Here is a 236,602-nt window from a genome sequence, read left to right on the forward strand (position 1 = left end):
CAAACAAAGTAGAGACGCAGTGCTTACTCCACTTGGTGTTAGTAGATATTGCCTTGTGTATTCCATTTTAAATTGTAATCTAGTTTGTAAAAGAGATGGTGACGCATGTAAATAAAGCATAATGGATCTCTACATTGCAGATTTGCCTTTGCTGTTTTGTTGTGTGACGGACATCTACATGCAGGACTTGGAATGGGGGGCTGTGAGGGGACACAAGGGGTGTCATGGATGCATAAGGCATGAGGTCCTGCAGCTCTGCGGAAGCATTTCCAGGAGGACTGACAATGACTTAGCATCCCTTCCACTGCAGACAGCTTGCTACACAGAGTTAACAAACCCATCCATTCCAGAGCTGCTGCCGGTGCAGGGAATGCTGCACAATGGGATCTGGTCCGTGAGCAATGGGTGAGGGAGATAGGGGAGCAACTGGGGATGGGACCCCTCTGCAAAGAGGCGAGTGTGGAGCAGCAGAGCAGCAAAGATGCCAGGTGAGGAAGGTGACACCAAATCCTGCACGCTCGCCTGATGGAGAAAGTCCTTCTGACATCTTGCCTGGGCCAGGCTGTCACTGGTAGGTGTCCCCTGGGATGATACTGCATTTCCCTCTTGCAGCCCAGCTCACTCTTACCAGGAGAAAACCAGCCCAGCTGCAAGGCGGCCCAGAAGAGTTGTGTCCCCCTGGGCTTGGCTGGGTTTCAAACTGTGTTTGAAATATGTCTGGAGTACTTGAAGCTATCCATTTGGGATTTGGGATAAGAAAACCAGCAGCCTGACTCAGCAGAAAGTTGTATCGACAGTGCTGGCCAAGGCATAGGAGAGCGTGATGAGAAACATGAAACACATCAGCAAGCACTGCTCTCCTGCCCTGATGGGAAGCCACAGATGTGTATGGTTTTGGAAGTCGTTTTTTCAAAAGCAAATGATGATTCCAAGAAAGAGCAGCAGGGAGATACAGCCAGAAAACAGACACTGGGATGAATTGTGCTTTAGCTCCTGGAAAATGGACCTATTTTGCTGGCAGTGAAGGACCTGTGTTGTCCTCCTCCTTGGCATGACTCCCTTGGCATTTAGGACACTTGATGAAAGCCTTCAGCCCAGCGAGCTGCCAACATGGGAGGGCCTCAGCTTTGATCCGAATTTAGGTCAGGGCAACAGTGAGCAGATCAAACCCTGTGCAAGTTTTGTGCTAAGCCTCCTTGGTTGCATTGTGCAACGCCTTGACGGTGACCTGTGGTTCACCCGGCCATGGAATATTTCATCCTTATCTGACAGGATACTTTCAAAATAAGTTCCAACATCTTAAACTTCTCCAAGTCCCAGAAAACCAAAGGTCTTTTGAGCTGCTGCCGAGACTGATGAGGCAACCCAGAGCTATTTTGGGAGCTCCCACCGCATGTGCTGAGTTGCTGGTTAAACCAGACCAGGGAACGCAACGTTTTGCAGCTGGTGTTTGGCTACTGCTGCCAAGAAAGTGAGGGGTGCTTTCAAGAAGCTTGAGATAAGCACATCTGGGAGTTTGCCTCTATTTCTGCTGGAGTCGTGGTGCCTGACGCCTTGCTTTCCAAAGGGAGGATGTCTTGGGCGAAGTGGAGCCCAGGGCAGATGGAGCAGACAGACCAGAGTCATCCCAGTGCTACCTCATTGCTTCTGTGCCCAGCCCACCTCGCAGAGCCAGGGGGATTTTGTTTGTGCTGTTGCTATCATATAAAAGCGAAGCACAAAGAATTCCATTAGAACAACAAAAAAAGATTGTTGTCTTTGTTGCTGTAGTTTTCTTAATCTTTAGAAAAATTCTCAGTTTTCTGATGAAATCCTGAAATTTCATTCTGGGTTGGTTGGTTGGTTGGTTTTCATTCTAGGCTTGGACTGACGGCAGTAGTAGCTCTGCATGTGCCACAATGTTGGCTTTTCAGAGCAAAGCGTCTCCTGTTTGTAGCGGTTGATGCTCTGATGATATAACAGGGAAAAGACTGAACCTGGAAACCTAGATAAAACTCCTGAGCAGACAGCTACCTGCTCTGTTCTGCTGCCTCTGCATCTGGGGCTCCAGCTGGAGGAGTGGGGCAGCTGGGGAGAGCCAGGTGGGGGGGCACAGAGTGCTGTCACTGTACAGTTTGGCCCACCCTCACCAATGAATGGAGTGGGAGCTCCCGCCTGGCTGCCTCGTGGACTGCACCTAAGAGGGGATTTTTCTGTGCATGCAATGAAATTGAAAGAGATGATTCAGTATCTAAAGGAGAGCTTTAAGAAGAAAGCGGACAGGCTCCTTAGCAGAGTCTGTTGTGAGAGGACAAGGGGAAATGGTTTCTCACAAACCGAGGGGAGATTTAGATTAATTTTTACAATAAGGATGGCAAGGTGCTGGAACAGGCTGCCCAGAGATGTGTTGGATGCCCTGTCCCTGGATACACTCAAGGTCAGGCTGGATGGGGCTCTGGGCACCCTGATGTAGCTGTAGGTGTCCCTGTTCACGGCAGGGCAGTTGGATTATACAGCCTTTAAGGGTCCCCTCCAACTCAGATGATCCCTTGTTTCTGTGATTCCACACGAGCAATACAGCAATACCTGAAAATGCTCTTCCTCACTTCCGATCTCCAGAAATCTTTCTTTGAAAAGATTTACTCATTACATTCCCTGCTTTCCTAATGCCAAATATTAAAATGTTTGTGGGGACGGTGATACCAGTTGTGGGTATGATTAATTTTAATAGTGTTTTTATAGAAGCGAGAATCCCAGTGCGGACACAGTTGTCTAGCAGGAGCTGCTTGCCAGCACAATCCATGCATTCCGGCACTGCTGGCCCGAGGAAGTTCCTTTTTTCAGCGCTACAAGCTATGTCTAAGTCTGAAGGCAGAGTTTGCTGGTCCAGCTACTTTGGCACCTTTTTAGTTTGGGCAAACTTTAAGTGTTATTTCACACAGAATAGCGGGTCTCCAGCCGGTGAAAACTCAGCTGCACTCAAGGGTCTGCTAAGGTCGGGAGATGTGGAGCTGAGTGTGAGCCATGGCACTCTCAGCAGGTAGGGCTGCACAAAGTGATGGAGCACAGCACTCCAGAGCAAACCTTGCAGCCAAAGGAATGGGAAAAAGGAGTGCCTGTCTCCTGCTAGAAGTGTCTTTCTTTGTTGGTGCTCTGCTGAGCCTCTCTGTTAGAAATGGATGTTGAAAAGTAGCTCTGTGCAGACTCGATTCACAGCAACCATCCACATCTGCTCGTGGGCAGCTCTAGCTTTTGCGACCCTGTTCCATAATACATGAAATAAAGTTGGCAACCTCCAGTTATCTTGATTTCACAGAGTCAAAAATCTGATAACTTCTTTTGAAGGTTAAAAGAATCTGAACATTTTATCCTGATCACCTCCTCTGGGAGCAAACAAAACTCTTATCTGTTTCTTTTCCACTATAATTGGCAGCCCTCTATAGATGCGTGTTCAGCATTCCGGGACTAACTTGGAGGTCAGAGTTATCATGCAGGAAGGTTGGGTGAGACCATGGTTAAGGAAAGATCAGGCAGAGGTGACTTGTCTAACACCTCCGTACAGACACACTTCTCTTCGGTCTGCCCTTGCCCTGGACATCACCTGTGAGCCAGGAGTCTCAGCTGTTCAAGGTGTGAAAGCGGATTGAATCTGGCACTTGGATGAAAGTCTGCACAAAGATTTATTCAGCGATGGGTAGAGTAGAATTTCTTTCTTCTGACTGCTCTTATCTGAAATCTCCATTATGATAAACTGCTGAAGTGCCTTGTTTGCATTTAAGCACTACACTCCCAAACTTGCTGTGTCCAAGGGCAAGGCTGTGCTGCACAAGTCAGCAGTGTGTTGCAGGATGCCAGCTCTTCCATTGGAATCAGCTAAAAGTCCCAATCCTGTGGGGATTTCCCTGCTTTGTGCCACAGGGGTTTGGGTCATGTGTCACCTCTCAGCCCTTGCCCTCCTCCTGATAGAACCGCAAGAGAGAAACTTGGAGGTGGGGACCAGTCCTCTGTCAACCAAGACACGTGAACAGCTATCAGCTTTCACATGCTTCCAAAGCAGGGCCCCACACGCTATCTCTGTTCCCACCTGTCCCATCCTCCTGCCCTCAGCTTAATCTCCTGCCACATTCATCCTGTGGTCTCCATGTTGTCTGCCCAACCCAGCACTGGCTGCATGCCCATGGTTGTGGTGCCGGGAGCTGTCAGCAGCTTCTGCCCGTGGCCATGTCATGAGCCCAGGAGCCATGGGACATGTAGGGCCCTCAAGCAGGAAGAGAAGGCTTTCTTACACAGATTTGGAAGAACAGAACAGTTTGGGTTGGAGGGGACCTCAAAGCCCACCCACCTCCAACCCCTGCTGTGGGCAGGGCTGCCCCCCACCAGCTCAGCTGCCCAGGGCCCATCCAACCTGTCCTTGAGTGCCTCCAGGGATGGGGCACCTGCAGCTTCTCTGGGCAGCTGTGCCAGCACCTCGCTGCCCTCTGAGTAAAGAGTTTCTGTCTAACATCTAACCTAAATGTCTCTTGCAGTTAGAGAAGCGGGCACACAGCCATTGCACAAGAGAGCCTCCCTCAGGAGCCATGAGTTTTCCCCGCTATGCATCACAGGCATTTCAAGGGACATCTGTCCAGGTCCCGTTCTATTCAGCAATTTTCAGTGGTGGTTTTGACTGGTGGAATAGGAGATAGATACACTCAAAGAGAGAATGGAAACCTGCAGGAAAAGGCTGAGAGTATGTCAGAACAGACTGAGAGAACAAACTTCCCTTTGTGTCATAGGCTACTAAAACCATCTTCTGCACACCAAGGAGAGGTCACAACGCTGTTTCATTTGCACTAAGAGTAGGCCGCCATTTCTCCCAGCTAGGTGGGTGGTTGAAACTCACCTAGACATGTGGGCTCTTCTTTGTTAAGTGTGCTTTGGGGAGAAAAATGTCTGCCTGGATTTCCCTTGCTCCTGACTCAGAGCTGAGACACACTGGATCCTGCAGCCTCTCCCAAACTTGTGCTGCTATGAGTTCCCTCATAGACTTAAAGCCCCTTTAGAAACAAAACAAAACAAAACAAAACAGCAAGAAAAAAAAATAAGTGAAGAGGTTTCTGCCCTTTCCTACCTGAGGTACAGGTCTCTATGTACAGTAGCAAATCATTATCTCTTCACCCCGGCTGAGGGCAACAAGCATTGAGCAATGTTGTCTCGGTGCATTGACACAGGAGCCGGGGTGTGCCCCACACCACAGAGAGGTACTGATGGGACCCAGCTGCCCCCTAAGCAGCTGGAGCAGTTCAGTTTCCTCCTGCCTTCCAGCCTCTCCCTTTGCCCCGGAGAAACTGCTTGTTGACCTCACACATTCCCCAGGCACATCTCAAGCAGGAGTCACGCTCTCCTTTTCCTGGGTAGAGCGCAAACTCTGAAGAGACCCTCTGCCCTGCAGGTTTCTTCTTCATGGTCAGAAGCAGATGCACAGAAGATAAGGTCAAGGTTGTTCCAGAACTGACCAGCTTCTGCTGAGGACGTGTCATCCCTCCCAGCAGGAGGATGGGCTGGATCAGGAGATGCTGTGAGTGGAAAGCCTCATGGATTGGGCTGGGATGAGAAATCGTGATGGGGCGGCTTTGGGTGAGCGATTGCTTATCAGAAAACCCGAGGCTGGAGGAGGACACAGTGCAGCCAGCCAGTAACTGGGGCTGGACTTGGGCTCCCAGACAGAAAAAACAAACCACTGCGTTTTCCATGTTTACATTAGATGTTTATTTTACAGTTCGTTTCACAATCCGTTTCTCTTCTTGCTTTGCAGCAAATTGATTTATGGTGCTGCAGATCCTATCTGGCTGCTCTGCCCAGAGCACGTGCTTGGAAAAAGGACCTGGAAAAGGAGTCTCACTGTCTTCGTTGCTGTTTTGTCTACAACTTTCCTTGCGTGTCCCTTAAGTTGGAGCAGTTTCTTCCAAACCGCGATAAATTGGTTTCTTACTCCCTTGTGCTCTCACTGGTATTTTGAGTGGTTGTGTCCCAAATCTTAGGAGGAAAACATAGCAAACAACAGGATTGGTATGAACTGAATGGGTATGAACTGAAGCACAGGAGGCTCTCTCTGAGCACCAGGCAGTGCTGCTCTGCTGTGTGGGTGACAGAGCACTGGCACAGGCTGTCCAGAGGCTGTGGGGTCTCCTCCTTGGGGATCTTCAAAGCCACCTGGATGTGTCCCTGCTGGGCCGGAGGTCCCAGGGCCCTGTTCCAACCTCAGCCACCCTGTGATGATTTTGTGATTCTCTCAAGTCTGGTCTCATTGGAGGCAGTGCGACTTCAGCATTATGCACATACACTGCCTTCCCTTCATAGCTGAAGGTATAAAGGAGATGTGTCACTTTTGATTGGGAAAATATCAATTCAGTGGGAAATCCCTGAGCAAAACTTTGTTACACGCTTGAAAGGAGGAGAAAGATCCACTATTTCCTCATACAGGGCATAGTGCTCCCCGTGAATAACTGGACCCAACCTAAAAGCAGAAGGAAGTGTCCATTAATAAACAGAGGTGTGGTGATGACACTGCTGTGCTTCATAGGCCTTGTGTAACCAGTGACGTGTGCGGCTTCTGAAGAGCCGGTTCCTCAGTCATGCTGAGGTCACTCCCCGAGAAGAACAATAGAAGACCAATAGGTTGGCTGGCTGCGGGGATCTGCTCCTTTTCCCCACTAAAAAGATATTTGCTGGATACAGATGTGGGTTTCTGTGGACTGCCGTGGTGGTTTGCATAAATCCAAGCCAGAAGTTTGGGGAAAGAAGGGGAAAATGCCGATTCAGCAACTTGAGTCTATGGCCGCTGAGTGCCCCGAAGCAGCAAGGAACAGGGCAGTTCTGTGCTGAGGGCATGTGGTTACCTACAGTCGTGTCTATGTAAATATCACCACACTGACTTGTTCAGCAATTTACACCTTTCAAATTACGGTAGCGTAAAGGGTGGGAAAAGACCTTATGTCAAGAAATTGCTTTCGTGTTCAACTGGGTGCAAGCTGGAGTCTACAGCAGAGGAATCAGTTCTCCAGTAAAAGTTGTCTAGCACACTGGACATAACCTAGCCTGCTCTTGCACTCATAGCAAAGTTCTTAAGGGCAATATGAAAATACATCTTTCCTCCTCTGCTACAAGAAGCGAAGTTTATTTCGCTTAGTTTATTTAACTGAGGGATGATCCTTATCTGTAGTAATTCTGCAGGCACTGGTGAGTGATGTTAGAAATAGGGAAGTGAATTGGCCAGGTAAGCATTAACTGCTCTGCTTTTGTGCATGTGGAGATTAAACATTTAAAGAGAAGATCTGTGAAGTTTCAGCACTGCACATGTAAGTAATGCCTCTGGGCAGTACATTAAAGAATAGTAATGCATATATACATACTCTGAGCATAAAGATGGACTCTAGATTAGCTAAAACTATATATGATAAGCCCCAGTAAAACCTTAATAACTTCTATCAATGCCATGAAGCTGGGGTTGGTTTGGGGCTTCTTTTTTTCCTCTAACAGAAATTGTGCATTTTAGGAAAAGCATCCAGGATAAATGTGGCTTGAGATTGGCCCAGAGAGGTTTCTGAAAATGTCTAAGCAAGTCAAAGGCAGAAATGGGAATCTATGCAGAGGCAGCACTGTGAGGGTGAGGGCTGTTCCTGTGGGATGATCAAGAGGTGCATTTCACAAGAGAGAAACCTCTCTGGATAATTTTTCATAGCTCGCAAGCATGCCTTGCACAGTTTCTGTCTTGCAACAGAAGCTATGTGCAGAGGTTTCATCTCCCTGCCTGACCTCTTGGCCTTGCAATGTGGTGCCACCATAGCCCAGCCCCTGGGGACTCCTACAGGAACCTCCCTGCCTGCCCTGTATCCCCAGCAGCCACTGGGAAGGGTACTGAATGATGGGGCTACTGAGGTGGGATGGAGACTGGGGAGCTGGAGGAATGACAGTGGGACTTGCCTGGGCTGGAGGCCCCTGGGAGTGGATGCCCTCTCTGCAGACAACCTTCATTGTCCTTTCCTTGTCGTATCCCTGATGTGGCCTTGATAAAGCAACACCTGAGCAAACTTCACAAGGGTTGTGCTAAGCAGAACAGAAACAGAAGAGCCTACTGTTTCCACAAGTGCCCTGAAAACTGCTTGCAACCTCTCTCACTGAGTGTAAAGTATGCTTGAGAAGCATTTGCACAGGCCTGCCTTCATGTAGAGCAATGCACATGCCTGCCCTCCCATCTGCCTAGCTCCTAAGCATAGAATCCCAAGGCGGGATTTCATCAGAGTTCTGCAATACTCTTCATCCATCTGTTTTTGCCAGCACTGTTTCTCTGTCCTTTGGCCATGACCAAGAGCAGCCAGTGAAGGACAGCCTGGTCCCATGTCTGCTCCTCAGAGGAGTGGGGACAATGGAAGACACAGTTTTGAAAACACTTGTTTACACTGTTCTGTAACTTCTTGGGAATCCTAGAGCAAGTACAGCAACCCGTGAACTCAAAGTAACCCTATGAAAGCCCTTAGTAAAGGGATTGCTGATATGAGCAATGATGACTGAAAAATGGCATGTGTAGCTGTACCGACACTGATGGGGATGTATCTGTTGGAGCCAGGTATCCTTTGTTCAGAAGTCAGATGGATGTCCATCTCCCAGCTCCTCAGCAGTCTGAATCCCAAAGCTTTCCTTTTTGCAGCAGTCACCATGGGAGTGTCTCTGCAGGCTTTTTTTCCCCTACAGAAGTCCTGCAGCTGTCAAGGAATGCTTCACCAGTGTTTTATTCTATCATCTCTCCCAACAATGCAGTATAGCATTAAGGCAAAGCTACACCATCTCTTCCTGGAGCAGTGTGTAGTTAGCTGCTTAGTGTGTCATAAGTATGCAGGTAGATTTTCATCCTAAACATGCATGCTGGAAGCAGGGCATGAGCACAGGAGCAAAAGCTGGGTTAAAAGATGTCTTTCTGTTAAAGGAACCTACTTGAACTTGCTTGCCTCCAGTTTATATGAGGAACGTGGGCAAATTACTTCTGATGAAGAGTAATTCTGATAAACTGCATGAACAATGTTCACAGGTAGGAAAAGTGCGATTTTCTATCTCAGTTCTTGCCATGCAGCCTTTTGGGCTTCAGGTGTTTTTTTTATGACCCCCATAGGACTGGACTCAGGGCTTCTCCCAAATAACAGCATCAATTTTAGGAAAGTGCCTGAGGATTCCACATTCCTGCCAACCCAGGAACAGGAATGCCAAGTGTGCTTCCATTTCAGACGATTTGATTAACCTTTTATTAAGTCTATGAGAAGTTATTGAACCAACTCAGACACCTTGAGTTTCAAAGGCCCTATCTTTTTTTCTGTGCACAGGAAGCCTGCAATTCTGGGCAGCTTCTGAGGCTCGCTGCTCTCATGAACACCCAGAGCTTGCTGGGGTGCAGGGTGAAGATTGTAGAGCTACCCTTCAATGGGAACAAAAGCCATTTCAGCTGGTGCCACTCAAGCCAGGGGATAAAGAGGCAGATCCCAAAGCCAGTGTGTGGACAAGATGGATCAGGAACCCTGGGTCTGGGATGTGTGTCCCGGAAGGCCAAGATTTGGGCCTTTAAGCAGGTATACCCATCATTCAGTCTGCAGCTGCCTGCCCCTCTGCCATGGGGAACAAGCACCCAGGAAACTATGATGTCCTCTGCTTGTATCCCTGACCTCTTCTGCTCCAGTGCAGTCTGAAGCTTTTGGGCAGTGCTTGGTGCTGGAGCATTTGTAAGGCCATTTTCTGCTCTCATTCATTCTCCTGCTGTCTAATGAAAGAGTGCGTATGGAAGACCTCTCTTCCCTATCCACGCAAGGGTAACATTCTCATGAAAATTCACAGGAATTGGGCTACTGCAGAGATTCTCATGTCATGAAACTGAAGACATGAGACTGAAACCAGCCAGCAATTTCAAGAGCTTCTGTATGGGCAGTATCTGACCCTGTATAATTTGCTTCCATAGAAAACCAAGCTTAAACAAACCCTGAGTTGACCTGAGTGCCTTTGCAGAAGATGACATTTCTTCACTTGTCCCTTTTCCCTGGAGCTCCTTAGAAGTAGCTGAGTTCTTATATAGCTTTTTCATTCCGGTCTTCCAGAAAGTACTTATCTGAAGTACCTGAATATGCTTGCAAGCTGTTGTTTTTCTTCAGAAGACTATGGTAGCATTAGTGCCTGGCAACACAGGGACCATTTCCTCCAAACAAAAAGCAAAAGTTCATTCGAGAAGGCCTGAAATGTGTATAGCTTGAAATCTCCTCCAGGAATGTAATTTATGGTGCTTGTTTGGACAGGAGGGGAATATCAGATATGCATTTTTAGCTACTCAACCTGCATGTCTCTTCCTACAATTCCTCACACAGAGTTATATTTTATTATCACAACTGAAAATGTGCATTTAATCCTTGTGGTGTCTGTAAGACACTTCAGGCTCCTCTGAGGTCCTCTGAAGCTGTGAAGTGTTTCACAATGTATCAAGAGGTAATTTGCATTGAGAATCAATATGCTAATTGTTGTGTCAACACTGTTTTGCTGTGTTTCTTGGCTCCTTGTCCTGAGGCACACAGCTACGAGCAGCCTCAGCTCGTCTGTGATGTGCAAGATGTGCTGTGGCCATGCGATACTCACAGAGCTTGTTGGAAGAGATGCAACCTGAAGAGGAAGAAGACCTGTCCAGTTTGTGCTGTCTTATTCAGTCCAGCTTTCATTCAGCCTGGAAACATCAGTTTAATTGGATGAAGAAATTAGAGAGCTTTTGTCTGGGTGATAACTTAAATAAATATTGATTAAAATGAAACGATTGTCAAACAGATGACAACCATACCAAAGCTTATGGTTTATGTAATGTTAAATGTTGTTGGAATACAAGTGTCAAACATGAGCCCAAAGATGTTCTACTTTTTCATTTTATTTATCTCCAACACGGTTGTGCCCTGAGTCACGGACCAAAAATAGCTGTGCCAGGCACGGTGCTACCTCAGAACAAAAAAATGGATTGTTTTGGTTTCTTCTCCAGGCTCACAGCTCTTTAGAACACTAAAGATATGCTTGGGAGGAGCATGAGGAATGGGCAGTGGCATGGCTTAAAACATCATGGCTCCCAGCTATAAGAAATACAAACACAGGAATCACTCAACATGGGACTGCAGAGCAGTTGTCCATAGACTTCCCACCACAGAATACTCTGTGACAGGGAGAGGCTAAGAGCCATCCAGGAGTTCAGACAAAATGGCCCTGGGAGCCTGGAGAAAGTAACCAGGTGACTCTGGTTGTCTCTGATTGACTCGTTAGCTCTTAATTGCTCCATGGTAGCTAATAACTAAGCTGCATAGGAAGGGTTATAATGCCAACTTGGATTATGCTTCCAGACTTGCTTTAGGGACTATGGATACGTGCGAGGCATGGGGTGGAAGTCTGAGGTGGAAGAGTGCTATGAATTGGGGTAAGTAGTTGTACGGGTTGGATGGGCCTCTTTACTCACCCTTGGTGTCCCTGGACATTTGTAAACAGAGACAAAAGAGACAGGTGTGTGCCTGAGAACTCCTCACTTTCCAGGGATTTCCAAGATGAAGGAGAGTGAGTTACAGGTAAAGCTGCATCCTATTGATTCACTCCTCATCTGGGAAGAAGCCTTCTGGATCACTGCTTTTCCAGCTCTCTATAGCCTGCTATCAAACCAGTAGTACATAACCCACTGAACTCAAAGGTGCTTACCAAATCACATTACTCATCCCCACAGCAACAAATGGCGCCTAAAAACCCATCCTGTTTATGTCTTCCCCAGGACATGTGTATCAGCTGTGGATCCCAGACACAGGGGAGCATGGGCTGGCTGTAGGTTGGGCAATGCTACGGCAGTCCCAGACCTCCTTCAGGCTTAGTCCACATCTCCAGCATGAGGAAAACAGATCTTTACCACAGAGATGAAAAGAAAACATTAGGGAGGGTTCATGGTCTGTTTATATTACAAATAATATTCAGATATAATTTTTGTAAGTCTCCAAGATGAAGAGCTAGAAAAAAATTAATAGATGGCGTTACCCCACACCCCAGGCGACCATCAAACACTTCTTCTTAGGAAGCGATGCTTTATCAAGGCTGCCAAGGCTGGAGGGTACCAAGCCCTCAGGGGCTGATGGCAAACCTTTTCCTTTGAACAAGCACAACTTTGGGTGGCTTTTCTGCCAAGGTGAATGCTGATACATGCACAGAAAGAAGCTGACCTGGAGGTGAACTGCCCTGCCACTGGCTCATCTCTCTGATTCTGTTTTCTTTTGCTTTTCTTTTGCTGACAAATTTCTGGGTTACATTAACCAGGGCTATGCTTTAATACCTAGTCCAATATTTTGACTTTATCTGTCAGCTTTTTGTTTTCAACTAACTGTGATCAGGTTACTGGTTTTCCTGAGGTTTTTCTCTTCAGCTGCAGGATTTTCAGCCAAGGAAGAGTGCTTCACCGTGCTGTGGGTGTGCTTGACAAGTCCTGCTAACAACGGGATGCTTTCACTCCTTTACCTGCAGTGACTGACCTTGGCATGTGAGCAGCTCTGGCAGCAGGACCCCTTCCAGAGGCTGCACTCCCAGGTGAGCATGGAGGATCACAAAGCAGAAACTCCTTCAGGCCTCATAGATGTCAACAGATCTGCTTGGCTCTGCCAAGTGTAGTCATGCATTTCAAGTTTCTTCCTGAATCTGGGTCTTAATTCTTGTGAGTTTCGATGGAACAAAGAGGTCAGGGTGTTTATTCACTGGCCTTCTTTGTGTATATGCAGCTACCAATGTCTTTGGGGCTCCAATTTCCAGTAGTTTTTTTCCCTCCAGGTCTCAAGTCCCAGCTTATCTCCCTGAACGCAATCCCTGGCATTGCCCTACCACTGGCTGCTCCAGCAACCTCCATTAGTGCCTCTCTGACCTAGCATAGAGCTCAGGTTGGCTGTCTGGGAAGGCCATGCAACTTAATTTAAAGCTCATCTGATGAGCTGATGAGCCACAGCCTTCCTGTTTTGCAGAGACATACCTATGGCCCAGATGCTGCTGCAGTGGGCACACTGGAACTGCAGGAAGATAAAGTAGTTGGCAGACAAGCCCTGGTCCCATCTGTTTGTTTTTGTCTTTCATCCAGACGTGCAGTCAAGCAAAATCAGCATGACTTGATCCAACCAGAAGGCAACACCGACACTTGGTAGACCCACGATATTTCACAATGTTGTTTCACATCTAGCCGCCTAAGGTAAAACAAGACACATGCATCTGGGTCTGCTAAAGCTCATCTGCTGAGGCCAGGGTTTGGCACTACATCCTCTCACTCTTCTTTTTGTTGCCATCCTATAGCTTCCTATAGGCCATGCAGTACCATACACAAGCTGACTCCACAGCTCCTTCAGCTCTCAGGTGTTTTCAAGGTGCATCTGCAGCTCTCTTGGGCTGAAACTACCACGTGGTTCTCTGACACATGGTTTGATATCAACATGGCAGAAGAGGGATTGATTCAGGAGAAGAAAAGCCAGCAGCCCTAAATAACAGGAAACCGGGATGCTGGAACCTGCTTGGAAGGTATGTGGACATTTGTCTCCAGCCCATTCTTCTGACCCCCAGTCCTTGTGCACCACATCAGCAGCCATGGGTGTTCCTGCCTAAAAGCTTCTGGCAGTATTTCATTGAGAAGCTTTTGCATTTCTTAAATTCAGCTGGAACAAAGCTGGGGAGTCAGAACTGTGCTTTGACTCTGCTCCTTTAGGTGCTATTCAATGATTTTGGCTGAAACAAAAATCCTTCTGGAAAATATTCATATCTACATTCAGTGTCTTGCCACTGGGCCTGTGTTGATGATGCTGCGCGGTAGGAATGGTCTTCATCAGTGAGCTGATAGAAGATGGTGCTGTTCTGATGTGCAATGAAGTTGCTGATGATCTAGTCACAGTCCTGAGCTTTGAACTGAATGCATCTCACTGTCTGGAGCAAACAGGGGACTAAACACAAGTGAGTATACATTGGAGAGTTTTCCAGTAGGCAAACTGTTGGAGTGAGGTGATGGTGGTTGGCAAAGCTGGCTCAGGTGGAGAAGGGTGAAGCTTAAGTTTAGAGCGGGCAGGGAAGGATCCTACATGATGTGCCCTCTGCAAGGCACAGGGCTGAGAGCCAAGCAGTAAAGAATTTGATCAACTGAAAGTCAAGAAATACAAGTATTGAGCGGGGACAATCAAAAGTAAACCTGAGCTGGAAATTGCAAAGTGTTCCAAAGAAAACTGGGGAAACTTCAAACAGAAATGAAAGAGAAAAGCGGAGTCAGACTGCTGTGCAGTAAATGAGATTAAAGATAATCTAGGCACGGCCTAAAATCAAAGGAGTATTTTTACCTCTGCTCTCATTTTAGGAAGACAAATCCTAGGGGCAAAAGCAGACTAGTTAATGTGAACAAGGGTATGGAAATGGAATTGCTACCATGGGGTAAGCAGAGCTCCCATCACGGCTGCAAGTCTGCCGGGAAGGTGGGGGTTATGGGAAGACCAGCATCAGACGTGTTGTTGCCATTTGTTGGCAACAATTTCTTTAAATCCAAGATGAGCCAATGAGGCACTGTGTGGTGGTGGGAAATCCGTAACAACGCATTTGGTTGCATGGGGTTAAAAAATAATCCAGCCAGATGTAGTCCTTGTACTTCTGACCTCACTGGTATGCAAGGCTTGGGAACAAGCCTGGCAGGTTAATTAAAAATGCAAAGGCACATCAAAAATGGGATAAATGCAACCAAAGGTACATCATGCCAGACTCACTCGATTTGATAAAACAATTATTTTTCCAGACAGGTGATATCTTCCAGATTTCCTTTATCTAGGCTACTTTAATGTATTTGCTATGATGTCAAGTGTGAAACAATTGATGTTGCCGGAGACAAAACAGACGAGCAGAGGGATTGCATTCGTGGTAAGAGGAGACAATGAAAGCTGAGAGTGGAAATGCCAGGCTTGAAGTTACGTGGCAGAGTTCTCCAAAGAGGAGGTCTGGGACCAATTTTGTTTTAACATCTTCGTCAATGGCATGCTTCTGACCCACGTGAGCACCGTGCTGATGAATTGTGCCAGCGCAGGGCTGTGACGTGTGGCGGGCACAGGGGTGGACTAGAGGCCAGGCAGGATGAACGGGGCACTTCGAGAGCAGCTGCAATAAAAGGAGGATGACATTCAAGTAAAAGACAAAAAGTCACACAGGTGAAAAGTGGTATCAGAGGTGGCTTTTGCTATTAATGGGGAGTGAATCAGTTGAGGAAATAACTGAGGAGAAAGAAAAATCAGCATTAAACTGCCACAAAAGGATTGTGTGTTGCCAGCTTGTTCCTCATGTCATATCTATTCCCAGTTGAAGTGGGGAAGCATTAGTGCCAACATACATCCTCACCCCTTCCTCCCCACCCCTCCTTTGGGAAAGATGCATCAGTAACATGCAGCTGCAGAGTAAAGCTGCAGGGAAAAGCTGAGATCTTTCTACAGGGGAACATGGGAAGGTGCTGGCTGCTGCCATGCTGAAGTTTGTTTTGTTCTTCTGCATATGTGGTGGGAAAGGGAATTTGCAGGAAGTCCTCAGCTTGAGTCTAAGCAAACAGGTAGGAGTGGAGCTTGACATGAGGCAACCACAACCTGGAGGCTGTGGGGCTGTTTGTTGAGAGGGGCTGTGGCTGAGGCCATCAGATAAGAAAGTTGCAGAGAAATGGCTTTCAGCCTTGGCTGGCCACCCAAATACTCAGCTGTGCAAGGGGAGAAAAGGTGGTTAGGTCCACCTGAACTGGTCTGCAGAGCCATCCCCTTTTATCTTTCTGAATTTCTTTGGCGTCCCTAGGAACTAGTGCTGTCTCTGTCACTGCTGCCTTTATAGTGAGAGAGGAGAGAGGGAAAGGAGAGCATGAGAAAGGAGCAAATGAGAAAGAGAAGAGCTGAATGCCCATGCTAAACCATAAGAATGAGAAGTGGAGGCTTAGGGAGATTGTGTAAGATCAGCACAGCATTTGCAGGTTTGGAAACAGAGCCGGGAGGGCTCCACACCTTTCGTGAGAGCAACCTGGGGCAGAGCAGGTTGTCCCACCAGGAACCCTGGCAGCCTTTCAGTAAAAGTGATGGTGTTGAGAAGCTAAGTCAATTGCAGTTATTAAACTGATTATTCATATTCCATTTTGTTCTCTGTGGGAAGGTACTCCTTTTGGAGTTGGGTTTGTGGGCCATACAGATCATCAGAGGGAAGTTAATCCGAATGGAACAATGACTGGTAATTGTTGTTAATGATGCAAACACATTATACCAGCTAGAATGAAATCTTGGGCTGTAAGCAGTGCTGAAAGGCAAATGAACATTTACAGTTGTGTATGAAGGCTGTATGTGTACCCACTTCACTGCTAGGGTGGTTAAGGTGACCTCTTATCCCTAAAACAGCAGTTATTTGCCAAACGCTTCCCAGTGGTCAATGGAAGAAATGCTGTGAGAAACGAATGGCGTGGAGGGCTGTGTTGAGAGAGACGAGCAGAGCGGGCAAGGAGCCCTGGAACTGGCACATGGGCTGAAAGCCATCCTCTGCTTTGCTTTCACCAAGGCAAGCCTCAGCTGCCTCCAGAGCTGGTGGAAAAAACAGGGTCCCTTTGACTCACACAGGCCCTGGATTGTGCCTCTGTGCAGGTGCAGGGCCCGAAGCCTGGGAGCCAGGCTGCTGCGGGCTCCACAGCTGCTTGGTGCTGCACTTGGCACACGTCTCCAGCTCCACTGAGCAAGCGTGGGGCAGGAGGCCATCCAAATATTTTGGATTAAGTTTGTATCCTGAATTATGCAACACATGCACACACAAAACCTATTTTGTTGCTTTTGCCACAGGAGCTTGGCACGTGAACCTTTCCCACCCTACCACAGCATGCAGTGGAGTGGCCTGGTCTGCAGCCTGGTCCACAGGCTGGTCTGTGGTCTGTGCTTCCATTTCTGCTTGCAGTCCCCAAATCAGAGTGCTGATGAGTGGCACGGTGGGTCTGTGAAAACTGTCTTGCTTAACCAGCCAGTGGAGCTGGGACATCTCACAGCAGTCGTGGATTTAATCCAGCATGGAGATTCAGCTCTTCCATGGGCTTCCACTGGTCCTGTCCTTTGTTTCTCTCCCTTTAGCCTTCACAGTGATTTGGACTGGTCTTTGTGTTGAATTGGACAGATCAACCCTTATTCCTCAGAGTTTTTGGAGTAGAATGGGTTTGGAAGAGGGAACTTGTGTAGAAAAGCTACTGGGAAAGCTGGATCAAACTGCATCTTTTTGTTTCCGGGAAGTTAAACCCAAGTTATCTGTTGTTGTTGTTGTTATTATTATTGCAATACTATAAATGTAAATGTGATAGGGTGCCCACACTGATGAAACATGTTCTACTTACCCATCTTTCTAAACGTGTGTGGGCAATACACCTGGTGCAGACAGACGTGCAGACTTCCCTTATATTATTTTACATTCTCTGTGGTGTAAAAGTGAGAATTACAACAGCCAAAGGTTTGGCAGGAAAGAGAAAGGAACAGTGTGAAAGTTTTGAGAGTTTTGACTGTGCCCAAGTCTTGGTCTCCGAGTAAGAGAAAGACCTGGACACATTGGAGACAGTCCAGTGTAGGGCCACCAAGAAGCTGAAGGGGCTGGGGCACCTCTGCTGTGAGGAGAGGCTGAGAGAGCTGGGCCTACTCAGTCTGTAGAAGAGGAGGCTCAGGGGAATCTCATCTGCTCTCAGTGTACCCACTGGAGCAGAGGCTGGAGCAGATGGCCTCCAAAGGTCCCTTCCAGCCTCAGCCCTTCTGTGATTCTGTGATGCTGCAATCTTCAACAGAATCGGTTGCATCAGTCTTCACAGCCTTGGGCCTACAGCTGAAACCAGTGATGGTTTATGGTTTAGGGGGTGTCAGTTTTCTCCAGTGGGATTTCCTGAGAAAAACTAAAATGTCTTAGTAAAAAAACAAAAAAACAACAAACAAGGATTCGTATTAAGAGTTGCAGATCTTGAATTAGAAAGGATGGGATGCTCGGCAGAATCTCATTTAGATTCTCTTGTTTGAAACGGCATCTGAGATGATCAGTTTCTTATGATAAACCCTCAAAAACTCAACCTGAATTTTTCAATGACTTTCAAAAACAGTTTTAGCAACATTAAAAAATATATATATAAAAATGTGGAACAAAGAAACCTGTCTTCTGCTTGCCCCCCTCTTCCTGATGCAGGTTTTCAGTCAATTTGAATGCACTTATAGGCACACAGTCTTGACAAGGATGTGTAAGGTTAAAAATTAAAAAGCCACGAAACTACTTAGTGTGTTTAATTCACTTTATTTGGTAGCTTATTATTTTTTTTTTTTCAACGAGACATTTTTTGTGTACTCTTTGTATACCCAAATTCATACCCACAAATATATTTTCCACAGTCAGCGTGTCATGAGAACTTTGTTTTCATCTGTTAAAAATAATTATGGGATTTGACTTTTTTTCTATCCTTTTATTTCCACATCAGTGTAAACGATGATTTCTTTTATTACTCTTTACTACTCAGACGTGTCAAAGAAATTCAAAGGAAAACAAAACTTTGCCATTGAAAACAAAATTCCTACACTGTCAGGCAACCCTTTCTTTAAACTCTGAGTGAATCGGTTCTTTGGGAATTATTTGAATAAGAGGATGCATAAAAACAAAACCTCCATCCTTGGAGATATTCAAAACTCACTTGAACAAGGCGCTGAGGAGCTTTAATTAATGCAGAAGCTGGTCCAGCTCTGAGAGGGGGGTTGAACCATAAGTGCTCCAGAGGTTCCTTCCGAACTGTATTATTACACTTCTATCACAAATCTTTGTGACACAGATTTGTCACGTACGCACACTAAAATTGTCAGCCCGTGGGGTGCTGGAGAGTGGCAGCACAACTGTGTGTGGACACCCAGTGCTGTGCTGGCTCCTGCCCTCTGTAGGAACGCGGGGCCACTGCCACACCTCACATGCTGTGCTGAGCGCAGTCAGGAGGAATGCAAATCTTATTTGTTCTAGGGCTAGTGAGCTTGCAAAGGTGGTTGAAATACCTAACCAGACTAAGAGTGGCTGCCGGTAGTAGAGAGGTTTCTTAGCAGCTCGTTAGAAGCTTGGAAGATGAAAATGGCAATTGCATTTACTGACTGAAATCACTTTTCTCCTTGATTTGCATTTAAGCTATTCCAAGGAGTTGTTTAATGCCAGCCTCCACCCAGTCCCCTTTATGCAGGCGCTGGGTAGAGCCTGTCATTCAGCTCCTTGGGCAGAAGTCTGCAGGACTTTGCTGTCCCCAAAGACACAAGGACTAATGCAAGAGAGGAGAGATTGTCCCTGTCTCAGGGACAGAACTGCTTCTCTTAGACTGCCATGTGCAAAACCCACAGATATTCTGCACCTGCCCTTGTCACCTCTATCCCATCACTTAACATTTGGTGATAGATACTTGTTTGTTACTGCCCTATCCCAACACGCTTTAACCTCATCTCCTTAACACAACAAACCTCGTTGAACTTATAAAATGTGATTAACAAAGAGCAAAGACTTCCTCCTACTTTCTTTATTAAGCCTAATTTACACACCACTCTGCAGGTTGATAATATTTTTAAAGGGCACTGAGATATGTTAATAACACGTACCGTACTTGGTGATGTATTATGAAATGTATCCCATTAGTCACTTTATATCTGAAAGGCAGAAAAATTTCCACCTAGCAACAGAAAGGCATTTAGTATTTAAAAAAAACTTGGCAGGCATGTTAAACTACGCCAGAAGGAATCTAGTCAGAGGTATCTAGAGACAACAGGAGCATAGATAAATTGCTGTCGGTGTTTCCCATCGCAGGGCAAGAGGATAACACAAAGCTCCATAACCTGGAGGAGCAACAAAGAGACACAGGGCAGCCCACTGGCAGCCTGGGAGGAGGCACAGCCCTCGGAGCTGGGGAGAGCAGCATGCCAGCAGTGCCCTGTTTGACTGTTCCCACCTGCCATGGTGACCAGGTATTACTTCCTATGCTTAAAAAACCTGATATGCCACGTAAAACGACCTGTTGTGGATAGCGTTGGTGACAGACTGGAAGACTCATGCCAAGATTTCTCATTTTCCTCATGTATTTGAAAAAAATAAGAATGTAACTGGTCACTACTAAGATCCTTAAAGGGATATTATCACTGGAAATGGGAGCAAGAAGAACACTTCAGTTTTGTGCACAATGCCAACCATGTACAGAGGACAAGAGCTTCTAGCGTCCTGTGTGTGCGTCGTTAACTACCTAGAGAAGACTTTTTTTAGTGATCTGTAATTTATTCTGAAACATAAGCTAAGCCTTAGCATAACATAAGGTAGGTATGCAGAAATGAATTTGATTGGCCAGGCAAAGGCCACAGTATTTTTTCCAACTGCATCACATTTTAACCACATTAGAATTTTCATTCAACCCTTTTCCTTTGGAGAAGGAGCTCTTCTAGTAGAAGAGGAGTGTGCAACTTGCAAACCTCCTTCTGTAGCTCAAGATCTGCACGCTGAAAAGCAATAGCCAACTATATTTTATTTCCCATCAGGTGTGTCTATGTGTCAGCCTCAAAGAGTTATGTCACTGGAAAGTCATCCTAAAATGGGGTGAAGGGATTGCTTTCCTATTTATAAAGTGACGTTGCTTTTGTGTTTGACCCCTAATGACCTAAATGAGTACAAACAGGCATGGTGAATGCCTGTGATCACTCACTCTGGCTTCTGGTCCTGGAAGCAGCTGTTTTATTTCCAGAACAGACTTCCTGCTACACAGTGAGAACCTTCAAAGGAAGGAGGGACAAGCTCCAGGTTTGTTGGAGAGGTAGGGGTACACCCATTGTCATCAAAGCTCATGGTATGTGGGCACTGCTGGACATCTCAGGCCATTTGTTGTGATAAGAGGAATGGATTATGTTCTCAGCTGGGACTCACCATCCTCTTCTCTGAAGGGAGGAGATGCTTGCTTTGTTTTAATAGTGGTAATGGTAGATTTGTGTCCAACCCTAGGGAATGGCTCCGTGCTGCCTGAAGTGGATATCTAGAATGTCTTCAGATTCTATTTTGACCTACTGAAGGCACTGCTGATACACTCCTGCCCAGGGAAATGCTCTTCTTACCCTTTGTGTTGAACAGAAGTCCCTTCATTCTAGCTTTGGAACAAGTCATAAGCCATGAGTTGAAGATAGCCGAAATTGTCATGCCCTTCCCTTCTGTTCAGCTGAGCCTTCGTGCTTCCCACTGTGAATCAGGCAGGGCAAACACATCCAGAAAAATAAGCGCTGAAATCTGCTGCCAGAGCTGGGCCCCAGCACACAGTCAGTGCCCAAAGCTGGAACTCAGTCACGGGGGAGTTGATAGTAACGCACAGCAAAGAGCTGAGTGCTGTCCTGCTGCTGCTGAAAGCATGAAAAATACCACCTTAATTTAGGGACTTACTAAGGCACATTATGGCAGGGCATGCCAATAAATGTGGAGCAAAGTAGAAGTGCTCTACTATAGTATGCACTCTTATTGCAATAATAAAAAAAATTACCTTCTGGAAAAAGAGTTTCAAAAGAAAAGAGGATGTTCTACTGTTTATTCAACGGTCAAAACAACAAAAAGTCAATGACATCCACAAAATGCCCTCTCTTTATAGTGAAAAAAAAATAAGCTAAAATGAACCAAGGCTCAGAAAGTCACTGTTCTACCTCTTAAAAACGGTTAATCACCCATATGGCCTGCAAGATAACCTGCATAAGTGCTTTATTTCTTTTTCAGATTTTCTCTTCCTTGTACTCAACATGTCCATATTATTGAATTTTGTACTTAGAAGCAATAAAGCCAGCAGCCAAAGAAACACAGGCACCTTAAGACAGTGCTCAATGACTTTCATTTTCCCTGGATGTGAAACAGAACTGAAAACCCAGAAGACATCACTGTGAGCTCCTAAAGTGCACCAAATGCAGTGGTGTGCATGTGGGGCCCCACTGGCAGCTGGTGTTAGTTGCTGCCATCTGACATGTCCTGTGAAGCTATTCCTTAGTTCCCTGGCAAAATACTATAGAAATCCTACAGCTTTGAGCCTTTTCTCTTTGTAGTAGCCTGGTGCAGAGATAATTCTCATGAGTTATAAACCATTCTCCAGCAATGAAGGAGTGTTTGGGATTTCTATCACTAATGCTGGTAAGAAATCATTTGGCTGTCACTAACGTTATGTAAATAGATGGTTCGTGTTTATACTCTACAAAACACATTTACAAGAAAAAGGCTGACTAATTCAGAGGTCAGCTGCTAATTCAAGGTTAGTGAACAGTAGGTTTTTTTTTCCCTGCCAAATAAAGCCATTAAAGGCTAAATTAAAACCATGTGCTCTAACCTACCTTTATGTAATTACTGATATAAAGAGGGTGGAAGCAATTTTGCTATCCTATTTAATGCCACTAAGGAGTGAAGTGAAATGCTGTCCTACAGGAGGTTTTGTACAAGACGTAAACCAAGATTGCCTGGCCTAGAAGATATCAAGTCCTCTAGTACGTGAAAACCCCATTTCGGTGAATTGTCTGGATTATTACAGTGAGTTACAAACTAGAGGCCTGATTTCTTAGAAACCCATGGAACTAAACAAATATTTAATCAGCAAATTATCCTGTTCTGAAAGAAGAGCAATTGGCTAGAATAAAACTAAAGCAAAGTGATCAGCCTGATGAAATTTGCCCCTTTTAGAAGTTTGGATATCCCAGTCATGGTAAAAAGAGATTAGGTCTGGTAACTTTCTAAGCCCATTCTGGATGGTTATACTGAAGAAGGCTGTCAAATTTATTGAAACTATCAGCTGTCAACATTTGCCCAGCATTTTATTTCTTCTTTTAGCTACTTGTTCATCACTGGTATGTTTCTGTTCAGCCTCACAAGCACAATCATCTCAAGTGGTTAGAGGGTGAGATCTGCTTGTCTCCTTCTCCCAGCCCCCCTGTGTGCAAGAAATGTCTGCTCCTGAGCTGTGAACGTATGACATGGTGACAAACATTCAAGAAGATGTAGTACTCTTGAGTGGTAGGACTGTGGCATATGTGTAACTCTTAAACACAGAGCCAGCCCAGTCAGGAGCTTCTTAAGTCCTTGGCCAATGGGTGATGGACCATACTACTGAGGTCATTTAGCTTTCGTCACTGATCTCAAACAACACTGCTAGTGCTTACAGTCACAGAGGAAACTCTTCATTTCACACACAGGGTATTCAGTTGTGCACCACTTGTCTCTATAGCCAGCCAGCTCGGTGAGAAGATTTCTTACCCACAAAATGACTGCAGTTGTATGAAGTAACTTTCTAATTAAAATACACATTGAATTATGAAATAAGTAACAGATGCTCACACTACCTGTAGCAGAACAGATAAGTCATGGCTTGAAATGGTGATTGAATACCTGATGGAAGGCAGGGCCAACCCAGGGAAGCTCAGGTGTATGCAATGCACCTAAGTGACTGGAAAGGGTAGAGCCAGGGCCCACCTCTTTCCAGACTTCATTTAAGGGTTGGAAGTGGAGGTGAGGGTATTTTGCTGGAGATCCCTACTTACCTGAGGTCTTCTAAAGGTAGGCAGTTTTTTTTCTTTGTTTGTTTCTCTCTCTCCTCCGTTGTTTCTCTGTCCATAACTATTGCATTTGGGCTTATCCTTGCTTGCTACCCTCTTGTCATTGATGTGCTTTTCATCTCATTATAGTGTTATGCTGCCCCAGTACAAGCATCCCCTTAATTTGTGTGTTGTGTGGGTTTGCTCCCTTTCACAGCAATAAGTATTTAATGCCTTCAAGTACTCGTATGTCCTGCTTCTCACCGCTTCTGATTGTCTACAGATGCATCCTTCTCAAAATAGATATAATAGACAAGGCCTCAGGTATGAGGCATCACTATGTAACAAAAATTTTAGTAATGTGTTTCATTGTGAATTTCAGTCCACACAGTGGTTGGTGGAAGGTTCTGGAATGTGCTAGATTTCCCATCCCTCGTACTAGGACTTGTGAACTCCCAAGAAACCTTATGAGGCTCTGAGGTGTGCAAACAGAAGTAGTGTCAAACTAGGATACTTGGAGTAGCTGAGTGTGGTGGTATTGTGGTGGTATACCCAGTGGTATTTCTGAGATGCTGAACCTCAGTTATCTTGGCTGAACTCTCTTATTTCCCAAATGGTCTTATCACTGTAGATGTTATATCCATACTGTACCTCTCAACCAAGCTAAGGTGCTGATACTAAGGGACCAGTGAGCAGCAGTGGGCATTGGTAGTAGGTGAATGGTTGGACTAGACGATCTTAGAGGTCTTCTTCAACTTTACTGATTTTATGACTCAGTGTCAGGTTATAACTGCTCTATTTCTCCTCTCTACTGGATCAGCAGACCTCAAATACTGTACTATTATTTACAGGCAATACTGAGTCAATTACAAGAGCATATGATCACCATTTTTAGGTACCAAAATTGTGAGCATGAAGTTATCCTATCTGCAGCTCTTCTGAGTTGACCACCTCTAGTCAGGGTATTTAATATGTCTCTCTTTACATTTTGCCAATAGTTTAGTTCATTCGCCAACTTCGAGTTTCTAAAGTTCTAAAGTATCACCAAAGTTGGAAAAGTTCACTTAGTCCAAGCACCAACCCATCCCTGCCATGCCCATTAACCACATCTCTCAGTGCCACATCCACACATTACTTGGACACCTCCAGGGATGGTGACACCACCTCTTTGGGCAAAAATTAAAGTTGATGTAATTTTAATTTATTGAGTTATGCCTGTGCCTGGATTGTGATCACAACTGCAGTAGCAACATGCCTTCCACACGCCAAGATACACAGCCCTAAAAGAAAGAGCTTTAGGCTTTCAGATTAAGTGCAGAAATGGTTTTGAATGGATCAGTCAAGACAGCAATAATTGCCGTGAGGCTTAATGTAGCTTGTGCAGAAAATGTTTCTCAATTGCCTATGGTGTATTGTCAGATGTAAGAGCAGACAAATTGAGCAGATTGTGAAAATAATCCTAGCAGAGCTTCCAATAACAGAAGTTAAACTTTGTTGTTGCTAAGAAATGTGAAATTACAAGAAACAGTAATACCAGTTGCAGGAAAAACAACAAAAGCGTACATTATTGTCAGCTATAATCATTCATTGTATATCATCTGATTAAGAGAACATGCTGAGTAGTATTTTCCAAGACTTGCCCTCAGATAACACGATACTTCTTGGCAGGGAAGGTCTTCCATATTGATAAGTACATAGCAAAGCTCTTTGTAAATTGAGAAAACAGTTTTAAAATCTTTGCTGAAAAGAGCATATTTTCCCCCCTGCTCACTGGAGCCTTAAATCATATTAAAACTCCCAAAACCTTCCAAAGGCTTTTCATTATCTTAAAGGGGACTAATCTGTTGTTTTCCTGAGTATTTCCAATAATGTAATGAAGCAATGTTAGAAATACCTGAAAAACAAACAAACAAAAACAAAAACAAACAAAAAACCAAAAGCAACAAAACTGATTTACAACCTAATAGTTTGAATTTCAATACTGTCCTTATTTGGAGGTACTGGTGTTAACTTTGGGAGATGCTGCTCTCTAAAAACTAGTGAGAAGTGAGAGTGGGTGATTGTTGCCAGCTAACTGTTAAAATCGCATATAACAGATTTATAGCAACGCCCATAATATATGATCATTTAATCTCGAGGGCTATGCATAGCTTTCAGTCACTTGGGGATTTTAATCATCTGTTGAGATGTCAGAATTACAAACTTGTGTTAGCCTTCAATTCATGGGATTGATAAGGCATGCCTTCGCATGGCAATTTATCTCTATACCCTAAACTTGAAAGATCTTAAAATGTTTTCCAGCTCACAGAAGTTATTTTTGTGCAGTAGTTAAGAATTGCTCAATTGCAATTTTGAAATTCTTTAAGGATGAGAAAATGATGAAGAAAAGATGTTTTCAGTGACTGAATACTCCTTATCTTCATCTCATGCTGTGCTAAAAGTTTGACTGCTCCAATTTTAAAGCTATCTAATCTTTCGTGTGCTAAAGCATATGAAATCATGCATTATTAGAATACGAATTACAAGAAGAGCTCATTTATTTGGTGTTATATATAGCCTTTATCTAAAATGCATTATGGTTAGGAAGAAAATCGTTTAGCAATGTTCTCCAGTTCTCAAACTTTCAGAGAATGAAATTGCATAAGATATTGAGATATTTTATGGGGGGGAAAAGCAATTTATTTATTTATTTTTTACAAAGCCTGTAAGCATCAGTGCATGTTTTGGTACTTGACAGTTACTTGGATGTGAGTCTTGTACTGAAAGGATCTTTGTTACCAGATCATTCAAGTGAGCGTGCAGGCTTTGGGAGCCTCCCACCAGCAGTCAAATATCCTTTAGAAATGTAGGTTCTTCAATTTCTTAGAACATGTGGAATGCATTACATTCATTTCACTGTTGCATCCAAGGCATGTATGAATATTTTCTTTGTATATACACATAGTTGGAAAGATTGCAGAAATCTGTTAGAGGCAAACTATGTTTAAGGTTGAGCTTCCAACTGGAAGTAATCTTAATTGTAGAAGTAAGAACTTCTATCAATTGGGTTTTTTTTGTTTTCTTTTTAAGATGTGTTTAAATATACTAAAGCGATGCTTATCGGTTTGCCAATAAACTGAGGCTTATCACAGTGGAATGCTGTACTTGAGAGCAGTGGAAATTTCCACCTTGGAGAAAAAACAGAGGATACACAAAAGGCAAAAATGTTTCCTAAACTGTCATTTAAAATAAAGTTCCTATTTTCTACCCAAAGGGTGGCTGACTTGCCCAAGAGTGGTGCTTTTGGGGTAGGTTATTTGTTTCAGAACAAAAACACAGTGCAAGCCTGCATCCAGGCTTCAGTTTAGTCACAGGACTCTGGGGTTTGTTTTTTTGTTTTCAAGTGTCCCTAAATCTTTCTCCCTGCTCCTCCACTACTAGATTAATTATTTTCCATGCAAGGGCTCTTCTTTCAAAGTCTTCCATTATTCTGTTTTGACCATAGTGGGGAACTTATCCAAGCCAGCAGAAAGGCAGCCTTTATCACCAGAGACTGCTCATGAAGTGGATGGTTTCATACATTACTGTGGGAGAATTGCCTTAACATAGCCTATTCATGCTGATGTGCCAGGTGCATCCACTTACGCAGCTCAGAACGCTGCTACCACCACATCCTGCACTGCCAAGGCCATTATGTGCTCTGAGTGATGGAGCAAGAGGCAGGACTTGGGTCTTCTCTGCTGGGAAGTGGAAGGAGAGAAACCAATCTTTGTGCCTTAGAAAAAAATCTGCTGCAGAGAGCCTGTTAACCCTCTGCTGCTCTGCACTGCCAGGGCTTCAGGAGGAGATGGGGAGGGAAACAGCATGGGGCTTAGAGCAGGGCTCTCCTCTGCATCGTTGCCCTGAGATTCTGTAAAGAGGACAAAAGGAAACTTGGATATAAATAGAGAATGACATTTTCCTTGCATTGTCCACAATGAATACATTTGTAGATGAACAAAATCATTGGAACGAAACAACATGCATGCTTGCTGCTGAAGAAAAGCCTGTTTGTGCTTAGTACATTGGAGACATTGTTTGGAAATAGTTCATCCTTTTGTAAATATTGCCTCTGCATTGGTGCCAGGGTCGCTGTTGGTTTGCGCTGTCAGCTGAGTAACTATCAGTCCTGCACGTGCTGTGGGGAGAGCTTTTAATATGGGCACCAGATTTAAAAGGAGAAAATTATCCTCATAAGGACCGTCCTGTTCATTTGCAGCTAATGCTGTTCACTTTTCTTCTTGTTTCTCCCAGACTTACCCTGTTTTTCCTGCATATAAAGTAGAGACTGTCTTGTGTGTGCATCTGAGAAAACAAATGCTCTTTCCCTTCCCTGTAGAAGTTACACAACAGCCCTGAAATAAGGATAGCTAAGCCACAGAGGGGAATAAAAGGGTGTCTAATTCACATCACCAGGGGCTAGAATTTGCCCCAGCCTTCAGGTTCTGCCAGTGTGTGCTCAGATGAGCAGGCATCCTTTTTCAGACCAAATTCTGAAAATGTTGCCTTTGCCTTTCACCTGCAGTGATGTTGCTACAGCAGCTCTGGCTGTGTCCTCTTTTGTTCATACAAAGAGGCCCAATTCTATCGCTGCCAGAAGAGTAGCACAGTGTTGGAGATCCCAGCCCTTGGGTTCATTTGTTTTGTTTGCTGGAAAGATGTGCCTGTGGCAATGTTTCTTCTTTCCAGAAGTTTTGAGAATCCAGCAAAACAAATAGCTCTGTCAGATGCAAACTAAAATCTATGAAATGAATAAAATATGTTCGGCACCCAGTGAAAGCCTTCTTGTATCCCTGATGAGAAAGCAAATCTGATGGAAAAAGACATGTTTGTATTTGTGCCCAAGACCAGCTTTTGGGCATTATAATATAGGAAAAAATATCAGAGTTCATTAACATACTGAAGTAATGAACCAAAACTTTAAGAGTGCATGTGCTACTGCATTGGTTACAGTGAGAAAGAGCAGAAGCAAATGAGACAGAATGAAACCACTGAACAAAAAAAGCCCTCCTGTGATGCATCTCACCAGGAGACTTGTAACCTGTGCAAATCCTGCATCCTCCCTTCAGTCAATGGGGAAAATGGGTTCTCCAAGCACAACCAGTGTGACCTGCTGCAGGTCGCTACTTGGGACTGAAGTGACCTGTGGTACAAAAGCAGTTATTCCTCTCTCACCAATGGGATTTCAGGCAGTGGGTATGTACTGTAGGTGTTTATAGATGAGTGAGGTGAATCCAAGCTTTTTTGCTTGCAAATCTGCGCTAACAGATTTTGGCCGTTGCCTTGGATGAATATGTTAAGAAGTGAGAGAAGAAGTATTGCTGTGAACAGGGGTGGATCTGTTGGGATTTTCAACAGACAGTCTGGGAGGTAGTTTTCACTGCTCTGCTATTCAGGCAAAAAGCATTTCACAAATGTGTTGCTTTTGGCAGCTGGGAAGCTTGCAGGTGTGGGGAGCATGGAGGACTTGGGGTCAGCCTGGCTGTATAGGCCAAGATCTGCCTCCTAAGAAGGGCACTGGAAATGAGCGGCCTGTGGGTGACCCTGGCAGATCAGTCCTGCCTCTGGAGGATCTGGCCTCTTCCTATATCTGTCACTCATGTCTTGTTCTTTGCTCTGATCTGTGTCTTGTGGAGTGTGAGCCATTCCCCTGCGGTATGGTCAGTGAGGCTATGAACTATGAAACCCACTGTTAAGCCAAGGGTGTTAAAATCTAGCAGCAGGTTGGAAGGCATGTGCTTCCATAAGGCCAGGCTGCACAGGGCCCTGGGCAGCCTGATCTGGTGGGTGGCAGCCCTGCCTGTGTCAGGGGGTTGGAACTGGGTGAGCTTTGAAGTCCTATCCAATCCAAACCAGGCTTCTATGATTCAATGATTGCATGTTTCTGTGATTAAACCCCTTTATTTTGGCTATGTGCAGTGGGGTACGTGCACGTCAAAGAAGAAACCGATATCTTCTTTTCACACTACACAGTATACTGGAAAACAAAGCTACAGAGAAACCTGATCTAGGAAACTGGTTTAGGAAACAGAATTACCTCTATATAGGCAGTTGCTAACATATAGATCTCCCCCAGAAGCTGTACAGGTGGCAACACTTTTTGAGATATGCATTAGATCTGATTGGTCATCTTTTGTTTTCCACCAGAAAGGGGATTTCACATAATTTGCATCAAAGAATATTAACACTTTTAATATTTCCTTGACTTCCAAAAAGCAAAGGCAACACACATGCGCATCTTATATTAAAATTGCAAGTATTTTATCTCGCTTTGGATGTGCTGTGATGCTCTCATTTCCCTGCCTGATTAGAAATGGGCTTTTATTTCCCGAAAATATCCTTCTCCAGGAGGGAAATTAATATATTTGTATCTGAGATACAGTTCTCCGTCAAGATAAACCACAATCTGAAGCTACGTAAATTGCAGGACCCTCCAGCACTTCATGATAGCAGGCAAATATGGTTATCCTATGACACAGACAAATGCATGAGGGGAAAGAGAGCTACTGACTTGCCCAAAAGGTAGTCAATGGAAGAGGTGAAAATGATACCTTTTAAAAAACACTGTGATGTTCAGGCAATTTGGAAAATATTTCTCTGCCCTAAAAAAGCTGAAATCAAATGTGGTAAGGAGCGGTGTAAAAGGCTGCCGCGGGTTCCAAGAATAATGATGCCACACATCCTGAAGATTGCTGTGCTCTTCCCTCCCTGCTTTTATCTCTATGGCCATGCCCCAGAGTAAGAAAGTGGCACCCTTCAAATCAGAACTCCAGATTTTGCAGTCTGCAGAATTCATTCATTTTGCTCCCTGGTATAAAAGGAGGGCTGCAGTGTTTTCCTGCAGATTGCAGTGAACCCAGCTGGAAGCTGAGCGATGTCAAGGCAACGTGCACTGGCTCCATACCTGGTCATGGTGCTGGGGTAGGGTGATGTGAATCCTGCTCTGGCCTATTGGTCTCCAGGATAGTAAGTACAGAATTTAACAACAGAAAAAAGGCAGGACATGAATTTATAATTGTCTCATTATTAATGAAAACTTCTGTGATTGCACTGTACAAGATGTTAAATGTTTGGTTTTTTCCTTCATTCTTATTACATAGCTTTCTGAGGTTAAGAGTTGAAAAGACTGCAGAAGCCAACTCTGCTACCCAAACTGCTTTCATTTGAGTTTCAGACACATGTGGGGCTCATTTCAGTGCAGCTGCCTGCATGTTATGCACTGTTGCAGTGGAGCTAGGATTCCACCAATGTTTCAACCATTTAAAAAGCACTGGAAAAATCTATGGGTCAAAGGAAGCTAAAATGCCCCAGTAGTCTACTGGGGTTGACTAGAAGCATAAATTTCAATGAAAACTCCATTTCTGTAGCACACATTGCTGTCATTTACCTTCATATATGATAGAATTCAGTGAATTTCTCAGGTTCCGTAGGAAATTCAGAAGAATTAAAGACAATAAAAACTGGAATGGTCTAATTGTACCCATCAAAGACCCTGCAGAAAAGAGAAAATCAGAAAGTTGACAGTGTAGAAGTATGGGCTGATTACTCCAAGCAGTAGAGGACTGTGCAGTCAGGGAGACAGTATGTGTAAGTATTTCTTTCCTCCATAGTTCCAACTCTGCACCGGGTTTAGAGCTTTAATCTCTTCCCATACTTCTGCTGAGCAGAAAGGAAGTTTATCTATATCTTCATGGGACAGAACAATAATAAAAATATTGCAATACAATGGAGTTATTTCAAAATACAGTTCCACTCAGTACTGAGGGGTTTCTTGCTAGGATATGAATAAGGTGTTAAATATGAATATTCAAGAGAAAGCACTGTCTACAAATGAACATCCTATCTTACACCTTGGGAGTGACTAGCAATTTTATTGATAGGATTCTAGCAGTAGCCTCTACTACAAGCTTTTACCGCTGTCTTTAGGTGACATTTTGACATCATAAACACAATGTATTATCTACTGTAATTTTATCATGTAGGTGTCCTACTTCAGACCAGGGACCTTTGTTCCTGGCACTGTAAAAATTCATTAGAAATGTGCTCGGAGAGATTAAGGTGAGTATCTGGCTACATCTTGGCCTTGATTGCAAAGGAGCACACCATCAAGCCTCTTTAATAACATATTTACTGATGTTCAACAGGATGCTAGAGGACAAAATTGATCGCTGTGCTTGAAAATGCTTGCTGCCACTGTACAGTGGTTAAAAATGTTAGTATTCATCATGCATACAGATGGCCTGCTGGAAGAACACTGGTCCCAACATCTCTCCCTATGTATCGCAAAGGCTCTGCTCAGCATGCCCAGCCCTGCTTCTTGCTGGCACCAAGGCAGCAAGAGGGAGGCAGCCTTTTTAAACATGAGGGCTGCTCTGAAAGTAATGTCTCCTGTTTTGTTAAGTTGGCCCACAGTATCAGAGGCAGATGTTGGATGTATGGCAGTAGAGGTGTAGATATTTGAGTGCAGCATACAGGCAGAAATGCACAGTTAACAGTGGTGACTGTGTTGAAAAATAAGGTTTTCTAGCTGAGAATTTGCTTTATCAAATAATGTCACTGTGCTCTTAGTTGTAGTTTCCAGGGAAATATACAGAATACATTTTTACCTGCTTTTCGTTACAACAGCTGTCCACTTAAAATGGACAGTTCGGTCTTTTTCTGTAGTACTGTAACTCGCAACTTGTGCTGTTAGCATGTTTCATCAGTACAGTTGAGAGGGGTTGTACTGATCATAGGGGTCAGTAAAGAAAGACATGGAGAGTTGTTGGAGTGGGTCCAGAGAAAGGGCACAGAGATGCACAGAGAGCTGGAGACCCTCTCCTGTGAAGGCAGGCTAAGGGAGCTGAGCTTTGTCAGCTTGGAAAAGACTCTGGGGAAACCTCAATGCAGCCTTCCAGTACTTGAAGGGTGCTTATAATCGCCAAGGAGGAGGTCTGACTTTTTACATAGTCTGATAGTTGATAGGGCAAGGGGGAATGGTTTTAAACTACAAGGGGGTAGATTTGGCTTAGATATTAGGAAGCAATTTTTTACTCAGAAGGCAGTGAGGAGCTGGTACAGCTGCCCAGAGAAGCTGTAGTGCCCAGTCACTGGAGGTACACAAGGCCAGGTTGGATGGGGCCCTGGTCAGCTGAGCTGGGGGGTGGCAGCCCTATGTACAGCAAGGAGTTGAAACTGCTTCAGCTGTGAAGGTCTCTTCCAAACCAAGCCATCCTGTGATTAATCACAGGACTAATCCTGACCATTAAGGTACTCCCAATTGCCTCATCTGTGAAACTACTCTATCAAAGCCTGCTGTCGCTTCTCTTTCACCCCAAGCTTTGCATGTGTGAGTTGCAATTCTGCTGATAAAACTCTCCCTTGCTGACTAGCAATTTTCAGTGTGCTATTGCAACTACTTTACAATTATTAATAGATTCACTCTATGAGGATAACAGGGGGGAAGACAGGTGCAGGCACAGGTCAAAACATAAACATGCTGTTCTACAGACTACCTCCATCACTGCATAGCATGTTTTCAGCAGTGCCCTGTTTCACACTGGTTCTTTTCCTCTTGGCCCTTCTGAAGCCTGGGTTGAAGCGCATGGAGCTCATACAGTAGGTTCTGATGTTAGCTTTCTAGCTTTGATTGTCCTAGGTTTTTAAACATGCCCACTGCTACACATGTATTTTTAAAGGCAGGAACACACCCAGTGCTTAGAAAGTGTTTAGGAAAGATTTACATAGCACCCTGACCGTGTTTTTGTTTTTAAATATGTTCCCTTTCTTTCTAACTCCCAGCAGCACAGGGATGTTTTCAAGGCAGCATTTAACACATCTCCACCTTCCTCCCTCCTTTGTGATGTCTGTAAACCTTACAACTTTTATTCATGCTCCTTTCCAGAATATTTCTGAGAATGCTGCTTAATAGCAGGCAAGGACTCTGCTATTTGCCTGCCATCACTGTGGAAAAGTGAGCAGTTGTTTCTGTCCTACACTTACTATCTTTTCATGCATCTCTCGTGCATGTGAGAACCTGCCTCTTCACTCATTTCTTAGGGATGCTTTAGTAAAAGATGTTGAACCTCTTATTTTAATTCCTTGTAGGTGTTTGAACCAGATCTCCTCTCAGCATACAGCGGAACTTTGGGGGGCACTGTTTCCATTTTACACAAGCTGCCCCTCTTTACACTTACTCATTTGTCCACTGATTTTGTGCTAGTCTAAGAGCTTTCTCTAGAGCCATGGCTAAAATATGTACCATGCTGGCCAATGAAGGTTTCCTCAAGCCCGTCTTTTGATGCATTTCATGCTGTTTTTACATAGATAGTTTTTTTGTTTGTTTGTTTTTCTGTTTTCTTCATTTGGAGGTAACTTCAAGTTTATATATATGTAAATTATATATATATATATAAACTTAAAGTTTTAATATATATAAATATAATTGTATTATTATTGTTTATTAACTTGATGCAGCCTTACAGCCATGTAGCCATGCTCACTTCCTTTTAAAGTCTTTATAAAGTTTCCAAGATAGGACCAGCCCTTGGCTGAACTAGAAGTGCAGTACAAAAATCCCAGAACAGCAAACTGCAGGATTTGGAGGCTCCCATTTTTGTTGGTCTTCTCAGCTACATGCTAAGATTTCCAAGAAAATCTATATTTCTTCATCATCTCTGTGAGCACCTCTGTGAATCCTTCAGATAGAGGTGAAATGACAAAAGAAGATTAGTCCTATTCCCACTTTCTTAATTTCTGGGTGGGAAAACTTGCATAGACAGGTCTTTGCATCCAAGCAGAAAAAACAGCCACCTCAAATAGGACTTCAGATGTAACCAAAGCTACTCATTTAAAATATTAGGGAAAAACAAAACAAAAACAGAAAAACTGGGACTGCCCATCAAGAAATCGGATCAAGGAAGCATAGGATAAAAGGGGATCAATGTGAAATAAGAAAGATGTCACAAAGTTTTCCTAAGAATAGATTATGCCATGCTAGCCACACAATAAAAAGTAATAGCAATAATAAAAAAAACAACCCTACCTTTCCACATCAAGGAAACGAGTTGACCTAACCTGACCAGATTTCAGGGATATATTTTTAGTATACCAGTTTGAAAAATATAATCAGTTAAGCTACGGAAGATAGCAACTACTAAATGAACTCTAACAATGAATGCTTGTGTGTCAAGCTAATGGCAGGCTCCTGTTGGACTTCCTTAAGGAACAATCCTAGACAGACTGTATGAACTATTTTCACTGAGTACCTTAACCTAGGAGTTAAGTGTATGACCAGCTGGAGAAACAAACCTAGGGCACCGTTAGCAAAAAGGGGGAATTTCATACAACTAAGAGCACAAAACCTAATTCTGTTTGATAAACCTCTGCATTACAGCTAAGAAAACTTGACTAGTGGGGTTTATCTTTACCATGGAAATACCACACTTAGGAGCTTTTGCTGGGTTTGGTGCATGCCAGGTTCCAGGACACTGAATCAGGCCCATTATATGAGTTTTGTGCCCTTTGTTGTCTGAACAATAGCCAAAATCCTCCAGCATAATATAACTCATATTTTACAAGTAATCCAAGAGTGCTGCTTAACTCTTGTGCATCCTGATCCACCTTCACTCTTAGAGGCACAACCTGCAAACTGGAGATCAAAGTACAAGTTCAACAGGAAAAAAAAAATACAATGCGAAATGAAGACCAGCTCTGTTGATTCTGGGGGGAAAAAAAAAATCTTCAAAATTTGGTGGCTTGTTCCCAGAGCTGTCAAATGAAGCCAGGTTATGGCACTGAGTCAGAAGTACTACATGACTTTCTGAAGACTTACCTGAAATAACACACTGTGATGTGCCTGAGGTAACGTAATACTAGAGACAACTCTGCTTCGTGAGCCAGGCTAGTTCATCTGCAAGGCCCTGTGCTGTATCAGGTGTGTGTACCATCTCATGTCCATAGTTGTGCAAAGTGTAGAGAACAAATCTGGACATGCTTGAAAACTCACAGGAAGCCTGAGGCCTGGATGAAACTGATGACACCCTTCTTATAAAAAGCCTTTTGACACCCTTGTCATGCAATACCAGTAATGGTGTAAAGTTCAAGGCTGTAAACTAGGAATGAATAACAAGAATTTTGCTATCAGTATCCATTTAAAAAAAAAAAAGAAAAAAAAAAAAAGGTAAAGCAGGTATCTCAATCAGTCCTTAAGGCCTTTGATACACTGACAGCATGCAGGCCTGCAAAGAATAAGAAAAGTCTTTAAATATTAAAATATTAGTTCCAGCAGGGATAGGAAGGTGTTAATGCTACTCAAAAGGCCCCGACAAGATCTTCTCTGGAGTACCATGCATACTTCTAATCTTGCATCTTAAAAAAGATTTATTGCAAGTGCAAAAGGTACAAAGAAGGGTTATAAGACTGGCTGGAGAAAGGCATCCTCTTCTGTGTCAGGTGTAGCACTGCTGTTTGGGCAGAGCTGAGGCTGAGTAGGTTATGGCAGTTGACAACGAAAAGAAAGCAATGTATGAATGTTCGAGGAGTGACAGATTGGAAAGGGCTTTATCCTTAGGGAGAGAGAAAGGTTATTTAAACTGAATTCAAAGATGTTTACTGAATGTGAGGGCATCAGCTGTTTTTGACTACCTGTTATCAGAAATCTGTAACCATTTAGAGGAATGGAAATTAGGAGCAGCTTTACGACAAAGGTACTTTCAAGATGGAGTTTGATACCTCTGCAGATAACTTGCACAGTACAACATGGCTGTCTGCAATAGCTGAGATCAGAATTGATGACCGAGGAGTTCTTTACCAGTCTTTTCCATATCAAGATCAGCACTGAGTAAGATTTTCAAAATGCATATGAAATTTACACATTTGCTACCAGCCAGCTTATCACCACCTGCCATCTTGTATTCCATTCTGTTACACAAGAGTATAAATTAATGTGGAGTGCAATCCACATAATTATTATAGTTGGGGAGCAAATGGGGCTGTGCATATGCAAGTATCTAATTAGCCATGTAGTGGTTGCATACACATGGAAATACCCTGTTCAACTATGAAATGATAGCGGCTGCTTCAGCTTATACAGTGGTGTGTATAGTTGCCTTCCTTGCATAAGGAGAATTAGGCCTTCTGTTTTAACAATACTGCACCATTCTTTTCAATTCTGAGCCCTTAATCTTGCAGCTCAGTAGGACACTCCGGTAGCAACAAATAATTGTATATTTTTCACACTTTCCATTCTGTAAAATGCTACTTCCTGACCTCTGTGAAATGCATACAGTGGGCTGCCTTGACACATAATTAGATTAATCTAAACTAAAAAGTATCCTACTGTAGCTGTTACAGGAAAAAGAATATGACTTTACCTACTCAGGAATTTTAATTTTCAGCCTTCTTTTCTCACGAGAGCTGTTGTCTTAGTGTGTCACGTGTAGTTTCACCAGTTCTGTTTGGTTTAGACTGTAGCAACTTGGCCTTATTAGCTTCTTCTATCCCCTTCGGTTTTGGTGGGGTCTCAAGTGCCTCCTCAGTTCTATTACAAAAGGAAATCCTCATAAACCACATAAAGCCCTAAAAAAAGCTGAGGGCAAAACTGAGTGGATCTTTGCTCTCATTGGCAGCATCTTCCCCTCGTGCTGTGCTGCCACTGGTATCTAAGGAAGCTCTGCAAAGGGAAAAAGAATTGCAGGCTGCTGGCCCTCCATGTCAGAGAGAATACATTTGCTCCCAGTATCTTTTCTGGATCTGCCAAATGTATTGTTGGGATTTCTAGGATACAGCATCATTATTTCATCACTTCTGTAATTTACAGATAAAAAACTATGAAATAGGAATGTAGCTTGACTGGGCATAATATGGGGTCATGCTGTCTAAAGCTGGCCAGATACTTGCCTTTCCACTCAATCTGCAGAGGCAAATTTGCTCATTTCTGAATGTTCTCTACTTCTTTTAGATGAGCATCAGCAAGACTGGTAAAAAAAAATAAAATAGTTTGTGTGTTTTTACTTGGAACTTCTCTCCAAAACTGAGAATTTACTTTGCTTATATATAGTAAAGAAGAATACTCACATTCAATAATTAATTTTGGGGCTAATTTTACCTCCCCCCCCCTTTCCCAATGCAGGTATCTGCATACTTCTGTACCTGCACATATGCGTACTCCATTAAAATTACATCAGTCTAAGTATGAATATCATGAACCAAAAGTTTGGCATCCCTACTATAGTGAAAGCTGACTGCCACCTATGGGCAGGAGTTCATGTTAACATATTTAGCTAAAATTTTCATATTATTCTTTGTAATTAATACAATTTGTAATTGTTCTAGTAGGAAAGAGCTTCAATTCACTTGCTATGTGTTTGTCCACGGCAATCACTTCTCATCCTCTGAAAACTGAATATTAACATCAGCTTCCATACGAAGGAGAATCAGCTTTGTGATGATTAAAAAAAAATAAAATGGGGTAGGACGTTCTTATTTCTGTTATCCTGAATAAGGAATAAATAGAAGCACCCTACTTCTCCAAGCAAAGGAAAATGAGTCAATGGTGCACAGACAGACACGTCAACGAGACAATGCTGTATTTAATGATTACTGTAATTTTAAAGTTTAGCCATCTCAAGGTTGTAATATTTTGTTGACGGCCTTCTTTTACTAAATACGTACAAATAGCCTGGTTATGCAGTCCCGTGAAAATGTGTATATAATTAGTATGTCATAGTAATTCTCTATTCAAAAATTTTCATTTTTTCAGAGCAAAATGATGGCTGAAGTGGGAGAAGAAGAGCAGAAAAATGTATGGCTTGATTATGTAAGCCTTGATTTCTCTGATAATCAGTGCTCATTTAGGAAAGAAAAAAAGCCAGTGCAGACTGAAATGTCAAATTCATTGTATTAAAAATCCTGTTTCTAATTCAGCTTCCAGGTACTTAAAAGCAAATAAACTGACAATTCTGTATATTTGATTACAAATAAGAAAAATGCTCAACTACGGCTACTACATCGTAGTATGCTGCAGTAAATCGGGCATCCCTCATTATTTCTCAGAAATAACATACGTAAGCGTAGCTGGAAAAGTTTAGCAAATTAATACATACATTTTCATTTGGGAAAAAAATAAATAAATCTTTTTGCTTCAATCAACAGAAGCTATTTGTAATCATAACATGCTTCCCTTTTTGGGGAAGGAGGGAGGAATTTTTGAGGGAACAGAGACAGAAATAAACTTTAAAAAGGGGAAACTATGTTAAACAAGATAGAAACTAATAAGAACTAAGAATGAGTTTGATACAATGATTTTTTGCAAAACCCCCCTTTTAAAGTAATTTTATTTCTGGGCCTTCTCATTTGTGTTCTACTCTGTTAAATATGACAACCAGTCTATCTCACAAAAAAAAAGAAGTATTACATTTGTGCTTATCTCATGCGTTTTCACTAAGTTGTATTTCTAAAGTTACGCTGTAAACTTAGGAAACACTGTAAAAGCAGCATACACCATTTTGGTATCAGACGTTATCACGTCGGCATTTCATGCTTAGCCTCCGACAGCATAAGCACCCTTTATCATCTATGGAATTCTGACACTTATGGTAAAATATTTGTACTTAACACACAAAGGGATTTTGTAACTGATGTAACTGTGTTACACAGCAATTTAATTCCAATACATTTTGCTTCTTAGTACCGAACTACGATTGCAAAAACAGACTGACTTTCCTGTGTCGGACTGGTAACATTTCCTTGCATTTTCAAACCACGGTTTAAACTGAACCCACTTAGTCTCCTCGGATAGAAACTTCATATCAGACAAAAATTACTCTTTAGCATGTTTGATGAATCCAGCTTAAAACCAAGCACAGAACCGCATGAACATCTGCAACAAACGACTTGCTTCAGCCATTCTCTTCTTTCTTATTTAATCTCCCACTGGAGTACAGTTTAGCAGGTTTGCTATTTTATAGCGCAGACCTCTCCCTCACAGGTTTACTGCTTGCAAAAGAATTAAACATTTTTCCATGTGTCAGAATAAAACCCAAGCAGAATAGAGCTGAACCTTTTCAAATAGGTACTAGTAGGAGAAGGAAAAGCAACAAATTAACTAGCACCCCAAATCTCCAAGAGTAACGACAAGGGGAGAAAAAAAAAAGCAAAAAGAAAGGAAAAATGACACAGAGGATTGTTAAACTAATAGATCAGTTACTGGAATATGAAACAGAACTGCCCTTTCCTGGTGATGCTTCACTGAATTGTTACTTGCATACCCACACAAGTATAAACTGAGAGCAAAATTTTTCTTAATGTAGGCAGTATTGCGAGTGTTGAGATATTCCTGTTTCAGTATCTTAAAATCGGAGGCCTTGTTAAAGAAGGAGCTACTTGGAGATATCTCTGAGATACTGGCAATCTGCACTACTGTTCAGTTTCTCCTGATTTTCTTCCGCAAATGATCTGTTCGATACAGGGAGGAAATAAGGGGGAAATAAGAGAGCAAATAGCAGGTAAAGCACCTGATTCTTTTAAGTGCTTGTTGCTAATTTTGTGCTTTTACAAAAAGATGAGGAAAATTCCACTTCCCAAGTAAAGAAATGCAGAACATTGTAACATCAGAGCTTTAGACATTACTCTTTCTGTTCACATCGCCTCAGTTTCACTTGAATGCTGCTTATGCTGTGTAACACAGATTTTACTTTACATAATATTGCCTAGTGCCTATATGGATTATTTGTTACCTAATAACTGCTACATTGGTCATGAATTTTTACTGTGCTCGGTATTTTTCAGAACTCAGTTATACGTCTGCATTTGGTTTTACAAACTTTCAAATATGACTGCATTCTAGTCTATTTCACTGTGATTTAACAATGCAGAAATGCATCCAGATACTCATAACACAATACGCTTATAGGCACAACTAAACAAAAAGCAGATTATCTTGTGATGCAGTGGAATGAATGGGACTTTCTTTTAATGGAGAAAAACCTGTTTGCTCATAATAATTCAATTTATAGCTGAGAAGAGGAGCAAAGCACCTGGAACTGAGTCAGTGTGAATTCCAGCAATGCAATGAGCTTCACAAAATCCGTGGTTACCTTGTTTTTTAACTAACCACACCGAGCTGACAGCTATTAACAGTAGCAAGGACTTGCATAACAAGGACTTGAAGGAAGGCTTAGCACTGTCCATGCCAGAGCGATTTAAAGAGAATGAAGGCACGTATTTCTTTATGATGCATTATGTAACAACATAGAGGGCAATGTGAGACATTTAAAAAGATACGGGGAAACACATATGATTTTACACATGTTATTTTAGTGTGCTTATAACCGAATGCTTAGGAACACCTAACTTAGGAATGTGATCCTGTAAAATGAGTTTAAAATGTTTTTGAGGATGTGTTTTACGTGTTGTACGTGCTTAGAAAAACATACTAGGTCCTACAATTCATTTTCTTCAAAATTCTGCATTGTATGCAATCGCAGATAAAATTGTCATAATCTATGATAGCTGGACCTTCTGGTTCACATTAGTGTGAAGAGAAAACTGCTGTTGAGCTGACACATTGATAGATTACGAGTTCTGCTGAAGAACAGCTAAAAATGGTGATTCAATCTTGTTGCTACTATATAAAAAAAATAAAATAAGAGAAGTGGAGATGTTACTCATGATATCACGTCTTTTATCAAAACCCTTAAGGGTTCTGGTGTATTGAACATGTTCTCCTTCTAAGAGCTTTTGGCTGTATAAAAATATTGGTGTGAGTAAATGAAACTAAATTGGCCTATTAAAAAAAAAATAAAATAGGAAGAGCTTTTGTGCCCTGAGTTTTTTTGTTTTGTTTTGTTTTTTAAACAGGGAAATAAAGATTGGAATATAAAAGAACTGCCTTTTAAGGTGGTAGGTTTTTTTTCTTTTTCAGTCTTAACAATAGAGACTCTGGTCTTGTAGTGATGAAATGGAGAACTGCAGGATTATGAAACAACTAAACACGAAGGGCAAATCTGACTGAAAGAGACAGAGATATTATTGCAATTATTTAAAACTTAGCTGGGTTAGTTCCTTCACTAACTTCAATCAATACAGTTCCCTTGAAATCAATAGGGTGATACAGATTTATCCAAAACATACCTGGCATTTAAAATAATGCATCACCTTCTGTTAGGATACGTAAACATAAACACATGTGGAGAGGACTCTTTTCTATATATCCCTTCGACCTTTAAATACTCAAAACTGTACTTTTAGAAGAGGCATTTATGTACTTCTGCTATTTTACTCCTGTATCTCCGTTGGTATGAATCTTGTGTGGTCATTTACATTAAAATAAAGTCAGGTCCAAACGCTGACTTCAGTCCTCAGTGCTCCGTACTTATCTGTGCTGCTGCAAATCACCAGGAAGGGCTCAAGATGGCAGGGAGCTGGGGCCTTGCTGGCTGCTGTCTTCCTCCTGTGAAAATCACCGAGCGCTCCCACTGCTCATTTCTGAATCACCCAAGGCGTCCTGCAGCAACAGAAAGGAAACAAGACTTCACAATCCTCATCCTCACCGATGGAAGAGCAGGTAAGGGGGAGGAGGAAACAGAAATATAAGGGGGGGGGGGGGGGAGGAGAGAGGAGGATTTCTCATCACAGGCTCCCCTTTCCAACAGAAAAGGAAACCCTAACATAAACTTCATTATTATCACCTAGACAAAAATGGCATGCACTTCAGATTTCTGATTTCAAGGGTGTTTTTTTTTTTTGAGGGGGAAGGGGGGGGGGTGTTCTTCAGATTTATTTATTTATTTATTTAACTAGGGCCTCTCCAGTGTATTCGCAGCTTCTCCCACAATAATGTTTCTGGTCGCATAGAAATTTTTATCTCTGAAAAAACATCTCCCCACAGAACCATGACGTAAGCCCTGCTCTGGGTTTGGGGATGGAGGGGGAGATGAGCAGCGAGGCACAAAGTTCAGCATCTCCTCCTGCAGCACAGCACAGCCAAAATCCATGATGAAATCCCCAACAGCTCTGCTCGCTGTCTTATGAGGTGCACGCTGAGGAAAATCTGGGATGTTTAGGCAGCGTGTGAAGACACCGTGGGTAGGGGGACGAGACAAGCCACAGAAATGCGAAGGGAGAAGCAGGAAGGAGAAATGTTTTACGCACTGCTGTGCCGGCAGGGCAGACACTCTCTCTGGGAGCCCGCTACCAGCCAGGCGGGATCCTCTCCACAGCCCTTCAGCGCGCGGCCCGGCGCAGCGCTCGGCCCTCAGGGCGGGCTCCGCGGGCGCTCCTCTCACGGCGGTGGGAAGGGCGGGAAGGGGCCGCCGTGCCTCCCGCTTCCGGCAGCTCCTACAGCGGCGTTACCTCCTCGGCTGCGGCTGCCGGGCAGCCCGTCCCGGCCCGCTCCGGCTCAGGGCGGCGGAGCTCCCCGGCGGCCGCAGGCGTCCTCCGTGGCCGCTCATCAGCCCCGTGGCTTCCCTCGGCGCGGGGTGAGGGGGAGGGGGAAGAAAGTCACGGGCGCGGCTGCCGTGGCCGCACGCGAAAATCTCCGCTGTTAGCAGACCCTCTCCCTCCCTGCCTTCCTCCGCAACCGAGAAAAAAAAAAAAAAAAAAAAAAAAAAAAAGTTAAATGGGAAAAAAAAGGGGGGTTAGACGTGCTGAAGGATTAACGGAAAGAAGGGGAAAAAAAACAACATCCCTCTGCCCGCTTCCCGCCCGCGGCTGCCGCACCGGCGGGCGGGCGGCGTGCCGGGCGCACCTGACAGCCCGCACCCCGCGCTGTATTTCCCTCCCTTAGCGACAGGGGAGGCGCGCGGCGGCCATTGGCTGAGAGCATGTCGCGAAGCGGTCTCATTGGCTGCCCGTTCCGCCAATGGGGAGCGCTGTATCCGGGAGGCACGGGGCTGTGGAGCTATTTAAATCCAGCTCGGTGATGTCAGCGGGGGAGGCGGTTGGCGGAGTAGGGGGGCTGCTGGGGGCCGCGCCTGTCAGGCCGCGTTCGTCAGTGGGCGGCTGGCGTGGAGGGGAGGTGAGCGGCTCCCCGCACCTGCCGGAGCGGCCCCGTGTAAGGAATAAGCGGCAGCGTCCCTCCGCTCCTTCCCGCGCTCCCCGCTGATCCGCAGCATTGTTGGCTGACTTGAGGGGACGCTGGAGCGCGGGGGTTAAGTGTGGGGTGTTGGTGCAGTGTGCGTTGAGGCCTGAGGCGGTGGGCTTGCCGGCTGTAGGAGTTTTATGATAAGCCACGTAGGAAAAGCCTCTTAGACGGAGGGTGAAACGGCTGCGGCTTGCGTTGCAACTACTCGTGCGAGTATTTGGGGGAGGGGTTACCTTAAAGTACCTTTGCGTTGCTCTGAGTGACATCCAGTGCCTCCCCATGGTCTCTGTGGTACAATGCATGGACCTTCGTGGAGTGATGGAATGCTCTAAATCGAAAGGGATCCACCAGGGATCGTCGTGTCCAGCTCCTGGCTCCACATAGGACCACGCAGAAGTCAAACCTGATGTCTGAGAGCAATATCCAAATGCTCCCCGAACTGGCACTCAGGGCTGTGCCTGCTGCCCTGGGCAGGCTGTTCCATGCCCACCTGCTCTGGTGAAAAACCTCTTCCTAACCCCCACTTGACCCTCCCCTTGCCATTCTTCTCCTGAGGTCTGCCCCATGTAACGTGTTTTATCCCCTGACAGCCAGAGATTTGCCTGGTTTTGATCCTAGAGGACTTCTGTGAACAGGAGGTCTGCTGGTGTATGCTTGGTATTCTTAGGCCACAAAGTGTACCGGTAGGGTATTACCCAGACAGACCCCATTCTGTGGGTTGCAGAGAGGACTTGTGGAAGCTGAAACTTGGATGCTTCTAGCTGCAAGTGTTCTGCTTTCTATTGTGTTCTCAGCACTGTAGTCACAGATGGAGTTGAAATTGTATGATGTTACAACAAGAGAATAAGCACAAACAAAATCCAAATGCACTGGTCTGTCTTGGCAGAAAATGTCTTGTAATTTGTTCTGCACTTCAGTATGCTGGGGGCCTGTCCTGGATCTCATTCTGTTTGGCCTAAAAAAGGCTGAGTTGAATTAAAACAGAGCTATCTCACCTGATGCCTGTAATCCTCCTGTTTGCAGCCCAGTACTCAATACCCTGATCATTGCACATGTTTTTTTTCTCTCTCATGTTAGCCATACTGAACCATGATGTGACCAAATTGCAAGCACCTGCCACCCTGCACTATTATGTCCTTCATGCTAGAAGTACACATAAACAACAGGTAACAGGCTGCAAACATTTCTGAGTTTGCAGGTGCACGTGAACAGGAAGCATAGATTTTGGCTTGTGTCTGCAGGCATTTTGGTTGCTTAAAGATGGCGGTGATGTGGCTGCAGACAGACACATGGTCTGGTGACTAGTGGAAGTGGTTCCATAAAAGCAGTGCTCTGGTGCAGTGGGTCGGACACATGGCAGTACTAAGCTGAACAGTGTTAGTGCCAGGGATGTGTCGTAAGAAAATGATTCCTGCGGTTTTCGATTGATTTTATTTTATTTTTTTTTTTCCCCCAGTAGTATGGCTGAATGACTTCTAAAGTGACTTGAAAATGTCACCTTTCTCTAAAATGTCAGATCAGTGTTAGCGAGAAATGAAAAGCTGGGCAAGGTATTCATGGTAGTCCTACAGACTCGTGTGGGCTCTTGACTCCTGCGTCTTTCTAAAACGTGTAGAATTAGTCTCATGGTTGGATATGAGTTGGAAAGAATTTCTTTACTAATCTTATGGACAGGGCATTTCAGGGGAAAAAAAAGGGAAGGGGGAGGCATATACCCTCAGCTGCCACATGGAACATGGTTCATTTTTCAAAATCACATTTATACAGATCTGTGGTATAGACTTGGGGGACAGAAAGAAATGTGAAGAGTTCATCTTTGATTTTGTTACCACATAGTGGGACCCAATCTCCCTGTCTCTATCCTTGTAAATATCCAAAGAAGGAACCTCCCTGGGTGTCTCTTACAGTGTTCAACTTAGTACAGTTTTCTACTGCCTCCTTAGGTGAAATTTAACTCCATTTTTTCTTTTAGTATCAATATACAGAACAGATTGTTCCCTTCATTTTACAATAACTTTTACATATTTTGAAGAATGTCAGCAGAAGTGCTGTCAGTCCTCTTCTTTAGGCTAAACGAACTCTTAATTTGTTCAAATTTTGATCAGTATATATATATGTATATATATATATATTATTTATTTATTTATTTGTTTTTTCCAGATCTTGTTATGACTCTGAAGAAGTGCAAGGGTTGCAGCAGTCTCCAACTTTTAGTCCTACATTGCCTGTTCAAGAAAGGTCTAGAGAAGAAAGGCCTAAATAACATGGTGAATAATAATAATAGTTGCAGATAAGATTGCCATCTCTTAGGTAAGAGGAAGCATGCATTGGAGGGGAACGTGGATGTTACCGAAGTGGTTACTTCAGTTCAAAGAGGTCCATAGGGACAGTTGGCTGATAACTTGATTGAATGTGGTGCTTCATTAAAAAAATGAAATATATGCTTAAAGAAAGGACATGCAGAATGATAAACAATTCTATGTCACTGTGTAAAGCAGACTCACTGGAAATCAACTTGTGTTACAGTACCTCACTTCTGGAGTTTCACAGGACATATAAAAGTTGCAATTAGGGCTGAGTAAACAGGGACATTGGGAAGCTGTGGTGCACATGAGTAACTGAATTTCAGATGAGGCAAATTCAGAAAACACAACTCTGGACACTGCTTCCTTCTGGCCACTCTTTAGGAATCATTCCTACTGTAGACCATCAATACATGATGCTGTATTTTTTTTAAAAAAAGAAAATGTTTTGCAGAAGGGACTATCTGCAAAGTCGTGTAGGATTCAGCTGAATTCAGGCTGCACCCAGGGTCAGCTGCAGTCTTCCATCTTAAAATATCAATCAAATTGTATTTAAAATGCTTTGATCAGAAATAGTAAAGTTTTTAATTTTTAAATGTGCTTTTCAATTTTAAACTATTTTTTTTTGGGGGGGGGAAGGGTGGAAACTCTCTTTGTTACATTATTAGCAAGTGCTTGAATCATTGCGTATCTTACGTTTCATCGGCTGGAAGAAATGGACAGTTCTTTTGCTGCACATTAATCACAATTTATTTTGTGATTCTGTGATTGTTGAAAGAGAATACATAGTTTATTACTTTTCCATCCAGTTATTCAAGGAATGGACAGAAGGGTTTAACCGCAACTTCTCTTCTGTTCTCAATCACAGCAGGCATTTGGGTTTACAAAGAAAAAATCTGCACAAACTGAAAATGTGAAAACCAGGGAGTGAGTGGCTCAACAGTACAAAAGGTTGCATTGTTGAATCCTATTTTCTTGGCTGACAGTGGCTAGAATGGTTTGTTTATTTTACCTTTGGCATGGCCTTGTTCCACACTTCAATGTAAATTTTTCTTAGGTGGGGAAATAGTCATCGCTAAAGTTGGTGTTGGATGAATTAGTTTTAGGCACCACTGGATACTAATTGCATTAAAACAGGCTTTGGCACAAAAACCTGTTTGGTTTTGACTGTTTCCTCATAGAAATTAAGTAACTAAGGAGTCTTGTTATGGAGTGAAGGATGAAATCAGCTGTTAATTCATTTGGATGAGCAGGTTTTTCTTCTTGTTGAGACTCTTCAAATAGAAGGTTGTATTAGAAGCATGTTCATGGCTCTGCTGCAGACAATTCTGTACATCTCAGTGCTTCAGAAACCAGCAGGCTACACCAGCAGGCCTCCAAAAGCAACACAAGATGGTAACTGTTGTGTCTGTTTTGCTTGAAAGCTGTTCTGTCCTGTCTTGGAGACAAGTCTTAAATTTGAGACGGTTTTGTACTTCTAGCAGTGCAATTGGCAACACTATTCCTGGAGGAATAAAATGCTTCAATCTTTATGTGTGTTGGAACCAATGGCCTTTCTAGCAGTCAGTGGGAGGCTTTAATATGCCAAAAATGCAGACATGGACTCCTCTGCCTGAAGAAATTGGCTTAGATTAGAGTGAAGAGACAAGTGTTAATTAACCAAACATGACTACAACATACAAAAGTTCTCTTAGAGTGCAAGTTAACATCTAAGTCACCTCCTTTGGTGTAGTGTCAGTAGGTCAAAGCTGTAAACAGTCATCTGCTTAATTTCACAGCCATTATTTTGAAAGCTAATACAGTTTTTCTTATCACTGCTACACATAAAGCCATTATTTGTGCACAATATTTTTTTAATGCACTGTGGCTCAACTGTATATTTTGCTCACATCTGCTTCCTCTATATTGTTGCCTCGTTAGCTCTAGCAACAAGCATCTTTTGAAACCTTTAGAAAACCTGCTACTAGTTTGCCAGAGACAAACATGTAGGAACTGGTGACCATCTGGGATTATAAAGGGGGTGGTTGTGGTGGTACTCAGTAGAAGGGCCAGATCACCAGTTAGGCCATCTAGGATTGCAGGGAAGAGATAAGGATTTGAATAAAGCACATTCTCCATTCTGGCAGTCAAACTGTTGATACACTTGTTTTCTTGCATCCTCACTGTGGCTTGTAAAAGCTATTCCATCTCCAAAATGTTGCTGAGAGTGATGCTGATGAAAATGGCATGCAGGCATGCTTTACCATTTATGCATTTCAGTCACATTAAAGGAGAAGAATAAAATAGTCCAACCCATCTATGAAGAACGGAAGGGTTATTTTTCATCGCTAAGATTTAGAGGACTTATAAAATTTTATTGATCGCTATTTCTAAAACTGTCTTGAACTGTAGCTTTCCTGTTGCAGCAAAGCCACGTGACTAGTATTTTTTCTATTTGGTTTTCTAGTAGCTTGGAACCACATATCAAACAGTGGGAATACCAGAGAATGCAATAAGAATGTCTCAAAATAGCACAAGGAGGAATTCTCTGTGTTTTTTCCTAGTTACAGGTTTCTTAAAGCAATGTAAAATTTTACTTTCTTCTTTAATGGAAGATGTCTACACATATATAATGAAGTCTGTTTCTTAACTGTTGGCCTGTTTTAAAATATTGTAATATTTGGAACTAAGCCTATCAAGATGTGTTATCATGTCAGTAGGTAGTATTAATCTGCATCATTTTCAGAAAAGGGGTAGAAATTGTTTTAAGTTTTCAAATTTTTTAAATCTTTAACATCTTCCTTCTCCCCAAAGGCCCAAAGAACAGCCTCCTCGATAGCTAGAATAGAATGTAAGTCTAGAGATGATTGTTGCAGTAAATTTTAACATGACATCTAATACAGGCTCTTTCCTTAAAATTTCTGCTATTAAACCTACGTGCTGCAGTATGCCTATGTATCTGTTGTTACTACAGTATTATCTTTGTTGGGTTTAAGCACCACGTTCCAACCAAGAAAGCAAATTCACAGAAACCACTCATTGCCTCTTTATCCTTTGAGCGTATCAGCCATATCATAGAATGGCTTGGGATCTTAAAGCCCATCCAATTCCAACCCCCTGCTGTTGCAGTTTGCCACCTGCTGCCCAGAGCCCCATCTAACTTAGCCTTGAAATGCCTCCAGGGATGGGGCAGCTACACTTTAATTGGGCAGTCCATTCCAGTGCCTCACCTGAAAAATTTCCCCCTAATATCTAATCCAAACCTCCCCTCTTACAGTTTAAAGCTATTCCTGCTTATATGCAGATACTTCCCTTATTTGTGACACCATTCTGATCTTACATGGAATGACTTTATGGAGACAAATGCATTTTTAGCATACATGGAGATTAACGAGTTCAAAACTTTTGAGCTTTTCTCAGTCAAGAATGTAAGCCAGCAGAGATGGTTATTGCACAGCTCTTGCATAATGGTCAGCCAGTATAGCACTTGCTACCAAAATGAGACTTTCAGAGCTCTCAGACTATTGTCATTTACTGGATGAGAGTTATCACTCAGCGGCATGAGTAGAATCATGGCATAGCTTTTTCCATGGTCTTCAGAGCTGATGTTTACCCTCTGCCATGCTTGCAGGGGAATGTTTTTATTTCTACAAGTGCTTAAAATGCTAAATTCTGCTAGTTTCTATGGAATTCCTGTTTTGGTGTAAGGTATAATTTTGACACAAGAACTATAGTAGTGTTTGACTCCTGAGTTGACAGATATAGGAAAATCTCTTCTGTATCCTTAGATTCTCTTTAACTTCTGAGATAAAAACGTACATCTTTGCACATGTATACATGTTTTACTGCATCTTCTTTTGCATCTTTTTTGCACTTTTTCTGCCATTAGTTGTAAGTCACTTGGTGCTTTTTGATTTATTTAGTTCAGCATGCAGGGGAATTGCATATCAAATTTACGGGCTGAAGTGGAATTGTCAGCTATTCATGAAGCAACACCTGTAAGAAAGATCACTCATGGCTTCCCGTCCTGAGCAATATAGAACTAGAAGCAGCTACTGGGTTAACTTGTCCTTAGACAGAGCAAATACTCTTGGGGGAATCCAGCACTACTTATTTGTTTAAGAGATGTGTCTGTGCACTGAGTGATGTCTTGATTTGTTTTTGTTTTTCCAAGGAGATCATAACTCATTTGCATAAATGGTTCCTATTCCATAATAAATACACATAACAGTATTTGTGATAGATAAGTTAAAGGAGGTTTTATGAGACAGGAAACCATGCAGTAGTGGGAGAAGTACCCTTTTCATGTTGTCTGGCAAGAATGATGACTTAGAGCAGAAAGTAATTTTAATATCTAAGTACCCGCATCAAAAAAGGAAAACAGAGAAAACAGGTATTTATGGATACGTTGCTGTTAATAATACTATGGCACTCTGCTTTAATACACTGCATTCAATATCTGATAATATGTTACATACATATTAAAGAATATGCCAGTTAAGACAGCAGGAGTCCTACTTAGTCATCTGTCTGGTGACAGGGCAGCTGCTGCTCAAAAAAGAAATGAAACTCTGGCATCTTCAGGAGAAAGAAGAACCAAGAAGAAGCCATAGTTCACTGCAGAAATCTAAGGGCATGTGTTATTCTTTAAAAAAATTTATCAGTAAATGAGCTATGATAAAATGTTGGACAGGTTGTAGATGTGGGTAGAATATGCACAGTAAAACAAGCTGGTTGGGTATGCAGAGAAATGTGTTGCTAGAAAATCTTGTGAAGAACTTCAAACTAGCTGAAGTATTGTATATAAACTTGTGTTACATGCTGTTGATTAGGCAAAATTCAAATGTTGAAGACAGAGCAGTGGTGGAGACTCTGACTTTGCGTGATTGCTGAACAGCCCGATGTAGAATGCTTGGTATCACATTAACTTTTATTTTCTGTTTGTGATGACAATTTAGTGCTGTTTTGTGGCAATTTTGAGGTTATTTCAAGGATTCCAGGGAAGGGGATCTTAATAGCATTGGATTGGAGTAAACAATGCAACAACTGGAAGACAGAAGAGGATTCTTAAGAAGAAGGGCAGAGGGATACAGAGTGAGGCAGAAATGAATAAGCATGTGAAGATGGAACAGGGGTGTATCATTACGGCATAGTGTGAGAAACTGAGGAGTGTATCAGTACTGTTTGCTTAGTGTGGCAGACCTGCTTATCCAATTATTTTATCTGTAGTATTTCTAAAAGACAAGTAAAGTGCAAGCTGTACTGTAACACAGAGACAAGTACTAAATGCAGTTCAGCTGCTGTGGTCTGCAGATGCTGATGTCTGTAGTCCCTCATAATCTTGTATGTGGCTAGCAGGAGGGGAGGAAGTTACTAAAGATGATAAGAGTTTCAATTCTCAACTTGGTTCTGTAGTTCAAACAGATAGAGCTGTCAAACAACGATGTTTCTGATTTCAGAGTTATCTTTGGCTTAAGTTCTTGAGACCTATGGCCTAGGGCAAGCATCCAGGTAAGAATGCTAATAGAAATTTGCAACTTAAAGCTCCTTGGCAGCAGATGCCTTTTTTTTATTTTTTCAGTTTTTGTGGCAGTGGAGCAGGTTCCAAAGAATGGGAGGGGAAATTTCAGAGGGTGTTTGTGAGGTGCCTGAGAGAGGTGTGTAGGGATGGGAAAGGAATCTGGGAAAAGCCAGAGGAATGTCATTGATCTGAACTCAGCATCTTTCTCTTATCTCAGCCTGCCCCATCTTTTTCTCCCCAAGGGTGGCTCCTCAAGTTCTTGGAGTTTGTAGCTTGTTTCCAAAGCCCACAGCCACCATCTCCTTCCCTCTCTTCTCCCTTCCCCCCCCCCCACCTTATATCTGTCTTCCTCTATCAACTCAATTCTGCCTGGAAAAAAATCTCCTCATGGCTTTGCTGTAACTTCTAATTATTCTCTGCCTAAAAGAACAGGATGCCAGGGGCAACTCCTGTTACAAAGCAAAGAGGAGACAGAAGGTGGGTAAGGGTCATTTAGGCCAGAACAGCAAGCTCTATATGCCAAGATGAAGGCAGTGCCTCTTTCATTCTTCAGCTGCTCCTGCCTTGGCCTACTGAATTGACTTCACTCAAGTAGCCAATCTGATGGCAGATGATGTGACTTAGGTCAGATAAAGTGCAATCTGTCAGGTATTATGAAGAAAACTTAATTGGTAGAAGTAGCAGAACTAACATTATGGAAGAATATTTGCCCAGAGATTTGCTAAACCAATCAACAAGCAACATTTCAGAGTGGACCACCAACTCATAAAATGGGTACTCTCTGTCTCATAAAACTCATCTAACTCAGCACACAGAGAAGCAACATAAAACTGCCTTCAGGGTCACCCGACTGCAAGGGACCTTCAGGGATAGCTGGGACCAAGCTTGCACAGCTGTTGCCATCACACTTAATATTCTGTTCTTCCTGATTGACTATTTACAGCCATTGTCAGCAAAGAAAGTGGTAGTAGTGGTAACCATTCCTCTGTGACTTTGTAGCATTCTTTGCAATATTAATCACATTTTTTTTTTTTTTTTTTTCCACAATGGTAATGAATATCTACAGTCCTTTGCACAGATCTGATTATTACATAGTGTAGCGGATTTCAAGTAACAGCCTGAGACAGTGATGGAGTACCTGAAGGAAGGCAGGGCCAACCCATGGGAGTTCAGGTGTATGCAGTGCACCTGAGTGATGGGAAGGGGTGGAGCCAGGAGCCCCTTGCAGAGCTCATTTAGGGAGGTGAGGGTGTCTTGCTGGAGGTCACTGCCTCTTTGAGGCCTTCTGAAGGTAAGCAGCCTTTTTTCATTTGTTTCTGCATCCATGGCTGCTGCACTTGGGCTTATCCTCTCTTTTTGTAGCCTAGGACTCTGCTACCTCTCTGTCATTTCTGTGTTTTGTATCACTTTTTTATACTCTTTTATTCAGGGGTTACCTTTGATTGGTCTGCTCAGAATAAAAGTGGCTGATTCTTCCTGGGAATTATCCCAGGAATTCTATCTTCCTGAACAAATGAAACTTAACTGGATGTGAATGTTTTCCATGTCATAGCTTTATTAGCAAAAAAATAAATCTCACTGGTCTGAAGTTTTCCTAGACCTTCCCTCTGGCTCCTAGTTTTTAAGGAAGCTGTCTTCTATCTTTGCTCAGCCAATGCTTCCATACTGTTTTTCCTTTCTGAGTTCCAACTTGCATTTCAAAGTATTTTCATCCTCTATGATCTTGGAAGAGAGAAACACCTTATACAGTTGGCTTATCATTCACGTCTGTAATTCCTAGGTATTACAGGAATGGAAATATTTTAATATTCAATATTCATTTTAACACAGAATATGATTTTAGATTATTTTGGTGAAATTTTCCTAAAAAGAAAACATAAAACATCAGTGGCTCAGGATCATATCCACAAAATGTTTTTCCTTCTCTCAAATTGCCATCGGGTCCCTCATCTTACCTCCTTTGTCAAACACGTATTCAGGACTTTAACTGGAACCCTACCAAAAGGCTACAAATCGGACCAACCCTCACTGCAGTGATGCTGGGATATCAGGACAACGTAGTTTCAAAATCTCAGCTACAGTGTATTCTTTTAGATGCTTAAACTAATAGATTATCTAAACTGTGTAATCTCACCAGATTCTTCAAAGATGCCACCTGGCTGTACCACCACATTAGTCCAAGTATACCCTCTCCATCCTCAAAAATACAAGATTTTTTTGAAGTATAACTGTTAGATATCTTTTCATGATTAAAACAAATTTAACATTGTATTTAAAGGTGAAAAAGCATCAATAAAACTAGGTAAGCAGATTGTGTGACTTCCTTCCCAGCAAATTATTTGAAAATCCTTGACCTCATAAGAATGTGGAATTTGAGAAATATTTATCCTTTGTTCCCCCAGCTCAAGAGTGCTCTTCTTCCTGCACTAGGGTGTTTTTCCAACTGACAGGGTCAATGGGAAGAACGCAGACACCAACAAAAGGGATAAGCTTATTTTACTGTCTTTTTCAAAATAACATGAAAAATAAAGCAGTGCTTACAGTCATAAGATACTCTTAACAGTAGAGAAAATGAGTGAAGTAATGCATCTAATCATTACTATGTGAGATTAGCAGTAGTGATTAAGGAAGTTGCATCACCAATTGCCCTAATACGTTATCATCATCCAGATCTGCAGTCACTGGGGAGCCTCACTTACAGTAAGGATGTGGAGAACCTGTCTTGGCAGTTTGGACATTCTATGCTGGTGCATCTACTCTATAGGTGAGGTCTCCAAAGTTGCTGCAGGCAGGTCCAGCCTTTATACCATTGAATAAACAAATCTATATAACAGCCAGGTGGATTATCTGGTTTCCTCTTCCTCCTGTTGGTTTTTCCCCTAAAACCTGACCAGGGTTCCAGAAGGAAGCTGAGGAAGTTGTGCTATCTATTTTGGTGCACCACAGGCCTCTTTGGCAAGACTGTCTGCCCAGGCTGATGCATACATGCTTAGACAGGTAACATGCATTACAGCAAAGTTCTCTTGTGATCAGGAAACATATCATTTGCCCATTATTACTGCACAATAAGCAGGATAACAGAGCTTCTGTAGATAAACACCAGAATATATGTACTCCTCCTGCCATGGCAAAATATGGATAAACAGTATCTTATATGTATGATTAATACTATACGTATTAGATATGCTGTTAGATTGTTTTATCTGTAGGTCAACTTAGTTTCAGGGCCCATCTTAGGCCCCAGCATTTCTTACAGACAAAAATCATAATACAGATTTCTGGAGGTAGCATGGGAATAACGGGGCAGGATACAGAAATTAAATACTTACTCATGATGTAGTCCCACACTGTTCAGTGCTTTACTGAATTAGGACTGTAACTAGAAGTAGATGTGATGATAAAGATGAGCTTTCTTGTCAACCTTCTTTCTGCTAAGCTATAGCTTTCTGGTATTCTACAAGTCCACAAATCATAGTCCAAATTCTATCTGTACTGTATGAAGAGTCTGTCTTATAGTAACATCCCTATTTGACACAGAAATAACTGAGTCTGAAGAGCAATTTGGGATTCTATTATAGTCATACTACATGTTACTTGGTATTTAAGATGATCTGCAGCACTCTGTCATCTGGATGATGTATGCTACATCTAACTTCTGTGTATTTAAGAAGTACATATATATGCTAAGTATGCACACGTGTATTATAAAGGACAGGTATGTGTATGCGTGCCTGAGCCAATGTGAGGTGAACTGCTATTTACAACTAGTAAATAGCAGGCCAGTGAACAGAATACAGTAAACAGCCCATATATAGGCAGAATTTTTATGTGGAAAGAGCAGGGTTTTTTTATAACTAAAATTACAGGAATGTTAAAATAGTAGAAAGAGACTTATATTTGAATGCTGTTCTCAGTATCCATGCAACCCTTGAAAGCTCTGCTAAGGTAGATTTAATTTCTACCTAAAGAATTCAGGAAGATGAAAAAAAAAATCAAGCCCAACCAACCCAAAAACAAACAAAAAACAACAAACCCAAACCTGTTCAAAGTGTCTTGTCTGATCCTGTTTGAAGGAGTAGATGAATGGACATTGTTCCTGCTTTTCTCAGCTGTTGACAAAGTATATTTCTTTTGTGCCTGTGAGAATGAAGGAGTACTAGGAGTACTATACATATATATGTGTGTGTGTATATATATACATATATATATATATATGTACTGTTTGGGGAAGACCACTAAATCTTACACTGGTGTGGGTTTCTTTGGAATTTCCTAATGCACAAAAATGACTATAATGATGGGAAACTACCTCCAGCTGAAGTATCAGGATGCAGTATTGCAATTAGCCTAGGCTGACCTCAGTCTATTTTGCTGCATCCTTCTCCTGTGCTAGCTGTAGCCAGCATCACCTGTGGTCCTACATTTACAAGAATCAACTCACCTGCATCAACTCCCTGACAGAGGTATGTTTTGGCAAAAATGGATGCTTCTGGATAGGGTAGGTTTTCAGCTTAATCAGGTCACCTCCCTATCTGCTCAACTCCACAAGAGTCAGTCTTAACACAAAACAAGGGAAGAACTTGGGGTAGGAGGTAAAGTTGTCCAAATCTTCAGCAGCAATAAATTTAGTCTCTCACTAAAAAAGGTACTAGAACAAACTGATAAAAAATTTGATTTGAGCTGTACAAATTTCCTGGACTTGAGAGTATTTTTGAATTCTAGATAAAATACAAAAGTCCTGTCTTGCTTTTTGTGACTTGAATTCATGCAAGTATGGGACTGTTTGAGAGTGGAGGGTCTGGGATTTTTTTAAGGTTTTGCTATGTCTTTGGTAAGCATAAGCCAGAATACCTGATTTCTATACTAAGAGCATGATGTAAAACTGCTACCAAAACTGAAACTGGTGTATACAGTAAGTGGATATAATAAGAAAAGTCAATATTGCTTTTTGAGAGGGAAATTGTACTACTTAAACCTATGAGAGTTCTTCACAATGAATGTACAAAGGTGAATAAGGAGTTGAGAGTGATCTGCTTTGATTTCCAAGAGATTTCTGTTTGGGTCCAAGAGTGAAGGCTTATAGAAAAATGTTGATGGCGGTAAGAGAAATCATGATGAGGTATGAGACAAAATCTTCCGCAGGTCAGTAATTGTTTACAAGGTAAAAAGCAATGGATAAGCATATCAGGGTTATTTTTTGTTGTTGTTGTTTTGTTCTTCCCAACAGAGGTTTGCTACAATTTCATTGGGGATCTATGTTGTTATTCTTTTACTAAGTGATGTCAAAAAGGTGAGGAAAAAGACTATGAACTTCAGTAATAATACTAAGTTCTTTAGGATACTAAAATAAAAACCAGCTGCAAAGTGTTGAAGAAGGACCCCATGAGTAAATTGCATGGGGAAAAAAATTGACAGTATGGAATGTAGAATACACATTCTGTTAGGCTAATAAATATGTGATGAGTTAAAAAGAGGAATCAGAGAGATCTGGGAGATAAGTCCATTGAAGATTATTGTACAGTGAGAGTTCTCAAGCTTGGAAATGCTGTGAGCTAAAGGATATTCCTTGGAAAATACCAGTTTTTATGTCTAATGAGCTTTTCATGAACACTCACAGATAGGCCATTGTGGAGTAGAGGGAACTAAGCTTTGATGTTCTTTGGTCTGCTTAGGTACACTTTAACTTCTGATTTCCAAATTGAATAAATGGCTTTAATGAGACTTCTAGTACTAACCACATAGTATGAGGTTAGCACAGGTAAAAGATATTTCAAACATTATATCTAGCTCCCTATTCCCTTGATAATAGCACTGAAATATACAAGCGGCTTTATTCATGTGGTGTTTGTCATATGCTGTGCATGTAACTAACTCCTATATGACTCTTTCTCTTGATAAACAATATACCATATGTTTCTATCAGGCCCTAACTGGGGGGAGAATTAATCTATATAAAGATATTAGAGCGTCCTGGTTACGTCAAAGTATAGAACTCTGGAGTATTCTTCATTTATACAAATATTGCTGAACATTTAATTTAAGTCTCTGTCTGATAGATAATAATAATAATCAAAAGACTACCCACCAAATTTGTAGCATTAAATAGAAACTGTCGTTTTGGTTGCTCATTAAGGAAGGATTGCAATTACTGGAATGGCTTTGTTTTTCAGCAGTGTCTCCTTAAAAACAGCTTCCCTGAACACATATTTCTATTTTACTGAGAAAAGGAAATACGGTATTAGAAATCAATGTTTTTAAAGGATAATTTAAGGGAATTTAATCTTGGCCAATGCTGAAATATTTTCAATTTAGAACAAATAGTATTTCTGTCATCCATTCAGCTTTTTCAAATTAGGCTATTACTCCTTGATAAGTTAATTACAAAACAGAAAGAGATTCAACTAATCTAAAAAAGTGTATGAATGAAAGTATAGAGCACATGTCTAAATGCTGTTTTTAGAGATTTATTAGTGAAATTTTACTTCTTATATGGAAAACCTTGTCTCCAACTTCCTAAATCATAGGAAAAGTACTTGATTTTTCACTCAATCACAACTGATTTCTTTACATTGCTTCGGTGATGGATTATTATTTTTCTGAAGTACCATTCGTTATAGAAAGCGACAGTATCATAATTGGAATTATTTAAAATATGGTACATTAGATAATTTTTCACTTCAGTGTAAGCATTACTACAGAAGAAATGCTATTGGAAATAGCTAGGATGAGCTACTACAAAGGAGCTGTAGCTGAGTAGGCCATATTATTCTGGGGACAGGAAAAGAAAAATATTAAAAAAGGAGAAATGAAGGGAACCTTTTTCTGTTGTTTCTGAAGAGTCTGGCCATCTTTAGTCAAATCTTTGTGCTACAGGGCAGATACTCAGTATCAAATGTTGCGGAAGTTTTGCACTGCTTAGGCTCCATGCAGATGTGAGAGACGAATTTCTGCATGTTAGATGACAGGGATGAGGCAGACAATAGAGAAAGGGGTGCAGGAATCTTCCAAAATGTAGATTATACAAGGAGTTGTCACTGCATGTTTAAAATATGAGATGATATTTGTTGCTTTCACAAGTAATTTGCAGCCAGTCAACACAGGCCAAGAATCCAGATGGTATTTTGGGCTGTGGTCTTTCTGCTTGTAATGTCACTTGAGTCATGCCGTTTTACTAACTAACTTGACCCTTCTTGTTGCCAACTATATTCACAAAAGGCACATTTTATTTTCTGTTCAACTAGTGTGGGATTTCTCTCTCACAAGAGCCCCAAGACCTGGTCCGTGGCTGGTGCCTCCTATCACATATATACTTACTTTTGTCTAAAAAATGAAACCAGATTTTATATGAAATAAGCTATGGTTTTGCTGAGTGCAGTTAGTTGTGAGATGATCAACAATCACCAGGCCCGATGTACTGTTTTGGTTTTGTTTGTTCTTGATACTGAAATGCTGGAACAAAAAGTATGGTAGTTTCGGAAGCTTGCAACTGCTACAACAGCATACATGTAGCAGTAGCAAGAGCTACTGGTGAGAAGGTTGAAGCATTAGTCTGAGCATTAGAACTCTTATCCAAAGACTCTAACTTGCCCTGACTCCAGCTTTATGCAAGTTTTGTCTAAGGTGCTTGCTAGGTGAGAGAAGTCTTTTTGTGAATTTTATTTCTTCCAGTTCTGTGTATCCTGTAAAGGGCTTTGCAAAGGCTTGGTGTTGGGAACATGAGGTAGTTATCAAAGCATTTTGCATAATGAAGAGGAAAAGAATGGCTCTACTGCCTGTCGGATGTAAGCCACAGAATCTCCCTCTGACTGCCGTCTTTACTGAGGGAGGATTTCATTCTTCACATTCAAATATAATGGAAACAACAAAATGGGGAATCAAAACCACTTTGTTCATCATTCTGGCTTTGTATTATGGTCCTGACCTTCAAGAGATGGTCAACAGAATTTCCTTGTTTCTTTCCTTATGCTGGCTTGCTTCGGGAGTGGTAAATTAATAGCTGGAAGTGATGTGAAAAAGAAGACAGCTAGAAGAAATAAAGGATTTCTTAAAACGACTCCCACCCAGCAATGCTGTTTCTTGTACCTTTAAATTCATCTGCTTCTCACAGTCTATCTTGCCAAATATGCCTACCTTTGGAAGTTACTCCAGCTTTGGAATGAAAGTGTCAGCAGTTGCAAGACTCTCTTGAGAGTACGATTATCTTATTTCCTGTCTGTCTACTACATTTAAACATCTGCCAAACTGGAAAGGTCATTTTTCTACTGTGACTCTGGAGTACACTTAATGAGACTCTTGTTACTGACTGACCTCTTGTACCTGGAGAGATTAAACATCTTGGATGAGTTTTCATTGTTTGAATCTCTGCCAAATCCTTTAAACGCATGAAGGACTCTATCACTTTTAAACCAGTGGTGTAGAGCAAGCAGGTTTCAGTCTGATGCCAGGGGCCTGCTTGATTTTTGCAGTAAGGAAATAGAAATTCATAACCACCTTGGGTACAGCAAAAGGAAGTGCTGATCTTTGTCAAGAGTCTCACTGGATTGCTGGAAGTGTCCCTCTTACCAGGCTACTTTGCAGCTGTGAATGAAAGCTCATTATCTGTGGCCAGTACTTACCATAAGAAGCATAATCTTCCCTTTCAAAATAAGGGACTTTTTAAGTATTTATGTTGTTGAAATTGAAGTAAATCAGATCATGTTGCTGTGTTGCTTTCAGCAACTTGCACCTACTCTACTTCCATTGCACTTAGTGAGATTTTTCAGCTACATTTAAAGACTAAGTCTAGAATTCAGCTCTGTTTATGAAACAGTGGCTATTAATGTTCCATAGCATTTGGCAATGCTGGCTTTTCTGATTATATTCAACCTTGCTGAACAGGAATGTTTGCATCATTTAAGAGTAATTTTTTTTTTTTTTTTTCTTTGCGCTGCTTGTATTCTTCTCAAATAAAATGATGATGACAGATGATGCCTCAAAGATAAGTAACATCCCACTATATATCCTCTGTCTACAGTAAGTTCTTTAAATGCATGTGAGTTTCACCACATCATGGCATGTTACCTACTTTATTTATCCATTCCACTTGACATAGCTATTAAAAACAGCCCTTTTTAGTTGAGTCTTTTCCTCTCCCATGTGTAAGTCTTCAGGATCTAATTCTGTAACTACTTTAACAAAATTGAAGGCACACAAGATGAATGGGCTGCGTGCCCCTACTAACAAAAAGTGTGTATCCTCCAAAAACATTCTGACTGTTTAAAAAAATCCTTAGGATAGATGTCAGGTAAAATTACAAGGGGAGGAATTCCTTCTACTCTTTTATACTTATTTCCTCCTCTTCACTGTTTCCATTTTATTTGTCAAATAAGCTTTCTGTTGCCAAATTCATTTCATCTTTTTGTCAGTATTGTTTTCTCCATTTCTCTACTTTGCATATGAGAAAACCTTTCTATTTATTTCTAGGCATTTTCTAAATACATATATTCTATCATTGATGATCATGTTGCAGTCAGTAAATGAATACTTACACTTCTTCATCATTCATATAATTGGAACCAAGTTCAGCAGCAATAAATGGCTTAGCATAAGTGATAGCAAAGGGCAAGTAATAGTATATTCTTTGGTAACTATTATTACAAAACTTTGTATGCACTTTGTTGGTACTTGCATCAGAAAAAAGTAAATAACTATATGTAACCCAGTTGCTCACCACCAGGAATGGTTTTGATTACATCATGACCAAAGACTTCATTGACAGAACCATAAAAATGTTTGCAGAACCTGAGCTTGTGGTCTAACGTTAACAATGGTTAAATGGCAGTTTTCATGTGCAGTAGGTGAGAAATGATGGGACCAGACTATAGTTTGCTGGACAAAGAAGATGGCAAAATAATTACTTCACCTGATCCTTCCTTTGTGTGTTCAAAGCCAGGTTGTGGAATACAAGAAGTGATGAAAAACATCAACTTCAAAGGTACGGTGCAGCCGATACTGAAGTGGTACTGAGCTGTGGCTCAGGTGGTACTGAGCATGCCAGCAGGTTTGCAAAATCAGGTAGGCTTGGCACATGTTACTCAGTTGCAAGGTCACACAAACATGACTTGGATATCTCTGAGTATTTAAACTGCGTGTGCTGCAAAAATTATTTCTTTTTGCCAGTGTGATTCTACAGGTGGAGTTATTTCTGTTCATGCCACTCTCCAGACAGCTGTCCTTGTTCTAAAGTAACAATTAATACTTTTTCCTTACTTTACTAATCATGGGTAGTCATGGTAATGGGAGGATGGTTGGACTAGATGATCTTGTAAGTCCTTTCAAACCTTGTTATTCTATGTTTCTATGGTTAAAAACAAGTGTCCACCTGCAAAGTCTACAATTTGCCTGATTTTCCCCTAGTTCATTTTTCTAGTGCAGAGAAGTCCTAAAGCTATCACTGAGGAAGAGTGGGGTGCTAGGATGTCCTGGGGATGCCACCTCTATATACAGAATCCACTGCTGAACTGCTGACTCAGAGCAAATCTGGACCATTACACAAACCATCGTCAGCAATGGAGCACTGTGTTCAGCAATTTAGGAAGGACGGACAAGCAATATAAAAGAATCCAAATAAAGCAACAAAGATGGTTAGACACATGGCTGTATGTTTCACAAGCAATGAGCTTTCTTAAAATAACACGGAAGGAAGAAAGAAAAGCCAGAAAATTATATATCAGCAGTACTATTTCTAAAAATAATGGTTTTCAAACTTTTCCATGTGGCATTAACAGCTCTTTAAGGGATAATCTTTATTGCTTTGTAGCATACAAAGCAATAAACAGCTGCTGAGATTGATTAATAGCCAAAGCAAAGTTGAGGCATGTAATCAATCTAAAAAGCCATTTATTGTGAATATGCTACAAAGCAGTAGAGATTACTGCTGTTGCACAACAAACCATAACAGAGAAAACACACAGACACACAGCAGAAACAGTTGCTTTCTTTTCAGTTCCCTCTGTGTTATGCTGCCTTGTTCCTGAGCTTGCAAATGGCAGTGCCATTGCCTAAGAAAGACCATTGGCCCTACAGCATATGATCTGCTGGGAAAAAAAGAAAGAGCTATAAGAACTTCAGTGTTACCTGAGTGGGAAATAATACTAACGGGGTTTTTATTTGGTCGATTGGTTTGCTTTTTTTTTTCTGTAACTAGAAATGTAAAATTCCACATGTATTCAATGTGTCCTTGGAAATAGTACTGCTATTTGTATTACAAATAAAATAAAAAATAGTCTATTTTGTGCTAATGTAGAGCATTTTTTCTTAATGGCTGCTAAATGACTGTGAAGTTGATTGCAGGAATATTGCATTCAGCTGCTTCAGGTAACTGCTTCACACCATTCTGTGTATACAACTTTTAATACAGTCAGGCTTTTACCTCCTCTAGTCTTCCTGGGAGACTGTTTCAGAATCTTACTTCTCCAGCCATTGTAAACTCTTTTAAACCCTTACAAAAATTTCTATTTGGAATGTTGCAGGTCTGCATGCCTATTTGTTCTTGAATCAATATTGTCATTTAGAACAAACTGTTCTTCATGTCTTTGAAGATATGGGAAGTGCCTCTTACCAGTCATTTTGGTAGAAAAAAATGAGCCACATGTCATGCAATGGGAGGGTTTTTCCCTTTATCACTCTTGAAACCCTCCTCCGCACCCATCTCATCAGGATCCCTCTTGTCTAAATGTGCATGTTCTGTAGGGCACAGAGCTCCAGAGGGTCTTAGCATCCTGCTTTCTTTCTCCAGTGACACACTTACACTGTCTAGTGGAAACATCTTGCAAAATACACTCAAGGATCAAATCTGCCTTTTTCATATCCCTTTAGCATTTGAAGCCAGTGGTTAACTTGTACATCTAGGAACAATTGACATATCCTTGTTTCTGAACTGATGACATTGCATCTTATGACAGAAATTTGTATTACTTCGCAAGGGCACAGATTTGCAATTTACACTATTAAATTTCACTCTGTTTCTATTACTCTAGCTCTCAAGGTTATTCAGGTCTTCCTGTATCGTATTGCCATAGCCTTCCATATCAATGATGTCACTCACTTTTGTGTCATCAGCAAATTTCTTTAACAAACTCTATCTTCCTATTCTAAGGTAGTGAATAGAAATACAACTGAAGATGTATCCTTGTGGAATTCTTAGTAAAATAACCCCCAAGACTCAGTTTCACAGTTGTAGGAACTGCTTTCTTCAATTTCACACTTGCAGAAAATAGAGTTGAGCCCTAGAAGAACTTAAATTCAGATCTTGGAGGTTATAAACTTTTGAAACTGTTGTCTTCTAAACTCTGAACTATTTAATACCTACAGTTGCCTAAATTTTAGTAACAGCTACTTACAATAGTTGAATGAATATTTTCCAAATTCCATCTACGTATCTTTTTGCAGCAAAAAAAAACAACTTGTAAGTGGAAGGACCTTACTCATGGTGTGGTGATGAATTTGATTGCTTTTTAGCATTTCGCTCTCTTTGTCAAGAACATTGTTAGAGTGATTTTTACCCTTGCAGTCAGTTTTACTATATAGCCAGTCTTATATTTACTTTCTATTTCAGAAAATCACAGCTTCTCTAGAGATCCCTATGCCTGAGACAACATTGCTTGTGTATTTCTACCCTGTATGAATGTTAAAGTTCTAATCTCCCTACCTTGGGCAGCCACATCATTCTTCCTGCAGGAAACACTGGACTGAGATTCATGGCCTTGTTCACACTTCCCCATGTCTTACCTTTTTTTTTTTCCACTTAGTCTGGTGTCAGCAAAATCAAAGAAAATCTCTGAATAATTGTCATTGATACATTTTGTTTTCCGTCTGTATGCTACTTGCAAAATGATTGTCACTGCAGTACATGATCTTTTGTCAAAAAGCTCTGCAGATAAAAGTTTCATTTACTGCACACTGACTGAAGCTTATACCTATCTCAGCTGCATTTAACGCTACATTTGTGTTGCTAATTAATCTGAGAAGAGTGAAGGCAAGCTCATTTTTTTTCGGAAAGACTGTAAATGGCCTCTTGTAATCATTTAGCAGGGAATGACCTCCTGCAAGCTCTGTTTGCTGCTTTTGCACAATGCTGCTGAGAGAGAACTGATGATAGCACGGAGGAAATACAGCAAAGCTGGACAGTTGCACTGCAGCCCAGAGAGAAGTGCTATGTAATACCAGTATAACTGGAAAGGTGAAGTCCTCTGCAGACCAACTGTTGAGTGTCAGCAGTTCATGCTAGCAGAACTTCTGCCAGTAAAACTGCCTTCCTCTCCAACAAGGCCAGCAACAAGAGCACACAGAGAAACAGGTTTATGGGGATATCTGTAGGATGCTGGTGAGAAGGGCTCTCTCTTTGTCTCTTACACTGCTGTACCTATACAAACTGCCCCAAAGATGCCTGCCCACCAGGGTCCTGATGCCATGTGCTTGGCCATTGCTGGCCCTGTTTGAACCAGAGAGTTTTACTGGCTGAAGTTCTGCTGGCATGTACTATAGACATTGCTGTGTTGGCAGGATGCACTCACGTTTGACTGTTTTTAAAGATGCAAGATGTCCTCAGAGCATCAGGCTTTCATCAGCAGAGATGACAGCGTTATGGAAGGCTAACACAGATTATCTTGTGCAATGCTTGGTAGATTGCCTTCTGGTAATTTCTTGCAGCATATTGTGGAGCTGCTGTTGTATACTGTGAGATACCACCAGTTACATCATAAAATCTGTGTAAATATTGGGTCAGATTTTCAAAAATTTTTCAGTCTTGTGCAATAACCTATTTTTACATGTGCTGTTTTCCCATATTGCAGATTTCCCATTGCCAGAACCCCAGATTGTATCAGACAACATCACTCTCTTATTCAATTAAGGCAGATGTAAGTATTCCCTTCTTATCTAAGGAGCAGCCTAAAGTATTGGGTGCTGGGAACAAGTGGAACATAAGAGACAAGGAATGGCAGCTAACTATTTGCAGTAAGTGTTAGCTAAACTACTTTACAAGAACAACTTGTATTTTTGGGCCATACTGTGAGCACTGGAAGAGAGAATCATTCAGGGTTGTATGTTAAACTTGTGCCAACATATCCACTCTGATTTAGGAGCTGCTTAATGAGGAGACAGGAGAACTAGGATGTGCCAGCTTTTTGGAAAGCTGTGCTGATGTGGGCATTTTGGCATTGCCTGGGGAGCTGTCTCTAGTGAAGTATATAAAGTTAAGTATTTCCTGCTGCACGGTCTTTTCATGCTGGGTAACATACTGGAAACAAGAGATGAACGTGATACAGTGGACTTTGCTAGCTGTGGGTGAACAGAAAATAAGGTTTGTATCCAATTCTGTCCTATCTTGTTTTGAATACATAAAATGAAAGCGGTGCTTCTCCATGGTGATCTCTCTAGACAGTATTTTACATCAGTGTTGCTTGTGAGGAAGCCCATGCTTGCCTCCCCATGTATCCTGTTGTCATTAATGATGTTACATATCCAACTCTGGCAACAGAGACAAGGCAGGTTTGGTGAGCTGTAGGTAAAAAACAAAACATTGTACCAGGAAAAAATAATAGAAATATCCACCAAGTCACAAAGCTCTGTAATTTCATAGTCTCCTGGAAAAACAAACGAACAAACAAAAACAGAACATGTAGGGTTTCACAGGGTTCCTTCATTTGCTGAGTGTAATTTTGTCCTTTTCCCAAATTCAGTGCAAAGTCAGTTATAGGGTTTTGTTTTTTCCCATGGCATTTCCAGACATTACAGACAAGGGCACTCCATAAATAGCCCTCCTATATGTAGAATATATAGATGGCTGGAAGATACCTAGAGCTTAGAGATCATAGGCATGTGTGGAACCTGCAAGTCTGCATAGAAAGCCACACATGTAACCAGAGTACCTGCACAATGACCCTAACATGGTATGGACATATAGCACCTGTTGTTTGCAGGCAGGCAGCATGTATCCAGTAAGTGCAATGTGTTCTGGACACATCCATTTTATCACACGTTCACAGATACTCTGCTTAACACATGCACAGAAGATCTGGCATGCCTGTGTATGTGCTGGGCAGCACATGGACTGATACTTCTGTCTTAGATTTCATGGCTATAATTCAGAAAGTCCAAGCTGAACCATTTACTGAAAACATATACTCACTCATTTGGAACTGCTATTCCTAAAAATCATCTGAAGCAACTTGAGTTTGTTCCAGTGATGCTACATTTTACTGGTTTAAATAAGTGTGTTCTGTAAATGATGGAAGTGCTCACTCATTGCTTTGCAAATGCTTTCTTTGTGATCTGTGGAAGTTCTGTTTTTGACTTCTTGGACTTTCTCCCAATACTGACATTTCAATATCCTCAATATACATTTTCCCTTTCCTCCCACCAGCTGCTGATAAATACAGTGTGATAGGAGAATGAGTTAGGAGGACAGGCAAGGAATGCTTATTTAGAAACTTCTGACAATGTAAACCCCACCACTGCATTAATGGATCAGTCGTATTACAGTGAATGCCCTTCCTATATCAGCTACCTGTGTTTGGGGAGCTTCCTAAGGGCCTCTGTATCTCATTTTTGATCTAGCTATGTCTTCTTCCCAAAAAACCCATTCTGATTTATCCTTTTCTTAGTATCCTTCACTATGGGCTTATGATGATGATGAGAGCAGTATCCCAGCTAATATGCTGTCTAAGAAATGCACAGTCATAGTGAGGAGTGCACAACAAGCTGGTCATAAAAGGAACAGCTTGGGGGACTTAGGGAACTTATTGCAGGAAGAGAAACTGCCTTTTCTTTTTCACCTGACACTAGTTCTTATCTTTGCTTTTAGGTTTTCTGTTGGTTGTGGCTTCCACTACCTTACTATTTTCCTTCTTTCTGCACTGATGAAATCCCATTGAGTCTTCTCTCCTCTAGACTGGACACTCCCAGCTCTCAGCCATTCCTCATAGGAAATATGCTCCAGTCCCTTAATCACATCAGTGGTCCTTTGCTGTTTGTTAGGTAGTATGTCCATGTCCAGTGTGTCCATGCCTTTCCTATATTGGGGAGCCCATGACTGGACCTAGCACTCCAAGTGAGGCCTCACCAGTACACAGCAGAGGGGAGGAATCATCTCCCTCAACTTACTGGCAACACTCTTCCTAATGCAGCCCAAGAGGCTGTTGGTCTTCTTTGTGGCAAGGGCATAATGCTGTCTTATATTCAAATGGGTGCCATCAGAACCCCCAGCATGCTGTGGTCCCCCTGTGTGTGGCTTTACATTTCCCTTTTACGAAGGGAGACCTTCATAAACTTGTTTGATTAAAACTTATTTGGCTACCTAACATTGGGTTTGCTTCTAAGTGCTGTAAGATGAACTGCTTCACCTCCCTTTGAAATGAGGTACAAGCGATACGAAACACATATTTTATTTAACAGGACATACCAGATGGTCTATGCAAAACTGAATACAAGGAAGATTTTTGTCCAGATCTGAGGTAGGACTGTTTTGTTTTGAAAAAAGAGGAAAGCAACTGGTGGAAATGCGGATTGCTTTGCTGCTTGTGTTGCTGAAATTACACCGAGGGCTGCTATTATGGGTCAGCAACAAGAAGTAGCAAGTGTGATCAATGAACATTTGTTATGCAAAGTTTTTAACACTATTAAATAACTCTAAATTGCATTGAAATATAGGCCATGTATATTTAGATACTCAGATAAGATTTATTTCTAGATAAATTTAAGTTAGCTGAATTGAAAATGAGATTGGATGCCAATACAAAATCCCTTGTGTGATTTTCAAACTTTAAAAATAATCTCAGCGAACATGACTAAATACTTAGTATTTTTCAATAAGTTAGGCAGAACTGCTCAGAACACACTGTTTTCTACCTTGGCAGTCTCTTGAGCAAATACTGAGTTTCTTAGACCTACTCCGTTTATATGTTTTGTTGATACTTCCTTCCTAAAATGAGGTTACTGCAAACATGGAGATTTAATTAAGTATCTACATTTAAAGGAGGTGCTGATAGAGCTCATTCAATGAATCATAGAATCATAGAATCACCAAGGTTTGGAAAGACCTAAAAGATCATCCTGTCCAACCATTCACCTACTACCAATAGCTCCCACTAAACCACGTCCCTCAACACAACATCCAGTCATTCCTTGAACACCCTCAGGATCAGTGACTCCACCACCACCCTGGGCAGTCCATTCCAGTGCCTGACCACCCTTTCTGAGAAGTAATATTTCCTAATGTCCAGCTTGAATCTCCCCTGCCGTAGTTTGAAAAAGCACATAGGGGATTTAAGTGAGAAAGTTGCAAGTACTGAGAAGTAGCAGAGAAACATCAGAAAATAAATATTTGCTATAATTGCCAAAAAAACAACAAACCAAACCAAACCACCCCACATCCAAACAACCAAACATACAATTAACTCTTCAATTGTTGATGTAGAAAATATTGAGGAGAAATAATATGCTTGTGAAAAGGATTAAAGAATTAAAGAAGCCAAGAAGGATGGCTTACTGGGTTTAACTGGGTGCATTTAAAAATTGCTTAAAGAATGATGTGATGTTAATGATAAAAAGAGATTCAAACCGGCTTTACCAGGAAACAGATCTACAGATGTTCCTGTGAAACTTCATACATATTATGTCAATAACAGAAAGGTTGAGAACAAAGTTATGTAGAATGAGCTAACTGGATAATCTGCAAATAACATATGCACACACAAATGCACATCCTTATTCTTTGGGTCTTTAAGGAGAGATATAAAAAGAAAAGCAAGTACAACAAGGCTTTTATTACTTCTGAGGTACTGAACTTGGCTGGAGAAGAAGGATGACTAGATATCTAATAATTGGAGATATACCTTAAGGTTGTTCTAGGAGAACCAAGGAAGAACCTTGATCAGATGAAACTGTATTTGTTTTAGGTTTTTCTGTCATTCATAGATAATAAGCACTGTCACGTAGCAGTACATCAATTCAAAATGAGGGCAAGATAAAGAAGAGTCACAGAATCATAGAGGTTGGATGGGTCCTCTGGAGATCACCCAGCCCAACCCTCTGCTAAAATAGGTAGCAAAGGAAGGTGTCCAGGTGGGTCTTGAACAAGAATGAGACTCCGCAACCTCTCTGGGCAGCCTGCCCCAATGCTCTGTCTTCTTCACAGTGCACAAGTTTTTCCTCGTGTCTGTATGGAAATTCCTGTGTTCCTGTTGGTGCCCGTTGTGCAGTTGCTGGGCACTACCTAAAACAAGCCGTTCTTGTCAGTCACAAACAACACGCTTGCTGTAACAGGGCTGTCTTTGTTGCTGTTACACGTCTGCAGATCTGATACGGGCCGTGATCACACTACCCGGGCCGCGGAACCGCCACATCCAACGCCGCGCCGCCACACTGCCGACCCCGCACGCCTCACCCCACCGCGGCGTGCCGCGCATGCGCCCGCGCAAGCGTCCCGGCGTCTGGGCACCCGCGGCGTCTCCCCGCTATCCCCGCAGGTGCGCTGAGGGGAGCGAGTGGGGCGCCAGGACCGTAGCGGGTGCCGCCGTTCCCTGCTTGTGGTGAGTGAGGGGCCCGTCCGCCACCGGCACGCTGCCCGCGGTTCGGCGGCCATGATGTGTGCGGTTGCCATGGGAACAGCCGGAGAACGGGAGGGGAGCCGGCGGGGCAGCGCTCGTTGCCGGCGGCGGCCGCCCCCCTCCGCTGGGCCGTGCTGCTCGGCCCGGGGCAAGGGGACGCTGCCGAAGGGGTTTAGGAAGGAGAGTCTCGCTCCCAGGTTGGGTACCTCACCGGGCCAAGCTCTGGGGAGTGCAAAGGGTTCGCTCGTCTTTCTTTTTTTTTCTCTTGGTAACGACTTCTTGAGAATTTCTCTGAGCTGACAGTCTGTCGGTTGTGAACCGCTGTTTGCTGTTGTAGTAATCCTAGTAATAAATCGGTAATGGTTACTTTTAAACCGTCTAATAATCCTCCCTCATAGCTCACTCTTCTTAACCCCATCTGGGCTCTAACTAGCCCACAGGCTGATTTGACACAGGGGCTCTGGGTTCAGTCATCACCCATGAGAGCTCTTATGGCTTAAAGCACAGGCTTTCTCCTCGCTGGTGCGGTGAGGCAGCAAGTGCTGTCGGTAAGTGGTGGGGCAAAGCCCATTGCAGTATCTCATTTTTATCCACCGTGGTTGTTTATTGGGCTTCGGAGCTGCTTGTGGTCTTCCAGATCAGGTTGGTGTCTACTGAAGGTTATTTGCTGTGGTGATTTGGTGCTTTTTTTAAGCCTGAAGCTGGTACTGCTCTAAGACAATGCTGTGCTTAGTGAGTGCTGAGAGCTCTGTGAGTACTTTAGTGATTAAATGTTCCTGTTTCTGAGGTCTGAGTTATACGTAGCACCACACTGACTGCTGTCCTGGTGCACTCAGCCAGGCTTTGCTGATTGACCCAGAGTGAGCGCTGTGAGGGTGCAACTGTATCACTGCTAGTGATAGCTGGGTCTGATCTGGTGTTCTCTGAACTATACTCTGTTGAACTGGGGCTCTCTGATTCTGTGCTGTTGTCTGCTGCTTTAAATCTTTCTGTGCAGTAAAGATTTTCTGTGCAGTAAAGTTCCTTCCTCTGGAGGAAGAAAGTGAAAGGAAAAGGGGAGAGACCGACTACAGCTTTTCGGAGGCTGATGAGAGACAGAGAGGAGCATCACCTGTGCTAGTTAAAGGCTACCTGGAAAATGGTGACAGCAGCAGGGACAAGATCTGCCACGTATCAGTTATGCTGACCTTGAGTCTGCAGCATTGCCTTTATGTGTCCCTGCTGAACTGGTGAACAAAATGCGAATGTTGGTGCATTTTCAGAAAGAGGCACAGAACAAATAGAAATAGTCTCATTAAAAGAAACCAAAGGAAAAAAACAACAACAAAACAAACAGGGATAAAACTAGGTGGCAGTCTAGGCAGCTGGTGCTTACAGGTTACTACTCTCTACTCCTTGCATTGATTTGTATTTTTCTCAGAAGGGAACTGGCACAATATAACTGGCTTAGGTACTTGCTCAGTACTTCATCCCAGAGCACTGCTGCAGCAGGGCAGCTGCTTGATACTTAAATGTTTCAGCCTTAGGCATGATAAAATAGGGAATATAAATCTTTCTGTCAGCCTTTTGAGAAAGAGACGGTGGTTGTACTGTCTGTGATGGCACACCGTGTTGGCATGGCAGCCAAATTCAGATAAAGAATTTCCATGGTTCTTAATTGCTTGCAAGAGATAATAACCTTTCTTATCTTATCATGTACATTTACTTCTATTTTATGACATTGCTTACTTGTTTCCCTGTGCTTTATTACATTTTCTGGCTAATAATTATGGGATACCAATTAGTAATACATTTATATCCTATCAGTACAATTCTGAATGTGCATAATGGTACTGAATGCCAAAATTAGGAAGAATTAATGCTGTCATAGGACCGGTGCTAAGCTTAAGTTGTGCTCATGGCTTCCCTCTCCCCATGAAGCTCTCAAGCCCACTTACTCTCCTTCTTGCTCGGTGCCTGCTGCCACTCATACAGCAGCAGCAGGGAAATGTGATACACCAGAGGAGCAGTGTGAGTTCAGTCAGGTGTTCAAAATAAATCATAGGTACCCTTTGCAATATTAATTATTAAAACTTAACTCTTAATAAGTTGGAAGTGTGATCCAAACAGTGGCCAAATGGTAGAACTTACTAATTAAGTGTATGGTTGAAAAGTTCTCTTACCAGTTAAAACGAAGTAGATAAGAAGTGAAGACAAATAGAAAATTACTATACAGAAGTCTGCAACTTGCAAATGAATGTATTTCTAGGATAGATGATTTGCAGTTGATGATAGCATTAACAGCTGAAGGTAGTTGTATCAGAGATGGTACTGATCCACAGTAATGTATCATATCTCTCAGGTGGCTTCTTAATACAACTATGGAAAACATGGGTGTAAATGCAGTATAATACACATTTTAGTGGACATGATAATGATGATTTACAGTTGACCTTGATGATCTGGGATCTTTTCCAACCACTATGATTCTATGGCATTCCAGTGTCAAAGCTCTGAGGCTTCAAGAGCTGGAGAATATAGCGCCCTTTAGAGATTGCATGTAATATCTTAAAATTTAGCAAGACATCTGGAAATGCATGGACCAGAAAAGAAAAAATGTGAATTACTTCACATTTCTGATTTGTAAAGTCACGCTGAATACAATTTAGTATTGTTTCCGTTCAACATGGTTCTCATTGCCCTTATGTCTTATACATAAGACCTTCAACTTGTAGTTCAAAATCTTGACTTGTAAGCAGCTGGGAGAATGGGGAATGGTGGTCTACCTTCCCTGGTCAGTGAGAAATAGCTGTATAATTGTTCCAAACACAATTCCACGCTGGAATTCTGTACTTACTGCTCTTGAATCATGATAGAAGGAAGAGTATGGATCATAACTAAATTCAGCTACAGTGAGGAAAAATAATGTATTAATTGTAATAAGGAAGATTAAAAGCACTGACAGGCTCAGGCTCTTGATCTGTAACTGTATTTTGCTGTTCTGCACACTGAAGTGAAAGACATTTGTGCACTACTCCTTACTATCCAGTTTGACCTTGTGCAGTTAACCTGAGGGGGTTGTATTGTGTAATAATTAAAGAGGCTTCCAGCATATACAGGCCCTGAAAGAAAGAACAGAAGAGGCAGCTGGAAACTTAAAACTGTGGAATAGGAAGAAATAAACTACAGAAAGAAACTGAAGAAATAGGGCTTTTTCTCCATGGTTCCTTTCTGGTACTTGAGGGAAGCTTATAAGCTGGAGGGGGACTGATGTTTTAAGCAGGTAGATAGTAGTAGGACAAGAGGGGATGGTTTTCAACTAAGAGAGGGGAGATTTAGGTTAGTGGTAGGGAGAGTCATCTTTACTGCAAAGGTGATGAAGTGCTGGTGCAGGTGTTGAGAAACAAATGTTCTGTTTTTTTTGGGAATACAGTGTTTTGCCAAGAAAATGCTATGGTACTAACATGGCAGTTTTTAGTTCCCATTGGAAAAATAAAGTTTCTCCATGTCAGATGTTTTCTGCTCTGCTTCTGCGTTTTCCTACAAAACTGAGAATTTAGGAGAGAAACATTGTATCAGGAACTGCTCATTTTCCACCACTTTGTTATTGTCTGAGACCTTATTATTATTTATTTTTTTTTTTTGTAATACCTTAAGGAAGAAGAAATATTAATATATTAATATTTTGTAACTTAAAAGTTTCATTGCATTCTCTGCCTTTACATATTGTTCTGTGTTCTTCGTGTACGTTACTTTACAGAGGAAGGCAAGCTTCAAAGAATGGGAACATGGAAAAGCCAGAGCCATTCTACAGACTTCCAGTGTCGAAGCAGAAGACCAGTTCTGAGGTTATAAATGAAGCCAGAAGTGTTCTACGAACACTAAGAACTCAGAGGCCATCTACACCTGCAGAGGTCCAGAGGAAACTTTTTGGATCTGAATCTTCACGAGCTCCTCAAAGTAGACCTCCTTCGGTTTTTAGGTACTGCGACTTTAAGATTTTTCAAACATCCTTTAGCAGCACATTTTGAATCTGTAATTATGTTTCTGGTGATTCTTCTCCTGTGTTAATCTGTACTCCTAATCGCATCCTTTGCCTTCTTCTAATGATGCTTACTGTTGGTGTTAATCTGTGTGCCCCAGACGTTGCTGTGGATTAGAACTACCAGAAGCAGTCATTACACTAGCTTTGTATGCAGAGAATAGTATGAAAAAACCATGGTCTGTAGCACACCTTTCTTTTTAAGACAATATTTTAAAAATTAAAAGTGTATTTTCTCTAGAAACTGAGGAAGCGTGTTAATTTTGTCATAAACTGTTTGTTTCAGCACTTTCTCAGATCCCTTAAATACAAAATTGTAGCCCTTGAAATTAAATAATGCTTACCTTTAAACAGAGTTTTTAGTACTTAAGCATTTCTTTCTTATCTGTGTATGACTTTACTACTTAACATGATTTGCAGAATGCAGTAGGTCTTGTTACAAAAGAAAAAAACTCTTGTGCATTGGGCTCTGGAATCTTTGATATTTTCTCTCTCTCTCTCCCTCCCTCTCTCTCTCTTTTTTTTAAAATCTGTTTCCTTGGTCATTTTTTAGCCCTCCTTTTATGACAATTATTTAATGGCTATAGGGAGGGCATATCAGCTCTATTTGTATTGTTAAGTTTGAGGCGTGCCAGAAAGGATGCTAAACAATATATGAATTGTGGTACAAGTCAGTCAGTGGCCATACTGTTTTCAGACACTCTACATGTCTTATGTTTCATGTTACGTAGTATGTCCTTACAGAAGACAAGAACCTGAGAATGTCTTGGCTGTTCACTGATGATCAGGTAATAAGATAGCTCAGGCTGGCATCCATGCTTGTTTTGTATGTGCTACAGCAAGGAGTGTGCTCATGCCTGTACAAGCCTGAGTTTTTTGCCCTGCAGTGTTCTGCAGCTCATGTCAGATAGCTTGGGTGCTAACCACGGTCGTGTTTGTGCATGAGGTTAGGCTCATATTAGAGAACTGTTATAGATGTGTATAAATAAACTGTACTGTGTCAAGCATGCATCTGCTTTATTCATTTATGATTAATTTCTTTATCCTAGTCTTCATGCTTCCAGTTTTGATTTGGCTGAATCAAGACCTGCTTCTGGTATTCGTCTTAGCCCATTGGATAATGTGAGTACTCTGGATGTAACTCTTTGCAATGCTGACATAAAAATAAGCCGGAATTTATGCAGTGCAATGTAATTCTGGAAATTGATATCGTTGAAATGGGTTGGAGAGAAAAAGAAGCCTGTCATAATATTAATCTGAGACTTATAAAGTCAGCTTTGTCATTTTTTTAAAAAAAATGAGGCTGGAAGTAATGTCAACTATATAAATATTGCTGTATTGCATCAAAATTGTAAGTGGCATTAACAAGAATCAGAAGATGGAAGCTTTGTCAGCTTTCTCATTTAAGATTACTAAAGTACAAAAGGTCATAAGCATCAGTATTAGTCAGGAATGTGCCCTTGCTGAGTGGTATTCTGATCTGCTTTAAGAAGGATGTTGCTGGCAGATTGAGGGAGATAATTGTTCCTCTCTGTTTAGCACTAGCAAGGGTGCACCTGAAGTGCTGGGTCCAGTTCTAGGCCGGACCCAGTGATACAGAGCATCTGGAGAGTTGGTCCAGTTAAGCCCACAGATATAATGAAGGGACTGAAGCACCCTAAAGGCTGAGAGATGGAACAGTTCGATGTAGAGTAGATAAGGCTCAGTGGGCTTCCATCAATGTATAGAAATACCTGAAGGGGAGGGTGCAAAGTGGACAGAGCCAGGCTCTTTTCAGCCATGCTCAGTACCAGTGATGCTAGGACAGGAAGCAGCGGGCGCAAACTGAAGCACAGAAGGATTCCTCTGAACATCAGAAAGCACTTCTGTACTGGGCAGGTGACAGAGCACTGGCAGAGATTGCCCAGAGAGGCAGCAGAGTCTCCTGCTTGATAAGATTCAGAAGAATCTTATGTACAAGGTACTGGGTGATGTTAGTCTAGGTGGTCATGCTTAAGGAAGGGCTTGGACCAGATGGCCTCTGGAGGTCCACTCCAGCCACAACCATGATTCTATCATCAGTAACTTGAAAGTCAATTAATGGGTGGTATTTTGTATTTGACTTACACATCTGTAACTGATCTTTTAATCTATACACATCTGAAATCTATATAGATCTGTAATTGATTATCATTTATTTAAAAATTGGGTAGAGGTACATGTAAAAACCACTTTTTTTCCCTCCATGAAAATTTTGAATTATTTTCATTTATAAGTGAATCTTCTCTGTAAGTCTTCTTTTTTTAGTCTTTAAATATAATATTGTCCCAGTCATTTGTTTCACGTCCAGGAGAAGGAAGTGTGCTAAGACACTAAAGTATGCTTGCTGCATATATCATTTCTTAGGTAGTATACTAAATGTGGTATTTCTTGTGTTAGTAGGAAAAAAACCCTCAACGATTTCCGTGAAATGTATCTTAGCAATTTTATAAAGTAATAGAGTGTTTACATCAATAAGATTAAAAATACCATACCTACGTATAAAAAGGAATGTATTTAAATTTGAATTTAAGTGCTGGTATTAAATTTTTGTTTAGCTTGTGTGTGAGTGGGTGGAGAAAAGGAAGGCTTTTGTATTGGTCTTATTAGTAGCTAAGCTATCTTTTTCACACATCGTAAATGTAGAGCTTGTAATTGCAGTTACTGTTGGCGGTGGGGTCTCACCTCTTGGGCTCTCTTCATTTAAGCGCCAGAGGGTTGAACTGAAAACTTTCACATGGATTCTTTATTAGGAGGAAAAACAAACAAAAAAAAAAAACAACAAACCCCCCCCCCAAAAAAAAAAACAAAACAAAACAAAAAAAAAAAAAAAGAAAAGGCGGAAAAAAAGAAAGAAGGAAAGAAAGAAAGAAAGAAAAAAGGCAGAGAACCCAGGTATTGGATGGTAATATATTTATGTAAGGCATGAAAAAATGTTCAGATGCTTGGAGTGTTGGTTGTATACTCTAATATGCAAGATACTGATGTGAATAAAATGAGAACTTGCATGTTTCTGGATCTGCATGACTTGTCACAGTGTGGTAGGAAGTAGTACATGTGATAGGAACATGTTTGAAGTGTTTTGGAAATGCTACTTTAGGTCTTGAAATCAAAAAGAAGGGATTTGTCTCTAGAATCACACACTGCAGGTAATGTTAAATGAGTATTTCTGAGGGAAAGAATTTCAAGTTTCAGTTACTCTACTGCACAGAGTCGGTTAGCTGGCTAGTTTCTCTTTGTTTTTTGCACTCCTGATTGCTTTTAAATGGCTTTCTGGGGTGATATTAGTAGAAGTGCTCTGGCTTGTTCAGCGTGAAATGTTATCTTTAGATTTTGGATGTGCTTTCTTCATGAGTAAACCTATGTAACTCTTGCTATTCTATTCTGAATATATCTCTTTGCATAAATTTTGTTCTTTTTTTTTTTTTTTTTTTTTTTTTTTTTTTTTTTTTCATAAAAATTTCTTTTATCTTTATGACAGAAGCCAGTACTAGTCATTTCATCTGAAGATGAAGATTCTTCTGTTTCCCTTCCAAAGCCTGCTGTGGATGCTGCAGAGATTAGGAAAGTCAGCAATGCTCGGGCACAGTTATTTCGAAGAACTTCTCAGGGAGATGCCTTTCCTGCTAGAATGGCTCCACTGGATCACCGTAAGAATCTTACTTCCTACAACTATAACTGCATGATGTGGTTTGATATAGTATTAATTATCATATTAAAGAGCCGTCCTGTCCTTTCAAAGTAAATTTTAAAAATACTGAATGGCTTAAAGCCAGTCCTGAAAATATGATTTCCAAAAATTATTTTCAGAAATGAAAGCTGGTATAAGTTGGAAGATTCTGAGGTGCCTTTTTTTTCCTATGGGTCTTTAAGTAATGGAGGTTTTTTTCTGAAAGTTTTCTTCAGTGGGTTAAATGATCAGTAAATGCTGAAATATTTAAGGAGATAATGAGATGGCATCTTCTAAGGAGATTCTTTGATGGATTCTTGAGCATAAAAGGAAGAGTAAATAGGAGTAATAAGTCTTGACAGGTCTCCAGCTACATCATATTTTGTGTTAAGTTTCATTAGTGGAGACTTAATAAAGGTCACTAAACATGTTGCTTCAGTCATTTTCCATCTGCAAGAAAATTACTTTTGTGATCTTGATTTCCTGCACGCTAACTCCTTATGGAATGTGCTAGAACTCTGTCTTTAATGAAGACTTCTTTACAAAAATGGCAATTCTTCCATTGCCTGGGATTGTTACTTTATATGATAAATTGAATATCACTTTTTTAATCTTACTGCAAAATAAGTCCTATACAAAAGTACTAAATTTTACTGTGTTACTGCATATATCTTTTACAAGAATCCATTAGCCCTGATATATTGATGCTACTAATTAAAGAAGCTGAGAACCTAATGTAGATATTAGCTCTTATTGCCTCTTCTCGCCATTTTGGTGTCCTGTGAATGTTTGTGTAGCTTTTGATTTCTTCAGGTTCTTTCCGTAATGGGTAGATACTGAGGTACAAGAATGCCAGTTACCTATTGCTTGCCTTCATAATATTCAGATCTTGAAAAATAATCACTTCTTTTACGAGGTACAATCTTCCTGTCTGCAAGGGGGAAATAAAAAAGTTGAAAGATTGAAAACAAACTAAAAATAAAGTTAAACCTTAAAGGATTGATGTTCTTAAAAATACTTTGAATGCTTTGCTGAACATAATCTCAAGTGCTCTCACTTTTCAAGCTGATGCAAGAAAATTTTGATACTATACAATAAGAAACAAGTAGTTCATTTTGAGCTCCCTCCTGTGTATTTATTGTGTAAGAACACTCCTACAAAATATATTCTCTTTGTCTGTTTCAGATGAAGAGAAGGTTGATTGTGAAGAACCAGCTATGATGAGTAGTCTTCACAGAACTAATGATAACTGCTTAACAGAGCAAAGGGCATACACAGCATTTAATGACAAAAGCGAGCAATTAATTTGTAATGAGCATAGTGCTAAACCGGAAAGGGAAGATGTTCTAAAAGGCACAGCAGGAAGACTTTTATTTCAACTAACAGGTGAAAGGTCAGTATTGTTTGAGTACGGTATTGTGCAATTTCCACACAACCTTTCTTTCTAGTCACTCTATTGTGTGAGTATCAAAAGGTTGAGAATTGATAGAATTTTAAGGTAGCACTGAAACATTAAAACAAAACTTTGTTTGCATTACTAGACAAAATATTCTTAAGTCTCTATAGTCAAAAGAATAATTTGTCTGAAAATTGTAGATAAGGAGTTGCTTTGTGTTCAAAACTGTATTTATTTATTTATTTTCATCATCTCAAAACAAAGTATTGTAGTAATCACATATAGAATACTCAAGTTTATTTTTTTCCTAGTTCAAGCCTGTTGATTTAACGTACGACATGTTCTTTTCTTGCCTCATCTCTGCTGATGAGTAGAGGTAAGATTTTAGTTCTGGTATTGAGGATATAAGTTCATACACAAAAATTAGCTCAAATCCATTGGAAATGCAGGCAGATTTTTATTTTTTGTGGGCTTTGAATTTTTTTTTAGTGTTTTGTGATTAAGCAGCAGTAACAGATTAATGAGATTTACACGTACTAAGTCTCATTTTATTGAACCTAGATTATATCCAGAAGTCATTTTTTTTTCTCTCTTTAATTCAGATCTGAACTATTGCACAGGGAGGAACGTTACGCTCTGTGATCAGTAGATGTATCAGTTGCTGCATTAGTAGCTGGGCAGACAGCTGTGAATAATATTGACAGATCTAACAGTCTCTAAAGTAAAGAATAAATAACACTTAAACTTTGTAACACATTCCATAAACAACTGGTCACTATTAAAAATAAATATTTGCCAGTGAATATCTTCTTTCTAACTCATTATTAGGTTTATGAAGAAATAATTTTTCTGGATTTTCTGACACTTCTTCTCTATATCAAGGAGAATTTTCTTAAAGTTATAAAATAAAAAGCTGTTCATTAATTTACGTGGTGATGATATTGAGTACTTCAGAATGTGTTGCCTGCTGAAGATGTTATAGGAACTGATACATAGCAGAGCTATCTAATGTTCTTCTTTTATATTAAACTGAAAGCAAAATAGAAAAAAAAAATAAATGATTCTAAAAGACTTGAGACAAGAAGGAGGAAACAAAAGGTTTCACGATTATAAGGGAAGGAGAAGGATGAAAGCTCTGAGATGTAAAAAATGTGAGTGAATATATGTAAAACTCAAAGAAAGCTTTGGTGTGAAATCATTTTCTCCCATTAAAATCGGTGACCCTAAGGACTTTCTAGCTAAAGACTGTATGAATTATCACACTACATGAGTTACTGTAATTTGACTTCTACTTAGTAAAGCTGTGGCGTGAAGTAATTTGGTACAGCAGTTGAAACGGATAGTTACTTAATGGTGTCCAAACGTCTCTAATAAGAAAAGGTCATTTGCTGCTTTTACTAACTAGAGAGAATGCCCTTTCTTCTGAGTTTTAATTTTAAATCTCGAAGGTCTGCTAAAATAGGTTATTTAGAGCTTACTGTGCGTTTCTGCTATCTGTTCATAAAATACCTGCTTGTGAGAGCTCCACATGTTTTTGGTTTGTGTTTTTTGCTACTTATGCTTTTCCCAATTATCCCCTTTATATGGCATTGTGTGCCGTAGTCACTGAGTTTTCCAGTAGTTTGAAACACAGAATGTTGTGATTTTTTTCTTACTTTGCTAATAGTTTCAGAGAATTATTGACTTCTGTTTTGAAATATTTTTGTGAATTGATAAAAAAAGGCTTGTTGCTGACAAGTTTGCTCATTGCAACATCTTATGGATGTTTTCAGTTCGGATTCTTGGTGTGAGAGAATTTTGAGAACACAGGAAAAATAGAAAGGGGAAAATGCTGTGTTTTCAGTTCTTCAAATATCCTTATGCACATTTGAAGGACAGGTTATCAATGTTCATCTTTCATAATCTCCACTTGCTTAGTTTCTTTATGACTTATTATGTACTGGCTCTTATAGTTAGGATACCAATGATTCTAACCATAACAAGTGGACTTCAAATGCTTCTAGCTTGTCATGTGTTGTGTTCAAACATGACAGGGAGAATAATACTAAAGGTAGTCAAATCTAACACATTGCTTTGATTAGATAGATATCAAGTACAGAAAAATATTTTCTAATATTGTTCTAAAATTTTTCCAAATCTCCCTTCTTCAGAACAGAAAAATATCGTAACATTCTTCCCTCTTTTTTGTGTTGAACACAAGGTCTGTGTTTTGGAATGCTTTGTGTTGTGCACGCTGTCTGTACTTGAGGAGATTATTTTTGCCAATGCAGCCTAAGCGATCTGCCTGTGTGGTTTATACCCCTGTGCTGGAGGTCGCTAAGAATATTTAGGAGCTCATGTGGTTTTGAATACTGGACATACCTGCAATACTATAGTGTGCGTGAAAATAATACCAGGTGCTTTTCCTTTAGTAAAGTACAAATGTCCCTCAGGCTGTTTTCCCAAATGTATCAGCCCAAGCAGTTCGTGCCGTTCTACGATGGAGTGACTTAAGGTAATCTCAGCTGTTTTCATACATTTGAAGTAATTACTAAGACTTATGCCAGTAAATGCATAAGTTCAGTACTCACGTGATACTACATGAGCCAGGCAGGCTTTGATTTATATCCTTTTCTCAGTTCAGAGATATCATTCTTCATCTGGCAAGGCAGTTGAAAGGTATTGCAAATCTGTCCCTCAGTATATTTCCTTGAGTTTCTTCTGGATAGGAATTGTATATGCAAGGTTGCATTACCATAGAGGGATCATTGCAATGGGGTTTTGGTGTTCTTTCTCAATAGAATGTTCTACTAGGTGATGGCTGTGATAAGATCGCAGCTACTTCTGTGTCATACATAGTTAAACCATCTTGTACAAAGTTAAATGATATACTGCACGTTATATTCAGGAGCAGACTGAACTTGCAGAAATGTGGAAACTTTATTAGTCCTGTCATCCGTCGTATTAAGCAGTTGTGCAAGCCTCAATTCTATAACCTACTGATTTACAAAGCCCTGCAGGAATTAAGCATGAGGAAATGCAGGAAAAGGTGTCTGAGACTCCTCATTAGCCTTTGCCTCCTTTTCCTATATATGTACCAGAGTAATTTTTCTAATAGTTGTTTTTCTGTTAATAATGAAACTGTAAAGCATGCAAAAATAGTATGACAGATCCCATTTATTAGTGCTATTACACTTATTTCAAAGGGAACAAGCAGGAAGTCTTTTGTTCAAGCAAAAGGATTGTTCACTTTCCATCTCAAATTATTTTGTCCCAAGGGCTGGTGGAAAGAAGCAGCAGCGCTAATGAAGTCACTGCAGCTTTATAAAGAGGCTTTAAACAAACAACAATGACAAATGAGAAACCCCAAGATTTCTTAGGGAAGAGTTATTTGCCATTTGGTTTGCAATTCTGTTTCTCAAATAACCATCTAGTTATAATAGAAAAGGTGTATTAATTTAAGCAGATTTGAACATTTTGACACTTTGCTTCAGGAAAGCAAGGAAGGAGGAACTTCTGACAATCATAAGGAAGCTGAGTTTTGTTTATATCTTCATCCAGGTATTGTGTCTTGCCATCTATTGTGATTGCTATAGAGATGAAACTTACAAAATGCATTCTACATTCATTTATTTCAGCAAAAGTGTAACTGGTGATGGCAGATTTGCTGATGAAGAGCAACCGTTTCCCTACTGAGAAAAGATGAATATTTTTTTCCTCCTCCTCCAATTTCTCAATATTCTGAAAGCTCAGATGACATTTCATGGCTCCTTAAAAACATAGATGCCTTCAGCAAGGAAGAGCTTGGTGGCAAACAGTTTATTCCAAGTGGCCTGATCTGTGCTTCTATTCACTAAAGATTTCTATTAAACATCTACAAATGTAAGGTGTTGTAAGGAAGATGTAGCATGCCTTATTTTTTATTAGTAAATGCCCTTAGTTTGACATAGTCCTGATGTATTCAACAACTTCCGCGCAATTAGTTTCTCTTTTCTGTGCTTTTTAGAATTCTTGTGAGCTTTAGTACCACCCAAAAACCTAAAAACAGAAAACATTGTAGATAAATTAATACTGGAAATAAATTCTACTTGATAGCTTGAACTGGCTTCCAAATATTCTTTCCTTTTCTCCTCAAGGAATAGGAATTCTACAGAGGAGATAGAATGGATGCTTCTTTCAGGAAAGAAATCTGTTTTGTTCTGTTTGAATTTTTGGCATTAATGACATCATATGAATATCAGCGTGTTGTATAGTTTAGCTGATATTGCTGCAGATTATCCAGACTTCCTTCAGGATTTGTCTTTTCTCATTATGTTTGTCCTCAACTTAGTGTTCTTATGAAGACGTGGAAACAGGAAACTATTCTACTGCTAAATAATCTTTTTTCTAGTTGTGCTTCAGTTCTACTGGCTGTTAAGACCATTTAAGAGGGAAATAATAAAGTGGTGCAAAAACTTTCACAGGAATTTCTCAAGTGTTTGACAAAGAAAGAGTAATGCTTCCTCCTTCAAGAAGGTATCTGTTTTTACATAGCTTTAGAAGATGTTGAGAGAAAATTGGAAATGAAGAGTTCTTTTTTTCAGAACAGAAATTGTATAGATTGCTGAAGAAAAGAGCATCAAGCAGCAGTTATATGTGATATTCAGTCATGTAGGAGCAGAGTTTAGGCTTGTTTTCGCTGCCTAGTACAAAAGGAGTCTTTCCACTCTGGTCCTTAAATGCAGGTTAAAGTTGTTAGTCTGCAGATTTGGGAAACCTAGGTCTCGGGAGTCCTTATTACTAATTGAAATTGAGTTGCCAGAGTGGAAGGGTGGTGTGCCATGGAAGGAAGGAGTGAGGAAGGAATGGCAATTCACAGTCTAGGTAAGGCTTTAATAATAATGAATTTAGATTGACATTTTCTTTAGAATAAGGGTGCTTATGCAAGAGTCAAGATAGGTAGATAAAGATGCCATGCTTTTTAGACTGAAATATATTTAGGCTTTTATTTTATTTATTTATTTTTTTAAGATTATAATTCATCTCTCAGTTGTCTGCTTGCTTAAAGATACTCTTCCACAAATAGATACTGTTAAGAGTATCTTTTATATTAGGTGTAAAATGCAAAGACTAAAGAATAAGAAAGATGAAGATAAAGGGTTTTAATCATCTTCTATTATTCTGGTAAATCATACTACTTAACGTGTACACAAAGTTCTTTAATAGCCTGTATAAACAGAATGCTGTATTCTTCTTATTGCTGGATCTGTCGTGAGTAATGGACTATGCTCATGATTGTTTTTATAGAGGAATTGTTATTTGCTCATCTTCAGGATGACTCAGAGTGTAGTTGGCCCATTTGTCAACGCACTTTTGTAAATTATGTTACCTTTGTATTATTATCTTTGTCTTATCAATGGGATCAATCTCAGTTGCAGTTTTCACTCCTTTTCTTCTTTTGTCTTTTCTGGTGGTGAAATAATTTCAGGACGTTTGTATCATCAGGTACACTTTTTCAATTATTTGTATGCAGTTGAAAATTGTAACCAAGAAACAGGACTGATTGGAGATCTAGAGTATTAAACCAACTAGATAAATTAAGCTTATTTTATCTGTCTGCAAGTAATACACTGTCTCCTTTATGTTTACTAAAAGAAAAGTAGTCTTTAAAAATCGGGTTGTTACCCTTTTTTTCATTGAGGCATATTTATTACTTGTTTTTTTTTCTTGTGTTTATATCCACAGTGTTTGTCTCCTGAGGTGACATCATAGAAAGTTTGGTAGTTGAGCTAAGTAGGATTACATTCTCATAAGTAGCTCAGTGAAGTAGCACTTTGTATATGTCTTTTAGGTACTGTGTTATGGGTCAGGAATAAATCACCTTCTTTAAAATAAAACAAATTGAAAGCCATATTCCCTGTTCAAACAATGAGTGACAACACAGAAAGCTTTTGGCAATATAAAATATCTGGATAGTATAATTAAGTAATGATAAATAGATTAATAGGAAATGCAAATATTAGTTGGTACATGGCAATTATTTTCTATCAGAATGAGTAATGAAGCAAAATACTCTTTTTTCTTTTTTTTTTTTCCTTCTTTTACTAAGAGATATTCCTGCAAGTTGCTTAGTTTCAAAATATCAATTGAATTTTTTTAATGAACAAAGTTTGCGTATCATACAGTGTTTTTTACATGTATAATCTGAATAGTTTCTTAAGGACCTATGTAATTGTTCCTACTCTTCAGGTTGGTTTTTTTTGTTTGTTTTTCAAATACTTTTTTAGAAGCATTATATATGTATATAAATATATAAAATATATATATGTGTATATATATATGTATATATATATATATAATCTTCATGTTAAGACAAGAATTACGGCAGAATACATGGCTGGAGAGACAGGCTGAATTTCTGGTCCATTTTTTGTCTGTAATATTCGCAGTGTTTGGATGATTGATTCCATTGTGGAGTACACGTGCTGTTATTAAAAGGCTTCAAGTACTGTGTGTGTGTGTATGTGTGAGTCTTGATCAAGGAAAACTGAGAGCCTTGGTGTGTGGTGCTGTGTTCCCTTGTTTTGTTGTAGTTATTGTTTGCTTTGCTTGAGTGGTGGCTTTTTTTTGATTGATTGTTATTTTTTCCCAGGGCGTCAAATTCTGATTGTATTTCAACTGGTGTGAAATTTGAGTTGAACTACAGTTGTTAATTGGTGCTCTATTGCTGGAATACTGATTGCCCACATTGCTTCCTTCGTATCATTTTCAGGTCTAGTCCTCCTGACTACTGTTCTTCTATCCAAGCGATTTGAGTGGTACTGCTTCAAACTCAAAATGTGAAATTTTAGCAGCTGTAATTTCCGCTGCAGTGGAAAAAATGTTGTATTGCATCTTAACCTCTAGGTTGTTTGTTGCAAGACTTGGTACTTAGTTTCCCTATAAATATCACCAGCTCTGAGAGATGTGTTGGGCTGTTTAATGTCTAAGCCATTTCTGCCTCAACTTTTAGAATATTTAATGAATATTCTAGCACAGATGGACAGTATTGTTCATAGCCATTGTGACTCTGAGCCATGTGTGAAATAAAGATGCAGCACACGCATAGACTTCTGAATTGCTTGTTTTCTTAATGTTTACTCAATGAAAATTGTATCATCTCTTTTGAGTCAAATTTGCAACTGTTAATTTAATGTTTTTTACAGCTGTAGCCCTTCAATTTTTCCTGACATCTAGAAGCCTTAAAAAAGTTGCCCTTCCTCTAGGATAAAGGGGGAACATTTTTGTGTTTTGAAGTCTTGAGGTCCTTATCTGATAAAAGTGTTCAGTTTTTCTGTTGATGTACTGCAGCTAAGCAGGAAATTATGTCAGATGTATGCATTATTTATTTCTAATACTGACTTGACCAGGGAAATATGTTGTTGGTTTGCATGATAAGAGCTCTTCCTTCACCCTCCTGATTTTAGCTAAGTCTTCAATCACGTTGCAAGCAACTGCATGCCTGTAAATGAGTTCTCTATGAGTTCTCTATGGCTGTCAAGAAGTTCTGTTGTTCTGTACATATTTTATTAGGCAGTGTGATCTTTCTGAAGTTTCACGGTGTAATGTTGTCCAGCTGAATGAAGACTTGAAGACTGAGACACTATTCTAGATCATATTTTTTATGCCTGTGGAAGTAATCACAGTATGACTCCTTTTATGAAATCACACATGGTATGACAGGCACTCAAAAGAAGAAAACTGGTTTACTTACCCATGGATGTTCTTATTAATAACTTATTGGTTTTATATTACTTTTGCAGCGTATCCTTACAGTTTTTTCGTTTATAGCCCATACAGAAATTTGGAATCTTTGGTTGAAAGGAAAATGTAGACTTGCTTAAATATTTAACTTATCCTCATCAGTAGAAGGTATATTGTTCTGTATACTGCTAGCATTAAAAATAAACCTGAATTATAATGTAGATGTAATCACTCTCTGAACAGATAGGCCAATGAAATGTCAAACAGTCTCTCTGAAATGGCCTAACTGTTTCAGGATTACCCACTATTGGAGGAGATAGCTGGGATCTATTCTGGCAGGAATCCCTTTGTGCTTCATAGCCCTCTTGATACCTCTGGCTTGCCTGAATGGTCTGCCAAGGATCTGCTTAGCATTGCTCTGAATCTGTTCTTCTCATTACTTCTTGGTTTTCGAATTAGCTATATCAAGCCAGACTTCCCAGTGCATGTACCGTATGTTTGCTCAGTCTATAAACAGTCAGCATCTTATTTCATTCCCTATTCTACTTTCAGAGCCTTGAGAAAAGTTTGTTTTTCTTCTGGATATTTGAAGACAATGTTTTGGCTACTGTAGGTTAGTACTGAGGCCAATGAAAGCATGTGGGTAATAAGAGATCTTTCATGAGGCAACAACATAGACTAGGGCTTGTTATCAGGAAATAACTTTTAATGAGGTCTTTCTGTGAGCATCCATACTTACAAGTTTTATGTTGTCTTTTCATATACTATAAAGAGTAGACAATATTTTGTTTCATATTTTTATGAAATGTGTGTAAAATGCTTGTTCTGTAAATTTTAGTATTACTGTATATTCTGCAGATGGCACCTTGAGCGGACTGTGTGGTGTTTGTCTTTCCAAGCAGTCTTCTAAGTTACCTTTTCTAGACTAAATGTTGCTGATGTTTGAGATTTACTAATATTTCCAACGTTTTGTATGGAGCAGAGGGAGGGAAAATACTGTTTTGTTAATCAGTCTCCAGGAACTCCTTGCATGTGAATTCCTTCTGTTTTTGTCAGTGGAAACCAGTTTGGTTCTTTTGAAATCTTCACATACCTGCTGTCCCCTAAGAGTTGTTCTTATGCAATCATATAGAATTCACAACAAAAGATGTCTATAAATGCAAAGTTAAGAGTGCTCTGTGGGATCTAGTTATCTTCCAGATCACGTAAGTTGATAATTCATCTTAATTTCCTTGATTAAAAATGGAAAAAATAAATATTTCCTACCCCTAGTATTAGCTTTGTATGACTCCATTACAGCACTTGCCCAGAGCATGCTATCTATGTACTGTGTGTATGGTAGTAGCTCACTGCCTTCACAAGACTCTGTTGAGATTCTGTCTTACAGGAGATGGTTTACATGGGTGCAAGAAGAGAGGCTCATAATTTCTAGAGGAGCAGAGATGCATGAGATGTTGGCACTTGCAGATGTGGATAGTGAGGGGCTTACAGCCTTTTCCATAACCACTCTTGCTCGTCCCCGAGTATTTCTACTCTTTGAACACTAACCCTCATCCCCATCCTTTACTGCATTACCTCAGTTACTGTACTCCTCTCTTTTTCCATTTCCATATTTCTTTTAGTTTTGTCTACCAAAGTTTTAAGAATGTATAGGTGTTACAAGGACTTCATCGTGATGAGAGAGTGATGTCCAAGAGAAATGCTATCAGGTTAAAATAAGTAAATAGAGGTGATCACAGTTTTCTTTCTAGTTGAGCTTTGGTACCTCACTGTTCGAACATGCTTCTTAGACACAGTTCTATAGGGAAGCACTAATGTATGTTAGTGTTGTGCTGTGTACCTCACTTAAGTAGCAGCTAGGCAATGACTGGTGCACCAGGACTACCTCTGTACAGCAAAAGAGGACTCTGTCTCTGGCTTGATGACCAACTGCTGATGTGATTTATGTTAATACTAGGAAAGGATTTTTTTTTTTTTTTTTAGCCCCTTTCCTCTCATGCAAAAAATACCAGCTGGGAATGTCCCTGCCCCTGCTCATCTCTCCTCCAAGTCTAGACCTTTATCAAGGGGAGTACTACCTGTCTTGGGCCAAAACTACCCACACAGACGATGCTAATGGCTTAACTATGTGGAGAGCTGTGTCCCAAGCCTCAGACCTGTAGCCAGACTCCTTTGTTTTACAAGTGGAAGAGGCAACCAGTTTCTGAGATGTATAAGGTCCTACGGTATGAGGAAGGAGTCCAAGCACTGTTTCTTTGTTGGGCTCTTACATTTGTGAGCTAGACTTTGCTGACATAAGCAGCATCTTTAGAGAGAGGTAGCCTAATTCTTTGCCTTCAGGATGCAGTTATTAGAAATGTACTATTTCTTGGAATACCATTAACAGAGGATCATAGTTAAAAAGAGCAAGCAAACATATAAACACGGTTTCTGAATGAATGCTGTTTTCAATTCAGTGTTATTCTGCAGAGGAAAAATACCACTGCTGCAGTGCTGGTTCATGTTCTTTTTGGAAGCCAATATAGTCAGAGGACGTTCAAGAAAGCAGTGTTCCTCATAGGGAATGCTATCATCTCCCTTGTATGAGAGGGATATAGACGAACCAGTTGACAAGTTATTTCTCTTCTGTAAATCATCAGAGTCTGTCAGTTGATTTTCTTGATGAGTCCCTTCTCAGCTGATCAGATTTCTGCCAATTGACTTTGTTTCCAAGGCAACCACTCTCTTGACAAGCCAGTTCCCTTCAATATTAGGTAACTTATTTTTTAGAGTAGATTGATTACATTTTAACTGCAAAGTTCTTAACAAGATCTTGCTACTTAAGTTTCAGTCTTACCTGGAAGTAGAAAGATAACAAGGAAGCAAATGTCTCTGACTAAAATGTAGTCGACAGCATGGTAAAGATACATAAAAGAGATTTTATACTCTCACAAAACTCATGAATTGTACATATTCCCTGAAGACAGGCAGGCCCACTAGTTGCTTGCATTTATATATATACTCAGGTTATTCTCTTTCTGCAAATAATGAGAGTTCCTGGTAAGCTAATTAATTTATAAGGACATTTCTCAAAAGTATAGACAGACTGCCCAGGGAGGTGGTGAAGTCACTGTCCCTGGAGATGTTCAAGAAACATTTAGATGTAGAGCTAAGGGACATAGTTTTGTATGGAAATATTGGTGGTAGGTGGATGGTTGGACCTGGTCTTGGAAATATTTTCCAATCTTGGTGATGCTGTGAAAACCAGCAATGCATCAGTCTCCTTTTTATGCATGCTATGTCTTTAAACCAATTGATACTATTGTTTAAGGAAGCATGGATTCCAAACAGATTTCTTTTTTTTCTTTCCCCCTCTTCCCCTTCCCCCCCCCCCCAGGTTCAGTGTCTCTTCTATGCAGCTCATCTTATATCCTACAAAACTTGTAGGATTGTTTCTGTTGAAGTTTTCTGGATTCTTCCTATGGATTCATGTTTTAGGGGAAGAGACGTGGGTGGGATAAAGTTTCATACCTTTTTTTTTCTGAGGAGAGCAAGCTCAGACATTCATATAGGCAAGTAGTGTCACTGTGCCTACATATCATTGTTATTATATCAATTTCTGGGTATATCTGCATTATGTGACTGAAGTAGTTATTATTATCTTACTTATTTGGTGTCCTTTGCTGAGGTTATACTCTTCATTTCAGGGAAAGTAAAACCTCAGGATCGTTTCTGAAAATTCTGAGGTTTGTAGGACAACTCACATCAGTGAAACCAAGTGTTGATTTGTATTAATATACTAAATTGTATTTAACATGTCCTATAGAACCGTGTTTCTTAAACTGTGTATCTATATGTATAGGTACATACTTTAAGGTCTGTTTTAGGGATGCAAACTCTTGTCTATTTTTTTTTTCTCTCACATCTTTCAAGTGTTGCTTCCTCAGCTGACTATGAACTGCCACACAGGAGATAAAAGAATGTCAGGATAGTTTGTATAAACATTTGTATTTTAGAGAACTTTATTCATGCTGTAAAGGAAAGCGTGACTCACTGCTAGCCATAATGAAGTGAATGTTCCTCTGTAATATGATTGTTTGGGAAATTTTGACTGATAGCAGTCACTTTTCCAGTCTCTTTGATAGGGAAGTGATCTTACATGAGCTTTGTGTTTTATTCTGTCTCCATCTGTTGATAGGATGACTTACAGGTCTGTCTGGACTGGCAGACAGGATTTAGGCGGCAATCCAGCAAACCACTTAAAAAACAGTTTAGATTTAAGCTTTGTAGCAATGAAATTAACAGGTTAAAAAAAAAATGAAATAATGTTGCTAACACACTTCTATTAGCCTTAGAAGAAAATGTAGGGGATTAGGTTGCATTGGTACATGGACTGTAAGTGGAACAGGGAGTGTCAAATTAAACATCTACTGAGAACAGAAAATGTACTGAAGACTTCATCTATATAACTTAAGAGAGAAAAGATTTTTATTTTAATAGTGAATTAATAATATCTTTAATAATGTATTTATATCATTGTTACTTGGGTGCATAGACAAACAATGAATTTGTCAAACAAACAAACAAATGAAAAAGATGCAACATACAACATAGCATGTTTCTTTTACTAACAAAGCCAGTGACTGTTATATGGTTAGAAACAATTCACATGCTGGTCTAAAAATTCTTATGTTTACATTAAGGCTTATCGAGGGGTTTGTTTCTTTGAAAATGCTTCTCATTAATTTTCCTAGAAGCGTCAATTCCGTCATAAGAAGCAATTGTCCTTGTGAATAAATGAATTCGCAGTTTAAAATTGGTTGAGCGCATATTCGGTTAATGAAACTGATGATAAAAATTGAATTTCTGAGTTTAGTTTGGTTAGCTTTCAGCCTTACTGTTCAAGTGGGAATGTGTTAGTTTGTGTTCCGTAAGGGTGACCTCTTGTGGTGTAAATAAGTCAGTAGATCTGAAAGAGCTTTTTGTAATGCGTACTGGAGAAGGTTGTTTTTATGTATCATTTTTAATGAGCAGGTAATTAACACATTAGTAAAAATAATGTATATTTGCCAGTTAGCTATTAATACACAGACCGTGTATTGCATGTGAAATTGGCATTGTATTCTGATGTACTTTTTCTGTGTACACGTGTGTTGTGTCTTTTAGTAACCAGATGAAAAAACACGGAATAGTTGCATCACAGCCAAGGAGCATAGGCTGGAAGAGAAGATTAACAGGTACTTCATATAAAGCATTTCAGTCTCCAAACCTTCGGTCAATAAACTTCTTTTTTTTTTTTTTTTTTCTTTGTTACATCTTTTCCTTTTGTTGATTGCAGATGTGAAATGCATTCATATATATATGATCTAAATATTATGATTTGGAGACATATATATTTTTTTTTTTCACTGAACAATATATTAGGTTTTCTAAATATATTGCATTTTTAGTGTTCTTGGTGTACAGGAACAATGTTCAAGAGGTTTTCCATTAATACTTCATCAGCTTATCACTTTATGTAAGCTGACATAGCTGCCTCAAAATTAACAAAGCTTTGTACTACTATATTAGCTGGAAATTCCAATTCTGGTTTCCCTCATAGGGGTGCATTTTGCTGATTTTTACTTAATAGATTTTAAATATTATTTTCTGAGAACTGGCATGTTTCATACATCTCAAGTATATATTTGAGAGTCTGATATGCCAACTTCAAGTTTTTCTACTGTGCTGAACCGAGCAGTTGTGTGATTCTGGATAATTCTGACAAAGGCTGTGATTTGCTCTTCTAACATTTACTTGGAGTGGGAATTGCTATTTGAGGCTGTATCTTCTCCACTTACAAGCCTTATAATTTATTTGTACTATTTCATTGGTGATATTGGAAAAGATCTTGTACATTCTTCAAACTTAACCCTATAATAAATAGAAATGCCTCCAGACTGGGAGACATGCAAATTAACAAGTTAATGATGTTACTGATACGAGACAGTTGCAACTGAGGGGTGCAAAAATGCAGTTATTTTTGTTTTGAGCTAAACACTGAGTAATTTTGTTATGTTTTTTTCTAGTTATATATTTTGTCATATTTGCAAATACATGTACGAACTTTTCTGTTTATTGTTACGTGAAATTAAGCATATGCACAGTTAGAAAGTTGGTCTCAATGGAGTGGTAGCTGTAAGCTGAAAGGAAAAGGAGCAACTGAGTCAATATTTAGGTTTTGTGGCACACAAGGTAAGTGCAAGCTATTGCAATGCTCTCATTTTAGCCATGATCTTCTGTTACCCAGAGCAGAACATTCACTTCATTGTAAATGCTGCATAGTGTTTTATTAATTAAACAACTTCTCAATTCTAGGGCTATAAGCACATTTGATATAGGAAAAGTCTGCAAAATAAATAAAAATAGTAACTCTGCTACTTAATAATATGTACTTATAAGTAAATATCTGCATGCATCAACGTTGCTTATTTATGAAACAGTAGCATTTTAGTATGATCTGTTCTAATAGATGTTATGGATAGCTTTATGATTTGTAAAATATGTGTACAGATGGTACTGATACACACAAAATGTGGATTTTTAAAAGTTATTTTATTTTATTTTTAAGAGCAACCTTTTAAAACAGGCAGTTTTCAATGGTTTCTTTCAGGTAATACTGAGGATGTTAATTTTTGTAAGATCTGAGATATAATGCACCCAAGATGCAAGCCTCTTAAGATCAGTGTTTTCATGTAATGCAGCATTTTTTTGAGTGTTTTAGGGTTATTATTGTGCTTGGCCAAGATATGCTGTCATTTCAGTGAAAGAGTAAATGCATGTACGTGCCAGTCTGATGGCTTTGTCCATGTTATTTTATGGACTTGTGTGACTTATGTATTTAAAGAAAAAAAGAAAAAAAAATAAAATTAACATACTTCTTTTCCCCTCACCAAATAAAAAGCCCATAATGAAACAGCAACATTATGACAACTTTGGTTGCCAAGAGCTAAGGAACTTAACCTAATCTCAAACTCCAAAATTATGTCTAAGTGTACCTTGTAAGCAATTGCTTGCTCCTTTCAGTTTCAAGTTGCACAGAAACACTGACTCTCCAGGACTAGACCAATGGCCAAGACTAGAATTCTATCACTTCACATAGTGGCAGGTGAACGTAAAAAGGATGTTCAGCAGACTGAAATATTTCCCACTGATAAAAGTCAATCCTAGAATCTTTTTATAATAACCATTTTTTACCATCTACGTTGTCCAATCTGAAAAAAGATCCAAGCTGTTTTGTTTCCAGAAGAATCACTGATTGTTGGATCTACCAAGTTTTAACTTCCTGTTAGATAAGACTTTTTTTGTGTGTTTCCTTACAAAGGACTCTTTGTGTTCTTTTGTTTTTTGTTTTTGTTTTTTGTAAAGTTGCTGCGTTTTGTCTTTTTCTTTTTTTTTTTTAACAACTTCTGAGGAATTCTAAACAAACAAATGAAAGAAAGCTTGAATTGATAGAATAACCCAGAGTGTAACAAAATCAGACATTTTTAGCTTGTATTTTTTCCTGAGATATGAATGAAGCGCTCATAATGATTTATTTGTGTAGAAGTTGAAATCTTCACTCAGTATTTGCTTCTGTTTTGAATTATTTTGAAGGATTAGAGGATGACATGAGAACAGATGAATCAGAAGAGGAAAAAAGCTTTTGGCATACGAAGGTCCTACCAATTCTGCATGAACTGGAAAGTGGTGGGTAACACTGTTGTTGAAAGTATGTGCTTTCTATTTTACTTCCTAGAGAAGACACGACTCGTTTACTGCTGAGGAATAACTGTAGTTGAACAATGTAGTCGTTTATGCTTTAATATGTTCAGTAACTTAGCAGTGCAAAATAAAAAAACGCTGGTTAAGAGAACATCTTGTCTAATTAAATTAGCTTGTGTTAGAGGTCGTAGCTCTGCCAGTTTAACAGCCAGTGATGAGGTAATAGTTATAAAAATAAAGTACTTCATAGATTCAGTATTTTAAGCGTGGGCTGTATTAGAAGTCTAAACTAAGTTTAGAAAAGTGGGAAAGTTTTAATGAAATTTTCCCCTTGTGCTTAAAGTGTTAGATGACTCAGAAAAGTGTACGGTGACCCAGAATACTGAAGCAAAATTGAGTAAATTAAATAAGGTCTGAAAGATTTCAGTATTAAATCCATTTTGAAGTTTTATTAACAAGGTTTTTTTCAGTTGCCCTGCATAAACATTACATAGAATATAGAAAGTAGTTTTATTTTTATAAGTAGTTAAAAGTAAATGTCAAATTAAGGGATTGTATCTACTTTACAGTATCTTGAGCAGCATTCATTATAGTATGCTACAGATATTATTATTATTACTATTATTATTATTATTTTGCAAAATTTTGCAGATGTAGAGGAGTGTGAAACACTTGTACAGTTCTAAGTGATTCCAAACCAAATTGAAACCATTCCCTCTAGTTCTATCACTAATTACACGAGAGAAGAGGCCGATCCCCAGCTCACCACAACCTCCCTTATTGCTCTCTATAACTTCCTGAAGGGAGGTTGTGGTGAGCTGGGGGTTGGCCTCTTCTCTCGTGTAATTAGTGATAGAACTAGAGGGAATGGTTTCAAGCTGCGACAGGGGAGGTTCAGGCTGGACATTAGGAAGTATTACTTCTCGGAAAGGGTAGTCAGGCACTGGAATGCACTGCCCAGGGAGGTGGTGGAGTCACCGACCATGGGAGTGTTCAAGAAACGTTTGGATGTTGTGTTGAGGAATATGATTTAGCTGGGAAGTATTGGTGATGGTTGGACTAGATGATCTTCTAGGTCTTTTCTAACCTTAATAATTCTGTGATTCTGTGTAATTCTGTAACTGATGTGTAGAAAAGGCAGCTGTCAGAGAACTTGAAAACAGCTGTGCAACTCACCCTTTCCTTGCTTAGTGCTGATACTGTGAAATGTGAGTTGCTGAATTAAACTTTTTCATAGTGACATGTTCTTTATGGATAAGCAAAATATTATTCAGAGGTGAACTCTAATCTCGTCCTTCCCGTGAAATGACTGGAACTAGAGAAAATTGTGGGGTTTTTTGGCCATTTTTTTCTTTTTGAAAGGCCAACATGCACTTGTTTCTGAGAACAGCATTATCATCTTTGAAGATTTATTGGTTGCCTTATTTTTATTCTTATGCAACGAGTTCTTTATCTTGTTCTCCTGTGTTTATGTATGTCTATTGAGATGCTCTGGAAAAGATGACACTATTATTTTGTATTTTTCTCTCCTTTCCCACTCCTTTCAATTAGAAGACAATGTAGAAAGTCTTTGTTTGGCTTGCACCAAACTCTATCAAGTCTTGAATGAAGGAAATATGCTTGGAAGAAGATTTAAAAGAAGACGTACACTTCTGAAGACATTATATAAACTTGTAGAAATTGATTCGGATCCACTTTGCCTGAAGCTGGCAAAGATTATTCTGTCTGTAAGTGTTTCAAAATGCTATTTGGTAGAACGTGAAGCTCAAAATTGTGGATTACAACTTGTATTTTCATTTTCATTTCATCTTTCTAAAACGTGTTTAAACAGTTCGTTAATTGTGGTTTCTTGCCTTACAAATGCACCCATTCATTCAGATGGGCACCTGTTGGAACCTATATTGCATTTGGGGAAAGAAATAGGGACTCAAAGTAGGGTAGTTGGTGTGTTGTGGCTGGTATTTTCCTTATGCATGGAAAAGAGGTGTGGTGTCCTAAGCTGAGATATATATACTGGGATTTTAATAAAATAACAACTTAAGAAGTTAGGTGTGGAGTTGAAGTTTAGATTTGATTGACTTTACTAAATACTAAACACATTTATCTGAAAATATTGAAACTTTTTTTTTTTTTTTTTTTTTTTTTTTAAAGTAAGTATAATTCTACCTATTTTTGTGAAAAGCTGGAGTAGCCAAGGACGTTTTCCAAGGTCAGGTGATGTTAGTGGCAGCCCTCATGCTGAATCACACTTCTAAAGCTTTTGTTATCATTTTGTGAGATATTTGTATAAGTGAGCTAGGGAAACATGGTCAAATGAAGCTGATAATTAAGGGGATGGACATAAGCTGGAAAATAATACCCAAGTGAAGTCAAGTCATTTAAAGTACATTATGAGTAGAAACCTACAAGAATGTCTTGGATAGTCAGAGATCTGAAAAGCGCATTTAATAGAGGCTATCAAGTCTGTCTGATGTAGAATAGAATGAAGAAAGGCACATGCTAACTGTCTTCAAATATTTTTGAAAAGAAAGGAAATAAGCTGTTTTTCTAACATCTCTGTGGAAAGAGCTGAATGCTGAAGCATAAGATATCTAGGATAGACTTCAGAGATTTTCATTGAATGCACAGAGGTTGATTGTGAGAGTTGTGAATGCCTTAAAATAAGATTTTTAAGATAGAGCTAGCAATATCTATTAAAAATAAATGTATCAACAAAACAAACCAAAAAAGCAACAGAAAGAACAGGATGTATTCAAAGGCACAGTTAAGTGATTTTTTTTTTTTTAAAAAAACACATGTATTGGGACTGAAATTAATAACTTCAATTAATGCTAAAACTAAAGTGTAAGATCAGAAGTAATATAAAAGTAAGACTGAATTATTAGTAGAATTTGAAGTCGACAAGTGCTCAGTTTTATAGAGTGCATTGGTATGAGTCAGTGGTTTGATAAGTGGTTGTTTTGAATTCATCATTTTTGTTGCTAGCAATGTCAGTGTGGTGACAAGTTGTTTCTGATTCAAGTGTGACACAACAGGTGTGTGCTTCTAAAAGCTTTATCTATTTTTCATTCATGGTAAGGTGAATCACCTGGTGCCATGATCTAAGGAGAGTTCCATGTCCTAGTAGTTCCATTAATGTAGTTGTACTTGAGAAACTTGATGATAATATATTTTTCTGCAATATTCCATTCTGTTTAAGATTCCTTTTCTTTTTATAGTTTTGTGATTTATAGAATCACAATATTTCTACAAGGAGCAGGAAGCTAAAATGGTTACTTTAGTCGTAGCATCAATATTAGACATTGAAATCTTAGTCATGCTATGTCTTTGTGTATAATCAACAGGTTAGAAGTTTAAAATTATGGAAAAAATGTTGAAATCTGTGCTTAGCTTTAACATAAGTTATATGTGTATGTGTATAGTGTGATCTTGCTTTAACATATCCATTTCCATAGAAGCTGTCCTGTCATCCCTTACTGATTTCTTTTTCTCCCTCAGTAGCAATCAGCATTTGATTATTTGTCTGATTTTATGAAAGATTATATGTAGAACCTTAATAATCTATATAATTTCAGGCATGTGATTTACCTTAGGAATTAGTACATCGGTGCTGACTGAGAATTTTTGAGAACTGAATTTAATCAAAATGTTTTTGTGTGTGAAGATTTAACATAACATGCTGACAATAATTCCTAATATTGCTGGTTAGAACTCTCACTTAAGTTGATGCTCTTAAACCTTCTAGTTCAAATTCTATAAAGGATGTATGGACTGTCGTTACTGAAGTGATAACAACTGGCATTGCATTATAGACATATTAGAAATTTTCTTCTTTAAATAGATATACATTATTTCAATCAGAAGATATGTGTGCAGATACCGCATAGATGTTATGTGAAGCTTAAAAACATGTTCTGTTACAAACATTTTTTCCTTCACATTTTCCATCTTTCCTTTTTCTGTCTTTTAAAAATCTCAAGCAGCAGGAATTTGCCCTTCAAACCTTCAGAAGCTGAGACAAGGAAGAGATTGGCATTACAGATGTAACTCTTGCTTTCCTTTCTCTCAGTGACCTTTAGCATGTTGTACAATCTTTTCTGATATCTGAGAATAACTTTGGTTACAAAATATATTGTTGCACTGAATTTCTTTGTTGTATGGCCATAGAGGCAGAACCAGCGGATCCTGTGTGGAATTTCTTTAGATGAGTGAATTGGAAAAAACCCCAAGATGTACAATCATATACTACCTGCAGAAAATACATAAAAAACTTATGTATATTCTGTTATTTCAAAGTCAGTCTGCACAATTTGCTGAAGGGAGCTTAAGCTAGCTTTCAGTGCCTTTTATTTTTGCAAACTTTTTAGTGTGGCTCTGTATCCTATTAGGTTTTTAGCAGGATTTTAAGTTTTACTGTGAGAATGCGGTGTCTGAACTAGTATGTAGGTATTAGTTGCGATTCTTATGATTCTGACAGATTTTTTTCTTGCAGATGAAAGTGGATGGAAAAAATCTTCTCGGAGCTTGCAAGCTGGCATTTAAGGTTTGCAGGAATGGAATGAATGACTACCTCATTCAAAATGATACATTACTAGGTATGCATTTTCTTATTATTTATATCTTAGTTGTTGAAACATTCACTGTCTTCTACCTCCTGCCCTTGAGTAGTACAGGGGAATGGAGCAATTCATAGCTGTGTTTCTTTCACTCCTCCATGGTCGCCTTCTGCACCTGCTCTTCAGGCTCCTCCATGTGGCTGCATGTGGAGACTTGCTCTGCACAGTGTCCATGGGCTGCTCAGGGGCAGGCTTGTCCTCCGGGCCTCTCCTGGAAACTTCACTTTGGTGCCTGGAGCACCTCCTGCTCTGCTGCACTGACCTTGGTGCTTGCAGGACTGTTTCTCTCCCATTTTTTCACTCCTCCCATCTGCTGTCACGCAGCAGTTTTTCTTTCTTCAATCTGTTCTCCTTGAGACACACCCAGCATCACTCATGGCTCAGATCTGGCAGCAGCAGATCCTTTCTGGAGAAACTGGAGCTGGCTCAGATCTAGCATGGGGCAGTGCTGGGTTTTGCACACACAGGCCATTCCTGCTGCATCCCTGCTACTGGAAACTTGTAATGTAAACCCAGTGCAGACAGAAGAACTTTAGAAATCTCTAATCTCAAATAAGGTGGGAAAATATTTCTATTCAAGTGGATGGAACATAGAAAGAAGTATATGTAGCTTTCAGTCAGTTACTAGAAGCTCAAAAGTATGATATTGGCTAGAATTACTTATTTAAAATACACCCGCCAAATTGAGAATATCTCATTTTGAAAAGATACACTAGGCTTGTACTAACAAGTGTTCATTTAGCATTTCAGATGTGTGACAATGGTGTCAAAAGGCAAAAGTATACAGTAACTTTATCGGCATAGGAAGTAATGCTAAGAATTCTATGGACAGGCTTCAGGTGTGGGGTTTGAGTTGCTCACCTGTGGTTCTTAATGCTCAGTTTGAGAGTCTTTAACACATTTGATTTTTCAGCAAGTAATAAGAATAAACCCCTTTGAATGTCTCAAGTCTAATACACAGAATTCCAGGTGTACATGCTTTTTCAGCTCCTGACTGAAGAGTTAAATGATTACCACAATGTGTTTACAACTGATGCTGGTTCTTGAAGTCTGGAGAGAAAGAAGTCAGGCCCATTCTGTTATTCATCAATAATTGTTCCTTGGTTTTAATCCAAATACCCAATTTATCTCGCCCATTTGTTAGAAAAGTATAGGAGGAGTTCAACAAGAGGGTTTCTGTTTTTTCAGATGTTAATCTCTTTGTTGACTGAACTATCTCAAACATTAAAGTTTTACTCAGAAAGCCTAAAATTAACGATTTTTGTTTTAGATTGTTTGTTGGAGGTCCTGAGAACTGAAGATCTACAAAAAAACAATGAAGCTCTCCTGTATTGCTTGGGAGCTATAAAATTTATGTCTGGAAATGCAGTTCTCCTTAATGAAATGGTCAACAAAGGAGCAGTTGAAATGTTGCTGCAATTAATGAAGCAGATTAATAATATAAAAGAAAACGACTCACATTTCTCCAGCTTGGGCCACCTATTAGTCCAGGTTAGCATTTACTTTCATTTTTAAAAGTAAACATTTCACAGGGAAATAAAAAGACTGAATCAGAGAAGATAAACTACCCTTCTGCACCACTGACAAGAGCTGTCCCTGCATTTGGATAGTATTGTTTTTAACAAGCTTAAATTAAGTTGTTGAGCACCAAAACTGAATTATTGCACATATTTTCTGTAACTAATGTTAATGGCTTTGGAAGTTCTGAATAAATATAAATATTTTTAGGTGTTCTATATAACAAATTTCTCATTATTACTGTATGGTGCTGACAGCACTCTGGATCGTATAGTAAACAGATAAAAATGTGTTCCCGTGTAAGTTCTTTAAATTGCAGTAATCAATATAAACCTGTTATGCTAGGGAAAAAAAAAGCTTTTATTACAAGAAAAATGCATTAAAAAAAAAAAAAAAAAAAAAAAGTAGGAAAATACATCTCTGTTAGTTTGATGAAGTGTTTTTGTCCCAGAAATAGAATTTAAGGAAAAGGTGCATAATATAAACGCTAACAGTACAGCAACTTTCTGAAGGCAGCAGGCCTAAAATTTTTTTGATAAGGTAATCTTAGTGTGTGATGACTGTAAAAAATATTCCTTAGCCTTGAAACTGTATAAATTGAGGTGTTTTGAAGAATAAATAAGATTGGTAAGTACATCTTAAGTTATGCATAGCTTATGGGTATTTTATGTATCTGTTGAAAATTTGCCAACTAGATTTGTGAAGTTTGAGGTAAAGATTAGCCAGTGGGGTAACTGTAAACTACTGGCCCTTCACAGGGAAATGGATTGGACGGCTTTCTGAAACAATGTTTATGCCAAATGACAGATTTCTCTTATCACATACAAACGTGGGATTTGGTACTTGAAATTGTATGAGAAAAAGAATAGCTTAAACCATCACCTTACCCTTATTGATTTTTCTTTGTTTTAGTGGAGCGATGTCTCTCCATAACAAGTGTGTTTAATCTTTAGATAAACATTAACAGACTGGGTGAGTTTGCAAGCTGCAAGTCAGTAAAACAAATGAATCAGAGTGTTTTCAGCTGTTTGACCTGCTGTCTGAACTTCCCTGTAACTTTGCCGGATTGCCTTTTCTTTACTTGTAATTCGTATTCCATATGTCTTCTGCAGTAGCACAGCAATTCCTGCTGCTATGGAATTTTTCTGTGATTTTCTTGTGCCATTTTCTCTAACAAATCTACATAAACGTGCATAATTTATTTGTGTCAATTAACTGTTCAGCCACTGTAATAAATACAGGAACAGCTCATTTTTCAGGGATGTGGTATCAAAGGCCTCTTCTTCAATGATTCGCATCTTGAGAATAAAGAAAATGTTGTGCCGTACTTCTAGTAAAAGATTAAATATGCGGTGTTGTACAGAAATAGGTTTTCAGGAATGGAGGACAATTACACTGGAAGAGAAAAACATGTTAAATATCCACGATGATCTCTGAGGGAGTCTTTGCTGGCTCTAAACCACAAAAGCTCAAGTGTTTCAATTAAATGGGACTGACCCTTCATTCTTTAACTGTATAATTGCACAATCACCAGATGGCAGTGTTATACATAATCTTGCCAGCTTGTTTTTATGGGAATAAACTTTCCCTCAGATGTCTTCATTCTTAACAAAGTATCTGTTATGCAGAAGTTCCACAATACAAAAAGAAAAAAAATGTTTGTAGTATGTATTTTTCCTTAATAGAAGACAAGAAACCAAGACAATCTCTGACTCAAGTTGCTGCAGCTGATCATATTCCTATGAATTATGGTAATGCTTATTCAAAAGCCAAAGCTTTTGAAGTTTCACTGACAAGACTTAACAAGTACTCTGTGTTCCCTAATTGAAAAGCACTTAAAATGTCTTTCCCTTTAAAAATAGCATTTATCTGCTGTTAAATTTCCAGTTTTCATTAATTTGATCATTCATGTGGCAACATGAGAAAGCTGGTGGAGTTTGTTAGAGTCAGTTGTTTAGCATTTCTCCACGAATCATGTTGTCTGCTTGGAAAAAACTAGAGCAGTTCTTGAATTTGTTTGGCTGGCTTCTGTTATTTTTGCGCTTTGTTGTCTTCATATTTCACTTATGTACCAGCTGTTGTCTTGTATTACCTGCACCATCTTTCTATACAGCTGTTTTTTCTGACTGGCCTTTACTTTTCTTTCTAAGGTAGTTTTATAGTTCTGTTTGAGCTTCCCTGATTGAGTGTTAGGGGAAATGGGAGTAAATTTTCAGTAACTTTGCACACATGCTTACTATTGTATCTTTCATACATTATTAGTATAGTTTACTCCTAGGCCATGCAGAGACTGCATGATACTGGTCACTAACAGTAAAATTCTTGATAGTTTAAGTGCATCAAGGCTTTAGGCTTTGTAAATGCAAAAAGGCAACATTAAAAAAAAAAAAAGTTTTATTTTTTTGTAATATCAAGAAATGAGTGAGGCAGTGTGGCAGTGTGCTTGGAAAATGTTACTAATGCTCTCTGAAAACAGGGCTCTCCATAAGCGGTAAATCTGAGGTTATCTGATTTCAGATGGCTAGGGAACCTATGGAAGTTGGTATGACAAGCAATCTCTGGCCATTTCCAGTAGGATTTTTCTGGATTTTGTAGAACTTTAGGAATGCTGCACTTGGAGATTGGTGATAAAATGACATTGTTTTCATTTAAATAACAAAAACCAAGAGTTACTCCATTAGAAACTATAGCATAAAGGAACTGCTGTAATAAAATAATAACAGAATAACATCTGAGTAAAGGAAGATGTGCAAAGTTGTGGACGTAGTGCAGATAAAGGCCCTGGTAGTTATCCAGCAGGACTGGAACATAGTGGACAGATGGTTACAATATGTTGATTTTTGTAGAGACCTTTCACGTTAGGATTAGAGAGTCAGTCTCAGAGCTGAAAGTGTGGGTTGGTTTCTAAGTCTTTTCAGTTCTTATGTTTTTCTTTTCCAGAAGGCTTTCAGCCTTGGTCTGAATTGTTGTAGATTTGCCTGTTTTGTTTTGTTTTGAAGAATTAATTACTTGAGGTAGTCTTTCACTTCAGTGTTGCAAATCTAGAGGTTCACAAATGGTCCCTGAACAGAAGTAATTACTGTGTATCTTTGTGGAGTCTGATAGTTTATTACCTTGATTTTTGTCCTGTGCTAATAAAAATAAATGGTCCATAGGATTTGAAGGGAGTAAAGTGTTTTATATGCATCGATCACTGAAGTCTTGTTTTGAACACATCTACTTCTTACATGCCTGAGCAAGAGGTACTTGTAACTTGCTCAACTTCAGCTACTATTAGCATTCCTCAAGCTCTTTCTCACTTTCTGTGCAGTCTGTACTGTTGGTTGTTGTTTCCTAAAACTTGTGGTGACTGCAGACATGCATTTTTCAAGTGTATTGAAATTGGACAGAAAATTTAAAAGCAGTTGAAAAGTGGTAGCATAGCACTTAGTACCCTCTGAACAAAAGCTGTTCAATAGCAACAATGTGACCTGCTCTTTGACAGATTTTTCTGTAAAAGGATGAAATACTTATCACTAGATAATCAGTGCAGCTCAGTGATATATTTCATATCAAGTTTTATGTGATTAAGAACAATTGGAACACTTAGTCTTGACCTCGCTTTAATTTTGTAGTTTCTGGTTTAGATTAACTGTTACCTGTCATTGCTTGTCTGACATTGGTATTTGAATATCCTTGTTATGGAAGAGAATCAGAGCATCTCAAAATATACAGCAGCTGACTCACTGTGTATGTGTATAGATGATAGAATATTTCCTGTTTGAAACTCCTTGCAAAAGAACAGTTTCTTCTGAAAATATTTTGATACCTCCAACTTGGACTTCAGCTTTTCATTTTTTATACCGATTTTACACTAGATTTCTCCTGATCTAGGTTAACTTTGAAATGTGTTAATCAAAGTGAATAAATTATATTGCTTTTTAAAATCAGTTCTTCATCATTTATAACTCACAGTTAACAAAATATGTGTTAGATGTCAGTATAATTTACAAGACTTAGATGTAACTTTACAAGATCAGACATAGCAAAATATCTCTTTAACTGTCCACAGCATTTCACTTAACTTCCAGTTGGTATATGATCATATATGTGAATAGAAGATTGTAAAATAAGTGGAAGATGATGTTTTCCTCACAGGAAGAGTTTGCATGCAGGCAAAGACTAGTCAATCTTTCATTTTCAAACATTTATTTTAATATGCATTATTTTTTTACTTACACATTTCCATTAAGAGTTATCGATAAATACATACCTGCAGGATGTTCATAGGATATTTGGACTGCCTGAGGCATTATAAATGAGACTTGAGCTTTATGACATTTTCAAAACAGCGTGGATTCTGTAGGAAATAGTCGTGGTTAATGAATCTTTAAATATTCCATATGCAGCTGACAGCTACTTTACGAAACTTGGCCGACTTACCTCAGGCAAGATGCCAGCTCATTTGCAGTGGTGCAGCCTCTGAGCTCTGTGTGGCGCTGGAGCAGCGTATGAATGACAAGGATGTGTGCACCTACATTGTCAGGATTTTCAGGTGTGTAGTGAATACAGTTCTGTTGACTTCAGCTTGCAGTCAAGTCAGTGTTTCTGCATCAGGTCACCTCAGAGAGAGCAGGATCAAGCACTAGAATTGGAGAATTTATTTGCATTCATTGGATTAATTTTGATTGATTTAATATGATAATGATGTTTTTATTAATAGCGATAGAATTGTTTTATTGCAGGCATACAACTTGGAGTTATTGTCCCTTGTAATAATGTTTTGTTGCATTGTGTCACTCTTGATTCACATAGATTCAGATTTTTAAAATGCCATTTCTTAAATTTTAGAACTGCATAAATGATTAGATACAAATCCTATTTTAGGCCATGTTTTTTAGGAGGACTGTGTGGTGTAAAATTCACAAGGGAAAAAATATGATCCACGTTCATCATTTTGAACTTTTATAGGGTGTTTGAGATTAATCTGTAGGATCAAGACTTGAGTGTGCAGATGGAAGTGCTTAAAGAATCTCTGTTTTATGAGCAGCTAAGTGACTTCTTCCCAGCATGTGCTTTTTTAGAGGGAGATTGGGATGAGTGAGTCACCCCAAAGGTTTATTTTGTAATCTGAAGTTGAAAAGCAACCAGTTACCAAGCACAAACTTGCAATACCCTGTGCTAAATGGACTTGATAACAGTCTGAGGTTCTTGTACAAGTAGTGGAATTAGATGTTGGCTATTTAAGGAGAAGCTGGATTATGGACACAATTTATGAGTGCCATTCTGGTTGAAATATTTGCCATTGCTGCTTTATTACCTACCTGGATCCTGTTGCTTGTGAAACTGTGTGCATTGAGAAGCTGTCCAGCTATGGAATCTTCCCCTTATTCAGTCCCTCCAAATTATCCATTGCATTCTCCTTGATAGATGAGATGGAGCTGCACTTCGAAGAGCAGCTATGTAAGGGTCTCTCATTCCTTTCTATTCACAGGTAAAAGCAAGCTAAGTCTGATTCTTTGTCATGTATGCTCCCTGTAAACCATTCAGCTGAGCTTCCTGTACTTAAAGGGAGTTTACAAACAGGAGCAAAACATAATAGGAAAAGGAGAAATGTTTTCAATCTATGGAGAAGTTAAGGTTAGGCATTAGGAGGAGATTGTTTTACTTGTAGGGGTAAGGCACTGGAACAGGCTGTCCAGGGAATCTGCAGATGCCCCATCCCTGGTAGCATTTAAAGGCAGGTTGGATGGCAGCCCTTGGCAGTGGGTTGGCATTGGATGGGCTTTAAAGTCCCTTTCAACCTAGACCATTCTGTAATCCAGTCCCCTGCCACCTTGTCCACTTATGTTTCTAAATTTGCTCCTAAAAATGAGTTGAATTCTAGCAGGGATCTCAGCATTTTCAGCGTATTTCCTTCCAGGGAGAGGACATTTCTTTAACTTGGTAAAATGCCATGGAAATTGTGGCTGGTTAGGTAATGGTTTTGTAATTGGACTATAATTCTGACAAGGACATTTACTTGATCTAGAATTCAATGTGGAGCAAAAGTAATTTGTCTTATTTAAAGTTTCCTGCTGCTTCAGTTCCTAGGTTTTTTTTTGTGTGTGTGTGTGTGTTTTTTTTCTTATGTTCGGTGAACTGCAGGCTCTGAAGATAAAAATGTGCCACACAATCAATTTAATTAGCTTCCTGGAAATTGTACTCATAGGAAAAAAAAAATGTTCTATGCAGTATGGAACACATTTAAATTTTCTTCTGTCTCCTAGTAATACAGAATAATTATTCTTCTTTCAGTAACTTTTACACAGCTTCTCCTTAGAGAATACGTTCCAATCTATTCAAATTCTTCACTTCTCTGAGTTTATAAGTCTTGCTGGTAATTGAACATCAGCACAGATATTTGCTGGTTTTGACTACATGGGAAGTAAGACATTACTGTAGTTACTGCAATATGTCTAGTATGACCAAAGCATGTCTGATTCTATTTTTTTTGTAATGCTAAAAATGAGCAACATAGGACTGGAGCAGTAAGGGAAAATACAGAGGTAATGGTAATGCTGTGTCTGCAAAAATATCTGATTTCTGTGTTTGGCGGTGACAGATGTGCTCTGTTGGTGCTGTTGCTAGAATCTGCTACCTTGTGAAGTCAGACTCTCTTCCTAACATATTTCACCTTAAGCGTATGATTATACTACGGGCTTGTTGTGTCATAGTGGCAGGCAGGTTGGGAAGCTCCTTATGTTTATTTCTTTCCATTATTTGCACTCATATAACTGTGTGTGTCTCTATCAGAAGTCAAAGTATTGGCATTCATTTAACATGCTGGAAAACAGGGCTATAAGAGCAGAGTTGTTATTTATTTATTTATTTATTTAATTTTTTGTGGAAAAAAAAAATGCTTTCATTCATTTATATGTTATTTTTGTACCTTTGTAGCAAACTTTCTTCGTACAATGACTTCTGTGCAGCTTTAGCAGACTGCTCCAGATGTTACATCTTATTTTTAGCCCTACTAAACAAACACCAGAAGCAGCAGGTCAGTTTTTTTTTTCATCTCTCCATTTTTATGTATTAATCCTCTGATGTGTCTGTGCATTATTGTGTGTAAGCCTGTTCTCAGTGACCTACTTTTAGGCATTTTCCAAATAAAAATTTTAAGTGGTTGACGGAATTTAAAGTAGTAAATAATTGAAATGAAATCACTTAGATTAAATATTCAAAGCAATACTAAGGGTAGGTAGTTGATTCATTTATCGGTCACATATGTCTTCTAAATACTTAATTGTTTTTCTTAGTTAAAAAAATAAAAGTATACTTCTAAATCAAAATAGTTTATGTGTTTGATAGCAGGAAACTGTACGGATTTCTTCTGCCCTCCTCACCTACAAAAGGGGTGTAAATTTTCCAGAGCTAAACAGTTTCAAAGCAGAGGAAAACTTGTTCCTCGGTAGCTGCATGAGGTATCACAATGCTTCTCTTCTGTTAGAGAAAACTGTATGACTGTAAGGTTGCATTTGAATCTTGCACCTAGAAAAACGTTTAGAATTTGTTAAAATGCCTCATTCTACTAGCTAAAATTATATGACTATACTTGTTACCAGCTTCATTAGAACTTGAAGGGTCTGTTGCTCTATTTTCTTCCCCTATTGTAGGGATCTTTCTTATGTTTAGTGGAGCACTAGGCTCTGGGAACTTGGTGTAAGATCACACCTTGAAAGATTGACATGTTGGTAACAGCACAGCGTCCCGTTTATGACAAATTACACAGCTGTATTGCCAGGTGAGATTGAAGAAGAAAATGTTTTTGTAAAGCATAAATGTTTCAAATGTTGAATGAGGTTTCAGAACATTGAGCTTAAAGATTATTTTTAAAAGTGAAGAACTTTCTTATCTGCTCCAGTATCTCAACTGACTTGAGCACATTAAGACAGCCTACACAGTTTGACACCAGTTTAGTAATGTGTGATCAATTGTTGGAAGATCCTTTTTGCTGCTATTGTTAAAGGCAGTTAATGAAGGTAATGATATCAGCTCTGCTGACCAATTTATTCCTTCTTTTGCCAAGTACAAAAATAATTTCTTCTTTCCTTTTTACCTACCTCTGTTTTCTGCGATAGTGCATATGGAAGAGAGGGAAAGATTAAATTACTTTCATCTGTTGGTTAACGTTTCAGCAACATACCTGGATATTTCTGGGTTCAGACTGCTTTTGCATTGTGTAGTCTATAAAGATGTTTAGCGAAGGACTATGTAAATAATATGAGAAATCTTGAAGATGTTATGTTTTGCCAGATTTGTAGCTTTGCTTCCTTGTGAGCACTGTATTACAATCTCAACAAATGATGGGACGCTGGGAGTAAGGAGCTTAAAGCGAGTAACATCTTCCTTTCAGCCTTCATCTGTAATTTTAAAAGGAAATGTTGACTTAATAGCTTTGTGTTGTAATGAATTCTAGGCTCATATATAATTTCAGGTAATCGTCAGAATATAGCTTCTCATTTGTCTGCTTTCTAAAGTAGTTTTGTCACTAGATTAGCCTTGATTTTTGTATTAAACTTTCTATCAGAGTACAAATTAGAGAAAACTGATCTTGTATATTAAGACAACTTGGTTATTATATTATGATGATTATATTTGCAATATCTTCAGGATAGTTATTTCTGAACTGCAGTTTTTCAGCATAGTGAAGCCCTGCAGAATCAAGAATAGGGCCGTGGGTAATGTAAGGCACCATTTTTTTTTCTATACTGTGTAATAAACACTTGAGCTGTGAGAAGCATGAGTGCTTTTCCTGGGGTACAGTTGGCACTGTTAATCCTGTAAAATGCTGACAGCTAGTGAGTTATAGAATGAGTTGGTGTCTGTTGAAACGTAAACAGTGAACAGCAGTGCAGGTAAAATTGTTTGCTGTGGGAAGAAGTAAAGAGGGGAATAAATCAGCGTTATTAGCTCAAGCCATTCAAAATCCTTAGGATTGAAAACTGATATGTTAAGAAAGAGGAAGTGTGCATGTGTTTTGAATTTTAAGGTTGCAAAGTTCATGTTTTTTTATTTACTGGCAATCATGACAGCTAGGAACATACTGGGAAAAAGGAGAGAAAAAAAAGACTTTCTCAATTACTTTCTCAATAACTGACTGTAAAAATAAGCATTAAATATTGTGAAAATAAAAATGTGAGCACTGGAAATGGGACTAGTGACTTGCTCCAACACCATACACTAAATTCCACAGCTGCCACCCAAATAGTCTTTGTTCTTCTCACCATGCTGCAGTTCCAAGTCTATTTAACTTTTTGTTCAGCTCATGCACTCCCTTGAGTAAAAGAGGCAGAAGGAATGGGAGAGAAGGAATTTATCTCTGTGAGCAGGACTGAAATTGAGTTGGCAGGACTTACTTAATTCCGTGTGTCATAAGCTAAGGAGTACTGAAGATCAGAAAAGCTGGATCTGCAAGGTAGCACTTGGGAATTCAGCAGTGCTTTTCTGGGTATCTGAATGTATGTTCTGTTAGACCAGCTTGTGGTCAGTTTTGGAGCTGACTTCTGTGAAATAATAAAAAGTCCTTAGTGGTTGCCAGATACCATGAAAGCTATCAGAAGTGTTTCTGCAGAGCACCTATGTTGTAGGGCGAATTTTGCATGCTTCACTTTCTACTCTACTTTGTAGTCTGGTGTTTTGCCCATCTCCAGAAATCTTTGAACAAGATGCTTTTCCCCTCGCTCAGATCATTGTCATTCATAAGCTTTTCAGATAAGCTAAGTAAAGTTTAGTGTTCTCAGTTTGTGGTTGATGTTACAAGTCATGAACAGGCTGTGCTTTTGGAACAGGGAGATTGCCTAACTAGGGCAGTAGCTTCTGTCAGTAGGTCAAATACTGCCTGAGCTTAGGTGGCCTTGCCAAGCCCTGCCAGCACCTGTTGCCTTCTATCAGTGTACAGTTAAGAGTCTGCTTTCATTCTTGAGTGCACAAATGCAGGATGTGATGCTAAAACTTGCATGAAAGGGATCTTGTATTTTTTGTAAAGAGTCTCTTTATACTTGAGTTTAGCCTACTCTTTCTAATTAGAAAACATTTGTGAAGCATCTGCCATCACTAGATGCAGCAATTGCATACTAAGTAAAAGAATGATCACACTGAGTCTCACGAAAGGTTCACCCAGCCTAGTATCTATGCTTAATAGTGAAAATCAGATGCCTGGAGAACAGCAAAACCAGAACAAGACTATACAATACTTCACATGCAAACTTTCCAAACTTCCGTCTCTTTCCAGATTAGAGACTTCCTTAGCCAGATGTGGTTCTTTTTGTTCAAAATAAAATTAAGTGGTGGTCTTTTCCATAAAGTTCTAGTCTCCCCTGCAGAAATTGCCATAGAACTATATATCACACATAAACTTCTAAATTCCTCAGCATCCATTGCCAAGGAGTCGCTGTACTAATTAACTGTAGCACTAATATTTTTTTTAATTTGTTTTTGAATGTACTATCTTTATACCCTCTGTTTCTTGTTTTGAAAAGCTGAGAAAAATTTAATCGCTAGTCATTCGTTTCACACTACTCCTGACTTCTTTGACTTTTATCATACAGTCTTTGAGTTACCTCTTTTCCATGCTGAAAATTTCTTGCTTACTGAGGAGTCTTCTCTTGCTTAGTGATTTCTGATATATATTCCATATCGTTGTGCATCCACAGTGTTTCTCTAAGTTTTTTACAATATTTAGTCCTGTATCTTTTTGAGATGAAGGGACTAGAACATAGCTGTTCAGATATGACCAGATCATAGATTTCCATGCTTGCATGAATTTGTTTCTCAGTGAAGCTAAATATTTGATTTGCTTCTTTGGTCTTCTATGAGTACTACAACCCAGAGGAGAGTCCACAAAATCTCCCTCCAGGTAGTTATAGTTGATTCAAAGCCTGTAATTTTGTCTTGTTCTGTTTTGTGTTTATCCGCACTTGAATTTTGTCTGTTATTTTATTACTAGCTTATGCTCTTCAGTCAGCCTTTGTCTTTTCTATTTTGAATATCTTACTGTCATCAACAAAATCTACTGTGTCACTGCTGTCACTCACTTTTCAGTGTTTTTTTTATGGACATGTTGAACAAAATAGGTCCTGTCACAGAACCCGGTGGAATTCTGCTGGTGCTCTGCAATTCCAGGAACCATTACTTTATTGTTTCCCATCCTCTGGACATCTACTGATACAGAACATTCCCCTCATGGTATGACTGCTTAGTTTCACTAAGATTTTGGTGAGTGACAGAAGCTTCTGGGAAGTAGATTCTGTCAAGTGGGTCTCCTTTATATCTGTTGATCTCTTCAAAGAGCTCGAGGATTGAGTGTCAGGACTTGGGAATCTTGAAACTGATTGCATGTATCTGACTGTTCACTAATTGTGTTGTTCTTTTCAATGGTTTCTTCAAATTCATCTAGTACAGACATCAGACTTGAATCTCTTAGATTCCTTTTCTAATAGTTGATTTCATGTTTGTTACCTTTCCGGTTCTAAGAAATCAAGGCAGTTTTGAGTGAGAGGTTGCTCATCGCTGTTAGTCATTAAGCTATTTAGTTAATGAGTTAGAACTCTTGAGTGACTATCTGTTCCTGCTGATTTGTCACTGTTTGTTTCATCAGTTTTTTCTTTAGAATTGTTTGTGATCACTTTGGTTTTCATCAGATCCTCTGCTGAGTCTTCCCCAGAGAAGACTATAGCATTGAGATCTCTGTTTCTTCCATAGCGGGTAGGAATCAATGCAAGGAACTCATCTAGCTTCCCTGGAATTACATTTTCTTCACTGGATGCTCCTGATCATCAGTTAGTTCTGCCAATTCTGGCAAATCCTGGTCCTGATATGCATGAAATGATTTGTTATTATTTTTGTATCTCTTGCATCAGCCAGTAGAACTGGACTAACTTACAATTATAATTTGCATGCTGTTTTACCTGTTTGATTTAACAATCAATTTGTCACAAACAATTTACTCTGTTAAATGAAGAACAGATTGAAATTGCTTTGTCATCCTCTTTAAGGAGATGTCCACAGTTATTGGGTCCACTCTGCCCGGATCTGCACAGTTTTATTCCCAAGAGCATCTACCAAGCAGCAAGTATCAAATAAGTTTTGTGAGCAAGCATACTTCTGCTTGTGAGAATTTATATTGTCTCCTTCTGAAAAAGAAGTTGTGTTTTTAAGGCTGTTGAATGTCCTTTTTACTCTTAGGATTGCAGCAGTTGGGAAGATTGCTACAAATGGGGCCTACAAATGCAGAGAATTTCTCTGCTTTGTTTCTAGCCCTGATTGACCTTTCTGGATGTTATTTTTTTTTTTTGCCTGGCTTTTGGACAACTTTGCGATGAGCTCCCAGGAACTCAATATCTGTTTCAGTCAATCATATAACCTAATAACTTCATACAACCAGAGGCTCTTAACAAGAATCCAATGATGCAGCCATTTTTATTTCAGATTTTCAAGTTTTTTTCTTAAATGCCCTGAGAGTATTACTGGCCCTCTGCTCAGTGGCATCATCATCCTATGAGATACTGGAGATTTTCCTTTTTTTTTTTTTTTTTTTTTTTTTTTCCCTTAGTTATTTCTATATTTTAGGGGCAGGAAATGTTTGTATTTTTGTGTGAATAGCTTTGCCCCCAAAGAAAATGGCCTCAGTGCTGTGTTTATTGAGCTTCTGTGACTCATTTTTCTGCTCTGTGCTATCCTTCATTTGAGATGAGGACAGCTGTTTGTATGACTGTATGATGCATCAGCTCAGAACCAACAGTTTCCAATAATCTTAAGAATGGAGGGGAAAAAAGCCATACTAAAAGAATCTCAGTCCATTGCTAGGTTATGATCTATCATTTCCCAGTCTAGTTTGTTGAACAGCCACACCGATAGTTTCTCAATCACAAATAGTGAGGAAACAACATGGGGCGGGAACCAAACTGCAAATGGGAAGTAGAGTGGGTGCTGAAATGCTTGGCAAGGTAATTCTATGAAATGCATTTCTAGATAACGTGGTGCTTTTCTGCTGTGTTTACAAATATGTATTTTCAGTTGTATTCCTTTTGCCCAACAATATCTTTGCTCTACTATAGTGTCCTGGAAAATTAAAAAAATAAAAAAAAAAAAGTAAAATTTTTTTTAAAAGGCATAATATTGGTGTGGAAATTAACCACCGGAAAAAGAAGAACGTATAAAGTATATTTTCCACAGATTTCCTGCATATTTGTAACCAATCATTCATTCTTTCCTGAATATTTTCTCAAGAAAGAAATATCCATTTTAGAATAAACACTATGGCAACCTGCTGGTAAATCTGAATGACCACATAAGGTCTTTCTCTACAGTACTATTTTTGTGATGGCGTGCTGAGTTGATAGTTTATTTGTATCTTCATAGTACTCCATGATTTATAGTTTGTTTGTTTTGATCTGAAAGCAAAAAGAGGTAAGTAGAATGCAGAAAATGTGATATGGTGAGGAGTCTACAGCTCTGTAGTCAAGCAGCCTTCGTTGGCATTTACTAAATGGAAACAAAATGTTTTGGTGTACCAGAGGATACAGCAGTGTAAATATAATCACTGGATATGTGGGCATTAGACTAACAGATGATAAGGAGATATTACTGCTTAGATGACAGATATTCTTAAAACGTGCTGAAAGCTTGCAAACTGCTCTGAAAAGAGCTATAAAAATGATGAATTTATTTGTGTCATTGTGGGGTGTTTTCTTTGGAAATCTAATATATGTATAAGATCAGACCATTAGCAAGTTGCCTATTGAATAGAATTGTAAAGGAAGACGTTTTTGTTCAACTTAGAAAGGTGGTTGCAAGATATAGTGGTTGAAGCTGTAGAAATTCAAACTAGTAATAAGAAGCAAGGTTTTAACCAAGGATATTAGTAATCATTAGACCAGTACTATGGGGAATATAGTTTTCAGCTTTTTTCAGCTAGTAATTTCTGAAATATTTTTTCAATAGAGCATTTACATTGCTTTTCATCAAGTGTTGTTCTGTGGACAGAGTGATTGCTTTGCTACCTTTCCTAGGTCTCCAGGTGTTGACAAACCTAAAGACATTAGCTCTTCATTCCTAAAAAGTATTAAATACAAATGAACCCTTTTCAGAAAAGGTTACCTTTTAGGTTTTAGGGTATTAAAAACTATTGGATATTGTCCTGCAGTATAGAGAAATGTGCATTTCTGGGCAGACTTTTCTAGGTGCTTCTGATTGAGCAAGGGTTTGGATACCTGTCAGTGTGGTAAAGCCTTTCCTCTCTGCTCCTTGCTTCATGTTTCTCAGTCAGAATCTTTTAAATTTGCTTTTGATACTTCTGATATGTTCTCTTCCACTTCATTGTTGTTAGACTATCAGGCTCTGCAAAGAAAGTCTCAGTTTTTCTTTCCAAGGATATGTAATAAACGAGAAAGATAAATTTGTTACTTCAATTTGAGTGAGCGGTAGATGCAGTTGATACAGTACCTGACAGGGGCATTCTGGAAAGCTGGAGGGACTTTTTACAAGGGCATGTAGCAAAAGGACAGGGGGCTAATGGTTATTAACTGGAAGAGGGTAAGTTTAGACTAGATATAAGGAAGAAATTCTTCACAGTGAGTGTGGTGAGAAACTGGAACAGGTTGCTCAGAAAAGTTGTTCTCCCTGGAGGTGTTCGAGGCTGGGCTGGGTGGGGCTTTGAACAGCCTGGTCTAGTGTGAGGTGTCCTTGCTCATGGAAGGGAGGTTGGAACAAGGTCACAGAGTTGAATGGAACCTTGAGTGATCATCAAATCTAGTGCCTGTGCTAAAGCAGGTTCCCTACAATAGGTCGCACAGGTAGGCATCCAGATGGGTCTTGAATGGAAGACCATCTCTATGGAAAGAGATTCCACAACCTCTCTGGGCAACCTGTTCCAGTGCTCTGTCCCCTTACCATAATGAAGTTGTACTGCATGTTTCTATGGGACTTTCTGTATTCAAATTTTAGGCCATTATTCTTTGTCCTATTACTATATACCACTGAGAAGAGCCAGTCTTCATCCATTGTCCTTCCATCCCCCTTTATATATTTAAAAACATTAATTGGGTCTCCCTCCAGTCATCTTTTCCCCAGGCTGAACAGACCCAGATTGCTTAGTCTTTCCTCATATGGGAGATGCTTCAGGCCCTTTATCATCATTGTGGCATTCTGCTGGACTCCTTCTAGGAGATTCCTGTCTTTTTCTGAACTGGGTAGCCAAGAACCGGACACAGATGATCTGTAAAATACCTTCCAACACTTTACTGTTCTATGATTCTATGATACTGCTGGGCAGGTGACATAATTTTTTTATTTTTGCTAATGATTTTATGTAACATGAAAAAGCATAATTCATATACAGCTGGAGATTGAGTGGGAGTCCTAATAGGAGCTTCTGGCATCTTGATTTCTTGTTTTATACTGCCCCTCCTCTTCTTATGGATCCAGATGGACTAACAGGTATTTGGTCAATGCGTACAGATTCTGGAATGGACTTCCTTCCCTTGTTTCTCTTGTTTTAATTAGAAATTACTGATCTAATTGGTTGTCCTTTCTTACCGATTAGCAAACCTGTGCTATTTGTAGGTCTGTTCATCATGATATACGTGGAAAGGCAGATACATCTTAATTGCTAAGATAAACTGCTGTCAAGTTCTGTGACTCAGCAAGTACATTGAGTACCTTTGGAACTAGCACAGTGCAAGGAATAGATTTTTAGAGTTAGGGAAATAAAGAAATTTTAATACCAGTAATAAAATTATATGACTCCACATGTCAGAAAACCAAGAGTTGGTTGTTGATGGAGTAAGTGGTGCCTTTACCCCTTTAAATATGAAAATATTACAGATTCTTGACAGACAGGAAGAAAAGAAAAGCATCACTTCTCCTTCTGTCTCTTCTTGACAGGTTTCTTCAGAGTTGTTTTTCCAAGTGAAGCTGTGTGATTTCATATATATCCTTTCCATCAAGTTTGGGTGCCCTCTATAAGCAGTGCATCTCACATGAATGCCTCTATATAAAAAGATGAAGTAACTGAGTATAATTTCCACCTATAATTTGCCTTTCATGCCAAACATACTAAAACCTATATATTATATATATGAATGTAATAAATAAGCTGTAAATGTAATAAATGCTGTAAGATGAGCCAGAGGGAATAAAAACCAGCGTGGATGAACAGGGAATTTTTTTCTGAGGCTCTGGACGGGAAAGAGAGCCTACTTCCTATGGAAGAATGGATAGGCATCTTAGGGAAAGTATAGAGATGTTGTTAGGATATGCAGGGAGAAAATGAGATAGACAAAAACTCAGCTTGAATTCAACCTGGCCATTGGGGTAAAAGAGAACAAAAGACTTCTTTACAAATATATAAGAGAAAGGTTAAGGAGAATCTCCATCCTTTACTGCATGCAGTGGGGAACGTGACCACCAAGGATAAAGCTAAGGTTCTCAATGTCTTCTTTGTAACTGTCTTTAAAAGCCAGACCAATTATTCTCAGGGTACTCTACCCCCTGACCTGGAAGTATGGGGTGGGAGCAGAATAAACCCTCCACAGTTCTGGTGGAAACAGAGACCTACTACTCTACCTGGACTGTCACAAGTTCATGGAGCCAGATGGTATGCACCTGAGGGTGCTGAGGGAACTGGCAGAGGTGATTACCAAACTGCTTTCCACCAATAGTTCAATAGCTGTTTAGATGCTGTACCGAGAGACATGGTTTAGTGGGGAAATATTGGTGGTAGGTGGACAGTTGGACTAGATGATCTTGAGGGTCTTTTCCAACCTTGGTGATTCTATGATTCTATGAAATGACTCGTATGTAATTTTTCTGCAGATGTCCAAGAGTCTGAAGTTTCATATGCAGTTAATACTCCAAATATTTGGAGATGCATAATAACTTCTTTTTTTTACACTGATTTTTTATTTTTTTTTTTTTATTTTTCACCCTGTACAGAAAGTTCCCTTGGGCCTTCTACAGGCTTAGTCTTGCAAGCAGTTTCAAAATGCCATTCATTTTTACATGCATTTCTTTACAGAGCAGCTCTAAGCTGGGGTTAGCAGCTCTTACCTAAAAGCATTTAACACATTTAAACACAAAGAGCAAAAAGTAATATGAACCTTAAAGCCTTATGTTACTCAAGATAAGTTGTACATGCTTTTCTCTTTGACTGTTCCAGTTAAACTGTCACTGGAAGATAAGGAAAGTTCAGTAACATGCTATTAAAACCAGATGTGCTTGGCTAGAAAGAAGTTATGTTCTAGAAGTTTGTTTTGCTTGCCTGTAGGTGGGAAGAACAGTTGAGATCACACCGCTCAAAATATCGGTGGATTGCTGTACTATACCTGTTTGTCTGTTTGCTGATTGGATAGGGCTGTTGCTGGGCTGCTACTGTTTTGACCAAAATTAGAAAGTCAATATAAACGAGTCAAACGAGACTGCCTGCTTTTTTTTTTTTTTTCTTTTCTTTTTTTTTTTTCAGTTCTCTCTTCTGATTCATCTGTTGTTTGTTTCATATTCTTACAGACTTTGTGAAATGGGGGCTGTGCCAGCAAAGGTGAAAGCTCTTAGTGGTTAGTCAGTAAGAACGTGCAGAAAAAATTCGTCTCAATGACATTTAGAAGCTAGCAAAAATATGATGCCTGGTTTAGTGAGAGGAAAAAAAAAAGTGAAAGTGGGTCTTACAGAGTGGTCATATTATACAGAGAGAGGAAGAGAGCTCACGTCTCCATTAGGAAACTGCCTGCCTCTTGAATTCAGAGATAGCATTTGTCTTTACTTTTGGTTGATGTTCTTATCAGCTTCTGTGGAAGGGTCTTGGAGCCTGAAATTTGCTGATGAGGGAATATGTGAAAAAAGGATTTGCTGCTTGCACGTCTTTTTTTCCTTCAGTCCACTTCAGTTGGAGTGTCTGGTTAACTTGCATTATTAATGCCATCAAGGGTTAGAATGTCTGTGGTTATAGCTATTGCATCTGAGGAAAATGACCAGAATACTGAGTCTAACAGGTAAAATACAGTAGTCTAACAGGTAAAAGTTGCTGGCTGTGCTATACCTGAAGAAATGCTGTTTTGTGTACCTGTGCTTGATACAGCTATGGACTCTTTGAAAATAAGTAGGTTTTGAATAATATGTTTTGGCTAGTTTCTACTTGGATTAGTTCAGATTTTCAGAATCTTTTTTGCTTCTCCCATACAGGTGGGTCAGAAAAAGATGGGGGAGTGTTGAATAGCATTGAATTAAGATCCACTCGTCTTGGAAAAAAATAGCTGTAGCTCTGTCTGTCCCAAAATGAAGCAGAAAGAGATGCAATTCAGTATCCCACTCAAGGGCAAGGATAGAAAATGCTTTAAGAGAGCAATTTGGTTAAATCATGAGATCTCGAGATACTATCTAAAAACAGAAAGTAGGTCTCATTTAGCAATGTTAAAAATAAAAAGGTGGCAAGAACATTTAAAATCAAAATTGGAAAAAAACTACAGAATGAGACACAACTAGAAGGGGACATAAAAAGAAGCATGAGAACTTTCTATAGAATATTAATTGCAAGAAGACAATAAGGAAGTAATTGCTTATTAAGAGAATTAGTGGCAGATGACACTGAATACTGAAGCGTGGAATGCTTTTTTTTTTTTTTTTTCTTTTTTTTTTTAATTTCTTTTTTTTTTAACGTTTTTCTAAAAGGTCTAAGTATGATCAAATGATTGATCTCCATTCCAGCCTCAGTTCTTTTATCAATGAATAATGAGCTAGAGTGTATTTAAGTGTCTTCAGATCAGGTGGACCTCAAGAAATTTAACTTCTGGTACTTATTAGAGGGCAGAAAGGGGAGAAAGGGTTAATGTCTCTGGAGTTCTAGGGAAGTTATGTGGGATATAGGCCATAGAACACCTCTGTAGGAAAGAAGAAAGGGGGAACTGGGGAACAACAGACCAATCATATTTCTGGTAAAAAGTCTGGAGCAAGTAATTCAGCAGTCTCTAAGCAATTGAAATTAACAAGGCAATGATATGGATTTAACAGTAGCAGAGTAAGGTCAAGTAGTTTAACCTCTGCGATGGGCAGCAGGCCCAGAGAAGAAGGGAAGTTAGTGGTCTTTGGCCATACGGCAGACATTTGCTTGCTTGTACGATTAGTAAGACCTAGCTTGTAGGATTATTCTGGTGTATAAAATGATGTTTTAAAGTTACTTTGGACTTGATAAAAATAGGTAACTAAGCATATTCTGTTACTGATTAGCTGCCCCATTGCTGTGGTAGATCTGTCAGATGTTGGTTTTTTTTTTTTTTTTTTTTTTTTTTTTTTAATTTCATCTGTAAACTGATTTCTGAACAATAGTAGCATAGCAATTTACTACTTTTTGCTATATTTGGCATTTCTTCCATTTTTTTGGGGACCTTCTATTAGATGAACTGTGAAACAAATGATTGCCTTCCTTTTAAGCAGCTGGTAGCTTCAGACTTTTTCATTTAAATAATACAGTTTATTTACTTTATTGCAGGATTTGGTTATCCGTATCATCTTTGTTCTTGGTAATTTAACAGCAAAGAATAACCAGGCCCGTGAGCAATTTTTTAAAGAAGAAGGAAGCGTTAACACCTTGATGTCATTATTCCAAACCTACCATGAACTTGATTTGAATGAAGAGAAATGTAACCATGAAAGAGAAAGGGAAGAAAAAAAAAATCCAAAGCATCCTTCCAAAGCAGAAGATGTTCTGATAAAGCTGATACGTGTTCTGGCCAATCTGTCCATTCATCCCAGCGTAGGAGCAGCTCTGGCAGCTGCTCATCATGTTGTAGAATTACTTGTTACAGTACTAGGTAATAAAATCTATGTTGTATGCGTTATCTTCATTCAATCTGCAGGAGGAGTTTAGAATATTTCTGCTTAAGCTTTTTATCTAGATTGAGCCATACCTAAACGGATTCTGTTGCAAAAATAAGACAATTTTCTGGTATTCATAAACTGTATCATATAAAATGCTGTTTGAGGCAGTGAAAGCATTGACTTTTCAGTGTCTGTGCAAAGATCTTGTAGAATTGCTTCATTCAGTTCACCATTTTTGTCACTGTTCTTGGGTTGGGTGTACCACTTACTGATCCCTTTGTGAATCTACGCGCAGGCTAGAACTGGGCAGACTGTTCTCCCACTAACATAGTTCAGCAGCAAGGAGATGAATTTCAAATAATTCAATATATTTTAGTGTGTGGTGAGAACACTAAGACGACATAAACACAGTCAGCCTGATTATATACTAATTAACAAGTCTGACCTGCTACTACCTGGGGATTAGAGACAGGCAGACTCACAAATTCATCCAGTCTGTCTCAAGTCCTGTAGGAGCTACCAGGGTTGGAACTGCTCTAATAACTATGTAAGCACCTTTGAGCCTTAAAGCTTCTCTCTGACCCTCTCTTCTTTTTGTGAGCTCTGTATCAGTTTACCACAAAATTTTATTTCCTTTACTCTTGGTTTCTGAGGACAAAAACCTCAGAAAAATTCAGACTTGCTAGTGTAAGAGGAAATTGCACATCAGTAACATTGTCAGGAGCTCTTTAAGAGATCAGAATGTCTCAGATATTGTTAAAGACTACTTTTTTATTTTAATGTCTCATAGTAGCTTAGTAGTAGTCTTTGTTCTCTGTCAGCAGTCTGATAACTATAATACAGGCCTGTTTTTGCATGCAAATCCTCTTCAGCTCCACCTTAAAGCAGCAAATAGGATCTGTAATATCTTCTAACTAGACTTTACATGTTATGTTAATCACGATCATTTCTGTAGATGAAGTCAGAAAGCATGACTTTGTAATGCCACTTCTGCATTGTTTTAGTAAAAAATAAAAATGAACTTTAATAGTTAATTACATGTTAACTACAATTCAGTTCACCTCTGAGCATAAGATGCCTCTAAGTTATGTGTCAATATGTGCATATACATATATATGTGTGCTTTTTTTTTTGTATATATTAGAATATAAGTCAGTTGAGGTCTGTGAGGAGTTGGTGATCAATACTGCAACAACAATCAACAATTTAGCCTTCTACAAAGTGAAGAGTTCTGCAGTTCAAGACAAGAAACTACACATTGCTGAAAGTAAGGACTTTTAAACAGTGCCTTTTGAAAGTGAAAGTTATGCACGCTGTGTTTTTTCACTACAGAAAATAAAGACACTGATAGGGTATTGTGGCATTATATTGTAGGAATATAAAGATCGTAGGGCTAAATTACTCCCATAATGATTTATAATTCTTTTGGAATGTAATCATATTACTTGTGTGGAAAATATTTAGGTTGCTGACAGAGCCCCTTCCTTCCATCCCCAGATGAATTTGCTGTGAAGTTTTCTGTTTAGCAGCTCGTGCTAGACTCATTCTGGATCTGTATGCCAAAATAATAATTGCTACCCTCTAGACCTGCAAGTTTTGTTATCTGAAACTGTTTTGTTTCTGGATCATAAACCCGTTGCCAGTATAGGACTTATGTGATTCACTCCCTTCTGTCAGTATGGACAGTAATTCATATTTTAGTGATGTGAAGGAACTGCATGTGAGTTCTGGGATCCATTGTATTAATCATACACAAAAGGCTATTGTTATACAACAAGTCTTGCAAATCTTAACCTCTAAATAAACAAGATATGGAGGAAAGACAGAGCCTGAAGTTTACACAAGGGGCAGAATGAGGAGTAGGAAAGAGTGTTTTGTCTCTCTACTTTTAGTGCCCTGAATACTACACATATTTTCCTCTCTAGGTTAACAGTTCTGATATTCTGTCATGATCGATTTTATCTCCCATAAGCAAGCTCTCTCTTAATGCTGGTCAGAGAAATGTGGAAACAAATGACTTCTCTTTCAGCCCTATTTGCTCTCCTTCTCCTGTTCTTATTGTTAAAATGGGGAAGCAGTCCCGTCGCCTTTCTTGTGTGAGGAATGAGGAGAGAGAAAACCTTTTAACACAAGACCAGCACTCTTCCTTTAGGAGACATTGAGAATGTTTGCTGTTTGATACAAGCGTGTGGATCCCAAAGATGCACACACAAAAGTCATTTCTGTTGTCTCTTTAAGACAAGTTCAAGACACGTTTGGTATCCTAACATTCCAAGAAGGAAGTAATGGGAATAGAGCCAACCTCTTTTCTCGTCTTGTGTTTCTCACTTTTCTGTGGTGGAAGGGTGAACGGTTCGCCAATTTGAGTCCTTTTATGTGGTGCACTGATTTCGGTGATTCACTTCTTCCTCACAGAAGACTGATAAATGTGCATCATTCCTTTGCCACGTACCAAAAATCTAAATGATGGTAGCTCTTCCTAGGCAATGCTGAAGGTCTCGTTCTATCTACTGAAGATTGATGCTAATTGTAAGTGAATCTGCTAAGCAGGATAGCAGAAAGCAAATAAATGTCTCAGACCAGGGGCGATATTAAGTAGCTGTTCAGAGAAAATGTGTTTGCTTGTTGGAGCAGCACTGACTGAAAATAGAGCTAATGTCAGAAAATAATTTTTCTTTAAAGAGGCATCCTACCATAAGACCATCTGTGCAGGATGTAAATCAGTTTTCTTAAATATTACAACGTTTTTTGTTGTCTTCCTGGATTGTCACATGAGCCCACTCAAAACTGTACAGCAAGATTGGTTCCCATTATTACAACTGTTCTTAGGCTATCTTCATAACTCCTCATCTGTTCCTTTGCATTTAGCCCCATATTGGAGCTCTTTGTCTCATCTTCAAAGCCTTACAAAATTTAGCTCTTGTTCTACCATCTGCTCATCCCCTTCACTGCAACCAGACTGTTAGATAAATGTTCCCATTTATTATGTGTATTGCTGTTGCTTCTTACATTCTGATACTTACTGATAAAAAGCCAAGCGTATTTCTGATACACAAGTAATTGTTTTTATTTCATTTCTCTACAAACCTGTAGTGCTTTTAAAGCTGTTGATGAGCAACAGTATGGATGGAGTTGTGGAAGCTGTCAGAGTCTTTGGCAATCTTTCCCAGTATCATGAGATCTGTGACTTCATCGTACAGAAAAAGAGTGAGTTTCACATTCGTAGGAGTCCTGTTTTTAAATGTCCATAGTTCTAAAAAGAAGTTGTTTCTTAATGAGCTGTCGCAGTTAAAGGGCAGAAGCAGTCTTATCTGAAGTTTTGCGTATTATGCCAATCTTAGAGTCCAGCAGTAGACATTTTAAAGACTGTTTTATTTCAGTTTCATTAAGGTGGAAGTATTGGAGTAGGGAAAATGTGCCACTGTCTACCTTCACAAAGGCAAATGCTACAAAAAACCCTCTGTTTTCCCTAAAGATTATAATTTTCAATTTCCCTTCGCTCCTTCATTTCCTGAAGTCATACAGGTTTGTACTGATTTGATATAAAATGAATATCCAACTTAACACTCATTTAGGTTCATAATCTTTTGATTCCCATGTTCAACAGCTTGTTAGTGCTTTGTAATATGCAGTTAAGATGTTTGCCTTAACAGAGGCTTCCTCTTTGCCCCTGGGTGAAGTAGGATACAAGTCTTCCCAAGTCCTTTTGATTTGGTGCCTGAAGATCTTTGGGGGAAAAATGGCAGCTCCTTGCTGTCCAGAGAAGGTGCAAAATCAGTTTAATTAAAAACCAATTAACTGATTTTTTTTTTTTTTAATTTTTGTATTTTCTGTCTGCCTGTCTGTGTCCAAAGTGTGGCGATTTGCAGCAATATACAATTCCTTCTTTCAAGGATGAATAGATAAAGGTTTGTGGAGGCAAAGGTATCTGCAAAGGAAGAACTGACACTTAGTAGCTGCTTGCTAATGAGCTGTCTCAGTCAAAGGACTGATTTTTACACCTTGGCGAGACCATAGTGTCAGCGTGTCTAGTTCAGGAGGAGCTGGAAGACTGCTTCTCCTCTAGACAGGACTGACTCTGGCTGAAGTTGCCTTCCACTGCTTATTGAGTTTAGATTCAGCAAGTGCTGAGATATGCTGCATGCCCAGCATCTACTTCTTGCCCACCTCCTGCAGGAGCCCCAGGCTGCAGCAGTCCCAGCTGGATCTGATACAGTCTGAGGCAACCCTGCCTCACATGGAGGCAGGAACTTCCCTCTGTGAGTGCCAGACGCTAAATCCTAGTGGTTTATGCTGACTGCGATTGAAATGAGAGTGATGCTTTTTAACAGTTACCTGTAATTCAGCTTGGTCAACCTAACTTTTTCTGACTTGATTTTCATAGTACTTTGATGTAGAATTTTGTAGGTGTTGTGTTGAAGTATATGGTGTTGAGTTTGTATTAATGACTCTTATCCCGTTTCATAATCCAAATGCAGTAACTTCACACTAGTATGCTACAAGGTTACAGTTTGGGGTTGGATATCCTGTATTTGACTGTTTTCTGAGTGTGCATGATTTAATAAGAGTGCTGCACCTTCACTTGCATGGTGATCTGTCTTCTCAGTAATGCTGTTTTTTTTTCTTTACAACCCAGTACACAAGTTTGTGATTGCTTTACTTGATGCCAAGAATCAAGATGTCTGTTTTTCTGCCTGTGGAGTCTTGCTCAATCTCACAGTAAATAAGGACAGACGAGCTCTTCTGATGGAAGAAGGAGGAATTGGGAAGTAAGTTCCTGATTATATTTTACCAAAAGACACGTTCCAGTCATTTGGCCAAAGATCTTTAATCAGATTCTTTTTCACTGGGACCAAAAACTTGTAGTAATGTTGCAGGGATCTAATGGGCTTCAAGAGAGAATCTTTCATATTCTTCAGTATGTTTTTTTGCAAGGGCATTGGAATGCTTTAGACAACTACAGTGCCAAGACTAGTAGAATAATCTTCCTGATATATACAGGAGTGTACAGCGCAATAACTAAGGCATGGCTATACAGTAGCCACTTATGATTGACCTAACTGAATCCTATGCGAGTTAAATGTACAATTAATATCCACCTTTAATACGTATCTGTGAAAGAAATAGGGTACTCTCATGGTCTCTTGTAATTTTGCTAACTACTTAATACTGCAGAGAGAACAGTCTGAGGTATCCATGCTTGGTATAACAAAGCTCCTGTGTCTGCTCTCTCTGAGAGTTCACTGTTCAGGCACTTTTACTGTAAGTGAAAAGATCTTGAAAAAAGCACTGTGGATGCAACACTTGTGGCTTTGATGTTCAGATAATAGAGGATCCAGCTTAACTGGAGCAACATGAAAGATCTTGTTCTTACGCTTGTAAAGCAGCTGATACAACCCACATTTATGAAACAATATGTCAAACTTTGAAATGCTTTCCTGTTCATACATCACATAATTACTTATTTTACTCAGTGTAAACAAGGCTTTTTGTCTGCTTATCTTTCCTTCCCGTGTTCTGGTTAACATTCAGAGTTTGAAAGCTGGAAAGCAGGAATAAAAATAAATTACAGGTTATTTGAAGAACAAATGTGAGAAATGCCTTCTATATTGGATTTTATATAAAATGGAATTAGTAGAATTTCCGTTACGTGCAATTATGTAAGATGTGGAATTGTCTGAAAGTTGGTGAAGTGGGAAGGAAAAGCTAACAGTGTGGAATGAATCTAGAGAATATATCAAGTGGTTACATGGTCAGGATGACCTTAAGAAAATCAGCCCTATGGATTTTTGGAAATTAGGTTCTTGTGCCCATATAGAGTGTTCCTAATAAAACCAGGAATCGGTCTCATCAGAGGGATAAGCTTAAAAAACAACAGCAACAACAACAAAATAAAACAACACCAAAAACATGGTCTTTTGGGTTTTTATCAGACACCTGCCAGCTTTCTGCAAGCCTCCTTTTAGTTGCTTTTCAGTTACTGGTGTTTTCAGCTGTGTTTGAAAGTGCTAGTGTGTTTCCTTTCCTCATCACTGGGTTATAAAGCTCACAGTGAAGCTGGGAAGAGACAAAGAGGGTGTCGTAAGGTTGAGGAAGAGACCATCTATGAAGGATTACTGTTAGAGAGCTCACTAGGGACAGTGGGTGAAGAACAGCATTTATTTCTGCTGCCCTAGGACTTGGGAACAGTACTGTTTGGAAATGGAAACTCTGGATATTTACTGCACATAAACTGGTGGAAACAGAAAAGTTATAGTTTAATTTCAGTGTCCTGTATGATCTATCCTGCATTTGCTATCTGTGAGGAGGTGAAGCTAGAAGAAAGGCCAAGAACCTAATGGTCCTTAATAAAACTGGCATTTCTGAGAGGAGTCTATTGGGAATGCAGGCTAAGAAAATACAAGAAGGAATGAGATCTGCAAAACAGTCAGGCTTCACTGATTCTAAGAGGTAATTCTGTGAGTCATGGAAACAACAAATGGCTTTGGATGTCTTCTGGTTAGATGCTCTGGTATATATAGTAAGATTTAAGTGTTGACAGAAGATTTTTCTGCTTTCATGTCATCTTCCCAGGTGGATTCTTGGTGTCCAGTAAGGATGGCTTACATTGCAGCCTTGGCTGTAGTGGTAGCTACATATCTGGAACAGTCACATGTTACCATGAAATCTGTTGAAGTTGGGCATCTTTCATTTGGTTGTATTTGTGACATATAAGATTGAAATTGTTCAATTGGACTAACAAGTTATTTGGTGTGGTCAGGGTCAGGTAGGCATGTGCCCTTGTATACAAGCAAAAGGCACATTTGTATCCTTACAATACTAGACTAAGTGAAAAAGAAGAGAGTAGCGGAAGTCTATTAATGTAGAGTTTTCCTGCGATGTCCTGTAGAATCTGCATGCACTTAGAATGTACTTCTAGACTGCCTAGATTTTAAAGGACTCATGAGAAAACTACATAGAGCGAAAACACTGTTTTTGATTGATACTGACAGGTTAGTTGACTGCTTACGAGACTTTGGGCCAGCAGACTTGCAGCTGGCTTGTTTGATATGCAAAACCCTGTGGAACTACAGTGAGAACATCACAAGTGCGGCCTCGTGCTTTGGAGAAGATACTGACACATTGCTGATGCTGCTCACATCACTCTTAGGTGAGATTCACATTATTGGTGTCTTTTCCTTAATAAGAGAAATAGAAGGCACAAAATCAAAATGGCATTGTTTGGATGGGAAGTCTGTCATACATCTGTAAGTGGGTAGGCCAATATAGACTGTCCAGCCACACAGTAGTTTGCTGACATCCAGCATGTTCCCTGAGATTTTGCAGATTGCCTAGATGGAGTTGGCCACTGCTACTCCCCTCTTTATCCTGTCTAATTGGCATGCCACTATTGCTTTTTCACCAGCTGTCCTTTGGCCTACCTGAGCCAACTTTCAGTACAAAGCATGCTTTTCTCTGGATATGGGTCCTTCTAGCCTCAGAAGTAATTGCAGCTCTTTATAGAAGCAGCTCAGTGCTGCTGCACAGCACCTGCTGGGCTGTCTGGGGAATGTGCTCCATGAAGCTGGGGAGGGTGCACTCCTCCGCATATACATATGCTGGAAGGTGCCTGCAAGTAAACGTTAAGGCCTGAACTCATTTACCTAGTCTGATCTTTGCATCTTTTTGCTTCAGATTTTGCGGTTTAATACCCTTATTCTTCCATCTTTATATTATGAACGCTACTTTGGCACTGTTTTTATTAGAAGTAAGTCATTTGAAATTACCTTTAAAAAAATCTTTAAAATGTAAAGGAAATTAAAGCAGGCCTTAACTAGTTTTGCTTTGATTTTTAGGGGGAAATGCAGTAAGGGGTTATGCTTGCTTTGCTGTATGTGAGACCCAGATATGAATTGAGATCCCCGCAATATTTTGGTTTAGACAATCAGAACAGTGGGTGGTTCTGTGAGGATTTTCTTTTTCAGTTGCAGCAAAATTACTGTAATTCACCTTTAGAAGCCATTGCTTTCATTGGATGCCTTGCTGTGATATTTATAGCGTATCTTAATACGGGCAACAATTTCATCTGTTTACCTGAAAATACTCAGTACCTCAAGATCACGAGTGCTCTACTTACCATACTGCATATTGCATACTGCATACTGCAGTGCAACTGGAAACTTTACAGCCATAATCATACTTAAATTTTCCGGCATGCAGCAGTGAAAGTATATCTTTGTTTTGGATAATTCTGAAGTATTTCTTCCTCTACATTTAACGTTGCTTACTCCAGCAGTGAATTTGACTGCAGAGTCCAGGCTGTGTAGCAGTTGGAACTCTCATTAACGAGTACAGCTTTCAGGAACTGGACGCTCATGTACAATCACCATTCCAGTTATAGAATGTAGCAGCAATTAATTGCAAATAGGTGAGGAGTAAATCAGAAGGCTGGTCTTCCTGCAGGCTGTAGTCAGAAGAGTAGCTGTAGGGAAAAAAGAGCCAGCTCATCTTACTCATTGGATCTGGTTCCTCTGTGTGTTAATATCTCAACAAAATTTTAGTAATAGCATCTGGTTACTATTGTCCTACATCTTCCTCCTCCCATTGTATCCAGTAACAGCCTTGAACTGTCATCGCTCTGATTCTATCATTCAGGAAGCAGGAGGCAGCTCTTGACAGACAGCGGACTGTACTTCAGCATTGGCACACCCTCAGGAAGCTGAACAAGTACCGCATGGCAAAGCAGATACCTCTGTTCACCTGCTGTGCTTGACCTCTTCCTCTTTATTTTTCTTTTCCATACCTGGAACAAGATGACAGGAGATAGGAGCGAGCCAAAGGGGAGTGGAAATAGCATGAAAAGATGTGAAGACCAAGAAAGTGGAGCAAAGGCATCACTTTTCTTTTTTCCCTGCCTATTCCCAGCAGCCTGAGCTGCCGTGGCAAAGCTCTCCAGTAACACTGCCATTTGCTTTTCTCAGCTGCTCTTGTCTCTTGTGTCACTCTTTTGGCTCAGAGCTCCTTGCAGTTGGCATTTCTTGGCCCCACACAGTGGCTTTGCCTTGCCCCACTCCCTCAGGATTAGCAATGGAAATGAATCTCCATCCTGAGAACATCCTTCTGTCTGATCATTCAGTGAAGTCTCCTTTCTCTCTCTCTTCTTACAGACATTTCTTCTGCACACTTGTACCTTCCCTCTCCATTCCAGGAGGTTATTTTAGAGTCATTGTACCTGTGACTCCTTACAAGGCCGGGACTCCCGGCCCCTGTCCTGATGGAACTGTGGGGACAGGGAGCCCTTGCAGACCAGTCTGTACACTATTTTTCAGCTTTCCTTGTAGCTTGTGGACCCAGCGTGCATGTCCTGCTCCTGGGCGTGCAGCCAACTCATATGCTGTTTGGCCAGTACCCAATTCTGCTTGTTTTGAGGAGGGTCGTGGGAAACTTCTATTATCTGAAGATGCACAGCTTGCATGTGGGACACTGGCCCTCACTGATCCCCGGCATTACTCATGTTCTGTTGTGAGAAATGTACTGTTTTGTTTTACTTTAACACTTCAGCTTTGGAATGGTTCTGCCCCTTCTTGCTGTAGGCTGATCTCAGTGATTCCACATTTTTAGACCTATAAAGACACAGCCAGCTTCTGGGTAGGAAGTAATTTCAGGAGCAGGCGAAGCAATTCAGCCTGAAGAGAAAAACCATAATCCCTTATCTTTCTCCTCAGGATCTCTCACCGCTCTTCTGCAGAGATTCATTTTGCATATGCTGGGCTAACGTGCTATTAGTAAGGCAGGAGCCAATGGGCACAAGCTGTAATAAGAACAATTCCAATTAAATTAAAGTGGCATCTTCCTTCTGTGTAGAATGCCATGTTAGAAGAACATCTTCATAATCAGCATCTCTTTAATTTTGATCATTGAGAAACCCTGTAGTGGCTTGGAAATGTAATATTGTTTGCTGTTACTGGTACCTTTCTGTGAAATGGAGCCATCCCCACGCATGAATAACACAGTTTTTTACTGCACTTGCAACTCAGGGTGTCTGCTCTGCACCAGCACCCTGTCTTTGTTTTGCACATGAATAGTTGCTGTTTAAGTGTTGACTCGGTGCAGGTAACCAAAGTTTCTTTCCATCTCTGAGCTGTCTTTTAGTGCTGTGAGAGTGCAATAAACTCTCCTCAAGTTTAAGAGATTGTGAGCCTGCTGCTTTCATAGTCTAGGACCAAGGTTCATCATGCTGCCCATTAGCTGGAGGATTACATCTTCATTTTTGACCCATTTGTGGCCTAAGTGCTGACGAATATTCCTTCTGTTAAACTGTGCTAAACTCCTGGATGGAAATGTTTGTTCAGTGTTATCATTTGTGTTTGTAAATTCCTGTTGCAGGAGTATACTACTGGCTGCAGACTGACTTCTTGTTTTCCTATAAGGATTTGTTACTTTGCCACATGCAGGCAAAAACAGAGGGGGAAGAACATGTGATGTCTTCCTTTCATATCTAACATCACTTGTCTCCATTAAGACTGCTCAGTCTATGCAGTTTGTGAATAAGGAAGGCCATCAGTAATATATTGACTGGTGTGGTTCAAATGCTTTAAGTACAAGAGTGGATGTAGCTTGATAAAGTCTTCAGAAACCAAACTGGCAAAGAAATTTGTGCCACAGCAAAAGAGCCATAGTTAGATGAATAGGATTACTGACGTTAGCAAAATTGCTTTGGGTAACGCTAAAACCAATGTAGTTTCCAGGCTGATAGTCACAACAACTGCTTGGGCTCAGAGCCGCAGCTGAGCTGTCGTGTTGAGAAAAGACTATAACCTGCTGTGTGCTTTTTGCCATTTTTCTGGCTTCAACATCCTTCATTCCCAAGTCGAGCTGTGTCCTTCAGACGGTGATGCTCCATTTTTTCTTAAGTGCTGAGCTGGTTCGAAGTTATGAACATCAACAGCTGATAAGTTGTATGTGCTGTAGCCATAAAATACTGATGACGATGTTTTGCTTGGTTACAGATGAAGAGCTGGCATTAGGCTACGGCCTCGACGGAGGAGACCACCACAAACTGTACTGGGAAACGGAGTTCAAACCTGTGGCAGAAAAACTTCTTGACCGAATTCAGACCCATCGCTCCTCCGGTTCCACTGCGATCATTGCTGCGTTTTAATCTGTTTGGGGCTTTTTTTTTTGTGACGTAGATTGTACAGTTATATTTTTCCAATATATGTTGCCATTGGTAAGCATGTTGGACAGCACGGGAAGTTAATGTTTAGAAAGTTGGTAAAGCCTAGTATTTATATAAGGGATGCTGTCTTTTAAAGGGGCTTGTCTGAAATTTTTGTGTTGTGTAATTACATTTTAGAATATATTTTGAGTTTCTCAAGCACCCATTTGGTAAGATTTTTCTTAGCTGGCAAAATGAAAGAAAGCTGTTTGCAGAACCTCTCATCTTTAAAGGTGGATTATCAGTGGGTACCTGGATCTAATGTACTGGAAAGGAATATTGCTCCTTAGAAGCTATCTCTTACTCAAAGGCTTGGACACACTTTATATGAAATTCTGCAACAGAATAACCCAAGTGCAAGGGTTGGTATTCTGGAGTGTTACATCACAGCATTCCTTTCTCTCACTGAAGGCTCTCACAGTCAGGAGCAAAGTTGTTCTTCAGAGGTCTCCCTTTCTTTACCTGATGCCATGTGGCTGGAATGTCCCAACTCCTGTGGTGGTGCTGTCAGGATACAGGCCAGCTGTTGCAGGTAAGGAGCCTTTCTGAGTCAATACTTCACATCTTATTGCAAAATACCCATGTAAGATTTCAGCTGGTTTGGTGTGTGCTTCCTTCAGCTGTTCTTATGCTCCCAGGAGCTGTATGTGCCAGTGCTTCTGACTGCCTGGCATGCTGTGTCGTCCAGGCTTACATCATCCATGGGGCAGAACTAGGGCAGCCCCGTATGTAGTGCACTTGCCTTATTGCTCTTGGCCTTTTTATGGCCATGTGGAAGCCTCCATTGCTACAATCTGCAGAAGAGAGCTGCTTAGTATAGTTCGGTTCTGACAGCACTTCTGCTGAATTCAAAAAGATCTGTTATTATTCCTTATTCTTCTTCTTTCTTTTGCCATTTTAATTTCTGGTTAAAGAAGTTGAGAGGGGAGATAAGCAGCTTCAGTGCCTCATTTGCTCCTTGGCCAAGAGTGGATATGAAAGAAGGCACGATGGGTAAGAGAGTGCTAGAGGCATTTGTTCTTGGCATTCGCATCAAGGCAGAAGGCAGGAGAACACCATGCTGCGTGGCGCTGGGTGGGGATGCAGCGAACAGACCTCGTGGCTAAGTCCTGTCAGAAGCTCTAATCAGAACTGAGAAATCCTCAGTGTGTGTCTCTCAGGAGGCAGCCTGAAACAGACTTCTTGCTCAAGTCCTTGTGATGGCAGAAATGTAAGCAATTAAAATTAGTTCAAAGAAAATGTTAGTTATTTCAGTAAATGCGAGTTGTTGCAGTAGTTCGAGCAACTGAACTGTAAACAGCAGTGTAGGGTGGCCTATAGCACAGCAGAACGGGATGTCCCAAACTGGAGGGAGAAGCTGGGACAGCCCATGGGTGTTACCTCTGTCCCCATCTTTGTCCTGTGACACTCTCAGGAAGAGGCACACATTGTAATGCCAGGGCGGGCAGAGGACAGCTGAGGACTCAGAGCACCCGTGGAGCCTCACAGGTCTTTTTCTGAGCAAAACTCTTAATAACTGCAAGCCCCAGAATGCTGAATTTTTGGTGTATTTTTATAGCATCCTCTACCATGTGGTTGTGTTTATGACAAACCTCAATGCAGGGATTCTCTTGTGATTTCAGGAGCCATTTCTATTTAGAGACCAAGCACATAGCCTCTTGCACTGTTACTTTTTCTGCCTTGGTAGAGTGTGTTCTCTTGCGCACGTGTGAAGTTTTGAACTGAAACTCTGAAGATATAAAGCCAGGGGCTAACGGGGAGGACTGTGAATTGCCCATGGGCAGATGAGACTGTCACGCTCCTATAAGTGGAGATTGAGAAGAACATGCTGGTTTTGTTGTTTATTTTATTAGTGCTTCATGTGGGCCCATGCAGGCAGCCAGCCGTTAGCTCCCACCCCTCCTGCTAGCGCAGACCGGGTGTGCTGATGCTGTCCTGGGAGGCCACAGCCACAGTCTCCGTCCACGGCCTTTTGAACAGCTTCCCCCACCTACGTCTTTTGGAGTGAGTTGAGTTGCCGCTACTGTGCGCCCACAATGTGTGGGGAGCACTGAGGTATATTGTTCCTGCATGCACAGAAGCTGCTGCACTCCATGGCTATGGGCTGAGGCTCTGCAGGAGCTGCTCAGGGCTGACAGCCCGCAGCAGCAACTCACAGATTAGTGTTTGCAGAGGTGTCGTGGTTTCTTCCTCACCCCCAGCCATCACACACAGCTTCTGTCCGTGCTGCAGGAGACAGCTGCCACCTTCATGTGTATAAAGATGCCACTGCTCTTAACAGCCTTGCTCCTCTTGTTCTTAGGACCTCAAATGCCTTTAACACCATTCATTGGAAAACCCAAATGTTTTCAGACCCCTTACTCTCAGGTAGGCGGCTCTGTGTGGAGTTAGGGTTGGCTGTGGGCACTGTTTGAAAATGTGGCAGCAAGAAGCTCTGTGCGTACACACGGTTTGCTCTTTGAAAAGGAAGAGGGTGCCTGCATATGCCAGCTCGTGGCTGGAAATGGACAGGTGAGGCTTCATGGGAGCCTGCATGTTTACCTCTGAGCCAACAGATAAGCACCAGGAGCAAAAGTGGGAAGACACTTTTTTGATACGTCTTTAGGCACGGCTTAGTTTTGTGATTTTTAGGCAGGAAAGTTCTGCTCTGTTTTTGGCACATCAGAAATCCTGTATTTTTAGTGAAGAGGAAACAGCAGATGCTTCCTGTTAGTCACGATTTTTGACAGTTTATTAATCTTTCTCCCCTCGATCATTTCAGATGTTTCAGCTTCTTAAACTACATGCCTAAAACTGCTGTCAGAATGTCCTGCAGCAGCAGAAACCAGTTTGAGGCAGCTCAGTTCTACTGGTGGGACTGGGTTACCTCCATTTGTTCCCTGCCTTACTACTGTAAGTTTTGACACACGAGGTTACTAGAACCCCATCACAGCCAGCTGCAGGAGTGCGTCCAAAGCAGTTTGTCACAGCTCTGTGGCTTTCTGTGATGCCTTTGGAACCCTCTGTCCCAGTGTCCTTCTGGACACATAGCACAGCTGTGAGATAAACCTGTGAGGAAACAGAAAACCCCGTACAGCAGAGCACGCCTGAATAGCAGGTAGAGAACTATGGGAAAGGAGGAGGGAGGATGGATGACAGGTCTTCCTGGTATAGTGAAGAACTTCATCTTTTAAACTTTACCTCCCCCCTGGTTTAGACTGTTGGAAAAGCCACGGTTTGTCACTTTCTGAACCACTGCTCGGTTACCGTTTCAAGCACTTTAAAACCAGTCTTTAACAGAGCGAGTGTGTAAACCAGGAAGAGCAGAAATGCAAAACTAAACCACACAAAAACACCAGGAGGAAAAAGTTGTTATCTTTATTTAAAAAAGACCAATAATACTGACATATTTAAAAAGCAATTCACACTCATACAAAAGTATTCATGTGTTCTCCAAAACCACTGTATATTAAATGTCAGCATTTTAATCATGTTTTGAATTGACTAAAAATAGATGGTTTTTAGCCTAGTTATTTAAGCAACTGCAAAAAAATCAGTAAGACCAGCGTTGGGCATGTAACGCAGTAGGACTGTTTGGCAGCCTAGAACAACATTCCCATCCCTTGTGGCAGCCCCTGAGCAGGGATCAGCTCACCCTGGAGAAGCAGGACAAGGAGCTGCACAGCACCGGCCGTGGTCAGATCTGCACAAAGCTCTAAGGACCACGTCCTCTTCTTTCCATAGGAAGACCATTGCACTTTGGAGCTCACCAAATGATGCCTAACAAACGTCCTACAGCATCTTTAAGGCTAAACTATTTGAGAAAATGGACTGCTATCTTTCAGATCATCAGTGCGGACAGAGGAGGTGTAGTTCTGATTAAAAATCAATCTAAATAACAAGGCTTTTTGGAAACCACGCACGATAAAGGCTCAGACAATAGCAGTGCTCGCTTTCACGTTGAGCTCAGCTGGAACAGCCTCTCCGTTTGCTCCACCAGCACAAATAGCAGCATCGAGATTTTCTAAAATTATTCTCACGGGGAAAGCAAATGTCATCAAGTCCCACTTCTTTTCACGCTCCAACTCCTGTTGCGTTTGCCTTACAAGATCTATATAGCTATGGTTTGCGATATTGCCACGAGTCCATAGAGCGTCCCGTGCTGGCTGAAGCCAAACCACCCCCAACAGGCAGCACTTTGGCACAGCCCCGTCTTTTCAACTGCCAAGCGTTCGCTGCCCCATGGCAGCGGTGACATTCCAAAAGTGGAAAGAGCTGAAACTAAGGGAGTTATGGCACAACGGGCATCTTAATTTATAGCTACCATTGGTCCTGAGGCTTCGTATCTTCCTCTGCCATACTGCAGCTGCGGAACATTCCAGCGTCGACAGGCAGCCGGAGACATCAGGTCATATAGCGAGTAATAGCTCTCAGAGCATAAAGTAGTTCGGCTTGCATCCGAGCTTCTACCAGAAGCAAATTTACATGGACCTTTCAGAAGGAAAAGAAGTCACTCTTCAGCAAAGTGCTCACAGAAACATACTGCAGGAAGAGGAAGTCTGTGGGGCTGTGGTTTTCAGATTAGCTTTTGCCTTAGCAATGGGGGAGAGCTTTGCGTGCTTCAGCTACCCAGGAAACTAAATTAGTTCTATCAGTAAAGCTGATAGAATAGCTGCAGGAGGTGCTCCACTGCTACAGCACAACTCAGCAGTGGGACACAGGGTGGGGGGTGGTTCAAAAGTAGGGCCAGGGTGGTAAGAAGAGGTGGGTAACCTGTAGTTAGACCAACTGCCTTAGCTGGAAAAAAACAGACAAGCTTTCAAGCACAGAAGCCCTTCAGCAGTAGCTGACTACGTGCAGCTTGGAAATGACTGTGGAAGTTCAGCCTGATTTAGTTAATTAGTTGAAGGCAAAAGGGTGGTTGGTACCTGTGGAGCGGAGGGGGTTGTTAGCAAAGGAAGAGGTGGTAAGGTCGTTTGCCCCTGTGGGTCAAAGAGAGAAACACACAGCTAGTTACACACAGGTGATTATGGCCTGGACAATGAGGGGGTGGGAAGCAGCAGTGAAGCACAGGGAAAATCTTTAACATGCCATACAACTATTGCTTCTGCTGAGGGAGAGGCTCCCAGCTGCTACCAGAAGCAAGAATCTGAGTTACCCAGCCCATCTCTCAGTGTAAGCACTGCACTTCTGCAGAGGGGTGATAAAGAACCATGCGGTGGTGGGGGTGAGAAATGTTTGGCTTTCCACACATAATGGCTGTGCCTGGCTGCCCTGGCATCGCTTCCATAAGGATGGTGTGGGAATGGCTACTGAGTACGTGTACTGGCCTTGGGTTTGGGCATGGAGGTGCAAAGTTTGGGGCTTTAAAGAAGGGTTTATGTGCTTGAAAGCTTGTAAGTCTAACAAAAAAAACCCGACAATGATATGAACTATTTTACTTCCACCTTTAAGTAAGTCATCATTTATAGTACCCCTATTATAACTGAGTATCTCAGCTATTTTCATAAGGAGTTAAGCTGTTATCTAGCAAACGTTCAGCATGAAAATTACATCAGTCTGGGAATCCAAGCCCAGTACCAGCGTTAGCCAAATGCTGGCTGGGTAGGTGCGCTGTTAGCAGGGCTAACAAATCTCCCACCCCTGCCCTTCAGAACACAGATGCACTGTACCTTCTCAGAGTGTTCAAACTGCCTCCAGAAGCTATCATACATTCTTTTTGTGGTCTTTTCAGGAGTGCAAACCACAGTCTTGATATAAACTTTAAAGCTGCGGTCCAACAACTGATTAATTTCACCATAGTCGTAATCATCGTATCTGTTTGGAAAGAAACACACTTTCATTTTCAAGCAGCACTTATTTCACTTGGTTTTTGTTTTTTTTTGTAGCTTCCTATGAGAAAAATCAGTTACTGTGTAATTTGTACCACTGTTGGATGTTTAAAAAGAGAACAAAAAAGCAAGCAAACACGCACATATTTGCTTAATAAGAGTTCTGCTTCTGTCAAAACAAGATTTGCCAGTAGTAGCAAATCTGACATATATAAGAACAAAGGAATCAAACTGACCTTATTCCAAACATACAATGAATATAGTTCCAAATAGCTCGTCTTAGCATTGAGGTATCCACGTCTTTGTGCATGGCCATTGTGTTGTAAGTCAGATTATAAGCAATGTGAAACTTCTCATCAAGTAACTGTCCCACGTCTGGGTAAAGACGATTAACCAAGGAATAGCCGTGGTCTTCCCAAGAGTAATCCTTAAAAGAAGAACAAATGCAGACGTGAACTTGTGAAGGTCTGGTGCTTTAGAGTCATTTATCTCAGGGCAGATAACTGTAGGGGTTTTGTTTGCTTGCTTGCTTTCTCATCCATGGGCCAGTAAACAACAGCACAGCAATTTCTGGGTCTGGTATGTGGCACGCCAAGAGGAGAGCACTTGAAGCATCCTGTGAGCAGTTCCATCCTGCTTACCTGAGCTCGAAAGGTGGGCACGTGCATCCCGTGTCTGGAGAAGTCCTTGTAACCATAGCTGGTGTCCTCAAAGTGACGAGACACATCCCTTGTTGGCGCCGATTCTTCATCTTCTGTTAAATTCAAACAGAATTCCACACAATTTCAGAAACAACAAACTGGAATTGGAACTATTACAGCAAAATGGGAGTTTCTGTACTCTTTAACATAAATACAGTTTCACCTGACTACCCAGATTAAAAATCTTTGGTATGGCTTAGTATGGCTGCGCCTATGACTCCCCAGAGGAAGCTCCTTGAAGAACATCCGGATTCGTTCTTACAGACAAGCATTTTTTCTCCCTTCGTCTGTGTACACGCCTATCTTCAGTGCTGGCACTACTTTGCTTTTATTTTTTTTAAGCATTTCCAAAAGAAAACAAGGCACTCCCCATCTCAATCCCCTCAAAGCAATGGTACGGTGTTTGTGACATCTAACACCTTTTTTCCTTCTGCAATGGCATGCATGTCTTCAAGCAATTTGGATCAGTGTAAGCATGTAGACACACAACATTGCGCTACCTGAAGAGCACACCAACATGCTTTCTCTCTTCTCTCTTTCAAAACGTGTAGCCATCTCCTCCTGGCTGGCTTCCTCTTCATCCCTGCACTCCTGCAGTTGCTTCATTTTCTCCATAAGAGCTTCAACTTCACAGACTGACTCTGTAGTCTTGAAAAAGAGACACGGACATTTCATTTCTCTGTGTAACACAAACTGACGAGTATGGCAGAAATCATCAAGCCAGAAAATTCAAGCAGTTGTGTCCTTCATTTACATCTCCAAATACTGATTGTTCTAGGAAACCAGCTCTTGAGAGAAATCCGCACTGACCTCAGAGTTCACCTTTAGTCATCATCTTTTCTCAGTCAGACCCCTGGTGGTTTTGGTAGGTTTGAAGAGGAGTCTCAGCTTTTCGAAACTGGTGGCTGTTGTACTAAAATTGAAGTATTTTCTCTTACTTAATCTAGATGTTTAACAACTGAAAAACGAGGGGCCGTAACAGACATTCTGGTAGAGGAAGTAACCACAATTTACTGCCCAACTGTTATTTTTTCCCCTCCTCTGCTCACATATTGAAGAAAACATGGAGAACAGTCAGAGTGAGTGTAAGTGTAAATGCAATGTGAGATCTCAGAGGCCAGATAGCGGGACATAATCTTACTTCACAAGAGTTTTGTCACCACAAGACACCATTAATTCAATATATGGTTCTGTAAAAATCCACCTGTACAAAGCAAGATGAAGTTATCTTCAATTTATGCTGCTTTCCCCCTTCCCTCTTTGCCTTTTGCAATCAGTTTGCTCCTTCAGAAAACCAGCAAGCTCATCAGACAAAACCTGAATGCCATCTGCACCGTTACAGCAAAGTCTCACCCCGCAAGGAACCCACGCTGAAAATATCACCACACTCACATCATGCTTCTCACCAACTGGAAGCGAGCGCACATCAGTGAGCACAATGCCGCAGGCAGGAAGCACTGTTTTAGACACAGGGTCAGAAAATAGTGAAAGATCTGGTGCATCAAAAACACCTCAAGGCATCAAACGCTGCACTCGAAGGAAGAGCCAACTTTCCACTGCACATGTGGAAAACAAAAGCACTCCTGGTCATGACTGCTCAGGCCGTGCATGGCAGTCTAGCTGAGGTCAGCAGCAGTCATTCAGCTAGGCAAACAGACGAGACACAAAGAGCAGACAACAACAAAGAGATTGTATCTCTGTCTCTTCCTTCGGTGGCTTCCCGCAGCGTCATTTCAGCACCTCCTAAATGTCTCTTTTCAACTGGTTGCTCTTCATCTAGATTAGGCTAAGCCATCCCACTCTCACTGAACAGAAAGGCATCCTCGGTGTATTCAGTTCACAAAGAAACTACTGCTACTGAAATAGGTTGTTTGTTCAGACAGACACTTACCGGAATACTTGCAGCCGGGCTGGCATGAATGTCATCCACCCCGTGGTAGCCATTTGTGATATCACACAAGCAGTAGTTGCTGACAGAAGGTGGCCTGAAGGTGTGACCGCCTTCGCAGTCGATCTCTGGGCTGATTCCGCAGCCAAACGTGAAGGAAGCAAGGGAGTGGTAGTGTGTCAGCAGAACAACAGCGTGGATCAGCTCCGCCAGGGACCAGCTGTTCTCTTCCGTCTTCAGAAGTTGCTTTAAAAAATAATGCAAGACAAAAGCACTAACTTTAAAAAAGGGTTCAGATGATTCCACCTCCATCCAATTTATCAACACGTGTCTTCACCCGCTAAAATTATTTCTCCTATATCCACAGTTGCCTCCTCACTCTCTGCTGCTGCTACTGTGCTCCGTGTCCCACCTGCAGGTGACCTGGGGTTAAGCCACACACACACAGATGACTCCATTCTTCTCTCCAGCTCCCAAACAGCTACTGAAACCGCTGCAGTTTCTATTTAGCACCGTATGGTTTGCACCAAAGCCAGGCTGAATTGTGCTGAATTTTCACACCTCTGATGAAGATGCAACCACAGGAGTTTCATGTTTCTTCTGCTGGTCCTTAGAGACTTGGAAAATCCTGGCAACTCCTGGCAAACCAGCTGTGTTAAAACCTAGCACCAGGGCTGGGCTCTCTGTCTCGTCCTTGTGGGTGGAATGTTCTACATTTAGCAAGAAGCTTCTAACCCCCACTTCCCCTTCAGGCAGGAAAGTGTGGGAGGTTTGGGGCCTCCTGGCACAGTGTGCATCCTACCCCCAAGCCTGCTGTCATGCCCCCACTTTGCACCTGGCAGGCAGCACTGAGCAAGCCCCAGCACCTGCCTCCTCTGTGCTAGGGGGAGAGGGAAGGGCAGAGGAGGAGAACTTGCTCCAGTAGCCACCGTCAGGACAGAACATCCCTCATCCTGTCTGGCTCTTAGCCCTAAGAATCTGCAACTGCATTTTACTGAAAAACAAGCATAGGTTCGTGTTACTCCCTGAAAGATGTACCTCGATATGCTCCTTGGTGATAAGCCAGGGTCGGTGAGCCAACATTTTGTTCAGTTCTCCCAAATTTTGCAGTTTTTGCGGTGCATTTTCCAGGCCGTTCAACCATTTTGGGTCTCCACCAACATGCAGGAAGTCATTCACGTGGAGGTTAACAAGGTAAGAGCACTGATGTCTGGCTGCAGCCTAGAAGGGAAAACACGATTGCAATACAGAAAACAAAGTTTGCACTTTAATGGCAATTACTGTAAGTAAGTCATCATTTCCTCAAAATACTACAGAATAAGACCTGCAGGGTTCAAAGACCGAGTTAAAAAAGAAAAAGGAGAGACTAAAGAGACTAAAGAGACTGACACATCTGCTTGTTTTGATGATTGTTCACACCATAAATATTGCTCGTTTGTATACACTCCAATGATGCTGGCCACAGGTGCAACATGCCGCCACCAAGGGAGAAGTATAAGCATAGACTCACTGCTTTACTGCAGTGAGAGTGCCATACTGCACAGTGGTCTCCAGAGTAGAGGAAACAACAGTGCTTCTAGATGGATCTTTGCCATCCAGAACTAAAGTGGGTTTAAAATCACACAGAGCAAGAAGAACTAACTGGTAGCTTTGCAACAGAGAAAAGTGCCATTCACTCAAATAGTGATGCGTTGCCAATCAAATTAAGCTGCAGAACAAAACTTTAACTTCAGCAGGCGAATACCACTGCACTGTCAGAATGGAAATGAAAAATTCAATCCCTCTGGGCAGACAACTTGCTCAGAACTGAGATTCAGAAACAGGATGGGACCACGAAGGCAGAGAGAGGGAGGTGCATCTGATGGACCACGCACCTCAAAAAAAGGCTGTTTTGAGAACCAGCTTCTGAGATACTAAGGAAACCAAAAGTAAGCAACTGTTTATATTTTTATAACACTTTTTTCTTCCTCGCATTCGCACTGAAGCTCTGAACATCAAGAACATCAAGTACTGGTCTGACAAAACAATTTGTACAGCAGACAGGAACAAACCTACTCTGTTCTTCCCCTCAGCTTCTAGTGAAATGCCTCACCAACGAGAAAGTGCACAACACAGTAAGAACTGCTAGTAAAAGAGATCAGAGATAACTGCCAAAGCAGCTGCTTCTGCTTGCTGCCGTGTGCTCCAGCATACCATGATCCCGATGTAGTGCCGGTAATGAAGAGGGAGCGGGCCGTCCATCTGCAGCAGATAGTGCTGAGTTTTCAGAAAGCTTTCCAGATACTGTGGGTGGAAAACCATCACCAAGGTAACGTTGTCCAGTCGGCCCAGCGTAGCGAAAGAGTCTGCAAACAGCGCGTGCATCATGGCGTCTTCGCTTCCCACTTGAACGGTCTGATTTAACAGAAAGAGCAATTAGCAATGTTGTCTCAGGGGCGCCAGTGAAACAGTAAACAAATGTATTGCCACAGCACCCAGAGCCCCAGTGAAAGGAATTACATGAGACAGCTGTTAATAGCATTAAATCAGCACACAAAATGCCAGACACCACCACCACCAGCAAAGGGAGACTTTTTGCCTCTTTGCTTCCTCTCCTGCAACACTGACTGACTCGTTTCTAATCCTCACCTTCACTGTCTTGAATGCTCCAAATTCATCCAAGCTTTCTATAAAAACAGCAGGCTAGCTGAAAAGGAACAACCTCACTGAGTGAAAAAGGAAGGAAACAAGAAGCTAGCCAGGACAGTGAGGTAGAAATAAAGGAGACTGAAGCATAAGGCTCAAGAATTCCTAGGAAACCACAGGCACATCAGCAACTTTTCCCCTGCTCCAAATCCTCCTACCAGCCGATGAGAAGCACCAGAAATGCTCGGCCGCAGCACTCCCAAGTCTGACAGGCGGTCGGAATGGCAGCTCAAGAAAATCTAACCCCTGAGCAGAGGGGCAGGTACCTTGTGGACCAGTAGGAAACTGTGTCCAGACATTAACAAGGGAACAGATGCTCCTCCCCAGAACAGTATTGAGTTTCTCTACTGCTAGGCAGCAGAACAGGATGTTTTGTAACCATTCCAGGGCTCACTGCTTATGCATATCAGAACTGTGGCCAAAATCTCACCAGGACTCGATGTGAACACAAGTGAAAATATTCTGCAGTTCAGCAGCTATCTTGAAACCAAGTGTGGGTTACTACTAAAAGAATGTTCCTTAAAAGCATAAAGTTCATTGTGTACTTGAAAACACCACCGCACCTCCTTCTCTGGGATGAATCTGCTTGGTCCGTGTCCCAGTGGTCTAGGAATTCTTATGCCGAGTTCCTAGAAAAGAAAAACACACCATCTCAGCATTCGGTTATAAACAGCTTTTAGCTGCGGTTGCAAGAAAGAAAGGAATATGTCATTCAGAGCAGAGCTTATTTGGGTACTTCGGGTCCTCTGCCATGGGAACTTTTACCGGTACCGCTTGTACAAATGCTAATTATTTTCCTCCAAGTGCTTCATAAGGAGCGCACTTGTTTATAGCTCACAGCCCCGCTCCCGCAACAGAGAAGTGCAACAACAAAGGCCCTGTCAGCTGCAGAAAACATACACAAATATACATATGCACACGCGCTCCAACCTGGTTCACAGCAAAGTTGCACAGAGCATTTTTGGCAGGGTGTCCAGAACACGTTGTTCAGTACACAGCCGGCCGCCATGCGGTTGTGCCACTGATACAGAACGAGCGCGGTGCTGTGCATGTCAGGAAACCAAACAGCTGTAACCCTCATCGGGTCGCTTTTTTCACAACCTCAAAGAGGTCCTAAGCTGCCAAAAGTACCCGATCTGTGTTTCCATCAGCTTTCTTTTTGTGATAAGTGGCTGCTGGCAGAGGAAGGGGCTGCTCCATGCATGCTCTCCTGGCCCCATCCCACTCCACAGCCGACACTGGCCCAAACCTGCTCCTGCTGGGACTGGACCCAGGTATGGCACTGGGACACTTTGGACATGGCAGAGCAGCCACAGCTCTTCCAGGCTCTGTGCAAACTGAGCCCCCAAGAGCCGCTTGCCAAAGTTTGCTACGTTTTCCCCACATAGATAAAGGCTGTTAGAAACAAGCAATCCCAGACTCACTCAAAGTTGCATTTTTTCTCTCTTCAGCTGAGGTTTCTATATGCACGAGCAGAGATGTTATTAATCAGTTACTGTCCCCTGAACTTTCCTCTAAGATTAAAAACCAGCTTCCAAAGGCTCACAATCAGCGCACATCCACATCAGAGCTGCCAAAGCCCATCGGATCGCAGTGGTCCCCAGACAGGTGCCCTCATTTCTCCAGTCCCACTGGGATAAATGGAGACCACATACAGCTCCTACTGCGACCTCTTTGCCTTTCCATGGGACTGCAAGGCCTGGGAGGTAGTTTCACTCCTCAGGGTCCTGACATTCACAAACTGCTTTTGCTAAGCTGCTGCCAAGACCGCTTGTCACTGTGGAATGGCATTTAGAACGTCCTCTCTGCAAAGCTCTGGTACAGCTCCTTGTCCCAGCTGCTATGGTGCCAACTAATCAGGGATATCTCACATGAAGACGTGAAGGAGACATCCGTGCACACGCTGTCATTGAGCAGGTGGGCTGCAGCATCTGCCAGCTTCGGCACTCCAAGAGGAACACTCTGGAGTTTGATTCCTGACAACTACATTTTACTCTTCTTCTGCCCCAGAGAAGAGGCCAAACTACAACGATCACACTGCATGTGACGGCTCCATCAGAAAGGCTGAAGTGAAAGCCCCCCCCAGCCCCTACAGGGTGACACTGTGCTTTCTGGGAGCTGAGGAAGTCGCATCCCATTTGATTGCAGCTTTTCTGTATCTTTAAGACTGTGAATCAAGCCCATTTTTGGGGAAGGTTTTGAAGTGCCTTGTCAGGAACAGCGCTGCTAACACACTGATGGAAAGCCTTCAGATGGAAAACTGAATGGCAAACGTTTAAAAGGTGTATCTGATACCTGAAGAACAACATGCCTCAGCACTGCTGGGAACAGAACATCATCAGCTTTGGTTCTGAACCTGTTCAAAAGAAGCATCACTTTTGAACAGACACCTCATGTCAGAGATTCCACCCTGAAACACAGAAGCAGGGATGCCGAGCTCTTGGAATGGGCACAGCTGCTGCTCCGCAGCTAAGGCTAAAATGCTATCTATCTCATCTCCCACTCTCTCCCCATCTATAGGCTCCCAGCAGCGGAGGCCCTTCCTCCTGTCACAACAGCTCTCCTAGTACCCAGCTACCTGGCAGGAGGAGTGAAGCGATGGCCACTGAAGTGCAAATTCTCAGCGCTGACCGGGATGCACAACGTTCAGGCTGCCCTGGACTAACACAGCGAGTCACCCCGCTCTCCTTACATACAGTCAGCACCGGCATCAAACGCTGCATCTCCCTGACACCTCCAAGGAGCGGGGAATCATCTCTAAGGCTCAGGGAGCCGGCGCTGCCCGTTCCACGATCCACCACAGCCGTGCTGTGCCGTGGGCGGGCCACGGAGCCGGAGTTTCCCTCACCTCTAAAGATAAGCTGCTGTTTCGATCTCCCTCTGCCCTCTTATCATCTCCGGGCCGACGGGCCTGAAAGCCGCACGTTGGGTCGTGCTGACATGGCAGCCCCGGGGGGCTCCCTAAGCAGACGGGCAGCTTTGGGAAATAAACAGATCCACCCCTGCAGCATCCGCGGCTGCCACATCCCCGGAGCACAGCGCAGTCGGTACGACGGCTTTGGAAAGCGCCGCAGCCACCCGCCCCGCGCCCGCCCCGGCTCCGAGCCGCGGCGCAGCCCGGCAGCAGACATGCCCGCACATGCTCGGACACGGCCCCACGGACGAGACACCGACCCTCCGGCCCGACGGTGCTGCTGGAAGGCCGGACTCGGGAGGAAGGTCTGCCACCGCACCGCACCGGTTAAAGCTGCCGCTACGTGCCACACGCAGAAGGAAGCGAGTTTATCCGAGGCTGTTACGGACGCGCGATGCCGAAGCCGAGCAGCCGGCGCTCCGAGGCGCTGACCGCAAGAGGCAACGCCGGCAGCATCTGGACCCTTCCGAGCGGCCCGGCAGAATACAAGCCCCGGTGCGCAGAACTGAAGGATCTCCCAGAGCGGACCTCCAGGAGCATTTGTTCCTTGCCTGAGATACCGCTGTCTCTCCGCGTGCTGACGGCCTAAAACAGCCCATCTCGAGAAACGCGAGGCCACGTCCCCCCCCCCCCACCCTCCTCCGTACCTGCTGCTGGGGGCCCGACCTGCCCAGCCTCATACCGGCTCCGCGGGCCGGGCCTCAACCGCGCTCCGCACAGCCCCGTTCGGCTCTGCCGTACCGCCCGCCGCCGCCGGGCCGCCCTCCTCGCCGGGCGGGGCAAACCCGGCCCGGCCCGCCCCTCCGACGCGAGCCCCGTACCCGCCCCGTGTGCCCCCGCGAAGTCCCCGTCGCTCCGCGGGCAGCGCCTGGGCTGCTCGCCTTCCCTCAGAGCAGCGCAGCCCCTTCACTCGCTCGGCCGGGAATCCCCGCCTCCTCTCGCGCAGCGACACCGCTACGCCTTTTAAAGCGCGGAGGTGCGGGGGACAAGCTTTGCAGGTAGCCAAGCTTTGCAGGTAGCCAAGCTTTGCAGGTAGCCGTGTGACCAAGCGCGCTGCTGCACACGTCTGGCCCGGCGCCCGGTTCCGAGATGGCGGCAGCGCGGGGCAAACAGACGTTTTGCAATGCCGTCAGCAAAACACCCGGCCTTTGTTTGCAGCGCTCCGTGCCTCTGGTCGACCCTCGGCACTGCCGGCTCCTACCTAGCAGGTCTGGGGCTCCGTGACACACGTTCACACAGAGGGCGGTGACGCACTGGAACAGGTTACCAAGGGAGGTTATGGATGTCCTGGAAGCATTCAAGGCCAGGCTGGATGTGGCTCTAGGCAGCCTGGTCTGCTGGTTGGTGACCCCGCATGTAGCAAACTGGATGGTCAGAGATCCCGAGCCTTTACGAGCTGTGGTGCAGCAGCAAAGAGGGAAATTCCACAACTCTGAACTTTACACATCTGTTCAATATAAAACTGAATGCTGAAAAGCCTCACAGGTGGCTACAGGCGTAGAGATTTCACAGCCAAGTGGAGAAAACACTGAGGATGGTACCGAGAGCATCAATGTGGCTCAAAATACTGATTCTGCACAGTTCTAGTGTTAAAGCGGCCCCAGGGAGGGCTCACTGCAGCCTGCCAGTACTTGAAAGGAGCTTACAAAGGGGAGGGGGACTGACTTTTTGCCCAGGTACACAGTGACAGGACAAGGGGGAATGGGTTTGAACTGCAAGAGGGGAGCTTTGGGTTATGTGGTTAGGAAGAAATTCCTCACTCAGTAGCGGTGAGGCTCTGGCACAGCTGCCCATAGAAGCTGTGGTTGCCCCAGCCCTGGAGGTGCTCAGGGCCAGGTTGGATGGGGCCCTGGGCAGCTGAGCAGGTGTGGGGCAGCTGTATGATCTTTGAGGTTACCTTCCAACCCACGGCATTTTGTGATTCTTTCCTTCCCAAATACCACCTGCTCTCTGGGCTACGGCTTTACTGTGGAGCAAAGGGCTGTTCTGCTTCGGAAGGCTTTGCTGTTATGCTGAAGTACCTGGAAATGTACAAATGTCCCAGCTCCATGCCCGGGGACTCGGCACTACACTGCTCAGTTTCTCCAGAAGCGATGTCTGCTTTATAACGACTTGCACTTCATAAAGTGCTCAGCAGAAGCACGGAAAAAAGAAGAATGTGGTATTGGCAAGGAAGGTTCCATTTGGTGAGCTAATAAAACAAACGGATGAAGAGCACGGTTTTAATTCCCACCGGCTACTTTCTCACTCCCGGCCAAAACATAACAGAGAGGCATGGAATGGGCTCCTCCTGCTGCAAAGGCAGAGGGCTGGCTTGGGCTCAGGAAAGCTGTTGAAAAACAAAGTCATTACCTGAAAAGTCTAAACACAAGAAGATGCCTGACCCTAAGAAACCTTCCTGGATGTTGGATGAAGTGCTGTGCCCTCCAGTGAGTTTGTTAACATAGTTGGAAGAGCAAAATAGAAAATACAAAGGGCAGCACTCAGTTGTCTGAAGTGTTTTTCCCCACAGTGGCTGACTGCCCTGCCTGGACTCTAATGAGGAAGCCTGTTCACACACAAAGAGACTCAGCAGATGCAGATCATTCCCTGCTGTCATCCCAGGGACTTTTCCTCCTAACAAAACAGCCAGCTCTACAGCAGGAAGTTCTACCACGTTCTTTGCTTTCTGCATCAGGATAGATGAAGATGGGGACATGTCAGAACAAGCACGCACAGAGGGGAAGAGGAAGTCACGCAGCTGCCACAAACAAATAAGAGTGTTCTTAAAAGCTCTCCCATAGAGCCTGGGTCCACCAGCTGTGCTCAGGCCCAGGTACGTCCCTGCAGCAGGATCTCAGCACCCTGCTCTGCTGCTGTTGGTCCTCACAGCGCTTGCATGCCTGTTTCCAAAGTGCAGCTCTCCCAGATCAAGGAATGCACGGAACTGAACCACATGCTGATCTGTAAATTGCTATGCAGCTGTACACTGAGAGGACTGTACATTCCCTTTCCAGGCTACCCTGCGTGACCTGGGCAGTATTAGGAGGAATACAGCTGGGCACCGGCACAAGGCTTGCTTGGGGACTGACAAGTGCAGCACCCAGTGCAGCTGGGGACACGGGGACAGACATATGGACAGTTTGCATAACTTGAGCTCATGAGACATCCTTCAGTACATCTGACCACGTATCAGTGCAAGAATACAGAGATCCAGTGAAATGCTCATAAGGGAAAAAAACAACTTTTTTTTCTTTTTTTAACATGAAAATACAGATCATAGAATCATAGAATGGCCTGCATTGAAAAGGACCACAGTGATCATCCAGGTTCAACCCCCTGCTGTGTGCAGGGTCACCAACCACCAGACCAGGCTGCCCAGAGCCACATCCAGCCTGGCCTTGAATGCCTCCAGGGATGGGGCATCCACAGCCTCCTTGGGTAACCCATTCCAGTGATAGCAAGTTACCTTTGAAAGAAAGCCCATATAATAGATATGCTTATGAAGTCACCTCAAGCAAACAACACCTAAAGCAAGGAAACTTCCATAAAACTGCCATAAAAGTTGCTTGCGTAAAAGGATGGCATTCAGCATCTGTTCTCGCTAGGTTAAGTCATCAGAAATGCAGCCTTTCCTTACTGCCACAGCAAAAGAAATGCAGGAGTGAAGCTAAAAGGAGACAAGTCAGTTAAATGTGAGAAGCCTGATGCTGCACACACACGTCTTCACTTACCCTCTGTCACTCAGGAGTGGTGCCATTTCAGCCTAACAGTGACTGTTGGAGTAAAGTTCAGCACAAACAGATGACTCTGAAGAGCTGGCGAGCCAGCATCTTACATTCTTTCCACAGAAAAGCTATCCAAGCAGGAGCACTTAAATGCCTGTTACTGCAAAGCCCCAGATATCACATCAGTATCTCTGAGGATGATCAGACAATTCTTCCCCACAAGGAACCTAGAACTAAAAACAAGTGTTTCCCTGGTACTCTGAGGTACCTGATTTAGTTCTTAGATATATTTTGTTCCACAAGGCATTGCTCACTTTGGCAAGATGCAGCGATTTCAGCAGCATGGATATAAACACCAGCATTTGAGGCCGAGTGCCTTTGAGCCCTGTGCTGGCTGGAGGCCACAGATGGGTGCTGTGCCCCGCACACACAACTGCGCTTGCTGGAGGGTCACTGCTCCACGTGGGGACTCTCCCCTAAGAGCTCCTGCTGGGAAAAGGATGTGGTGCTGCTTCATCAAGAACACCATGTGTGACTGCTAGCAGAGCAGCAGGAATAAAAGCATGGGGGCAATGATCTCTTCAGCCAGCAGAAGAGCTGGAGCAGCCCCACCTAAGCCGGCGCCTCGATGAGCTCACCAGGTGCTTCAGCTGTGACTAAGCAGCCCCACACCAGCACCTCCGAACCTTTCCTGGTGGATTCCTCTCGTTCCTGCCCGTCCGCAGCCACTGCCCTTTTCATAGCAAACTTCTCCTCATCTCCCCTATCCCTTTGTTATTTACTTCTTTCTAGAATAGCAAAACTGTTTATCGTGATACCAACAGGGGAGGCGCAGCAATTAAACCATTCATTGCAGCGATGAAAGAATTTAAATTAAACAGAAGAATATCTCGTTCCATCAACGGGTCAAGCAAAAATGATCAGAATTTCAAAGCATTCCTTTTTATACCATCTTAACGTTCTGATCTGTCAGCCTTCAAAAAGTGCACTCTGTTATTAGGATTGGTACATAACTCCAGGGAGGAAGGTAAACTGCATCTGATAGATAAACATAAGTCTAAATTCTCGCTGCGTGTGTCAAAAGGAACCAGCTCTGAGGAATGGCACCTCAGCTGACAGCCTTAGAGCAGGGACAAAAACTAGTTGTTTAGGAGGAAAAAGGGCTGAAAATGGGCCACGCTGAGAGGCAAGTTCAGTCTTTAGGACTGCAAGGCTCAGTTGTCACCTCTGAGCTGCTCTCACATCTGACTGACTTCAACTCGCCGTGCTCCAGCAACTCCAGTGGCTTTATCTGTTCTCTGAACTACTTGGTTGGCCACTCAGGACTCTTAGACCAGTTGTTTTTCTAGCTTGTTCTGCCTTTAAGATTGCTACAGCTCTCATCTCTAAACCACGTTGTTCTGTTGTTTTCCTCCCTTAACCTCCCCTTCTGCAGCTATTAGGTAGCAGAAGTATGAGGTTTAATTTAGGGAGCTACAAGAAGTTGAGATCTTGAGATTATTCAGGCTTTGGCAAAGACAAAAACAGATTTATGGTTTCTAATACTACTCCAAATAGGCAGATTAAAGCTTAACAGATTGAAAGAATGCCTGACTAGATTATTCTTTCCCTTTTTGTGTGTGTGTGTGTGAATGTACACAGCTCCGCTGATGCTGATAAACAGCAACTGAGCTACAGGAGTTGTTTGTCTGGCTTGCTGCGAATGTTCCATGTCAGAAATGTAGGTTCTTCTACTGCTGTTGTGTGGGGGGGATTTGTGCACTACACAGGAAAACTCCGGTTAACATCCCACCCCTTTGACACGTCCCTCCCAAACGGAAGGTCTGCGTTAACTGGTTTCAGAACTGACCTTGGTAACTCACTGATAACTTCTGATCTTTCAGTAGATGGAGACGGCAATGAGAAGGGATCGGTTGTCCAGCAGACTGCCATTCCTTGGGAAATGGAGCATCTGTAGGCTGCCAACCGCCCTGCACACTCTCTCAGGTGTAAATAAACTTCGAGATTTAACCTCCCCTCACTTTACCTTAGTAAAAGAGGGTAGTTGGAGTCTATAACGTTTTCCTTTTCTTAAATGAAACGTATAGCTGACCAGGTTTAGCCTACAGAGGTCCCTGGTCTCTCCAGACTGCCAGGCCACAGAAACACCCATGGCACTGCACACACTTGGGGCTGGGGTCCATTTCGCTCTTTCTCAGGCACTTTCTACCTGAGATGAAGAACGTAAGGAGACAAATAACCTTTCTCGGTTGAGTGAAAATTCACCCTTGGGAACCGTCTGCATCTCCAAGTCCTTGTAATTGATTCAATTAAGAGCAAGGAGATAATGCAATACCTTATTTGCTACACTATTTGGAATGCTGTCAGACTGTTCTTCACCACTGTTTGTGTGAAGATGCTGCTGGAACACCTGTCCTACATGGATGGAAGTTGCCTTATCACTCCGGGCAATCTACTGCAAACAAAACCTTTCACACAATGCAAATGCACCCCTTCAAAGCAAGAGGAGGCCAGCTGAATCATCTCTATGTGGATTAGTTCCCTGTTTCATTAGAACTGCATTTGACCCCCAAAACTGCCTCATAAGAGAATGGAAAAGAAAGCAGGGGAATGCAGCTTACTAATGGCTTCTCACAGGAATCAGACACAGTGGCAAGCACTGGGGAAAGAAAAACCAACAGCAAACTTGAGGAGTACTGGAGTGCTAATCTGGCTTATTGGAACTGAGTGTGACCAAAGCGATCCAGAGCTGCAAGGTTGTGAAGTTACAGTGTGTATGCAGGAGATGCTGTGTCAGTGTCCTGCTATAAAAACCTGCAGGTGACAAGGACAGAATGCAGTGAAAGAACGTCACATCATCTAACACGCTTCCAGATTCTCAGCTGTTTTTCTAGAGTTGGATTGTTAAAGTAAGATAAAATCAAATGAAACTGTACCAAACGAATATGGGAAGCACTCCTAGAGATTCAGGGGCCCTTAAATCAGTAAGAGCAGTTTGGGGAAGTGTTTTGTGGCTTTCAGACACTTTGCACTTTAAGGCACACGATCAGTTGTGTTACTTTCAGTTTCCATGGTGTAGCTGTGAGCCAAATAACGTGTGCTATTTATCTAAGTTTGTGAGCTTGGGAAAGCCATCAGACCTTTATCAGGAAAAAAATCCGTATGCCTATAAAGCTGCATTCCTCCTAGCATCTTCTGACCTATCTTCATGTTGTAAGGTTCTCAGTTCCTCGAGACTGATTGATTCTATCTCTGTACTTAATATACAGAGCCAAGTACAGCAATACCATAGGATTTATCAACTCCTTTAGAACATTATCTTGGCAGAAAAAGCACAAAAATGAAGCAGCATAATCCTAGAAGGCTATCCCACATCATTTATCTAATTATGGCAGTTAAAAAACCCCTATTATCCTCCACCCATGATTGCTCCAGGTCCCCGTGGGCCCAGCAGGGAGCTGCCTGCCCCCTGAGCACCATCCCTGCCCTGCACCCAGCAGAAGCAACAGCTCTGAGGAGCCTCAGGGTGGGCACTGAGGGCTTCCAAACACTACTGATGAGTGCTTTGTTATACACTTTGTAACTCTGCTTAGCGCAGCGATGTTTCAACATCTTTGTAGATCCCAGAGTTCTGCAGAGCTTGGAAAGCTTGCTCGGGGTGCCCAAGACAACCCAGCCTGCCACTGAGCTGTATGCAGAACCACTTCCTTGTTCTTACACGTGCTAAGTCCTCTTCTGTACAGCAAATATACTAGGAGTGATGGACTTGGCTCTATTTCACATATACCAATTGGACAAAGTCTCCACAGCTGTGAACATTTCCTAAAAGTAGCTGTTCCAAATGACAGAGGGAAGAAGAAAGAAGCCAGGGCAAGCTGCTTCCCAAGGGGAGACTTAATATAAAGTCATTGGATAGAGGCCCTGTGTTTCTGGAGGGGGATGCAGGCACAGCCCGGGCAGCCAAGCATACATGATGTAGCTCAACAAATTGTGGGAATACAAAAGCCACAAGAAGTAGCTCCAGTGCATGCAGAACACACGTAGCTCACAGGGCACAGCCTGCCCACCCTGCTATTGCATGTACGGTAGGTCTGTGTGTGACACCTAGAATCACAGAACATCCCAAGCTGGAAGGGATTCAAGAGTCCAGCTCCTGGCTCCACACAGCAGCACCCAAAACTCAGACCGTATGTCTGAGAGCTTTGTCCAGACCACTGCCCTGGGAGCCTGTTTCAGGGCTCGACCACCCTCTGGTGAAGAAAGTTTTTCTAACACCCAACCTGACTCTCTCCTATCACAGCTTCATGTTGTTCCCTCAGGTTCTGTCAGTCACCAGACAGATCAGTGCTGCTCCTTTGCAAGGAAGACATAGGCTGGGTGTATGCACACAGCAGTCATCTCACAGAGCCTTGCTAACCAACTACCAGAAGCCACAAGCGATCAAATCCCTTTTTCCCCTGTCTATACAATCATCCAGGAGGGGAGAGGAAAGCAGAGGCAGAAGGGACAGGAATGTATGTGGGTAATGTCAGTGCTATTTATGGGGTCCCAAGACCAGACCAACTTTCTGCGAGGGCACTTGCTTGTGAAAAAAAACCCAACACAACTGCCTGCTCTGCCTTTTAACAAGACAGACGCTCGCATAAAACAAAACATACATTTAGATTTTTGGCTCGGCATTCTTGCCTCTGAATTGTTGCTGTATATATCAACAAATGATCCTTTGTTTTAAGAAAGCCTTACTGGCCACAAGTTTCCCAAGAGAGGAACGCTACAATCCTCAAGCACAGACAAGCCTGCCTGGCAATAAGCAACCAGCGTGTATGGAATAGATGGCAGGAGTCCAGGTCTGACTACAGAAGAATCACAAGATTCCTCTCTAAGAGAGGGCGAGTTGAGAAGGCATCTGGGTATAAGAATGACAGAAAGGTGCAGGCTCCAGTCACCCTACAGCCCTGCTATTCCACTGCTCTACACGCCAGCTTTTGGACATTTATTCAGCTCTTAAAAAAGAACAGCTACAAACAAGTCACTGGGCAAAACTCTTAGAAAAAAGCACACCAGTAAGAAACGGTGCATGCAAATGCATTCAAGCCAATCTTCAAGCAATCACCTTCATGCTGTGGGTTACCGACCCACAGCTCTCAGTCAAGAACAGCTGCAGACAAGCCTCAGCACCTAGGGCATGGGCAGGCCCACAGCCCATTGAAAAGGCTGGGATATTATCAAGAGCTGCAGGAGAAACAGAAGCCTGAAGTTGGCAAGCAAACACCTCCTGCACTCCTTTTTCATGTTTTCTCTGTCAGACAGCGCAGTATCACTAGCTGTTTACTTGCATTGACTGTTCTATTTTGATCGCCATCAAATTTGCAGAAATACAGCTGCACGTACTTTTCCCATATGTATTATACAAGCCTCTTTTACTAAAAACACAGCTTCCCTCCTCTCCTCACAAAAACATGAGGCTCTGCTATTGCATGACACTACTGTGAACTTGCTGATCACACCAACCTTTACCCTGTGTTGTTGTTCCCAGTTGTCTCATGGGGCAAAGGGAGTGGGCAGCTGCTCAGGGAGTTTGTAGCCAACAGCGTGTTGTGAAAGGCTCACGGAGTCAACAAAACAGATCTGAAGATTTAAGTGAGCTGCCAGGAGAAACAGAGCATATTTTCAGCCTGGTAACAACGTCCAATGTTACACGAGTGCATGTGTACATTACCCTGGAAAGCATTCAGGTTGTGAGGTGGAAAAACACTTCACCTCTGTGGCTTGGTGCTTATCAGGAGCAGTTCACAGAGGAAGCCATCTTAGCTGCCCTTACCCCAGCCTGAACAGTGTTACAGGGGGTGCGGAAAGGCCCAGAAGGAGCACTTCCAAGGTTTTCGGCTAATTTCTCTGTGACTCTTCTTCTAGGAACTAGCACATCTGTTCTGTGCTTTGCAATTATTTTCCAGCTTTTGCCTTTGCTCACTATTGCTGAAAAGTGCCTAGTACAGCCAAACACTCAGAGCAGGCTGAGAAGAGTACACAGTGAAAGACATCTCAGCAGGACTCCGGGTTTGTGACCTATTTTATGCAACCAAAAGTTACACCTGCTTAAATATGTATCAACTGTGGACAATGGAATACTTTATGTTTAGATGATACCGACGCCTTGCACACAAACTTCTTCCTTGGTTCAGCAAACGTGGTCAACAAAATTCAGAACAGAAAAGACAGTTCATGAAGTAGACACCAAAGTGGGATGGAAACCTCCATAGAACAGCTGGGCTTTAGGTTCAGATCAGCGCATGCTACCACAGTTCAGTCACAAGCCGACTTCCCTCTCAGCTCTCTCCTTGAGGACACCTCAGCTCTTCCATGACATGAGAACTAGAGCTGTAAAAGGAGATCAAGTGCCATACTAGAGCTTCAATGCCCACGAGCAAAGCAGACTCCCCAGAATCCCTCTAAACTTCACCTTGCTTCAAGGTTTGAGAGGCTGGTGTCTGCTGTGCCCAAAGTTGCTGCTATTGCCATGAGGTCTCTTGCACTACAAGAACAGGTTGTTATTTTGTTAGTGGCTCATTATCAGGAGCCCTCAGAAAGTGAGAATGTCTGAGTTGCCCCAGAAAACACAAAGTCTGGCAGAATTTCCCTGGCTTTGAGCACGTTATAATGAATCTGAAACTGGCATGAGGTCACTAAGTGCAGACTGAGTTTCAGCCAGCATCACACCACAACTTCCTTTTGCCTCTGAAGGGTAAGCTCAAAAACTCTCCCTTTGCATTCTGTGCATTTCAAAGGAGAAATAAGGCTGCACTTCTTGTCAGTGTCTGGCAGCTGGATCTGCTGGTCAGTGAGGGCAAAAGGCAGATTATGAAACTGAAAGATGGGGAAGAGTAAGGAAGAGCATCTTGTGCTAAGGAGTCCTTAGGAAAAGCATTCCTCTACTCATCTGACTTAGGGACAGTCCGCTCCCTTAGTACAGGTGAGTAAGCACTCACCAGAACAGCTGCTGCATGAGTTGTCGTGTCCTGCATCAGCAATTGATGGAAACTAAGCACCTCAGACTGGAAGCAGTTTGGGGGTATGAGATTTGTTACGTGACTGCCAAACAGAGCAACTTCACTCAAGTTTCAGACGGTGAAAGTTTTAAGGTATGGGGCAGGGACTTCACAAAAAGCAAGCTGTTATTTGTGCGACCAAACTGCAACCAAATCCCTCCCAGTGGCCTGAGAGCTTTGCTAAGTAAACTCGGCAGATAGATGCAGTTCTTAGAACTGAGCTATCAAGTTTTGTCATGAAGCTGAGCTGCTAGCCAACAGAATAGCACAAATTCAACACAAAAAAAAGTGGCAGCCTATTCCTTGCACTGTGGCTACTGTATTGGTTTTTTCTTTCTCTTTGGACAGACACTCACTCAAGGTTGGAACAATTCCAGCTGGTTACATAATAGGTTCATACAGCACTAGCAACACAAAAAACAACACAAAAATGCCATAGCCTAACACTACAGGCCAGTGATAAATAATGTAGCAGTACCTGCTCACACCATTTAACACCAACAGTTGAGTCCCCAAACAAAGACTTTTGACGGGCAAGAAGCAGTGGGCAGCTGGCAACACCAAGAGATCTAATGAATACAGCAACATTCACGGGCAATTTGAAAACTGCCTGCTTGGGTATGGCTTAGTTATTAAAAACTGTTCGTTCATAAACAGCATTGATGGAATTTAAAAAGCCTTTGTGAGAAAGACCAAAGCCAGCCAAAGCCTGCACAGATAGAGACAAAAGAAATGGTACCCTCAAACTCCGTATGTACTGTTTAACCTTATCTGTGATTCTGTCTCCTGGCACGTGGTGGGGATAAAACAGGCTGCCCTATGCATAGTTGCTGAGGTAGGCTTCAAGTTAGGCCTATTTAATGCCTGCGTGGTACTTGGAGCTATACTGTCCCATCCCTTTCCCCCTTTATAGCTACTTACTCAAAAATCATCATTTAGCATTCCAATCAGGAACAGATACCGAAAAGAGGCATGAATTAGAATCACAACATTGCTCAGGCTGGAAAAGACCTTAAAGATCATCCTGACCATAGTACCCTAACTCTAACAACCCTCTGCCAAATCATGTCCCTGAGCACCACATCCAAACTGTTTTTAAACATATCAGGGATGGTGACTCAACCACATCCCTGGGGAACCTATTCCAGTGCTTAACAACCCTTTCTGTAAAGAAGTGTTTCCTGATATCCAACCTAAACTTGAGGCCATTTCCCCTCATCCTGTCACCGGTGAGAAGAGACTTGCCCCGCTCTCACTGTAAGCACCTTTCAGATACTGGAAGAGAGCAACAAGGTCTCCCCTCAGCTTCCTTTTCCCCAGACTAAACAGCCCCAGCTTCTTCAGCTGCTAAATTGCAAGAGTGTGTCCAGGCATGCCACCAAACTCGGTGTTTTCCCTCCTTTATGTAACAGATGATCTTGCTGTTCTCTGCCAGATTTCTATAACTGCTTACCCTCAACTGAACTAGTTTAAATATTGACACTGGGGGAGGCAAGTGGGGATTTCTGGGAGGAGGAGCAATGGGTAGAAGAGGAGAAGGTGGCTTTAATGTTTTTTTTTCCTCTTGTCTCAGAAGCATCCCGTATCATTCTGCTGTAGACAAAAGTTGTTAAGAGCTTTCAGTTTCTGCATCACTACTTCGAATAAGAAGATGGGAACATACAACTAGTTCTTTTTTTTTCCATTAATCCCTCCACTATTCTTTCTCATCTTTACTCCAAACTCCAGCCTGTTCTGGTAACTGAAGTTGCCTATTTCTGATGTGCCTTTTGTAAGACAGCCAAAGCTAAGGAGCATTCAAGGTGAGAAGATACAATACCACCTCTTGTCTTGCTTTCCATAGCCCATAACACAGCCTAACATTTCATTTGCTTCCTTTGGTCTCATCCAGGGTACAATAAGACCTTTATGAAAGAGCCTTGCAAAAATCTGGGCCATTGACTTGAACACAGACTGTTTAGCCGTGACACAGAGCACTGAGAAGCACCACTCAGTAAGTGGGCCCTGCAATCAGCATCCCATTTCAGGGGAGTGGTGCAAGTCAGCAAAACCAAGCTTCTGGGACCTGAGGTTATCCCTGTGCAGCCCTTCCCTGCACCGATCTGCCTGCCAGTGCTAACACAGGTGCGCCCAACACAGCACCACAAAACACGCTGTAAACATGATTGCTTATCTGTGATGATTATCATTTGATGCTTTCTTTTTTCTTTTTTTTTCCTCCAAGGGATCGCACAAGGAATTACATAAACATAACCAGAATATTGCTTATGGAAGAATACAGTATTCCACTGGGAAGTGGAGTCATATGCAAGAAACAAACAAGCTGTGGATATTTGCGAGTACATTGCCTCCATGCAAATCTAGGCGGAAATGAAGAACATCAGTGTACAACAGCCCTAGGGAGATTCAAATGGCTAATCAGCTTACCTACTGCATTTTGTAAACCACAGAAAACATTCAGATTCTGATGGAGATGTACTTCCCTAACTTTGATGACCGCAGAGCTAATCCTTTAAATGCAGTTTTAGTGTAAGTCAGCACACCCCTGCTTCCACTGGTCTGCTGGAGCGTGAAACTGTTGTGTTAGCAGGAATTTCTCTCACCTCCTGTATCTTCATGTAGGCGAGAAAGAAAAAGCTCTTCTCTAATATTGTTGCTTGCCTCCTTCATCAGATTTCATCACACAACTGTTATCTAGTTACTGAGTACCCTTGGCATTCGTGTGTGTTAATCGTTGCATTTTACAAGTACAGGTTCATATCCTGCAGAGTAACACTGACGTGGTCATTCAAAACATGTTTGTGACTATTCATTTTGCAGCAACATGGTCAAAGTCCAGCTTTTACTTTGGAGGACAAACCCAGGCAATCTACCTTAAGGAGATGAAAATAAATGTAGCAAAACCAATCCCTTCGTGTAGCTTGTTACCCTTTTTATTGAGAGTTCCTACTGCTGAAAAAAAGATGGGTTTAGTGGTACTTAGTTCTGTTTGGCTGCAGAGTAAGTGTAGGTCAAGAAGTGATATCTCTATGTTCCTTAGAGCCCTTACCTGTTTATATGGCAGCAAAAAGAATGGGATTGTAATTCTATAAGGGATATGAAAGGCGATCTAAACCTTATATACTGACTTGCATTTGAATGCACTCAGGCAGCTGCCTTTCTGAGACTCCTGATGAGTATTAGTCACAGGCCCTCTGCCTCAGTGCACGTAGTTAGAGGGTTATGAGCTAAAAAAGTGCAGTTTGGCTTTGTCACAGTAACCTCATGATGTTGTTTGGGCTTTGGTGAACAGGCCGGTCCTCATGCAGGAGAGCTGCTAATAGCAGGGCACGTACCCATCGCACAGCACAGAAGTGATCTCACCTAGGCAGCTTGAGTAAACACAGCACAGACATAAATATGACAAGCTTTTGACAGTACTTAAGGTTATTCTATGAAGAATATTTACTGTGTTGCCCAGAAACACACAAACAGGGCTTATGGGACTTTTCCTTTTCTTCTTCTCACCCCACTACAGAATTTTCCATAATTGAAATTTATGGAAAGAACAAGAATTCTGTCAAAGAAAGGTTTTTGCTGTTGTGGTAGATTACCATCCCATACTCTGAAGAATAACTTTTCTAAACAGCGTTTCCCAAAACAGCACCTTTCCTTTTCAAATACCTGTTTCTATTTGGAAATACTTCACTGTGAGAGACAAGACCTGCCAGTGCTCCAGAGTTCCCAGCTTGAACACATGGACACTGCTGGAACAAAAGACATCCTCTCCACACGTGATATTTAGAGACGAATTACTTATACCTCCCTGGACACAAGAGAGAAACTGAACTCAAATTCTGAAAAGAAAAAACAAAAGACTGAATATTCAAACCCTTAAAAAGAAACTATTAGAATTTGTGGACATCCTTAAACCAATGGATGTTACATGTTTGCAAAATTAACAGGAAAATGAAATCTTTGCTTATTCACAAGGTCACAACATGTTAGTTGCCTAGAAACACCACAGCGGAGGCATGTTTTGTTAAGTGTAATCAAGACTTGAGATCCTATGCTGACACTTCACTGTGACAGATTTACAACCAAAAGTCTGTGAAAACAGTTGGAAGAATGTGAACTATGGCTCAATATATCTTTGACGGGCAGCGTTTCTTAGAAAGCAGAAGCCACCTCTCATGTTCTTATCCCATCCTGATTTATGATGCTTAAAAGACATCTGTTCCTTCACTGAATATGAAGTTGCTGGTTTGAAAAACATCTGCGACAGGTGGAGAGAAAATAATACCACCTGGGAGTAAATAGGGTTTATCAGGAGAAGGAACGTCTTCCATTAGACCAACTAATGTAGCTGGAAAACCACGGGGGGCAAGCTCTGCTTCGGATCAGGCTTAAAAGCTTATCTGCTTTTCCCAATTGTATGAGCTGATCTAAGAAAAGCCACTACCTCTCCCCACAAGTCTGGGCTGCTCTTATCACAGCTACAACACTACTTCTATTTAAATTATAATAATAAAAAAACCCACCAAAACCAGGCTTACAACATTTGCTAAAAGCTTTTAGATGCTTCCCCTCCCCCCCAACCCCCCCATCAAAACAGCAATTAATTATTTCCTTGAAGGCTGCGCTGCTATACACACCAAAGCAGAAGAAATACTATTTTGGAGATAGATGCTCTGGATTAAGTAGGATACCAGAGAAAAACTTTGTGTCAGCCAAGTGATAAAGAGCTTTAGCCAAGGGCGTTGCTATTTTGGTGGTAACATAGGAAGCTGAATGGCTGTTTAGTTTCAACATGCAGTTATTGAACTCTACCTGGCTTGTCTGATGGGAGCACAATTTGACAGAAGAGTATTATGTATTTGTCAATGATTTAATCTGGGTAACCACGAACAGAAGCACGTCTGAAAAATTTCTAAAGCACAGTTTGTCAGATACTTAGGGAAGAGTCACAGAGGAATTACCAAATTGTTACTGCTGTGACCAAAGGCCAAAGGCCCATAATGGCAGCTCATGGCAGCCCAGCCTCCTCCTCAGCAGGATCCACCACAGCTCTGCCATCCTGCCACAGGTTTGCCTGACACACTCTAGGGCCTCCAATGGCAGACATGCCTGGCCTCTCAAAGTAATCAGAGCTTCATTATCCTTATCATTAAGGCCTATTTTTTTTTACCTGGCACCACGATTTGAATTAATCTGTGAGCACAGAATGACTCTTCAGTGTGATACAATGGAAAAAAAGAATAAATAAATGTTTTTTCTAAATGCTGAAGAAGTTCACTCACTGCCAGCCCTTTTTCATTGCCACAGTGCACACTGCCAAGACTTCATCACACCGTTACTGACCGACTACAATGCTATTTTCACGCAGATAAAAGTGAAACAAATGCAAGCCTGGAAACAAACAGTATCAAGCATAAAGCGTGATGGAACAGCACCTGATAGAGGGTATTTCAACCTAAGCATCATTGCTCTCATTTCTTTTATGGTCACGGTGGATTTGTGACCAAGAAGCAGGAGGACAGGGATAAAGAAAAGGGTGATTTCAAATTTCTTAACAGCAGTCTGCAATGCAGCTTTCAGAGCAGGCAGGGAAGCTACGAGAAAAGGCAGCAGCTGAGCCTTACTGCTCCTCAGAACTAAAATCCCTGGTTAGAGCTAAGCCACATGGTCTGAAGTAAACACACATGAAAGATTCCAAGCGCTTGGATTTATGAAAGCCAAGGTAGGAATAAAGGGAAAGAGATAGGACAGTCTGCTGAGGGAAGGAAACTGAGGGTGACTCAGCTGGGCTGACACAGTGCTTCTTGTCAATTGAGACAGCTTTTGTTGCCTTAAAAAAAGACAACTTGAGCAGCCTGATCCTAAAGAGACACTCAGCAAATCCCCAGAGAAGCCATCAGCTCTCTTTCCTTCAGTTTGTTTCACCAAGTGGCTCTGTGTTGTGTTCTGCTACACCATTAAGACATCCTCATATGGCCAGCAATTGGTTCAGTTTGTTAGCTGCTACCATATCCCTGGTCTGTTACCAAAGAACAAACGCAGATCAGCAGAAGTGGATACACACCAGGGTGTGTGTGCTCACTTACAGGGAGATTCCAAAATACCTTCCAAAATACTGTGGCAGTCTCAGGAAAGTCAAGGACACAATTCAGCACACACCTCACGTGCTCTTTGCCTGAATACTGTAGCTCAGGGATGCTACTGGTTGCTGACCCTTTATGTAATGACAAAAATCAATCTTATAGGGAGGGAAAAAGAAATAAGGAAGGATACTCAGTCAGAGAGTTGTGTAATGCAGGTGAGTACTTTTCCTTCCAGCATAGTCCTGGACTGACTTATGAACTTTTGCTCTGGGGAGAGGATACATGTACAGTGGCAGGGCAAAGATGGGGAAAGAACATTCTAAGAAAACTGGAGATCTCTGTAGCACACAGTGTCTTCCTCTTTTATCTGTGAACCAATGCTTTGTTAAACTGGCTGTTCATTCATCATTATGGCTCAGAATTTCTGTTAATTGCTGAACCACTGTTTGAGGTGATGGACAGGCACAACAATCTATGAGGAATAACTTCCCATGAAGACAAAGTCTTAGAAAGACACTTCCCTACCCCCCTTCCCCTAACAAGCTATTGGTCTCAACAGAGAAAAGCAAAAAGAAAACATCATGTTGGAGCACTTACTACAGAGGGAACCCCCATCAGTGACTGCAATGTTCGGAAGCTGCTGTAACATAACAACAACAAATGAATACCTAGGGAAAATGACTGAAATCTGTTGTTTGAAAATGATAATATGAATTAGCATACTAATCCACCAAGGAAAAAAGCTTACATATGTCATCAAGCTCAGTGTGAAGCCCCACTGTACAAATATCTGATGAAGATTTGTCACTGTTATTCTCCTCTTTAAATACATTGTTTTTACTTATCAAAGCACTGTATCTAACTGAAACTAGAAGTCTACCAAGGGCAATTCTTTTTTTTTTAGTTAGTGTCTGAAAGAGTTCTTTTTACTGATTTAAAATGTAATTTTGTTCAAGCAGCATTAACAGGTAGCCCCTGCATGACATCAGTGATTCCATATGACATACACTTAGCCTGTAAACAAAAGTTCTTACAAATGTTCTTTTTAAAACTTATACAGCTAGGCTTACCAATTCACTTGGTTCAAAAGTCTAAAGGGCATGGGGCATGTCTGCAGAGAGCAGTCTGACACGTATTGTGCCAGTGCAACAAAGGTGCCTGAACGCAAGCCAGATTCAGCCCTGAAACTGTACAGTCACAGCGCTGCTGTCACCATTTCACAGCTAATAAACCGTGTCTCTTAATGTGAGAAACAGGCCTGAACCTCCTGGCAGACACCCAACCATAGTGAAGGTCAAGTCGCAGCCCAGACCCATATGTGCAATATCACTCTGTTCAGTTTATGAGCAATTATGCCATCTAAAAATGGTACCTGACTACAAGCAACTCGGCTGGCTTTTGCCAATGCTTCTCACTCCTGTCCTACCACCACCCATATCACTCACCCAGTTCACAGAACCATGAGGAGCTATAGGCAGCGAGAATTTATGTAAGGTGCTGTGCTCAGCAGATAACTACATGGTGAGAGGAGATGAGATTTACTGAGGAAGCATCCTCTTCCCAGCCTTAGCTGCATGCAGTCCTCCTAGTTAAACCACCACCAATTATCTAAAATTCGTTTGGTTAAACTGTCACAAACTGCGTGTGCCTTTTTAAACACTATTTATAAACGGCTTAAACAAGAAAGAGATAAAACTAAATCAATAAGAAGCTTTTATAAGCAACGCACATGTATTTCCATCGGGACTTAAACTAGCTTATATTTTACCAATGAGTTGGGTATGTACAGAAGACCATTTGCAAAACAGACTCCTACAGCACACACGCTGCCTGTTGTCCGTGCACTGCTGTCAAGTCAGCCTGAGAACAGCTACTGCTGCGGTTTCCTTGTGAAAGCGTAAGCATTTTGAGATCTGATAAGAGGCACTGTAGGAGTATATTATAATAAAGGCATAATTCAGTTTCAAGCCTTCATTCTAATGAATATGCTACAAAAACAAAAGCCCTGTGTGATATAAGTGCCAGTAACTCAGGGCTTTCAACAAGAAAACTACAAGTCTGAAAAGCTCAAGTATTTGAACCTGACTCTACCTGCCAATACTGTGTAAGCCAAACATTCCAAACCTCAGTCCCTCCTTTCAGTGTCAGACAATGTTTATGAAAAGCTTAGCTTCCAAATTAGCAAATTAGTATACATGTAATCCAAATGTCTGCATGTTGTTTGATTGTGATCCAGGCTTACTGAGCAGCTCTCTGTAATGGCATTCAAAAAAATTCTGCCGATGTCAATTTATTGTTGAAATGAGATTTTCATACATTCAGTGTAAATGGGAGAAGACAGGAAAAAATACAAGAGTCCATCACTCAGTTATTACTCAGGCAACCATAACATTTGCTGAAGGACCACCTCCCTTACTTCTCAGATACAGTAATACATGCTCTAAAACAAAAAGCACGTCACCTGAATTGGAGTACCAGCTCCAGGGGGATAGGTAAGGGATGTACGATGGGGAACTGGCTCTCTCCACTGTGTTTCTTTGGGTACAACAGGACGGTTCTAAATTCTAACAACTAACAGTGTCAAAACAAAAGGAACTTGCTTGCTGTCCAGCTTGTGTTTTAACAGCTTGAAGTGATATGGTCAATTTTGGTACTTTTTGTAATCAATCATTGGAAAAATGTGTCTATGGTAAATACTTGTGAAATACAAATACTTGGAAGCACATAATTTTTCAAAATTGGCAGAGAGACATCTGTTATATTATTCAAGAAGAATGTGCTGCATTGCTCAGTGAGATGAGCTTGAAAGCAGTGCAGATAGCCTATGTGATGTGTTCTCCTCCCCCCATTTAAAAAGTATGGGAAAGGTAAAAAAAAGCTTTAATTGCTAAGCTTGGAAATTCAGGTCTTGTCTATCCAAGCTGCTAGAGAAATAATATGACCACGCTGCAATTTTAAACAAATAAAACTGATGATAAATTACCGCGTACATAACTAAGCTTGGTCTGACTCACCCATTTTGCCACTGTGCTTTAATACTGACAAGGCCATGCCAATCAGCCTGTTTCCAGGAATACCATCCATTGGGCACGTGGTTTGTGAGTAGATATTTCCCTGGTTGAAGGAGCAACCTCACTGACAAGGCCTCCAGAATCCTTGTTCCTCTGGTCCAGTCTTGGACACAAGGACACAACTTGATTGCTGAAGAGTATGACTCATTTGGGTACACCCAGGTACAAAATTACCACAGAGTAGTTAGAGAGGATTTCACTCTGGATAAAAAGGGGATTAAAATGAATGAAGTGGAAGATAATTGCACTGGTAGGACGCACTCAGCTTCTGTTAAGAAAGAGCCTGCAGCTGCACTGTGGTGTCCCCATGAGGGACTGAACCAGAGCACAGAAACTGTCAAAGCACAGGAACTGACTCTCTGGAGATGGGCAAAATCCAGAGCATTTTTGTTACTTTAGTCAATAAATGGAAATATGTTACAAAGAATAGAAGCAAAATATACAGCTGACATTTCCCTACGTAAATTAAATCAATTTCTAGTTGTTTTTGTTTGTTTGTTTTGTTTGTTTTTAAAAGGAGTTTAAGTAACCCTGATACAACCATTCCTTGATAAAAGAAGCTTTTTGTTCATTTTGAATAGGCAATTTCTTTTCCTTTTCACCTTAATTACGTCCAAACTGTCTAGTGATCCATTATCAGGAGTTTCAGCTGTTTTTCACTTCTGAAACAAAGATTCACCTTTTCAGAATATGCCTGAACACACACACACAAAAACCCCAAACCTTTCAATTATCTTAAAATATGACTGTTGTTCAGCTAACTGTAGATTACTGGGACATTACTAAGCAGTTGACAGCTATTTAGTAACTATAGAAACTACTGCACTGGTTCATTTATATTTATAGATCCGAGAAGTCCTTTCTTCATAAAAAAAAAAAAAGCTGATACCACAGAAGTTCTTATACTTTATGTTTTTATATTTTACATGCAGGTTTTAAACATGTTGAGCAGCCAAACATTTTTGTGTTAACTATACCAGAATGCATATGTGTGTGCACTGCATGTATTTTTAAAATTAAAGCATTTTCCTGACAAGGAAATTGGTCTCAGCAACAAAAGCCACCACTGACTTCCTGCTCTTTCATTAGATCCAAATAAGTCAAGGCAAATAAAAGTACACATTCCTGCTTGTCCAGGGAAACGCTGGCACAAGCCACCTAATATTCAGCTAAAGACTTCAGGTATCGAGGCCAAGCTAACCTGTTATTATCCCAATAAGCTTCATTTGGATCATCTGTCCATACTCCAATTAGACACATTATTATTGTTTGCTTATCTTCTTTTGCTCTATATTGTTGATGGTTAAAAAAAACAAACAACACAAAAACACTCAGATTGTTTGCTACAGCTGCTCTTTTGACTCGCATGCACAAGTGAGACATACCAAGATGTTGTGATGTGGGCACCATAATTTATATGGCTATATTACGAAAAACACATTTATAAAGCCCCAAATGGTGATAAAATTCAGAAGGGTGCCAAACACTCAGAAATTCAGCAGGTTCAGTATTTCAGTATCTCTTGTCCTCCTAACCTAGAATTAAAAGCAAAAGCTTTGAAATTTGGCAGTGAGATAATAAGCGGAGTGGAAAATAACAGGGTAACATTACTCATACAAAACCATCTGAATTTCCTATTTTAACCACCAGAGCTCTACATCAACATGAAGTATCAGACCAGAAAAGGGAAAGTCAGGCTAGAGAGAATTTAAGTTACCACTTCTTAAATTGGCAGAGCTTCATTAATTACACTTTAACTGCATAGAGAACTGACTCAAGTCAGTTGGCTAGTGAAGTCAGCACTGGCCAGTACTGGTTTCAAGAATCCACAGCAAATGGCAAAAGAATCAAAACCCAGAGAAACAAGAAGCAGTGCCTCTACTTAAAGAAGGAAACAAAAAAGGAACCAACTGAATTTCAATTCCTTAAATAAAAAAAAACTGAAACAAAACTGTCAAAAATTCCGCAAAGCAGTTTGTAACTGCCTGAAAGATAACCTACAACTGAGTGAAAGCCAAAAATCTGTTTGACATACACGTGAGGACAGATCCTCAACAAACCCTTCTCAACTGCCTTCTTCAATAGGACAGCGGGTCTGAAAATAAGGAAGAGCTAGCACATTAGCATCAAGACTTTGAGGCAGCTAAGGAAGCTTTTCCATGATGAGGCTGCTGTAGTATGGACACAAAACTGCCTTATGCTGAAAAGTCATTAATGGCTCACCACAAATATAGAAAGATGTAGCAAGTGGGATTGTATAGGAAACACCTACAAATCTAGTTCCACACAGAATGATTTATGGCATCAAGAGAATGCTTACATTAATGAATGTAAGCTCAATATGCTCACATGGTTGTGGGAATCAGATAATAAATGAACTTCTAGAGGTTCTTGAAAATTGGAGAATTGTTCTGTGTTCGTCTAAAAAAAGAAATAACAAAGGAATAAAAAGGGAAAGCAATTCTCATGAAAGAAGTAATATACCTACTTACAAAGACAGGAAAGGGAAACAAGATGCTAGAGACACTCCGCTTGAAGGGTGAAACATCAAGGATTATGGCATGGTGAGGTCAACGTGAAAAAAAACAAAGCCCCAAATACTGTACTGTGATTCATATAGAGTAACTTATCTTCCAAGACAGAGGAAGCAAGCCTCTGTTCTGCTCAGCAGGAATACCCCATCATTTTGGTCAATGTATATCGAAGATGTGAGCTGAATACAACACCTTGTACTCTCACCAAGAATAGTCAGAGGCCTAGAAAAGATGATGGAGAAAGATCAGGTAAAGCCAAAACACTACAGACATTTAACCTAAGGAGGAGGAAACAAAGAAGAGAGAGGAGATTCTGTAGAGTCTTGACAGAGTCTTAAAGCCAGTCAGAGGAACTTCTCAGGCATGGCCTAGATATCGTAACTGGGTCTTCCCTGGGGCATGTTGACATATCTAACAAATCTCTTTGGATCCTTTCCTATCTTCCTTATTCTATGGTTCTATGAAAACATAATTTAATATAGCGAGCTATCCCACACATAAGGAAGATATAACATGTATGCATGGGAAAGTAATTTGGAAATGAGACTCCCAAAAGAACACTGGGAACTGCCAATCAGACTCCACTGTGCATTTGCAGTACAGATCAGCTGCTCAGAAGGTGAGTTTGACCTCAAGTATATAAAATAGGAATATCAGGTAGAACAAAAACAACCTGTCCTCCACACACTATGTTGATAAGATCATTTAAGAGGATGGCGACTTTCCTGGTGTCTCAAATGATCTGGAAATACTGGAGAGATAGTTAAGGCTCTAGTTGGAGTTGATAAAGAGGCATCTCAGTACACATCTTAAGGTAAAGTTATGATAGAGAAGGTTGAAAGAGGGCTTGATTTTTTGAATAGGTATTTACACATATTACAGTTCAGTACATACACTCAATGCCAGTCTTGTTAAGATTACAGGAAAACAGAAAAAGACTGAAAAAAACCAAGATCTTTCAGATTCATAAAATCACAGAAGACTACGGTGACTGGAAACTGATATTACAAATTCTGAATGGAAACTGATATTACAAATTCTGAATGGAAACTGATATTACAAATTCTTCTTGAGGTATCATTTCCTAGCAGCAAACAAACACCACAATCTCTTACTATGGAAAAAGGACACTGCTTCAATTATTATTCTTATTATTTTTTTTTTTTTAAGCAAGAGATCTTTTAGAAAGATAGGCTTACATTCAGCGACTGGGAGAAAAACAAAACTCCATGACCTACATATACAAGAGATCAAATCAGATTATCACAATTATCTAACCTGGCCTAACAGCCTAAACACCTATTTCCTTCAGCTATTCTACATGACGCTTCCTACTCTCTGCATTTTGCAGCAGAAAAGAGTCAAACGGACTGAATGCAAAAGTGACCTGATGCAGAAACAGGTAGAAAGAACACTGTTTCAGATCCCTCAAAGGTAATAGCCACAAATGGACCACTCCTTAAATTCCACAGAGAAAGAAAGGAGCTTTAAGTCTTGGCAAAGTAAAAAGCTCAAAGGGTCACAAGGGGAGGGAAGAAATAAGAAGAAATATGAACATAGCTATCCATCAGGGAAGGCAGAACTGGTGAGTTCCCTTCTAAAAAGGCCCTGGGCATGAAATACGTGCAAAGAGAAGTGAAACTCATCTTCCCCCAGGGACACAGAGAATTTTAAAAGACAGCCCGCAGTCTCTCATGGCTTCCTGCCATGTTTTGTGTTAATTGTATCTGAGGCTTCCTAGCAGCCCCTTATAAGCTGTGAGGCCTGACAGAACAGTTCAAAGTCACCTTACTTTTAGGGAAGTCACAACAAGCAAGGCTGAATTTTATTGTTACTGTTGCACTGATTAATCCATGTCTAAAGCTACACTGTACATCATGCACTGTCAATGCTGACAATGTTTAATTACTGTATTAGCAGTTCCAAAGGAATCTTTCCCTTTCCTACATTAACAACCAAGAGAGAATTTTCCAGTCATAGATTATGTTTCCAAGCGTGGTTACTGTCATAAAGACTTAACCTTCAGCCCATCCTAACAACTGCTGCTAGAACAAATTCTCCCCTTGGCCAACAATGCATCCAGTAGTGCTCCAAAACACTGTCAAGGGCTGCTACTGGATGTTCAGCAGAAAACTTCAGCAATGTAACTAATTCATGGCACCTGTCTGCTAGAGAAAATGTATAATTACTAGTACCGCTGGTTCTTTTCTGTGATGGCAACAAAAACACATTTGACAGGCTTATAACTTAACAGATCCCAAGCTTAAGGCGTCAAGATTTTTGCAACAATGTTCTCAAAAACAAAAAACTAACCAAATAAAAACCAACCAACCAACAAAGCCGAGCAATAAGGAAATCTCACGGCACTGGTTGGAAAACAGAATTTAAACTTTGCTTAGAGATTTATTGTGTTGCAAGCACATACATGACTGCAGAGCAGCCAAGGCAAGATATTTACTTGTAAAAGAAGGAAGGGAAAATTGGGACTTCGTTGCTGTTTTAGAAAATATTTTACAATATTTACAATAAATGAAGTCAAGAGAGATAGAGAATACAGTCCAACTCTCTAGCTTAGAGAAGTGCATTAGTGACATTCAAAGAAATACACAGATTAACCAAGGCTGGACAGGAACACTCGGAAAGGAGTCCTAATGGATGGTGCTGTGAGGACTGGAAAGTCCCTGAGTAGCTGAATGGAAGGATGTGATGTTACAGCAGTCTCCAAAAGCTTGAGATCCTTAATAGACAAAGGGAAATGCAAGAGAAACAGACAGAATAAGTAACTGAGGGACCTGTTAGACAAGAAAACAGCTATAGACAGAAAAAAACCCAAACACCTGTGATCTGGAGCTGTCGAGTGTAGAAAGTCAGCACATCTCGAGTTTCTTCAGAGTGAGAACATGATTTCATTGTACCAGTTAGAACTACAATTTTCTTACATTAGCCTCTGTAATAAAGTAATCAGGATTTGAAATCTTGTGTATCTACCGTACCATAGCACCAGGAGTGCTGCCTGTCCAGGCTTCCTCAGATCACAGGGTCGTATGAAAAGGTGCTCTTTAAAAATTACAGTTCTACTCAATCTTGAAGTCCAGTTTCTGCCTGAATCAAATTTTGAGCTCACGGGACAGAAAAATGAATCTTGTTTTATACATAGCATGGAAGCTACAGAGACTGGAAGAGTTTATATCTGCGAGGAAATACATACATCAGGGAAGAAAAAGGAATAATACAGCATACATTACAGTCCTGAAGACAATGAAGAGAAGGAAAACATCATCAGTGAGACACACAAGAAAAGAGCAAGCTGACTACATTAAAGCACTGCTGGAGCTAAGCCATCTAACAAACACGGGAAACATTCTGAGAAAGATATGCTGCAGAAAGCAAAGTGAGACAATAATTGGTCAGGAGTCAGGGGCGACTTTTCACATAAGGTAATTTCTGCTCCTTTTCTGAATCTTTTGGCTACCTTACAGTCACTCAAACAACTGGCAATTCAATATTGTGTTCTTATAAAATTGCTAATGTTACTCTAAAAACGTCATTTTAAACGTTCCTAGCATTGAATTGATCTTTGAATGTCATAGAAACAGTGCTTGCTACAGAGAAGAACAAAATTGCACAACTAAGGCAGAAGCCTGAGTAGCAGCACACCCAATCACTGACAGTTAAACAGAACCATCACCTTCCAAAAGCATTTTGGAGAACTGCTTTTAATATAGACACTTAACACTAGCTAATAGTTCCTGAGCCCCAACTTACTGTTTAAATATCCATTTTTAAAGCTGAATGTGTAATTCAAAGCTATTGCTAATTTATTATCCAAGGGCCACTCTGGCATCAGTACCTCTGCACTCTTACAGCACGCTATTCATCAGCAGAACAAAGCAATCAGAAGTCATCCACTTTGGTCAACACTTATAATTTCAGATGGAAGCTAAGAGCATACACAGCCTACCTAGGAAGAACAATCTTAAACTTGGCAGAACTGACAGGCAATGCTTTCATTTTTATACCCCAGTATCTGTCCCAGAACCAGTAGTGCATAGCTCTTTCCTAGTCAAACTACTTTAACCAGCCAATACCAAATTCCCGGGACAGCTGAAATATGCAGTTGTGTAGAATCTGGAACAATTTGTGCTTTCTACTTAGTGTTAAATTAGCGTTATGAAGCTGTTGCTCTGAGAAGCAAACTGAAAAAATCCTCTTTTACCTAATTCTGAAACTATGGACAAGGAAGTGCCACTCACAGACTTGTACTTTAATTGCTGTTGTGGAATTGTTCACCCCACCACTTATTGTTTCATTGTTCAAACAATCCTAGGAAAGGTTGTAACATTTACATTTACGATTTTCATATGCAAACTGTATATTAAAATAGGGTTTAATTACATCTTAAATTCCCCCTTCTCCTCCCACAATGAGGAGATACAGCACTCAGCTCTCACTGCATGATAAAGCTGATGAAAGTGATTAAAATAGAACATGCTGTAAAGCCACTCAAAACCACACTCGTGCTTTCTGCAGCTTCAGCACTTCCAGAACTTGCAGGAAGGCATAAATAGACTATAACAATGCAACTGAGTTCCACCAGAGATCTGAGACAATGTAGGCAAATACAGGAACTTCCCTTTTCCAAATCCAGATATTCCCTGATCCACATAATATCCTACATCAAAAAATTTAGAAGATATAAGTTGAGCACTAAGAAATGCAGATCTTGCCCTTGACTACAATTTTAATCTACGTTCCCAGAATTTAATCACAGAGTGGCTGTTCTCAGCATATAACATACTCTGTCATGCCAGCACTTAAGGGGACAGAGTTCAGGGTGCATAAACAATTTCCAATACAAACAGCACCCTGCAGAAACTCTCACTAAACATCGATCCTCCTGCAAGCTTCGTCACCATGGAACAATGCTGCTACTGGTACCCTGAGGTGCAGGGATAACTTTACTCATGGGCTGAAACTTCTTCACTCATCACAAACTCTTGGATTCCAGTGAACAGCAACTCTCACACCCACCATCCAACTTTCACGTCCTTCCTCCATCACAGCTCCAGGGGAAAAGATAATCTATCAGGGTTATGTGACAGCCAGCAGCTTTGAGGGCAGAGCCCACTGACCCTTTTGTATCTCCCCCAGTCAAAGCTGATCTGAAAACTCCTTTCTGCTTCCAGACAACACCTGGAACTATTGCAAACAGGTTTAACTCTGCAAAGGGAATTCCTTTTTAATACTTGCATCCTGACAAATTTGAGTAGCAGTCAGGGGATTAAGAAATGGACTCTTCTGTACTTCAGCTGCTTCTGCCAAATATTGAAAGATCTGCAGCAAAAACACATAGTCAAGGCTTTCTCAAAGGAAAGGTCATAACTATCCTTTCCAAGGAAAGATTAGGTCATACCTGTACAGTTTGGGTTTTGTTTGTTTTTAAACACAATGCCTCAGTAATGCAAATCAATACAAATTTAGAAAGAAATACAGCTGTAAAATCCCCAAATATAGACACAGTAAGGCACAAAAGTACTTCTATTGCTATTTTTATAGCCATGGGTTAGATGGAGAAGAATATTTCTGAGCAGCAGCATTATAAGATGGGGGATGAAGGAAAAAGCCCTAAAAGGTAAACAAACAAACAAACAAACACCCCAAGCTTACACTGATGCTTTCTATGTTCTATTTAACATTCAGGGCAATCAACCAACCCGTTTTACTTAATTATGCACCTCTTCTCCATAAATTAAACTGTACTCAGTATCTTCTCCAGCTTTGATTCAGTGACACGAGTGTTAGATTTGTCACCTGTCCTATCGTTTCAAGTCTTTCTTTACTCTTAAATACATTTACTTTGGGGACTTCTTTCTTCTCCTTCAACTTTTCAGCAAGGTGATCTTACAGCAAGCTGCTCGCATAAGTAAAGGCAGATGGGAGGGGTTTTAAGTACCTTTTCAGTCACAATAATATTTCCAAACTGTTTGCATATTTTTGCCTTAGTTTCCCCTTGAAGCAGAATGTTCTAACACAGCCAAATCCCTGCGTGCTGGTGCAACTACTTATCAGCTTCCTTTTGGCAAAGATTTCTTTTACCTCTTATTTTAAGGCACTGAGGGTACCAAGGTGTTTCCTGTTCAGCTATTTATCACAGCAGCTTATGATTTATTTTAACAAGAAACACAAGATAAAAAGGATATCTCAGAAAGCATACTGCCCCAGAGTGCAGGGAATACAGCTCTAAAAACCACCCAGATTTCTAGCTATGAATATTTTCCCACCAAAGACAAGCACTGTTATAATGTACATTCAGCCCCAGCACTGTATGGATTTCAGGAATTATAGCCTCTTCCCCACTCCCCCAGATTAGACTGTTCATAATACTACCAACAAGTTACATCAAACCCTACACAGATCACTGACACACAGACATACGTGTACATGCACAAATGTATACAGCCATCACCCTACACCATGTTACTAAAATTCCAGATTTCCTTTGCCCGGACCAATCATCTAACATGTGTGGTACACGCAATCCCAAAAGTTCCTATATGGCTTCCACTTCTAGACTGAGGTACATAATTGCAAGAAGCTGATGAAGTTAATACATAGGACCTCAGAAACCTGTACCAAGTTCATGTTAACCTTGAAGTCACTGCAGATTTGTCAGAATCTATTTCTTTACTTAGTTTTTAATTGCTGACTGAACAGCCCATGTTCCTGCTTCCTCCAGGAGACACGTAATTTAATCTCACAATTCACTAAACATTTGTGCTCTGCCTATTCCCCGGGATGTGTGACGAAAGATCCTGGCCAAGCATAATCTAAGCTAAACATTTCCCTCATTCAAGGGTAAACTTTTGGCCTATTTTACCTTCTAAAAAAATCCAACATTATTAAAAAAAAAAAAAAAAAAAAAAGACTTCATTTTTTCCTTAAAGGCTTAACAGGAGATACTTGTACACAACAGCAATTCTCACTTTTTTTCCTCTTAAATTTACTTTTCTCATTTATAAATTACAGCGTCCTTTCAGCATAAGGAATCAATCAGTTATTTGCACTCTTCAACCAGTCTACTTTCCATTTTCCCAGCCAAACATCTGTAACTGCCCTCCTCCATCTGTTCCTTTCGAAGGACTTAGTTTACCGTCTTAATTGCTGCAGCTTCCTTTCCAGTTTCACCAGACAATGGATTGGTGCTTTCCTGAATGAGGATGCCTTCCTTCATTTCTATCACTCCGGTTTCTCCCCTTTGCTAAATAGAGGTGATAAAATGATTCACAACAAGCAGAGGCTTGTTTCTTCTGTTTAAAAAAAAAAAGTTTCGCTTTTGTTTCATTCTGAGTAACGCATTCACATTAGGTATTCCAAGATTAAAACACAGAGATTGAAAAAGACAAGACAAATGCAAAACCAAGACAAGAGTAAGATAAATAGACTTATTCAGAATCCTATCTAAACTACAGGCTACATTTAGTTTAAAGCAGGCTGGAGAGAGGGCCTGCAAAAGGCTGTTCACAATCTGTGTGAACATATTCCTATAAAATACTGCAATCGTGGTTAAACACTGACATGTTTTTGTCTGTGTTCAGTGTTACTCAATTGGCCATTTTATTCAATACAGTCAGTGTGATGAAACGCTACGCTACTCAGTGTTCTCAACTTAGTACATACGTTATGCAGATATTGCCCAGGTTGTAAGAAAATCTGTAAATGTGAGAACATTAAATGAAAAAAATAAAACAAATCTGTAGAGCAAGAATCCCACAGGCTGAAAAACCAGAAGGCAATATGTAAAACATATGATTATTTCTGTTTCAATAAAGTACACTTGAAGCCCATTGACATAGATTTTGTGTGGGATGCTCTTTTGCCATTATCAGCGTGTCAGTGCCTTACATACAGCTAGCTATATGTAAAGTGGCATTCTGAGCTATGAATTCAAACAAAGAACATAGACCTGTGCCTCACAATTTTAAACATATTTCCTGGTAGCTCCTCCACACAAATACAGGTGTTATTTCCTCATCACTTCTCTCCAAAAAGCAAGGGATTTGAATGGGATCATTTGAAAGCTTACGAGATCATCACTAATGGTGCAGAACTTAAGAATGTAAGATGGGTTAAGCTACACCAACCAGTACTAACGTAACAAGGCAGGCCTAAAAATCTTGATGTTAAATCTATCCACGTAAGGATAACAGACACTTATTCAAAAGAAAGTAACAATTAAAGCATCAACAACTACAACATTTACTTGGGTTTAAATGGAAAAACAATTATTCGGGAAAACAAAAACAAGCTTAGGTTTAAAAAACTTTGTGGAAGTTTTCTTCTCTTGCCTATAATCTCTCCCTGATCCCTTTTTCTCTCCTCATTCTCCTATCTGTCTCTACTTCTTCTTCCTGAAAGCAATTACCCTCACAAGTCAATATTCCTGTATTTAGTGCCCATAAAAACTTTGATCACTTGATAAAAACGTTGGTTCCTCTTTCATGAGCAAGAATTTCGCAACCTTCTGGTTCTGAGAACATCTCATTTGAACCACAATAAAAGTAGTACATGTTTTCCACATTGTTTGTCTCCCTTGGTTAACGAGTCCTGATGTATTCAGTTATGCCAGACACTTACTCAGAACAGTCACTACAGCTGATCAAGTCTCTCATTCAGTAACAACCTAAAGAAGTGCTGGTTTTTAAGTCAAGTTTTCGTTAACAAAATAATAATAATAATAAAATAATTAAAAAAAAAAAAAAGCAGATTCCAGACCTATTAAAATTGATTGCAATTTAAAAAGAAAAGCTATAGTTCACTGAAACATGATCAGGGATAGTTACTACATTTACAAAACAAAAACATGATTGCAATTGCATACAGAACATTACAGAAGGAACATAAAACAGCTTTAGAAGAATAACTCCTTTCTCAACAAGGTGAAGTCAGTACGTTATTATGAAGTCTTAAAAACAGTTTCAGCTGTAGTAAAGATGCAAACAAGTTACTTAATATCACCTATACCCACCCAGAAAAACATGAACAACAGATCTAGAGAACTCACACAGGTCTCATTGTGCTCAGGAGAAAAGCCTGAACTCATTCCACTCATTTAGCTAAGTCTTGCAGCAGTCCTAAAGAGGTTAACTGTTTGCTCAAGCTTATTTGGCTATTGAATGCAAGATAAAAGATCTCTAGATCAAATGCTACAGATTGTACCTTATTTTTAGGAAATAAACAGATTGCAGAGGTGTGTTCCTACTGGGCCAATCCCAAGGCTGTGTGGCACAGAGCTGTTTCTCCTGGCCCTGTAGCAACTTTGAAGGGAAACTTGTTGGGCTGTTTGTGTCGACAGCGCTGCTGATGGATGGCTGCTTCAGGGGAAGAGATGAAGCTGTGTGGTAAATCTTTCTATTTGTCCCATCTGTTTTTCTATTTTAAAAATCTGCAGTGGTCAGACAGGCACCCTACATTAACTACACATGAATTGCACAAGAGAAAACATTTATGTAAGTGAAAACGGCTTAGATTCATCTTTCTATTCTTAAACTGAACATGGGAACTTCTGCAAGCATTTATGGAAGTTTGCTATTGTTTTCTATTTAGCTCTGGGGAAGCAACGATCTGACCAACATGATTTTGCAGCTATGAGGTGGTCACTGCTGCAGTCATAGCAGGTTTCCAGATGATGGCATTCTCCGCCCTTGTTCTTGCTGCTGCTAGTCACACTTTGCAATGCAGCTTGTAAGATGGCAAAAGTAACAGGCAAACAGAGCGTGTTTATTGAAAGATACCCTTCAAATATACAAAGGCACAACACAAACCTTCCTTAGCCCTGAAGCAAAGGACTTGGGGGTTCTGGTGGATAGAAAGCTGGACAGGAGCCAGCACTGTGTGCGTGCAGCCCAGAAGGCCAGCTGTGTCCTAACCTGCATCAAAAGAGGGGTGGCCAGCAGGGTGAAGGATGTGATTGTTCCCTTTTCCCCTACCCTCGTGAGACCCCACCTACAGTACTGCATCCAGGCCTGGGGCCCTCAGCACAAGAAATGCATAGGGCTGTTGGATTGGGTCCAGAAGACTGTGAAGATGATCAGAGGGCTGGAGAACCTCTGCTACAAAGAAAAGGCTGAGGGAGCTGGGCTTGTTCAGTCTGGGGAAGGGAAGGCTCCAGAAGGTCCCACAGCAGTCCTCCAGTACTTAAAAGGGAGCTTATAAACAGCAGGGAGACTTTTTTTATACAGTCAGTGATAGGACAAGGTGGGGGGGAATGGCTTAAAACTAAAACAAGGGAGATTAGGTTAGAAGGCAGGAGGAAATTCTTTAACGCAGAGGACACTTTAGCTCTGGCACAGGTTGCCCAGAGATTGCTCTACCCATTCAAGGGTTTCAAGGCCAGGTTGAAATGGGGCCCTGGGCAGCCTGATCTGATGGGTGGCAATGGAGTTGGATGGCCCCTAAGGTCAGTTCCAACCTAAGCCAATCTATGATCCTTTTTGTCTTGCAATTGCACTGAGGTTGTGCTAGCATAAGGTATAAGGTATGCCCATTCAGCTGCTTTGCTTCAAAGGTCATCATTTCAAAGGACTGCTTTACAAGCACAGATCATTACCAAGCACTAAGCCGAGGAGACTGGCAAATACATTGAGACAAGCAGAAGTTTTTCTTGTTTTTATTTTCAAAGTTAATTAAGTTCAGCCCAGGCTTTCAGGTCAGATCCCACTTTGGTCAAATCCTGCTTTCCTGTACACTTCCAGTATGCTACTTTTTGTATACTGTGGAGTTCTGTTAAATGGCATCCTTACTCCTTAAGGCTAGCTACATTGCTATGGCAAGTGAGAAAAGCTCAACATGTTAAAAGATGAGCTCATTACCATCCTAAAAATAAAAATATTAAAAAAATAGTTTTAGGATTCTAAGGAAAGAAAAAGCAGGCACACGTGGATGCAAAGACTGTAACAAAAAGTTGCTTTCAAGTCCTATTGTGCTCTTTTCCTCTCCCCCAACTTATTTTTCCTTTGAAAGTTTGAGTATGTTTGAGCTACTTCTGAATTACAGCAAATTCCAAGTTTAAAAATGAAATGAAATGGCAATAAAGTGAAATGAAAACGCAAATAGCAGCCCTGCAGGTTGCCTGTTCATGGTTTTAAAAGAGATTATTACACCTCCTGGGTATTACGATTTCCACTGTGTTCTATCTATAGTTAATTTTCTTCACATGCATATGTCACACTGTAGAAGCTTTCTGAAGTGTAAAAAAGTTAACTGGAAATACTGCTCCTTCAAATAACAACATCCTCAAAACTTTATCCTAGCAGTTCTTCCACATAACTTAAAATAGCACTTATGAATAATAAGAGTAATTTTCATTTTACGTGTAAGCAAACTGAGATGGGGCACTAACTCATCTGCCCCCTACCTGATCCCAGAGCTTCTTTGTCTGTTTCAATATCACTAAAGAAGGTGCATTTTAGAGAGAAATGCCAGAGGAGGATTTCCTCATAAGGAGTCTTTAAAAGTCAAAGAAAACACTCACTTGTCAGCTCCTTGAAAGATCAAAGCCTTATTATATTTCCCTCCACTCCATAAGACCAACCAATATTGAAAGAATCTTTCAATGGAAGGACACAAGAAGTTGGCAAAAGCTTCAGAAGTTAAGATATAATCTTAGAAGTCATCCACAGTAGCTTTTATTGGCAGAATTTGAAGCTGGTGAGTTCATAGTTCTACTGTAAAACTTTTCCACTATGACAATTCAACAACAGAATAAATGACCACATCGCAGTATTAATCTCCCACAGACAAATCAAAAGTTACTTTATTAGAGAACTGGCTATTTGTAGTTTATATTACTTCAAAAGTCTCATTATAGAGTAACTTTTCATCTTTAAATCAGTTTAAGGTTGTAAGAAAAAACTCAGCACCTTTTAAGAAGAATTCTGGGACAGGGATTGTTATCTATGTTCAGATGGACCCAAACTGGAAATTTTGAGTAGTAATTCTAATGGCAATATAATACAAAGTTTAAGTCATGCTACCAGGGGTTCTCTTTCGGTTCACCAGAATGCACTGGGTAAATAGTGCAAAAAGAACAAGAATCTTGAAAGAGACATGTTAAAGTAACCTAGAAGAAATCATGACACACTGAAACAGTGGATGCCTCATCCCTGGATGCATTCAAGTCCAGGCTGGATGTGGCTCTGGGCAGCCTGGTCTAGTGGCTAGCAACCCTGCAACATGGCAGATGGGCTGAAACTAGATATCTTTGAGGTCCTTTTCAAACCAGGCCATTCCATGATTCTATGAAAAATAAACAAAGAAAACTACTACTTACCTACTTTTGTCTCTTTGAGCTGTACCTTAGATTTATGCAGATGATGCAGACACTTTTGACAGAGTACTACAACTTAGCAACATCAAATTGTTACTGCCCAGAGCATAAAAGTTTTTCCTTCGTTTGTGATTTCAGACAGCTAGATATTGTTTGCCTTATTTCCTCACCTCCTCTGTTACGCTGCCATGCGTCAGAAGCACGCATTGCTGCAGAACAGCATGCTGCATGATGCAAGTATGTGCAATCAAAAAGGACAGGTTCTGATACAGGCCCAGCACAGAGCACACCTCAGAGACACACCAAGTGACACACGTCCTGTCTGTGCAGTCCATACAGAAATCAACAGCTTCATGCTGTAAGCTCCAGTGGAACTAAACATAGGTTCTGAATATACAGAACAAACAGCACTATCAGTAAGATGATGGCAAAAGTTGTAAGCACACAAAAGTCATGGGAACACTGAAGAACATAATGAGAAGCTTGGGAAGGGGAAGACTGAAAGTTCAATTCAAGATTTGCCAGTTGTTAGGCACAAAGTGTAAACATGAAATTGGTGTATGCAGAGTTCAGACCAAACAATATGCAAAAACCAGGAGATCTACTTTAGGTTACAGGGAAAACATTGCTGCAGAATAAGTGCTTAGAAGGCTGTAAGACATATTACAAGCTTAGTTAACATGAACAGAATTTGCACAAGGTCACAACCATCAAAAGAAAACCCAGCACAAAACTGCTTTTAGCCAAGCACAGAGACATTTACTGAATAGTTGCAAACATTCACATTCCTTTCATTTCCAGATTCTAGCAAGCTAAACCAATCTTCACTCATACCTGGCTATTGAGCTGTGAAATGAATGATTGCTAACTGCCAAGTACTCTTTTGTCTTAGCAAGATAATTTTTACATACACACACTACTTCATTCCAATAGGATAGTGTTATCTTGCAGCTGGCATGAAATTGGTGTGAGTGATACATTTCATTGCTTGGTTATCACAACAAACCAGCACAGAGTGAACTCCCCATCATTTGGTAATCAGAATATTAAGAATCTAAAACAAGTAAAAAAAAACAAACAAAAAAACCTTGTCTACCAAAACCTGCACATTCCAAGAATAGAATACCCTTCATGGAAAAAAACATCCAACAACTAGATAAAGATGGATACATTTCAAGGAACATTTATGATATTACTATTAGCTATGCTTTTTCCCCCCATACTTTTCCTTACTGCTCCATATAAACACCAATGAAGCTCTAACTTAATTGAAAAATACTGCTAATTTTTGAGCACGAGCTCAAAATAAAATAAAATAAAATAAAATAAAAATAAATAAAAATAAAAAAGAAAAAGCTCTCTCTGGTGAGAGAGATGATTCTTAACAAGTTTTCAGAAAAATCTTCTTAACTTCCCAAGTTACTGTGTTGATCCCCCTTAGCCAACATAGGCTTCTTTTCCATGCCAGAAATGGCAAAAAGACTTCATCTTACTTCAGCTCTATCTTCACTGGACACAGCATGGAGCATACATTACATCCCTGCTTTCTTCTGAGAACAGCTGGACAGGGCTCTGACCAGTTCCAAAGTGATATGAAGAAACTCAAATACCTCAGTCCTTCCACAGGCTGGATCTTGAGCTAGAGGTGCAACTGTTAAGACTATCATTAACTCAAAACATATTCTTCTGCTTTAAGATTCTTACTTCATGGAAGTCTAATGCCAGACTTATGCATACATTCCCTCCTTCAGTTTGTAACTTCCTATTTTTAAAAAAAGCTAAAGCTCATAAATTAGCATTTGGACAATGGAAACATAGAAGCACAAAGAGCTCATCACTCTTTCATTACACCTATGCTATTCCTAGACTCTCTTTGGTCCAGGCACAGAACCAACTATCTCAATGCTTCTACACTAGTCACTCCTTTTCCATTCAGCTGGGTCAATCAAGTCCAAAGGGCCTGGGAAATGTACCATTGTGGGCCTAAGACATTCAAGTCAATATGGCATGGATTCATTTAAAAAACATACAAATTCAGGAGAAAGAGATTCCTAGATTTCCAGCATGGAGAAAGCAAACACTAGCTGTGGTTCATTACACAAGCACTATCTTGCTACACACAACTTTACACAAACTACTACTTCTTCTGGTTCCACAGATTCAGTATAACTCACAATAAGGAACTGAACAGTCTGACCCTCCTTTCAAAGAGGCTGATAACTTCACCTTAAAGGAAAACTACCTTCTTTGTTTTTCTATGTTTTTGTTGCTCATTTCTTCATTTGTTATTTTGAAGATTAAAACTTCAAAAAAAAAGGAAGAAAGGAATTACTCCAAAGGAAGCCTAATAGCCTAACCACAGGTCAAACTTCATTTTAATACCAGCTATTAAAAAACAACAACAACAACCAATTCTGAAATATTCACACAATTTTGCAGTCCAAGATTTAGATGATCATTGTGGACCCTTTCAAGCCAGACCATTCCACGATTCTATAATATTGAACTCTAGGCTTCTGACATTCATAAAAGTTTGTACAATCAGCCCACACTAAACACTCATCCCAGGAATTGTGTAGCTAATTCATGTCATTTAGAGGATGTGGGGGAAACTTAGTCTGGTCTCGTGGGAAAATTGGGAAAGAATGACCAGCGTCTGCCATCTTCTTTAATCTTGTGCCAAGAAATTAAACCACTAGTTGTCTGCAGCATCACTTTACGTTTAGCGTTTTCTAGGTTTCCTTCCTTCCAAAATCTTTTGAGAAAAATATTTGAAAATGATGGAATATGTGCCTTAGCATGCAGGTGTGCTTTAACACAGAAGGCAGAATACGCATTAATAAGAGCTCTTATCAGAATAAGCTCACACAACTGCAAACAGTCAATTCACCACAGCCCTGCAAGTTAAATCTTGTCAATTCAGCCACAGGAACTGGCAGGATATTCCTCCTTTAACATATTTTACACAGCAAATCAGACAAGTCAGCTTTACAGATGAGCTACTCAGAACTTCATTAAAACAGTGTAGTTTAGTTCACATGCACTCAAGCAAAGAACCTGTAAATCAGAAAGCCTGAGTAGGAAGGGAAGTGTTGCAACATACCCCGTGAGATCAGTCTCAGAGAAAGACTTGGTTGCTCTTCAGGTTTCAGATTTTCACTGAACTTTTGACAGAATCTCTGGTTCCATGCTGCTTGCGGCTATCCACTGTAAACAAGACTCAACTGCACACAAATCTATGTTTGAATGAAATTCTATTAAACCGAGTTGAAGGACCATGTCACTAAAGAGGCATGTATTTCAATTCCTATTGTTCGATATAATTAGAGGGGTGAGGAAACAAGAAGGCCTCTGCACATTTATTATATGCTATTATGTCATCTAGTTGCATGTTTGCTAGAGGCTTACTTCATTTGGCCTGAATATAAACTTGGAAGAACTTCAGGTTCTTTTAATGGTAATGATCTAGTTCACATATAGTACAGTCAAGCAAAAAAGCTTGGCATGGGTAAATTTAAATGGTAATAAGAATACACTTTTCAAGAAGAATTTAAACTTTACCCTGCATTAAACTCCCTCCATTGTACAGTACTTGTTGACGTGGTTTTGCTCTTCCTCCAGATCTCCCTGCTGGTTCTGCACCTTCACTTCAGTCACTTAGCTGTGTTAGTGCAGGTTACATATTGACATCTTGTTGCACCTGGGTTTCAAAAACAAGTTGAAAGTCCTCTAAGGAGGAATTATTTCCCTTCCCAGTGCTAAACTGTACAACAGTCATATACAAACAACACTGCAACGCTGAAGTACTGTTCTTTGCTAGATCAGAACATGTTCCTCTATAACTAAAGATAAAGAGAGAAAACTCAAAGGAAAGGATTCAAGATTCTGGTTCAAACCTCCACTTAGACCTTCTACAGCCATTCAAATGTAAAAGAACAATGAATCTACAGTGCCCTCAAGTGTGAGGGAACGTGAAGTGGAAGAAGGACAGAAATATTTTAGGAAGAGAAAAGCTCTTAAGCCTTTGGAAATAACCTGAGCTGATGAAAAAATAATGTAGTTTTTTAACAAAAAAACCCAACACACCCAACTGCACCTATCCTTATAGACTACCCAAACCAAATGACAGCTCTTCATTTTCAATTCTTTTTTCAAATGCTTGTGCACTGGAAGTTTCATGTACACTCTCAGCATAGCAACAAAATAAAAGTAGGTATCTGATGCAGAAGCCTTAAACAGTAATTAAAAGAAGGAAATTTTATACTGCAGAGACAAGTCCAATGCCACTCTAGACAACAACACTCTTAATGCCTAGACCACACAGCACTCTGGTCTATCACTAAGGAATACAAACATAATATTGTATTTAAATGAATGTTGACTAAGGTGCATTACCCTCACTAGTATTCGCAAAAGCCTGTAAATCAAGCTGAAAGTCTTAGCCACCATGGAGCACTGAAGAGAGGAGTGCACCTTCAGTCTCCTCTCTCATAGCGATGGGGCTTTCTGCTCACTACCTGCATCTATTCAGAAGCCCAGAGACTGGTTCATTCACCTCAGCAGTCAGGTCATTAGGTTGCTTAAGCAAGACAAGCCAAGTTCAGGTAATTAATCAGCTTCTCCTCCCTAAAACACAAAGTTCAGCTGCTTAATGATGGCAATACTGTCAGCACTTTCTACTGCACTAGGTCTGTTTTACATGCAATTCTTAAGCTGTTCAGTGGCCCAAAAATGAGAGCAAAAGCCAGTACAACTCACTCATCCTAGGAGCCCAGGCATGTACGAGGCAGGACTTGGAATCACCTCAGGCAGGAAAGGTACTGAACCTCAAGTCCTCCCTCTTTGAGAACACTCTCACCACTAAACTGTTTTTTGGCAGTGGGAGAAGTAGCTGCTTTGTTTTGTGCAAAGCCCATCTGATAGGCTTGATATAAACATGCTGCAAGAACACAGTGTTCCCTGAGCTCCAAAAGGAGATAGAGAGGAAACCATTTAATCTATGGATCCAGGGCGAGTTTGAGCACAAGCGTGAAACTATTACCCCTTTTCAAAGCTGAAACACATATGAGTGAATGGCTGCGGAGGTTCTGCCTAAGTGCTTGCTGACTTTACCCAAAGGGCAAGAAGGGCCATGAGTTTTGAAGAACTGAGTCAGGGCATAAACATAAACCTTCAAGAACTCAGCTCCTGTCTTTAGACTGCAGAGTTCTCTTCCAGTGACTTAGTAAACACCAGGACTTTTGTCCTGTATGATGATAATTCAACAAAACAGAAAGTTTCCCATGTTGCTGACCATAAGTGCCACAAACCTTAAGACATCTCACTCCATTTTTCAAAAGAAACTATGCTATAAACCCACCAATTTGGAAAAAGCAAAGCACTCTGGTATTTCCTTGCATCAGAATTAAGTCTCCCTCAATTATTCCAACTTCCAGCCCTTAAGCTTATGTTCTGTTGGACAGAACACTTACCCTCAGCATTATCTCTTCCTAAAATATAACTTGATGAAAATCCTCACCTCTTTCACTGTTACTATGAGCTAGATCCTGCAAACAGAACAGGGACAAAGCAATCAATGTGAACAAAGTCACAGTTGTGACTTAAACATATATCAAGTGTTTGAATTACTGCTTAAATCATCTTCAGGAGGCCAGCCAACACCCAGAGCTGCAAAAACTCATACAGTACTGCATATGGGAACATCTCAAAAATATGGCTGTGTAACTTTCTTTTGCACACATATAATAAAGGAATTGAAACAGCTGGAGGAGTATTTTAATTTAAGTGGCAACTACAAGCTCCAACACTTTTTCCTTCTTTATTTAGAAATAACAGCTAGGGTATGATGCATTAATGCCCAGTAGTAACATCCAGGGGACACATGGTCTTCTAGGTCATGGCCATAGCTGGGACTCAGCTTCACATAGCACCACTCCAGCTGGAAGAACATTTGTCATCAAGTCACGTGGCAGGAGAGAAGCCAAAGTACTGCACAGAAGCCAGGAAGCATCACCTTGCAGGGTCACTTGGAGCACATCTGAGCAAGACCTATGTAATAGAGCTAGATTTTGTTCTGTGGCTGTTCCTTCTCCCACCAAGGGCAAAGAATTTCTCTCTTCCACTATCTTACCTTACAATTCTAGAAGAGCAACAGCATTTCAGTAGAGTTTTCTAAAACTCAGCCTGGACAATGCAGAAGTAGTTTTGCTCTGCTTGCAAGAGATTAAAAAAGAACAGCAAACACTAGCATGCGACACATGATTTTACAGATAACATAGTTCAGCAGTTTTAATGTGAGCTAAGAAGTCTCAGAATGTTAAACGTCTGCCTTATCACCCACAAACTAAAGTTTACTTACTGTTTCGTGATTTCCCAACTCAGAACATTTTAGCTGCATATCTTCAATTAAAATTCTTCATTGTTAAGTTCCTAATGTATGACAGGAGTCTACATAGTCACGAAAATTCTCTCTCTGTTCTCTTGCTGGGTTCTTCAGAAAAAGAAAACAGACTGATAGCTATTCTTTCCCCCCCCCCCCCAGTACCTACACTATTATTTTCTGCTTGCATTAGTAAGAGCCTACTACTCCATGTTCAGCAACAGAAGACGCTGTCATACCTTCCAAGAAGGCTGATTTTCCTGATCCCAACTGTTTCAGTCATGAAAACATCACCGTAGTTGCATGGAGAGATTTACTCTTATTATTTTTTCTTTTTGGAGGTGTGAAATTTGTTTGTTTAAATATGAAGGAAAGCATATTTCCCACATTGAGAAAAGATTAATACTTTGTGTGCGAGTCTTCTTTATTTCCTTTTAAATACATACTGATGCAAAGTATGAAGAGATTCAAGGGAGAAAATCTGGAAAGTTTCAGTAAAAGATAAATTCCACATAATACTGAGATGCTGAAAAATCCAGAAATAAAATAGAAGCATGCAACTATTATAACAGTGAGTGTTCATAACTATAAGATATGAAGTGCTACAACCACCAGGCTCACCTGCTATCACACATTTTTATTTATGCATTCTCTTCTTTCCTCACAAAGGTATCACTCATCATTGCTTTCATAGCAAAGTAGAGAAATCAGTTACTATTATATAATTCTCAAAAACTTTAGTAAGATACTACCACCAAAAAAACCCAAACACTTAAAAATAGAAAAACAAATGCCTCTTTCTCAAGAAGCTCTCAATAGAAACCATTCTGTCACCAGAAATAGCACAACAAAATAAGTCAAGGACAGAAGTTTCATTTTTCAAGAGCTTTATAAAAACAGGCCTCAATTCACAATGATGTCGTTTCAAGCAATCAAAAACTGGAAACAAGACATGAAGACTCCCCCAAGTGTTCCTCCAAATTCATTACATCTATCTGCAGCAAGTACCTCAGCTTAAATTCATGTAGATTACCTAAAAGTTAAAACACAATACACGTAAGAAACAGAAGAATATAGATATCATTCAAAGAAAATGGTCTGTCCTAGTACAGATAGGAATCTGAGCAACTACTGCCCCAGTCTCCAAGAGTGACAAAGCTGAACAGTAGCAGGCTGTCATCTTAAGGCACCTACCTGCTATGAAATCCTTTTGTGTGGTATCCTGATGAAAAGCACACAATTTGGCAAGAGTTTGCTTAAACTAATTTAAATGTAAGCACTGCCTTGGTGCTATGGCAACTGGCACACCTGGCAGCCCACGGTCAGTGAACTAATTTGGTCCTGCAAATACTGCAGCAGCATTCATATGACATTGTATTTAACCTCCTGGGCTCTGCTAAAAGATATGACACCATAGAGATAGGAATACTATGCTCCCAGGCTCAATGCAGCACAACCCCAAACTCTTTCCTTTATCAAAACTCAACCCTTTGAACAGACTGTAACCTTCTGTAAACAGTTCCCATTGCAAATGTGACCAAGGTGACCAATGTACTGCTGCTATGACAACAAATATTCCAGTTCAAAATGAAAATCTTCAGGAAAACAAAACAAAGCATAGAGAGTTGTGTACAGCAGTCCTCCAATTAAACATTTCTTTTAACATCATGAGGGACATCATCTAAATAGAAGAAGAAAAAATGTTTTGCACTCCTGGTATGAGAAAATACTGACCTACTCCTGTAGCACAACAACAAATAGATTTTAAATCCCTATAGCTAAGCTTCAAACAAGATATATAAGCCAATCCCTGGTTTTCTGAAGTTATAAATAATTAAGTGTTCTAAAAAAAGCCACACATTATTCACATACTGAACATTATGATTGGCAAAATAATTTAATCACATGTCAGACCTAACCAAAACCTTTTTTAAGCTCACCTCATTAATCTTAAAACTATTACAACTACTTGGTTGGGTAAAATTCACAGTCCCACTTCAGAAGGCCTTAGAAACTCCTTCACCACTTAGGCTTCACTGTAAGGCACTTCTGCACTGAGAGAAATCTATTTTGCAACAGCTGAACAGCAGGTATTCTCCTCTAACCCAAGGAAGTACTAAGGCCTCTGATGCTTATTTCACCATCTGACATCCTGTCAACAAATGAGACCTTCCCAACTGAGTTAGGTCTCTTATGTGAAATGAGGAAGACCAGGTTTTAAATTCCTGTTCAGTCCAGATCCTATTCAGGCTTAAAATGAGATGCTCACTCATGGAAGGCAAATGCTCTAAAAAGATAATTACTATTTAGGAGAAAAATATGCAACTCCTACTGCTTGAGATCTCCTCTGTCTATTCAACTGCCCGCTGCAGTCACTGATCTGAGATAGGCAAAGAGCACAGCGAAGGTCACCCTGGCAGATGACCAGTGGCATCTGACCCATTTCATTCAAGGAGTCTTGCTGATGACTTCAGCATGCAAAGAGGAAATAAGAGATGGAAAGTATTACTACTGCAGAACGTCCGCAAGCAGGTCAGACTTCATTACACAAGACAGAGCCAGATGAGCTATATTAACAAAGAATGACCTGAGATAAGTCTGTCACAAGCTGTATCTTTAGCACAAGGTGGTAGACTTCTACTGTGAGAAATTGCTTTCATTCTCCCATGCCAGGATCTTCAATTAAAGGCAGACATACCACAAATGCAGCTTATGACTGCCAACTAAGACAGGTGAGTGTAAACTAGGGTTAAAAACGAAGCAGGTACTGAAAAGTCATCCATCAGAGATGCTTCAGTGGACTTTCAGCATTACCCTGGTTTACCAAGAAAAGGTAAGTTGAATCACGGAATCACCAAGGTTGGAGAAGACCTCCAAGACCATCCAAACCAACTGTCCACCTACCACCACCATTTCCCCACTAAACCATGTTCCTGAGTACACCTAAACATTCCCTGAACACCTCCAGGGACAGTGACTCCACCAGCTCCCCGGGCAGTCCTTCCAATATCCCACCGCTCTTTCTGAGAAGAAATTATTTCTAATATTTGACCTGAACCTGCTCTGGCACAATTTGAGGCCACTCCCTCTAGTTCTATCAAAGTACTGATGCATTTAGTCCAGTCAGCTCCCAGTAGAAAGGTTTCCAAACAATCCCCAGGTAGCACACCAGTATCCAACCTTGATAGCGTTCTTATTTATTTAAGCTACACTAACTGAAGGACATATGCCACTGCTGCTCTATTAGGAGGTAAATCAATATCAAACATTAAAGTCCAAGAATCTTTCCTTCTTGACTGAAGACACTAACTGGAAATGAATTCTGCCCTTGTTTCATACACAGCTTATTTCTGAAGACACAGAACAACTCCATGTGGTCTGTACCCCCTGCAAAACATCTGATGTTATTATCAGAAGAATCTCCTTAACCATCTTGACATGTTTTTATGCATGTACATGAAGATCTGTAACATTTCTTACTACTAGGAAATGATTTTGAGCCCCACGGCTACCCTACTCAAGAAGATTTGGCATTTGGGAATTGCATTGCTCTAGAAGCACACAAAATTGTCACAAACCTTGTATCACTGGGACCTCTAACAGAGACCTCTGGCTCAGAGAGGTGGAACACTGGTACACACACACACACACACACACACACACAAATTATAGATGTTAAATTAATTTTTGCATTGGAGCAACATGAAACAGTCATATTTCCCACTGCTCATGGCAGTGAAGATTTATCTACCCTCTAAACCTGGAGCGCATGAGGAATGTACTTCCCCCATGTCTGCTTACCAGTGTGAGCAAACATACCAGAGAACACTAAAGAGCAGAAAACACACAGAGCAGTGTATGCTTCCGCACTGGGTGTTCACTGAACATTTCAGTGATAAAGTAGTTGACCACCACCTTCAGCACCTAAAATTTGAGAAGATCTTACATTGTGCAACACAAAGTAGCATCTTCTACATAAAAAGACTGTATCTATTCCCACTGAAACCATATCCAAAAACTTGAATCCTTCAACAGAAAGACTTGATACCAAGTAATGCAAACCAACATCTGACCTACCCAGTCTAAAAGTACTCTTCTTCCAGCAGGTTCCAGAAAACATCCCTTGAGCAGAGCTGCCATTTTCTAAACAGTTGAAAAAGCAGAACACGAGAAGCACAGATACCAGTATGGCTTCTTAAAGCTAGACAAAAAACATTTCTGTTTGGCTGCTTTTCCTGTATACTGAAACAGACCATTAGCAGTAAAAATGTCAGAATTAAACTTAGATCATTTGTGCACAAATTTCTAGGTAAATATAAGCTACTGTTATAAGATCTGTGTTTAAGAAAAAAAAACAAAACAAACAAAAAGCAAGGAATCATTTAAGCTGCGGTGCTTCCAGTTCTTTTCTGTACCACATGGAAAAGGCAGAATGAACATACATGGGTTGCTCCAAAAGTAACGCCTCCTATTTATTTGCATGGAAAGTATAACAGCTCAAAGAGCACATTAACACTATTTGATAGAGCAAATTCTCACTACAAAAGAATTTTTCCAACAGAGGCACCGCCATTAGCTCTGCACTTCCACCAGTTCAGCTTGCATGCCACGCTTGTCATAACCCACACCAATGGAGCTAACCCACTTTTGCCATTGCCACAGCTGAAACACACCACCCATAACCTTACTGTGCTCACATCCACTGTTTGGTCTCCAACACTGTTCAGCAAGTGTCAATGAATGTCAGTGGGTGCCAGAGAAACTCAGTGACACACCTTTGCTTCATCTATACTTCCATGTCAGACACCATTTTGTCAGACTTCCCCTCTGCTGTCACACAGCAAAATACTGGTGGGAAGGTTCAGTCTCTACCACCATTCCACCAACACCTGCTTTTAATACATAATAAAACAGGAAGCAGTATTTTCAGAGCAGCGCTGAAAGCATCTCAAACGTGCCCTGATAAGGACTTATCTTTAGAGCATGATGAGCTTTAGGAAGCATTAAGTGCACAGCAACTGCTAAGTGTTTACTGTTTAACAGTACCAGACATAATTCCGCACTCAATTGAGAAAAGAAGTTTGGGAAACGCTTTTTCCTCTCCTCCATCTTTCTTCTACATGGAAATCAATGCAAATCTAAATTAGAACTAAAATTTAAACAAATGTAAGATCCAAACAAGCAGCTAATCTGAGTGGAATGTGCTGTTGGCAAATGGGCTGCGTTTTGCTGCTAGACAATTTGCTGCACCAGAACACCAGAAACAGCGGAGACTCAACAACAAGCTGCAATGGAAAAATCTTTTGGAAAAGAGGTTCCCCTCCTTCAAAAAAGAAAAGAAGAAAGAATATAAAAGGGTAGACAAGATGCTTTGGAGCTTTAAGGAAGTTTCCATTCTCAGGTTTGTTCCTGCTTCAAACAAATGCATTATTTTGTGTTTACTCTCCAGGAGTTACAGAATCCTCTACTAAAACACTCATTTGAGAAGGAAAACTGTTTAAAAACAATCCAACAGCAAGCAAGAACATCCAAGGGAGGAAGCTTTCACAAAGGCATTATAATACCTTGAGTTTCAAACTTAGGTGTGCAGAGCCATGAGAAAACCTTACTGTTGACTCTAGAAAGGATTTTAAAAGTAAGAAACAGCTACAGTTTCTAATAGATTTTCAGTGAAAATTTACAAGAACAACCACCAGTGTGCTTTCAGAAACACCATGCTTTCCTTTCACACAATGCCTACAGTGAAAACAAGCCCTCAGAGATGCACAAAAGGAAGAACTTATATCAGATGACATGACACAATTAGCAGTATGCACTGTCTCTTTTTAAAAACAATACCAGCCCAATGTACTTTGGGGTAATAGGCAGGCACCAGTAAACAGCACTGGATGTTTTCCACTCAAAGCAACTTGAAAGAACAAATTCAGTTCCTACAGAAAACCAGAGTACTGAAAATGGTTAATTGCTTACTCTGCTTCAATAGAAGTAAACTGGTTCACCTTCCCAACTTCTGGCAGGGATCTCATCCAAGCTTTCCAGAAGAACACACAAAGAATAATAATAATAAAAAAAATCAAGTCAAAGTTGTCGGAAAAATCAAGTGGTAAACAACAAAAACCACCACTTAACTTTTTGGATTTAATTCACGCATGTAGGTCCAAGAAGATCTGAAAATCTGAGTTGATTTCTGGAGGGAGCTCTATGTCTTCTATTTTTTCTTTTCATCCTTCAACTGTAAACAGCTTACTGGAACATGTGCGACAGCAAATCATATTTTGGGAAGTCTCAACACTCGGGTGTCCACAGGAAAATATACTCAAGCCTTCAGAACTATTTTCTGACCCACAATGGTATATTCAGTACTTTTCCATGTGTTTATTTTAAAAAGGTGAAACCCTGACTCGAAACAGAGACAGGAGCCAGAACAGTAACCATTTCTCCAGTGCTCAGTTTGTGGCAGTGACACCACACGACTTTCACCGAATTTAACTGAAATGGATTGTTTTAAAGAAAGTTTGTTATTTTACGTAACATAGGAGCCCATACTCTTGTTTTATTTTCTCTTAATACTTCACACATCTTACGTTAACTTCTAAACATTTCCAAATTCTTAGAGCTTTTCTCTTTGCTCAAGCATTTCCTTCAAGGTAGATGAAATTTCTCCACACGCAAGCAAAGAAACACCCAAATGCAAACCAACAGCCCAACATGGAGACAAGTTGTTTACTTTTTAGATATGGAAATTCAATTATAAATTTTTTTTTTTGAAGATAGACAAGAAATAAGTTGGCTTTTTTGCAACTTAGAGCGGAACCTTTTGCAACAATCAGGGTAAAGGTACAAAGGATTGTGATTACCCATACATTTGCATAAGAATGTGAAAAGTAACTGAAGGCCTGAGCTGACATTAGACTACATCAATATAGGCTGGAAAAGATTAGACTCCTAACTGGAGACAAAGGCACAGGCAACTTCTGCAATAACATTCAGAGAGATAAGCAGAAGCAAAAAAGAAGTCTAAAACACAGTTAGAGCAACTAAACACCTGCTAGAGCAGAAGAGGAAATGCTCTTACTTAGAAAACGCATTCAAGCTCAATTATTCCTGGTTCTGCAGATGTCTACACACACACACACACACACACACAAAAATGTAGGAAACAAAACTTTCCCCTCCCCCCCCCTCCCTTTTCTTGCATAAGCAACAAACGCACTCCCTTACTTTACTACTGAGTTTGATCACCTCAGTAGGAAATAAAGATGAAAAAGTGTTTGTGTTCAGTTTCTCCAGTTTAAAGCATCTCAGTTCATTCAGAAAATAAAAACCCACCGAGCCAGCATCAAATAACTGATTCACTCCATATTTCTTCCGAAAACTTCCACTTGGATGTACTGAAGATCAGAATCTCATGAACCTGTAAGTTTGTAGATCGAGTTATCCCAAACAATTATAAGAAAAAGCTGAGTAAGCAGAGTACATTCCCGTACAAAAAGAATGGTATACAGCTAGCATGGAAAATTATGGAAGGACTCCAAATACAACAGAACAGCATTAGAAGTGACCCAGATACCTCACTTCACATCACTTTGAGAAGCTCTGCTGTATTCAAACAACCCTTTATTCCAGCCAAAGACATTCTCAGGGTCAGGCAATTCTGCAGCTGACAAACTGAACAACAGAAAACTTCCTTAAATCTCTCAACAAACAGACCGAAGCCTTCAAAAGCAGGCCAGCAGGGGGGAAATCAGAAAAGGCAACTTAAAGGATTATTAGCAATTCAAGTTCTAAAAAGTATGTTCACACCCCAGCTCAGAACATTCTCCGGCATCTCAAGATTAGGGCTTCTCCCTTAACTTCCCCAGGCAGCCTTGCCAGGCACCCATGATACAGCCCCGTGATCAGAACATGTTTATTATAAGCACTGTAGAGCTACTGTTCTTACAGGCTAGTGGAAGCTGTAAATAAGTCTTATTTAAGTGCATCATATCATGACTTCATCATTTCTCCCAATATTGAGAAGAACAAGAGCATGTGAATGACAAACAAAGAAAGCCAAGGGACAAATGCTTTATAAATTAGCAGTGTAGCAGAGTAACATGTGGTTTTTGAAAGGAGTGCCCTGCAACACATAATTAAACCCATTCCACCTCATGTCTGGAAGAAACAGAACTTTTACACTGAAGTGAATTCACAACAACAACAACACGTTTTTAGTTACTTTACATAAGTGTCCAGCAGGAAACAGAAACACATATGGGTATTTGCATTATGCAAGGAAACCAGTCGACTTCCAGATGGGTCATATCCATCACCACCAGTTAGGAATCTATACATTTATAGCCTTAAATAGATGATAAATTTTGCCTGAGACACCTTTCTACAGCAACTGACCAACAGCAAGCATCACAGGGAAACATGACTGTCATCCAGTAGGGCACAGACAAATAGAGCAGACAAACCCTACCACCAAGTAGATCTGCCTAGCATTTACAGCTACAGATTTTAAAGTCAACTAAGGAGTTATTTCAGGAAGACTGAAGACAAAACTACACAGCCATTTATCAAAGACACCAGATCTTTTGTCTGCTTTTGGTGTAAAGCTGGCTTCCTCTAACAGCCATCAGGATAAGCCATGTGAGAACAAGAAACATAGCTGAGTTTCCAAGTATGCATCACAGAGCTCAGTGATGGCACACAAAGCAAAGACAGCAAATTCTTACGAGAAATACACAGCAGTGAAACAAAAAGGCAACTCCCCTTTTGTCCTTTAAGGACAAATGAAAAGGCAAAAACCACCTTTCCTCCTGGCAGAGGCTTCCTTTGTTCCACACATGTAGAAGACCAGGGGGCAAGATACCTGCCCTAGCTGCAAATAGACAGCTCACCATCTTTCTCAAAGCTCACTTCATCCAAATATTTTGCCCAGATTTGGGAAGGAAAGAACATTCTCATCCATACCCTCTGCCACACAAGCCTAGGTCATGGCATGAGAGATTATGGCTGAGAGGGTACTTAGCTGGCTGCTGCTATGTCCCATCTCCATACAACCCCCTGTGCAAACAATGTGACTGCTACACTCCTCAAAAGCAGCAGGCCTAAAAGACCCTATGCTAACCTACCTGAAGTTCTTCTAAAGCCACCCTCTGCTTTTCACTAAGAAATAGAGGTTCCAGGCCACAAGTACTAGCACTACACATCTGGAAAGCATGGTCTTAGAGAAGCAAGGGAGGATCCCCCAGCATTCACAAGCACAAAGAGACCAGAAGTAAAAAACACCCAGTTAGTAATATTCTCCCCTTCCAGGGAGATAACAAACATGCACTTCCAGCTGATACTTAAGAACAGACTGGACAAGTTCTAGTGATGAATGTGCTTCTTCTGCCTTAACAGGCCACGCTATTGCTTTACTTCCCTAATCCTTGTTCCCAGCCACCCCAAAAAAGGTCTAACCTGTGCCTTGCTGAACTTCAGATCACTGTCGTCTTTGCTGCAGTTTCTTCAGCCCCCTCCACCCACCATTTGTCACATACTACTTCAGCCTCCTGTTCAGCTGACCATACCACCAATTCCTTCAACCATTCTTCACAAAAAGAAATAAAGGAAAAATCCAAGATCTAGAGGATACGTTACAATTCCCCCCTCCAATATCAGCATCACTTTAAATTCTCTGGCTGCTTTCCAGCATTCTCACCCTCCCTGCCAGCTTGTAATCTTCAATCAAACACACGCACATCTTTGTGGTGCAGGGCAGAACCTGCCCAAACCACACCGAGCACTTGCTACCTGACCTTGCTCACCCTCTGAGAATGGTTTTCCACATAGTTTCACTTGCTGTGCAGTATTTTCTAGATCATAATTCCCCAGCTTGTAAATGATAATCCTACATGAATATGGAGGATTCTGGCGTGTCAGCATATTGTTATAAACTCTTTGCACCACAGGGCCTGTTACTCGATCACAGAAGCAGTAAAAATGCTAGATTTAAAATAACTTATCCTGGTTAAGACTATTTCGTTGCACAACTTTTTTCCTAGGCACTGAAAATGTATTTCATCACTACTCTGATATCCTTCACAGCTAAATGAGGACCCACCCATTCCCACCTCATCTAACCCCACCAAACTCATCCTGAAGAGGTACATGCTGTTCTTCTTTTCCAGCCTACTCCTCCTTGCTGCCGTCAGGTCTGAGATTCTTAGCTACATTTTTCTTAAAAGCACCTAGGAATGAATGCCATAATGCCCTAACAGACTGAAAAAAATCCACTGCTTATCTAAGCAATCTGCAGTCTTTTCCCTAATCTAGGCCAAGCACTGTTTACCATTTTGTCCTGGCTCTTAACTACACTGGCTGGATTAACCATTTCAGAGAACATTTCAATCACCTCAGCATCATCTTTTAGTCCATTCATCTGTGGATCTTTTCTTTCTTACTTTATTCCAATACCACTTTTAGCTGCACCTCACAATGTGTGAGGAAAAAACAGGACAGCCAAAAACTTCCTACTGCACTTCATGGACATCCTCAGCAGTTTATGGTTTCCCATTTTCAGTATTTCTTATGGTCAATGGAGAGCAAGGTCCTTTCTCATTACTAATATGAAAGTGCTTAGTGCAATATGTTTTCTTCTCAAAGGGGCTGAGACCAGTTTTATACACCAGGTTCTGAGTTTTGACAATCATGCATTAATACCTTCCATTGCTTTTCAACCCCCATGCCGGTATGCAGACACCTGGTGGAACAGGCCACTGTTCTGCAGGAGAAACATGCTATAAATACATGCAAAATACTGAATATGCAGGAAGTCATCAAAAAACTGTGATATATCTGAGGTTTTTTTTGTCAAGAACCACTAAAGTCAAGCATTTTCAAACATAAAAGCACAAACTTCCCAGTTGGTTAAAACACTGCAATTGAAATAACTTGAAATTACTTTAAAAGTTGGGTAAAAGTGACTTTATCAGCTTTATGTCATTAATAAATGCAAGAACATCTGAATTAGAGTAATGGGGGCCAACATGCTGCTATTTTCTCCTCCCTGGAAGCATTCAAGGCCAGGCTGGATGGGGCTGTGAGCAACCTGGTCTAGAGGGTGGTGTCCCTGCCTATAGCTGAAGGGCTGGAACTACACGTATGATTTAAAGTTCCAATCCAATCAAAACCACTCTGATTCATTCTATGATTCTATTTTCTTGGTAATAATTCTTGCAAAAACAACCTGTCACATCAAAATGAGTAATTACATGCATTCTCATACATTAAAAACCTGTTGTTATATACGCACATCGTTAGGCAGCACCTACACTAAAGAACTCATCATGCTCCATACTAGCCAGAGAAATAGGATTTAATTTAACACAATTAGGATTCCACCATAACTGAGTGATTTTTGTCCAGGAAAAAAACACAAACAAAACACCTTAAAAAAGGCAGGCTCAGAGGATGCCAAACTAGGATCCTAAAAAGGAATCACGCTGACACAGGCTGCTGTCAAGCCTGCAGCTCACACTAGCCGTACATTGTATCCTACCAGCTTGCTCCAGACAGAAATCCACACAAAGATGAGCAGCGTAACTGCTTATGGATAAATACTTGGTGATTACCCCAACAGACAAGAAGGTTCTAGCCCCAGAAAGAAATATGGCACAAGGCCACATGGAAAATTTAGATCTGACTTCCTCACTGATCTACCCTAGATGCAAGGTAGACTGATGAAGAAAGCAAACTTCCCAAGTCTGAATTTCAACAAATCCAGTTTGGGCTCAGACTACAAGTCTGACATGAAGCATCCCATGTGAGGAGGGCAGCACTGGTTCAAAAGAGAACCTTTGAGTTCAAAGTTGCCTCATCCTGTCCTGGGCTCTTCGTCCTTTGTAACTTGGTACAGAATTGGGTGTAGGAAAGCAAAATGATATGTATAATTGTGGACTTAATTATTTTGTTGGTAGCCCAACACAGAGAGGCTATATAATTCAAGTGACTCCTCAAACTAATGACACTGCTCTGAACAGGACTGCACATCTATAATTTTACTAAGCTACTTCCCTTTAGAATCAGAGCTGAAAGTTCTATGGGCTAATTACTTTTAATTTAATAGCTTGCTTATCTGATATCCTCATTGCAGGGATTTGAATAAAATTCCTCTTGGCCACAAGGCCAACAGAAAGCTATTTTATACCCACAGTAGTCTGCAGCATCTAAAATGGAATATGTGGACTGGACTATTTCTTCCACAAATGCAGATCCAAAGAGTAAAATAAACATTTACATTTCAGAGTTCAACCACAAGAACTAGGGCCTGCCGCTCTGTAATCGTATTTAATTCTTCTTTTAGATCTGCTCCTAAGGAGAAAAATAACAATAGCAGCTTCTAAAGACTTCATCAAAGCAATGCTGTATTTGATTTTATTTCCTTAACCTGCTAGAAAACCTTCACTGTGGTTGTGTATATGCATTTGGTTTTGTATCCACAGATGTATTTTGATGGCCAGAGGATTTGGACTTATGCTTGCTGTATGGAGAAGCAGTGGACTCAATTGTTAACTGGTACTATTTGTCCCATCTAAAAAAGCAAGAAATAAGCGTCAAGAACTTCACACTAATACAACTGAAATAGTCACCTGATCACATAGCTGGACCTCCAAAATTTAGGTTAGACATCTTCATGTATTCTCCCTTTGATTAGAGTGATAAATGGCACCTAGCCTAATAAAAGCAGGTCTTCCCTTTGCAGTCTGTTCAAGCGCCTCATGGTGGCCCTCAATGGGAATGGGCTACCATTCTTCCCATTTGAATCTTTAACAGGGAAGATACCCGAAAGGTGCCAGACAGAGCTTCCTACTTAAGAAACTGGGTTTTATCATGCGGTGTTTCTATTGTTTGCTTTTAAGAGAAGCAGTATAAATACTGAGCCTTTCCCATACATATCATACACACGTATTTACAGCTTTTACTGGTCAAATGTGCCTTGAGAAAATGCCCCATACAGCCTAAACTGTACTGCACACCACTAAAGTTCTGCAACTTCAAACAGAGCCAGCCATTCACCCCAAGTAATCCAAAGCTAGAATTGCTTTGAACCAGTTCAAAGTAGAACAGAGCATACCACAGAACTACATACAATTTCATTCAAAAATAAAGCGAAATAAATAAACCTTTCTGTTCCCTAAAGTCCCCTATATTTAGACTTTTCATGTTCAGGGAGAAAAAGCACAATAGTGGGAATCAGGGAACTAACTGCAGGCATGGCTCTGTGTGTGCACTGCGAGCAAAAGAAACACCTTAATTTCCTCTTCCTACTCTGTAGTATTTTTAGCAGTACTGCTGCACCCCTTTGATTGAAGCCTCAGCTTCGGGACTTTTGCAAAAAGAAAAAGAAAAAACAAAACAAAACAAAAACCTGAGGCGAACAAGAGAATTGCAGCGTCAGTAACTATAATTAAGCTGTAACAGGAGAAGAGTACAAAGTAACACTTCTATTTGTTAGCTCAGGCGGTCACTGGGTAAATCTTGCATTGGCTGGGCTGTTACTGAGCTGGAAAGGAGTTTGGATCTCCCCGATTCCAATGCAGAAGAAAAAAGAAAAGAAAAAAAAGAAAAGAAAGAGTTTTGACAGGCTCTGTTTAAACAGCACTGAAGCCGATGCAGCTATTAAAAGCTCAGAAACTTCCCATATTGATAAACTATGTCAATTGGCAGCCTCGAACGCTTATCCCCCAGCCTTTCCTGAGTTTGCACGAAGCAACCCGGCACTCCCCCAGCAACGCAGACCTGAAGCAGAGCGCTAAAGCTGTCAGTTCAGCACTTACACGCCCCCCCCCACCCAGCACTCACCCCTCAGAGCCCCCCGCCCCCGCGGGCCCGGGACGCCCACCTGCACGCTGCTCAGAATGGCCTCGCTCCTCTCCCTCACGTCGCGGAAGGGACAGCGCTTGGACAGCATCAGGAGGCGGACCAGCGCCTCGCTCAACCCGTCGCGGACGGCGGCAGCGGGCAGCCCTCCGGCAGCCCTCCCGGGAGCCACGCTCTGGCTGCGGCGGAGCACGGCTTGCCCGACGTTGTCCAGCGCGGCGGCGCGGGTGGCGGCGTCGCGGCTGCAGAGCCCGTCCCAGCGCAGCTCGCCCTCCCGCTCCTCCATGGGGCCGGGGCGCGGCGCCTTCTCGCCGACGCCTCAGCAGCCCCGGCGCGGCCGCCCCATGGCGGAGCCGCGCGGCCGCGGGCAGCCGGCCCGCCCCCACGGGAAAACGAGCCCAGAGCCGGTGGCCCGCGCCGCATGAGGGGAGGGCGGGCGCTCCCTCGGCCCCGCCGACCGCGAGCCCAGCCGCTAGGGCTTCGCCTCAGCCGGCTGGGAGAGGGACGGCCACCACCCCGCGGCGCCGGCGGCTCCTCCTCCCCGCCCCGGGCATGGAGAAGAGGGGAGGGTACGGTCCCAGCCCTGCCTGTCCCCCAAGCCCCGGCGCAGGGCAGCCCCCTCAGCCCGCCCCACTGCGCTCGAGCGGGGCTGGACCGCCCACCCCCAGAAGAACCCCTCACCCACGGCTGGCCCCGCGCCCAAACACGGGGAGAGAGCATGATGGACGTCCCTACCAGCCAATCGCCTTCCAGCGCTCCAGCCGGCGGACCAATGGAGGAGAGGAGTGGCAGAGCAAGCAGGGAAGGCTGGGATGTGTAGTCCGGCTGCGGGGAGGAACTACGCGTCCCAGGAGGTAACGCGACGCCCGGTGGGGCGGGAGCGGCCGGGGCTGGAGGGAGTCCGGCCTGCAGAGTGAGAGCCGGTAAGGGAGCAGTCAGTGCTGAACGAGGGTCTTTTCATGCTTTTGTTTTGGTTTATCTTTCCTGTCACCTCAGATTTTTTTCAAATAAGACATTTGGCAACAGCCGGGAGTAAAATAATTAAAAGAGCTCTGGCTCTGGTAGGATTTACTTCAGAAACGTGTGTTGGCAAACGCACGAAATGCTTATCAAATGGGCACTTCAGGAGGAGCCTTTGGTGTTGTTTAAGTGAGCGTATCGCAGAAGGGAGGAAAAACAGCCCTTGCGGATGGAGTACGATGACCTTCAAAACTTGAACGTCAAATGAAAACAGTCCCTGGGATATTCCCATCGAGCAGCCACTCCACAGGGCTGTTATCCAGGCCCAGTGCCGCGGTGGGCTGGTTCTGCTGATCCCTGGCATGCAGGCTCCTTCCTTCCTTTCTACAGGAAACAAACAGTTTGGGGGGAGATTGAGTTGCATTTCAGCCAAGTCAGCTCCCTGCTCTGAGCCAGCCCCAGGCACAGCGCTGGGGCTGATGGAGAGGGGGGAGGCGTGCGAGCAAGGGTAGGGCAAAGTCAACAAGTTGTGAGCTGTGTGACCTGGCACGGTTATTTCACACTTCTCACAATTCAAAACTCAAAGCTGCAGTTGGACACAGAACCAGCCATCTGTGCGCCACAGAAGGACTGATGGATCCAGAGGCTCAAGGTGCCATGCTTGGGCTGCTCACTGCCACCAGCATCTCCTTCACTGACAGTCTGGCTTCTTCAGTTGGCATTCTCTTCACCCTGGCACTGCTTCTCCACAGCTTGCAGAAGGAGCATCATTCTGTCGCTACCTGCAGCTCTCAAGGCAGACCAATCTCTTTTTTTCCTGTTCCTCCTGCAAAAGCCTTCTTCATCGAGGCTGCTGCCATTGCTCATAGTGTGTATGGGCCTGGGCTGCACCACACAGCTGCTTCCTCTAGGTCTTTGGCACCCATGTGAACAAAATATCTACCAAAGTCATCACTACCTGTAATAAAAGCGAGTCTTTGCTTCTCTGAGCACTCAGGTCCTCCACCCATCCTAACTCATGCTTTCAATGAAAATAACACTACCAGTGCCTTTTAAGTTTTTTTCTTTTTTCTTTTTTTTTTTTTTTAATTTAATTAGCCCTCACTTCAGCTTCCTGTCCTGTTCTGTTGCCACTCGCTATGGTCTCCCAGCTTTCCTGTGCACAGGCATGTCACGAATGCTTGCTTTATTCCCATCTAGATCTAGATCTGCAAAGGTTGGATGTGTCTCGTTTTTCCCATGGTAAGCTTGTGCTTGCTGGATGTCTCAGACAATGCCTACATACATCAGAGATCAATAAGGCAAAATAAAATCAAAGCTGAAGCGTTGCTGTCAGATGTTAGTACGGCTCATATTCCCACACTGAGTGCTAAGATTGATTGAAAGTCACAGCACTGCCTTTTATCTTTTAGAAGTTGTTTTTTCCACTGACTGTAAATGAACTCTGGCTACAGGAAACAGATTGTGAAACTGGCTCCAAGGCCTAAACTTCAAATTTCAGCTCTTTGTTTGATAGACTTTAATGTAGCACTTTGGTAATGGAGATGAAGGTGGCTTTATTTTTTCCAGACCAAATCTTTGTGGTTTTCCGATACTGGGTCAAGCTTCTGTATTCACTGCAAGACACTGTGGAAATCAAGGTCAAAGGCTAAGAGCAGAATTAATCAGAGCCTGAAGTTAGGGGAATGTTTGTTTGATTTGTGTGTTCGCTGGCTGAAGTTAATATGCTTGGTTTTGATCCCTGAAGAATGGATAAGAGAAAGACAGAGTTATGAAGGAAACAATCTGGCTACTCATCCAGAATTACAGCATTTGAGTAGTTAAAACGATAAGCTGAAGTAAAACAAATTTGTGGCTGCTTTAAACCTCAGTGTTTCCTTCCTTGATTGTGTATCAACTTCCCTTTATTTTAATTACACAAGGATTTCTATAGCTATATGCAAATTGTATCCAACTGCAGAACTAGAAAAAGATCTGAATTATATTTTGTTTACCTTTTTTTCTTACCAGTTTCTGCCTGTCACAAAATATGATACTGCAATGTCTGTTTATTCAAGGTCTGCAGAACCAGTATTATTAACACAGTAAAACCTGCACAACTCAGAGAGAACTGCTTTTTGAATCAGATTCCTTCAAATGCTTTCATTTACATTCATTTTCACTGAGGCTTATTTAATTCTGAGCAGTAGATACATAGCATGGGATGTTCTACAAGTCCTGCTTACCAGGAAGGCACCAGAAGAACAGAGGGTACTCTGTCACTGTCTTTGGGCTGAGGACCAAGCTCCATCCTGGTAGGCTGGCCTCATTGATGAAACAAGCTAAAGTGTACGATGCGGAAGAAAATGTGGCCTCACTCTACTTCTGAGCAGTGGCTGTAGATCTACAGTGTGTTCTGGCCTGATCCCAGTTGTACTGGAACCAAACTGCCAGCCTGTATCTGCAGATGTCAGCAATACAGCAAGGGTGGGGAAGTGAGCCATCAACTTCTTAAGAGGTCACATCCTCCTGGTAGAAAGACTGCTGAAGACTGTGTTGCTTTGGGGAAGAGTTTGGCTCTCATTAACCAGAACTACAGTCCACGCAACACTGTGTTGTATTTTGCCAGCGTTATGACTGTTTGCATGAAAGACTAAGGGTTAAACTCCAGAACTAGAAATTCTGCTCCAACCAACTCTATTAGTCTGTTTCTGGATAGAAATGTCCAGATTTGCACCAAACTGTGTGTCATGATATCTCTCTGCTGTTTGTGCCCATAGGTAGAGCAGCTCCAAGAGAGTTCCCACTGCAAAGTACTCTGAGTCCAGCAGACTCACTCCAGGAAGGTCAAGTTCTTTTGTCAATAGCCACCACTGGTTTTGGTGCCCGCCTGCATTTGGCAGAATGCTCACCTTCAGTGTGACAATGCAGTGATGGGAGAAGCAGCTTTCAGCTCAGGGGGATTTATGTCAACACCTGGTAGCTCCCAGGAAAGTGTTGTAGGTGCTCAGAAGGACTGCAAGTGGAAGGGAAGTATTCATCCCTCATCACTTGAAACTGTCCCTGTCAGAGAAGATGGCAAACGTGGTCCTGGTGTGAAACAGAAGGAACAGGGCACAGGGAGGGAGTGTGGTGTTGTAGCCACAGGGGCTGACCTGGGAGAGGAGATCCTTAGTGGTTGTTCCCAGTACAGTGCTGTTTTTTTATCTGGGGATATAAAAATGCACAAATAAACCCAGTGGTTAAACTAGAGGAGAGAGATGCATCCTTGTTTTACTTTGTCTTTTGCGTCAGCTGCCTTCTCCTTGCCCTATGCTCTTCTGTGCTTGTCTGAACAGGGTCATAACTTCAAACGAAAAGGTGGTGACTCCCTGCTTCCTTCCTGCTCTTCCTCTTTCTAGTCTACCATGGTGGTCAGGGATGAGATATGAATGCTTCCCAGGAAAGCCATTAAACTCCCACTTCCTGGCCAGTGCTCTAACTGCTGGGCAACAGCATAGAGAAGTTGGACACTGCTTCCTCCAGCTATGCTTTAGAAGAATATGAATGCTGCTTATTGGGAATTTTTTATTTGCTGACAGACAAATAGGACTTTCAAACACCTTCACTGGGCTGTGCAGTAACACAGACTTTAGTATTTTCCAGTAATAACACAAAGAAAAATGCTGTGGCTAGCAGCCATTTGAAATGAAGACACAGACCAGAGAAGCTACAGGGACTCTTTATTCATTGTTTTAAAGGACAGATTTTGGCACTCACCACTAGAAGAGGGCTCCAAATTCTGAGTCCCAAGAGGAGAAAGGTGCCAAGCACTAGGGTGTGATTCACACGCATCAACGTTCATAGCATTTCCCTGCAACAGCTCTTATGAGCTCCCTGCTGAGTATACTGCTTGTTTTGGCCTTATAATTGCACCTTCTTTACATGCAGGGAGTGCAAGGCAATCATAACCAAACACAGAATTCAGCCCTGAGGCTGAAAGGCTAGGTATCCTGATACATCAGTCCTATATCAGTCCTGTCCCTCTGTGATTTACTAAGGTCATGTAGAACACCAGGAATTCGTCATGTCCATAGAGATCCACAATTGCATTCTAAGTTGCCTTGCAGTCAGAAATTGCATCAGGTGAAAAGGGGGGAAATGCCTCTTAATTTATAATCAGTTTAACTTAGCTTTATACGTGCAACATTGTGCAGGATTTCAGAGCATCTTACACAGATTTCTTCCGTATCACTGAAGTGATGGAAGTTGAAATATTCGGATTATGTGACATATGTATCCTGCTGGATGGCTTTGAATGTTGTGTGTTTTCCCCGACAACTCAGGACAGAAGTAGTTACACACCATTTCTGCATTTCTGAGTATTTACCACGCCATTCTATATCCCTACTCTATTTTACATTGATACTTGGGATATTGTGCCTACTCAGGATGCACCGCTTGGATGTGTTGGAGTTGCTATGCATATCCTAAGTCATGTAAGAAGATGATATTATTCAAAATGGACCCTAAGTGTAATAGATCTCAGAAAGAAGGTTGAGGAGTTGTTCTTATACTCAAATTTGCTTGCTGTTTTTCTGCATCTTTAAAACAACTGTTGGTGACAAAAGATAACTTTGAGAATCATTTTTTGCCAGAAGGAAAACATATTTTCCTTGTTAATATTTTTCCTTTTTTTTTTTTTTTTTTTTTTTTTTTTTTTTCCCTTCTTAGGAACTACTTGCTGTACAAATGGAGAATAGAATTCTTGTTCCCTGCCAGGTACCCAGTTACCAGCAGTAAGTAGTATGGGTGGCAGTATGTAAAAGGAGACAAATCCTATGAACAATAGCTCTCTTTGTATTTCTCAGCTCATCCCTGTCATGATGTTCTGGTTATCTGGCCAAAAATCTACCTCTTACCTCTTCTCCATACTAGGTTGAAGGATGGGTGGATGAAGATATTTTCCTGGAAAAAAAAATGATGAAAAAAGAAAAGGTAAAAACATGGTGAGGACACGATCTGTCTGTTTTATCTACCTAGAGGGCAAATTGCAACATTCAGAAGCATCTTTCAATGATCCCATTAAATGTTTGAGACATAAAAGGTGAAAATTATTACACAGTAAAAGGTGTTTACTGTGAATGAGTCAGTATCTGCAGCAACTATCCCCTGCCTTATTATATTTCTTCATTATAACTGTAATTTCTACTCACATATGTTTACCCTGCCCTACCCTAATATGTCTCTCTTTTTCTTTTTTGCATTTGCCTTTCTAATCTCTAATAATTTAATAATTCTGCCTCTTCAGTGATACAGTCTTCTATACTGGAGACAGTTTCCCTTGAAAACCTTCGTCTCGCACAACATCCAGGTCTTCCTCTTTTGAATGGAGAGTCAATATGCAGATTTAGTAATTTCCGCCTGCCTTCCTTTGTTCTCTGAAAAGCTGCTTTCAATCTAATGAGTAAAAAAGTGGATTTTGGCCGGGTAAAGTGAAGTGACCAATCCTAGCAAACTGTATATGAATGACAGCACGTGGCATCAGCGGCAGAAAATAATAGTGGGTAGAAAAAATAGTATTTTGCATTTGTCGTGGACATTTTTGAAGAGAGCACCATAAGTTTCTTCATTAGTCAAGTGTACTAAAGGCAAACAGTATCTGTTAGAAATGGATCCAAAGTATGAAAGGAAGAAATGAAATAGTTATTCCTATGTGGAAGAAAATGTCTTTTTAACATTCTAAAACAATCCAGAGTTTAAGGCTAGAAGAGGGGGTGGGAGAATAAGAAGTCCAAGGGGAGAATAGCAGAGAGCAAAGGCAGAAGATGGTATAAATACAAGGAAAGAGTGGAAGTGAGGGAGAAAAAGCAACTGTAGCATGAGGGTGGATGAAAGGAGAAGATAAGAGAAACCAAATTACTAGGGAATTGAGGAAGTGTACTAGTGACCACTGATAATATTCACTTTTGCGTTTGAAGCTTACTACAAAAAGGTTGTATTTAATTACTTTGGACTGATTAAAAGCATGGAAATGTAATTGCTTTGATAACACTCTGTTCCAGGCCAGATGTTTTCATGCTAACATATCAGCTGTTACTTGGTAGGAACTTGCAGTCTCGTTCCTCTGAACATTAAGTTCAGTTATCATCTGCACGTACAGATTAAAGCAGTTTGCAGTAGCTCAACTTCCCCACAGAGGTATTATTTCATCATGTACATATGACCAAAGGCCTGTTTTAATGAGGATTTAGGTCTCATGTACTGACTGAAGAAAACAGCAAAGCTCATTATGACATTATGACATGAGATTAGTTTCATGTACTCTCAGGTTAGAACCCTTTCCTTAAAAAAAGAAAATGTCTCAAAAAAGGTCTGTTTTTTTCCTCACCATGTTATTTATTTACTTATTGGACCAAAGTACATTTTCCTTATTCCTCTTTTTTGTTCTCTTTTATCTTGAGCAAACAAGAATTGGAGAAATAGCAGCATGGATGTTTAGCAGGACTGACTCAATGGAATTTTGTTCATTAAGGTACCAGGCTTTACCATGCTTTACAGTACACAGTGCCACGAGAAAACAAAATGTAATTTTTTCCAAGACAAAAAAAAAGAAGATACTGTATGAAAGTTCTGCGTGAGACTTGAAATTCAGGAATGAATAGGTTTTGGTACAGGAGTCTCAAGGAAAAATGTGGGCACCAGGCCACAAGTTATATATCAAGTTCCAAGACTTTGCGTTTCTATCTCACAAACAAAAGAATACAACTGGATTTGCCTGGGTCAGCTTTTCAAAAAAATCACACACTGCCAACACGTTCCTTAGTTGTTCTAACAAGTTTTAGTTGTTGGTTCTAAACTAATATTAAGTGAGGCTCAAGTGAAGTTAAAGACAGGTTGAAATGCTTTATCGATTCGGTTAGCTTTTCCCTTCCTATTAGTTTTGCAGCTGTCACCATAGCATTTCTAACTCGTTTAGATCAAAGCAGGCACATATGTACCAGTTCCTTAGGTACAGCCTGAACAAGGTCATATGTTTCGAGCTGATTAAAGTGGCTGTGTCAGGATGCTAGACACTGGGTGTTCCCAAAACAACAATGCGGTTTGCCTGCAACTTTATTTATTTATTTTGGTCAGTGAAAAAGCTGTTCTTTGTCTGTCAGGAATGAGGCTAAAAGAGCATTGCAGCACAGCCAGTACAGCTGATCGAGTTTTGTTGTTTTTTTTTTTTTCCTGGTTCTTGAAAGAAAGCAAAAGGAGAAAAAAATAGACTAATTTGAATTGTATCGTGGACAATGGCCTCTAACATAGCCTTTTGCCAACAATACTTGGCTCAAATGGACAAGGCAGCAGCCAGCATTTGGGGATTTTCTTGGGACAGCTTGTGTTAGGGCAGTTTTTTAGCGTTTCTTTTAGAATATGTCAGGTAAACGGAGAATCGTTCCTTAATTCATCTAAGACTTTGTTTTCCTGTAAGGAAAAAACATTATGAATTGTGCATGCCAGTAGGCCAGGTCAAAAGGTAGTTATCTTTGTATTTCTTTCCGTATTTGTTCCATTTTTTCCCTTCTTTGAATCTATTCTGACAGCACCTCTTTTCCTTAGTTCTAAAAGGTTACGCTCATGGCAGCTTAAAGAAACCAGGACCTCTCCGAGATAACAAGTGCTGGAGAACTTAGTGGCTGCATCCCTTACATTGTCACATTATTCCTGCAGTGTATATCTTCTGAGAAAGTGTTAGGTCAGCATTATTCCCTTGGCCTGTTATAATTCACTCCTAAAATGCTTTTCCCTGTGCTGCTCTATGGCATGTGGCATAATTGTATATGTGGCAAAACATTTTTGGACTTAAGTAGAAATTTTTTAGAAAATAATGCCAAAAATTGAAGGGTGGAATGGAGAGGAGGGGAGAAGAGTGGGGAAATCATAACTGGTCTTGGGCAAGATAGCAGTAACTGAAATTCCAGTTATTTATACAGCAGCCTAATCCAGTACTCTGGGACTCAATGCAGGCCATATTCAGCAAAAACAAATATAGAGTGTAAAGATAAATCACATTAGTGCTTGGATGACCATGAGGAAATGGTCATATGTTTGTAACAAACTCCAACTTGTTTGCCCTGTTATGGGGCATGAAAGTTGAAGGGAATAAGGGCATGATCACCCTCCAGCAACCTTTATGCAAGCTCACTGCTGCCTGCAAGTTGACAGCTGACATCCGAATGTATTTTGGGTGCTTAATTATTTTCTCATAAACTTCTTGTTCTAGTGGGCTGAAAATGTTCACTCTGTTTGTTGTCTCATTGGTGTAAATGACTTGGTCTTTTTATTTGACCAGGTTCTCATCTGAGGTCTGAAGGACTGTAGATATTACACCCGAGTAGAATGGGTATTATAATGTATATTTACTTCCAAAGATATTGAAGGACTTGTCTACACTAGAGCACCTCTTCTGAAGCAGTTATGTTGGCAGAGCCTCCAGATGCTATAGCAACCATTCCCTCACACTGTTCTAGCCTCTGCATCTGAGAAACTGAGGCGAAACAAGGCATCCGTAACTATGTCCACAGCAGGGGTTCTGCAAATATCACTGTCTCAGTTGTGCAGTGTTACCTTCCTTCACAACCGTTGCCAAGTCCCTGCTCTTAGAGGCGGCTTGGGGAGCTCTCACTGCCAGTGCTGCCCCAAGGTGCACATTACTCTCTGCTGTGCTGGTGAAATGGTGGATGTGCATGCTGAATCCCACACAGGATTGACTAGGTCACTATCACTGGGCTGCTGAGCTGGCCTCATCCCTTTCACTTTCATTCTTCATCACCTGCCAAACTAAAAGGTATTGTTTTTTTCCCTTTCTCCCAAATAGGTCCCCCCACCTTTGTGTTACTGGGCTCAACTAGAATTTCTCAAATTTTCTGGTGCTTTATCCCTTCCTTATTTGTTTTGATTTGGATCACTGCCCTTCCTACAACTGCCTGCATACCCATCTCCTTGGAAACAGCAGAAGTTGTTTATGGGAAGGCAGTGAGGAAACTAATTGATTTGTAGCAGCTGCTGTGGGTACCTTCCAGGGAAGGATGGCAACTCATGGAAAAGTTAGCTTTCAGTTGTGCTGACTGCTGAAGGGTCAGGTGATGTAGACAAAAGTGTCCTCCTTACGATTCTGTTTCCAGATTGTGTTCCTCTGTTAGCAGCGACAGCAGGAAGTTTGTTGTGTGTGTGCACATGCACATTTTTACGGACCATTTTTGTTAGTCTTTTTCATCACCAGTGTGTAGGAACTGAGAAGCAATGGAAGGGTAAGTGTAGCTCATTTTGTACTCTGTGCCATAATAGGTACTTTGTGAAAAATCATGCTGGTACCCCACACCGTGCCAGGCTGGTTTTACCTGTGACCACCAGGTGGGACCTCTTGCCTATGAAGGCAGCGTGCCCCCAAGAAGCAGCCACCAAGCCCCAAGAGGCAGCTGTCTGGGCTCGCTGCAGGCAGCCAGCACAAAATGGCTGAGGGCCACCCAGGGTGTCTGGAAAAGGCCAGTGGTGCAAGGGTTGCTGCTAGCGTGGACAAGGGGGGCTGTGCTGGTGCTGGGTGGACCACCCTGAAATGCAGGATCTGCCCCAGGGGTGCTAGCATGCAAAAGCAGCAGAGTGTGGGAGGCCCAAAGTGAAGCAAGCCCTGGCAAAGAGATGCTGATATCAGTGTCTCTATGATGACAGCCTGGGGGAGAAGGAAAGTGTTTCCATGTACCTCTTGCATGTCTTGAAGAGGTGGTGTGGATGGATGTGATTTTTTTTTTCTATTTTGTATGTATTCTGAAACAGTACTGAAAGAGCTGTTGGTGAAAAACTGTTCCTTCTTTGAAAACATTCTGTAGGAATGAATTTTCCTGTCATATCTTCTGGTTTTTGTAAGGATTACTTCCTTCTGTTACTAGATTCTTTCCGTCACTTTTGGGGAATCAGCAACTGTTATAGCTATGCATGAGGAGGAAGCCCCTTCTTTGGGGCTCTCACAAAGAAGCAAGTCCTGGGGGGTACACAGCACCACTGCTGTTCTGCCAGAAGAATTTGCCATGTTTTAAACTCTAAAATGAGCCGTACCATAGTTGTTGTATCACTGAACCTTCACACAAGCTGCTTTTCCAGCAACTGAAGCTGTATACAATCTTCATTTTAAAAAAAAATTTAGATTTATCAAGTGAGGTGCTTGGTTTGGTGCCTAGTTTGGTAGGTAGCCATAGTGTGCTTAAAAGGTGCTTCAACTTCCTTCTCTTGGCATTGTGTTTACACTTCCAAGTACTTGCAAGACCTGGTAAGACCCTTCAGAAGTGAATGACTCTTTCTACTTTAAACTGAATTGATAGGACCCTTAGCAAAGGGCAACAGAGTTTGTACTTCAATGAAAACATTTGCACAGCATTGGAATTGGTCTCTGCCATTCATAAGTAGAATTAGTAGATGAGTAGAAGGGCAAAGAATACAAAATAAAAGCTAATTTTTAAAGTCCAAACATATTACGGGTGCCTTTAAAACTAGTTTCTTTTCCACCTTTTCTCTTCAGATGATCTATAGCCTTTCTTTGTATATATAACATATATACCCTATGACCCATGCTTGGTTGTCATAGCACTGCCAATGTAAGCTACAAAATAAGGCTTGAATGACCTGTCATAGAGTACAAATGTGTTGATCTCAAAGGGTCTGCTTTCCTACAGCTTATATTATAGCAAGACACTTCGTGCAAGTTTCCTTGTCCATGTCTTGAGTATCAAGGAAAGCCACTGTTTGACAAAGCATAAAAAGCCTTCAGATGTGCTTCTGATAAAATAAAGAATGTGAAAGGGTAGAACAGAAAGGGAATTAATACATAAGTTTAATAATGGTGAGAATGCTGATAGTAATCATGAGAAGGTCGCATGTTAACTATGCGTTTGTTATTTCAACACTCTATGTCAAAAGCCATGTCTTTATTATGTAATAAAGCCATATTTAAAAAACAACAACAACAAACTGTAACATTATTACACTGTACCGGAACAATAAGAAGGCTGCAAAATGAGACTGTAACACTTGCAATGCTTGCTCTGCAAAGTCCACTGAAGGCATATGCTAACTTCAGTAAAATAGATGCTATAGAAGTGTTTTAATCTTTGGCTTTTAGAAGGTCATTATTAAGTTTGGAAAGCACAGAGGAAAAAAGTTAGAGAATTTTGGCTGTTTGCGGGCAGCTGTGTGTAGTGTTACTAAAGAAATTGTTTTGGAATTGCGTTAACATACACAATACCTCTGGGTATATGTGGCTTTTAAAATTATTATTTTATGCAAGTCATCTAGCTTATTATAAACACAGCCAGGGACTGCTCAGTGATGTGCCTTGAAAACTGTTACATAGTTCACTAAAGGGCTAATGTCATTATATAGCTCCCTTTTTGTAGGTTATGGACTGTGAATCAAAGGGCAGCTTAATAGGAAGCTTTCTTCAGCCTCCAGCTAAAATGATTCCTGCACCCTTTGTTTGTGGAGAACCAATGAAGTTGGCAGCTGCTGGTGACAATGGGCCTTCTATCTGCCATCTATTTATCATACCAAGGTATGCAAAAAAGTGGTCTTTTATAATTGTTCCTTGTGAAATCTCTTGAGCAAAGTCTCCATTTTGTTTTACCCAGTTCAATGACTTGCTGCAATTATCAGTCAGTAAGACAGGATGTATACGCATTCAGAGGGAGTAGTCTCCCTGAAGTTGTACATCTGGAATGGAAACTGCTGCAAGACTTCTGACATCCTTATAAACTTTGGCTTTGAAAACTGTTTAACTTAAAGATCGTCAGACTTCCTCTAAAAGCAAAGGAGAAGACTTCAAACTCAACAGAAGCTGTTCAAGCTTTAAATCCAGAAAAAAAAAAAAGAGATGATAGTACTCTAACTTGAAATTGGCTTTGTGCTGTGCTATTCAACTCTTTCTAGCTTTAAATCACTTATCAGCTTTTTTGTGTAGTATGATATATTGGGAGAACTTGTGAATAAAATAGATTCTTAGGTAAGTTATCAACATATTTGTCTATGTGAAACAAGAATCCACTATGAATACCTTGTGCCTTCATCAGTGATTAATGTATGGAGCTCATGGGACAAATGCTTGGTGGTTTAAGTTGTACAGATAGCTAAGCAAATCACCACAAGTTTACCAAACCTGGATTTATTTAATGTAAAACTTTGCAATATTGCACAGACACAGTCAATCTATATGTCATAATTGTTCTTTATTTTGTGGCTTCCTCATGTGAAGAATACGTGAATTCTTTAATAAACTTCTGTCATATGGAGTTTGGACTATTTGGATCAGGACATTCAGCTCAATATCATGCAGCTAAATGTTTAAATGAAGAAACGTTTGGTATCCAAACAGAAAGATGTAAGAAGTGGCCCCACTCCATCCTTCTGCTCTCTGGGACCCGTTATTAATTTACTTATCTTAATTAAGCTATGTGAAGCTGCTTGGAGTTGTTCTGGATTTAGCAGTATTTGCCAACATTTTGACTGAAAATAACTTAATATCTTTGCTATTCTGTTCTTTATGCTACACCTATGCAGTAAACATGTTTACTTTCTCCTAGGTACATTCTGAATGTGTAATTGTATAATTGGAGAATGTCATTCCTTTTAGAGCTGATCCTAGAAAGAAAAGCTAGGTAGTATTTTTCCATTTGAAGTGTATTATAAAAATAGTATGAGGAACTGTTACAAGAGCTCAGTGTAACACATGCTTTTATTTTCTAGCTGTGGTGTCAGCACTGAGAACTCTTCAAGAAAAGATCCACCGTCTAGAGCTAGAGAGGTCATGTGCTGAGGAGAATCTGCACAGCCTTTCTGTAGCAGCTGCTCAGTATAAGAAGGCCTTAGAGCACGAGTCCTTCAGAAATGACACAGCACATCACAAACTGATGCAACGGAGGAAAGGTATTTCTCTGAGTGATAAGGTGTAGCCACACCAACTCAAAGACTGCATAATCCAGGGAGTGTTTGTTTTGACAAACAGCAAATTAATTTAATGCAACCCCCCCCTGTTTTTTTGTTTGTTTGTTTGTTTGTTTTTTCCATCTGAGCTGTGGAGGGACAGAAGCTGAGAATTGTAGATAAAATTTAGATTTTATTTTTTTTTAATATATTTTTTTAATATATTTTAACCAGGCATTGTATAACTCACAAGGCTGTGTTAAAAATAAACAGATTACAGGTGGTGTGTTTAACTCCTACAATAAGCTAGCATCTGCTTACTTGTATAACACTCCTAACTTGAGAAAAGTGTGTAGAAGCGAATAAACTAGATTCTTCTCATATGAATCAACATAACAGCAGTGCTCACACCTTTGGAATTCATATTAGAGACTGGCTCTGGAAAAGCATCTTGATTCTCATGTCATACACAACATACATTTAATCACATGAGTTGTTCAGACTAACAAAACCCTTCTGGCCTCTTTTGAAGATAGAGAATTCCGCAGAGAGATGACTAACTAGTTAAATATACAATTCCTGTTGCTTTATTGAGTGTCTTTGCTTCTGTTTGCAGATGTAAGTGTGCAGTTAAATGCTGCACAGTCCCGCTGCTCCCTGCTGGAGAAACAGCTGGATTACATGAGGAAAATGGTTGAGAGTGCAGTACTGGAAAATAAAATGATTTTAGAACAACAGGTAAAGCCTTCTAACGTACTAACAAAGTAGTTATATAGTTAAAGATATAAAAATTTATTCCTCATTCTTCCTCAGCTCTGTGTACTGTGACGGATAGCAAACAGAAATAATTTTCTGTCTGGCTAGTTGCTGACGACCATTCAATGCATTGTGTGAAAAGTCTCCCTAGATGTAACTCCAAATGAGTAAAACCATGCTAATACTTGCACATTTGATAGACAAAATGACTGCTGGAAACGTAGGTTTTATTTGCCTGGTATTTTTCATCACTTTGCAATTTAAAGAACATGGCATTTAAATTAGTTAAACACCTTTACTGTAGTATGTGGGTTTTTGGTTTTTTTGTTTTGGTTTGGTTTGGTTTGGTTTTGTGTGTGTGTGTGTGGGTAGGTTTTATTTTTATTTTTTTCTGTCTGAAATAATTTTAGTCAGTTGCCAGTTTTACTCTAGCTTATGTTTTCTGACCCATCTTCAGAAAGAGAAAAATCAGAACCAGATGGAACTGCATGCGAAACTTGAAAAACTTGAAGTGCTAGAAAAAGAGTGTATTAAACTTAGTGCTACTTAGAGAATTGCAGAGGTAAGTAAGCATGGAATTAGTCTGAAAGTCACTCATTTGATATGAGTTATGAGGCACACTGTTAATAGTGCAAACTTTTGCAAAAGTTTTCTCTGTTAGAGCTGAGATCATGAAATACGCCTGAGTGAATGCTTGGCTTCCTTGGCTTCATTTACATAAATTATTTTTGTTTTGTTTTGTTTTTTTTCCAGTCTGGGCCTTAGAAATTCCAGCTGTCCTATATTATCCCAGATTACAATTACAAGCTACTGCAGGTTTCTGAATTCAGTGTGACAAAATGAAGTGTGACTAAGCTTTCTTGCTTTCCAATTCAGGACAAAATCAAACACTTAGAAGAAAAGCTTTGTCAAGAAGAGCATCAGTACAAGCTAATAAAAGGCAATGCTAGCAGCTCACGTAGACTGAAACAATTTTATTTGATCTCATTTTGTTACTGAAGGAAGCTATTCACTCTGTTTAAGATACCTTTTTAATAACATTTAAACTCTACATGTTTTAAATCCTAGAGTATTAACTCCTGGAAAACTCCTAGAGTACTAGCTAGGCTAGTCATAAATTACATGAGGGAAAATCTGATGTATTGTGTTTCTTAATCGGGAAAGATTCTGCTTGGTTTTGTGTTAACGAGTATTCATCAGCCTTAAGGCTGCTATCAGTGATTTAGGCAGAGTATTAATTTTTAGAGAAAATGGAACTGAATCAGGTAATCTCAGTTTAAGGTAACTAGAAGATAGATGGTCATGTGAGAATCCTCATACCTCAAGTAAGGCTGGTCGTTCTCTTTGTATTCCTTTTTGTTAAGATTTGCTGAAATTGAATGTAATGGACTATAGTTGGAATAGTCTTCAGTGGTGATACATTGTTTATTAGGGGAGAGTTTGTATAATTGATCTGTGAAATCACAGTCAGTTTGTTGGGCCATCACCCATTTCAGAGCGGAATATTTGCGAAAGCGAGCAAAATCAGAGAAACAAAGGAACAAAGTAGATTCAGGTATTCTAAAGCTTCATTGAGAGGTAACAGCCATTTTGAAAGAGCTGTCTGTGGTGGCATTCCACCATGCAGAGCTGATGAAGAATTTTGGAAAAGTGCAGCCATCAGTGAAGTTAAAAGCTTAAAGTAATTAATAATTGGAGACAGTTTTATATCTCTTCCAAGTTCAATTGGCTTTCATCAGTCCAGGAACCTTACAGTTACTAGCCCAGATATCTGATCACCTCTAGAATACAACAGAACGGCACAGTTGAAAACCTGCAATTTTGGAAGGGGGTTGTTTCTTAAACTGCTTCTTCTAATGAAGAGCAGAAAGCCAGCTATGAAGACTTTATCTTTTGAGTAGCATTAAGAATAACTCTCCCAGAGGAAATAATCTGACCTTAGCAGTAGTATAAACATTTGCTCAAGAAGGGAGTTTAACACAATGAATTGGGTCTTAAACTACTCTTAGTCCCACCTTGATTCACTGTCGATCAGTTTAGGTCTGTTGGATCTGGGTTTGGAAACACAGGGTGTGGCACAGCTGATTCAGCTTCCTTTTGATGACAGAAAAATCAGAGTAATCTCACTTTAGTGATGAACTTCCAGCATTGTTTAGCCGGATCTGCTGCAGATGCCAAAACAAATTTCTTGTCCTTTTGGATTGGGAATGGCTATTATCCTGTTTCATGGGCCTTTATATCAACTTTGAACTTCAAAGTAATGTGTGGATTGTCCAGCAGGCTTGACCTCTATGTTACACAGATGGATTAAGTTCTTTCAGTCTCCAGGATACAAGATCCCAATGTTCACATACTTTGGATTTTATGATCAAATCCTTCGCAAGCAGCAGGATTGTTTTATTTCAGTTACTGTGTGTCATAGTGGAAAAGTACACCTACTGCATCTGGATGAGAAAATGGAAACTTGTTAGACAGAGCTACGTCTGATGCCATACCATCCCAGTAACCTGTTCAGTTTTTAGGCATAGGTTATGCCTTCCAAGCGGAATAGTTAATAGTGCCCTTAAACGGCTCTCATTCATGTGTGGAACAAAGAATTAATTAGACCGTGTGATTTCAGACTTCTAGTGTTGTATTAAATAGTTGCTTTCTTTATTGCTTATGCACACAGCTCCAGGCAGAATTTGAGATAAACAAAATTTCGATGTCTTCAGATTCATCTGAAAGTGAACTTAAAAAGAGAAGCAGGAAGAAAAGAAGCTCTAAAAAGGTAATAGAAAGGTTTTCATTATCACCGTTTTGCTGATAGGATCTGACTCACACAGAGACTGGAATTTGTGTTTGGAATGGTAATGTAAGAGCCACTTGATTTGTCTGCTGCACTTTATTCAGTTTCCAAAGTGAATAACAGTGCCCAATAGCTCTGTTTTTCTTTATATTTTATTTTTTTGCTTTTCATAACTAAAACTGGGACAGAGCTGGCAGCACCTCACTGGAAAATGTTCACATACTATAATGACAACAACCTTTGTTACAGTTTTCCTGCCCTCCTCTGTGTCCTGCCTTATCTCCTTTTCAGCTTACCTGGCAAAATTAGCTTCCAAAGTAATTTTAAAGTAGGCCATCCTAAGATGGCACATTTTAGGGAGATAGTTGAAATCAAGAGAATTTTGCAACAAATGTTACAGGTCAGTCAAAATTTTGCAACTCTAGTTTTGCTTATGTAAGCAAAGCTCAATTTCTTTTTAATGTCTGACTAATTGCCAACATATCTGCTAAGTGAATCTGGAAGATAATTTACTTATCTCAGCTGTTATTGTTTGAAAATTCTATTCCTTCCATGTACAGTAGGGAAATGTTTTTAAAAAAAAACATGAAGGAATCTGAGCTGAGGCATTTCCCAGCTTCTATATTTGAATTTCTGTTATTCGACAAAACAAAAAAAGAAGATTGCACTGTTGGTTTGGCACACTGAAATCTCTTCTCTTTCTTTTTCTGTCTATTTTATGGCAGAAAAGTCCTATAATGAAGGAAATGCATCTTCCACAATTTCACATCAAGGCAGGTGTGCTACCTTTTGTGGTAGGGAAGGTGAGTGAAACCAAAAATTCTCACTAAATCGGCAGCTACCATTTCAGCCTCTTTGCTGTAATTGTTAAACACATTTGTAGATAACTGACTCATTCTTCTTTAAGTCTGTCAGCTTCAGCCATTCTCTTTGTGCGAATGTACAAAGTGTGTTGCATGTTATGAAGCATCGCAATCCACGTATCTCATCACAAAGACAAATTCAAAATACATGTGGAATTTCAGGACAAACAACTCTTTCAAAATCTGTATCCTCATCATCTACTGCCACCAGAAGACATTCTGACCTTCTGTTGGGAATACAAGATGAGCTGAGCCAAATGAGCTTGTGAGTAGTCATCCTCTGTATTATGAGTAAAAATGACTTCAACAATAGCCCTGCAAAGCTATGGGTGTACTATACTCAAACCTACCAAGTGTATGACTACATGGGAGAATTTCCTGAGCAAGTCTAACTGGTAGCATATTTCTCATTTGAAAACTTCTTTTTGTCCTGATGTTTAACTGATCTTGTAAGTGAGCAAAATACTCTTCAGCTGGGTTTCTTTTCTGTTGCTTATCTGCTACTGAAGTAACAGCTGCAGCAAATAAAAAATCTTCCAGACCTGGGATTTATAGAAATTTGAAATATACTCTGAGATCTATAAAGTATACCAAGAATGTTCTCCTGTACAATGGTTTAAGAGGGTTGTGAAACAAAGGCATACTTTCTTGCCAGAAAATGAGCAGAGTGTGGGAAAAGCTAATTCTCGGAACGGGACTGTATGTATCTTTCTGGCCATACAAATAAATGTGAAAGACAAGTTGTGTTTTTAGGCATCTTTGTATTAACACAAGCTTGTGGAATTGTGGGCTAAAGCTATGCAGCTGGTCTTAGAAGACATGTGAACATGATGAGCTGTGGTTTGAACGGAGGAGGACATGTTGATTAAACCACTTCGGATGTTGACACTGGTTTGAAACATTTGATGTGGCAACATTTAAACTGGCAACCAATCTCTTCTTCAAAAAATAATGGTTGGTTTAATCATAGCAGTTCAAGGACAGGAATATTTTTCTTTGCAGCAACAACCAGTTGCCCCTGTTAAAGTGTCAAAAACCAACAGTTAGAAGTTAGGAAAAAAAATTTTGAGCTTTGGAAAAAGATTACCTATCTAAAAGAGCATGTGCTTTCAATTTGTTTGTTCAGATGTCCAGGTATCAAGCTGGTCTAAAGCATTAATTTTAATTAAGTTGGTTAATTTAATTAAACAACACACTTTGCTGATGATCTTTTTGAGTAGAACATTTCAATTTGAACAGTCTGGCAGGAAAATTAACTTAAATTATTAATTTAAAAAACACTTTTCTGTATTACAATAAGCTTTCAAGTCTGCACTAAATTGGGCAAGAACTTCATAGCTGCTATTGTCCTCTGTTTACTTTCCAAATTCTCATCAGCTACAAATCTGAAATGAGAGTCAGAGCCCCTGGAAAAAGCAAAAGAACCAAAAAACCACCCTCTTTTCTAGAGTGAATATATTCCAGATGAATGTGTATTGTGCAAGGGGTAAATAATGCTAAATTGCTATACTCAAGACAAAACAGCTAGCAATTCATGCAATACACTAAAACTATTGGAGGAAATCCTAGAGGCTATATCATGAATATTTAACTGTGCCATTTTTGTTTTTAACAGTGAACGTCAAGAACTTCTGAAGCAGATCCAGGAGACTCAGGACTCCAAAATTCATGAAGACCTAGAACAGAGGCTGGATTGCCTTGTAAATCAAATGGACAGCAAAGGAGAAGAAATATCCAAGTTGAAAAAACACCAGAATAGCGTAAGAAAAAAAATCTAAACTGTCCAGCTAGTAACACTCTTGTTAAATGACTGCCCCACGCTGCTTTTTGTTGTCATTAACTAGAATGCCACTGGAATGCTTAAGCTAGGATGTTCCAGCATGGGTGATTAAGGTTAGGCTGCTAACTCAATGTTCTTGTACCTGCTATTCCTCCTGTAGATCATAAAATGGTGCTTAGAGCTGGCAGCTAGATATGTACACTAGTGAGAAAGCTTCCTGTCCTGTGGCAGTTCTGCAGTACAGAGCAGAGTTGCTCAGTCTGTCACTTTCACTCCCTCTATTAGGACAGGCTGTTGAGATTCATTACTTTGTGCCCTCTGTCTGGGGAATGAGAAAATAGAAGCTATAATTCCTGTGCAGACAGGCTTGAATGTCTTATATTTTACTTAAATATTGAAGTTTTTATTATGCAAATACTTTACTGACTGCAACTTCTTTCAAAAATCATAGCTAGACAAGCCTTTTAGGTTTTTAACCCTTAACCTATATGCATTCTGTCAGTATTTTCTGTATATACATAAATAACAACTTTCTGTACATGCCCATAGAAAATCACACTTACAAGCTCAGCCTGCTTGTAGCAATTTGCTTTGGAACATAATAAAAAATGCAACCTATAATTCTGTCAGATATTTCTCTGCTCTTTCATCTTATTTTGTAGGATAAATAGGCTCCCATAAGAGCTTTGCTTATACTGGAAACAAAACAGGACTCAGTGTGAGACTTTGTGGAAGGGGAAAATTATATTTAATTTAAATGTGATCAGCTTCGTTCATATTCATTCTGTGATAGATTTTACTCAAACTTTTTATTGTCCCATATACTTACAAAGGCAAGGACGCTTTTGTCAAAGTCTTGTCAGGGTTGCATGTAAGGAAAGTGGACTGTAGAGTCCTTGCTGTCTCTCTTGGCAGTATCTACTGATTTATGGATAAGTATCTAACATTCTTGAGAAACTAGCACTGATGGTGTTATTCCTTGCCTCAGAATCTTGGTAACATTACGAACCTCAGAAAATGGACAACAGCCCCTTTACTTCTTCATTTTGCATATCCTTATGGCTACAGTCTGCCTTCATTTGGGGATGATGGGAAGAGGGATGGCATGTTTGATGTGGCGCAACCCTGTTGTTATCCTTGAGTGTTTGAGAGTGTAGGTCTTTTGCTGGCAAGTTGTCTGTGCTGTGGTACAGCCTTATCAGAGCACATGCCTTACAGTCATTATGTAAGTAGCACATTCCTCATGCTTGTCTGTTTGGTTAGCATCCATCACACCTTGGTTATCAATACAGGCCACTCCTGTAACCCTTGGTATCTATTGGTTTTTGGGCTCTTTTTGTTGTTGTTGTTTTTTTGGCGCTTTCATAGACAGACCTATCTATCTGAATTTCACACCTATCAGTCTTAATATTTCTGGTGCATATTTCTGCATTTAGAACCTGTCATGTTAAAAATACTGTAGTCATCTCTGTGTCTCCCATTTAATAATATATGTCAGAATGCAATTAAATTTAATCTTTCTAGAAATGGATGGATAACCCAAATTGGCGTATGGAGTGTTTTCAGCTTAGAGATATTTTTATGCCAAATGCAAGTCAAGGCTTTATATTTGACATCTAAAAAATATTCTATAGCAATCAACCATATTTATTATGTTTCTTGATTTTTGTTGTGAGGCTTTAAAGTAAGCTGTCAGACATGGTGATTGATAATAAGCTGTATAGATTTTATAGCTTCTCTGTTTTTCTTACATTGGTACAATCTGAAATGGGGAAAGACCATTGTAAATATAAATTGGTAACAGATGATATTTAAGCTCTTTTAAGCAAGCATTTTTAATTCATGGAGTAATGGGGTTCAGCAGCCTTGAGTGTGGATGAGGTCAGTTGTCTATAATGTTTTCTGTGCGGGCAAAGTCAGACAACTGTATGCAACATTAGTAGGTTTTAATGATTTTTAAAAGTCCTTTGGATGTCTTCAGTTTGGAATTTGGTAGAAATTTGGTAAGTTCTAAAGCAGTAGCAAAGTGGGTAATGTTCTAATTAGTTTTTCTTTGTAGGTGCAGAAATTAAAGCGAAAGACTCAGAAACTGAAGAAAGAGGCAGCTCATGTCAAACCAAGCTATGGTAACCGAAAGGAAGCAAAGGAGATTGCAGTGACTGTAAGGGAAAGTATGTCCAAATCTTGTGCTGGGCAGAAAAGAAGCATCTCCCTTCAGCTGCTAAAAAATGTACAGAAGCTTCAGTCAACACTGAAAAGAGATGACATAGTGTGGGAACAATCATTCTAAAATTAAAGTTTTTGAAGTTTTCTGACAGCTAGTAAATTTTGAATTTAACAAAGTAGCTTTTAAAAACAAAATAAATATAGCATTTCTCATTCTAAACTGTCTAATAACTAGTACGTCAGTTTGTTCACCTCTATTAACTTTCATGTAGCATAGCTATAATTCCAATACACTGAATTGTAATGAAATGTTTCAACAGATTAATTAAATGCTTAATTAACTTGTCAAATAAACCCGTATCCTCCTAGGCTTAAAATAACACGCAATCTTTGGTATCCTGCTCTCCCCCATCTCCTGTTCAGAAGATTCTTTGAGCTTGTTTTTCCAGAGTGACATACAACATCCTTGTCTCTAAACTGGAGAGATGTGGATTTGAAAGATGGATCACCCAGCTGATAAGGAATTGGCTGAATGATCATACTCAAGGAGTTGCAATCAACAGTTTTATGTCCAGGTGTAGACCAGTGGCACTCCTCAAGGATCAGCATTGCAACAGGTGCTTTTTAACATCTTTGTTGGCGATGTGGTCAGTGGGTTTGGGTGCACCCTCAGACAGCTTGCTGACAATACCAGGCTGTGTGTTGCAGACAACGCGCTGGAGGAAATGGATGCCATCCAGAGGGACTTTGACAGACTTGAAAGGAGAAGGACTTGGGAGTATTCCTTGACTGGAAACTCAACATGACCTGATAATTTGCTCTTGCAGCACTGGAAGTCAATCTTATCCAGGGCAGCATCAAAAGAAACACAGTTAACAAGTTGAGAGAGGTGATTGTCTCTCTCTGCTCTGTTGCTGTGAGGTCCTAGCTAGAGTACTGTGTTCAGCTCTGGGGTCCCCAACATAATAAGAAGGACATGGAGCTGTTGTAGCAAATCCAGAGCAGGACTATTAGAGTGATCAGGGGGGTGGAGCACTTCTCCTATGAAGACAGGCTGAGAGAATTGGGGTTTTTCAGCCTGGAGAAGAGAATGCTCTGGAGAGATCTCACTGCAACCTTTTTGTACCAAAAGGGAGCCTACAAGAAGGCTGGAGAGGGACAGGGACTCTTTATCAGGGAGTATGGTGTTAGGAAAATGGGTAAGGACTTTCACCTAAAAGAAGTTAGAGTTACATTGTATATAAGGAGGAAATTATTTACACAGAGTGTGGTGAGGCGCTGGAACAGGCTGCCCAGAGAAGCTGAGGATGCCCTGTCCCAGGGAGTGTTCAAGACCAGGCTGGATGATGGGACCCTGGGCAACCTGGTCTAGCAGAGGGTGTCCCTGCCTCTGGCAGGTGGGTTGACTGGATGATCTTTAAGATCTCTTCCAACTTAAACAATTACACAATTCTGGGATTCTATGACTTGCGCTAGCACTTCTGTTCGAAGAAAAGCAGTGTTTTTCCTTTTCACTAAATAACTGAAGATTCAGTCACTGCAGCTGAAAAAATTCCAGAAAAAAGGGAATTGTTTCTTATTTATATATTTCTTCTTTTTTTATGTTATTATTACTCATAAGATTTATCAACAGTGTTAGTTTAGGGAATTCTACGGTTTGGAAGCACAACCAAAGAGCTATGCAGCTTTGCGTGTATAGCCCTCCAGATCAAAAAGCTGACTGCTATGTGATAGCTTCCCATAGTGCATCCTGATGCTTTGACATGTCTGAAGTGGCTTACTAAAAAACTCTGAAGAAGAATAAGCAGACTTAAATAACTTTCCTTGTGTCTGCGAGTAGAAGTTTGCACAGAAAGGGACAATAAGCTAATGTGACCCTGGTAGATATTGCATTAACAGGCTTAGGACTGGTGATAGTGAATGTAGATATGGAGAAGGGAATAGAAGGACGTGAGGAGTGTGGGTAGGGAATGAAATGGTTAGGAGAGACATAAGAGAGAGAGAGAAGGTTGGTTTGCTTGACTTTCCAAGAAGTTATAGCTCTGTAGAATTTCTTTTAGCCTCCAGGATGAGGCAATACTGAAGGGGGTAAAGGGAGAAAAAAGCCTTTACATTTTTCATAAGTGTTCTGGTGCAGATCTCAAGTACAAAGAGAATGCAGTAGGCTTTTCAAGCCCTCCTACAGGTAAGAATGAAAACTGGAGATGCGCTCTGTTGTTAAGGGCTTTGAATAAAGGCTAGTAATGATGTGTTGTCCTCATGGGAAGTCTTCAAATCAGGGTAAGTTTTGCTCTGATCTGTACCTGACCGGAAAAAAGATTGTGACAATCTTTGACAGAAGTGTGTGCAAACTTTTTGTGGCAGGTTTGGGGTAGTGCTGGTGAGGAGTTTATAGACTACAAACGTTTTTATCAGGACCATGGAAGACCATGCTGTGCAGCTAATATGCGGGGATGATTTTTCTCCATTTTACGCACTATTTTTTCTTATGGACTATCTCTGCCTTAGAAAAGAACATTTTGTGCTTAAAAGCACCTAAACACATTCTAAACAGGGTGCTTTCCTGGTATGGATAGCACTGCAACTTGTGGAGACAAGAGAAAAAGGACTATCTCTGCTATTAACATTTTCAGACTATGTGTATCCTGCTGCCACAAGGTAAGCCTATGACATTCCCAGAGGTAGTTAAATAACCTCTGGATCTCTGTTCATGTGAGAGAGCAAGGAAGAAGGGCCATGCCACGTTTTAAGGAACCCAATGCATTATATTTCATTTGGAGGTCCAGCCTGAGATGAAAATCATCAGACATTTGAATGAAAGAGAAAAGTTGTCATTGTTTTGCCTCAGTTGCATAAGAATGGGGAGGAGTGAGATCAAGAAGCACTCGCAGCTTGCATCTGAAGCCATTGCAGCTCCAGTAGCTTTGCGTTGCTATGGGGAGAGCTGGGCCTGCCTGGGCAGGGAGCCCATCGGCCATCAATAAGCTGTGACCTGGCGTTTGTGTTGACTATAGAAACGTGGGGTGAAGGGGCCATTTTGTGCTGGATCTGGAGAAGGAGGCAGGAGCTTTTCCTGCTGTGGAGGGCAGCAGCTGTGGGACGGTCAGCGAGGTATGGGATGGGGCAGTACTGGATGAAAGTACAGTGATGAATAGCCAGGCTTCAAATGCACCTGGCTGCAGACAGAGCTTAGAATCTCTCCTCTGTTCCACTTTCTGGGGAGTGAAGAACCGGGGGGAAGGAGGAAACTGCTAAAGCTGCTCCTGTCAGCAACTGGGCAGGGAAGGGCAGAAGGTCAGCGCATGCTTTTATTTGTTGGCACTTTCGCAGTTTGAAGCAGTTGTTGACCACATGAGGTAAGTCTTCAAAGTAATCCACAGCAATAAGTGGTGATGTAGAAACCACAGTGATGAAGGGAACCTTGTGCATAAGCGCTGGCACAGCCCAGGTCCCAGGAGGATCAGATCAGTGGGATCTGAACGCTTCTCTTCTTACACTCTAAATAAGTGCTGGCTTTGGACTCCATAAACATATATTTGGAGAAAGTTCAGTGGTTAGAGCAGTCTTTTTATAAGAACAGTATGTTTTGGCTTCCTAAGTGCTTGCTGTACTCTTTTACAGATCCTCGGTTTGATTTATATCTTGAGCTTTCTTGTTTGTCTTCTCAGATGAAACTGTATATTCCTTTTCGTTTTATAAATGTTTTGCATCCAGCTATAAAGGGCCGTAGATGAAAACACACAGTAATCCCCCCCAAAAGATGAAGTGGTTTATTAACTCAAAATACTGGCTTTTTTTTTTGCTGAGTTTCACATAACTTGTCACAGCAAGAATTATCACTGACAACAGGTTTTGTTGGTATTTTAATCTAGGGCCGTATTTTGTGGTTAGACAGTACAGAAATTGGACAAACGATAAAGGTCAAACAGTATAATTAAAAATACAGAGCAGCAAATTGTATCCAGTAATAATTCACTTTCCTGCTGCTAATGAAATATGCTAGCGCAAATTAATGGCTTGTTACTTAAGTCTGCTGGAAAGACTTTGTCCCAGTACAAAAGGCATCCAGCCTGAAAATGTGTACGTAACCATCTTCTAACCAGCAAACGAGAGGTTGGACATAGCTATAAATCCAGCATGTTCTGGGAATAGGAGCTGGCAAAAACACTCCTCACAAAATATCAGGGCAGGATCTCGCTGGGATTTGGACGGCTGCTAATGTAACAGAATGCAGATGTTTATGTGGACTGAAAGACGTTCCCAGAATAAGAATATCATACAAACACATGCTGATTTTTACAGCGGAAAAACAAGGATGTGGGGATAATAAAGCATATGCTCATATTTCTGATGAAGCATTTGTTGTTTTGCTCAACGTGCCTGTACTGGAAAGGCAGCCTGTGCAGGGTCTGCAGGTCACTTGGGTTGTGGGTCTGGGCCTGACCAAATGTTAAGACCTCTCCTCTGATTTCCAGGGAACTTGTGTTAACTCTTCAAAATTCATGATGACAGAAGTACTGCATAAGTACAGGGCTGCTGACAGGCTGTGGATCCTATGCGTGACACAGCATGCAAACTTTTGCCCTCCTGTTTTCATGACAGCTTCTCATGCTTTGGCCTAAGTGTGGATCCTCTTTCCAAAACCACTCTCCATCTCGCTTTCCCATGAACTGTAGTCTTGCTAGTCCAAAACTAGGAGATCAGGGTCTCACTGCTCTGTGGCTGAAGAAGTCATGGAATATTATCAAGCCTCATGGCTTACTGAGTCCTTTCCTTTATTACCATACACCTCCTCACTCTTCTTTTTTTTCCACAGACCTAGAGGGTTACTTATGAAACCAAGCAGGCTGTTTGTCCTCACTTCTTGTACTTATAAGTTGTATTTTTCTCATACTCAAGGTATATGTATATATTTTGTAAGTAGACTTTATTTATGTCCAGATTTACTATTTTGCCACAAGTTTTGCTTTATCTGGAGAAGTGGCAGTTTATATTCCCACTGCTCACTCTCTTCAGCCAACACAACCTTATTTCCTTTTTCTGTATCAAAGCCCATTCAGAAGAATCTGAACAAAGTAATTCCCATTAATTTACAGCCATATCTGAATGATCTTCATCTGAACTCTGCTGCCTCCAAAGTGGCTTCTTCCCTCTTGCTTCATTCTTTTTTAATAGCTGTAGGAGTGCCTGCTTTTTATTTTTGTTAGCACCATTTAGTTTAACTGGTATTTTTTTCTTTAGCTCTAGGCTTCCCAGCACTCTGATTTTTTTCTTCCTTTCTTTTTCTGCTCTCATTCTCTGCCTCTGCTCAATAACTTTATGGTTGGCTGCCCACCCTTGCTTACAAGTCCTTCCCCTTCCTTTTATTCTGAGTGCAAGTTTTGGTTAGCTTTTTACCAGTGATTTAAAGATACTCTAGCTTCTCCAGTGTTAAAATCTTTATTTTTCCATTATAATGCAGATTATGATCACTTCTCTAACATTTTCACTACTTACTTAAACAGCCACAGATCCCATTTTGGCTCAGTGACTGTTCAAAAGCATTTGTAAATCATGGCAAACTTTATTTTTTTAATACTATTCTAGTAAAAATCCTTACCTTCATTCCTTAAATTAAGAAAATCTAATGCAAGTAAATTCTCTTTAACTTGTGCTGGCTATTCTTAAATATAAATTCATTACAATACCAGACTATCCCATCGCCTTTACCACAAATTCAGTCTTTCCAAAATATCTTACAACCTGCTGCCAAGGTATGATTACCCTTCTGCCTCTTTTATATGTCCTATGTTACTCAAGCTCTCACGTAGGCAACTGTTGTAGCATACATACAGGTTTCTTCCCATTGATTTTGCCCAACTTCTTGACTGGGTTCAGCAAAATCTTGTACTTTGTTTTCTGTCAACAGTAACACTTCCTTCCTTGCTTTTGCCATCCTGTCCCCTGTTGTTTCTTTGTGTCCTCTTTTATATGAATTTCCTCTTCTCTCACATGTGAAGCCCAAACATCTGAACTGTCCAGTTCCCTCTCAAGGTTTCTTAGTTTGGAGCTCTTGTTATCAGGCCAGTCCAGTGGCAAGAGACAAAATTTACCTTAAGTATTAGGATGCCACCAACTAAGGAGGTACAAGGACCAGTAAGGTGCACCCTACACTTGGGCTTGGCCTTGTGACTGCCTCTTGTGTTTGTTAAATTAGACATCATAAGTGTGACTAAGATCAATAGCTATTTTATTTTCAGCGGGTTTTTGTTTCTTTGGGTTTTTTTGTTTTTGTTGTTGTTGTTGTTTTTTCTCAAGAAAAAGGCAGAAACCATCTGCCCACATCTGCCAAACAGACTCTGCAGACCACTGAAAAACAGATGGTAGAGAGCATTGCTCAGAGGCTGGCTATAAGTGAACTTCCCTCTTCCTCCCCTTTGCTCCCATGAAAGAAAACTCAGATCTTCCTGCAAAGACTTGCTTCTTCCCTTAAAAAGACAACTCCTTATTTTTTTTTCCTTTTGCCTTTCTAATTGATGATGCACTTGACAAGTGAGCAAAATGACTGCAATTCCAGATGTGAAGAGAACACACATATTTCAGAAATTCTCACAACTCAAGTGATTTTGCATTACAAATGAGTGACTTCAGTAAAAATGGATTATTTACAGACAGCGCAGTTGTCAAAAAGTGGCATTTCTTTCAAGTTCTTCACATTCTGGTCAATCTCAAATAATAGTTTTGAGTGAGAGAAATGGGGAGAACAGATTCTGAATGTCAGTTTATTTTGTTCTGGAAAAGAACAGGAAAAAGTTTTAATTCTTTTCTTGTAAAATACTTTATTTGAGACTTAACATTTCATGTTTGATTACCTAAGATTGTCCTTAACAAATTGGATGAAGAAAGGAGGGGATATCATTTGTTATAGTGAAATGAAGGGAGACGGGGTTCTTGAAAAATTATGGCCCGGAATGATTCCCTCCTGTTTTCCTCAGGCTAGCAATCAAAATGGGAAAAAACACTTTCACCCTGTTCTTTTCCAGCCATTAAAAGAAAATTCCTCTCATTAAAGGAAATGCTGAATAATTAGCTCTTTACTGAATACTCTATGTGTTGTTTATATATACATTATATATAGGTATCTATAACATTGGGAATTTATGCTATTTACACGAACAGTTCTCCTGGTCCAGAGTTCGCAGGTGATTTATTCTTGAGAAGGAGCAACATGGATGAAGTATACCACATCTCTTCCACTGAGAAGGTCCAGCAGCTGGAAAGAGAACTAGCAGCACAGCTGGCAGAGCTGAAGGCACAAATAGAAGACAATGGGGTACTTCAGGGAACACCAAACAGGGCATACAGGTACAGTTTCCTGGGGAATGAGGGAGAGAGTGAGATTGCAATGCATTGTCCTCTTCTCAATGCAAATGAATGTCGTGTGTCTAAACATTCATTTTAGAAGCCTGCAGGCCCCCATGAGAGCCAGGAATAGCAGCTTTTTCATTGTGAGTCTGCCCCAGCATTGCAGCTGAAATGGAAGAGAATATGAAAACATAAACTAAATCCCATTTCATGTCATGTATTGCAAACAAAACATTCAATCTCCTTAGCACATCAAGTATTTCCTCCTTATGGTGAAGAGGAAGTAGGTTTAAACATAATGCTGGGATGTCTAAACAGAATGGTTGCAAATAAGACAGCTGCTCTTGCTCTCCTCAGCTATGATGAGATATTAGATGTGACAATGCATCCAGATTTGGCTTCAGGAAATCTGTAGACCACCTAGAGAATATCTGGAGGAGGACAAGGGTCAAGAAAGTTTGACTAAAACACTTAAGACGAAAAGGAAAGCAGCTGGACTTGTGTCTCCACTCGGTTTTCTCTGGATTATAAATCTTCAGACACATGGGAGATTTCTGTAAAGATGAGGGGAATTGATTTTTGTTTCCACATATGAATAAAACAGAAATCATGGGCTAAAATTCAAACATTCCAAATAGAGTATTAATTAAACACTGATGTCTAGGTGAAAAGGTTGTTCCACCCATGGTTATTAAGAACAAAACAGACGAACACCTGTAAGCAATAAATGCACTTTTTCTGTCTGAAAGCAGTGGGAGTGCTGGGTAATCACAAAATCCCCCACAGCCCAACATTCTAAACTCACACACTCTAAACTGTTGCATCACCTCTGTGTTTTTAATTTAGAGGCATTTATTTTTATTCATTTAAACAAAAGTTTTGCAGGGTATAGTTGCTGTAAGTATATAGATGCATGAGATTCAAAACCCAGTTTTCCTCCAGAATTTTTCACAGCTCCTTGTCATGCAGGCATTTTAGGAAGGAAGCTGGCTAAACGATGAAGGATGATTGTCAGGGAACTCTGCTACATAGCTGTGGGCTGTCATACATGCCCAGAGAACTGACAAGCATCCAGATGGATTATTAAGAGGCTCTGACTAATAAATATATAAATAAATATTAAAAATATCTTCTAATTAATCAAACCACACTGCTCGAATGTAAGTTTTTATACTGTTAAACTTTCCTGCTGTTGATTTTGCCATTTGAATTGTGTTGGGCCTGACCAATATTTGCTTTCCACCAGTTTGCCCATAACATCTTGATGAACAATTTTTTTTTCCCCACGCAGTTCTGTTCCAATTCCAAAAGATGCAACTTATTTCAGAAAAGAAAGAGAGAGAATACTGAAGAAAGTCTTACAGGTAGGTAGCTACAGCTCACACTAGCTTAAAAATACCTCTTTGCTCTTAGGATCATAGAACTGTTTGAACTGGAAGGGACCTTTAAAGTCCATATAGTCCAACTGCACTGCAGTGAACAGGGACACTCACAGCTATATCAGTGTGCTCAGAGCCCCATCCAGCCTGGCACCAAATATAGCCAAAGATGGGGCATCTTTGCTCCTCACCAGGCAACCAGTACCAGTGCTTCACCACCCTTATTGTAAAAAACTTCCTTATATCCGACCTAAATCTCCCTTCTTTTTGTCTGAAACCATTTCCCCTTGTCTTATCACAAAAGACTCTGCTAAAGAGTCTGTCCCCTTCCTTCTTTTATAGCCCTTTACTGAGTAATAACTAAAAATTCAAAGTGCAGAAATTGATATGCTTTGTGAAATGGAGAGCAGTCTGAGCCTGTAGCATTTGTTTATGTGATAAAACCCAATAAAAGACTTCTCTTTATTTAACACTATTTCTTTCCAACGGCCTGAAAAGGACGTCTGCTCACCACCCGCTGTTTGCAGGTGGCGGAAGCGAAGCCCCTTGTTATTCAGGCTGATGTCATGCAGAGGGAGTTAGAGAGCTGCTGGAGAAGGGAGTACACGGCAGCAAGCTTGCCGCTGCTGCTGCATCAGGTGGGTTCGTGCTCGCTGAGCGGCTCGGGGAGGGTTCCCCCAGCCTTCCAGGCTGCACTGTGATGTTAAAATAGGAATGGGTGCAGCTCCTGCCTGAAAACAAGCACGAAAGTGTTAGTACTTGCTGTATAAAACGCTTCCTTCTATGATGTGAAAAATGCTGTTCTTCGCTTCTTTGAAGAATGGGTATCTCAGCCAGATCAGATGGGCTGGAGCAATGTTCTAATGTTCTTGTATCCCCCTGATGCTTTTGCTCCATTCTATTCCACCTGTGTTGTGGGTTTCCATTTTAAAAACAGAGACATAGGGCAGAAATTGCCACTCTCTCTCATGCCGGTGATACAAACTGCTTGAGTTTCCTATGATGCTAAACAGATGGGTGTTTGTTTTTTTACTAATGTGTGGTATGTTGGTTATTTTTGATTGTATTCAAGTTTTTTACAGGCAGAATCACTCAGCTAGTCCAGAGTAAATATCTGCACATGCTCAGATGGAAGAGATTTTGTACACACAGCAGTGTTATTGAGCAGCTTTATCCTCTCTACCAGGTAGGATCCCAAACCCAACATCTAACACATTCAGTAGCTGTTCATGAAAAACAGTATTTTTCATCACTAACAAGAGTTAACAGTGGCTTTCTTCTCATCCAAACGAAAAACTACTAACATTAAGGATAATGCATCAAACTTGGAAATCTTTGGATTTTGTTATTTGTTACAGCAGCATCCGTAGCACACATTAATGTAGTTTTGAGCACTGCAGCACTTATCTGGAATATTACTCCCACCCCTCCTTCCACCTGACAGTACATAATACAATTCTATATATATTAGACATTTAACTCTATAACTCAAGGTGCTATGGTTTATTGAACAAATGTAAGCACTTGTAGCCAAGCAGCATCTCAAGTCCATTTCAGGAAGATGGAAGGTGTTTTTATCTCTACTTTTATGTTCTTATTTGTTGTAAAAGCAGACTTTTAAAAAAATTATTATCATTTTTAGTTTAATATCTTCAATATTCCAGAATAAGCAGCTTTTTCTGCAAATAAACTGAGTTCTCTTACACCTGAATATGTTTTTTCCTCTTCAGACATGAATAAAATGTCAAGCAGAATAGTTTACATAACTGTCTTGCCACTATTCTTTAGAGTTGTAATTCACACCCGTTGATTGAATCTTATATTAAATCATCCATTTGTCTGCATTGTGAGTGACTATTTTCTATTGGGTACAGTTGGGTCAGCATTTTCAGTAAATCTTTCACTCTTTAGGTGGTTTGAGCTTTCTGGAGGTTGTAATTGCAGGGGATCATGGCGGTAGAGCTTGGTAATGAAGACAGTAACTTTCCCACATGAGCTTAATGCCAAGAAACAGAGCTGCCTCTTGCTGTTTGGAAATGTATGAGCTGAGGCCAGGAGAGAGAGAAAGTTGATTCTCTGATGCAAGCAAGGAAGGGGCAAATAGCTGTGCGTGTGGTTATTTAGGCCCTGTGCTGTTAACACAACTGTGGTACCTCGTGCCATTATTGATATTTCAGTAAAAGGCAAAATGTTGAGTGGAAGATGGCCAAAGTGCATTTCTAGTTCCTGGCCAGTTCCAGACTGACTCTAATCAGCATAGATGAGCATCTAAATGAGTGGTTCCCTAATGGGAGGTTTTCTTACAATGTCAGCAATATGTGCTCTTAAAAAACTGCTCGGTCTTTTAAAGGAGAAAATGGAGGGAACTGGGCATTTTTATGTGAAAAGTCTTCAGGTAGCACCTTCTCTACTTAAGGAGTGGCCTATTTAAGTGGGTAAGACATGAAAAGATCACTACATGTTCACCATTCACACTGATGTCTGATTATATTCCCAGTTGTCTGCTTATGGTCAGTACTAGATGCTCAGAAATATTCACTATTCAAACTGAATTTCACTTTACTCCTTTGGAAATAAGATTCTTCGGCATTTAGGATTGAAATAAACATTTGAGGCTACTCTCAAACTGAGATTCCTTAAGGAATGATATGACCTTCTAGCTAATAAGAGAAGAAGATGCATGTGTGCAATAATGATAGCGTCTCTTCTATACCTAAACAGAAGCAAGTTAGTCACATCATGGATGAATACAACGATGCAGTTCAGAGGGCTGCAAGGCTTTCAGCTGCAAGGGAGAACTTCCTGACAGGAAAGAAAAATCCAATGAGTTTAGTGACACAGGAAGATCTGATGATCTACACCCAATGGTTAGTGTGCCACCTACACTCTCTGAAGGGCATTCACCGTTTTCTCCAGGTAAGATGAGCATTTTGAGCAGTGAAGTGTAGTTATGCAACATTCAAACCTTAGTAAACTGAGGAAGATAAAACTCAATGCAAAATCTAAGGGTTTGATGGTACTAAGCCAGACTGCATACATTTGTCTTCTGATTCTTTTAGCACATTGATTTTGCTGGAAAGGAAATATGTAAATTCAGCTTTTTCATCACTGTAAGTGAAATAATGAGTTCCTTGGCTGTAGGGTAGAAAGTGCTGGGCTGTGTGGATTTAAGGAGATCTAGAATGAGGAGAAGAAAACTTGCATTTCTTTTCCACGCTTGTTACTGTGGTGATGTTTTGATAGAGCGGAATGTTATGAAAGGGTTGAGTCATCATGATGAATAGTCTGTAGATTTGAGGATTATTTGTTTAAGCATCACCCTTTGAAGACAAATATGAACACATCCTTATTTTATACAGTCGCTTTAATATTTTTATTACATGACTGCAGCAAGTCATCTACAGTGAATGAACTTCTAGATTTATATACAGTTGATAACTGTGATTTGGTTTTTGTCTTTGTTGCGTTTGATTTTATTAATGATTGTATGGCTTCTATCTGACCGAGAATAACAACAAATATGTTTTTAACTCCAGGTTCTCCAGCATTTGCCCATTTCTCACAAACTGAATGTGATTGATGAGAAATGTCCCGATATGATCCAAGACAAATGGGACAAGTTAAGGAGTGCATTTGACAGAAATTCAGATGTTTTTAATACTGATGTGTTTCACTGTTCAAAATTTTTAAGAAACGGTGAGAAACGATCAGCTTTCCTTTAGAAATCCTATAGGTAATGTATTTCTTCATGTATACTCTTCAAGATAGGTCAGCAGTGCAAATCTGGGAAACACTGAATGCTGTCTTTGGGTTGTATGCTTGAGAAATGTAGAGCGTGGCTTCTACAGTCAGCAAGAATCCTGGAAATCTGGTGCCCAGACTCTAAGGGGTACAGTCTTGTATCTGTGGCAGTCCCTGCTCTGGCCTTGATGTACACTGGGCTGCAGAAACAGGCAGTTTATATGAATACTTGTGGGATCGGCTCAATGGAGAACTCAGGATATTGTCCTGATTATGCCAAACCCTGAAACTCACCCTTTTTAAGTTCCTGCAAAAAAAATATTATTCAAAATATTTCAATGGGTGGCTGGTTTCTGGAGAAACTAAAACAGGAAGAGAAATGTTGTTTCAAGACACATAATGAAGTATCTCCAAAGTATCTCGCTGTGGTTAGTTTCAAGCTCCCTTTCCTTTTGGAGGAAGGGAGGGAGTGATACTGCTTGTGTAGTTATCTATGCGAACAGTACCTCAAACAGCATTTGTGTTACAGAGAAAATGCAGCCCCTGGAGGAACAAAGAGGGGCTGTGACTTGCCCTCCCCCTTCCCACTGTCCCCTGTAAACTTCTGCCACAGAATGTGGGCCTGTAGGTCTGCAAGGGCCTAGGAGTGGCACCTGAGGGAGAGCAGTGTTGTAGGGGATGTGATGGAGCATAATGCTAAGGAGAATGTACATAAGGATCAGGGGCCTTCAACACTTAGTTAACTGTCTTACTGAAGTATTATGGGTCTTGCTGGTGCTGCCCCCTTTCACTCCTGGCTATGAGAGAGAGGGACAAGGAAAGGGCAGACCTCCAGTGTATACGGTTCTTCTGCACCATTAATTATGCTGAGGAACAGACAGTTATTGTTATTTAAACAGCAACTCAGAACTGACTTAGCTCGTTTTGATCTTCAGCATCTAGTTATCTAATATTTGAGGTACAGTATCATATTACCATCATAAGCTTCATTCATCTCCTACCTAGATCTGAGCTTCGCAGATGAAACACCACAATGATTAAACAAGACATGAAAAGCAAAGATGAAGTGAAGCAAAGATGGAATAAAAGAGCAGATGGCCCTTTACTGCTGAAACAATGAGATAATAAATTAGATTACTTGTAGTTCCACTAAACCCCAAGAGTTTCAATGAACTTTAGCAAACAGTAGCTTTCCTATT

The 236,602-nt window shown here is 40.8% G+C and overlaps 3 protein-coding genes and 2 long non-coding RNA genes across 10 annotated transcripts; 4 read left to right on the forward strand and 1 right to left on the reverse strand.

Moving 5' to 3' along the window:
• Positions 1 to 11,353: 11,353 nt before the first annotated feature.
• On the forward strand, positions 11,354 to 13,188 carry LOC140249419 (uncharacterized). The gene is made up of 3 exons (XR_011903007.1): positions 11,354 to 11,437; positions 12,419 to 12,579; positions 13,118 to 13,188. It is a non-coding gene; the product is annotated as an uncharacterized lncRNA (long non-coding RNA).
• A 28,808-nt stretch (positions 13,189 to 41,996) lies between these two features.
• Positions 41,997 to 67,583, forward strand: LOC140249411 (uncharacterized). Its single transcript, XR_011903006.1, has 3 exons — positions 41,997 to 42,132; positions 65,286 to 65,351; positions 67,298 to 67,583. It is a non-coding gene; the product is annotated as an uncharacterized lncRNA (long non-coding RNA).
• Positions 67,584 to 69,885: 2,302 nt separating this feature from the next.
• Positions 69,886 to 131,891, forward strand: ARMC2 (armadillo repeat containing 2). 2 transcript variants are annotated; one of them, XM_072330944.1, is made up of 18 exons: positions 69,886 to 70,022; positions 73,780 to 74,001; positions 75,111 to 75,183; positions 77,561 to 77,729; positions 78,935 to 79,142; positions 91,992 to 92,062; positions 94,461 to 94,553; positions 96,120 to 96,295; positions 99,061 to 99,163; positions 100,455 to 100,675; positions 105,091 to 105,236; positions 107,621 to 107,720; positions 120,201 to 120,522; positions 121,674 to 121,796; positions 123,623 to 123,736; positions 125,166 to 125,298; positions 127,522 to 127,679; positions 131,518 to 131,891. In XM_072330944.1, exons 2-18 carry the CDS (start codon positions 73,808 to 73,810, stop codon positions 131,667 to 131,669), a joined length of 2,556 nt encoding a protein of 851 aa, XP_072187045.1. In that variant the 5' UTR covers positions 69,886 to 70,022; positions 73,780 to 73,807; the 3' UTR covers positions 131,670 to 131,891. The 2 variants fall into 2 exon arrangements, with proteins under 2 accessions (XP_072187045.1, XP_072187046.1); XM_072330945.1 differs by having other exon boundaries at positions 69,893 to 70,022; positions 96,123 to 96,295; positions 131,518 to 131,890.
• Positions 131,892 to 135,065: 3,174 nt separating this feature from the next.
• Positions 135,066 to 201,121, reverse strand: SESN1 (sestrin 1). 5 transcript variants are annotated; one of them, XM_072330946.1, is made up of 10 exons: positions 200,740 to 201,121; positions 143,374 to 143,439; positions 142,319 to 142,519; positions 141,164 to 141,346; positions 140,129 to 140,371; positions 138,738 to 138,885; positions 138,178 to 138,290; positions 137,773 to 137,963; positions 137,378 to 137,522; positions 135,066 to 136,196 (listed from the first exon to the last, which is right to left on the reverse strand). In XM_072330946.1, exons 1-10 carry the CDS (start codon positions 201,001 to 201,003, stop codon positions 136,110 to 136,112), a joined length of 1,641 nt encoding a protein of 546 aa, XP_072187047.1. In that variant the 5' UTR covers positions 201,004 to 201,121; the 3' UTR covers positions 135,066 to 136,109. The 5 variants fall into 5 exon arrangements, with proteins under 5 accessions (XP_072187047.1, XP_072187049.1, XP_072187048.1 ...); XM_072330948.1 differs by lacking the exon at positions 200,740 to 201,121 and adding an exon at positions 146,546 to 146,645; XM_072330947.1 differs by lacking the exon at positions 200,740 to 201,121 and adding an exon at positions 146,372 to 146,527.
• Positions 201,122 to 201,507: 386 nt separating this feature from the next.
• On the forward strand, positions 201,508 to 223,089 carry CEP57L1 (centrosomal protein 57 like 1). The gene is given in 13 exon segments (XM_072332685.1): positions 201,508 to 201,640; positions 206,370 to 206,417; positions 206,574 to 206,633; positions 213,068 to 213,201; positions 214,399 to 214,589; positions 215,203 to 215,324; positions 215,800 to 215,904; positions 216,219 to 216,286; positions 218,004 to 218,112; positions 218,856 to 218,933; positions 219,038 to 219,258; positions 220,609 to 220,753; positions 222,833 to 223,089. Coding segments are annotated over 12 exon segments (1,494 nt in total). The 5' UTR covers positions 201,508 to 201,640; positions 206,370 to 206,387; the 3' UTR covers positions 223,064 to 223,089.
• The last annotated feature ends 13,513 nt before the right edge of the window (positions 223,090 to 236,602 follow it).

The sequence above is a fragment of the Excalfactoria chinensis genome, chromosome 3 (genome assembly GCF_039878825.1).
Source record: "Excalfactoria chinensis isolate bCotChi1 chromosome 3, bCotChi1.hap2, whole genome shotgun sequence".
Classification (NCBI taxonomy): Eukaryota; Metazoa; Chordata; class Aves; order Galliformes; family Phasianidae; genus Excalfactoria; species Excalfactoria chinensis.

Excerpts from the sequence above, each read along its gene's own strand:
- ARMC2 (XM_072330944.1), top strand. The coding sequence starts at position 73,808 with ATGGAAAAGCCAGAGCCATTCTACAGACTTCCAGTGTCGAAGCAGAAG. Across the intron at positions 79,143-91,991 it reads TTTCAACTAACAGGTGAAAG|TAACCAGATGAAAAAACACG; the intron begins GTCAGTATTGTT and ends TGTGTCTTTTAG. Across the intron at positions 121,797-123,622 it reads GAAACTACACATTGCTGAAA|TGCTTTTAAAGCTGTTGATG; the intron begins GTAAGGACTTTT and ends ACAAACCTGTAG.
- SESN1 (XM_072330946.1), bottom strand. The coding sequence starts at position 201,003 with ATGGAGGAGCGGGAGGGCGAGCTGCGCTGGGACGGGCTCTGCAGCCGC. Across the intron at positions 143,440-200,739 it reads CCATTCTGAGCAGCGTGCAG|GAACTCGGCATAAGAATTCC; the intron begins GTGGGCGTCCCG and ends TTTCTTTTCTAG. Across the intron at positions 138,291-138,737 it reads CATGTTGGTGTGCTCTTCAG|AAGATGAAGAATCGGCGCCA; the intron begins GTAGCGCAATGT and ends TGAATTTAACAG.